Genomic DNA, 288,358 nt, shown 5'->3' with positions numbered 1-288,358 from the left:
TGCTGTGGTATCGAAGTACTTAAAGTGTTCTTTAAATAATAAAGAATGCAAAGTTACATTTGTCTCAAAACCCCTATTTTTATTTTATTTGCTGATCGGAAACTGTGATATGATTCGAACCGTGAGTTTTGTGATTCATTGCACCATTACTAGTCCATTCATAAAAATAGGTGTTGGCTGACTGACCAATTAACTAATATCTTTGAAATGCGTTGACGAATCGAAAATTCTTTTGACAACTTGATGGTGCTTGGACCCCTGAAAATAACAAGTGATGTGTTCATACCAAACACAGACTGGAGGTGCCTTTGCCATGGAGTGCATTTTCTGCAGCAATGCTCAATGATCCTGTGATAATGTACTGAGAGAAGAGAGAAAGGAAGCTTCAGTTAGAATATTTAGCTTATAAAAGACAGAACTGTACTTAATTGTATAAAGTTTGCTCACTATGAGAGATCCCCAGTAAGGAATACCCCAAATAACAAAGATGGTTTCTGCATAGATTGTACACACAATGCCGAACAGGAGAATCAGCAGGCCGATCATTATCTGGACAGTCTGAATAAGACGAGAAAATATATAATATATAATATATATATATATATATATATATATATATAAATATATTACAGGGATCATAATTAATCACAGTTTTAAGCTGAGCAGGGTCACCAGATCTGCATAACAAAACCTGCCCATCTCAACAGTTAATGTTTGTACTACTGCTTTTTTTGGATTTGTTCCTGTACACTTCCTCCTTCACACTGACAGACACATATGATAATCAATTATTGAATGATTTCTCACCCCAAGTGCTTTTGGTTGTCCTTTCAGAAAGGCCTGAAGTCCTTGAGGAAGTGAAGCTGCCTGTGGGACATGAACAGTCACTGGAGCATTTGTCCCTCTTTCAGCTGGTGCCGTTTGTTCTGGTTGCTGAAACTGGATGATCAGCGTCCCAGAGTTTGTGGGTATGACGGTACTGGACATTCTTGTTTCTGAATCTGAGGTTGACCTGCACAAAATCACAGTTAATGAAGACATGTAAAAACATTTGAAGAATAAGTATATAAAATAGATTTTCATAAATATTCTTACCAGTGTATTTATTAAAATACTTTATGTTAACATACATTATTGTAATAAACAATCTGTGGTCTTCATATTCTGGAAAAACGTATGCAGTTAATGCAGTCATGTCACAGAATTATTGGTAACTAGAATAACTTTTTTACAGATATATTACAAACAATTCTTGTTTAAACTGATCTACAGCATTTAACAACTGCATTTACAAAAGTGCCCAACTGCCATTATAAATCCATGCATTACTAAATAAAGAAATAAACTACTCATTAATAAAATTTGCAGACATAATGTAAAGATAGTAATTTGTGTGAAGGTAATCAAATGAGATCTTTTCTGTTTTTCACATTTTGCTGTGTGTTTTTATAGTTCACTCCTCTGAGGCAACACATCCTGTGTTATGAAACGGTTTCCCAGAATTAAAGATATGTGGGTGGAGCTCAGATGGTTAGGAGGGGCGGCAAAGCTGTCCACTGTTTCCAGGAAATCAAGTCTGAAACGCTACTGTAATATATGTTCCCATTCATAATAATAAGAGTAAATTAATCTTGCTTAATTTGGCTTAGTTGTATTTTATATAACCTGCATGCTGGTTTGGAAACAGGCTTGTAAATATTGTACAAAAAATATGACAATGGTCAGCACAGCCGTACCATTTGTTGTTTCTACATTCTTCAATTCACTCAAACCACCTTATTCAAAGTTGATGAAGATAGAAAAGAGTTTTTGAAGCTTTTCTATTATGGTTAGTTTGATGATAGAAATTCTTGTAAGACTACTGAGAAAAGTCTTTTTGGTAAGACGACTTACATTTATGTATAATTTGAAGGGGAAAAAAGAGCAGCTAACATCAGTGTCCTTCTTAAAATTTACTAAGAAAATGTTTAACAGCGTAGGATTTCTGCATTTTGCTTAAAGAAATTAATCTTTCCTTATTTGTAATGAAAAACTCATAATGAAAGTAACACTTTCCCAATCAGAGTCATTAACAAATTTGGCTCAGCAATCAGTAGTGCAAGACTTACCTCTAGTATGCTGTTAATGAAGTGAGGAAGCTGGATCTATATGCTGATTTAAAGCTGTTCAATAATCCATGAGAGGAAACAGCAGGAAGTCCAAGTATACAAGCAACAGCAGATGCGAGACCATGGCCAACACAGGACTAAAAATACATGAGTACTGGAGGGAAAACAGGGAGAACTTGTGCCAAATTAGGGTGGGGAAACAGTAGAAGAACTACAAAGACCAAGTGCAAGACTACAAAAGGACAGGAAATCATGAACAAAACAAAATACTAAATAAAAGACTTTAGTGCATTACATTAGTGCAACACATACTCCTCAAACTCATCATAATATATCTCTGAGTGTTTTCATTGTTATGTTTTGTTTGTTTTGCCATGTATTTTGTGTCATGAGATTCCATTGCCCTCATGTGTTCATGTCATGCGCTTCCCCTATCTCATGTGTCATGTTCTGATTGGTTTGTCATGTGATTTCAGTTCTGTCTTTCCATTGGTCCATCATCTTCATTGTTCACAGGTGTTCCTTGTTTGTCATTAGTCCCTTTTATAAATAGCCCTCATGTTTCATTGTACTCTTGTCTAGCTTTGTTTATTGTAACCGGCCATGGTGAGTGTTATTGTCAAGTCAAGTCTTTGTTTTGTTTTGTTCAAGTTTGTTTTTTGGATTTGTGTTTATATTAAACTGCACATGGATTCAACACTACACACGCCTCCAGTGGACTTCATCCTCCATTACAGAAAGCACATACTTTCGCTGGCAATTTGTCTGGTTCCACAAAGTAGGTATTTTTGAACTGTTATTGGATGTCAAATTGAATAGGGAAAATGCTCTGCCCCCTGTGGTGTCGTGAGGGGTACCTGAGAGAGGGTGCAGAAAGAGGGCCTCTGGTTCAAGTGCGGTTCTCTAATAGGCCACACCAACTTATCACTTATAAGTCGGTTTGTGTACGGCAAGGGCTGTGGCTGACAACAGCCTTCAATAAACAACCTTTGTTGTCAAACTCCTCATCCTTGTCTGAGAACGCTACAGTATTATTTAAAGTAGAAACATCTAGAAAATTAAGACCATCTCTTTTAAGTGAATTAATATAAACAGATTTACAAATGTAGAGCACACTATTTTTCCTTTAAAAAAATGGGTAAAATCTGATCAATACTAAATGTACAGCATATATAAGAACTCCTGCTTTTGACAGAAGATCTCTACCTATAAGGGTCAGGTCCAAATATTGAATTTGTTTTTTTCAGGTATTTACCAAAAGATATTCAATACAATTATACTTGTATATCTATAGTGGGCTGACAGTGCACTCTCTCAGGTTTAATTTGAGAGTATTTACATTCAAATTGGAAGAAGGGTTTAGGAATTACAACTCTTGAGAGTAGCCACCCCCCTTTTTCAAGGGACCAAAAGTAATTGGACAATTGAATCAAAAGCTGTTTCATGGACAGGTGTAGGCCATTCCTTCATTATTTATTGATTGATTAAGCAATAGAATCAACTCCAGACCTTTTAAGTTTGATATTTGCATTTGGAATCTGTTGCTGTGAACCTACATCATGCGTTCAAAGGAGCTCTCCATGCAAGTCAAACAGGCCATCATTGGGCTTCAAAAACAACAGTAGTAGATGATCGCAGGATCCTCTCCATGGTAAAGAAAAACCCATTCACAACATCCAGCCAAGTGAAGGACACTCTCCAGGAGGTAGGTGTGTCATTGTCAAAGTCTACAATCAAGAGAAGACTTCACGAGAGCAAATACAGAGGGTTCACCACAAGGTGCAAAATATTCATAAGCCTCAAGAATAGAAAGACCAGATGGATGGAACTAAGATTAACCTCAACCAGAATGACGGGAAGAGAAAAGTATGGAGAAGTCTGCCCAGATTAAGCCAAATGCAGCAAAGTTGATTGGATGGCATTTCACGGTACAGATGGAGAATGATCCCAAACACACTGCAAAAGCAACCCAGGAGTTTTTTAAGGAAAAGAAATGGAATATTCTGCAATGGCTGAGTCAATCACCTGATCTCAACTCGATTGAACATGCATTTGACTTGCTGAAGGGAAAACTAAAGGTAGAAAGACCCTCAAACAAACAACTGAAGACCGCTGCAGTTAAGGCCTGGCAAAGCATCAGAAAGGAGGAAACACAGTCTCTGGTGAAGTCCATGGGCTCCAGACTTCAGGCAGTCATTGCCTGCAAAGGATTTAAAAGATTAAAAATGAAAAAAAAAATTATGATTATATTCATTTGTCCGATAACATTTCGCCTCTGAAAATGGGGGGACTGTCTATATAAATGGCTGCAATTCCTGAACCTTTTACTTGATATTTTTGTTCAACCCCTTGAATTAAAGCTGAAAGTCTGCTCTTCAAATGCATCTTTTCATTTTATTCTGGTGGCATACAGAGCCAAAAGTATGAAAATCGTGCCTGTGTCCAAATATATATGGACCTAAGTACATGCATCTAAAATAAAATAGTTCATCAGAAAAAGATACTATCTTCTGTGTGAACATTTATAATTAATAAATACACAATTTACATGTGTCCACTTTACATTAAGGTTCACTTTCACAGGTTATTAATGTTTATAATTCATGAATAAATGGTTCACGTGTGTTCACTTTTTTATATTAATGTTTATAACTCATGAATATATGGTTCATGTGTCCACCCTACATCACGTTTCATGAAAATTACAGCTAAGAGATGTAACCTTGAAGGCTAGGGAGCGATATAAAGGTGGAAGAATCCCTCCCTTCTTGGTCTTACACTCTGCAGTGATTTGTGTTTCTGTATGACTGACCTTTCTTGCAAGAAATAAAACCTTTGAAAGACAATTTGAACGAGTTTGTCTCTTATGCAGTGAGTCGATTTTATTTGTTTATTTGCACAACAGTATCTTATCTTGAATAGTAGAAATCTTTATATACTATTTGATCCAGTGATTGCTGTCACTAAAGTGCTTTTCTTACACTAAAAAGGGGACATGAATGTAAAACACTGGAAGAACCCATGTGTCCTGCGAAAGCATAAAACCCAACAGCAGGACCACAGCTCTGTCCACAAAGATTAATATTTAGGAGCTGTTTCACTGTATTGTGGGGGATTTTCTGCAGGATGGTGAGGCATGGAAGAGACGCTGACCAGAGGAACCTGCAAGAAAAACAGGTGTGCCATTAGCTTCAATGGTTATTTATTGATAATACTTATATATATATAAAATCAGTCCAATTAGTCTGGGGCTACAAGCTTATCTTACCTCTGACTGGTTAAGATTATGTGTCTGATAGGACTGGGGAATTACAACATGGTGAACATTCAGCACCTTTGGAGAAATGCACATATAGTGTTTTATACCTTCTTACTGCAATATAAATTCAATAACATTGGCAGTTCCAGTATTACAGAACTGTATTTCAAATGGAAATGGAAAAAGGAAAAGACAAAAATCCTGCTGAAATGTTTTGATGTGAAAACTTTGTGCAGATATATAAAAAAAAAAAATAGAAACTGAAAAACTACCCATCTTTCTGACCATCTTTATTGTCCTAGAAACCACCCACGACACCCTAGCAACTGCCTATCAACCGTGTAGAGGCCACTCATCTTCTTGACCTGAACACATGACTCACCTGAGGAGAACAGCAGGCGTTGGCTTTACAAGCAAATGCTGACAGACAGATGGAGATGATGAACTCAAGGAGAGTGAATACCAAGAACACACCAGTGATCCCTTCGCAGAGGGTCTGAGAAAACACTCATCATTATCACAAATATTAATCAAATAAACAATAGTTACTCACACTGGTACGCCAGCTGAAAGTGCAGAATGTACAATCCTTGAGGTTCATATGGTACTATAACGAACTAGAATAAGTTTACAATTAATGTGTAATATCAATGACTTCTTACGTTGTAAATGATCAGAAATAGTAGGAAGTATATCAGATTCTTCTATTAAATGTCAGTAAAAAAAGAATGGATGGGTTATTGCAGATTACAGCTAACAACTTTACTGACAACACAGTGATCTTATAATTACTAAATAAAAGTGAATAGAAAAGTTGTTAACATACCCTATACTTGACATCCGAATGAGAAGAGTTCAATGATCCTATAGACAATTCCATTGAAAGTATAGAAATGGAAATGCCTGCATTTATAGCACTCATGATGCTCATTCCAAGTGAACCTTTCACCTATGGGCAGAAAACAATAACAAAAAACAAGTTAATAAGTTTGCAAGCACTTTACCCAGTTAAAGCAGATCATATATATGGAGCACTATAAAAATAAAATATACTCGCAAGTGGCAATAATTAGGGTCCAAATATAAATAATATCTCTCTTCAAATATAATAAAAATAAAATAAAAATAAATTTTCAAATATAATACGGGTGTCTCTGTATGGAACTACTCTTCTATGTACTATTTTATGACAGACAAATAATATTGTCTCCTCATTTTAGTTGGATAGAAATACATTAATTCATGTCAATTTGACATGTTTTCTGTATCGTGTAAAAATAAAGGTAATTTGGAGATCACCGATTTATTTGCAACCTAATTAGACTACATTAAGCTTTATAAAAATATAATGAATGTTATGCATAGGAAAATCGAATTTACAGATTTTATCTCATGCCTCCCTCTTGTGGACAACATTAGTATTACAGCCTGTGATTCCCATTGATATAAATATTAAAAATTGCTGTAAGCACCCTTGAGCATCAGAAATTAATTAAACTTTGCATGTTTACTCAGAATGTCTTGTTGCCCACATGTACCAAGTTTTGTGATGTTTGGGCTTTATGTTCACAAGATATAGGCCAATACATGTAATTAAGTAGAGTAAAGGTTAAGTGTATTTGGCGTGGTGTCCGAGCTTGAACCCAGAGTACTCCCCCTGATGTATATAGACTGTTGTATATATACACCTTTTGTTGTTAATGAGTTGATTAACTGAATGCTCTTCACTCATGTTAATTAGGTTAATTATCTGAACCTACTCCTCCCGAACTTTGTTAATAAAACGTAATTTAGTAATTTAGTCATTACATAATTAGGAATTATTAAAATTCCTTTGAATTTTTAACATTAGAGTCTGGGGATGATGCATGTCAAGTTTAGTGTGAATTGAATATACAACAATTTGAATGGTCTTTAAAAATTAGACACTTTACACATAATCAAGCTCTCTCGAAATAACCTTCTTGATATACATAAATAGTAAATAATACCTGAATACTACAGTTAGATCATTTAACTTTATCTGTAACTGTTGTAAAGTATTTACAGTATCTCACAAAAGTGTAGATGTAGAGTAGTCAATGTGCAGCTTGTATAGCAGTACAGATTTACTGACCTCTGAAAATAACTCAACATACAGCTATTATTGTCTAAATAGCTGGCAACAAAAGTGAGTACACCCTAAATGATAACAGCTCTACATCTTTCAACCATGCAAAGCCACCTGTCCTATTCATTATATTCATGTATTTGTCTGCTTGACAGGACCATACAAATTTGCCTATCTTGTATTAGAGCTTGTACGTTGATCACAATCCTCTCATACTGACCACTGGATGTTCAACATGTCCCTTCATGGCAAAGAACTCTCTGAGGATTTGAGAATTAGAATGGTTGCTCTCCACAAAGATGGCCTAGCCTATAAGAAGATCGGTAACACTCTGAAACTGAGTTACAGCACAGTGGCCAGGGTCATAGAGAGAGGTTTTCCTCAAAGAAGTTAAGTCCTCGTGTTGTGCGTCAGGTGCAGAAGCTGGCTTCAAAAAACAAATGCATTAGTGCTGCCAGCATTTGTTTAGAGGTATGCCGCACACTGCAACAAGTCGGTTTGCATGGCCATCATCCCAGAAGGAAGCATCTTCTGAAGCTGGCTCACAAGAAAGCCCACAAACAGTTTGCTGAAGACAACCTGTCCAAGAACATGAATTACTGGAACCATGTCCAATGCTAAAGTGTAACCGAAAACTTTTGTAACAATATTACCATTCAAAAGTTTGGGGTCAGTAATATTTTTTTTTTTCTTTTGGAAAGAAACGAATTAATACTTTTACCCGTTTCGGACACATTGTTCAATCTTACATTAAATAAATTCAGTGCTTGTGTAACCCCTCCTGTTCGAACCGGGACTGCCGGCATAAGAGTCGGGCACTCTAACAAGGACCACGGTCGCTAGAGCACCTCTTGAGATCAGAGGAGTGAGGTAGAGACCTGCGTGGGATGGATTTTCTCGCTCCAGCAAGATTGTGTCCCGCTCCCGCCCGCAAAATCCCACGGGTAAACGTATAAGTATTGTTTTTTTTTTGTTGTTTTTTTAAATACATTGCATATGTAAACCCTGAAACCCTCTCCAGAGACGGTGTCATAAGGTCTTATGTTGGCACAAACAAAGTCAACACATTTTTCTGTTGTTATATCTTTTATTGCACTTGACACTTTCGACTGACTTGCCGCAAATGTCAGGGATGTTTGGCCTTTCAAAACGGTGCACACATGAAGCTTCAGACCTGAAGTTCCAGACTTGTGACTTGTATGCGAGTATTTTGCTGCATTTGTCACAGCTCGCAAAAGGAAGGTGCTTTCCATCGCTGTCGCATACTACTGAAAAACATTTCCAAATATCAGATTTTCCTTTGCTTGGTTTTGCAGTTTTGCATGTTCCTTTCTTTAATAACTTACTAATATCTGTAGGACTAAGCGATTCACCTGAGTCACGCGGTGCAGACATTTTGCCTCTGTGTGGTAGGCTTGGCTGTTTTGCGCCTATGAACCACACGAGAGTTCGCTTCCGACCCTGCACCTGTAAATCGTTTTTATTTTATTTTATTGTAAATAAAGGTTTATTTGTTTCTAATTATTCTATTTTGTTAGATCTTTCCACTTTGCGGGAGTCCCGCAAATAATTTTATTTTCCCGCAACCCGCACACAATATCGTGCCGCCCGCATCCGCATTCACCCATCAAATACTGTCCCGCGCCACAATCGGTTGTGCTGGGTCCCGCTGTACTCCCGCGGGAGTGCAGGTCTCTAGAGTGAGGTTTACACGCACAGCTCTTACCGACCTACATCCATTACACTTAAAATACCTGAAAATAACAAGCGACGTGTTCATACCAAACACAGACTGGAGGTTCCTTTGACATGGAGTGCATTTTCTGCAGCAATGCTCAGTGATCCTGCGGTAATGTACTGAGAGGAGAGAGAGAAAGGAAGCTTCAGTTAGAATATTTAGCTTATAAAAGACAAGAACTGTACTTAATTGTATAAAGTTTGCTCACGAAGAGAGATCCCCAGTAAGGAATACCCCAAATAACAAAGATGGATTGGACTGTAGACACAATGCCAAGCAGGAGAATCAGCAGGCCGATCATTATCTGGACAGTCTGAGTAAGACCAGAAAACAGATACTTATTGCAGGGGTCATAATTAATCACAGTTGTCAGCTGAGCAGGGTCACCAGATCTGCACAACAAAACCTGCCCATCTCAACAGTTAATGTTTGTACTCCTGCTTTTTTGGATTTGTTCCTGTACATTTCCTCCTTCACACTGACAGACACATATGATAATCAATTATTGAAAGATTTCTCACCCCAAGTGCTTTTGGTTCTCCTTTCAGAAATGCCTGAAGTCCTGGAGGAAGTGAAGCTGCCTGTGGGACATGAACAGTCACTGAAGCATTTGTCCCTCTTTCAGCTGGTGCCGTTTGTTCTGGTTGCTGAAACTGGATGATCAGCGTCCCAGAGTTTGTGGGTATGACGGTACTGGACATTCTTGTTTCTGAATATGAGACTGACCTGTACAAAATCACAGTTAATCAAGACAAGTAAAAACAGTAACACTTTACAATAAGGTTCATTAATTAAACATTAGTTAATGTATTAATTATGAGCAATACATTTGTTACTTTACTAATCTTTGTTAACGTTAATAAAAATACAGTTGTTCATTGCTTGTTTGTGTTAGTTCACAGAGCATTCACTAATGTTAACATGGATTTTAATAATGCATTAGTAAATGTTGAAATTAACATTGACAATGATTAATAAATGCTGTAGAAGTGTAGTTCATTATTAGTTCATGTTAACTAATGTAGTTAACTAATGTAGTTAACTAATGAACCTTATTGTAAAGTGTTACCGTAAAAACGTGAAGAATAAGAATATAATATAAGAATATACCAGTGTATGTGGTCTTCATATTCTGGAAAAACTTATGAGAGTAGTTTCCTTCAGTTGTTTTTCACACTCCTCTGAGAAAACACATCCTGTGTAATGAAACTGTTTCTCAGAATGAAAGATAAAGTGGGTGGAGCTCAGATGGTTAGGAGGGGTGGCAAAGTTGCCCACTGTTTCCAGGAAATCAAGCCTGAAAGTCAAGATTATCGTCCGCGTGAACCGGACGATGCAAATGACTTTTCTCCAGTGTTGTGACGTACTTCCAAGTGAAACAGGATATTGAATAGAGGGCAGGGTTTTACTTTAGCGCTCCTCCTCTCCATATCTCGCTCATAGCAGACGAACGGTTGCAGGGGAGTGGTTTACGTGTTTTCAACCCAAGCCGTCAAACTGACGTCATCGGAGAATGAACGCCATTCCAAACCGGAAATAACTTTTCAGATTTTGATTAAAGATTACAGCGACAAACAATTTTTTTCTGTGTTTTAACTTGCACGGATTGTTTACCACAAGACTAGCAATATGCACTAACAAATTAAATAGGGTCGATTTTGATTTCATGCAGACTTTAAAATCTATCTTACTTAATTTGTCTTTGTTGTAATGTAAACAAAAACTCTTGATTTTAATAATGTATTAGCAAATTTTGAAATTAACATTAACAAAGATTAATAAATGCTGTGTAAGTGCAGTTCATTATTAATTCATGTTATCTAATGTAGTGTTTTGTGATAACTATGTGTCCCTCATGCCCAACATCAAAGTGTGAATATATCACAGTATAAGAGATAAATAAACCACCAGAAGATGGCAGCATAAAATGTTATTTGATCTAATCAAAAAATATACATGACAAACTAAAATATTCTGTCAATAAAAGAAAATTATATATATATTTTTAATTTAAAATAATAGCCTTTATTTTTATTTTTTTTTTAGAAATTCAAAACTAAGTAATTTTGAAGTAACACATTGCAAAACACAACTATACAGCATTGGTCAAAACAATACAGACAATGGTTTATCTTTATCGAGGCTCAGTTTGTAGTTATAAGTAAAGTCTCATAACAATAAAATATCTATTATATCTATTATTGATTACAATACAATGCAGTTAAAGCAAAATAAATCAAAATAAAACTTAAATCAGCTTAAGCTAAAAAGCTTTATAACCTAGCTTTATCCAGCAATATTGGAGATGCTCGTTAGGGAATCAGTTGTCCTTTTCTGGCTGATCTATGATTCAATGTTGTAGGCATATCAGTCTCTGTATCTCTTGCTTACTAAGACGGATATCCTTCCTTTTGTCACCTACGCCTACTCTTCCTATATTTGAACAGGTAAATAGCAATATCAACATCAAAATCCAAAAAAACAACTATGTCACATAAACATCGAAAATACTACCCATACAAGTGAATTTAGTACAAAAAGACCCGCTAACATCAGTGTCCTTCTTAAATTGACTAAAAAAATGTTTAACATGTTTTGCTGTAATGTTTAACATATTTTGCTGTTTTGTTTTGCTGTAAGAAATGTATCTTACCTTATTTGTAACAAAAAACAAAACAAACAAAAAACCTCATGAGGTAATAAACACATCACCAATCAGGCTCATTAACAAATTTGGCCCAGTAATCATTAGTGCAAGACTTTGGAATACAGGGGAAAAAATAGACAACTAATTGGCTTTTTGTTGTTTTTGGATTGTAAAAAAACAAATGGGTTAATTATGGGCATATCAGCCAGATTCATTACTTCTCTACATAAAGAAATTATCTCTAATATGCTGTTAAAAAGAGGTGAGGAAGCTTTATCTATATGCAGATTAAAAGTTGGGTATATCCTGTCGACAAAGTTTAAATCCCGTCTGACCAGAAACTGTCCTGTCTGTCTCCAATTTGCTTTAGGCTACATATACACTGTCAGTCCAAATCCGATTATTTGTGTATATGATTGAAATCTGATCTAAAATTATTTACATTTAATTATTGCAATTATTCAGATTCCGTTTGTGTCCTGTTGCGCCGTTTCATTTTCCGGAAATTTTGCATTGGTTTCTATGGCAATGACGTTGCATTGGTAGGCGTACACTAAAAACAACAGCACTGCCATGAAGGGGTTTGCATTATATATTTTTCTTTTTTCAGATTTATTTTTGGAAATTTTGCATTTATTACAATTGGATAGGATTATGAAATGGGGTATGGTATCGGAAAAGGTTGTTCTTCATATGATGTTAAACCGAGGTCCTGACTCTCTGTGGTCATTACAAATCCCAGGATCTCCATCAAAAAATACTTCTTCTTTTTTTTTTTAAAGAATAAAGCTGTGTCATCCACTAGTTGACTAAGCAGAATACTTATACCAGCAAATACCTCTAACTTCTAACCTTACAAAAGGTCTGAGCTACAGTAAGAGATATATAGAGATGGGGCAGCCTAGTTGAATTCCTCTTTCTAGAACAAATATCTGTGTTGTACCATGTCATATTTTCACTGAGCTATATCCCAAAAGCACAAGTGAAGTTTTCATAGCATTACAAAATAGGGCTAAACCAAATTTCATATTTTCATTCATAAAAAGACCTGACTAATTACCTTGTAAGAAAATGTTAGAAACATGAACCTCATCTGAAAGGCAAAGGTGTTGTTGTTGCTTTAATATCTTCAGAGTCTTTCAGATATAATTCTTTTGAAGTGATGGTGCTTTGTGTAATATTAAGTAGTGTATGTGATAAATCCCGTTTGACATTTGTGCTGGCTACTGTATACAGGACACCATACAGACTCTATCAAAGAATTTGCTGATTTTCTATCAGAGATAGTACTGGTTGCAGATAAAGTCCTAATTGTTGGTGATTTTAATATCCATATAGATAATTAAAAGACACACTGGGAATGGCATTTCGAGAAAATCTAAACTCTGATGGAGTTAAGGGGTGGTCACCAGTGTTAATTTTGTTAATGAAAACTATGACGAAAAATGTTTGTTTATAGGTACCGTAATAATAATAGGTGCCTTCAGATCTGCATCTCTCATAACATACAATGTCAGATCCATTGTTCTCCCTTGAAGTTCACAGTCCCACTCTAGCTTTCTGATAGCAATCTGTTTGTGACCATTAGGTGCACTGCTTTTTTGTATTTTCCAACTGTTCTCACAGGAACACTGACATCCACAATGTCAAATTACCAAGCACTACCTTCAAAAGTGAGAGGAAGTACTGAAATGTTCAGCATAACCACCAAGTGAGATCCCAAATTGTCCCCAACTATGCACAAGACACTTGTGCGCATAGTATGACCTGAAGAAGTGACTAGACCATTGCCTTCTACATCTTTCATGTCAGACAGCATTCTTGACAGCAATTTCTCTTGCCCAAAGTATTTCATATCTTGCTCTGTGCACAAAAGCAAAAGCTGCAGGTGTTCAACACTTGACCAGTAGAATGGCTCAAAGTTGGCAAGCGTAAAGTACACTCCCACAATCTTGTGCGTTTTCTTTGCTGAGCCAAGAGGGTTGAGTACCTAAAAAGCATAAGGAGAATAAGCTTTAAACTCACACCTGGCTGCATACACTGAGCATTGGTTTTAAACACTTATCCATCACACACATCAGTTAACACAGCAGTTGGAGGGACTTTTTGAGTCTTCACACATTGCTGCCACACCACAGGATCTTTTAATAGAGTTTCTTTAAGAGAGATGTACCTGTCTTTTCTACTGTTGTCTGTTCCTAGATTAATGGTTTGTGGGTGCACATATGAGAAGTATTTGTGGAAAAACTGCTTCCTACTGTAATCTGTTGAAAGGCATGGAATGAAGAATGCAAATCTGTCAAACCACTTAAAGCTGCTTTTGCATCAGAGTCTGAAATGTTTGTAGTTTAAGTATTTCTTTAAATTGTTTTTTGCCAATGTCATGTCAGCCATTTATTTCTTCAACAATCATTTGCATGGTGGATGAAGAATAAGGGTGTTTTGCCTGCAGTTTCATGTAAAACATACACAGATTTTATTTTGTGTACATGGCTCTCATGTCAGTGTCTTCAGGTGCAGACGTCAGAAGCTGGCTCAGTACACACCAACTCTGCAGAACATGTAGTGGATACTTGTCCTGGATATATGAAATATAAATGATGACCGTACCTTAAATGTTTTGCCACAAGTTATGATTAATTATTCATATTCCCTTTTTCAGCTACTTTGCTACAACGATCTGGACATGTCTATCTTCTTACACTTTTGTGTACGATTACTCACTATCCGGATGCAGTACCATTGCGCTTATTAAAAGAGAAGGCTGTGGTGAAAGCCCTAATCACGCTCTTTTCTACCTTTGGTTTTCCACAGGTGATCTAAACGGATCAGGGAACCAATCTCAGGTACTGTCCCAACTGAAAATTAAGCATGTTACATTTAGTGCTTATCATCCTGAGTCCCAAGGTGCTCTAGAAAGATAACATGGACTTCAAGGTTTGGTGATAAGTAAATATTGTGCCGAGTCAGGGAAAGACTGGGATGAAGGGTTGCCTTTACTTGTGTTTGCTGTCTGTGAGAGTGTTAAGGAGTCGCTGGGGTTTAGCCCAGTGCAATTAGTTTTTGTACACAATGAAAGGGGCCCACTCAAAATGCTGAAAGAAGACTGGCTATCTGAACAAAGATCAGAGTGTAATCTGGTGGTTTATGTCAGTTCCTTTTGAGAGCAACTGCATACTCCTTGCATATTAGCTCAGATTGCTCTGGGGATTATGCAAGCAAAAATGAGAAAGCTTTTTGACAAGAATGCAGTCTTTCATTTGTTCTCCGAGGGGGCAAATGAAATTGATTTTATACTCTAAAAGTCTGAGAATTCTGAAAAATTGATATTAGCCAAGAATGATTACAGTATATTGATAATTGCTGACCAATATTTTTTGCATATTTTCTTACAGAAAATGCTATATTTGAGTGAAATAAGCTAAATGTAATTTAATTGTATTGTCATAGTTTATGCATGAATAGTAGACAAATGCAGCCAAAGTGAATACATAACTTTTCAGTCAAGAAATTAATACATGAATTAATGAAAAATTATATTTTACTGACAAGAGTATGAACAAAAATGAGTAAAGAAATAAATAAAACAAACCATCACAAGTAAATGTCAACAACACATGAAACAAAGCTGTATTCAAATTTATCATTCTAACAAGCCACGTGGATTACTTTTACCATCGGTGCACTTTTTTAGCAATTGGGAGCCCATTCAATGCCATTATAAACCTTGGAAGAGCCATGATATTTTTTATTATTCTTCACACCTTTAGAGTGAGAAAAAGGGTTAAGAAAATCGGCCAGGCACAATAAGTTTTTTCCCCACATGTTATATTTAGCCTGAACAATAAAAATTGATACTAAAACTAAAAAACTGAACGTTTGTAAATTACATAAACTGTACGCTTGTAAATCACATACCTGTTCATTCATTAAAACATTTTTTCCTCTATATTTCTACTACTGTATTATATCGCGTCATTTAGAAATTTGTTTTCTTATGTTGTTATATTTAATTTGTACTGTGTAATTCCATTTTTACTTTCTTCTACACTAGAAGCTCCTGTCACCAAGACAAATTCCTCGTATGTGCAAACATGCATGGTAATAAAGCTCTTTCTGATTCTAAAGTGTGACAGCAAAAGAAAATTAATTACATTTATAAAATTGCACTTCAAATTAAACTGATTGGTCAGGAAGTTACAAGTACAAATGAATTGCTTCTTTTTCTAAACCTCTTCCCACATCGAGGAGCACTGCACTGTATTTTCAGAATGAGTGCGCAAATGCCGGTTCAGGTCTCTTTGATAAGTGAAACTCTTCTCACACTCGAGACATGTGTAAGGCTTCTCTCCAGTGTGAACTCTTATGTGCGTCTGAAGGTTTCCTTTAAATCTGAAGCTCTTTCCACACTGAGGGCAGGTGAACGGCTTCTCTCCTGTGTGAACTCTCATGTGAACCTCACGGTTTGTTTTGTTTGAGAAAGTCTTTCCACAGTGATGGCACATGCAAGGCTTCTCTCTGGTGTGAATTTTTACATGGTTCTTGAGGTAACTTCTGACTGTGAAACTCATTCCACACTGATGACATATGCAACAGTCCTCATTTGAGTGAGTCCCCATGTGCTTATTAAGGGATATTTTGTGTCTGAAACTCTTTCCACACTGATCACAAGTGAAAGGCTTCTCTCCAGTGTGACTATTTATATGATACCTTAGGTTTAGGTCTGTCGTGAAGCTCTTATGACACAGTTGGCAGATGTAAGGCTTCTCTCCAGTGTGAATTCTCAAGTGCCTGTTAAAGCTTCCTTTTTGAGTGAATCTGGTTCCACACTGCTGGCAGGTGAATGGCTTCTCTCCGGTGTGAACTGTCATGTGGCCTTTAAGGATTCCTTTTGTAGTGAATCTCTTTCCACACTGTTGGCAGGTGAAGGGCTTCTCTCCGGTGTGAATGTTCATGTGGACTTTAAGGTGTCCTTTTTTAGTAAAACTCTTTCCACACTGCTGGCAGGTGAAAAGACTAATAGTTTCTGTTTGAGCTCTTTTTTGTGAGGAAGATTCTTCAGTCTGTGAGCAAATAAATGTTTTTTCTCCAGCTGTGAAATCATGTTGATCTTTCTCTTCCAGTACTTCACTATCTTCTTTCAGTGGCATCAGGTCTAAGGAGAAGAGAGACATACACAAATTAACAACCACTTTCTTTTTGATAGCTTGATAATTATGTTGGCATTTGTGGACAAGCATTAGCATGGTTTATGTCCTATCTATCCGACCACTACTACTTTCCTTGTGTAAATGCAGAGGTGTCTCAAGCACAAGTACGGTGTGCCACAGGGCTCAGTATTAGGTCCTCTGTTGTTCTCCTTGAACATGCTTCCCCTGGCAGTAGGGCTGCACGATTAAAAAATTAACGTTGAAATTGCGCTTACATCATTTGGCTTAGTGCGATTATGAAATGAAAAAGCTGCGATTATTTTTTATGCACAGCTTGTCAGTGAAGCGCGGCTCTGTGACCAGTAGTCTATCACTGGGTTAAAGCGGCAAAATATGAACGGGTAGGGAAAAAATAAATAAATAAATAAAAAAAATTACACACCAAACAGACGCCAAAGAACTAGCGCTGTTGAAAGCCGACTGTGTTGTTGCCTTGCGTTGGTGCAATTAAGCAGCATTTGAACACCGAAAAAACTACAACTGAATGTCAACTAGCTCACGCATTCTGCTCCTGCGTGAAGAAGACAACTGCCTGTTTCTTCATATAAATTAGTCTATTTTCTTCATTCAGAAGGAGAAACCGGCTCTACAGACTGCAGATACGCGTAATGCAGCGCATGCTTACTGTTTGAATATCAATCATGCTGATCACTTTCATTATTCCACTCGGCTCATGATCATTAGATAAATTTAAGATCATAAAAAGTCCTCAGTACCTTAAAAGATTAGTTCACTTTCAAATTAAAATTTCCTGATAATTTACTCTCCTCCATGTCATCCAAGATGTTCATGTCTTTCTCCAGTCGAAAAGAAATGAAGGTTTTTGATGAAAACATTCCAGGATTTTTCTCCATATAGTGGAATTCAATGGAGCCCAAACAGGAATAAGAGTCTTATGTAGTGAAACGATCATTCAGTTTCTAAAAAAAAAATATGTAAGTTTTAACCATAAATGCTCATCTTGAACTAGCTCTCTTCCTCTTCTTCTTCTCTATTAGAATTCCAGCAGTGTATTACTGCCCTCCACAGGTCAAAGTTTGAACTAATTGTCAATATGCTAGTGCAAGTATATAACAATTAGTTCAAACTTTGGCCTGTGGAGGGCAGTAATACACTTAGCAGCGTCTACACTGCCGGAATTCTAATAGATAAGAAAAAGAGAGCTAGTTCAAGATGAGCATTTATTGTTAAAACTTATATAATTTTTAATATTTTTTTTTTTGAAAATGAGTGATGGTTTCTCTAGATAAGACTCTTATTCATCGTCTGGTATTGTTTAAAGCTCTTTGAAGCTGCACTGAAACTGTAATTTTGACCTTCAACCGTCTGGAGTCTATTGAAGTCCACTATATGGAGAAAAATCCTGGAATGTTTTCATCAAAAACCTTCATTTCTTTTCAACTGAAGAAAGAAGGACATGGACATCTTGGATGACATGGAGGAGAGTAAATTATCAGGAAATTTTAATTCTGGAGTGAACTAATCCTTTAAATGGTATAACAAAAGTATTATTGATCACAATAATGAAATTAATAATAATGTGATTATTAACTTTAAAGCAGAACTCAGTAAGATTTGCGAAGCTCCCCCTACAGGTTCCTTCAGTGAATCACACTGTCGTAAATACAACGACTACAACGCTCACCATACAGTACAAGAAATCTCGATGGAGGTGGGTAATTTTCGAAATTGTCTTATAAAGTCATAATATATAATTTTTTTTAATTACCCTAAAGCCTTTTGTCACTCTCGCGTGAACGTGAACATGAGGTGAGATTGTGTCGGGTCGATGCAGCTCAACTTGCAAGTGCTGTTTTCTGGCGTAGACGTGCCAGAGGGGGTTAGTGCTCGCCTCAAACACACACAAGTCAATTAACCATCGTAAGGACTTAGAAAACTATTTATGAAGGTAAAAAAGTTACTTAGTTCTGCTTTAATGTCATTAAATAAATGTGAGCGCTGCATGTTTTACAGCCAACAGATGGCGCTGTTGCACATTCTTCAGAGCAGCTCACATTCAATGATTAGCGCACATTTGTCAACCGATTGCTCATGAACTAATGCTGATCAGTTATCACAGTTTATATTATTTATTTTATATTGTGTTGTAAACGGTTGTAACATCATACTTTTTTATCTTCCTCATCTGAACTTGAATAGGCAGCAATAGTAAAGCACAGACATTTTAAAATAAGAGTCCCGCTGTATATCATGTATATAGTATCCACCGTTTGTTATTTGGTTACACAATCCAAATTTTATATATATATATATATATATAATACTTATTTAATACGTATTTATTTCCATTTTTTTATTTGATTTAAAGTAAACTGTTGTAGCTTCAGGAAGGAAACACTAAATGGGGCGTTCACACCAGACGTGACTTGCATGAATAAGTTTGACGCTTGAACATTTTGAGTTTATTCCCTTTATTCGCACATGAAATTCACTTCACAACAGACGCAAATTCGCGTCATGAGAGGGGCTTCTGCCAGGCGTCTCCAGTCTCATTTCTGCACACTTCCTCTGAATAAACACATCAACTCATCAGCAGGAAAGTAGTTGTAAATATATACGTGTATAGCTCAAATTGTGTAAAGTTTTTACAACTTACCACTTACTGCCTCCATTACCACTAGAGCAAGCTCCTGATTGGTCAACGTTCAGATTTTTCAACTTGCGCAAATCACACGTTCATTTGCACCGCAGGATGTCTATTCGCGTCTTTGCATTGACTTAATATGTAAATCACTCGCGCTTAACGCTTCATTCACGTCTGGTGTGAACGCACCATTAGAACATTATTTGATACATATTATTCAATATAAAGATTTTACTACCATAAGGGTTATTTTAGTTAAGTAAAACCATAAAAAAACATAAAATGTATACAAACTAAAGAGACATGAAAGACATTAAAAATGAAAGCAGAAAATATAAAAATCTATTCGGATTAAAAATATTAGCAAAAACTGTAATAGTATTAAGTGAAAATAGTTACAGTTTTAATTTCCCAGAAAAATCACAAGATGAAAATGCTGAAACTGTAAAGGGGACATATATAAACAACAGGATGACTAAAAAGAGTGATTTAAAAATGTAAGTTCATTGTTGTGTGGCTCTTAAAAAAATTTTTTTTCCCCCTATAGGAGCCAATGGCTCTGTGATGAATTTTTTTGTCTGGAGACCGGTGTAGACTCTTTAATTTGTTAAAAATGTTAAAAACAGAACAAAAGCAGCCTGTCTAGGGTAAAAGGTCCAGGGCAGACATGACAGGAGCCACATGCTCACATAAACACACAAGACAGAGGAGAACATGACAAACACTTAAAAGCCATGTGCTCCAACAGAAAACAGCACACACCTTTCCTTATAGACAACCAATTTAAAATGTATCACTCAGATTTCACATTTTATGCAAAATGAATGTATTTGTTAGATGTGGTTGCGTCATTAAGTGATAGAAATTAAAGGTGTTCATTTTTAATAGATATTGAGTGCAATGTTAATTGTTTTGTTTAGGTTCCTTCTAAATTATTTTTCCTAATTTAATATGTGACACATTGTAATGACGAATTTCCAACATGGAAGTATGATCTTCTCACGTTGAAGCAGCATTAGTATTCGTCTGGTCATGTGATCTCAACACGTCTGTCCACATAAGCGACCCACTCTATGTCAAATAAAAGCACTTTAATTAGGAAACTCTTCAAAAATACCACTCATTTCTGTAGATCTGGACATTTTAATAAGGATCAAATGACTCAGTTCAGCTTTGAGAATGAAACCAACCTGTTTGTTCCTCAGTTTCTTCCTGTTTGACTCTGGATGTTTCTTCAATCTCCATGTCTTCACTCTCCTCTTTAATAAACGCCATCTTTAAGATGAGAATAATTAACAGAAATAAAATCCACATCCAAACTTAATCTCTGGGTGCGTCTCAATCAGGTTTAGCTCTAGTAGTCTGTGCAAACACTCAAAACTAGCACTACAAATTAATTAAACAAATGCAATTTATACAAACATTTAGTTCTGATTTATATTCGGTATTTATTTACATTTAATAGTTTACACATGCTAGTGTTTACACTGTTTGACCAGCAGGTGTCGTCAGTGTTCAATCACTAAATCATTTTGCAAAGCATTTGGTTTCATTGGCTCGGAGAGTTTAGAAAATGTGCGGTTTCTCTTGTCACTACAAATCAGTGACTGAATTCCCGTTTGTAATAAACGATATATGGAGCGAAATAAGACGCATCTTTTCTGTTACTCACGTGTGGACGCGCTTTACTCACATGAAATAACGTCCATTAATGTTATATAAAGCGTTACGTTGCATTCAGTGGTATATAATTCATTTTACAAAGCTTGTAAAAACTATAAAAGTGATTGAACGATTTAAAACCATTTAAATTCTTAAAACACAAACCTTTCTTCAGCCGAATCACAACAACGCAGGAGCGCGGTGCAGCCTAATGACGTCACATTACCAATACAAAATAAAAGTCACGTTCAAATCACAAGAGTCGAGTCAAAGTCGAGTGTTGAAATACATAGTTAAATGTATTCCGCAATGAAAGAGTTTGAACCACAATTAATGTGAGATTCTGAGTTTGTTTCATTTTTGTTAGATGCATTTTCTAAAAAACTTTTTTTAATTTAGCTTATCAAAACTATTATTTTACTACTATACAATAAACAAAGTTTGTCAATAAAATTAAACCTTCATAAGGGCAACTGACTCAAAAACAAAGAAAAAAATGCAACACTCAATAGGTTACGTTGTGTTATATATATGTAACGGAGTTTAAATAATGTAATGCTGTGCCCAGACAGATGGGAATATGGATTTTTCCTACCTCCTTCTAGAAAATAACGTCTGGAATGCCACTCAAAGTGGGACATTCGACCTCTGAAGTCGGGGTACATCGATCAACCCCAACCTCAGCGAGATGCGTCATTTGGCGTCACTTCCAAGATGTCGGCAAGTCCCGTTTCTAATGAAACAAACTTTAACATTAGACATTAAGTTTATATAATGATACATTTGTTTTTGCTTTTCGTCAGCTGTTTTCTAAGCGATTATGTTGTTTTTATTCTGTTTTTGTTAACTGACACAAAAATGCGAAATGCTCTCCTTGTGGCGGCATCACATGTTCAACGTGAACAGTTGCAAGAAAAAGTAAGTGAACCCCATGCAGAATCTGTGAAAATGTGAATAAAGGAGATGATACAAAATGCATGTTATTTTTATTTAGTACTGTCCTGAGTAAGATATTTTACATAAAAGATGTTTACATATAATCCACAAGAAAAAAATAAAAATAACATGCATTTTGTATTATCTTCTTTATTTTGTTAAAAGTATTCACATTTTCACAGATTCTGCAAGGGGTTCACATACATTCTTGCCACTGTATATATATCGTCACAAAAAAACTACATTTGTTTGTAATTTCAGTTGCTCTCTTTTAACATTTGCATGATCAATACCTGTAGATGTAAAACATCTGACCTCCTTGTATGGGTTTTAATGTAGTAAATTCTCATTTATCCTTTCCAAAGGTTAAGATATGTGTCAACAATATGCACCGACACATTTCCTGTTTTGCACTATTAATTTAATCAATTTTGTCCAAAAAGTCCTCATTTTGATAACATGTTGTAACAGTCATGTTAACGTTAGTGCCTCCTGCTGTTGTTTGGAAATAGAAACAGGAAATGTTCATGGGTTAGTGACATCAGGGCCTCAAAATGGTCTATAAGAGTATTGTAATATTATAAGCAAGTCATTACTCCAATAAACCCAAGTATTTGGCAAATCTCGTCCTGGAATGTGCTTATACTGGCTTTCTTGGCACCTTGTTGCAGGTGGAGCCATCTTCAGAAAGCCCAAATGCGTGTTACAACGTCCACTACACATTGGCTTTAATCCAGTACGTCATCGCGCTACAGGCTGCAGCGAGGACAGTCTCCCAAATCCAACAAAATGTAATGGGACTAAGACCAATTGCCTTTGTGAATCACTTGTCAGTATTACACAAAATAGCCAGCTAAATCAAGTTTAAAAATATATTTAATCTTATTTTACTCAGGCGGCAGGAGTAGATGAAAACATACAGACTCCAAAACAGACCGGTAATCTTACTGGCTAGGCAAATGTACAGTTAAATGTACATTTTTCAATATTTAGACCACTTCTGCTATTGATTTCTATCAGGATGTGAAGAGAGTTTCAACCAGTATAACAAAATAGACAGGTTCTGTGGGATTTCTTCAGATTTCTCCACATTCTCCCATACAAAATAGGATGTAGTCCTGACATTCTCATAATACATTACTGGTTAGACACCTGTTAGATACTTTCTTTGGTATAGTTTAGTTTCTTTAATGAATACTGCTTGCATATAGATCCAGTCTTTATTTTTATTTTCTGCATCAACCATTGCAGAAAGCACTTTATTTTCTAGCCCTATTCGGTTTTACATGGGGTGGTGGAGTAAAGTAATTTTAGGACGTCTGTAATATTAATTGGCTAATTCGCATGGGACAAGACATCTCAGTAAAACTAGCAGAAGTGGGAGGGGTAACTCGATTTACGCACCGCCGTCACCTCCCTGTCGTCATGTGGGTATACATTGCTTCCTGATACCATGTGCGCAAACACATATAATCTAAATATATAAACTATATATAACAGTTAGGTCCGGTAAACGATTTATTAATTAAATTCTGATTGTATTATGATGGTAATAGGCACTTAGCTAAAGATAACATTTGTTGTGTGCCTCTGACAAGTGCTTTGATCTTCTTTTTGCTCTGAATGGTATTTAGAAAATACTTGAGGTTTGGCACAGACTTGTCCCACCACCTACAACACAAATGAATGTTTCTTCAAGTGCTTCCATGCTTGAAAAACGCGCGGAAAACTACTTTTAAACAGGAAATGACGGAATTTTACTGTACATATTTAAAGCGGGTCTATTCGAACGGGATTAGTATTACCTGTGGTAATGTTTTTACAGAAGGTAAAAGTCGCCGTAATCTTTACTGACATTGTCCGTAATGATTACCGAGATGGCACATTCGCACGGGACTAAAATCACTGAGAAGCTCTGGTAATAATTACTTTACCCCCACCAACCCATGTAAAACTAATCCCAACCGAATAGGGCTTTAGACTATCTTTTATATCTGCCTTATGATGGGATGGGCTTAGTCCTAATTTCCAGTGGTATTATTGGGGAGCTCAATTAAGATGTCTTGTCTGTTTTCTCAAAACACACCTATGTGATTAAACTGGGGGAAAAAAAAAATCCATTAAATCAGACTTATCTCTGGAAACATTTATATGACTCCGATTGTAAAGTATTAATGAAAATGAAAGAAAATGCTAAGAATCCAATGATTTTATGGTAAGGATGTGGAATGAAAAGCAGAGATATCTGAGTATCTCGTATACAAGTTCATAATCTCATTACTGTCCTACAGTGCTCAGTGTAAATGAGTACATACCGCTTTGAAAAGTAACATTTTAAACAATATCTCAATGAACACAAAAACAATTTCCAAAATGTTGACAAGACAGTTTAATATAACATGAAAGTAAGGTGAATAATATAACTTAGATTACACATTTTTCAGTTTTACTCAAATTAGGGTGATGCAAAAATGAGTACACCCCACAACAAAAACTACTACATCTAGTACTTTGTACGGCCTCCATGATTTTTAATGACTGCACCAAGTCTTCTAGGCATGGGATGAACAAGTTGGCGACATTTTGCAACATCGATATTTTTCCGTTCTTCAAGAATGAGCTCTTTTAGAAGCTGGATGCTGGATGGAGAGTGATGCTCAACTCGTCTCTTCAGAATTCCCCACAGGTGTTCGATTGGGTTCAGATCAGGAGCCACTGAATCACTTTCACCTGTTCTTCTTCAGAAATCCAACAGTGGCCTTAGATGTGTGTTTAGGATCATTGTCATGTTGGAAAAGTGCATGGAGTGATGGTAGCAACTTCTCTTTCAGTATAGAGCAGTACATCTGTGAATTCATGATGCCATCACTGAAATGCAGCTCCCGACACCAGCAGCACTCATGCAGCCCCACATAAGGAGACTGCCGCCACCATGTTTCACTGTAGGCTCCATGCATTTTTCTTTGTATTCCTCACCTTTGCGATGCCAGACAGGTTTGAAGGCACCAGTTCCAACAACATTTATCTTGGTCTCATCACTCCAGAGTATAGAGTCCCAGTAGTCTTCATTTTTGAAGGGGGTTTTAACACCTTTTTAGTCATGTCTGCTGGACACCTGTGTAATGAATAATTAGACTCACCTGTGGTTGAATTCTTGTTAAATTAGACATTTGTAGTCTAAATTATACCTTTGCTCCAGAGACTTTCAGCGGGGTGTACTCATTTTTGCATCTCCCTAATTTGAGTAAAACTGAAAATTTTGTTATCTATGTTATATTATTAACCTTACCTTCATGTTATAAGTTAAACAGATGATATATACAGTTGCAAGAAAAAGTAAGTGAACCACTTGCAGAATCTCTGAAAATGTGAATAATTTTAACAAAATAAGAGAGATCATACAAAATGCATGATATTTTTTGTTTAGTACTGTCCTGAGTAAGATATTTTACATAAAAGATGTTTACATATAATCCACAAGACAAAAACAAATATTATTTAATTTAAATTAAATTAATTTAAATTTAAATTAATTTAAATTAAATTTAAATTTATTAAAATAACCCCATTCATAAGTATGTGAACCATTGATTCTCAATACTGTGTGTGGTCACCTGATGATCCATCACTGTTTTTATGTTTTGTGATGGTTGTTCATGAGTCTCTTGTTTGTCCTGAAAGGTTAAACTGAGCTCTGTTCTTCAGAAAAATCCTCCAGGTCCTGCAGATTCATCAGTTTTCCAGCATCTTTTGCATATTTGAACCCTTTCCAGCAGTGACTGAATGATTTTGAGATCCATCTTTTCACACTGAGGAGAACTGAGGGACTCAAACTCAACTATTAAAAAAGGTTCAAACATTCACTGATGCTCCAGAAGGAAACACGACACATTAAGAGCTGGGGGATGAGTTTGAAGATCAAAGTAAAGTGTATTTGTCTTCTGGGAAACATGCAAGTATCTTCTGTTGCTTCTAAAGGGAAGTACTAAATGAAAAAAAATGATATTCAAGCGAAATAAGAAAAATTTGGACATCTTCATTCTGTTCCAAAGTTTTCACCCCCCGACTCTTAATGCATCTTGTTTCCTTCTGGAGCATCAGTGAATGTTTGAACTTTTTTTAATAGTTGTGTTTGAGTCCCTCAATTGTCTTCAGTGTGAAAAGACGGATCTCAAAATCATACAGTCACTGCTGGAAAGGGTTCAAATATGCAAAAAATACTCGAAAACTGAAGAATCTGCAGGATCTGGAGGATTTTTCTGAAGAACAGAGCTCAGTTTAACTGCTCAGGACAAACAAGAGTCTCATGAACAACCATCACAAAACACAAAAAGTCATAGATCATCAGGTAACCACACACAGTATTGAGAATCAAGGGTTCACAAACTTTTGAACAGAGATATTTTAATAAATTCAGCTATTGTTTTGTCTTGTGGATAATATGCAAACATCTTTTGTGTAAAATATCTTACTCAGGACAGTACTAAATAAAAAATAACATGCATTTTGTATTATCTCCCTTATTATTATTTTGTATGATCTGTTATTTTGTTAAAATTTTGCACATTTTCACAGATTCTGCAAGTGGTTCACATACTTTTTCTTGTAATTGTATATACACTGATCAGGCATAACATTATGACTTAATAGTGTGTTGGTCCCTCGTTTGCTGCCAAAAAAGCCCTGACCCATTGAAGCATGGACTAAACCCCTGAAGGTGTGCTGTGGTATCTGGACCAAGATGTTACCAGCAGATCCTTTAAGTCCTGTAAGTTGCGAGGTGGAGCCTCTATGGATCGGACTTGTTTGTTCAGCACATCCCACAGATGCTTGATTGGATTGAGATCTGGGGAATTCGGAGGCCAAGTCATCACCTCAAACTTGTTGTTGTGCTCCTCAAACCATTCCTGAACCATTTCTGCTTTGTGGCAGGAGCATTATCCTGCTGAAAGAGGCCACAGCCAGCAGGGAATACTGTTTCCATGAAAGGCTGTACATGGTCTGAACAATACTTAGGTAGGTGGTACGTGTCAAAGTAACATCACATGGATGGCAGGACCCAAGGTTTCCCAGCAGAACATTGCCCAAAGCATCACACTGCCTCCACTGGCTTGCCTTCTTCCCATAGTGCATCCTGGTGCCATGTGCTCCCCGGGTAAGAGACGCACATGCACCTGGCCATCCATGTGATGTAAAAGAAAATGTGATTCATCAGATCAGGCCACCTTCTTCCACTGCTCCGTGGTCCAGTTCTGATGTTGGCTCTTTCGGCAGTGGACAGGGGTCAGCATGGGCACCCTGACTGGTCTGCAGCTATGCAGCTCCATACGCAACAAACTGATGCTCTGTGTATTCTGACACCTTTCTATCAGAACCAGCATTAACTTCTTAAGCAATCTGAGCTACAGGAGCTCATCTGTTGGATCGGACCACACGGGCCAGCCTTTTCTCGTCAATAAAGCATATTCTAAGGCATAGTCTAGAGTCTATCTGGTTATTGCTGCGCAGCAAGTTAGGGGTCAAGATGTTGAACAAAATATTATTGAGAGTCGATTTGAAGACGCTCCGGAAGATCAGGTATATTATTGAGTGTCGATTAGAAGACGCTCCGGAAGATCAGGTATATTATTGAGTGTCGATTAGGAGACGACCCAGGTAAACAGGTAAACCTAAGTCAGGTGCGTAGGGGAAAATCTACCACATTTGGCCACCCATGACCCTGTCGCCGGTTCACCACTGTTCCTTCCTTGGAGCACTTTTGATAGATACTGACCACTGCAGACTGGAAACACCCCACAAGAGCTGCAGTTTTGGAGATGCTCTGACCCAGTCGTCTAGCCATCACAATTTGGCCCTTGTCAAACTCGCTCAAATCCTTACGCTTGCCCATTTTTCCTGCTTCTAACACATCAACTTTGAGGACAAAATGTTCACTTGCTGCCTAATATATCCCATCCTCTAATAGGTGCCGTGATGAAGAGATAATCAGATAATAACTTCACCTGTCAGTGCTCATAATGTCATAAATGTGTGTTTATGTATGTGTATGTATTACACGTGTGTGTGTGTGTGTGTGTGTGTGTGTGTGTGCATGTCTTGCACATACACAAACACACACACACACATATACAGTATTATATATATATATATATATATATATATATATTATATATATATATAATATATATTCATATTCATATTCACAATTGCTTTATTGGCATGACTGTAAATAATACAATATTGCCAAGGCTTGGAATACATACATATATACATAAAATAATAATAAAAAAACATCAAAATAATCAAAGAAAGTATTATAAAATAACTTAAATAAACAGTGTAACAAATTAGAACATGTCTGAACATTTGATAACACAGTGTTTTAACACACACATACTTGTGGACAGTAGGGAAACACACTGAAGTCAGACACAATACACACATTCATCTGCTGTCTCCACCTGGTATTAAGATGCATTTTGGTTGATCGGATCACAAGTGGACGAGGGAGACACATCCCCGTTTCCACCTGGTATTTTAATCCATCTCTTTTGTCCACTTTCAACCACTTCTGTCTTGATTTCTTCAAGGGGAAGGTCTATGGGTGGGCAAATATAAGTTTTTTTTTTAGATTTTTCTATCTAATTAACAAAATAAGCTTGCACAATTTACATATGAACGCGTCCAGAGATTTGAAAAACATACGGAGAGCATCCACTTTCGTTTCTGCCCTGACAGCCGCAAGGCCGGCCAAACGCTGAGAGTACATGTTAGAAATCAGGAATGAAAAATAACATTGTCATTTAATTGTTCTGTTTCAGTCATCCCTGTAAAGTTCTTTATTGAGTTTTTGAATTTGTATAAGTAGAGGTCTCTGATTGATATGTTTTTTTGACAGTGAAGGAGGAAGTGCATCTCTGTCTCGATCTCTCCTGTCCTGCAGTGAACACACACCCTTTGCTCTCTGGGTAAGCAGCTCTTTCTGTGTCTGCCGGTCTTGATGGCTAGACTGTGCTCACTGAGCCTCTACTTGGTCAGGATCTGTCTCTGCTTTGTGTCTCTGACACTCTAGATATATTCTTCTAATTCATAATTTGATTTACTTTGTGTTATAGATTCCTCATCCCAATGTTCTAGATATGTATTTTTAGATTGTTTGCTAATTTGGTTTATTTTGATGTTTGGGTGAGAAGCTATTCTGAGCGATGGTTGAAACTTTGTATTAATAGCACTTCTTGTGTTTATTGCCTCTTTAGATGAATCACTTGGTGTATTCCTCAATTATAAGTCACTTTGGATAAAGGCGTCTGCTAAATGAAAAATGTAAATGTAAAAAAAAGAAGAGAATTAAAGAAACGAACATTACAATACTTAAGTCTTTATTTTCTGAGTTGACAGAGTAAAACTTTCTTTTGTTGTCTCTTTCTCAGCATAAAATAAATCCAAAATCCCTTCCAATATTTCTCTCTCATTAAACAGGGAAAATACAATCAAATGCAACAGGATCTGTAGTAGATCCGTAACAATTCCAAGACTATATTTTATTACATGATTACTGATATTGATTGCTACAGATGACAAGCCAAAAACTCTTTCTATAAAATTCATCCTTGTTACATAACATTTGCCAAGTTAACATGTACAGTATGTCTTTACACAGATAGCCTCAAATGATAAGGTTGAGTCTGATTGCATGAAGTTTCTTCAGACAGATTGCCATCACATCAAGAGTCAAATCAAGTTTCTGGTCATGATCCATCATTCCCCACCACCTGCCTCATTCTTTCCAAAAGGATTCCAGTTCATATTCAGCTGCAGAAAGCGTACGTTGAATGATGCTGCCTATGGCTTTGGCAGCAAGGGGCGCACATGGCTGACCACGTCATTGAAGCCGAGCGGCACATAGTTGGGAACTTCATCCCCAGGGAAAGAAACAAGCTGGGAACCCTGACGATTGACGTGCTGGTATAGAACCCAGACACCACCTTTCACTTTGTGGGAAGAAGCTATGTCACTGAAATCAATGTCGTGAAGATTGGCTTCTCTGCGCAGGGTCACTTTTCTTCCTTGATAGTTGATGTGCTCGAACAGCTGGATTTCAGGGTTGTCCAGGTCATCTGTGACCATCTTGAGGGAAGAAAACTTGCCTTTGTCATCAAGGGTAGAGTACTCTCCTTCCTCAAACACCAGGTGCTTTCCAGCAAAATTCTTGTCATAATACGCCACCCATGGTGCACCGATGACTTTTATGGAGCAGATGACGTCGTTGAAGCCCTTTTCTTCTAAGTTGCGGACATTGTTCTTGAATTCAGCTGTTCTGCCCTCAAAGGCCTCTTTGCTAAAAACAATGATCTTGCTCATTTTGATTGAAGATTCGAGGAGAAAGATGCTGGAGAAGACAAGTGTTTCTGAAGCAGCTTCCTGTGGCTCTGCTGGAAACAGTGACTTACTAGGTGTGCAGAGCTGCCTTTTAAAGCACAGAATCGCCAAAGTGGGCGTAGACTGGATTATGAAAGTACATGTAGGTGTGGAAGCTGAGAAACATATCAAGTCTCAAACTACTGTTCAGTATTTACAAATATGTAGCCTAATACAAGGTTCAAAACTCTGAGCCATATGTTACAAGCTCCTGGCTGCAGAACACAAAAAAAACAAAACAAAACAAAAAAAAACACAGTATTGTTTTCACTTTGACTGCCACTTAACTCTCAGATACAAGTTGCTACTGTTAGTGGCTAAATCCCAAATACTGTCAATTGACAAACTTCACTACATTCTTTAAATTCTAACATGCATCTTAACTGTGATGCAGAAATATCACAAAATCAATGTTCTGCACCTGCTCAAATGTGTCGTGACCCCTATGCATTCCTCAACATATCACCAGATTTAACTCCTGATACTTTATCACGTTACCCATCATAGAGCAGAGTAGTATTCATACAGAGATTTTCACATGACAGGCCACTTTACCTACTTTACAACGCTTTTAAAAATGATGAATAAAAAAACAACTGTTACGGAATACGGACTCAGATGTTAGATGAATATGAGTTTATTAACAATGGTTGAGATGACAGAGATGGTGGTGAATGAGAATCAGCGTTGTGAAGAAGTATGGAACGAGAATACTGACAGTCACTTTATGTTTGTAGATGGAGAATGGCAATCGTGGAGCAGGGCACACACTTCGGTGAGTGTAGCAGGTGAGGTATCTGGAGGACGCTGGAGACACTGGAGAACAGGAGACATTGGAGACACAAAGGAATAGGAGAGAGACAAAGGAGCACTGGAGCATACAGGTAAGAGGAGCAGGTAAGTGAGTCCTTCTCATGATTGAGAACAGACAAAGTGCAGTGTTGAAGTGTGTGCCTTTATACTGCTGTGGTGATGAGTAGATCGCTTACATGTGTGGGTAATTACTGAGTGTGAACAGGTGAGTGACAGGAGGGATGATGGGAAATGGAGTCCAGGGAAGGTGAGACAGATGGTGACTGTGACAGTACTCCCCCCTCCTGGTAGGCACGTCCTCGTGCTGTAGATGGACCAACCAGGGAAGGAGGGCGGGCGTCCTGGAGTCTAGACAGGAGAGTGATGGTGCAGGTAGATATGAGGACTCCAGGATGGAGCAATGGCGGGTCGGGGGCTTCAGGGCACCATGACGGGTCAGGAGCCTCAGCAAGCCATGGCAGTGAGGCTTCCATGGCCTTGGCCACTACGGCCACAGGTATATGGCCCCCAAATTTCTTTGGGAGGATCTGCGTGCTCGTGGGCTGGTGACTATCCATCTACATAACAGAACATTACTGTGACAGAAGCTCCCTCTCCCAGAAGGCACGTCCCCGTGGCATAAAGAGTACATCGGAGTGAGGGAAGGGACTCTGGAGGAGGACAAGGAACTAGAGAGGGGCAAAACAAAACAGAGTCCAAAACAAAAGTCCAAGAGGGAGTGGAGGGTGGGAGGAGCCAAGGGGGAGTCCGGAACAGGAGGAGCCAGATGTTGGAGCTCCCAAGGTGGAGTCGAAGGCGGGAGGAGCCATGGTGGAGACTTGAGAGGCAACACTCTGGGGATGGCTGATGGAAACGCCACTGGAGATGGAGACCCAGGTGGAGCCAACACACTGAAGAGCCTACAAGACACTGCTGGCATTTGAGACCAAGGTGGATCCGCAGCAATGAGCATCTGAGGTGGAACACAGAAACCTGAAGACTGAGGCGGAGCTGGTGAAACTGAGGATGAAGGCAGAGCCAGGGGGATGGTGGAGCCAGATGGAACCGAAGGTGCAGGCAGGATGACATCTGACCACGGTGGAGCCTGTGGGATGAGGGAGCCCGGTGGAGTCGTAAGGCTGAAGGTTCCTGGTGGAGCCAAGGTGGAAACAATGCATCGACAGGCCACGGTGAAGAGTTGGGTTCAGAGGCTGGAGGTGGAGCCAGGGAATCCTCTGGACTAGACAGATCTGTTAGCCTGAAGCACTTAAGCAGATCCACACGATTAGGTGCAGGAGCTGAAGATGGGCTGAAGGGTACCAGAGGAACAGGGTTGAGGAACTGGCTGTTATAGGAGGTGAGAGAGGGAGGCTGGGAGGAATCGCAGCTGATACAGGGCTGGAAGGAACCAGTGGGGAAACAGGAAGTTCAGGGCTGGGCATAACCAGTGAGAATTGGAAAAACCGGGGTCATTATGTCACCAAATACACCCGATAATCCCAAAAATATTCCAGCGAGGATAGCGAACACATCCACCATGGCGAGGTTGTGGGCGGAGCTTTCTTCCCAGCCCTCATACTCCACAAACCCTCCCTAGTAATTGATTATAACTATTGGTTATGTATTAATTCAGATACTTTATTTTTGTGGGTATCCCATACTTTCAATTATTCATTCATTAGGGACCTGATGCCACACAGAGTCACACACCTTGGGATACGTGAATCTCACGAACACAAACTCGCCTGTTGATTCTTACACAGATATCCTTAAATGATAAGGTCGAGTCTGATTGCATGAAGTTTCTTCAGATTTACTGGTAACACTTTACAATAGTTAATATGAAATAATAATGAACTGCACTTATACAGCATTTATTAATCTTTGGTAATGTTAATTTCAACATTTTCTAATACAATATTAAAATCTTGTTAACATTAGTTAATGCACTGTGAGCTAACATGAACAATGAACAACTGTATTTTCATTAACTAACCTTAACGAAGATTAGTAAATACAATAACAAACGTATTGCTCATGGTTAGTTCATGTCAGTTAATACATTATTGTAATGAACCTTATTATAGCTGCACGGGTCAGACGAAGAAATGGCCACGCTTCATACAGATGTCTTTTGTTATTTTATTTGCTCTCTCTCTCTGCAGACACCGTGAAAACTACAAGACATAAAATTATAATTTTCAAATATGCATTTCTCAAGTTTCTCTTGATAATGTCCACTGGGATGCAATTGAATGACGCAACAGAAATACAACAATCCAACTACCAGTAATAACCCGTTACATTTTTGTGCAAAGTGACTCAAAACAACATAATACACAATATGCAATAAACACAAAGTGAATTACCGTGTGCGCCTCCAAGACCACATGCAGATTAAACAATTTTGTTGAGGCTCTATGTCCCGCAGTCTCTCTGGATCCGCTCCCAACTCAACAATGGTCATGTGACGCATTACGTTTCTTAAAGAACCCTTTACATTAAACATTTAAAGGGAGTATATATAATACCCATACATGTGTCACATTTGTTTTTAAACAATGAATGAAATAACACTGGTAATGAATTTAACCAAAGTTTCGAAAATATACATTTTAATAAAAACCATATCTGCTGACAGTTACACTCCCACCAAATTACTAATTTATGATTAACTTTTTGTAGACGTTTAAATAAATTTAGTAATTTCAAAAACTGTTTCTGACTCTTGACGTAATACTAATTGTCAAACTCTTGATACAACTCTCAATGTTAGCTCTATTGCATGAGATTTAAATGTTCTCTACAAGCACCACTAACTTATGAATAGGACGTTCAAAAAGGGATGGATTAGTGAGTCGCTGACCCTCTTTCCCTAACTTTCTATTTCCTATTTGTATGGTGGCTTTTCGCACAAGGCCATCTTCATCTTCACAAACATCAAGCACTCGCCCGAGTCTCCATTCACTGCAGGGAATCCCATCTTCCTTGATAATGACGATATCTCCAACCTTCACATTGTGTCTTGGAGTGTGCCACCGTTGTCTGAAAGTGATGTTTGCCAGTTATTCCTTTCTCCATCTACTCCAAAATTGCTCTGTCAGATATTGAACTCTGCGCCACCTTTTTCTTGCATACAGGTCTTCTTGCACAAATTTCCCTGGTGGAGGCAGTGGAACAGAGGATTTCATGGTGAGTAAATGGTTTGGGGTAAGAGGCTCTAGCTCTTTGGCATCATTGATGGTATCTGTGGTGAGTGGGCGGCTATTTATGATTGACATGGCTTCATATAAGAAAGTTCTCAAGGAAGCATCATCCAGTCATCCTGAGCTCTAAGAAAGGACCCAGCTTAGAACACTCCTAACTGTTCTGATCTGCCTTTCCCAAACCCCTCCCATGTGACTGGCATCAGGTACATTCATAATGAAGTCATATTGCTTCTGAGATAAGTAAGCAGTCAATCTATCTTTGTCCAATTCTTTCAAAGCCTTCATCAGCTCATTTTTCGCCCCAACAAAATTTGTCCCTTGATCCGATCTGATCTCTCTTACAGCTCCATGGAGAGCTATAAAACACCGCAAGACATTTATGAAGGCATCAGTTGTGAGATCTTCCAGCATCTCTATGTGGATTGCTCTTGAGGAGAAACAGGTGAATATGAGACCATATCTCTTATGCTCTTTAAGACCTTGCTTAGTTAGAAATGGTCCGAAGCAATCCATCCCACAATAAGAGAATGGTGGAGAGGGATCAACACGGCTAGCAGGTAGGTCTGCCATCTTTTGCATCTCTGTTGGCCTGCAAGCTCTCCTGCATGTAACACATTGCTTAATGTGGTTTGCCACAACTTTGCTGCCACCAACAATCCAGAAACCACTTGTTCTCAATTCATTGAGGGTCTGTCCTCTGCCTTGGTGCTGAGTTTTTTCATGGCAGTCATCCAAGATAAGACGTGTGACCACACCATCTCTCGGGAGGATTGCTGGGTGCTTCGAGTCAAGAGGTAAGGAAACTTTCTTTAATCGCCCTCCCACCCTAAGAACATCATCATGCAGTACTGGGTCAAGTTGGAACAATGGATGACTTTGTGGCAATTTGCCATGACTCAGTATTTGTATCTCATTTTTGAAGGCATCCTTTTGTGCCAATTTTACAAGCATGAGACTGGCCTTTCTCATGTCTTCAATATTTATAGGTTTAACTGTTTTGTCTCTTGCCAATTGCTGGATACGTGTGACAATTTTTAATGCTGTGTGCCATTTTGAAAACCGCTTAAACCTCTCCAAAAAATTCTCATCTTGTACTACCTTTGTTTGTCTGATTTCAGGATCACCAACAAGCAGCTCTGGAGTTGTCTTTGGTGTGATAATATCTTTTTCCCAAAGAAACTTAGGTCCAGTTAGCCAATATGAATTAATCAACTCTGACACCTTGAGGCCCCTGGAAGCATGATGTGCTGGATTTTGATCAGAATCTATATAATGCCACTGTGCAGGGTCAGTTGTTTCACAGATTCTTTGAACTCGATTTGCCACAAAAACATGAAACCTATGGGCTTCATTGTTAATGTAGCCTAAGACCACTTTTGAATCTTTCCAAAAGTATTCTTGGTCAATTTTGAGCTCCAGCTCATCCTTTAACATGTTACTGACCGCTGAAGAGATCACCGCAGGTGTTAACTCAAGCCTGGGTATTGTCACTGGGTATTGGTTGTGGGTGCAACCCTTGCCTTGCCAAAAACAAAGGAGCAGTGCACTTTATCTTCACTCAACACTCGGATATATGAGCACTGACCATAGCCATGACTACTCACATCTGAAAAGTGATGGAGTTCAATCCTGTGAACTTTCCCTAGATTTTCAGGAGCAAAGCACCTCAGAATCTGGAGATTTTGCAGGTTCTTCAGTTCATTCAGCCAGCTTGTCCATTGTGGCATTAACTCCTCAGGCAGAGGTTCATCCCATCCAATGCCTTTTTGGCACATCTCCTGCAGTACCTTTTTTCCTAATAGGAGGAAGGGAGCCAGGAAGCCTAGCGGATCAAACACAGAAGCCACAGTTGAGAGGATTCCTCTCAGTGTTGCTTGTTTCTCATCCAGTGCAACTTTAAAGGAAAAGGTGTCACTATTTACACTCCACTTTACTCCCAGCACGGTCTGGACTGGGAGTTCATTAGATCCAAGTTCCACATCCTGAACTCTGCTGGCTCGTTCGCTGACAGGAATTGACTCTAAACCTTTCTGTTGTTGGACATGAACTTGCGTAGATGTAATTTCCCTTTAGCACACACGTGTGGCTTCTTGGACTAGTTTGACAGCCGCATTCACATTTTCTACACTAATGAGCCCATCATCAACATAGAAATTCTTTTTGATGAAGCTGGCTGCTTCCATAATTCGCACAGCCAGGGACAATGCTGCCCCGAAAAGATGGACTTTCATGCGATACTCCTTTGGCTCTGAATTTGTATCGCCATTCTCCCACCACAGGAACCGCAAGTAATCTCTGTCTTCCTGGCTTACATGGAACCTGTGGAACATCTTTTCGACATCACAAATAACTGTGACTGGATGTTTGCGAAACCTGCAGAGCACCCCTGTTAGCCCATTAATGAGATCAGGGCCATTTAGCAAGTGATCATTCAGAGCGGTGCCATCATACTTGGCAGAGCAGTCAAACACAACTCTAATCTTCTCTGGCTTTCTAGGGTGATATACCCCTTGGTGAGGAATATACCAGACGTTTCCTGCCTTGGGTTGGTGTTCAGCTCTCTCTGCATCGCCATCATTGAAGACACCTTCCATAAACTTTACATAGTCATCCTTGAATTTGGGGTTTTTCTCAAATTTTCCTTTCAGACGTTTCAGCCGCACAAGAGCCAGCTTCTTATTTTCTGGTTGTTGTGGGCATGTCTTAAAGGGAAGGGGCATCTCCAAGTGTCCCTCTGAATTCTGGTGAACTTTTTCATTGAGTAATTGCATGAACTGTATATCGTCTTGCAATATGCTCTTTTCTTTTGGGTTCGTATCTCTGAAGTCTGATTCTAGGGCTCTGATGACGGCAGCGGGAGTCAGTACTGGAAGTTCCTTAACAGATATACAATGACACAGACAGTTAGGAACCTGGGTGTGCTCTTTGATACCAATCTTTCATTTGAAAGTCATGTTTCTAGTATCTGTAAAATCGCCTTCTTCCATCTAAAAAATATATCTAAATTACGACATATGCTCTCAATGACAAATGCGGAACAGTTGGTTCATGCATTCATGACCTCAAGACTAGATTATTGTAACGCTCTACTGGGTGGTTGTTCTGCTCGGCTTTTAAACAAACTACAGTTGGTTCAAAATGCGGCAGCTAGAGTTCTTACTAGAACCAGAAAGTATGACCATATTAGCCCAGTTCTGTCAACATTACATTGGCTCCCTATTAAACATCGTATAGATTTTAAAATCTTGCTACTTACTTATAAAGCTCTAAATGGTTTAGCTCCCCAGTACCTAAGTGAGCTCTTAATGCATTATAGTCCTTCACGTTTATTGCGATCTCGGAATTTAGGCCAGTTGATAATACCCAGAATATCAAAATCAACTGAAGGCGGCAGATCCTTTTCCTATTTAGCACCTAAACTCTGGAACAATCTTCCTAGCATTGTTCGGGAAGCAGACACACTCTGTCAGTTTAAATCTAGACTAAAAACACATCTCTTTGCTCTTGCATACACATAACACATTATCAATACATTAACATTTTTCAAATCCGTTAAAGGATTGTTACGCTGCAATAATTAGGTCGGCCGGAACTGAGAACATTTCCTATAACACTAGATATACCTGTACATCAGAACAAGAATGACATCTACGCTAATATCTGTCTCTCTGCTTATCCTGAGGTTTGCCAGGTGCTGGATCCAGGCCGTATCCAGGTCAGATGGAGAACCTGCGTCTGGACCAGACTACAACGTAGCCCAGGATCCCCGTATCCGCTTACATATATTTATATATAATCGATTTTTAATCTCTATAATAAAAATGTACAATTCAGATTTTGATCTCCATATACATTTACATATATATATCTTCCAAGGGGTTTTTTCCCTCCTAGGACTTTTTTCCCAGTGCTAGCACGCTGGGTTTTTCTCCTAGGGGGTTTTTTCCACCCCTGGAAGTCAGCCGACATTGGCTTAATGTAGCACCATCTTGTATATGTTACATATTACCACGCTTGTTTGTACAGTTTTAACCACTTCCCTTTTTTTCTGTGCTTCTAATATGTAAAGCTGCTTTGAAACAATTACCAATTGTAAAAGCGCTATATAAATAAATTTGACTTGACTTGACTTGACAGACCTGTAAGTTCTTTCGGCTTTGCAACCTGTGGTGAACTACCAACAACACTCCAACCCAGATCTGTCCTGATGCCATATGGCTCATTATCACCTCCTGTGATGACTTGTCGTGGTACTAAAGCTCTTGAGCAGTCGTAACCAATCAGAAGTCCAACCTTACAGTCTAACAGCTCTGGTATTTCTTGTGCTATTTTATTCAGATGTATCCACCTTCTAGCGGTTTCAGAGGTAGGAATGTGGGAACGTTCAAGTGGGATGAAATCTCTGGTATAGACAGATGGCAAATTAATTAGGCCATGAGAGGCAAACCCTCTAACTCTGAGCCCACAAACTCTTTCACTTTGAATGACAGAATCCTTTCCCATCATTGTAGTAAGCCTTAACTTGACAGGCTCTGAAACTACCCCCATCCTCTCACATACCTCTTGGTCTACAAAGGTGTTGCTACTCTGGGTATCCTGTAGGGCATAAACTAAGGTCTCTCTTTCAGGATTGGTGATTGAAGAAATCCATACAGGTACTATCATTGATGTACTCCCACCATCGCCACTGTCTACACAACAGGAAAGGGAAGATGTGTTTTCTTCTGCTTGCATAGCATGAGAAAATGTGACTGCTGCAGAAGAAGGGCGCTCTTCATGAAGTGGTGTTGGATGATGTTTCTTGCATATGCTACAAGTGGCTTTACTCTTGCAATCCTTTGAAATGTGTCCTTTCCTAAGACAGCCAAAGCACAGGTTATTGTCAAATATGAGCTTTCTTTTGTCCTCCACAGATTTACTGGCAAAGGTTTGACATTTGTGGATGGAATGGCTTTCCCCACAACACCAGCAAGTGACTGGGTTTGAACATGAAGGCGCTACGCTTACTTTATTGGGTCTGTTTGAATCAACTGAGTTGCTACCCCCAACACTGTATGTTTTTGGCACTGTGCTTGATTTGTCTGATGGTTTCACATTTGTGATGAATGTGTTGGCCTTTGAGCGCTTAACTTCTCTAGATGGCTTTTTTTCAGTAAGCTTCAAGGCATGAAAGGATGTTACAGGGTTGCATGCTATTTCTGCTTCTTGTGCCAGAAATTCAGCAAACTCCTTGAAATTTGGGTACTCTTCTGATTGTCTCAACTGCATTGTAACATGACAATTCCAACGAGATGTTACCCAATCAGGGAGTTTTTGTAGCATTTTGCGATTCTCTTCACAGTCATTTAACACTTGAAGCCCTTTGATGTGTGGCATAGCATTGCTGCAAGCTGTCAGAAAGTCACTGAACTGTCTCAATTTAACTGACTCTCTCAAACCAATCTTTGGCCAGGTATGCAGTTTTTCTCTAAAGGCACGCTGGATTACAAATGGATGGCCGTAACGAGAATTCAGTGCTTCCCATGCTTGATCATAGGCTTCATCATCCTTTCTGTAAAAGCTTCCTTCCAATACAGATCGTGCCTCACCACTGACATATTTTTGTAGGTAGAACAACTTATCAGCTGGATTTGTGCATCGCTGTTCTATCAATGCCTTGAAACTTGTTCTCCACTCTAAGAACTTAAGTGGGTCCCCTGAGAAAACTGAAGGCTCAGGTGCGGGAAGTCTGCTGAAAGCCATTGTGTCATGTAGAGCTTGTACTACTAAGGCTTCCCTATCAGTATGAGCTGTTTGTTCCTCTTTAGTATTCTTAGAATTCTGTTCCTTTTTAATTTCCTTAGGAAATACTGAAGGACGATTGGCAACCTCACTACGTGCTGTTCTACTTTCATTACTGGACTCACCTGAGTCAGCTTCAGAGTATGCTTTGAGCTTTGCATTACTTGAAGATCTCTCTCATTTTCCAATCTTTTAAGTTCTTGTCTTTGAGCAGCAATAGCCTCCTCCATCTTTATCTCTGCTTGCTTTGCAGCCAACTCTGCAGTACACTCTGCTCTTTTTGCAGAGATGCTTTGCTGTTCTGATGAGCAGCTTGAACGGTGACTACGAATAGCAGACTTGGAGCTTGTACTTGAAAATATTGACTTAGCATACTCTTTGTCAAGCACCATACGAATTCTTGCATCTTCTGCATTAGATTCAAATTCCTCCAGCCCCACTTCACTCATACGTACTTTCATTAGCCCCATCAAATCAGTTGTTACAGCTGTACAGGAATCCATTTTTCTTCTAATCTCATTTGAAGGTACTGACTGAGATCGTATAAGTTCGTACACATTTTTCACTTCAGTTTCCAGCCCTTCAACATTATCCATCAAGCCACCTAAGTCTTGGTCAGAGCACTCATCCTTAAGTTTGGTACGTGTAGTTCTAAATTTTTCTTTCCATCGTTCATACAACTTGATGAATTTACTCTCCTTCTGAAAGACTTCTTGCTGCTTAAGCTCCTGCATTTTTGGAGTTAACTTTCTCTCTCATGAAGATTTCCTGGGTTCATCTCTTCTTGAAGTGGAAGCGGTAGGTTCTATCATTGCTAACTTAAGTGACTGTATTTTAGCATGAATATCACCTATGAGTGACTCTAATCTTTCCCTTTCAGTATCATCAGGTTGAGATCTTAACTGTTCAGTTAAGCTAGTCAATTCTACCTGAAGTGACTCAATTTGCTCACTTGATTCACCATATTGTGATTTTTCTCCATGAACTGACATTGTAAATGTTTTAGCAAAAAACTTTAGTGCATGGTTACTTAAAATACTCTCATATCAAAACCCTTGTAACGATTCAACACTGTCAATTGTAAGCATTCACAACAATTAGACTGTAAATTAAAATAATATATTCACAAACACTATTTTTTTTTTTTTACAGATGTCCATAAAGATGTAAAAGCACAGTCTAACCTGCTATTAATTGCAGAGCAGCAATCTTCTGCTTGAAACAGCGATGGAATAAACAAACACTGTTCTCTACGCCAGTAGAAAGGATACTTGCAAAGCTGTGGTCTACGCGGCTAAATGTCGCCCTCTATTGGACGTTTCGCGGTACTTGCTTGATGGTGACAGCTGCATAATGGCAATCCTACGCAATCCTGGCAATCCTGGCAATCCTACGCTTCATACAGATGTCTTTTGTTATTTTATTTGCTCTCTCTCTCTGCAGACACCGTGAAAAATACAAGAAATAAAAATATAATTTTCAAATATGAATTTCTCAAGTTTCTCTTGATAATGTCCACTGGTATGCAATTGAATGACGCAACAGAAATACAAACATCCGTAATAACACGTTACATTTTTGTGCAAAGTGACACAAAACAACATAATACACAATATGCAATAAACACAAAGTGAATTACCGTGTGCGCCTCCAAGACCACATGCAGATTAAACCATTTTCTTGAGGCTCCATGTCCCGCAGTCTCTCTGGATCCGCTCCCAACTCAACAATGGTCATGTGACGCATTACGTTTCTTAAAGAACCCTTTACATTAAACATTTAAAGGGAGTAATAATACCCATACATGTGTCACATTTGTTTTTAAACAATGAATGAAATAACACTGGTAATGAATTTAACCAAAAGTTTGAAAATATACATTTTAATAAAAACCATATCTGTTGACAGTTACACTTATTGTAGAGTGTTACTGATTTATTTCAGTCAGAGTCATCGTTTATGGTCATGATCTGTCATTCCCCGCCACCTGCCTCGTTCTTTTCAAAAGGATTCCAGTTCATATTCAGCTGCAGAAAGCGTACGTTGAATGATGCTGTCTATGGCTTCGGCAGCAAGGGGCGCACATGGCTGGCCACATTGTTGAAGGAGAACGGAGAATAGCTGGGAACTTCATCACCAGGTAAAGAAATAATCTGGGAACCCTGACGACTCTTGTGCTCGTATAGCACCCAGACACCACCTTTCACTTTGTGAGAAGAAGCTATGTCACTGAAAGCACATGTTGTGAAGATTGGTTTCCTTGCGTAGGGTCACGCTTCTTCCTTGATAATTCACATTCAGCTGGATTTCAGGGTTGTCCAGGTCATCTGTGACCATCTTGAGAGAAGAAAACTTGCCTTTGTCATCAAGGGTAGAGTACTCTCCTTCCTCAAACACCAGGTGCTTTCCAGCAAAATTCTTGTCATAATACGCTACCCATGGTACGCCAATGACTTTTATGGAGCAGATGACGTCGTTGAAGCCCTTTTCTTCTAAGTTACGGACATCGTTCTTGAATTCAGCTGTTCTGCCCTTGAAGGCCTCTTTGCTAAAAACAATGATCTTGCTCATTTTGAATGAAGACTTGAGGAGAAAGATGCTGGAGAAATCAAGTGTTTCTGAAGCAGCTTTCTGTGGCTCTGCTGGAAACAGTGACTTACTTGGTGTGCAGAGCTGCCTTTTAAAGCACAAATATGCCAAGTGAAAAACAAAAACCAAAAAAACACTGTATTATGTTCACTTTGACTACTGTTTAACTCTCAGATACAAGTTGCTACTGTTAATGGCCAAATCCCAAATACTGTAAATTGACCCACTACATTCTTTAAACTCTAAGATGCATCTTAACTTATCTGTACAGGGTGTACAGGGTAGGAGAAACCGATCCTACACCAGCAGTAACAGGTAGCCTTAACACAGACCAGTTATGGACTGAGTGAGCATTACACCTTGTATTTTAAAGAATATATACATCAAGGCATGAGCAGGAGAAGGCCATGGTTTGCACAGTGTGGATTGTTGTCTTCACATCCTGCCACTATTCACCATTATTATTTGTTCTGTCACTGCATTGGATCAGAATGGTTGCTATTCACCTCGTCTGCCAATTAAACTGCATTTGAGTTCATCTTCTGCCTCAGAGTGCTCAAACTTGTTTGTGTGAGCCGTATGCATTCCTCAACATATAGACAGATTTCAACTCTTGATACTTTATCACGTTACCCAACATAGAGCATTATCCGTACAGAGATCTTCATGTGACAGGCCACTTTATGTACTCCTTTCACACCAAATGCACATTTCTTAGAGTCGTTTTACTTTTTATTTGGAGCTTATAATGAATGTTCGGTTGTTGGTTTTTTTCAACAGCAAGGCTTTATGGATAGACCCAGACTGTCGAGTCTAGTGTATTATTTTTTTGTTTGTTGCAGTCATATCATGTCCGTGTTGTCTCTTTCTTCACCTACGAAATATATAAAATACAAAACAAGGCAACTTGGCGGAGAATTGGAAGGTATGGCTTCAGAAATTCAAAATGTACCTCATTGCTAGTGGCGTGGCAGAGAAATCAGAGACTACATTCATCAGTGTGCTACATGTCTTCATACTATGGGTGAAGAAGCATTAAAGTTTTCAATACATTCCAGTTTACAGAGCGAAAAGTGAATAAAAGTGAGAACTAAAAAAGAAATTCAAATCTGCCTGATTCACTTGTCAGGGATAGAATCACATAAGAGACATCAATATTCGTGCAAGATTGTTGCGTGAGGCAGACTTCACGTTGGAAAAAGCAATCGACATCTGCCTGACCAACAAGATAACGTCAAATCAGATGAAAATGCTAGTTGATGAAAAAGAAATGAACAAGATAAGCAGTGTCAAAAGGACAAAGAAAAGAAGAGGCAAAACAGTGTAAGGTGAACAGAAAAGTAACCAACATATAATGAATAGTTGCCACAAAGTAAACATGAAATATTCAAAACACGAATACATAAAAGTGCCCAGCATGCAACAAAAGAAACCACTTTGCAAAAATCTGCATAAGACAAATGAAAAGAACCAAACTACGCTGTCCAGGGGATATTACCACACAGGAAAAAGAAGTAATAATACCAAATAAGGGTGCACAAAATGGTCACAATAATTCGATTTTGGATTGAAAAACAGAGATGTGACTTCCAAAAACAATATAAATATCTCTGTCACAAAATTAATCTGTATTCCAGTAGAAACATTCTAAAATACATCACTTAAAACAGTTTGCCAATGAAATACCCACATAGTTAGTAGACACCATAATAATCCAGCATTAACAATAAATCACCCTTGAAAACATTTGTGCATACAAACTCGTAAAGCATGTGAGTCAAGTCTGAGTTTCTTTGTTAAATAACATCTGATTCAGACCATCATGTCGTGAGGAGAGAGCTCTATTGACAATTGAAATGAGTGTGTCAGAAAAGAGAGACAAAGAAAACCACTGATCTAAAGAAACGCATTTCGCAAATGCATAAGATGAAACGCTGTTCTAGTACACTTATCCTCAATGATTCTTAATCAACTTTTAGTTGTCTGCATCAACTAAAGAAATTTAATCGGATGAAGAAAAAATACATGTCCTGCATCTGATACTGAAACAAACAGTGAACAGGAAGATCCAGTTATTAGTCCAATTGATGTGAAAAACACCAGACAATTACAAGCTGGCTATCGATGATACTGTTTCTATGGACTGCAGAGAAATACGTAATACAACACGAAACACAACAAACTAAATATCCTTGAGAACTTTTCAAAACCAAAAAGTCAACCATTCTGGCTAAAGCAGGACAGAATTATAGCTTTGTTTGTGTGGAGGTTCAGTTCAAGATAGTGCAACACTTTAAAATCTATGCTGAAGAAGATATGAAAATAGCAAGGCAATATTTGAGCGAGAGGAGCTGTTGAGAAACATGAGAAGTCTGAACCAGCAAAGACAGATGAAGGCACTAGAAACAGACAAGAGTTTCACTAGTGCAGCAGTGGCTACGTCTGTTTCTGTGGGAGAGTTGATGATGAAAAGACACATGAATGTGTGTGGAGAAATAATTTTTCAGTTTTCATATAATCAGCATGGGTTTAACAAGTCATAAATACATATTTGTGAGCTTGGAAGATTCATTCAATTGTTGCGCAAAAATTTTTTCCTTCTGGAGCAACAGTGAATGTTTGAACCTTTTTAGGGGCCAAGCACCGAAGGTGCGAAGGCACCTATTGTTATCGTTAGTTTTCTTCTTATTATTATTCTTCCGCTCTGGAAATCTATGGCAGCCCATAGAACTGTAGGGTAAAAAGTTGTGAAATTTGGCACACAGTTAGAGGACAGTCTGACCTTCGTCCATAGCAAATTTGGAGTCTCTAACTCAATGCCTCTAGCGCCACCAGCTGTCCAAATTTGCACTTCTGTTTATGCTAATAACTTTTGAACCGTAGAAACAAAATTCTTTTTTCCTCTGATTCGTTGACTCTAGTCAATTCAAATGCACAATGCGTCATGCAAATTTTCCCGCCATTTTGAATTTTCCGAAAAACCTACTTTTGTCATGAAAATCAAATCAGATCATCTTCAGTCCATTGTGGCAAAAAGTTATCAAAAGCTTTTCAGTAAATCAAACCATTCTCAAATAACACGCAAATCAATATAACGTAGAGCACACAATTTGGACTCATGGCTGTATCTCTGCAATGCTTTATCATATTCAGACCAAACTTCATACATATCATCCCAAGCATGGCCAGAGCCTACATGCTGGGTTTCGGCGCAGCGCCACCTACTGGTTTGGATTTACAAAAAATGGCTATTTTTGCTTCAAATAGGTTTGTCCAAAAATCATGACTTTTGTCTTGTTAGATCCGGGGCATCATGCCGAGTCGAATGATATCCAGTTTTCCAATATCAGCCATTTTGGCTGTCGGCGATTTTGAATTTTGTGCAAAAATGCTGTATTTTATGAACACTTTAGCGTATCGTTACCAAACTCAATATGGGTCATCAGCATAAGGCCCTGAAGGAGCCTGAGAAATTTCAAACCAGCGCCACCTTGTGTTTTTTTTTTTCATATGCTTATAACTTTAGATCTGGTTGACTTATTTTCATGGGAGTCAAATCCTTAGCAAGTGTCATTGTCACCTCACTCTGACCAGACCACATTAATTTGGTCACAGTGCCACCTATTGGTTGAAAGTGATAAACCAGTAAATCTTTATGATTGACTGTATATATCATTATTCAGCTGTTTTGATTCAAATTATCTGAATAGGTCTTTAATTGCTCAGTGTTGCAGTTGGTCTGATGCTCCCAACCATGTTGGCTGGCTTGTTGTGCCTTTTTTGCTTGGCCCCGTAATCGCTGCTTGCAGCTATATTCTAATAGTTGTGTTTGAACTAAAGTAAAAAGGTTAATATTGACGCTTGGAAAATACTGAGAGAAAACGGACACATTTACAGTTGATGTTTACTTTGGATGACTTAAAGTCTCTAACGATTCATACTGCAGATTTGTAATATTTTTTGATATCTTGTTGTATGGACAAGATCCTGGTGGGTCGGTTTGTTTTCATTGTAACGAGTCACCTGAATAATTTGGGAGGTTTAAGTTCTTTGTTTCTTATTGTTCTTTTCTTAATTTTGGTAAATTAGATTTCAATCCTTTTAAATGTCAGAGATTAAGGGGTATCAATAAAAGAAATTCACTTTTTAAACAGAAGGAGGCTCAAATATAATATATATATATATATATATATATATATATATATATATATATATATATATATATATATATATATATATATATATATATATATATATTTCTTTTTCAAGAAACACTTTCTTGTGGTACTGACTCAAAGTTCTGGAAATCTCAATGGGACAATTCTGCATTTTTCTGTCATGGCACAAACCATTCAGCAGGGGGCGCAGTTCTCCTAAATACATTGAAAGGAGACTCCAGTTTATTCTGGTGAAAGTAGATGGATTATAGTAATTTTAAATGTAGACATTACGAAATTTATGGACATAACATAGTCTTTAAATTTATGCATGTTTAAGAAACCATACCAAATTCAGTTCATGGGCAAAACAATGTCCGTAAACTGCTTCGGGGTGCTTCTCACGGAAACTCCTCAAACTGCACCTTTCATTTCTGAAGCCCCTTCATAGGTTTGAGCAACACAGAGGAGATCATTCAAGCCTTTCAAATGCAAGCATGTTCGATTCCCTCAGTGATCGTTGAGTCGGCATTGAAACAATGAAGTGCTCTTCACACATACAGCGAGCTGCTCGACATGGCCGTCCCTTGTTTCATTAGCCATAACATTTTGGATTTTTTTCAGCTTGTCAACTATACAATCAGAATGATGCACAACATTCAATCATCTTATTTTGTGAGGCAGGACAGAGGGAGGTAGCATTTGAGGGGTCAAATTTCTCCAGGAGTTTCACCAACTCCAAAAAGTTCCCCTGAAATTAATTGGAAAAAAGCATGGTTCTTACTATATAAATGTTGTATCACCAACAAAGTTAGAGAAATAAACTTAAATTTACATAAAATATACTCCACTAACGAGATCACATCTAAATTTGGTAATGTTCATTTGAATCGTAATTTCTTGAATTAAAATTATCTTTTTTTTTTTTAAATGTCCTCTTATAAAGGAATTTAGGTCTGATCTATAAAATTCTGTTGCTTTAAAAACCAGATATTGTCTTAAAACTGTGAGGTATAATATCATTTTTCTCACTAATAATAATTCTTTATTAATAATAATATAGGAAATGTTATTATTTAATATAGGAAATGTTATTTTATTGGAAAAATATTTTATTCATAAATGTATATTTTGCTTAATACCCACATTTAACAATTTTCTTCATGACTTTACCTAGTTATGACACTACAAACAATTACTCAAAATTGTGAAATTATATGGCGAACTTTTGAATGTAGTGTAATTTGATTTTTTTATATTTAATTTTGTATAATTGTATTTACATATTTATTTATTTATATTTGACAGCATATTTTAAAATAATGTACTTAACTGCTTTTTTTTTTATAGATTATACTTGTGTTATCTGGTTTGTTCACATAACATTCACTAAAAATGAGCAGTTTCTGTGTGAGTTTAACAACACTGTCAACGCGGATCACAGTTCATATCCAGACTGGAGCAAGCGTGTTTCAAGTTATGGACACATTTCATATTTCATGTCTTCTTCAAATGAAATACATGTGCAAATAAGGACACTGATACACTGATCATGAATGTGATGACATGAGGAATTATTCTGATACACAGAAGACACTGATGTAGACCGAAAATTCAAAGAAGGATGGACAAAAAAAAGAAACTATGCCATAAATCTTTCTGTGTGAAACTGATGTGTGCCGTTTGTTCAGAGACTGCAGTGCTTCCAGACATAATGAAAACATCATTAGACCTTTAAAATGTTCTTCCTCATTTTTCATATCGATCAATTGCACATGCTGATATTTTTAAGAATAATTTAACAAAACATATTTGATTTGTTCATGATAGTTGTTATTAGTCTCTAATGATAACATTTTTGTGAGATTGATGTAATACATGAACAATCTCTGTAAAATCGGTGTTGTTATGTTGCTAAACCCCAATGAAAACCATGATGTCTCTTAATGTCAGGTGCAGGTGTATCTAATGGCCCAGCAGACAGAGAGTAAAGGATGAAGTTTAATGTTTTAATAGAGCATGTCAAACTCTCATTAGCTTCATCTTCATCTACGAGCATGTTCAGAGATAAGCAATGTGATCTATACAATTATCTTTACGACTTTCCTGCAAGATGAGCCAATCCCACCCGATTATGACCTCTGTCGTAGATGCTGTAAAACTGAGAGAGGAAAACATCCCCCAAAATCCAGACTGGTCCAGCTGGAGAAGGGATGTCTATGGACTGAAAGCCACTGAAGCAGATCTCCTTATTGTTCAGCATCTCCTGTAGATAAAGTGTTGATTGGAATTCATTCATTACTCAGCTCTATATTTCCTCGCGCCCTGACGAAACCTACAAATTCACAAAACTAACAGAATGCATAGCTGACATTAAAAACTGGATGACAAGAAATTTCTTATTATTAAATTCAGAAAAAACTGATATCCTAATCTTTGGACCAAAAACTTCCTCACGAAAAAACCTTGAATACTCTCTAACACTTGACGGGTGCTCCATTAAACCTTCGTCCTCAGTTAGGAACCTGGGTGTGCTCTTTGATACCAATCTTTCATTTGAAAGTCATGTTTCTAGTATCTGTAAAACCGCCTTCTTCCATCTAAAAAATATATCTAAATTACAGCATATGCTCTCAATGACAAATGCGGAACAGTTGGTTCATGCATTCATGACCTCAAGACTAGATTATTGTAACGCTCTACTGGGTGGTTGTTCTGCTCGGCTTTTAAACAGACTACAGTTGGTTCAAAATGCGGCAGCTAGAGTTCTTACTAGAACCAGAAAGTATGACCATATTAGCCCAGTTCTGTCAACATTACATTGGCTCCCTATTAAACATCGTATAGATTTTAAAATCTTGCTACTTACTTATAAAGCTCTAAATGGTTTAGCTCCCCAGTACCTAAGTGAGCTCTTAATGCATTATAGTCCTTCACGTTTATTGCGATCTCAGAATTTAGGCCAGTTGATAATACCCAGAATATCAAAATCAACCGCAGGCGGTAGATCCTTCTCCTATTTAGAACCTAAACTCTGGAACAATCTTCCTAGCATTGTTCGGGAAGCAGACACACTCTGTCAGTTTAAATCTAGACTAAAAACACATCTCTTTGCTCTTGCATACACATAACACATTATCAATACATTAACATTTTTCAAATCCGTTAAAGGATTGTTACGCTGCAATAATTAGGTCGGCCAGAACCGAGAACATTTCCTATAACACTAGATATACCTGTACATCAGAATAAGAATGGCATCTACGCTAATATCTGTCTCTCTGCTTATCCTGAGGTTTGCCGGGTGCTGGATCCAGGCCGTATCCAGATCAGATGGAGAACCTGTGTCTGGACCTGACTACAACGTAGCCCAGGAGACAATGGGCCTACAGATCCAGTTCTGGCTGCATCTATAATTCTGATTTTTAATCCCCGTATCCGCTTACATATATTTATATATAATCTATTTTTAATCTCAATAATAAAAATGTATAATTCAGATTTTGATCTCCATATCCATTTACATATATTATATATATATCTTCCAAGGGGTTTTTTCCCTCCTAGGACTTTTTTCCCCAGTGTTAGCACGCTGGGTTTTTCTCCTAGGGTTTTTTTTCCACCCCTGGGAGTCAGCCAACATTGGCTTAATGTAGCACCATCTTGTATATGTTACACATTACCACGCTTGCTTGTACAGCTTATTTTTAACCACTTCTCTTTTTTTGTGCTTCTAATATGTAAAGCTGCTTTGAAACAATTACCAATTGTAAAAGCGCTATATAAATAAATTTGACTTGACTTTTGAATTTTCCCTTAAAAAACGTAAAGAAATGGCTTACTCAATTGTTCTGTAATTTATTTACAGATAATCAATTAATTACTAAAAAAAGGTTGGTTTAAAGCACTTAATTAATGACATTTTCCCATTTTCTGTGACCTAATCTAAAGTGAGAACTATTTACAGTTAATAAGTTCTTAAAGCATTTAAAAATGTTTATTTTTGTTTTGACATTTGCATTGGTAACAAGCCTCCACTAGCATTCATGTTTGAGGTTGCCAGATGTCATTGTTTTTTCAACTTTTTTCATGTATTGCAAAACATTTGGGTAACACTTTAATAAAAACTCAAGCTAATAATCATTAGTAAAGCATTAGTAAATAATTAATTCATTTATAAAACATTGTCCCTACATTAATAGACATAAGTAAGAAGTTTATAAACATCTGTAATACAGCTTTAATTAGTTTTATTAGTCCATTAGTCAAAGTCCAAAGTAAATCTCATGCAGCAGAATAACTGAGTTTGTGTTGGCGCTGTACTCACCCTCCTGACATACTGCTCTCCAGTGAGGGAAAACTCCACATTGTTGATCAGGAAGGACACTACGGGAAGACTGCTGATCCTGACACAGTCCAATAGATACTAAACCCCACAAACAAACAGATGTTCATCAACATCAGTGAAGTCACCTGATCACTGGATAATCAATTAACTCAAAACTCGTGGGCTTGACTCTTTAACGGAGCTGAATCAGTGCGAACTACTATACCCAGCCATCTATAGGTCGTTACATCAGACCGGGGGGTATACTCGCCTCTCCAACCACGGTGGGTGTTGCTCCGATAAACTGCTGGAGGAGCAGGACGTCTCTGGCTGGGCCACCGATCAGAGAGGTTCCCGTGTCCACTATAGCTTGACAGCCTTGAGGACTATGATAGCAGAAACTCAGAGCTCCCTGAACCTTCACACTAGACACAAACACACACTGGTCTCTGATGTCTGAGAAATTAGTGTTTTTAATGGAAGTGAACTCACTCACGCATCTAATCTGATCTGCCAATAGCCCTTCTGAGTGACTGGAACCCAGATGATGGGAGAAACGAACCGTGTTTCATCCACGCCTCCAAACAACAGCTCCCCTCCGAACTCTGAGCCATTGTTCCTGTAATAGTGATGAACACATACTGTGAACTAGTAAAAGAACTACAATTTTGCAATTTTCCCATGTAATAATTGTTTTAGTACAATTGATATCAGCTCAAAAAATTGAGTGAAAAGTTGAACTGATAATTGAACATGAATGTGAGAATGTCTCAGGCCACCTGGTATTAAGAGGTTTTTGTCGATTGGATCACATGTGGATGATGCTAAATACAGGTGTGAATGGGGTGTAAAACATTTTGAGCTTGTTCACTTTTGATCACTTCCAGAGGTAGTTGAAAACACATTTGACCGGATTGCATCATTAGCCACATTTACATGGACACTTTTTGTATAATTTTGATTGATGAATCTGAACATACTGTTTACATGAACGCAAAAAAAAGCGATCAGGTTGATGAGCACCCTTATATGCCGTCATTTTACACCGGACTGCTTCACAAACGAGGGTCAATTCAACACAAAAGATTAACATGACGGCACATGCTAGTGGATGAGTTGAATCAACTCCACAGCAACTACATAAATTTATCCACTAACCATTCAGAAACGTCTAAAAGTTGTAACTTCTTCCTGAGTCTCTCCATCAGTGTCGACTCCGGTTTGAACAATGTGAGGCTGAACACCGTTACTGACAATCCTCATTTTGGCTGCGTGAGATTCTCCAGTTGTTGTTGTTGTTGAGCTGTTACAGCTCCGCCCTCTTCTGGAAAACGGGGCTCATTTGCATTTAAAGGGACACACACAAAAATGGCGTGTTTTTGCTCACACCCAAATAGAGGCAAATTTGACAAGCTATAATAAATGATCTGTGGGGTATTTTAAGCTGAAACTTCACAGACATATTCTGGAGACACCAGAGACTTCATCTTGTAAAAGGGGCATTACAGGTCTCCTTTAACACACTACTTTTTTGGGTGTTAAATTATGGAGCAAATACCAGTAATTTTACTAAAGCAATGTAAATCTAAAGTAAATCACTGCAATAAATTTTGTGTCTGAAAGTGAGACTCGCAAGATCAGTCACGAAAATAACTGGGTCCATGCCTTCTCAACGCAAATCACACTTAAGTCGACTTGCGACTTGACTTGGACTCGTGAACTACTAACCCGAGACTTGACTCGAGACTTGAAGACAAGACAAGTCTTTTGGTGTGACATTCCAGATTACGTTCTCCATTTACTACCCGACACGATGGCACAAGACACCACATTTTACTGTTCATTCATTCCCGAATATGTGCTGCAGCAGCGAATATCACAAATCATCTCTAAACACACCAAGCCATCGAGCGCGTGACGCATCTGAAGGCACGCAAATTCATCACCCATTAGAAAACTTGTTAAACTAGCAACAAACAATAACAATATAGCCAAGACTTACCTTGTGATAAACTTTGTCATTTCATTTGAAAAGCAATCAATTAATCTGAATGGAAGCTGCGGTGTTGCACAGCTGGAGAGGCTTGCTTGTGGTCCTTTTTCAAGAAGTACATGTCCCTTTTCATATTTTTTATACATTTTTGCCCAAGTATTTGATAATGCATATAATATCCCGATTTACCATGTTAAATTTTATTTGTATTTGAACGAACACTTCCATTACGCATTTTATGACCCTGTCTGTCCAACAGTTAAGCTGTTAAGTCGCAGTGCATTATAATATTGCCTTATCACAAACAAGACACACAGATGCAAATGTTGTTTGTTGTCTTGTTTACTGTAAGTTGACTTGGACTTGACTTGGTCCTCAAAGACTTGAGACTTGACTTGGACTTGACCGCAGGGACTTGTGAACATGTCTGGCGCGAGCTGTTAGTTAGCCCATAACCTATACAGGCCTATACATTCCCATCGCGTCAGCTACTGACGCAGTGTCTAAGTTCCTGATTTGACTGGGAATCATTGTTAAACTCTTGTCCAGTTCTCCATCTTTATAGAGATTTCATCTTTCCAATGTCGCAGCATCAGTTGAAGTGGTAACTTGCAATAATTGTTGCCAACTACAAAGTGTAGATCTGTAAGTGATGCTGTGGTGATTTCTTACTTGAGATAGAAGGAGAAGACGGGCTCATCCAGCATGCCTTGTGCTACCATACTGTCAAACACAGGAGAGCCCTGCTCCTCTGCCAGCTGAGGGAAACCCAGACCCAGAACCCCGTCAAACTGAGCCAGGACGAAAGAAAAACCAGGCTCATATACAGCCTCGCCAAACACCTGATTCTGAACCCGCACAGAGCCCACCTGAAGCCAAACCAAAAAAACTATATTTTAATGAAAAGAAAGGTTAGATTTGCTCCGCATGTGGCCCAACATCATGAAGGCCAACAGACCATCTCAAAAAAGGCAAACAGATACCTTTAGCTCTTCTCTGGCCATCACCCCCAGCAGGTGTCCAGAGCCGTAATGGATGCCAAAGACTCGCCCGTCATGTGTGTACGTGCTCGATTCAAAGGCCTTGAACTTGTGGTGCATCGCTGTGCCAAGAGAAGAACACAACGACCCAACAGCACAAACAACATCCAGGTCACTTCATCAGCATTCGTACTGTATGCCAGCTTTCACATGAACACTGCATGAATGTTTGTTAGTTACCACACGCTTGGCTCACGCAGTAGGACGACGGGACCCAGAGGTCAGAGGACCCCGTGTCGAACACCACCGTGAAGTTCTGCTCCGGTTTACCCAGACTGATCTGACCGAAGAACTGCGCCTTCACAACACACAACCACACCTCATTTAATGTCTCTTTCAGTCTTAATTATTTTGTATATATTTTGATATTTAGTAGAAATATCAGCACTAAATTGACTTTCAGAACAGCAATTATTAAACTAAAACTGTCAACCCCATTACCATCAAGGCCTGTTACCTTTCCAAAGACATAATTACATCCTTAAACATGATGTATCTGTCTAAAACCTGCCCAAACAAGGCAGCTGTTTCAGACTATTTCTCAGCTTAGTTTAGAGCACATATAAGAGAGTGTGTAACAGCAGATGAACACAGAGCACGGCTCACGTCCATGAAGTTGTAGAGTCTCTCTGTCGCTTTGCCGCCCGTACTGAGGTATTGTTGTGCGGGAGGGTAACACTGGGCGTAACGCCGAGAGAAGACATCCGGTTGGTGCTCACGCAAGAACTCATCCAGCTGCTCGGCGGCTCGAAGTCGACTGCGCACTGAGGGCAAGCGACTTAACGGGACCCTGAAATGGAAAAATACGTCATCATGCTAAAATCCTCCCTGTATTTTCTCTCAATTTTTGTATATTGTAGTCCGATCGATCATTTTGTGGCCCAATATTTGTCTCTAATGACCCTAAACTGTATAACTGATGGTTGTCTTACTCATTTTCTTTCTTTTATTTCATAAGAAGAGTGACAATAAAAGCCTTTTTAATTTGGGAAACAAAAAGTTCTCTTTATTAAATCATGCATAATATTTCATTATAGTAAAACCATATTTAGGGGTTCAAGCGCATACTTTGGATTTTTTGCAAACTAGTCCAAGGTTTTTGGCCCGATCAGAACCAAACCAGCACAGTGAGATTCTCTAGCGTCTGATTGTCAATATTATCAAAAAAAGAGATGAAATTCAGATTCACACTTTCTAAGGGGCGCCAAAACGTTCAAAGTGGGTGGAGCCACTTTTACTAAAATGGCTATAACTCAGCACACCCATGTAAGAGCTCATTCTGTTGTCAAGTGAAAAATGACACAATCTGGCCACTTGGTGGCGCTATAACAGCAAAACAGCATTTTTCGTACCAGCATATTCTCCATCATGAATATTTTATGGTGTCATTTCGGGTTGGCCTAGACCTTAACACCATAGTTGGCATTAAGTTCTTAAAATGCTTGAACCCCATTAATTGTTGCTTGCAGCTATATTTAGTTTTGTTTCTTGAGTTTTACAACAAAACCACAGTTAAGCTATAAGTGCTGTAGTGAAACCATGGTTAATTGCGTAGTTACTATGATTTTACTACAAAATTCAGTTAAACCACAGTTAATTGTGTAGTTACTATGGTTTTCTTACAGAATTCAGTTAAACAATGGTTATTTTGTAGTTACTATGATTTGACTGCAAATGATGTACAAAAAAACATGATTGTTTTTGCAGTTACTATGGGTTTACTGCTAAAACCATGACTAAAACACTGAAATAGATAATTCATGGGCATTTATTTAAGATTTAGTAATCGGCAGGTCAGACAATTTTTAATCAACAAAAGAAACAAACCAATGTAGCGTGTTCTTACCTTACCAGACTCTGAACAAAGCCCAGAAATCCCAGCAGGATCAGACTCGTCCTCATGCTGACAGGATAAAGCACTCATTCAGAGCCTCAGTAACTCCAGCCGATGTTTGAATGTAGATTTCAGTCAGATTTTAGGTCGCTGCGACCCTTTCATGTGTTGATTTAACACTCAGCAAACAGAGCAGAGGTGAAGAAATGAGATCTCAGGACGTGTGCACAAGTAAAACAGCTAATATTACAGTGGTTTTCTAAAACAAAGACTCATTTCTTTAAACTATTAATATTATTCCTGTTCCGGTTTAATATTTCCCCAAAACTCTAAACAGGAATTCAGCATTTTGTTTGCGCTTAGGACACGTTCAAAGACAGACCATCTTTACAATAATAAAAAAATATATACTTAGCAAAAAATGTGATTTCTGATTTCCCCCCAAACAAACTAGTAAATATTTGTATGGACATGAAAATATTCAACTGAAACTGAAAAAAAGTTTCAGATTTTTGACAAGCAGAAATGGAATGAGTCTGAACGCAATGCAATCAGGATCCTGTGAACTGAATTGACACTCTTGTCTACAGTTCTCACCAGAATATGAATTAGTCTCATATTTGATGAAGTGTGCATCACTGATTTGTTTTTTTTCCTGTTTATCAATGTAAAGCTGCTTTGAAACAATCTGTACTGTACAAAGCGCTGTAGAAATAAAGCTGACCAGGAAAGAGAATCAAACACAACAGGTTTCATTTGTTCATGACAGTTTTATTAAGTAAACAAAAGGTCAGTGCTGACATTCACACATGCTTGACAAGTGCAACTGCACAAGAAACTACAAAAGAAAGAATCAGCTTCCTGTCAATAAATACACGGGCCGCTAGCAGTGAGTGCTTAGCAGGGGTGATGATCCGGGACACGCTTCCTGAAACACAGCACACACACACACGTTAAAAACATGCAAAAAACCCTCAACAACCTCTCGGCTGATTCTCATAGACAGCACTGAGATGAAACCGAGACGTTTGCTGAAGCCAAACCACATCTGTCCACAGCGTTCCCGAACTGACTCCAGCTCAATAACGACCCTATTCAGGCCTCCAGAATAACATTGGAGAGCTTGAATTGTGATGCAGATCAATTAAACAGTAACGTGCAAAAACATTTTTTGTAGGGAAGAATGTAAATATTCTGCTCTTATTATTAAATGTACCACACTCAACTGACCGACAGCTTCAGTGATTATAAATCAATCTTTACTTGTAATTCAGTCACAATTTGAAGAAGTTTGTTTTTCCATGAGACTTTTCCACATATTAGAGTCAGTAAGTGCTTCTTTGCTGCCATCTAGTGGTAATTTTATGTCTTAAAAAAGTTTCAGTTTAAGTTGGCCTAGAAGTGTTAGTTTTCCTTCATCCTTAAACTTTGTTATTTTTAATGTGGTGATTTGTAAAGCACTCAAATTGGATATTTAGAGCTTTGAAGTGTTGGAAAAAGATTGAAACACTTTAAAAGTCCTTGAATTTCACTCCCAAAAGTTTGCATGAACCCTGAAATGAATATGTAAAAGCATTGGAGTATTTCTGCCACAATACCATAGTTTCAGTAAGTGTTACTACATTAAACCCATGGTGATAAATAAAGCTGACATGAAATGTCAATGTCTCGAGCTGTGCTGGGATCTGGCACATGAAGCTCAGGCGAGACATCTGTGAGAAGTGTCTGAGCCATTACCTGGGAGCAGCTTTGATGATGTTGTCCACGCGCAGGATCATCTCGGCCGCCTCAGCAGCGCTCAGCAGCACCTGTCTCTTCACCTGGAAGCTCTCGGTGATGCCCAGTGCCGCCATGTCTCCCACACAGCCCTGGGTCATGTCTGTCAAATGGCACGGGTCAAAGGTCAAAGCAGGGACTCGGGGCTACTCTGACATTAGGTATGTATGTGTGTGTTTGTGTGAGACAGACTTACCCAGGCCAAAAGTGATCTTGTTGTCCTGGTGGGCGGCTCTCAGCTGGGACACCAGCTCTGCGCTGTCATATCCTGCGTTATCGGCGATGATGGTGGGCAGCTGCAACAACAAACAGCCTTAAATTTTTAAGAGGCACTGATCCAGGTTCAGAAATTAACAGATGCTGAATTGACACAAAAATAAACTAAAATGCCCTCAATACTCCAGAAGCAAGGGCAAAAAACCCAAAATAAACATTTATATTTTAATTCAATAAACAAGACGTTAATTTTAAGTGACTGACAGTTTAGACAATAGTCTGTTTTTGCTCTTTTTGCCAAGAAAAAAAATAATAGAACTGTTGCACATTTCCAAGCAACACACTGATGTTTACTTTCTTTCACATTTTTGAGCAAATCTGTTGAGTTAATGATTTAATAAATCACTCATTAAAACAGTGAGTAGCTTCTTTCCTGAATGAATCTGTGTTTGTGAACAAGTTGGTTAAGTGAATCATTCAATGACTCCCTAGTTAAGACTTGACACCTTCTGGGGGTTTTACTTTCACATCTAATTTTTTTACCAATGATTTATGCATTATGTGATTGTAATTGCACTGTAAATGCCTAAAAATATGATCCATACATTTAAAAAGATAAAAGAAAAATATAAAAGGTAAAACTACACCTGGAAACCAATTTAAGGGGGGAAATATAGCCTCCTAATAGAGAAGTTAACGGGTTATTTCACCCCAAAATGAAAATTATCACCTAGTTTACCAGCCTCAATGTGTATATGACTTTCTTCTTTCAGAGTTAAATATCCTGGTTCTTCCAAGCTTTATAATGGGAGCAAATAGTAACTTATTTTGAGCATCCATCCATCATAAAAAGTAATCCATATGACTCCAGGGGGTTAATAAAAGCCTTCTGAAGGAAAGCAAAGCAGTTTTATAAGAAAAATGTCCATGTTAATAACTTTAAGACTAGTTTCTGGTAACATCTGTGCATTCATGAGAGTCGAGTTCAGGCGTTTTTTAAATATAACTCAGAATGTGTTTGACTGAAAGAAAAAAAGTCATACATCTAGGATGGCTTGAGGGCGAGTAAATCATGGGATAATTTTCACTATCCCTTTAATTTGCACCACTGCACTGATCCTCTCTAAACAGCCAGATATGAGCTGATATGACGTGACGCACCATCCTCAGGGCTTTAGCGAAAGACTCCATAGCCACGGCCTCTTTGCCTGGCGTCCGGTTGGCCAGATCTGTCACCACTTTAGCCATCAGCATCTCAGAGCACCCTGAAACACAAACACACAGGCGTGAGTGTGAGTCTCAGCAAACATTGGTCAGAGAGCCGCTGACGTACTGACCTCCGCCGTACACGGTGCGTGTCTCTTTAACGGTCTGCGCCAGCACACACAGGGCGTCGTGCAGCGAGCGCTCTGCCTCGTCCAGGATCTGCTGCGTCGCCCCGCGCAGGACAATGGTGCACGCTTCACCTGCGCGCAGGAACACATCAAAGGTGTTTTTGGCATCTCGGAGCTGCTTATCGTCAACTAACGAGAAGACTTAAGGGCTTCCACCAAAATGAAAGCTTGGATGAGTTTTTATTAGGTTAGTAGATTTGTTTGCCCAGTACGTACCCATGTCCACTCCTGAGAAGTGAATGAGCATGTCTTCTCCAATCATCACTTCCTCTATCAGCTTGCAGTGGCCGAGCTTCACCAGCTCAGGATGGTCAAAGGTAGACGCGATCTCACCACCTGCACATTCAACAAACAAACAGCTCAAACCAGCCCAATGAGTCACAGTGGGATACAGTTATCACAGCAGTGCGTTTGTGTACCTGTGACGAGGGCCAAACGCTCCACTCCTGCGAAATCAGCGTGTTCGATGGCCATCACTCCAGCGCCGGCAAACAGCTGCTCAGGGTAGTTATAGATCAGCTGCCTGAGGATCGACAACAACACAATGCTCTCATGTCAGACAAACTCAAAAACACTCGGGTTCGTTCCTGAATTAATCAGCTGTTCTGAATGAAACAGTCGAGTAAATGATTCAATGACCCATTCACAGTGGCTGCTTCCGAAATCACATACTTCCGCTTCTACACCGCGTTCCAAATTATTATGCAATTGACATATCAGTAAGATTTCAGTAGGATAAACATTTAGATTTTAGTTTTTCTAAGAAAATGTTTGTTTGTTTATTTATCCATGTCTTTTTAGATAACTGGTATCAATCTCAGACAAAATAATTTGCCAGGTCTATGGAAACCCTACTTAGAGGTTGTTCCACATTATTAAGCAAGTCACAGTTCTCATGCAATATGGGGAGGAAGAAAGATCTTTCTGAAGATGAAAAGCATGAAATTGTGCAATGTTGTGCAAAAGGCATGAAAACAACTAATATTGTGTGAAACTGAATGGAGATTATCGAATTATCATAAGATTTGTGAGTGATTTAGAGCACAGCAGAACTCGGTCAGATAAAGGCTTATTAATGAAAGTTCCTGTCAAAAAAATTAATTGTATTAAAAGGGCAGCTATAAAAAAGCCAGTGTTGAGCAGCAAACAGGTATTTGAAGCTTCTGGTGTCTCTGGAGTCTCAAGAAGCTCTCGATGCAGGCTGGCAGTTGTGCGTAAAGATGCATTTCAGCCACTCCAAACCAAACCTCACGAAGAGAAACATCTAAAATCTGAATGTTTATTGTACTGAAATCTTACTGATATGTCATTTGGAACGCAGTGTATATATTAGGTGATTCTCATGAAATCTTAAAGATTTCAAACATTTAAAATTTAAAAATGTTTGCATCGACAAATCTTTTTTTAAACATTAAGAGCAAGGTCTGAAGTGTTTGTGATCATTCATTTTATAAGCTTTACTGGCAATTTCACACCTTTTTGAACATATTTTCCTAAACAAAGTCCTTAATCTCATTACCGCAACAGCCTATAAATGTCAATACCATTAAGAAAGCAAAAAAAAAAATAATAATAATTAAAAAAAGATTAACAGCTATGCACTTAATTGAAACTGAAATATGTTTTTTTTTATTTATATTTTTATTTGATTTGAACAGATTTTTGTCATTACCACAACACCTGCCGCCATTTACCACCAAATGTTTTTATTATTTTATTGAAACCTGACATATTTTCAAAATGATGAGGCAAATGAAATTAGGAGCAACATACATTCGGATATACCTGGACACATTGCGGTAATGAGAATTTCAGCTGAAAACAGTGTCGCATGACCAAGATCGGCTCGTGAGTAGTTGTCGCCAAGAGCCTAGAACATCATTTTACGTTACTGTTTTTATTATGCTTACAAGCCACAGTCGATGGCTGCCGCTCCTATCGTTTTGTTGTTAATACATATTTTACGATTAAAGTTACGTTGAACATTTGCCGCCTCCTGTGAACTTGAACACTGTTACAATTACGTTTGATCACTTAAATTCACAATTTTATGTCATTCGAATGAAATAGCCACAAGTGGCGAATTATTAATCATACGTGTCACTTTATGAACAGGCTAAATTGCATCACTGCAGACACGAATCAATGACACTCTTAATGTGGCATCAAGGCACCTGTTGATGAAGCAGTTGATGCCGTGTTTGAGGATGCGCTCCACCTTCTCCTTCATCTTCTCCTTCTCGGCCATCTCGATCTCGGCCACCTTCGCCGTGGAGTCCACGCGCACCCTGGAGCCGAAGATCTGCGGGACACACGCTCATGTTACTCGTGCTACTGGTGCCACATCAGCGCTCGTGAGTGAACGAGGCCGTACCTTGATCTTGTCCGTGTCCATGCCGGTGTTGGCGATGAGGATGTTGGCGTTCTCGATCCTCTTGGGCTGGTTCACTCCGATCCTCTTGTCCAGCAGGAAGCCTGCGAGGAACAAGAGCAGCGGTCACTTGACGCAGATTGGTGCGCATGAATGCTATTATTAACAAACGGCATCCGAACGGATACGCTAGTGAAAAACGAGTAGCTGAATATGCAATAGCGGAAGTGTGATATCTGTGTTGAATCCTCACACACCTTCGTCCAGGTAGGAGTCAGTCATGCTGCCGCCCAGCTTCTTGATGACGTGAATGGCCTCCAGGTTTCCGGATCCCTTGAGCCTCATCACGGCCTCCACCGCCAGCCGGGCGAAGTGATCCTTGTGGTGCGTCAGCAGCTTGGAGGACAGCGTGGTGCGCGCGATGTTCATCAGATCCACCTGGAACTTCTGCTCGTCGTTCCTGCGGAGAAACACACACGCTCACGTCCACCGCCTCTGCTGTTCACACACACAAGCACACGGCAGGCCGTCCTTACCCATGATCCACCGCCGCCTCCCGGAGCGCGTCGCGGGCCGCCTGAGTGGCCTTCCTCCAGCCGGAGATGATGATCTGAGGATGGATCTTCTTGGCGATCAGCAGCTCTGCTTCCTGCGGCACAAATCACCACATATCATCAAGACGCCGCCGGCGGTAAATAAAGCGGGTTAATAAAGTCGCAGTCGTACCCGCAGCAGCTCAGCGGCCAGCACCGTCACGGAGGTCGTCCCGTCGCCCACCTCGTCATCCTGCACCTTCGACATGTCTGACAGAGCACAGTCATTAGCATATGTTAATGAGCGTATAATTATATAGGCACACACATACACACACTCACCCACGAGCACTTTGGCGGCGGGGTTGTCGACTCCGATGGCCTTCAGGATGGTGGCGCCGTCATTGGTCACGGTCACCTGACTGTCCCTGCCGCCGCCCAGCAGGATCTTGTCCTGTGAAGTCAGAGGTTATTATCGAGTCATAATCCCCAGTAATGATCGTAACGGAGCGGCTAGCACACGTACCATTCCTTTGGGTCCCAGAGTGCTTTTCACCAGATCTCCGATGGCAATGGCGCCGATGAAGGAGGACTGAAAGCGCAGAGAGAGCTCGTTACCCACCGGGCGTACTGTGACTGATAATCATTTTCAGTGACGGAGGCGCACACTCACCAGTCGAGCCGTCTCGGCCTTCTCCTCGTCGGCTCCTTGCCTGAAGATGTTCATGGGGGCCATCGATAGAGACGCCTGCACACACACAGATCACACGCACGTCATCAGATGTGCTGATCGCAATGAACATTCAACACTTCCGCCTACGTCACGCGTGACCTTTCCAACATGTCATGCGTGGAACATTGCAGTGCAAGACGAGCATTTGTGGTTAAAAAAAAGTATGTTTTTTTAAATGTCCGATGGTTTCTCTAGATCAGACTCTTATTCCTCGTCTGGGATCATGTAGAGCTCTTTGAAGCTGCACTGAAACATTTACAGCTTCAACCCGTTGAACCCCAATGAAGTCCACTATATGGAGAAAAATCCTGGAATGTTTTCATCAAAAACCTTCATTTCTTTTCAACTGAAGGATGACATGTCTGTTCATAACATGAGTGTGATCATTCTGTTTTATATTGATATTATGATATTAACATATTAGAAAGCTTTCCAGCATCGATTCGTCTTTTGTAACACAGATTTGCTATTATTGTAATTATTAACATTCTAGTAATTGTGATTTCAATAGTTTCATTGTTATAGTAATATTACATACTTCCATATTCAAGCTATCACGACACCATAATTTAAATAATTATCTGTTTAATTATTGCACTATCATGCCGCAGCCGTGACGTCAGTAACCCCGCCCTCCTCAGAAAACACTAGAAACTCCCTCATGTTGATCCGCTATATAACATCATCACAACACAAACTATCGAAACACACACGAATAAGATCATCACACAATAAATAAAACAAATATGATGCAGACAAACGCGTCTATTATAATATCATAACGCGCTCGGCTGAAGTCTTTGTTCGTGTTCACGCGCATGCCGCGCACAAACCCGTGAAAAAAGCGCGAGCGCCGCTCCAGAATCACTCTACACACACTAGCCGTCGCACGCGCTGCACTACATAAGCTCTCGCTCATTATATCTCCGAAGAATTATGATTTAATCACATAACCGCTCACCATGATGGTTTAAGGATGTGCTGAAGAGACGCGCACGAGACAGGAAGAACGGAACAGGGAAGCGCGCGACAGATCAACCGCTTCCTGCGCGAGCTCTTTTCAACTTAAAAGTCTCGGTAACGCGCTTTCGCGTGAGGGAATGCATCGACGTCACTTTCCCGCCGGAACGCGCTCCCTCAGCTGGACTGAGTGGCAAAAGGACCTGCTGCATGACTGGATTCAGAGGAAACTGCGAAAACGCGACTAAAACCAACGATTACACTAAAGGTTGGGCTCGAAAGTGTTCCTTATGTTCAAATAAACCTAATCCATGGATATTGACATGCAGCCAGGAATCGTGTTTCCTGACATTTATATGTGCCTGATTTCAACGCCGGGGAAATAAAGCAAATCTCCCTTTGAACGCTTTATATAACAACAATATAGGTAAAATTTAACGAAATTTTAGCTTTTCTTAAGCTTAGAATTGATCATTGATAAAATTAAACAAATCATCAAATACAAATCACACGGGCTGCTTTCTGTATTTTTATAGCACTAAAATGATACAGATATTTACAGAAATATACTCCAAAAACATACAACAACAAAGATAACTGATGGATCCTTTATGGTAATACATATCCTCCTGGGACCCAGGAATAGACTTCTGTCCTCTGTAGTGGACATTATATTTTAGTGATTTTCTCTGACATCATACATGTCACAGTTTTAAGTCTGGATGTCCTGTAAAGAGCACATTCAGGGCTTTGCAGAGATACCAGATTTTTAGAGGTTTCGCCATTACAACAACAACTTCTTGGTCTTTAATTATGACTGAAAATGAAAATAAGAGTGCTAATGGAAATATAATATTTTGTGATTAAATTTAAAATTTATTTAAAACGGATTAATTTTCAAATTGTTTATTATAAATCAACATCTCAGGAAAATGTTATGGGGTTTCAAATCAAAATATGACTTTCTGTTAAGAAACAGAACATTGATTTCATACATGTCCACTGTAGAGGACACCAGGACTTAAATCATGTTTATCAGGCATTTTAGGAGACACAACAAGTGAATAGGGAAAGAAATTATATATCAATATTCCTATTAATTATTAGATATTATTATGAAAATGTTGCAAATTATTGCTCCCATTATTACACTTCTTTTTTCATTGCATGTTGCTCCAAGAACAGATTAATATGCAAATTAGATACAGTGTATAAATACATTGTATTGAATGGGAAAACCGATGTATTGCCATTTTACCCTCATATTGCATAAAGTAAAATGGTATATCAATTAATTCCATTATATGTTTCATAACATAGTTGAGAATCATCTTTATACATAGTTTGGTTAAAAACAATATTGAAGCCTAAAAATTGATTGGTGATAAAAAAAAAAAATCCCATTGTTTTTGCCTATAAATGTCATTTCATGTCATTTTATTTTTTAAACAACTTAGTCCTGGTGTCCACTACAGAGGACATATCATAACATATGAATAAAATATAATTTTTAAAAAATGTTAATTTTTCATTTGTTTCTTATGCTCTAAACAATATAATGACGTGAAAAAAATGCTAAATAAAAAAAAAAAAAATGTTGGGTCTCAGGAGGATATGATATGGTACAACTACAGTGCAATGCAAATAAAGAAATTGAGAATAGTAAATAGTTTGTTATACACTATAAGAAAAAGTTTATGTAGTATAATAATATAGTCAATAATAAAGTATAGAATATTGTCAATAAACAAACAGTATACAGCAAATAAAATAGTAATGAATAGAACATTTATAGTATAAGTACAATAATATAATAATATATTGATTGAGCATATAGTATAATAATACTATAATAATAGCAATAGAATCAATATAGACAATAATAACATCATAACTATAATAGATTGATAATAATAGTGGTATAATAATAATAATAATCGCAAATACAATGTAATATCAATTGCAGAATAATATAGACAATAATAAAAATAGTAAATTAAACAGTGACTAGTACAATAATAATATAGTATTGATATAATAATAACAACAACAAAAGGCTATATATTTTCCATCAGTCTCTTGGAAATGGTGAGAACAGCGCACTGACAGGCTCTCCTCAGCTTTCCTTGAGGCTTGTGTAGACCTGGTTGCAATGGGCTGAAAAATAAATAAGAAAAAAAACAAATCACCATTTAATGGCAAACTTTTAAATAATGTAGATGAGTCGGGAAACTTCCCTTCTAGCTACTTCCCACTTCCTCCTCAACTCGTTGTCTTTGTGAAACCTTAAAAGTGTGAAAAGCTAACTAACCTTACAGTAAGGGTTAGATCAAGATTAACAAAATATCAGTCACCTAGCCGTAACGAGTACTTGTCATAAAAGTCGGTTTTAATAAAATAGAGATGCATATTTAGCTTTCACAGTTAACTAGTGACATCGCTAGCTATTTTAGTCTGACTGACTCCGGTGGCCAGCTACTATCAATTATATAATGACCAAATACAACCAGAAACAAATGTTCAGTGTTACCTGTGAAAGGTTATTCCCCGAGACTGGTTTTCAATTGTGCAGCGATTTGTACAGCCCCAAGCAGCACAAGAAGCAGGCATTTTCCCAATTTCAGTTATGACCGTTATGGGAACATTGCCCCGCACCTTTTTTTTTTTTTTTTTTTAAGAACTTGTAAACAGTACAAAAAACAGGCATTAACAACACAGCTCCAAAGATAAATGGAAGAAGGAAAAAATTCACGAGACGCCAAATACAGACTCAAAATATGTAACAGCAGAATTACCTTTTACATTTTTCACAAGTTTAAGAGACTTCATTTAAAGAATTAGTTCGTTACAGAAAACCTTATATAAAAGGAGGAGATTTGGACAATCGAGATTTGTGAGTAAAGAATTTACCATTCAGGATAATGAAGTTTACAAAATTGTCAATATTTTTGTCTTCATGTTCATAATAACAAATAATATCTCTCAGGTTTAAAGTTATCGTTGATCTAACTTTGGCAGAGAAAGTGAGAAAACAGTCTTTCCAAAATCACTGTATACTGTGACAATCAAAAAACAAATGGCGTAGAGACTCCTCAGTACAATTACAGAAAGAGCATTCTTTCCCAACATCAATAAACTTAGAGAGTAAGATATTAGTTGGATATATTTTATGTAGTATCTTAAGGTGAATTTCTCTTACTTTATTTGAAATACAAAATTTGTAAGGTAACAGCCATGCTTTTCTCCAATTAACATCTCTAAGAAGGGAATTCCAGTAAAATTTTCCTCTTGGAGTAATTTTCTTTTTTTCATGAAAGACTTGTCTAATATCTTTGTTAGTGCACTTTTTATCAAATACATTTTTGCCATTTATAAAAAAATTACAGTCTTTATTATCTACAGTATAATGGTCATCAAATTAATAAGTCCAGAATGGATATCTCTAACTCCTGTGACAAATTCTTTATATTTTATAGGAAAATTGTACTTAGACAAAAAAGAATAAATGTTTTGTGTTGAATTAAATAATCACAAATTTAAATCATGATCCAACCATTTTTCCAAATATATACTCTTGCCTTTAATTGTAATCAACTCGCTATTCCAAATTTTCATTTTGTGAGGAGAAAAATTATGTACAAAACACAGTTTCCATGCTAAGAGGGCTTGCTCATGAAATTTAGACAATTTTATGGGTAATTTGGTAGGCGAAAAATTACAGGATAAAAGAAAATTAAGACCACCCACTTTCTTAAAAACATTATGAGGAATGAAAAACCAAATAGAATCAGGATCACCAATACACTTTTTGATCCAATTGATCTTAAAAGTATTATTTATATCCACAAAGTCCAACATTTCAAAACCTCCTTCAGATTTTTTCCCTGCTAATATAGATTTTTTAAGATGGTGGTGTTTGTTTTTCCAACAAAAATTAACCAGCAACCTATTAATTTCTTTACAGGTAGAATCCTGAGTGAATAAAGAAAGGCCAGGGAAAATAAACCTAGACAAACCTTCTGCCTTCGATAACAGAACTCTTCCTAAAGTTGACAAATCTCTCCGTAACCAATTATCAAAAATCGATTTTGTTTTCTTAATTTTGTTGTTAAAATTAAATTGCTGCCTAACTGACAAGTCTTTAGATATATAAATACCTAAATACTTGACACAATCCTTAACTGGAATGTTAAACGTTGATTGTTCAGATGAATCATGTACAGGAAGAATTTCACATTTAGAGAGGTTTAAACAGAGACCTGAGGCATCAGAAAAAGTCTGAACTAATTGAATTGCCTTACTGATTTGACTCTTATCTTTTAAAAATAAAGTTGTATCATCAGCTAATTGTGAAATTCTTATTTCTTTATTAAATAATGTTATACCACAAAAACCTGGGTTTTTAACTACACTAATTGATAATAGCTCCACTACAATCAAAAACAAAAAAGGGGAAATTGGGCAACCCTGTCTTACCCCTCTCTTAATAAAAAATCTTTTAAGAAGTATTAGTTTGTAAAATAATTGAACTATTAATGCCTCCATAAAACATTTTAACCGTTTGAATGAATTTGCTACCAAAGCCGAAAGCATTTAAACCCTGCAATAAAAATGTGTGCTCTATTGTGTCAAACTCCTTATAAAAGTCGAGAAACAAAATGAGTGCATCTGGATTAACAAAGTGATAATAATCTAACAAGTCTAATACAAGCCTAATGTTGGAACTAATGTGACGTTTAGCCATAAATCCTGTTTGAAATTCACTAATTATGTTTTGTAAGCCACTTTTCAGTCTGGCTGCATATACTAAAGCTAAAATTTTATAGTCAACATTTCATAAAGTAATTGTTCTCCAATTGGTGGAAAGCGGTCAACTGAATCATCCGGAGCATCATTAAAGTCACCACCTATAATTATATATCCTTCCTTGTACTTCTTTTTTAGGTTTGTTAATTTTTGGCAAATTGTCTTAAACATTTCTAGAATATGTGCTCGAACGTTGAAACTATAAACATTGCAAATAATTAGAATAGAATTATCCAATCTGAGAGACATTATAATCCATCTTGCATTTTCCGAATGAATAGTTTCCAAAACATCACCTTTAAATTTGTTAAAGAAAATAGCAACACCAGCATAGTGTCACAGACACGTCAGGCTCCACCTCCCGTCAATATCCATGAACCCAATCACCGGAGTTCTGATCGTCAACACCTGCACATCATCAGTCACTCAATCACCAGCACTATTTGACCCTCACTCACACACACACCAGTTGTCCGGTCTCGTTTGTTGTACAGACTCATGTATGCGAACCTCAAGGACTCTACCAGCAACTTACCTGCTACTTACCTGCTACCAGCGATCCCTATCGCTCCGTTGTCTCCAGTCCTCCTCCTGTGTTCCTCCTTCCGTGTGTGTGAGTGTTCCTCGACTACCAACTCCATCTGCAATTACAAGGACAGTATCAAACCTCTACCTTCTCATTGAAACCCTCCATCTTCCATTTAGGGTAGAGTGGGGGCGGTTGCAACACTTTTTACAATTCCTTCAGTTTCTCAGCGACTGTTTGTATTAGAAAGACAAAAAATATTTATATTAAACCCATATATGTCACCTACCTGCCCATACTGTTGCAACATGTGTACATGTGATAATATGAAAGTAATTTGTACTTAAATGGACCCTGAAAAATGTTGCAACTGTCCCCATATATGGGGACAGTTGCAACAGTACCGAGGGGCAGTTGCAACAGTCATTTAGATGTAATAAAACTCATACTTCTGCATCATTTTTCAAATCTTTTTTTTAGTTTATTTGAGACCAGAGTTCATTGAGTTAACTTTTTAAAGTAAAAAACAACCAAGTACACAACCATGTAACACCTTTGTCAAAATCCCACAAACTGATTTATGTAGGCCCAACTCAAATGTGATTTTCTGCCTAATAACATCAACTCATGCAGTTCTGACGGAAGAAGAAAACTAGAGCAAGCTGTTTGCATGTGCACAACTCACCAGCACATGATGTGGGTGTTTGCCAGTGTGTTGCTATGCATTTGCAAAGTATTTTTTGTTGTTGTTACTTACTAGTCCCTCCTTCAAAGCCAATTTGAAAATCATAAATCTGAATATCATATATCTGATCATTTGCAATGAAACAGCATAAATTCCTCAACAAGATGCATAATTTGAGGCAGTTAGAGTGAGTTAGGGGTTTGCTCTAAACACAGACACTATGCATGAGCCATATTAATAGCGATGCATGGTTTAGCAAAGAGACTAAATGAATAAATGCTAAGAAATACTAAGAAAATATGCACAACATATCCAAGCACAGACCTCTAGCTTGGCTACAATATGTGCTATTTCTCCAATATGCAGTATATATGCGCATTTTCTGATGATGAACTGTATGCCTTTAATATCTTAAAAGTTGTTCAAAGCATTTCTAAGGATATTGATTTTCTGAGATGGTGAATGGGAACATGTTTTGTGTAACATTAGCAACACAGTATTTGCTGTTTGATATCGTAGTCAAACAAATGCTAAGCATATCAATTATCGTTATGTGACCTCACTGTCCTGCCATCATTGCTCACTACAGCAGCAGCTAAGGACAGAATAGGTAGAGGGACACCCCTTTCTGTTGTCCTTTTCCTGTAAAAAAAAAGTTGTCCATACTGAAAAAAACAGAACAGAAAATGTAGGATACACTGCAGAGTTTGACTTTTAAAAAAGCAATTTGCTGAAATACAAAGAGGAGATACCTGATTATTGAAATATGTTCTTTATCAAACCACTGAATTGCCTTTTATATCAATTTTTATCTAATTGTCATTATTATTGTCATGAGGAACAATTGCAACACCATGTGGGGACAGTTGCAACAATGCGTTGCAACTGTCCCACCCCCTGACAGCCATCTTAACCCCTTAACGCCTACTGTCATAAATATGCGACAAACCGTTTGACTCAATCAACCAGCCGAGATAGCGTCTGCATTCCTCCAATGCCGGTTAGTGCATATTCACTACGGACCTAGGAACCTTCGACAAGCACTTGTTTCTAGTGGGATCGCAAAGTGACGGACTTATTTCCTGTTTACGCATGAGGATTTCTCCGGTTGCGAAGTTATGGATATGAGTCGGGAAAGTTTGATCCTGAGGTGTATATAAGGTAAGTTGTGCTAAGATAAAAATACTTACCTGCTTATTGTGTGCTTATACACTCGATGTAATGAGGTGAAATATGTGTGACAAGTATTTTAGAAGTTATTGTAATATTTAGCTTTGTAGCATATTAGCGACAGTAGGCCATAAGCCTAATGTTAACCGATAACCAGCGCTATATAGAAAAATGCTTTTCGTGATGTCTTATGTAGGTAATCCTTTGTATTTTGCTTAGTTATTTTCAATAGTCTGTATACAGACACAATGCTGGGTTACACCATGCTGGGATATGAATATAAAAGCTATTTATTTTTATGCAGATCTGAATGAAACCTTCCGTGTTTTACGGCAAGCGCGTAAATGCGCAACCTCGCGTCAGAGTTCCCCCAGAGGAAAGTGAGGATAGTTGTCTCAGCGATAGTGCAGGCAGCGATGAGGAATATGTTCCCAAGACAGGTGATGAAGAGAGCTGCAGTGAGAGCGACAGGGGCAGCAGTGATGAGGAAAATGTTGTCAAGCCAGGTGAATCAGGATTTAAAATTAGCACCAGCACCAGCCAAATGCTGGTTAATTTTTATGTTGGCAGGTACTAGATTTTAGACTGAAAATGCTGGTTTCCTATTGAATGGCTAGTGATTTTCACCAGATTATCCATAGATTTTCACATTTCTAAAAGTTAATTTTGACCCCTGCAGGTGATGGTGAGAGCAGTAGCGAGAGCGACATGAGCAGCAGTGAGGAGGAGGTCCAAGATGCGGGCGATGCGGGCAGCGATGGCAAATATGTTCCTGAGCCAGGGGATGAAGAGAGCAACAGGAGCAGCAGTGATGAGGAGGTTGATAGCACCAGTGCCCAAGCTGCAAGAAAGACACAAAAGAGACAAAACAAAGACAAAGTGGCATGGAAGACGGTGAAACAGACTCAGAGCTCTGCAAAAAAAGTGCCAGAGTGGCAAGGTGCTCTGCCAGACAGTGACACAATCAAACAGCCTGTTGATTATTTCAGACAGTTTTTTGACACTGAACTTTTGGCTCTTATTGTCAATCAGAGCAATCTGTACAGCACACAAGAAAATCCAAACCATGCCTTGAAATTAGATCAGAAAGAATTGGAGCAGTTCATTGGAACTGTTCTGTACATGAGTGTTATCCGCTTACCTCGCTCTAGGAGCTACTGGTCTAAGGCATGTCGTGTAGAGCAGGTGGCTGATGTGATGCCCCGCGACAGGTGGGAAGAAATTAAACATTTCATTCATTTGAATGACAACACGGCACCCAACAACATTGACAGGCTGTTCAAAATTAGGCCACTAATTGATTCCCTGCTCCCAAAATTCCAAGCTCTGCCTCAAGATCAGATGCTGTCTATTGACGAACAAATGGTGCCATTCAAAGGCAGATCTGTTCTAAAACAGTACATCCCCAAAAAGCCGTACAAATGGGGATACAAAATCTTTGTTTTGTGTGACACAAAAGGCCTGGTGCACTCATTTGATGTTTATGCAGGGAAATCTGATCCTCCACCAGGTTCACAAGACATAGGGGCAAGCGGAAACGTCGTGCTAAAACTTGCACAAGTTATTGAAGGCTCTGTCAACCACCTGCTGTACTTTGATAATTGGTTTTCCTCGCTCGATTTGTTTGTAGCTCTTGCAAACAGGGGGATACCAGCCCTTGCCACTGTGCGGCAAAATCGCCTGCGAGGCTGCAGTTTCAGCGAAGACAAAAAGCTCAAAAAAGAAGGGAAGAGGGACATTTGAGGAGCAACAGGCTGTTGTTGACCGTGTGGAGGTTAGGGCTGTCAAATGGTTTGACAACAGAGGGGTGATTGTTGCCAGCACTTTTGCAAGTGCCCAGCCTGTTTCCTTCATAGAGAGGTGGGACAGAAAGCAAAGGAGGAAAGTGTCTGTGCCATGTCCTAGCATCATCACCCTCTATAACAAGTTCATGGGCGGTGTTGATGCACTTGATGCCCTAATCGCCTACTACCGCATCCGCATCAGGTCTAAGAAGTACTACCACCGATTCTTCTTTCACTTCGTGGACATGGTGGTTGTCAACAGCTGGTTGCTCTATCGGCGTGATTGTGACAATATGAATGTTCCACGGAAGAAGCAGAAGGACTTGCTGGCTTTCAAGCTTTCCATTGCACAGGCCCTCTGCATGCAAGGCAAAGATCTGTCAGCCAAAAAGAGGGGGCGGCCTTTGTCTGACGTGGAGCGAGAGTTCAAGAAGAAGCAGCGCAGGGGACCAACTAAGGCTATTCCCACACAAGATGTCCGTGCTGATGCTGTGGGTCACTGGCCGCAAATCGTCAGTGTGCGGCAACGCTGCAAATTCCCTAAGTGCACGGGCCACACTAGCTTCAAGTGTACAAAATGTGATGTTCACTTGTGCCTAAACAAGAAGAAAAACTGCTTCCGTGCATTCCACGTGTGAGAAAAAACATGTGCGTGCATGCCTGAGTGTGTGTATGTATGCATGCATGTGTGTCCACGTGTGTGTGAATGCGTGCATGTGTGTGTTTGTATGTATGCATGTGTGTGTGTGTGTGTGCATGTGTGAGTGTGTGTGTGTGTGTGTGTGGGCTACCCAAGAGGTGTTTCACGGCCCCTGCTCCTTAAATAATTAAAGAGTGGAGTAACATTGTTATGTAACATTGTTATGTTACATTGTTACATTGTTATAGTACAAAGAACTGCTTCTGTGCATTCCCTCTCATTCTTTCAGGTTCAACAACATACATTTGAAAACTTAATTTACAATTCAAATCAATCTACAATTCAAATTTATGCAATGTTACCTATAGCCTTAACAGTAACGTTTGTGTATATTGTGTTGGTGACATGAAAGTGGTCATAATTCTTATTATTGAATACCTGCAGTTGCAGATTTTTTTAAAATAAATAATTAAAAAAAGGGTGAATAAATAAAACATTGTTTTTTCACTGTTATTTTACTGTGTTATTGTTATCTTATTATTGACCATTATGCCTGCTGTTGCAAATTTGCAACATACCAAATTGACCCCAAATTGACCATTATGCCTGTTGTCGCAAATTTGCAACATACCAAAATTTCTATTTATTTGTTGTGCAAAAGTGAAATTGATAATCTCAACATTATTTACCACCTACTTAAAGGCAAAAACACACATAAAACATTTTTTTATATACAGCTATATAAATTCAGGCGTTAAGGGGTTAAAACTAGTGATGCTAGCTTAACACATTAGCTTGAACACATTGTACCCAAGTCTGTTAAGAGCTAAGAAAATGCACATTCAAACTATAAAACTATAAAAAACAATACTTAAACAGTTTAGACAGTATGACAAAAAATCTAGTAGTAAAAAAAGTTACTTTTTTGCCTTGAATTTCAGTTCTCCTATAAGGAGGTTTAGCATGTAGCTGTTAACGCCCAGAAAGAAGGAGGGGCATACTGAGCATGTGCAGTAGGAATGTCATGACTCTAGCTCATTCCTAATTGGATAAATCAGCAATGTTGCAATTGCCACACGTTGCAACTGTCCCCACTCTCCCCCTACTTACCTGCTCATTGCTGATTCTCTAATAAACCACAATACCTGCTTTTACTTCTGTCTCCGTGCCGTCTGTATCATAACAGAAGACCGGACCAGTTAACACGGCTAGAGATCAGCATGAGCCAGCCAGATCCATTCCAGGAGCTCGTGAGCGCGCTGCGCCGAGCACTCACTCCTCCACAACCACCGTCACCAGCACCTGTCTCCGCTTCCCCACTCACTTCTTCATTGCACTTTCCTCCTCAGTACGCCAGTCCCATGGCCCGGTCGGCGCCCTACTCAGGATCGGTGGAGGATTGCAGCGGATTCCTCCTGCAATGTGAGCTGGTCCTGGAGATGCAATCGCAACTTTACCCCACTGACACCTCGAAAGCTCTTTTATCATCTCACAGCTACAAGGTAAAGCTCTCCGTTGGGCAGACGCACTCTGGATTCAAAAGAACCCCGTGGTGAAATCCTATTCAGCCTTCGTCTCTCATTTCAGCGAAGTCTTTGGAAAACCCCTTTCGGATTCCTCTATCGGTGAGAAACTCTATAACTTAAAACAAGGATCTAATACTTTGAGTGAATATGCTTTGCAGTTCCATACCCTGGCTTCCACTAGCGGATGGAATGAACAAGCCCTCATCACTTCCTTCCGCCAGGGGTTAGAACCCAAGTTGCGATTGCATCTCGCTCCATACGAGGACAACATCGGCCTCGAACGCTTCATCCAACTCGCCATCCGCGTAGGCACACGTATGCAGTCGTGTCTTGAAGAACACCAGGGCCAGCCGCCTCTTCAACCTCTCCTCCGTCGGTCAGAACCCGTCAGCTCCCCAGAACCAGCCAACGAACCGATGCAAGTTGACAACTCCAGACTCACCCCTGCAGAACGACACAGCCGGCTGACCCTGAACCTCTGCCTCTACTGCGCCTCTCCCGGGCATGTCCTCTCTGCATGCCCAACACGCCCTCCAAGGCCTCTGGTGAGTTCCATTCTTCCCTCTCCTATCCAAATGAAACCACTCACCACCGTTGTAACCCTTACTGCTGCCAATATCTCTGTTCCAGTTGTTGCGCTCATCGACTCAGGGTCAGCCGGGAACTTCATCTCCGGGTCCCTCTGCCGTCAATTCAAGTTCAAAACCTCGCCTTCGCCTAGTACCTATCAAGCCCACTCCATTACCGGAAAACCCCTAAGCCGCAAGAGAATCACCCGATGTGCTGGTCCACTACAACTCCGTATAGGCCTCCTTCACGTCGAGGATATCCATCTGCTGGTTCTGGAGGAATCCACCACTGACGTGGTTCTAGGGCGCCCGTGGCTCGAACAGCATAGCCCAACCATCTCCTGGCGCACGGGCGAAATCCTGAAGTGGGGCGAACACGGTTTCTCAGCCTGTCTCTCCGGGTTTCCTGTTCCTCCATCTCCACGTTCCAAAGAAGTCTCCATCTGTGCCACTTCCATTGAAAGCCCCATCGAGAAACGATCCATCGACATTCCAGCCTGTTACGCCCCCTTCAGCGTTGTCTTTTGCCCACAACGAGCCTCCAAATTACCTCCACACCGGCCATGGGACTGTGCCATAGATCTGCTACCGGGTGAACCAGTGCCACGGGGAAGGATCTATCCCGTATCTGTGCCGGAGGAGAAGGCCATGGAGGACTACATCGACGAGGCCCTCAAGCAAGGATACATCCGTCTGTCTACTTCCCCTGCTGCTTCCAGCTGCTTCTTCGTGGCCAAAAAGGACGGAGGCTTGCGGCCCTGTATTGATTACCGCTCACTCAATAAGATCACCATTAAGTTCCGCTACCCACTTCCCCTCGTCCCAGCGGCCCTGGAACATCTCCGTGGTGCCACTGTGTTCACTAAGCTGGACCTCCGCAGCGTGTACAACCTCATCCGGATACGCGAGGGGGACGAGTGGAAGACCGCCTTCGTCACGCCCACTGGCCATTATGAATATTTGGTCATGCCCTACGGACTAGTCAACGCCCCCTCCGTATTCCAGGATTTCATTCATGAGGTGCTCCGGGAGTTTCTCCATAAGTTTGTGCTGGTATACATCGATGATATCCTCATCTACTCCCGGAGCCTGGCCGAACATCGCCACCACGTTGCGGAGGTCCTCAAACGCTTACGGCAGTTCCAGCTGTTCCTCAAGGCGGAAAAATGCTCCTTCCACCAGTCTTCCGTCCACTTCCTCGGCTACTACATTGATCACAGTGGCATCCGGATGGACGAGGGGAAGGTGGACGCCATCCAGTCCTGGCCCACTCCAACAACCAATAAAGAACTCCAACGCTTCTTAGGCTTCTCCAACTTCTACCGCCGTTTCATCAAGGGCTACAGTTCCATCGTCCACCCACTCACCAACCTTCTACGCCATCAGCCCAAGTCTCTGTCCTGGTCCGAAGAAGCCACACAAGCGTTCGAAGCCCTTAAGAAAGCCTTCACCACCGCTCCCCTCCTCGTCCACCCTGATCCCAACCGGCCATTCATCGTCGAGGTAGACGCTTCGACCACAGGAGTGGGAGCGGTACTATCACAGCAGCAGGGGCAACCCAGTAGACTCCATCCATGCGCCGCCTTCTCCCGCAAGCTCAACCCGGCGGAGGTCAACTATGATATCGGTGACCGCGAACTCCTGGCTGTCAAGCTCGCGTTGGAGGAATGGAGGCATTGGCTGGAGGGAGCCAAGCACCCCTTCCAAGTTTTAACCGACCATAAAAACCTGGAGTATCTTAAAGCTGCTAAAAGACTAAACCCCCGACAAGCCCGCTGGGCCATGTTCTTTTCAAGATTCAATTTCACCATGTCCTATCGTCCCGGCTCCAAAAACCTCAAGGCTGACGCCTTATCCCGTCTCCACGCTCCTGATGAGAAATCTGAAGATCCTGAAACCGTTCTTCCAGAAACCATCTTTGTGAACCCCATCCAATGGTCTGAAGAGACTCTGCCCTCCTCCAATGCCTCCTCCAACACTCCGCCGGGTTGTCCTCCCGGTCTCCAGTATATCACCAGAGCACGACGCACTCAACTCATCCACGCAGCCCACTCTTCACTTGGCACTGGTCACCCGGGGGTCAATGGAACCCTCTCGCTGCTCAAAGCATGCTTCTGGTGGCCCAACTTAGCCAGGGATGTCAGAAGGTACGTACAGGGCTGCAGGGAGTGCGCCATCTCAAAGAGCTCTCGTCAACTGCCGGCCGGCAATCTCCTTCCTCTGCCCGTTCCTGAGCGACCATGGTCACACCTGGGAGTTGACTTCGTGACAGATCTCCCACCGTCTGATGGTCATACCTGCATACTCGTGGTAGTGGACAGATTCTCCAAGGCCTGCCGATTGATTCCTCTCCAAGGTCTACTTACGCTCTCACCACTGCTGAGTTAATGTTTAACCACGTCTTCCGCCACTATGGAATCCCTGAAGACATAGTATCGGATAGGGGCCCCCAGTTCATCTCCCGGGTCTGGAAGGCCTTTCTTTCGACAAGGGACATCAGACTGCTTCTGCCATGCAAGAAGCTGAGTCCCCGCTTCATTGGCCCATTCACCATCCTCCAGCAGATCAATCCCGTCACGTATCGTCTTCAGCTCCCTCCTGAGTATAAGATTCAACCCACTTTCCACGTGTCTTTACTCAAACCTCACCACCCTTCTCTCTCTCCTTCCACAGAGCCTGACGTGACAGCCGCCGAGCCCCCCCTTCCACTTCTTCTGGAGGATGGGACTGCTTACGAGGTTCGGTAGATTCTGGACTCCTGGCGCCGTGGTGGTCTCCTGGAATACCTCGTCGACTGGGAGGGCTACGGGCCAGAGGAGCGGTCGTGGGTCCCGCGGAACGACATCCTTGATCCCAACCTGCTACAAGCCTACCACTCCAGCCACCCAGACAGACCTGCCCCACGCCCTCGAGGTCGGCCACCACAACGTCGGGGTCCTCGGCCCTCAGGAGCGGGCCGGGGGAGTGGGGGTACTGTCACAGACACGTCAGGCTCCACCTCCCGTCAATATGCACGAACCCAATCACCGGAGTTCTGATCGTCAACACCTGCACATCATCAGTCACTCAATCACCAGCACTATTTGACCCACACACACACCAGTTGTCCGGTCTCGTTTGTTGTACAGACTCATGTATGCGAACCTCATGGACTCTACCAGCAACTTACCTGCTACTTACCTGCTACCAGCGATCCCTATCGCTCCGTTGTCTCCAGTCCTCCTCCTGTGTTCCTCCTTCCGTGTTCCTCGACTACCAACTCCCATCTGCAATTACAAGGACAGTATCAAACCTCTACCTTCTCATTGAAACCCTCCATCTTCCATTTACTTACCTGCTCATTGCTGATTCTCTAATAAACCACAATACCTGCTTTTACTTCTGTCTCCATGCCGTCTGTATCATAACACAGAGTGACTGGATCCATGACTAAAAACAGTTAAATCTCCCCATTGGGTTTTCCAGAAGTTGGTATCAGAGTCACAGGAATAAGTCTCTTGGAAAAAAAGAATTTGAGCCTCTGTATGTCTTGCAAAAAGAAATATAGCTTTCCTTTTAATGGCGTCGCGAATGCCTCGAACATTGAAACATCGAACATGCCATCGAAACAAATTTGAACTTACCAAACTTGTGATCAGCCATTACAAAAGGGATTGACTAAACAATGAATTATAAGAATAAACTTTGGAGAAAGTGAAAACTGAGAAACCATGAAACATTAAAACATTCAAAACACTTGCTCTGATCCCGATTTATATCAAAACGTTCCTCACAAGACAGCTGTCATCCATCCGCTCAGGTAACATCTGGAACACTGATGCGTACCCCTTCAATGAAGACAAATCCTCCTCGAAAGCCGGCCTTCTTGCCCTCTTCTCTCGCACGCATCCTCTTTGAGGCACAGCCCATTCTCTTTCAGATACTGGTTATATTTAGCATCTCTCCACACTGTGTCCCGGTAAAGGCGCATGGCGAATTGCATAATTATCACTCTGGGGCGACCATCACCTCTTTTCTGCCCCAGTCTATGAACTGGATCCACCACATCTGGAAATTTATGCGCAATCTTTGGAGATACTTTGGAGAGGATCTTGCTAACCACATCACGTACGTTGTTCTCCCTGTCTGAACCACTTTCTTTAACACCGTAAATCCTTAGATCCCATCTTCTTTTGTAATTCTGCACTCCCATACACATCTCCTTTAGCTGCTTATTTTCTTGCTGCAATGCGGCAACATTTTTTTCCAGATTCAAAATCTTCTCCTTGTGGGACGTGCTCTCAATTAATAACTTGCTAACAGTGGTAGAAAGAGTGGTGATGGAAGAGGCCGTTTTTCCCATTATCTTTTCCATGGATTCAACTCTTTGAAACGTGCTATTGCATTTTGATGTAAGTTCCGCAACAGCCTCAAGAAGTGAATCAATTTTTTCGTCAATGAAAACTAAACTAAAATATACACAGATTACACAGAACTAAAATACTTTATGTCATAAGCTGTCATTAGATTACTGTGTGAATTTTTTATTTTTTGGATGACCCAATCAGGGTTCAGGATGTGACATTTTGAAATAAATGTTTGTTATATATTTTGGTTGCAGTTGTGAGTTAATAAAAAAATTAACTGGTTGTGTAAAATAGGCTCAAAATATCAAAATATTAATTGAATCGTATCGCAGAACTTTTTGAGGTATCGGAAAATATCAAATCGCTGGTTATGAGTGTCACGATCACAGTCTGTTCCTGTTCACCCCGGACTCCATTTCCCATAATCCTCTCTGCCAATCACCTGCACTCACTCCATCAATCACTATCACTAATCACCACACCCAGCTGCAGTACATTAACAGGACTATAAAGGACTCACACTCACACCACCAGTTTGCGAAGTCTTGATTCCTTGTGACAATTCTGAGCGTTTCCTTGTATCCTGTCTGCTTGTGTTTGATCTTGCCTGTTCCTGTTTCTTGACCCGTTGCTGCCTGTCCTGACCCTTGCCTGTTATACTGTTCTGTGAATGATATCCGCCTGTCCTGACCATTGCCTGCACCCTGATTACGATCCTGCCTGTCCCTTGCTGTTCTCGTCTGCTCCTGATTGACCCTGCCTGTACGACATTCTTAATAAAGCTTGCATTTGGATCTTACCATGACTCCCGCTTCGTTACAATGAGAATCGATATAGTATCGAATTTATCTGATTTACACCCCTATTTTTAACCATGTAAGGTGCCAAGCTGATGTGTAAAGACTATAAATGTACATTACAGGCATGAAAGTATGTGTTTTACTAGCATATAACTGTAAAAAACATCCTAGTCTTAACATCCTAGTCTTAATTTGATCCGTACAATCATGTTAACTGTTAGCTTTATTGCTGTCATGAATCCTGTCAAGTTCCGGACTACATCTCCCATCATCCTCTCTGCCACTCACCTGCACACACTTAACACTAATCACTAATCATCACACCCAGCTGCAGCTCATTACCAGGACTATTAAAGACTCTTACACACATCACCTCACTGCTAGGTCTTGTTTTCCCAAGTGTTGCATTTCCAAGCGTTACTTCCTGTCTGCCTGTCCTGTGTTACCGTTCCTGCCTGTTTCCTGTTTGTTGACCCGTTGCTGCCTGTCCTGACCATCGCCTGCACCTTGACTACGATTCTGCCTGTTCCTTGTTGTTCCCGTTTCTTCCCGTTTGACCCTGCCTGTATGACAACGCTCACTGTAAATAAAGCTTTGCATTTGGATCCCTACCTGAGTCCCGCCTTCGTTACAGAAGACCTAGCCATCCTCAGATCCAGCAGCTTGGTGAGTGTTCCAGTCTCAGCTATCATGAATCCGTCTACTCAATTAATGTGTCTCCGTCAGGGAGAGAGAACCATTGAGGAGTATGTCATGGACTTTATAGAACTGGCACCGTTAACTTGTTTTAATGAGGTGTGCCTCATGATATTCTTCCGCGGTGGACTATCTGACCTGCTCAGTTCCGTCATGCCATTGCATCAGCCTGAGGGGTCGTTGGAGCAATATATTGTCCTCGCATTGCAGCTGAGTGGCTCTAGTTTTACCGTGGGTGTCGCGGAGGAACACGACACCACGTTGCATCACATAATGGCTGCCGCTAAAGAGGACATTCACAAGATGGCGTCTACAACAACAACAACGCCAGTTCATACCCCCGCTGATCGCCCAGAGTCAAGTCACGTCTTCGCTGATCACCTAGAGCAACGTCACGCCTTCGTTGATCGCCCAGAGCAATGTCACGTCGCCGCTGATCGCCCAGAGCACCGTCATGCCTTCGCAGATCGCCCAGAGCACCGTCATGCCTTCGCAGATCGCCCAGAGCAACGTCACGCCTTCGTTGATCGCCCAGAGCAATGTCACGTCGCCGCTGATCGCCCAGAGCACCGTCATGCCTTCGCAGATCGCCCAGAGCAACGTCACGCCTTCGCTGATCGCCCAGAGCAATGTCACGTCGCCACTGATCGCCCAGAGCCACGTCACGTCTCTAGATCAGTCAGAGAACGGCAAGGATTACGTTCCAGTGTGGTTGACCCACCGCTGATTTCAGCACGGGCGGCTGGTATTCCCAAGCATACACCAGCCGTCTCATTCTCAATCCCGCCGGCCGCTTCGCTCTCAAGCCAGCCGGCCGCTTCGCTCTCAAGCCAGCCGGCCGCTTCGCTCTCAAGCCAGCCGGCCGCTTCGCTCTCAAGCCAGCCGGCCGCTTCGCTCTCAAGCCAGCCGGCCGCTTCGCTCTCAAGCCAGCCGGCCGCTTCGCTCTCAAGCCAGCCGGCCGCTTCGCTCTCAAGCCAGCCGGCCGCTTCGCTCTCAAGCCAGCCGGCCGCTTCGCTCTCAAGCCAGCCGGCCGCTTCGCTCTCAAGCCAGCCGGCCGCTTCGCTCTCAAGCCAGCCGGCCGCTTCGCTCTCAAGCCAGCCGGCCGCTTCGCTCTCAAGCCAGCCGGCCGCTTCGCTCTCAAGCCAGCCGGCCGCTTCGCTCTCAAGCCAGCCGGCCGCTTCGCTCTCAAGCCAGCCGGCCGCTTCGCTCTCAAGCCAGCCGGCCGCTTCGCTCTCAAGCCAGCCGGCCGCTTCGCTCTCAAGCCAGCCGGCCGCTTCGCTCTCAAGCCAGCCGGCCGCTTCGCTCTCAAGCCAGCCGGCCGCTTCGCTCTCAAGCCAGCCGGCCGCTTCGCTCTCAAGCCAGCCGGCCGCTTCGCTCTCAAGCCAGCCGGCCGCTTCGCTCTCAAGCCAGCCGGCCGCTTCGCTCTCAAGCCAGCCGGCCGCTTCGCTCTCAAGCCAGCCGGCCGCTTCGCTCTCAAGCCAGCCGGCCGCTTCGCTCTCAAGCCAGCCGGCCGCTTCGCTCTCAAGCCAGCCGGCCGCTTCGCTCTCAAGCCAGTCGGTTGCTACGCTCTCAAGCTCGCCGGTTGCTACGCTCTCAAGCTCGCCGGTTGCTACGCTCTCAAGCTCGCCGGTTGCAACGCTCTCAAGCTCGCCTGTTGCAACGCACTCAAGCGCCCTGGACGCGATGGACAAAATGGCTGCTTTGCCAGTGCCCACGGGCAAGATGGCCGCCCCTTCGGTGTCTGTGGACGTAGGGGTCGTTCCAGCCGTTGAGTTGGCTGCAGCCAGTGAGTCCGCTCCAGAGCCCACTCTCCTTGTTAGTCCTGCCATGGCCAAGAGGGCTGTTTTCACTTTTTATGTTCTGGCTGTCCTACGTGCGTGGAGGATGCACTCGAGCGCAATTGACTTTGAAACTGTATGCCAGCCCGAGCTCGCTGCCGTCCCAGAGCAGTACGAGCCCGCTGCCGTCCCAGAGCTGCCCGCTCTCCCTGATACAGACACGGAGGTCGTCACCGAGCTGCCCGCTCTCCCTAATACGTCTGCCCTGCTGCCGGCGCCACCCGAACTCCTTGCCCACGAGCCCGTTACGGACCCCGCTGAAATCCCCAAGAACTTTTTTGGGGGGGGCAGTATACCTGAGGGTGGGGAGCTTGTGGGTGGGGACCTTGCCTGGACACTGCCGTTTTCAGACTTTGAACTACTAGGGCCATTTATGGACTCATTGTTGCGGCTGCCCAAGCCGCCTAACCTGCCGTGGCTGCCCAAGCCACCCGACCTGCCGTGGCTGCCCAAGCCACCCGACCTGCCGTGGCTGCCCAAGCCACCCGACCTGCCGTGGCTGCCCAAGCCACCCGACCTGCCGTGGCTGCCCAAGCCACCCGACCTGCCGTGGCTGCCCAAGCCGCCTAACCTGCCGTGGCTGCCCAAGCCACCCGACCTGCCATGGCCGCCCGTGGCACCTGACCCGCCGTGGCCGCCCGTGGCACCTGACCCGCCGTGGCCGCCCGTGGCACCTGACCCGCCGTGGCCGCCCGTGGCACCTGACCCGCCGTGGCCGCCCGTGGCACCTGACCCGCCGTGGCCGCCCGTGGCACCTGACCCGCCGTGGCCGCCCGTGGCACCTGACCCGCCGTGGCCGCCCGTGGCACCTGACCCGCCGTGGCCGCCCGTGGCACCCGACCCGCCGTGGCCGCCGGCCCACTATGGCTGCCTGAGTTCCTGGACCTGCCCTGGAGACCTCCGTACCCGCCTGCACATCCAGTATCTCCTGCCTGTAGGTCTCCAGGGCACCCACCCCCCCTCCCCAGTTGTGCCATCTACGGCGCGAGGACGCGCCTTCCGGGAGGGGGACATTCTGTCATGAATCCTGTCAAGTTCCGGACTACATCTCCCATCATCCTCTCTGCCACTCACCTGCACACACTTAACACTAATCACTAATCATCACACCCAGCTGCAGCTCATTACCAGGACTATTAAAGACTCTTACACACATCACCTCACTGCTAGGTCTTGTTTTCCCAAGTGTTGCATTTCCAAGCGTTACTTCCTGTCTGCCTGTCCTGTGTTACCGTTCCTGCCTGTTTCCTGTTTGTTGACCCGTTGCTGCCTGTCCTGACCATCGCCTGCACCTTGACTACGATTCTGCCTGTTCCTTGTTGTTCCCGTTTCTTCCCGTTTGACCCTGCCTGTATGACAACGCTCACTGTAAATAAAGCTTTGCATTTGGATCCCTACCTGAGTCCCGCCTTCGTTACAATTGCCTACTGTACAATATAGCCTATACCAGTCCATCAGACCTCTTTATCCTACTTCCCAGGAAATCTACAGAATACCAATCAGGTGATGTGCTCCAGGAGAGCCTTTAGTGTGGGCTGTTAAACTAAACTGTGCTGGTCGTGTCTCTGCAGGAACTAAATTGTATAGCCTTGCTTTATACACCTTTTTCCACCAGTTACTTTAAAAAAATAATAATTAGTTATAGTAGTTACTTCTCACAAATAGTAGCTGAGTTAGTTACTAAGTTACTTCATTCTCAATTACCAGGGAAAGTAACTATTGGGTTACTTTTTACTTTTCTTTTTTCAAATATTTCAAATAACTTGGATGCCCTAATATTAAATATGTTAAATGAATGAAATGGACACTAAGTAGAATAAAATATTTTTATAAAACATTGTACCTAATCTACACTATTTTAATGTTGCTGTGGGGAAACGTGAGAGACAACTATCAAATTCAATATATTATTGTAAATATTATCATTACTGTCACGGTCTGGTGTTGCAGAGACAAGGCGTTCACGGATTTCCACAGCAAATAGGGAACTCATCCTGAACCTTGTTAACAAGGAATTTGGAGCCATTTAAACAAGATTAAATTGATAGTTTCATCTAAACGGAGAGTGTCATAATCCAATCCATCCAGAAACAGGGAGATCAAACATGCTTCAGGCCAGTCAGACAAAAAAATCAAGCTCAATGAACTCCTCCACATACCTCTCCAGCGAACGACCCACCTGTAGGGGCCCGATGAGCCGATCACCAGCTGATGTCGTTTTGAGAGGCTGAGAAGGAGCAGGAGCCTCGGGGATGAGAAAAATTCCCTTTTTTTTTTGGTGGAAATCCAGACTGTATTGGTCTGTCCTTCTGTCACGGTCTGGTGTTGCAGAGACGAGGCGTTCATGGATTTCCACAGCAAATAGGGATTTATTAATATAAAGCAGAGAGGAACAACATCCAAACACATCTAACATAACATTTAGGACAGACAAGGAGTGAAGGGAGTGAGTCCATATAAATAGGGTGTGCTGATGAGAAGGTCCAAGTGATGATGATCGCTGATGATGGGGAGAAGATGAGGGAAGTGAGTGCAGGTGTGGAGAACAGGAGGATCATGGGAAATGGAGTCCAGGGGAACAAGGGATCTGTAACAATTACTATGGAACAATAAAACACAATATGGTTTAGAACTTTTAATATTTATTGCACAGGCTACAACTGGCCAACAAATAAGTCTAAAAATAAATTTTGCTTGATCTTTCTTGACTTATGATCCGCTCTTATTCACGACATGAAATTTATCTGTACTGTAGGCTACTGTTGGTAGCCATTAAAGAAAACGTATTTCACATTTATGTTTAAATAGGACTATTATAATGTTATTTTTTAATTTAATCTATTTGATAATGAAAAGTGAACAGCATGAGTAAGATGCATCATATGATGCCAATATATAGGGAGTCATGAAGTGGGTCAGACATGATTTTGACCACTTCATTAAGTTTTGTTTTGTAGAAAGCCTTTCTTAAATTGAATTTCGTTTTGTAAATAATATCTTAATTTAAATCAATGTTTCATCAACCAATTGCCTAGATTTAATAAATAAGAAGCAAATAAAGTAGACAATATAATCATGGCAGGCGCGGGTGCGATCACTGGCGCGTGAACTGGAGCGCGACTTATAGGCTAAATGAACCGAGACTCAGTATAGTCTGCTTGACTCACAGACATGAGAAATATATCTATAGAAAGCTTGACATGTCTATTTTTATGTAGTCAAATTGGTGGGGTTCTAAAAACAAAGTATGGTCACATCAAATAGGCCTACTGATTAAAAAAAAAAACAAAGAAGAAATTGTTGTTGTTGCAGGGGCAGTATTTTATAATTAATTTATAATTGTTTTATAGGCCTAATTATAAATAAATAGGGTTAGGGTCTCAATAATTTGATAATAAGCATAAAGGAATCTTGCAGCTACTCTGTTTCTATAAGTTAAATAATATGATCAAGTCACTGCTCTGTTACAAATTAGAATGAAAAAAAATAAATTGTAAAAGTTTTTGGCCAATCAAATCAAACTTGGAACGTGTTACGTGAAATAAATATATGATATTTCGCTAGGTGGCGACAAGTGTCTGATAAAATGTATTTTATGTATCATTGTATCATTTATTCAAGAGATCCGTTCAAAAACTCAAGGCTATGGAAATAAGTCTGTTGTTTATCCTTTTGACATTTCATTTTAAAAAGTGACTGTCTATCGTGTTCTGATCTACCCCTTTACATTTCCCTTCATTTGTAAAATTCAAAATTCACCTATGCAATTCTTCAATTCATGACACATTAAAAAAAAGTCTAATAGAATTGTATAGAAAATATGCTTGACACTTGACAGTTTATGGCAACTAGTTCAACCATTTTGCATTAAATGACTCATGCAAGGAACTAATGTTTTGAGGGGTAAAACTATTCATCAGGAAACAAATATCATATTTAATCTAAATGACAATTGATGAATTAGGAAACAGCAGACACACAATCAATTGCATGACTGTACCAAAGAATTTTCTTTTTTTTTTTTTTTTTTCAAGAGAATGAGAAATTGCTTTTATGATAGCCTAGTATGTATTTTTTATGTCTGATAATTAAATAAAAACACAGCAACACACTTCTACAGAAGTGTAAAGTATAAGTTAGACAATATATTTTCTAAAATGCATGCCTCAATATTGACTTTTGAGCTTGGGTAGGCTACATAGCCTACCTTTAATCAACCAAATCAATCCTAGTTTTTATTTGTGTGTGTAGACAGGTAATTTTACAGATAATTAAATATAATTTTGTCACCAAATTTCATTCAACTGAGATGAAGGAAAGAGGGTAATAGCAACTGTCCACTAAATGAACTGTAATGTTAAACCTTCATTCAAAAACATTTTAAAGGCTCTCCTGAGGCTTCACATGAATATTCTGTTGATTTCATGGGAAAAAGGATAAAGATATACTATATAGGCAATTACAATAATTAACAATTTATTAATTTAGAGTGTCTTGCATGGACTGTGAACATTGCAGCAGGGAATAAAATTAACAATAACAACAAGTTAGAATGACAATATAGGTCAAATTAAGAATATAGAATGTCTGTATGGACAGTCTGCTTTTTGAAAGTAAAACAATGGAGGAGCACATGGATTCAGGAAAGAAATATGTTTGTGTTAGTGTTGTTTTAGATGTGTATTGCTGTTACATGTCATGTCTCTGTCTGCCCTTGTGACCTAGTTTCCCTGTTCTGTTAATTAGTTCATTTGATTCACCTGTGCCTTGTTTATTATCCTGTCACCTAGTTTAGTTCCTTTGTTAGTCCCTTGTATATATACCCTGTGTTTCTAGTCTTGTGTTGTCCGGTATCGTTTGTATTATGTTGGTGTATGTTCCATTGGATTCCTGTTTCTCCTCAAGTAAAGACTTATATTCATTCTATCTCCTCTTTGTATGCGTTGTATACCAGCAACCGTAACAGAATACCGGACCAAAACAGTTTTTGCGGCGATTTTCTTTTTGTTTGTTTTTTCCCCTTGTTTTTCCCATCACCATGGACCCTGCTGTTGCCCTTTTGTGCCTGAAGCAGAGGGACCGCTCCCTGGAATCCCACACCTTGGATTTTTTGGAGTTGGCGTGCCTCACTCACTATCCTGACCGCTCACTCTGCGTGTTCTACATCTCCAGCCTTAGTGAGCGGTCCCGGGCACGCCTCCCAGGGAGCGGTCCTCAGAAGGACTTCGCCGCACTCGTGGAGTGGGTGCTGGTAAACAACAACTCTCCGTTTACCATCTGCCCCGCGGAGGATGACTTCGCCGCCAGCCCCACTCCACTGCCAGAAGCCAGTCAGTCAACATCGACGAACGTCACAACGGAGATGTTTCACGAGCCCACCGCAGACCGAGGAGGCCAGCCCACCGCGATGGATGAGCCAGGACCGAGGAAAGGATCGGACCGTACCATCGCCCCGGAGCCAACCTCACAGCAAGGTTCTGACCAGGTGCGTGAGCCGGTAACATCATCTGACGTCGTGGGAGTGCTTGTGGAGCTCGAGGGCTGGGAGGAAAGCTCCGCCCACAACACCACCACAATGGAAACTATGACTGACACTGGCAAATATGCTGAGGAACTGAAAGATATTTTTACAGTTGATTTAATTGATTTTTTCGGAGAGGTGACTTCCCATTCCCCTGATTCTCCTGTTTTTAATGATTCTCCTGAGCCTCCAGAGGACCAATCTCCAGTGTTCTCCAGATCTCCGTCTCCTGAGTTCCCTGTCTGCCCACCCAGCCTCCCTCTCCCGTCACCCAGTCTCACAGCCAGTTCCTCAGCCCCACCATCACCTCTGCCCTTCAGCTGCTCGACATCTCCCACATGCCAGGTGGGGATGTCGAGCATCTTCAGGTCCTCCACTACATCCACTCAAGAGGATCCCCTGCCTCCACTTCCAGCCTCCACGCCCCCTGCTCCACCTCGGCCCGTCGACACTTCGGCGTCACCCTGGCTCCTCCCTCCCTCGGCTCCACCGGACACCATCGGCCATACGGCTTCTCCGGGCTCCCTCGTCTTTCCGGCTCCGCCTTGGTCAGTCGTCCACCTGCCTGCACCTACGGCTCCGTCTGGCTCCTCCTTCCCTCCAGCTCCGCCTACATCCTCGGTCCCACCGGCTCAGCCTCTGCCCTTTGGATGTCCGCCTCCTCCTCGGACGCTCGTCGCCATGGCTCCTCCTCGGTCTCCAGGACCATCGGCTGCGCGTGGGCTCGTCGGCTCTTCAGTTACACCTGGGTCTCCAGCTGCATCTCCGTTGGTCGTCCCCAGGGTGTCGTCTGCCCCCAAGCCGACTCCACCATGGCTCCTCCCACCTGCGTCTCTACCCTGGGGCCTCGTCCTGGCTGGCTTCTGGGGTAACATCTGGCTCCTCCTGCTCCTGGCTCCTCCCACCCTCCACTCCCCCTTGGACTGTCATTGCTGTTTTTCATGGACTCTTTTCTGTTGGTTGTTTGTGTTTTCTCCGCCCTCCTCCAGAACCCCCTCCCTCCCTCCTCTGGACTCTTACGCCGCGAGGACGCGCCTATCCGGGAGGGGGCGAAATGTTACATGTCATGTCTCTGTCTGCCCTTGTGACCTAGTTTCCCTGTTCTGTTAATTAGTTCATTTGATTCACCTGTGCCTTGTTTATTATCCTGTCACCTAGTTTAGTTCCTTTGTTAGTCCCTTGTATATATACCCTGTGTTTCTAGTCTTGTGTTGTCCGGTATCGTTTGTATTATGTTGGTGTATGTTCCATTGGATTCCTGTTTCTCCTCAAGTAAAGACTTATATTCATTCTATCTCCTCTTTGTATGCGTTGTATACCAGCAACCGTAACAATTGCCTTAATGTCCAGGATTTAGTATTTAGGTATAAAATATCTTTATTTAGTGCCTATAATGTCCATTTATAGTCTTTATTATCAAATAGATGAAAATAAAAAATAACATTATAATAGGCCTATTTAAACATAAATGTGAAATACGTTTTCTTTAATGTCTAACAACAGTAGCCTACAGTACAGATAAATTTCATGTCGTGAATAAGAGCGGATCATAAGTCAAGAAGGATCAAGCATAATTTATTTTTAGACTTATTTGTTGGCCAGTTGTAGCCTGTGCAATAAATATTAAAACTTCTAAACCATATTGTGTTTTATTTTTCCGTAGTAATGATAATATTTACAATAATATATTGAATTTGATAGTTGTCTCTCACGTTGCCCCACAGCAACATTAAAATAGTGTAGATTAGGTACAATGTTTTATAAAAAATATTTTATTCTATTTAGTGTCCATTTCATTCATTTAACATATTTAATATTAGGGCATCCAAGTTATTTGACATATTTGAAAAAAGAAAAGTAAAAAGTAACCCAATAGTTACTTTCTCTGGTAATTGAGAATTAAGTAACTTAGTTACTAACTCAGCTACTATTTGTGAGAAGTAACTACTATAACTAATTATTATTTTTTTAAAGTAACTGGTGGAAAAAGGTGTATAAAGCAAGGCTATACAATTTAGTTCCTGCAGGGACACGACCAGCAGAGTTTAGTTTAACAGCTCACACTAAAGGCTCTCCTGGAGCACATCACCTGATTGGTATTCTGTAGATTTCCTGGGAAGTAGGATAAAGAGGTCTGATGGACTGGTATAGGCTATATTGTACAGGCAATAAATTGTAGGCAATAAAGATAACAGTGTAACAATGTTAGTAGATGTGGGAAGAAGGAGGCGGGAACCGGTGAACGTTGAACCAAACTTTAATATAAAATAAACAAATAACAAAACGAAAGTAATGCCGGCAGACCCTCGCGGACGTCTGCCGGCCACACAAACATAATAAACCATAAAATAAAGTCCAGGCCTGGTCCTCTCTCGTCCTCCACGGTAGTCGCTCCTCCTTTTATGCTCCCGGAGCTCCTCCGTGAGGGACTCAAGGCCGGTGCGCCTCCCAGGTGACGCTCATTATCACTCGCGCCACCGGCCTCGCGCCGTTCCCTCACGGCTCTCGCCCGCCCTGGTCGCCACAAACAGTAACATGATTGTACGGATCAATATGATGTGTGAATCATATATTATGTTTATAAATGATTATATATTGGTAACTATTATGATTAAAGATGAGATTAACATTGATTGTAGATTATATGTAATCATCTCCATTAATTATCAACACACTCTTAATGGCTGAAGATCCATTGAAATCTTGTGTAGTCAGATGTAGAGCAGTGATAATAGTGATTTGTCATGATTAAATCTCCAGCAGAAGAAAGCAAAGCAGCAAGATGATCAGAGAGGAGGCAGTCCTGGAGCTGGAACTGCAGACTATGTCCACACACTCACTACAAGAGGAGAAGATGAACATCATTAATGCAACAGATAAATACTAACATAACTGCATTTAAAATCACGTCACAAACAAATGAGTCGCTGTTTGAATGACTCAAATCCTGTTTACCAGCCCTATTTACGGTTATTTCTGGTCATAAAGCAATGCTGTGTCATGTTGGGACGGCACTTGATGAATCAATTTAATCTAATGTTGTATTCTCACCGTTCAGTGGGTCCTGCTGGTGTAACTGTAGTAGTTGAGATCGGCTGAGCTGTGGAAGATGCTCTGAGAAACAAACAAAAATACTCTTAGGTTTTTATGATCACATGCAAACGCTTCCAGTTTCATTCTAATGTCTGTATATCATTATATATCTTTACTTTCATTAAAGGCTTTGAGAATCTTTCCTGTTGTCACTGATAATGTTGAAATCTAAAGTGATTGTAACTTTATGTGAAACTCTTCATGTAAACGTTCAGGTTAAATCCTACATTTTCCTTTCAGTTCTAAGAAAGACTTTTGCCTTTAAAGAATGAGAGCTTAGAAGATAAGAAGTGTTCTGGGTGGTTGCTATGATGTTGCTAGGCGATTGCTAGGGTGTTCTGGGTGGTTGCTAAGGTGTTCTGGTTGGTTGCTATGGTGTTGCCTGGCAGTTGGTAATTGTCAGAGATAGTTACTATGGAGTTTAATAGAGTTCTTAGCATGTTTTAGCCTGATTCAGCATTTAGTTAATCACTATTAGCATGTAGCTATTCACTGCTAGCATGTCTCTACGATGTTCTGATGCAGAGATAGGTGTGGCAAGGGGGGTGTGGTTCAGCGAAGTCTGCAGCGGGAGAGAGTGACAGGAGACGCACAGTGAGTGAGTGGATTGAGCGCAAATAACAAACACCTGTCTCTTGTTTCAGTAATTGCCGTGGAGAGAGTATTTAACGCCAGGAGAAACAGGAGCGAGCGAGAGAGAGAAGGACTACTGACTGCTGGACTCCTGAGTGACTGAAGCTGCCTGTTGGAGTGATTTTTATGTTTTCACATTTGACCGTTGTTACGGGTGCTGGTTGCAATAGACGAGTCGTATACGGACATCCACAATTAATGGGTATTTAATGAAAGCAGGAGCATAACACACAACCAAACACTACAATATAACATTTATAACATTTAGAACAGACAAGGAGTGAAGGGAGTGAGTCCATATATATAGGGAGTGCAAACGAGGAAGTCCAGGTGATGGTGATGGGTGATGATGAGGAGCTGACGAGGGAAGTGAGTGCAGGTGTAGAAACAGGATGATCATGGGAAATGGAGTCTTGGAGACGAGGGAACTGTAACAGTACCTCCCCCTCCCGGTAGGCGCGACCTCGCGCCGTAGATGTAACACCGGGGAGGGGGGGTGGGTGCCCTGGAGACCTCATGCCGGTGCAGGGAGAGGCATGGGTAGGAGTGGAGGTCTCCAGGGCGGGTCAATGAGCCATGGTGGGTCAGGTGCAGCGGGCAGCCATGGTGGGTCAGGTGCAGCGGGCAGCCATGGCGGGTCAGGTGCAGTGGGCAGCCATGGCAGGTCAGGTGCAGCGGGCAGCCACGGTGGGTCAGGTGCAGCGGGCAGCCACGGCGGGTCAGGAGCAGTGGGCAGCCACGGCGGGTCAGGTGCAGCGGGCAGCCACGGCGGGATAGCAGACTTGGGCAGCCACGGCGGGTCAGGTGCAGTGGGCAGCCACGACGGGACAGCAGACGTGGGCAGCCACGGCAGTGTTCGGAGCCCACCCCCATGTGTATTCCCCACATGTCCCCCACCCACGGGTACTTGGCCCCCCCCCCAAAAAATACTTGGGGAGGTTTAGGATAGCAACAAGGAGTCCCAGAGACATCATGGAAATGTGGGTGGAGGAGCATGGAGCGGGCTCGGCGGCTGAGACTGGAGCGGAGGGCTCGGCGGCTGAGACTGGAGCGGAGGGCTCGGCGGCTGAGACTGGAACGGCTGGCTCGGCGGCTGAGACGGGAGCGGCTGGCTCGGCGGCTGAGACTAGAGTGGCTGGCTCGAAGGGGGCTGGAAAAGGGGTCCAGTCCATCCCCTCAAATTCGATCAGAATCCCCACAGGCACTGGGGTCGGCTCTGTGGAGACTGGCGAAGTTTGCTCGGCGGCGGCGGCTGGAGCTGAGGGCTCGGCTGGAGCGGATTGCTCGGCGGCGGCGGCTGGAGCTGAGGCCTCGGCGGCGGCTGGAGCGGATTGCTCGGCGGCGGCGGCTGGAGCTGAGGGCTCGGCGGCGGCTGGAGCGGGTTGCTCAGCGGCGGCGGCGGCTGACGGCCAGGAGTGGGCAGGACCGTTGAAGCGGTATGTGCAGGGTTTTGGGGTGAGGTGAGCTGGTGATGCCCGATAAGCTGCTGATGGGGCTGGACAAGGACTCTGGTTCTCAGGAGCTTTATCTACTTCAAACTTAGAACCATTTAATAGGAGAATCACATTCAGGGAATCGACTAAGGAGAAATGACAGGCTGGTGATGACAGGAGGATCATGGGAAATGGAGTCTTGGAGACGAGGGAACTGTAACAACCGTATTGTGCCTGTTTGCACACCTTTTGTTTATGTTTTGCTGAATAAAAAGCAGTCAGTAGTCAAGTCGACCCTGTCCTCTTCCTTCCTTATTATGAACATTGTTACAATAGGTCTTACTGAACGGTTGCTAGGGTACTCTGTTTGGTTGCTAGGGAGTCAGATTAATTATATCCGAGTCAGATTAATAAGTGAATTATGAACGTGGTGCTTCATCTGCTCTCTGTTACGATTATCAGTTTCAAACAGCAGCGTTACAGATGTGACTATATTCACTCAGTACAGCATGTTCTCCTACATTATTTCTCAATAAAGTGTTTATTTTTAATGTTTCTGATGTGTTTGTGTTCATCAGAGGTTTAGAGGATGTTCACCTCGCAGCACATGGTTCCTGAAGGACACTTGAGTCAGTAGAAGTGTTGAAGTTCTTCACAGTCACTTTAGGGCAGGATAGAGAGTCCTTCTGAAGCAGACCTGAGATATCTGGATCGGCACACAACATTTAGAGAAGAGAGACACAATGGAAATCTCATTCCTGCCCATAATCATTCTCATAACGCCCAGTTTGATCTTGATACAGCAACTAAACTCGTTCTCTGAGGTTCCTTCACAAATCATACCTTGAAAGTCGAGGAGAAGTATGATGTCACCACCCTTGATGAACTCTCGTCGAGTGAGATCATCTGTTGTCAGGAGCATAAGAGCGGAAAATCTAAATCCATCCACAAATACAGACTCATCACCGATGTTGGTTTGAGATCCAGTGATTCGAGGATTGTCCCAGAAATATCTGCCATCTGTGAGAACAAAACATGACTGTTAAAAGAACCTTAAAAGCTCCAGATAATAACTTTGATTCTCATCAAGTAAAATGTTGCATATAAACACATGAAATATGACAGAAAATAATCAGATTTCATTAAAGATCTAACCAAAGAAAGTCACATTAGGGTCAGTGGTGATGCTTTGCTCGAAGGACATGCGCTTCTGTATTTGTGGATTCTGGTCGAGGATCTGGACGGTTATTTGTCTCCATGGACAAGGCCACTGCAGCTGATGATCATATGCACCAGATACCAAATGAACAAACATTGCAAGTTGATTTCCTGATAAAATTAACCCAGCCACAAAGCGATAACCATCACTGGAGTAATACAGTGGACTGAACCAAGAGCCTGACCCACTGTTCAGTTTCTTCTCAAAGCCTCTTATCTGCCATGTGTGAGAAGGACACTGGGTCTCTGAAACATTGATATCATCCAGTGAGAATCCTCCACGGGAGTTTCCAGCTCCTTTACGGCCTTCAAACACAACTTGGAAAGATGTATTTGCGTTCAGTGGCACATGATGCAGCTTCCAGTAGTTCCCAGGGGTTTCTGCAAGAGACGAAGCGGTCAGTAAGACTGAAATACAGGCCTGTGTGACGATATGAAGAGACAGACCTGTGATCTGATCCATCAGTCTGAGAGATCCTCTGCTGTCGGGCTCGTTCTGGTACTCTCGGATCCAGATGTTGAGCTGGTCAGACTCGTTTCCGCTGTGATAGTAGTAGAACTGCAGGCACTGGACTCTGCAGTCTCTTGTCGGGGTCAGCGTCTTGCTCTCCAGTTGGGCTGCGTCCCCCTGGTTTCTGCCCTCAGTGCTGAAGTGCATGAAAGAAGACGACCCTGCAGGCATGAAAACAGCTGTGAGGTTTGAGGAACTGGGTGGGACAGAGACTGGGACTGTGGACGGAAGAGAAGATCTCACCGTTCTGCTTTCTGCTCAAGTAGGTGTGGTCAGTCACATCGACGCCACTCACTGACTTCAGTCTCTTCCAGCCTTCATCAGCAGCAGAACAGACTCTCATCTGACACAGAGATTCATCATCAAAACTACAGTGGTCGAGGAAAGAGACGGAGGAATCTGAAATGAAGACAAACAAACTACAGTTTCCATTCATCACGATGATCCTTGATCTCCCTGCCATCAGAGATCGGTTCAGGTGAGATGTTCAACAAGCGCAGGTTCATTTCAGTCTCACACTGAATCCTCAAATGAAAGAGAAACAAAACATTAAAGGCCACAAATGAAAGCTGTCAAATACTCACTGCACTTATAGAGTTTGTTGAGCTCAGTCACATCAGATTCACTCATTTCCATCAGTTGTCCGATCACTTCCTGAAACTCTGGACTCTTGGTGGTGATCGTGGATCCACTACCGTTGCTGAAGGCGTTTTTATCAAAATGCATGACAGAGTAATAATCATACGGGGTGACGGACACGATCTCACTGGATTTACTGAAATAACCCTCAAACCCTGAAAAGAAACACTCTTGCAGTTATTAATGTGATTGTTCACATTTCCTGTAAGCGCTCTTTAGTGACATTGACACTCAGTTTGTACAGCAGATTAATACAATATAAATGAATAATGAAATGATGTGTCAACCTTTGATGATGTTCTGATAGTTGATTGTCACATAATCATCTCTGTCATATCTCGTGTGCTCATGGGAGAATCCCAGTGCATGGAGAAACTGGTGCTCAACAATGCCTTTTCTTCCACATTCTTCTCCGATGGAAAGAGTCTGTGCTCCAGGAGACGATGAGCGTCCGATAAACGACCAACACCTGTGAGATCAGTCAGAGATACCATAGTCATTCTACGAAATGGTGCCATTTCCACTTTGCACTTTTCAAAATTTTCATTAAGAGCAAACTTTTTTTTAAACAAACATACAACTTGAAAGATATGTTAATCCTCCAAAAAACACATTTTTCCACCTCAGGCACAAAATCTTTTTTAATATTATCCTTTTTATTCAGGCAAGACAGCCATTCTTGTACCACCCCATCACGGACAATATGTATGTCATTGGAGTAGTAAAACAAGAGATAGATTTTTAAAATCGAATGTTTTCCTAATAGTAAAATGTCCCTTTTTTGGAAACCATCAATAGAAAGTCTGTAATTTTTTTTTTTCTTTTTTTTTTCTTAGATTTTTAAACTTGAAATATGAATCTGACCTTTCAGTGGCCTCATTGTTTGTACTGAAATAATTAATTCACTGAAAAAATACAAATAAAGTTAAATTTATCTGATCAGTCCACACAACAAGAACATCATTCAACATTAATTTATGTACTATTTCATTTTCTTTCCATAAACTTTTAACAAAATGACCCTGTGACAGGGTGGTAAATGTGACGGGGTGGTATGGACAAAGTGTTTCTCTATATGATCTGCTGGTTTTAAACTTTAAAAACTGGGGGAGGGGAGACCTTCAAATTGAGTAAAAAGTGAGTGAGTGATATAGTGAGTGAATGAATGAGTGAATTACTGAACGAAACAGTGTTGCCAAGTCTGCATTTTTCCTGCAAAATTGGGCTAGGCTACTTTTACACTGTTGCCGCGGGTTGTTTTTCCTGTCCACGGGTTGAAGCGAGCCCAAAAAACATGCTATTTAGCCCTTGGAATGCACATTTTACCAAGGGAACCTTGCCAAAAAGAAAAAGTTCTACCCCCAAGAATGTGATTTTTATCGAGGGACATTTTGGGATGAAATTTAAATTTCATCACAAAATGTCTGCAAATCTCCCATGTGATCAAGTTTCTCACCTAGCATACATGCATTCAATTTGAAATTTTATTTTCTTTGTATTAATTATATGAAAAAATGAATAAAAAACAGTTTTCCCTATCTATTTTGCGTGACGGGGTGGTAAGGTTAAGCTTGATGGGCCCTGCCTAACATGAAAAAGCAACAAATAAACAATGTAAAATAAATGTACATAGTTGCTTTCTTTTGTTCTTGGTGGCTATAAGGCTCAAATGATGTCACTTAGGCTTTGTGATGTCATTTAAAGGAACAGTGCATTATTTATAGATAAAACAAGTTAGTGCGACGGGGTGGTAAATCAAACTGAGGGACACGCACAAATCATAAAATATTTACAAAAAAAAAAAAGGTTTATTGTGAATAAGTATATCTTGTGTAAACAGGGACACACATATAATCCTGAAAATAGTATATGTTTGAAAAAAATATATGACTTATTTGGTGATATTTTAGATGCAAATGTCATGTTGGTTAACACGGACATGTGAAATTGGCTATATAATAATGAAAATTAAAAATAGTATGCTAATCTTCAGAAAAAAGCATGTTATCATATATCATGTTAAAAAGAACACTTGAATTAATGACCTTAAGCTTTGGAAACAGACTTTGGGACATTTTTTGTGCCTTATGCATCTGATCAAACGTTGCGGACCCAAATGGCACCCGTTTGACCAGCAGGCACATGCACACAGACATAAAAGGGGGCTTGAGCCCATGCTCTTTTGATTCCTCGAGAAAGTGCCCTTTTTTCGGGGTGTTTTTTTTTTTTTTTTTTTTTTTTTTATAATTGCATATATATTCCTGTTTATGCACAGCTTCCCTTTCAAAAAATATATTTATTGAATACTAATTAAAAAATAAATAAATAAATAAATACTATATATGAGGTAGGCTTTGTTGAGTTCTGTCAAGTTTTTGCTGCTGGCTGAAAACTTGTGACAACTATGCCCGGGAAAATACAACTGCTGTCTGGCGATGAGAAACGAAAAAGAAAAAAGCCTTAGATGGATCCATCCTGTGCATTTCTTTCAGGTAGTCAATGCATGTTCACAAACATGTGAAATTTGTGAATCTATTGTGAAACTATTTAAGGGTGAGATTATTTATAAGTTTAACGCTGCGTTAATAGTTTGACCACCAGCAACGCATCTGCCTAATTTGATAGGATACTAATGTAATTTCAATTATTTTAATGTGCTGCTTTTTGAACCATATTCTTGTTGAAGAAATCACAGTGACTGTTGCATTTCTATCAAAAAAAAAAAAAAAAGTGACTGAATATTATTATTTAACTAATAATATATTTTTAATTATGATGGTCGTGCTGTGCTGTGTAACAACAAAAATCAGCAGGCTTTTGGCGCCCTCTGCAGACATTTGTTATAATATATAATGTATTTATAACATTTCAGGGAAAAAACTCTGTTGATGTGTTTAAATATGCAGATTAGCTTGTTTTGGTTAATTTAGAAGAAATCTACAGATGCAAACAGACGGATGGTAGAAGGCTTAAAACAATCATTATCTAAATGTGAAGGGTTAGGGTTAATTTTTCTTTCCATTAGAGTAAAATAAAACATTAAAGCAAAAATAGACCAAACTCTTAAAACCTAGTGAATACTAAAGAAGACCATTGTGACAAGGGGGGCGTGGTTCAGCGAGGTCTGCAACCGGAGAGAATAGCGGGAGACGCTTGGTAAGTGAGTGGGTTGGATACAAATCAAGAACACCTGTTTCTCATTCCAGTGATTGACGCGGAGACAGGATAAAACGGCGTGAGAAGCAGGAGCGTGTGAGAGAGAAGGGAACTGTTGACTGAGTCGAGTCGAGGTTCGTGGAGTGAAGCCCTTGTGAATGGTGTAAACCGAACTTGGAGAGAAGCCCTTGTGGATTGTTTATTTTCGTTGTTGTGCGTTGCACAGTCCTTCTGTTGACATTCAATAAAGACTCAGTCAGCAGTTGACCTCTTCGTCGTCCCTGACCTCTTCCTTCCCCCACTACGAACTTAAGTCTACTACAACCATGTTCTCAGTGTGAACTGATTATTCTGTAGAAATCTGTGGAGTATAAAACAATTGCGTGAGTTTGAGTGATTTAAAATAAATTGGTAAGGAAGTCAGAGTTGTCTTAATATATTTAACATTTTATTATTTTTTTAAATGAATAATTATGAGAAGTGCCCTTTTTTTCCACTTGAGCCCCTGCCCCCCAAAATGTCTGTGCACGTCCCTGGAGAGCAGCATGCATGATAGAAATAATAAAAACTGTGCATTTTATTTGATCAACATTTCATTTCCAGATATAATCTGTGTTTAAGGAAAAGTGTCCAAACTTTTGACTGGTGAATAATAACTCAAATATGTTACTCTACAGATTCAGTATGGCATGTAGACCACATCAGAAGAATATATCACTAACCCTTCACGACTCTCCACAGAGATGTAAATCTCTTCTGCTTCGCTGAGCTTAAAGTCAATACATGATTTCAGTCTGAACTGCTCGAAGGCTCTCAAAATGACTCCTCTACGGTTCAGACCTGTAAACACAAACAAAACTCAGTGGAAAACAATAGAAAAGATACACTCAATATTTAAACTGAAGAGAAAGAGAGAGATCTGAAATCTTACTGATATTTTGACTCAGCTCGTAGGGGACGGGAATATCCCAGTACTGAATCTCTTTCACTTCCCTAGACTTTAAAGCAGATCATGAAAGTCTCCTGATCTTATATATACAGTATATATAGACTTACCTGCATTCATATATTCAGACTTACCTTCACGATGTCTCCTTCTGTGAGATTTAAACCTGATAAACCTAATAGTGAGTTCAGTTCACAGTAAATATGCTTGAAGAATAATGTATAAACAAAAAACAAATAAAGTTATCTTAATGCTTACGTAAATGTATTTGAGTGATTGGGATAATATAATAGTTTTACCTTTGTTTATAGCTGGAATGCTCTTCCATTTCTCCCCAATGGCTTTGAGAAAATGATGAAGTCAACAAAAGACACAGAGAGGGAATGAGCTCGAGTTCAACATGTAACTTTAGTGAAACCGTATGAAAGTACGATGATAAATGAGTGATCTCATCATCAGGCAGTAATGAGCAGATGAAAACACTGGAAACATATTACAATAAATTTACAACAGATTAAAGTGACTGTGCTGTACTTACCCGTTGGCTCCTGAGAACATGAGAAATGAACAAAGACATGAAGAAAAACAGATTTAGCCTAAAAAATCATCATCTGTGCATCACTTTAACAACAGCTCTATTGAGACAGTAACTGTTTCTCATGTGGACGACTGTAAAAATAAACTTTCATGACACCTCAGTGATTAAACTCAGGAACAAATGAATGTTTGTTGGGGAGGCCTGATCAGCTCTTAAACTGGCCTCTGTCTTTTTCTTTTTTTGAAAAAAAAAAAAAAACATTGTTTAAAAATGACTGTATTGCTTGCTTAAAATGAACCCAAAGTATGCAGAAATGAACATTTATTAATGTGTTTAATAAAAGAACATTTATTAACAAGTTTAATTCATAATAATGAAACAATAAACATTTAAGTTGCTTATTAATACATTTTCACCTTTTGATTATTATTGTTGCCTCTAATAATTAGTCTGATTTTTTATTTCAGGCCTATTTTTGGTTCATTTTAAGACAGCCATATAGTCAGTTGGGTTAAAACAACAACTGCCAGCACGTTGGGCAAACAATTAACCCCATCTGCTGGGTTTGTCCAGTTTCAACCCAGCATTTTTAGAGTGTGGAACCAATTATTATTATTTTTTTATTATTAGGGTGAAGAACATTCTAAAACAATGTAACTGAACTTTTTATTTTCCCACAGTAAAGAACCTTTTGTGTTATGGAAAGGTTCCGTGGATTTTAAATGTTTAACCACAGAAGAGTGTAGGCTACACAAATCAACTACTATATATGCTGATTTTTCAATAAATATAACAATATTTATGTTTTGAAAACTGAAAGTAAGTATTGCGGTAGAACAATAATGTAAACAGCAGAACTCAAAAGATACAGACGTTGAGATACTGTTTTTGAAACATTAACAAAAGTACTGTAGTGCTGTTACAGCATACTCTAGCTCTTTGACTTTGAATACGAACTTTGCTTTTACTTCAGTATTGGTAGTCTGCTCCCGACGCAATGTCATTCAAATGTGACAATAGTTGGTTTCATTACAGGTGGGAGTCACTGTGAATTCATTTATATCCAATGGAAAAAGAGCCTAGTATTTTTCTTGGGGGATGTTACGGTAGTGGAGGCAGGAGGCCCCTCCTCCATGCCCGAGGCCCTAGGCAACTGCCTGCTCTGCCTATAGGTAGCGCCGACCCTGTGTCTGTCCTTGATACCCATTTACGTGAGGAGTTGCTTCATTTGTGATGTTCATACTGCCATTTCTGCCCAGTTCATTTTTATAGTTATTTGCTTTCTTTTTGATTTTTGCAGGAGCTGGGGTCCCACGGGTGGCTTGATCTCCTTCATCATGTGCGGTGTTCACTTTGAGTCTTTGATAGTGTGTTTAGAAGTGTGCTCTTGTGCACCAAACTCTACCTTGATTCCTGCCATTGGGAGCCTCAGCCCTGCTGGTATTATTCAGTTTTTGTTTTACATATACATACATAATTACTACCTCAAGTTGGTTTGTTTTATCTGTTTCTTTTTGTAATTTGTGTTCTTTTGTTTGAAGTGGGGTTTCAAGTGTCTTTTTTGTGATTCAGTGTTCAGTATTTTTAAACTATTCTTGTATTAAACATTTGTATTTTTACACTTTCCTCATGTCTCTTGCCTAACTTTATGAGGGAACCGAACCTCTGTGCTTTATTACTCAATTTTTGAGTGGTTTGAGTATTTTCCCTGGGGTTAATCCTCAGGGTGGCGTAGTCTGATTTTCTTACTAGTGAACAAAAACTTGGGCTTGTGTCTTAAAATTGCACCGCCCCGCCACACTTGGAATAATACGACTAATTTCATATTTAATTTAATAATGGGAAAATAATATCCTATTATATAATTATTTAAATTCCCCGTTTAATAGGAAGCAAGACACGCTATAGTTGAAATTATGTTTCTTGGATTTTTACCTCAAAATGTTTTAATTTAAAAACTGGAGATTATCGGAAATAAGTCAATGCAGACTCTTATTTACATGAGGTAAACTTAAAGCTGTTTGGTTTATTGTTACGTCCTCGGACGTATGTAATTGTGACGAGCAGGGCGGGCGAGAGCCGTGAGGGAACGGCGCGAGGCCGGTGACGCGAGTGATAATGAGCGTCACCTGCGAGGCGTGCCGGCCTCGAGTCTCTCACGGAGGAGCTCCGGAGGCATAAAAGGAGGAGCGACATCAGTGAAGGACGAGAGAGGGCCAGGCCTGGACTTTATTTTATGTTTTGTTATGTTTGTGTGGCCGGCAGACGTCCGCGAGGGTCTGCCGGCATTACTTTCGTTTTGTTTGTTTATTTTATATTAAAGTTTTGTTGAATGTTCGCCGGTTCCCGCCTCCTTCTTCCCATATCTACTAACCTCGTTACATTGGTGCCGAAACCCGGGAGGAAGGAGGGACATGCTGTCGGAGAGCCCTCGCTGCTGAGGGGGATCGCGGTGCTGCGGAGTTCGGGCAGCGCGGAAGTGAAGACCGCGAAAGGCTGCCCGAGGCGGTGGTGCTGGAGCCTTGTGAAAGGTGGGACGGAGACCCGGATGCCGTGCTCCTGGGACGAGGTGGGGTGGCTGCCGTCCTGGACCTGGAGGGAGCGGAGGAGTCGCCGCCGTCTGCCGTGGGCCGGAGCCTGCTGCCGTCCGCCATGAAGGGGAGGAGCAGGGGACGGGGGACTCGCTGCCGGCTGCCCTCAGTCGGAGGAGCCATCGCCGGCCGCCAGGAGGCGGTCGAGGATCGGGCCGTCCACCGAGCGTCCAGTGCCACCGCATGGCACCGCGAAGAAGAGCCTCTTGGCAGGCTGAGGACCGAGCGGCAGTGTGTCTGGGAGCCGGACCCAGCATTTTTTTTTTTTTTCTTTTTCCTCTCTCCCCTCTCTCGTCCTGTCGCTCCCCTTGCTTCCGTCTCCTTTCTCTCGTCTCGTCTGTCCTTACCCCCAGGTGCTGCGGCCGCCGAGACAGGCCTCGGGGGGGAGTAAAGCGCAGTCTCGGAGGTACCCCCCGGCCTGCGAGGGGCGTTGGGGGTATGTGACGAGCAGGGCGGGCGAGAGCCGTGAGGGAACGGCGCGAGGCCGGTGACGCGAGTGATAATGAGCGTCACCTGCGAGGCGTGCCGGCCTCGAGTCTCTCACGGAGGAGCTCCGGAGGCATAAAAGGAGGAGCGACATCAGTGAAGGACGAGAGAGGGCCAGGCCTGGACTTTATTTTATGTTTTGTTATGTTTGTGTGGCCGGCAGACGTCCGCGAGGGTCTGCCGGCATTACTTTCGTTTTGTTTGTTTATTTTATATTAAAGTTTTGTTGAATGTTCGCCGGTTCCCGCCTCCTTCTTCCCATATCTACTAACCTCGTTACAGTAATATTCTACTGTGATTAGTGGGTTTTTTTTGTTTTGTTTTTTGTTTTTTTTCCAGTTTCTTTCTCATCTCTGCTCCAGGTTCCGGCTTCTAATTGTCTGGGAAAGTGGATTGGCTCCTCGCTGGTTATCGCATCGTTTAAAAGTGCGCTTCTGCGCAATGAAAAGGAGTTGCGGCTCTGTATGTGTGTTCTGCCGGGAGACCGCGTTGTTGTCAGCATTCCTCCGGCCTGTTGTGGAGTGATCTTTTGTGCTCCAGCTTGTTGTATGCCTTGTGAGGTTGACCCACTGTTTTTCCCACCATATCTTTCTTGGTTATTTTCTTATGTCGGTATTAAGGTAATCTGTAAATGTCACCACTCAGTAGGAGTTTATCTTTATTTGGTTAAAATGTGTCGGGATTAAAAGGTAATCTGTAAATAGAGTTAGGCCACATTTGTTGGGAGTGGGCATCTATTTTTGTTTAGAATTTTCTCCTGGTTTTGAGCAGATAGGGAGACAGGGAAGTGTGATGTATTTTTTTTTTTTTCTTTGTTAGGTAAGGTAGATTATTAAAAATAGTTAGTTTCTGTTTTGTTTGTTGTTTTGGTTTATGCCCATTCCTGAACCCAATAGTGGATGGAAAACAAAAAAACTGCTAAGCTCCTACAATAAACACAAATCTTTCCATACGTGACGTTCTTTTATGTTACTGCTCCACTCCTAGACTGGGACGTAACATTATATTTTAATGTAAATTTTAAAAAAATACATTGGACATATTTCTGCCACAATAACGGCCCATCTCAAGTGTTTACATGCTTTCTTCTCTTTCTTCTGTTTGTTCTCAACAGCTCCTCTCGCTGAGGTGGAGGATTTCGTTTCTTGTAAATACTTTCCAGCATTTCCATCATACAGTGAATTTTGTATTGACTTCTTCTTGTAAACTCAGATGGATTCAGACGGCAGTTAAATTACCACATGATCTTGTGTTTGTCAGAAAACAGCAGGTAATTCGGTCAGGGATTTTAACACAGGTGTGTGAGGAAAAACACTGATATTCTGGATTCAGACGGCAATAAAATCACAGACCCCATGAGAAACAATTAGTGTCTGATCAGGGATAAAGACAACATGTACAGAGACTGTCCACCATCTAACTTACCAAAGGTAATGCGTGACCAAGAGCCAAAGCCAAGCTCAGCAGAAGAAAAGCACATAAATGCATTATCACTGGAAATCATAATCAACACATTTGATTCATAAAGTTTCATCTTATCACTTATTAACCTGCAAGCAATTTCCATTAAATGTAACAATATAGAAGACCATTAACTCAGGAACTGAAAGAGGGATACGTACCAGTTTCCAGTCACTAATGAGGCTTAATGTGTTTGAATGTGAAGTGATCGTGCTTTAATCTTCATTAGTCCTTCAGCACCGCCTAAAATCCACCCTGAAACTGACTGGAAAAACCAGCTAGATTGCCAAATCAACATAACAGAAATGTCTGTTTGTTTGCTCATTTCAGATTTCAGACTCCTGCATCCATATTTAATATTTATATATTTTATCTGTTGTAAAATCGCTGTAAAACACAGCTTCACAGGGCTTGTTTGTTGGTTTGTTTACTTTTATCCTTCCATTACTTCCATTACTTTATGCTTATAATATAATATAATGTAATGTAATATAATATAATATAATATAATATAATATAATATATGTCTGCCTCATACTGTGATCAGATTACTCTCGCTGGTGTCTGAAAGTGAGTTTTGAGCTGAGAAAATGGTTTAAAATGCTTTAAAAGCTCTGAAATTCAACATGTAAGATGAGTGAACGCTATTTTACTCCTTTATTGTGCCTTATTGAGCGGTCTGACTTTTACTTCTTAAATGAGCAACAACACACAAGTTTTCAGGCAGGAGCAGCAACGCGATTAATGATTGTGTTTCTGCAGCAGCAGCAAGAGCTTTATGTAGTTGATGTGAGAATATCTTGATATAGGCATTCACACGTTTAGACATTCAATATTGTCCTCAAATCCTCCAGCACTTCCTTTCCCCGCGAGCATCTACTCCAAGAGGCACCCGAACATAAATGTCCCAATAATTTATTAAATGCGGGCCAATACGTCCCCAAAATTATCGGGTGCCGGAGGTGCGGATTAACTGCCACCTCCAACCTATGCTTTTGTCCCCTCCCGAGTGGGGATTCCGAAAGAAATCTTCACTGACCAAGGTACACCGTTTATGTCACGTACGCTACGCGAACTGTACAAATTGTTGGGCATTAAATCGCTTCAAACCAGCGTCTTTCACCCACAAACGGACAGGTTGGTCGAACGTTTTAATCACACGCTTAAATCCATGATAAATTAGACGCCAAAAATTGGGATAAATGGTTGGAACCCCTGTTGTTTGCTGTGCGAGAGGTCCCGCAAGCCTCCACAGGGTTTTCCCCCTTTGAGCTTCTCTTTGGGCGCCACCCCCGCGGGGTGTTGGATGTCCTAAGAGAGTCTTGGGAGGACGGACCTTCTCAATCGAAAAATTCAATTCAGTATGTGCTGGACTTGAGAACAAAACTCCACACTTTGGGGCGGCTATCTATGGAGAATTTGTTACAAGCCCAGGACAGACAGTGCCGGTTGTATGACAGGGGAACGAATCTGCGTAAATTTGCACCGGGAGAGAAAGTGCTCGTATTACTCCCCACGTCAAGCTCAAAATTACTGTCGAAGTGGCAAGGACCATTTGAGGTCACAAGGCGAGTTGGTGATCTCGATTATAAAGTAATATGGTCCGATAGGAGAGGGGCACGTGAAATTTATCACCTCAACCTCCTGAAAAAGTGGAGTGAGGCGGAGTCAGTGATGCTGGCGACGGTGATTAGCGGAGAGGATGATCTCAGGCCAGAGGCGAATGTAAAAAAACAATCCCTCGCTCTGGCCCCGGGGGGAGATCACCTTTCGCCCTCACAGCTCACTGATGTTTCCAAATTACAGGCTGAGTTTGCCGACGTGTTCTCTCCCCTTCCGGGCCGTACTGACCTCATTCAGCACCACATCGAGACAGAGCCGGGCGTGGTGATTCGCAGCCGGCCGTATAGGTTACCTGAACACAAAAAAAAAAGTGGTTCAGGCAGAATTAGAGGCAATGCTTGAAATGGGGGTAATAGAGGAATCCAGCAGTAACTGGGCGAGCCCGATAGTTTTGGTTCCCAAAACGGACGGCTCAGTGCGGTTCTGTGTGGATTATCGCAAGGTGAATGCAGTGTCGAAATTCGACGCGTATCCAATGCCGCGGGTGGACGAATTGCTTGACCGGCTTGGTACAGCTCACTTTTATTCGACACTGGACTTAACGAAAGGGTATTGGCAGATCCCCTTGTCTCCATTATCCAAAGAAAAGACCGCTTTCACGACGCCGTTTGGATTACACCAATTCGTGACCCTTCCATTCGGGGCACCGGCTATCTTTCGGCGACTCATGGACAAGATCTTACGGCCCCATGCTGCGTATGCGGCTGCCTATCTGGATGACATTATTATTTTTAGTAATGATTAAAAAATTAGTAAAAAATGCACAGCCAAAGTAAACTGTGTGTTGTTCTTGAACCATCTGGAGTTTATGTCTGTGTGGTTTTGGTGTCATTTGAAAGGTATGTTACCGCAGGTTAAACAGATCAACTTCCTGAAACTGGCTAATGTGTGAGCATCTCTAACAGTAAGAGGAAGATCATTCGTGCAGAGACATTTCAAAATCTCAGTGGGAAAAAAACCTGTACAGTGGGTGTTTCGAAGATTTTGTCATTCTCTTGCTGTATACTGATGAAATAAAAGACAATAGAAAGAATTCAGACCTGCTGAGCAGCATGACATGTGGTTATGCCAAAGGGTGTTAACAGTACAAAATATCTCATGAAAAATCACACCTGTTAGCTATAAAGAAGATTGAAGATTGTGTTCAGATTTATAGAGTTTATTGACCTCCAGTACCGAAAGCAGATTAAAAGCTTCAGGCAAATCATGATCAACATTTACAATATGTCGTGTAGAAAGAAGTTTCCATTTTTATCTTTGAGTCTCTATTCTACATGATGAAACGGTCAGAACTGACAGATGAAGAGAAAACTAATGATAAAAAGTCGGGGGCTCAACCTTACGGTGTAAATCTGTAAATCTCACGTACAATATCAGTTTCACTCTTTAAGCTTTTCTAACTGCCTTTCCAGGAGCTTTTTAAAGTTTTCACTTCTCTTGATATCAATGCATTTATATTTAAAGGTCCCGTTTTTCGTGTTTTTTTTTGAAGCTTTGATTGTGTTTATAGTGTGCAATATAACATGTGTTCATGTTTCGCGTGTAAAAAAACACAGTATTTTTCACATAATTTACTTATCTGTATACCGCTGTTTCCACTGCCATAAAAACGTGCTGATGACTTCCTTGTTCTATGAAGTCCCTCCTTCAGAAATACGTAACGAGTTCTGATTGTGCCAGCGGTTCCTGTGTTGTGATTCGACAGCAGCTTAGCGCTCCTTGCCCGTAAAGGTCCACGCCTCTTACCATAACGTGGAGATGCACACGCTCAGTGTTATTGTAAACATGTCTAATTTTACCCTATCAATTTGAGACGGAATCAGACCTGGTGATTGAACTTCGGGATGAAAATAACAGCGTTTCGACGACATGGCGACAAACACACTCTACAAACGCAACTCTTGTGTATTCCTGTGGGCGGAGGTTAGTCAAAAAACTGTTTTAGTGACGTCATTAAAGAAGGAAGTAGAAGGATGTAGTCCAAACTGGCCGTTCGATGTAGGCGACTTCTGTTAAATAAAATATCTCGCTTGGCATTGAACTTTGAGCTTTAAAATTTTACAGATTTTATTTATACTCTAACAACAACATTACACACTAACTAAAACTTGAAACATGGGATCACGAAGAACGGGACCTTTAAACCACTGAAATGCTCCCAATATGATGCATCCCAGCAAGCAATTTTGCATTTAAAAGTCATCTAGTAGATGTCAAAACACAGTCCTGATGTCTAGGCTAAAACAAGGCAAAATTTTGTCTGTCAGTGAAAATTTAATAGACATTTAAACCATAGCCCAAGAATAGACTAGTCATCAATTAGATAACATGTCAAAGAAATGAAATTGTTGTAAGGAAAAACTTTTGTTTTAACTGAAAACGAGATAATATTTTTTTACTTGTCTAGAAAATGCTTCTTGAGTTAAGAATTTTTAGATATTTAGACTAGAAACAAGACAGAAACTCTAAGTAAGAAAATAATTTTTTGAGGTGTATATCTGTCTATAGTTAACCGAGATGGTGAATGATGGCTGTTGCTTGCTGGGATAGAGTATTGATACGAGAGCAAATGTGTCCTTATGGCAGGTGCTGAAGAACACAGACAGATTCTTCTAAACTTTGAACACAAGTTGGAGTGTCTGCTTAACCACTGACACTTCTAAAAGTACCATCATGTTTTCCTTCATCAAACATTTTATCTACATTCAGGTGATTACTCAGAGTTGGACATGGTGTTACAGCTCTCAGTAAAGCCCATAACACACTCTGTTACAGTATGTTGTGGATCTGCAGTCAGGACATGAAACATTAAATAAAAACATGTTTTAACACGTAAGAAACATTTTCTGGTTTAGATCAGCGGTGTTGAAACGAATGAGTAACATTTAAAGCATGCTGCAGTTATTACACAACAGGTGACACACCGCATGTTCCTGCTTTCCCTCAGGTGTTACTTGTGTACTGCGACAGTAGTCCGACTCCAGGCGAATTAAGAATTTGTGTTTATTTTAAGTATAACACCCAATTTTAGCCATTCTCACTGTTTTTTCTCATGGTGCATCACAGAAATGTAGTGTTAGGATGACTCCAGGTTTGATGCTAAGGATCCACATTCCCTAAAACTGCTCTTTAGATCAGATCGTACAGTACAGTACAGATACAGATACAGTATCTCCCTCCTGAAGATGAAACCTAATTACTCAAGAGTGATTTGAACAATATTTGGTTCAAGAGTATTGTATATTTTTATTCAATTTGAATAAAAAATGATAGACACCAAGGTTACCTTTCTATAATATGAGCATTCTGTCAGCTTCTGTGGCTTAACTTTATTTATATCTAGGATATCATTGTGTTTCTCATTTATGTCTCACTTTAGATTACAAAACAATGTCAGCTGTTGGTACAACAGAACATAGACATATAATAAACACTAGACGCCCTATTGGCCGCTTTGGACTGTTGCTGCGATACGTCAATGAGTCCGCCATATTGTGCTGGACAAGACTGCGCTGTTAACAAACACAAGTAAATGGACGAGCTGCGGTTTTTCTGGACAAAAACAAAAATAATGTTTACATTTATCAACCAATTTCAGTGGTTTATAAAGTACGTGGTGTACAAAAAGTTCTAGTTTCTTAAGATCTCTATAGTTAGACATATAAAATATTTATTTCAATTACGAAATAGTCAAAGCTCAGGCTTGTCATGTATTTGACTGCTTTATTCTTGCATAAGAATTGTGAAAACGCCCATACCGAGATATCATTTAATTTTCACATTAAATAAAGTTATCTTATTGTAATAAAGGGATTTTCTGTCTTTAACGCAATTTTAGCTTTTCTTGAGCTTAGAATTGACCACCATTGATAAAATTAAACGAATCACAAATCACACAGGCTGCTTTCTGTATTTTTATAGCACTAAAATGATACAGAAAGATACTCCAAAAACATACAACAACAAATAACTGATAGATCCTTTATGGTAATACATATGATATGGTACAACTACAGTGCAATGCAAATAAAAAAATTGAGAATAGTAAATAGTTTGTTATACACTATAAGAAAAAGTTTATGTAGTATATAATAATATAGTCAATAATAAAGTATATAATATTGTTAATAAACAAACAGTACAAACAAACAATATCATAATAATATTTTGATAATAGCATATAGTATAATAATACTATAATAATAGCAATAGAATATATATCATTTACAGAATATAGACAATAATAACATCATAACTATAATAGATTGATATTAATAGTGGTATAATAATAATAATCGCAAATACAATGTAATATCAATTGCAGAATAATATAGACAATAATAAAAATAGTAAATTAAACAGTGACTAGTACAATAATAATATAGTATTGATATAATAATAACAACAACAAAAGGCTATATATTTTCCATCAGTCTCTTGGAAATGGTGAGAACAGCGCACTGACAGGCTCTCCTCAGCTTTCCTTGAGGCTTGTGTAGACCTGGTTGCAATGGGCTGAAAAATAAATAAATATATAAACAAATCACCATTTAATGACAAACTTTTAAATAATGTAGATGAGTCGGGAAACTTCCCTTCTAGCTACTTCCCACTGTCTCCTCAACTCGTTGTCTTTGTGAAACCTTAAATGTGTGAAAAGCTAGCTAACTAAAGTTACAGTAAGGGTTAGATCAAGATTAACAAAATATCAGTCACCTAGCCGTAACGAGTACTTGTCATAAAAGTCGGTTTTAATAAAATAGAGATGCATATTAAAACTTTAGTTTATAAAATAGCATAAGCTAAAACTATATTAGAAATCATGTAAACTCACGTCTCAACTTTCACAGTTAACTAGTGACATCGCTAGCTATTTTGACTCCGGTGGCCAGCTACTATCAATTATATAATGACCAAATACAACCAGAAACAAATGTTCAGCCTTACCTGTGAAAGGTTATTCCCCGAGACCGATTTTCAATTGTGCAGCCTACCTGTGATCATCAAGCCGTCTTCAGTCTTCCATCATCAGTCTTCCATCATCAGTCATCTGTCTGGTTCCTCCGAATATCCGCTCCCATCTCAGTTTCCTGCAAGTATCCAAAATGAATTGTGACCATCTTGCAATCCTCTCTGCGACTACTCATTGGTTTACCTGTTCTCCTAACCTGCCACTTAAGTAAACCTGCTAAATAAATACTACCTGTAATTATCACTATCTTACACTGTTGTCTCCTTCTGTGTTTTGACACAGACCCATGCTGGACGCTGGAGAAATACATAAAATTCATGCTATGGATAGATGGGTCCTTGTTCACCATTGGCAGAGTGGAGGAAGATACCATCACCATCGTCCAGCCCCACCTTACACTGGTCATGCAACCAGCCCCTGACCATCATTCAGAGTCTCGTCCTTGGCCACGATGCCTGAGTCTTCACCCAAGATGGCCGCCTCGCCAGAGACTGAAATCTCCAGGTCCTTTCCAGTATGTGAAATCTCAGAGTCCGTTCCAGTGTGTAAAATTTTAGAGTCCATTCCAGTATGTGAAATATCCCATTCTGTTCCAGTGAGTCACCTTCATCAGTCTGTTCCCGTGAGAGAAGTTCATCTTCATCCGTTTGTTCCTGTGAGAGAAATTCCTGAACCCATTCCTGCCTTTGAGTCAGCTCCAGTAAATGAAGAGCTGACCATTATGGCCACAGCCATGTTGTGTATCCACTGGACTCTGGACAGGGGCTCGGAGCCTTTGCTGGATGATAGTTAGAGGCTTGAACCTTCACTGGATGATAGTCAGAGGCTTGAACCTTCACTGGATGATAGTCAGGGGCTTGAACCTTCACTGGATCATGGTCAGAAGCTTGAACCTTCACTGGATGATAGTCAGGGGCTGGAACCTTCACTGGATGATAGTCAGGGGCTTGAACCTTCACTGGATGATAGTCAGGGGCTTGAACCTTCACTGGATCATGGTCAGAGGCTGGAGCCTTCACTGGATGACAGTCAAAGGCTGAAACCTTCACTGGATGATAGTCAGAGGCTTGAACCTTCACTGGATGATATTCAGGGGCTGGAACCTTCACTGGATGATAGTCAGGGGCTGGAACCTTCACTGGATGATAGTCAGGGGCTGGAACCTACACTGGATGATAGTCAGGGGCTTGAACCTTCACTGGATGATAGTCAGAGGCTGGAGCCTTCACTGGATGACAGTCACGGACTGGAACCTTCACTGGATGATAGTCAGAGGCTGGAGCCTTCACTGGATGACAGTCACGGGCTGAAACCTTCACTGGATGATAGTCAGAGGCTGGAGCCTTCACTGGATGACAGTCACGGGCTGAAACCTTCACTGGATGATAGTCAGAGGCTTGAACCTTCACTGGATGATAGTCAGGGGCTGGAACCTTCACTGGATGATAGTCAGAGGCTGGAGCCTTCACTGGATGACAGTCACGGGCTGGAACCTTCACTGGATGATAGTCAGAGGCTTGAACCTTCACTGGATGATAGTCAGAGGCTTGAACCTTCACTGGATGATAGTCAGGGGCTGGAAACTTCACTGGATGATAGTCAGAGGCTTGAACCTTCACTGGATGATAGTCAGAGGCTTGAACCTTCACTGGATGATAGTCAGAGGCTTGAACCTTCACTGGATGATAGTCAGAGGCTTGAACCTTCACTGGATGATAGTCAGGTGCTGGAGCCTTCAATGTCCAGTGTCCAGTGAAGTATTCAGCCCCCTGTTAAAGCCATTTTTTATGACAGCTGCACCTCTCTGACACGATGAAAGAAACCAAAGAAAATAAACACAACCCTAGGTATTTATTTGATACTGTGGATAAATTAACGATAAATAAAGCTTCTTCTGAGAGAAAATATGATCCCAAGAGGACTCCGGATCAAGAAATTCTCTTCGTTTGGCTCTGGAGAAATTGATTTTAGACAAAAATGGAAAGCAATGTTGAACAAATGCTCTCAGGACCTTATGTTATTGTTAATAGAAGAAGCAAAAAAACAAAACAAGGCAGAAACGCAAAAACAGATTGCCAAAATTAAAGAAGAGATTACATCAGCTGGGCATGAATCATGAAGATTCCATGTTACCCCTAATTACCCACATTTCTTTTGTGTATATCCTATTTATTTTGGTTTATATTTGTTTGGATTATTTGCATAAATGTTTGTTGTTAAAAATTTGGGTTATTTTTCCTAGTCTAAGGTGCACATTAGATGACAGAAAAAGGACACCAGGAGTTTTCTTTCTTTCTTTTATTTATAGTTTACCAACTTCTATTTTCTTACCTTTTTGTTTCTGGGATCATGGCTGCAGCATGGTTCCAGGGGTGGGGGTTTAAGAAATCCAGAATGGCTCAGAGACCCAGAAGACGGGAGGACGCAAGACGAAATGAGGAAGAGGTAAATCGACCAAGACTCCCAATTCAAGGCAGATATACCCGGAATCGAACAAGGGAGATGAAGTGATAAACATTTCAAATATCACTCTACCGACAAGTTGTGCCTCTGTTTTATCAAAAGGCCTGACCTATGTACCAACAAATACAGCGAAGGAATTCCAGACCAAAGTGGACTTATTTAAGTTTTATCAGAGTCTTCAATTAAAAGCTTGGTACTATACATCTGAAATGGCTACCCGTACTTACGATAAGAAAGCTTAATCTTTTAAGCCTAAGTCAACATTTATGCCATGTGTATCTAATCCAACTTTGAATTCTTTCTACAAAAAAGTAACATATGAAATTGACAAGATTTTCATCTCAAAAAGAAGAAAACGAAATAATCTTTCAAAAGAAGAACGAGATGCTTTGAACTGGCTTTCTAATAATGATGATCTTGTAATAAAAAGAGCGGACAAAGGAGGCGCAGTGGTTGTATGGGGCAGAGATCAGTACATCAAAGAAGCCTTGCGACAACTACAGAACTGTGAGTACTATCAGCGCTTGATATCCAATCCAATAGAAAGTGTGAAAAATGAACTGATAGATATTTTAATACATGCTAAAAATAAGGGATGGATTTCCAAAAATTAATGTGATTTTCTCTTTTGTAAAGATCCTAGGATTCCTACCTTTTATATGCTTCCAAAAGTACTTCAACATCTTGAAAATCCACCAGGGAGACCTATAATTAGTGGTAATGGGTCTGTTACAGAGCCGGCTTCAAAATTCATGGATTATTTAATTAAACCATTGGTTAATGAACTTCCCTCATTTATTCATGATACAACCCATGTATTGAATATTATTAAAGAACTTAAAACTACAGAATCATCTGTATTGGTAAACATAGATGTTGAATCATTGTATACGAATATAGACCATAAAGAAGGGTTGGAAGCATTAGCATTTTATTTGGATATGAGATCATCTACTGAAAGACCAGCATGCTTCATAGTGCAACTAGCTGAATGGACACTAAATAATAACTTCTTTTTGTTTCAAGATGAATTCTATAAGCAAATTAAAGGCACAGCTATGGGTGCTTGTTTTGCCCCAAATTATGCAAATTTGTTTTTAGGATTTTGGGAAAAGCAATGTGTATTTTCTGATTAAAATCCTTATTTAAATTATGTGATGTTGTGGGGGAGGTATATAGATGATATTTTTCTTATATGGACTGGTCCAGAGGCAGATTTATTAGCGTTTCACTCATATTTAAATAATACTAATGTGAATTTGAAATTGAGTCTTGATTTTTCATACACTGAGATAAATTTCTTGGATTCAAAATTTTTTAAAGAAAGTAATGGTGCACTACATACTACTATTTTTAGGAAAGAAACTGATAGAAATACTATTCTAAGAGCAGATAGCTTTCACCCCTCTTGGTTGACCGATAATATACCCTTTGGACAGTTTCAGAGATTCAGAGAAAAAGAATTTGTGACAGGGAAGATGATTTCACTTTTAGGGCTCAAGAAATGACTCAAAGGTTTCAGGAACGAGGGTATAAAAACCGTGTGATTTTGTTAAAGCAAAAAATATAGATAAGTTACTAGAACAAAACACAGACCACAAGATCCTGATAATTCTGTTTATTTCGTTACACAGTATAGTACAGAAGCGAATAGAAATTGGGATATTGTTATGAGTGATCCTCATCTCAGGGAAGTTATGCCTAAATCTCCTTCCATTGTCCTTCCAAGTGCAGGAAATCACAGATGCAGTAATTGTAATGACTGTGATAATATGGTTAAGACGAACATGCTTAAAGATGTAACTTCAGGTCTTGAATTTAAAGTAAAATCATTTATTTGTTGTAATACCTCATTTGTGGTGTATCGATTGGAGTGGCCATGTGGTTGCTTCTATATAGGGATGACTACCAGGAAATTAAAGATTAGATTAGCAGAACAAATGCTATTCGAGTCTGTAATCCTTTATATCTGATGGCTCTTCATTATAAGGAGAAAAATCATGGCAGCCCAAGTACTTTGAAGATTATCGGCATAGAACATGTTCCTAGGTCAATAAGAGGAGGTGATAGAGTTAATACGCTTCTACAAAGAGAGTCTTTCTGAGAGTCTTTTGTTAAAAAGCAACTAAATTTCCAGGTTTAAATGGGGAATTAGACTTTGTACCTTTTTTGTAACAAAATGTTTGAATGATCTTTGTATTTTAGAAATAAAAATTATAATGTTACTTGATTTGTGACACCATTAGTATTGTGATACTTATGATTTATTTCATTTCATTTATGGTGTATACAGTGTTTGATATAAAATGATATGTAATCTTTAAAATTCTTTCACTCCTGTTTCCCTGAAGTAGCATAACCAGGTGATTGTTATTAGACTAATTAACTGCTGCTCAAGATGAACTTTCAATGTGTTTGCTGTTCACACCCTGACGAAGGCAATAGCCGCAACGCGTAGGTGTGCAGCTTGTGTGTATCACCTGTTTTTAAGTAACAGCCAAGATGAAATAAAGGCTTTTTAACATTATCTTTTGCTTGATTCGAGTGCCTTTGATTACCTACTATTAAAAGCTTCTTCTGATGTTTCCAAACAGCACAGCAGTAATGACTTTATGAACTTTACTTGCAAGATTGATAATATTAGAGAGAAAATTATAACCATGCAACCGTCTACTACAGTATCGCGTCAGACAGGGCATTGTAGTGTCCCTGAGGAAAAATTCAATTCATTTACTGCTTTAGGAGAGGAACAATTGTCTAAACTTGTTAAATCATCAAAATCAACGACATGTATGTTAGATCCTGTACCGACTAAGCTGAAAGAGATGCTTCCAGGAGTCATAGATCCTCTTCTTAATATCATTCATTTGCTTTATCACTAGGATACATACTGAAAACTTTTAAGCTGGCTATTATTAAACCACTTATTAAAAAAAAATCACAACTTCATCCTAGAGAATTAGTCAATTACAGGCTGATCTCAAATCTCACTTTTCTGTCAAAGATACCAGAGAAAACAGTATATGTTCCTTTTTAGAAAGAAATAGTATCTGTGAGGATTTCCAGTCAGGATTTAGACTGTACCAGACAGTACTGAGACTGCTCTCATCAGAGTTACTAATGATTTGCTCTTATCATCAGATCATAGTTGTATCTCTCTATTAGTGTTACTGGATCTTAGTGCTGCATTTGACACTATCGATCACAATATTCTCTTAAATAGACTTGAAAACTATGTTGGCATTAGTGGAATTGCATTGGCATGGTTCAAATCATACTTATCTGACCGTTATCAGTTTGTAGTAGTAAACGAGGAGATATCATATAGATCACAAGTTAAATATGGAGTACCGCAAGGCTCAGTACTAGGACCGTTGCTTTTCACTCTGTACATGCTACCATTGGGAGATATCATTAGGAAGCATGGAGTTAGTTTTCACTGTTACGCTGATGATACTCAGCTCTATATTTCTTCGCACCCTGATGAAACTTACCAATTCGCTAAATTAACAGAATGTATAGCTGATATAAAAAACTTGATGACCAGTAATTTCCTACTACTAAATTCAGAAAAAACAGAGATTCTAATTTTTGTACCAAAAACTTCTTCACGCAGTAACCTAGAATACTGTATAACACTTGATGGCTGCTCTGTTAAGTCTTCGTCGTCAGTTAGGAACCTGGGTGTGCTCTTTGATACTAATCTTTCATTTGAAGGCCATGTTACTAGCATCTGTAAAACTGCGTTCTTCCATCTTAAAAATATATCTAAACTATGACATATGCTCTCAATGAAGAATGCAGAACAGTTAGTTCATGACCTCAAGGCTAGATTACTGTAATGCTCTACTGGGTGGTTGTTCCTCCTGCTTGATAAATAAACTACAGCTCGTACAAAATGCAGCAGCTAGAGTTCTTACTAGAACTAGGAAGTATGACCATATTAGCCCAGTTCTGTCATCACTGCATTGGCTTCCTGTTAAACATCGTATAGATTTTAAAATCTTGCTAATTACTTACAAAGCACTAAATGGTTTAGCTCCCCAGTACCTGAATGAGCTCTTAAGACATTATAGTCCTTCACGTTTATTGCGATCTCAGAATTCAGGCCAGCTGATAATACCTAGAATATCAAAATCAACCGCAGACGGTAGATCCTTCTCCTATTTGGCACCCAAACTCTGGAACAATCTTCCTAGCATATTTCAGGAAGCAGACACACTCTGTCAGTTTAAATCTAGACTAAAACACATCTCTTTAACCTGGCATACACATAACACATTATCAATTTATATTTTCAAATCCGTTAAAGGATTATTAGGCTGCATAAATTAGGTCAGCCGGAACCGGGAACACTTCCTATAACACCAGACGTACTCGTTACATCAGAAGAAGAATGGCATCTACGCTAATATTAGTCTTTCTGTTTATCCCGAGGTTTACCATAGTCAACCGGCTCCGGGCCGTATCCAGGTGAGATCGAGGACCTGCGCATTGACACGACCACAACGCAGCCCTGTATCAGCAGAGATAGAGTCAACTAGATCATCCACTGTGAAGGCCTCATCAACACGACAGCCAGTGCCACAGTTCCTCAACAAACCGTCCATACCGGCCTGATGAATACGATCTTCAAAAAGATGGAACTGGATTAAATATTTTGACTGTTGCAATCCCAATCTGACTTATGACCTGTAAAACTGCCTGAATCAAAATCATGCACTGTTCGCTTTTTGTCTAGAGGAGAACTGGCCCCCCCGACTGAGCCTGGTTTCTCCCAAGGTTTTTTTCTCCATTTCGTCACCTGTTGGAGTTTGGGTTCCTTGCCGCTGTAATCTTAGTTGGGGACACTTGATATTAAACAACGTTTTTGATCTGCCAGCATTGACACCATTGTATGCAAACTGAACTGAGCTGGACGATGACATCACTGTTTTCTCCAGAGCTGATGTATATAGGTGTGTTCGACATCGGCTGCGGCTGGATGTAACCGATCGGCTAGATTATCCACGTCTTTTCCCCAATTTTTTTAGCTCCTCCACAATTGTTCCCAAGCTGGTCACCATCTTTTTTTCGAAGGACCTTCTCCGCCTCTCCTTAAGTCGCCGCCATCTCTCCAGATCTGGCCTTACCAGGGACTCAAGCACAACAGTCCTTCTCTCTGCATGCTCTTCATAAGCGTCCAGGAATTGTAAGGGTTGTGGTCGTCTTTGCCTTCTTGTGATGTTTGCATTTTGTATGGTAGCAGTTCCTGGCTGTTCATCCATACTAGCACCTACCGGCTGGTCTTGAAGAGAAGACGTTGTGGGCCTGCTTGTGGAAGAGGTCTCTTCCAAACCCAGAGGTGTGGAGTGAATGGTGCCAGGTTGTGCAGTACCGATCCCCGATGACCCAAATAACTCATCCATTAGCTGGTGGGGGTGGATGTAAAATGAAAATGACCAATGTTTCAGTCTTGTAACACATGAAAATGTTATTTCAGAAACAAAGTAAAGCAGTCTTCAACTTACTGTATAGTGCTCCCAGGTGATCTTCCCTTCCCCAGGGGCACAGCGCCTGTCTTTCACTCTCTTATAAGTAGTTAACATGTTTGCTAGTTTTTTTTTTTTTTTCGAATTTTCTGACTTGAAAGTTGTAGCCCTTTAGTGAGAATAAGTTTTGTATTTTTTTATAGAATGCCATTTTGTTCAGAAAATAAAGGTGCTGATGAGTTTTTGTAAGGTCCAGTAGAAATAGTGTCATTGTATGTGTTATTTCTGTAAAATGGAGGGGATAAGGAGAGAAAATTATGTAATTTAACAACAATATTGCAATTTATCTTCCTTACAGTATTTGATGCAATACCTTGAGATTCATGCCTGTCTGACTGGAAGGAAGGGGATGGAGGTTGAATGGATGCTGAAGGGTTTCCACACACTGGATGGTGGAGGTGGTACAGGGGGCCTAGTGGTAGTAATGGGACACTGGCTGGTGGATGGTGGAGGTGGTACAGGGGCCTAGTGGTAGTAATGGGACACTGGCTGGTGGATGGTGGAGGTGGTACAGGGGCCTAGTGGTAGTAATGGGACACTGGCTGGTGGATGGTGGAGGTGGTACAGGGGGCCTAGTGGTAGTAATGGGACACTGGCTGGTGGATGGTGGAGGTGGTACATGGGGCCTAGTGGTAGTAATGGGACACTGGCTGGTGGATGGTGGAGGTGGTACAGGGGGCCTAGTGGTAGTAATGGGGTACTGGCTGGTGGATGGTGGAGGTGGTACAGGGGGCCTAGTGGTAGTAATGGGGTACTGGCTGGTGGATGGTGGAGGTGGTACAGGGGGCCTAGTGGTAGTAATGGGACACTGGCTGGTGGATGGTGGAGGTGGTACAGGGGCCTAGTGGTAGTAATGGGACACTGGCTGGTGGATGGTGGAGGTGGTACAGGGGCCTAGTGGTAGTAATGGGACACTGGCTGGTGGTTGGTGGAGGTGGTACATGGGGCCTAGTGGTAGTAATGGGACACTGGCTGGTGGATGGTGGAGGTGGTACAGGGGCCTAGTGGTAGTAATGGGACACTGGCTGGTGGATGGTGGAGGTGGTACAGGGGCCTAGTGGTAGTAATGGGACACTGGCTGGTGGATGGTGGAGGTGGTACAGGGGGCCTAGTGGTAGTAATGGGGTACTGGCTGGTGGATGGTGGAGGTGGTACAGGGGGCCTAGTGGTAGTAATAGGACACTGGCTGGTGGATGGTGGAGGTGGTACAGGGGGCCTAGTGGTAGTAATGGGACACTGGCTGGTGGATGGTGGAGGTGGTACAGGGGCCTAGTGGTAGTAATGGGACACTGGCTGGTGGATGGTGGAGGTGGTACAGGGGGCCTAGTGGTAGTAATGGGGCACTAGCTGGTGGATGGTGGAGGTGGTACAGGGGGCCTAGTGGTAGTAATGGGACACTGGCTGGTGGATGGTGGAGGTGGTACAGGGGCCTAGTGGTTGTAATGAGGCACTGGCTGGTGGATGGTGGAGGTGGTACAGGGGGCCTAGTGGTAGTAATGGGACACTGGCTGGTGGATGGTGGAGGTGGTACAGGGGCCTAGTGGTAGTAATGGGGCACTGGCTGGTGGATGGTGGAGGTGGTACAGGGGGCCTAGTGGTAGTAATGGGGCACTGGATGGTGGAGGTGGTACAGGGGGCCTAGTGGTAGTAATGGGACACTGGCTGGTGGATGGTGGAGGTGGTACAGGGGGCCTAGTGGTAGTAATGGGACACTGGCTGGTGGATGGTGGAGGTGGTACAGGGGGCCTAGTGGTAGTAATGGGACACTGGCTGGTGGATGGTGGAGGTGGTACAGGGGGCCTAGTGGTTGTAATGAGGCACTGGCTGGTGGATGGTGGAGGTGGTACAGGGGGCCTAGTGGTAGTAATGGGACACTGGCTGGTGGATGGTGGAGGTGGTACAGGGGCCTAGTGGTAGTAATGGGGCACTGGCTGGTGGATGGTGGAGGTGGTACAGGGGGCCTAGTGGTAGTAATGGGGCACTGGCTGGTGGATGGTGGAGGTGGTACAGGGGGCCTAGTGGTAGTAATGGGGCACTGGATGGTGGAGGTGGTACAGGGGGCCTAGTGGTAGTAATGGGACACTGGCTGGTGGATGGTGGAGGTGGTACAGGGGGCCTAGTGGTAGTAATGGGACACTGGCTGGTGGATGGTGGAGGTGGTACAGGGGGCCTAGTGGTAGTAATGGGGCACTGGATGGTGGAGGTGGTACAGGGGGCCTAGTGGTAGTAATGGGACACTGGCTGGTGGATGGTGGAGGTGGTACAGGGGGCCTAGTGGTAGTAATGGGGCACTGGCTGGTGAATGGTGGTTTCACAAAACTGAGGTTTAGGGGTGCCGGCGACCTAGTGGAGGTAGTGGGACATGGAATAGGAGGTTGGAGAAGCTTTGCAGCACAAGCTGGGCCACTGAGGAGAGCTGTTTGGAGAGAAGATTGTAGATGTGGTCAGTGTCACTCAAGAATTATTTCCTGTATATTCTTGTTCATTAAGTAAATGTGTACCTTTTGTTTCAACAGCTGATACTTTCTCCATGACAGAGGAAAGGAACATTTGATCTGGGGGAATAAATGATAAATAAAACACTTGCACAAATCATTGGTGACTTGTAATTATTTCACAGTCATGTGGCTTACTTACCATTTTGCATCCTTTCAGCGATGTCCTTGGAAACCGTTAGCATGACAACATTGCCTTTGCTGTCTAACACATTAATGGTTACGTTGTCCATTTTGTTGTGTGTTACACAGGGTAATGCAGGTTCTTTATATATCCTAAGGAACCATGGGACCATAGCCAACACCTGTTCCATTCATTATTACTTATAGTTAGCAACAATTGCAATTACCATTTTAAGTCCACTTTCAGTTTTGGCTCAACATTTGTATCAGTGACTTCCATTGTTTTCATGATTTAGTGATTAAGTAACTCTATGTATTAATGATATTAACACGCGTTTAAGATGTGTGTATAAGTGGTGTTTTGGAAGGGTGTCTTCCAAAACAAGATAACATATTGGATATATACTTTAGCAGTATGACATAGGTGTTTCTGCTAATACAAAATTATAAAAGTAACCTATAAAAAATTCCCTGGTGGGTATGTGTTTTTTAAGAAGGTTTCAGCAACAAGATTTACAGTACCCTCCAGCTGAGCTCTTTTTAACATTTTAAACATAACACCATTGATTTTCATATACAGAAAAGCACAATTCTGTCAATTTATATTGTGATTTAGACCAACTATTTGAAAGTGAACAGAATGTTGTCAAGTTGTTAAGTTGAAGTTACAGCAAGTTGTTAGCAGTTTGCTAACCACATGCAGGTGAAGTATAAACACAGCAAAATAAACTAGAGAATATGAAGAAACCAAACAAATGGAGGAACATAATGTATTATGTATCATTTGTATAGGAGCATACATTTATGACCACATTAGATTGTATGTTTTTAAGATTAACATTTTAGTTGTTTAGTTGCTCATTTGAATAGGTTATGCTGCTGAATACTGTAAAAGGTCTGTATAAAAAAGAAAGTCATGCAAAATAAACATACACAAACTCTATATTAACAATAAAGTAAATACAGTAAAACAATATTTAATAAATATGATTTATAAGATGAAGACGACATAAAAACGCATTGAACTGTTTTAAAAGTCCATATGAGAATTTCTGAAACTGAAGTCGTCGCAATAAACTTGAAACGCACGTCATCGGTGTCATCAGTGAATCCAGCCAATCGTGGATCAGTTGTGTCATCATCAGAACCTGTGCAGCCGCTCTTCAGAAGCTGTGCTGGCTGAGTTCTCCGGCTACTCTCGAATCGCTCTCGCGGTACTTTGATGGCACACGTCACAGTCACGTGGCGTCAGCGCTGTATTGGGGCTGCGTTCCAGTTCGGTTTTTAAATGCCCTTCCCTCGCTAACTTCACTCGGTCTCGTTGACTCGGATGTACGTCATTGCTTACGTTGCACGAGTGCCCACTTCTGGCGGAACCTTTGTATGGGCTGAACTGGAACGTCCTAAGCCCTTGATCACTTGGAATCCGCAATGGAGCTGATTTATTTATTTTTTTTTCCCTTACAAAATTGTTTAATACAGCATTCTATATGTATATATGTGTGTTTTAAATGTTTAGAAAATAATTAATATATCATAGAGTTGTTTGTGGTGGGGTAAATTAAACGCGAAATGTGGTGACGTCACAATCGTGTTGCATTGTGGGTTATGGAGCTGCCTGAAGTGTACATATGAGGTGCGTTCCATTCGACCGTAAGTGGAGTGTTTATGCGGCTGCGCGTGGAAAAGAAAGCGCACGAGACCATGGATTAAGAGTACATTTATACAGTTAACCAAATGAGAATGTATTTTCATATGGCATGACAGTTACAGCTTCAAATCTGTTAAGAGTCGATTTTAAATTCGAAAGTAAATTAAAATATCTATTTATTTATTGATGTCATCAAGCTCCGCGACACTGTTGACTTTCTTTGATGACGTTTGCAGGGCGTTCCAAATGAACGATTATTGTCAGAGTAGTCTACTTCAACTGATATACCGTGCTCAGGGAGTAGGGAGCAGTGAACACTGCGTAGGGACCCTGTCGAATGGAACGCAGCTATGAAGTAGACTCGCTCCCTCGATTTTGACCGTCCATATAAACTTCAAAATGGCGGCAGGGATTCCCCCGAGGAGAAGTGTTTAGGGAAGTTTGCGAGTGAGTGTCTAAAACCGAACTGGAATGCAGCCCAAGTCGGACAAAATTTCTAACTGGCATGCACTGCTTCAAGTCAGCCGACGATCGGTGTTTGCGGCGCTGCATTAAGTCGAACAAGCCTTATGTGACTGTGTGAATGAGGTAAGTGGAGATGATTGACACTCATAATCACCAATCAGCGACGAGTGCTTACTATTTCAGAGCTAGTTGGTTGCAGCCTGTGATGCGTTACGTCCAGATCCTCTCCTTTTCTGTTTGTTGATGCTGATTTCAGGTATGTGTTGTTAGCTCATAGCAGTTCATACCCTTTTGATTACTGTTCGTGTGGCACTAAATTGGTTTTGTGTTTAAAGCCTTTCCTTGTGGTTGTTTTTCTTTTTGTTTATTATTTGAATCAGTTGCCAGTCACTGCATCTTTAACAGTGAGGATAGGATCTTTTCGTTGTAAAATTTGTGTTTGTAATTTGATATAATTTTGAGTTTGAGATTTTTGTGTGAATTTCTTTTTATGTAATTTGTGTTTTTGTTTATTGTTGAAGTGTTGGAGAGAGCTGCCACATATAGATGAACTAAATTAATAACTATTGATTTTACAAAGGAATGAATCAATACTGAATTTACTTAAGCTGGACAATGACACCATTATCTTCTAGAGCTGCTGTTTTATTTTCAAAGTATTTAAATTATTTTAAGTTATCACTGTAAAGCTGCTTTGACACAATCTGCATTGTAAAAAGCACTACATAAATAAAGGTGACTTGACTTGACAACCCAGGTGAAAAAAAAGTACACTTCTATAATTTACTTAAAGTGCTCTATTTTCACGCACTAATTTTGTACTCAATGTACTAAAAATTCTTCTTTAGTACTTCTTAAGATCATCTTAACATTGTACTCAACTGTGCTATTTTGAGACGCCATGAAATATGAACTAAAATGTGCTTTTAATATACTATCTCTGTATTTAAAAAATATATTTAGCTACAACTTGTAGTGCACTATGTGTTCAAATGTACTATAAGTGGTATCTAAATACATTTTTAAATACAGAGATAGTATATTAAAAGCACATTTTAGTTCACATTTCATGGTGTCTCAAAATAGCACAGTTGAGTACAATGTTAAGATTATCTTAAGAAGTACTAAAGAAGAATTTTTAGTACATTAAGTACAAAATTAGTGCGTGAAAATAGAGCACTTTAAGTATATTATAGAAATGTACTTTTTTTTTCACCTGGGAATGTATAGGCTATTAGTCAGCATCCAAATTTGCTGACTTCATTCACTCATTGTTGATATGGTGCACTCAACTCTCATGCACTGGGCCTATATAGAGAGATTCATGAGTTACAAATAACTAGATGGAGTAAAAGAGTCTGTGTATTTGGCGTGCTGTCGGGAGGAGGGTCCGAGCTCAGAATGTGGCCTGAACCCAGAGTATGTCCCCGTATCCCTGGCTGGGACAGGAACTAACCGAGAGTGAGGAGTCGAGGCGGTGGAGGGATGCAGAAAAGCCTGTCGAGGTGATTAGTTATCTATATATAGGCCTCTAATTATACTGATTACATCATTTGAACGTGCTCCTCCCAAGCTTTGTTAATAAAACATCATTTAGTGAATGAGTGAGCGATTCTGAACATAAATCATTCTTGACAAAAGCTTCTAAACTCATGTAACTGTCATGTATTTAAACCCTCATGTTTGTCTTGTTTATGTTACTGGTCTCTTTTTCCTCCTTGCGTTGTGTTGTTCAATAAAGCTTGTACTTCAAGAAATTGTGTCCCAATCAATTTATTTACTGGGGAAACACTGAGAAAACCGACGTAACAGTGAGTTCATATTGGCCCATTCCAGGATATATGATGACTCGTGCTGGCGCACTGGCCTTACACACACAAACTGATAAGTGCAATCGAGTTGAACAAATTCAAAATATATAACCCATGGTTAAAAATAATGTATTTTTACAAAATCAAAACATGTACCTGAGAAAACAGAAGTAACAGTGAGTTCATATTGGCCCATCCCAGCATATATGATGACTCGTGCTGGCGCTACAATAAAACACATTTTTCACTCTCCAACATGCAATACTTTTCTCAATATTAAATATATATATTTATATAGTTGCCGCTAATCTATCACACATTTCATTACAGAGCTTTCAATGACCAGACTTACCACTGGCCTTACACACACAAACTGATAAGTGCAATAGAGTACAAAGAACCAGCCAGCCAATAGGAAGCCCTGTTATCCCTTATTCTGTCCAATGATCTTCCAGTGTGATTATTAAACTTCTTATTATTTATATTCAGCAAGTGGAGACACACAATGTATATGTACAACTCTGTTACATTTAGTTGTGTATTGTCAACTTTTTGTTCATTACATTACAAAATGTTGGCTATTATAATTTGTGTCAGGGTAATGTTAGTTGGTGCTTTCATTTAATGCTTTAAGAGTGTTGTCACAGAATCAGAGTTCTGCTGCCATCTGCTGAGTTTTTGTTTGTAATGTATGTATCTCATGCCTTCATTGATTATGTTAAACTGACTGTTATGACTGTGAAAGTCGAGATTACTGCAGTGATAAAAGTTTATCAAGATGTCTGCAAAGCAGAGAAAATTTGTCAGTCAATTAAAAACAATTCAAAGTGAATTGTGTCACAGTTGTGATTTGTGCTGTTAAACTCCACACAACTTGACAGAAAACTTAAACCACAGTTGATTTTCTCAAATGGTCATTATGTTTTTATCAGCATTCCTAACTTATTTCATACATAATACATGCCAATTTGTTCACATGCAGACAAATGGCAGCTCCACCATATGCCACTAGATGCCACCACAATCTTGTAGGTCATTTGCAGAAAACTGCAGCCAAACCAGGATACATCGGCTCCTTTTCATGATAAACTCGGACAGTTGGCTGTTTCAGAGCTGGCAGATGCTTTCATTGGTATATCAGTCTTTCAAAACCCAAAAACAAACATACAGCAACATCAAGTGTGTTGGCTTTATTCACGTCCAACTGAACAGGTGATAGACCTTTTTCACAATGACACAGTGTGTCTGTAGTTCCGTCTTACCTTCGAATTCAGACATAAAAACTAAACTTGGTTATGGTATTTATTGGACAAAATTATTTACAGGTTTATTTGCTATGCAAAAAACAATGCATCGATAAAAAGCTCACATGAAAAAGCACACATTGACTACAGCATATTCAGTTACAGTCATGGTCTGAATTATTATTGTCACCCTTGGCAAATATGAACAGAGAATGCTGTGAAAATAAATCTGCATTGTTTGACTTTGACGTTTGTTTTGGATCACTGTCCTGATGGATGATCCAAACAGCTACCATGATCCATTATTGGATTTCTAGCAGAAGTGGTCAGGTTTAGATTTTTTTTTTTATTATCTGTTGGTATTTGATATAATCCATGATGCCATGTATCTGAACAAGAAGGACCTCCAGCAGAAAAACAGGCCCACAACATTAAAGATCCAGCAGTATATTTATCTGTACACATGGGGCACTTTTTATCCCTGTTTGCACCAAACCCATCTGGTGGGTTTGCTGCCAAAAAAGCTCTTTTTTAGTTTCATCTGACCATAGAAGCCAGCTGTAAATTACTCTACTAACATACACCTAAAATAAATATTTTATGGACTAACCATTTTATAAAAGTAGTGTTAATTTCGTTCGTAAAATGTATGATGTAAAATGTTCGTCAACAACCTTTTTTTCCATGACTAAGACAAGACGAAACCAAGGTCATTAAACAATAACTGTGACAAAATCAACAGGCAGTATCACTGACAAAAAAAGACAAGACTAAAATGAATGTAACACTTTATTTTAAGCTGACATTAAGTTACATGTAAGTTACACATTACTACTACAGTATTAACAGTAAATAATTCATAATTACGAGTAACACTAAACTAAACCTTAAGCGTAACCCTATACTATGTACATGTAGTAATAATATAATTCAGTACTTATTGGAGTAAGTACAATGTCACCATAGAAGAAAATCATAACAAGGTTGACTAAATATGGTAAAAACTAAAAAGTACATTTGACACAGGATTAAGTCTAAATAAAAAAAAAAATTGAAAAAATGAACTCTTTATAAAAGCAATAATCCCCTTGAAGCCGTGGTTTACAGTGAATTTAGAACAGTTAGGATTATTGCTTTATTAAACCCTTTCTGATAAAGATCTGTAATGCTGATTCGGATTTTACAAAACTCTTTAAAATACAGTACCCTGAAAAAGGAACATTTATTTATTTATTAGGGGTTCAAGCTCGTAGTGCTGAAACCCTATTGTAATTGTTAGGATTTTTATTATTATTATTCCACTGTAAATCTGATCGTGCAGCCCAAACCAGAAGTGCTAGAGACTTGAAACTTGGCCAGATGGTAGGTCTCAGAGTATTACCCCAATTGGCCTATAGGTGGCGCTACAATAATGAAAATATGAAACTGCTCATTACTCCTAGACCGTCTGTTGCAGACTCAAGTGCCTTATACCATTGGAATTCTTGGCTCAAGAAGGACAAAACGTATATCTCTGATTTTGTTAACTATATGATAATGCCCAAATGTCAACATTTTGATCGGAAAAGTGGCAAAAATATCCAATCAAAGTTGCTCATGGGTCATTTTTTATGCTGTAAGTGTATATAACTTCAAAACGAAATTAGATATTTTCTCCAAATTTGACACGCATATGTATGGACACACTCTGAGGACACCCCCAAAAAAACTGGTGCTGATTGGGCAATAGGTGGCGCTGTAAAAAAAAAAAAAAACATTTTTCTTTGGTAAATTGCCTCTATTGGTCTTTCCCATCTATGATCTAAGTGTTTACATGCCTGCTGAATAAAATATACCTTTTTATGTGCTTACAGGCCTTAATGTGCTTGAACCCCAATGATTGCTGGTCGCAGCTATATTTATTATTATTAATTATTTTTTGTTGAGTATATTTGTATTTTATACTTATATTTTATATATGTATTCATGATATTGAAATTATGTTTACATGTATAAGTTAATATTATGATTTTGTTCATGTAGTAAACAAATGTATTTTGTAAATGTTTACTATACTACATAAAAGTATACAAAGTGTAATTTACCTTCATCAGATTCAGTGCAGTACCTGGGAAAGTTTGTAGGGGTAAATACATATTTTTGACCCTTGTGTGGTGTTTATTTCATGCTATTGTAAGGGGTTGTGGAACAGAGGAAGCTCCAGTCTCTCGCTGATGGGTTCCAGATAATTCTACATGCAAACACGAAGATATGAAGCTTTACTGACTTTTATTTGTTAAAACTCATGCGTTACATAATGAATGTAGTCCTGACAATTTTCTGGGTGACACTTTTATAAAAAGAAAGTTTATTCCGGGCATGCAGCTCCCAATCCCACCAGTAGGGAAAGGTTGTGAACATTGCACACTGTTCTCTATGAATGACACTAGATTCATGTCCCTAAAGAAAGCTAATACAAAAAGAAGGTCTCCATGATCTATTTCTTACCGCTTTGCTAAGAGGACGCAATTGATAATTCACATTTTGACAGCTTTTTTTGTTGTTTAATGCTCATTATATCCAATGAAAATAATGAAAAAAAAATTAAAAAAAATAAAATAATATTAGCTTTCCAATCATTAAAGTGATGCCGTTTTGGGAGCTAATGCGAGTTTATCATTGACTGTATGTGGAATATTGAAAACAAAACTAAACTATTATTTAACATAAAAACTAACCAGAAAAAGGATCTAGTTTAGTATGTTAACTAAGCTGTCTTAACTAGTTCTCAAATGTTTCCAACAATTAAAACCAAACAATAGCATCATCATTTTGACACTGAGATTTTAAAATTAATCAATAATAAATAGATAAATAAATATTTTGCTACAGTAAAAACATTCCATTTTCTCACAGCTTAGTTCAACAATTGGTCCCAAACTAGTTTAAGATTCTTTTTTTCTTCTGATTTATTGTGATGTTTATTCAGTGTTTCCTGCTAAATAGATAGAATCACACAACTCAGGGAATGTCAATGTTTCATAGCAGGGTTAAACAAGTTTCAAACCTCACTAGAAAATAAAATAGCTCAAATAATATTTAGTTTTTATATTTTCTGATTTGCCAAATGACTCTATTTTGTAGCATATTCGTGGAAACTGCCAAATATATCATAGTAGAAGATGATTGAGCAGTTCAGTCAGCGGTTGGCTGTTGTCTGCTGCACTACATTACCCACAATGCAGCTGAGCAGGTAGCGGTCGTACCTGTTGAACCTGGTTGGGAAGGAAAGTGAGAGCTGGAGCGCAGCGAGACTGAAGGCACACAAGACGGCAGCTGGACTGAGAGCTCAACCTCTCTCTCTCTCTGAACTATGGGAACCTGCGCTGCGCTCAACTGACTCATGGATCCTCAGGAGGACTCCTTCGACTTCCTCTTCAAGATCATCCTCATTGGAGACTCCAACGTGGGCAAGACCTGCCTGGTGCAGAGCTTCAAGACGGGCCAGTTCTCCGAGAGGCAGCAGAACACCATCGGGGTCGACTTCACCGTCCGCACGCTCAACATCGAGGGCAGGAGAGTAAAGGTCAGAGGTCACCGCAGCTCAATCAGGCGCATGTATACAATGTTTGTCAGATGAAGTGTGCGTACGGAGGTTAGTGTGATTCTCCTGCTGCATGTGTCGCTGTTACACTGAACCGGTTCAACCAGCAGAACCGGTCGAGCAGGTTTATCTTCTCATTCCACTGGTGTCGCACATCAACAGGAAGTGATTATGCAGATAAACACGCTGCTTCCTGCATCATTGACAAACATGCTATGCTTTGTGTTTGTCTCTCCGAAAACAGAAGTATAATGACATTAATTCAAGAGCAAAGATTAACAAACCATTTGAAATCAAACCTATAAGCAATTTAAAATGTGTTTGTCAGGAAACAGAGTTATTTTCTAAGACATGAAAATAAATACATATAAAACATATTAATAATTTTATAAATAAAAACCATAAAATGCTGGCAGAAAGAAGTGTGCTAAAGCCTGTTTGTAACAGCACACTACTGTGAATTTCCTGTGTGACAGTTGTCAAAATGTGCAGTATGCAACAGAGCCCACTGCACAAGACACTGTATCCCACAATGCAACGCTCTTGACCTTCCAATTCCTGTGTAATGAATGAACAGGAAGTGATATCAACCGTGATGTTTAACATCTCTTGAATCATTTGATAAGACTCACGTCTTAACACAGAATTGGATTAGAAATGTGAGAAATATGATAATTGGATGCCACTGGCAGTATGAGGTCATGTGATGACAGTGTAGCTTACTGCTGTTTGACATTTGATTGTGGTTTAATGCATGTTTCACTTATGCATGGAGTATGGAGAATGTAGTGTACACTCAGCAGTGTCTAGTGTGTACTAATGTTGTACTAATGTTATGTATGCTCAGCAGCATGTAGTATACATTATGCAGTAGACAATATATAGTGTACACTGCAGATCGCAGTATACAGTGTACAGTTTTCAGTAAGCAATATGTTGTGTACACTGCAGTGTGTAGTATACACTGTTCAGTTGGCAGCATACATGTGTTGTACAGTGTTCAGCAGACACTATGCAGTGTACAATAGGTAGTGTACAGTGTTTAGGTGGCAGAATGTAGTGTACAGTGTTCTGTAATGCAGTTTATAGCATACACTGAGCATTAGGCAGTATGTGTATTAGATACAGATGTGGACAAAATTATTAGTGGCACCCTTGGGAAATATGATCAAAGATGACTGTAAAAATAAATCTGCATTGTTTATCTTTTTGATCTTTCATTCATAAAATTAGCAAAAATCTAACCTTTCATTGAAGGAAAAGAATTGAAAGTGGAGGAAAATGACATTATGAAATAAATGTTTTTCTCCAAAACACGTTGGCCTCAATTATTGGCACCCCTAGAATTTTTTATGAGTAAAATATCTCTGAAGTATATTCCCAGTCATATTTACAATTTTTAGCACACCAGGGTGATCATGAACATGAAGTTGTCCAGCCGTGACTTCCTGTTCCACAGGAATATAAACATGAGGAAACACAAAGGCCAAATTAAAGTACCCATGGATAAAAAGTACCCCATGCCCACGGTTAAATATACTGCTGGATCTTTAATGTTGTGGGCCTATTTTTCTGCTGGAGGTCCTGGACATCTTGTTCAGATTCATGGTATCATGGATTCTACCAAATACCAACAGATAAAAAATCAAAACCTGACCACTTCTGCTAGAAATCCAATAATGGGCCATGGTTGGATCTTCCATCAGGACAATGATCCAAAACAAACATCAAAACCAACACACAAATGTGTTCTCCAAACTCATCAGGCATTATAGGTGAAGACTCAGAGAGCTGTAATCTTGGCAAAAGGAGGTAATAAAAAGTTTGGAATAAAAGGGTGCCAATAGTTGTGGCCAACATGTATTGAAGAAAAACATTTATTTCATAATGTTATTTCCCCCCCATTTTCAATTCTTTTTCTTCAATGAAAGGTTAGATTTTTGATAATTTTATGAATTAAAGATCAAAAGGATAAACAATGCATATTTATTTTTACAGCTATCTTTGATCATACTTATCGAGTGTACCAAATATTTTGTCCACGTCTGTATGCAATGCAGTTTTTAGTGTACACTGCAGTATGTGTAGTAGACAGTATTAAGTGTACACTGTGCAGAGGCAATACAGGGTTCATAGTTTTCAGTATTAAGAATGCAGTGTATAATAGTGTACAGTGTAAAGTTTTCAGCAAGCAGTACTGTAGTGTAGTGTTCAGTATGTCACAGTGTTCAGTAAGCAGTTGTGTAATGTAGTGTTCAGTATATCATGTACAGTGTTCAGTAGGCAGCACTGTAGTGGTGTTCAGTATGTAATTTAGTGTTCAGTATGTCAGTGTTCAGTAGGTGCAGTACTGTAGTGTTCAGTATGTCATGTGTTTAGCAGGCTGTAGTGTAGTGTTCAGTATGTCATGTGTTTAGCAGGCTGTAGTGTAGTGTTCAGTATGCAGTCAGTCAGTCAGTGTTGAGCTCTCGTGAGGTCACAGTGCAGCAGTGGTGAGCAGGTGTGTTTGGTTTCTATGACTCTGTCAGGGGAGCAGTAGCGATCAGTGAACGTCCCTCGTGTCCTGAATCTGTGTGTGTGTGTGCAGATGCAGGTGTGGGACACAGCCGGGCAGGAGCGCTTCCGCACCATCACGCAGAGCTACTACCGCAGCGCACACGGGGCCATGATCGCCTATGACATCAGCCGCAGGGCCACCTTCGACTCGGTGCAGCGCTGGACCCACGAGCTGCAGCAGTACGGAGCCGCCAACGTGCTCACGGCGCTGATAGGTACCGCCGTTCTCCTGTGTGAAACCCCTGGAGGTCACCGAACGGGTCACGTCTAAACGCTTCCTCTGTTTCCTCAGGTAACAAGCGTGACCTGGAGGCCGAGCGCGAGGTCCGCTTCGAGGAGGCCTGTAAGCTAGCGGAGGCTAAGGGCATGCTAGCAGCGGTGGAGACCTCGGCCAGAGACGCGTGGAGCGTGGAGGAGGCCTTCGTCATGATGGCGCGTCAGCTGCTGCTCCAGAACGGCATGAGCGTGAAGCAGGACGACAGCGAGGCGGCCGCACACGTCCTGCTGCGGACCAACTCGCACACCGTCAGTCTGTCGTCGCCATCATCCGCGCACGACTCGAAGAAGCCCTGCGAGTGCTGATCCACACACACACACGAGCGAATCAACAAGCGTCAGGTCACCGCACTGAAGATCACATGACATCTGAACTGTTTGTGGAGCTGCTGGAGTTTCACAACTTCAAACCTGTTTAACAGACTTTATAAAAGCAACTTGAGCCAAATCTGACAGGTTTTTCTAGAAGCAGGTCTAGGTTTTCAGGTTTGAGCATGTGACGCATCAGCTTATGTGAATATATTGTGATACTGTGCATTTTCGGGTGTTAAATTATGCTCTTCCTCAGTGTTTCTGTCCTGTTTTCATGTATGAATATCTAAACGCTCTGCACTCTAATCAAAATTACGTGAACTTGTGCTTAATTCAAAAGAAAAAATAGTTGATTTTTCGTTATCTCCAGTCTTGATTTGAGAATGTTTAGATATTTGTGCTGGAAAACAGGAACAGAATGTTTTTTTTTTTTGTAGGAATGTCTTTAGTTACAGTGGACGTTCATGTTGAACACAGATGTTCATTAACTGACAGCAGAATGACACATGAAGGCCACATGTGACTGAAATAAAAACTCACTGAACATGTCTCTTTATGGTGTTGAATGAGGACAGGAGCACTGCTCGAACATAACGAACATTTAATAAGAAACGAAAACCTCTCACACACACGGTGTTTTAAAACAGTTTCTGAACATCGGTATAAAATCTCTTTTGAATATGATTGAGGTCAAAAGGCACACGTGTGACTCTCACACCATCTTGAGCTTGACCATGGTCCTCCAGCGGTCCTTGAGGTTGCAGGCTGTGCGTTCCGTGAAGGGGAAGGCCGCGCGGATCTGCTCCCAACGTCCCACTCCAAAGCGCCGCACACCCTCCTTCAGCCAGTCTGACTCCTGCAGCGTCCACAGCTGAAACACACACACAAGCACACGTGTCAGTGCACACTTCACACTCGCGTACAAAAACATGGAGACACTGTCAGAGACATACGCACCTTCCTGCTGTACTTCTTCTTGCGGGACGGACCTGCAGAGATGAACATAAAGCAGAAACATGAGAGTGTAGATGGTTACCTATTGTGTATATCTGTGCAATCTGTCGTCACACAAACTTCATATTTGTTGTTTCAGTGAAACGGAGTGTGTCACACACTTTTTTGCAAAAAACAAACTTAGCCAGGCCTTGTGAGCGTATGCTTTCACTGAGTCAAATGAGCCTGATTTTCAATATATGAAGGAAAAAATGCCCTGTATGATGACTTATATTTCTATTTGATATAGCTGAGCAAAATCACATGTGTAAGTGTGCTGTCAGCACCACTGCAAATGTGATATTGATCTTGTACGACAGTTAATATTGGGAGTTATATTTCGGAAGTAATATTGTCTAATGAAAATAGTTCCAAACAAAACCGTCTGAGCAGAGTTTCACTCCTGAAGGAATCGATGATTCAGTGATCTATTTATAAAGACGTGAATCAGAATCATTGAGCAAATTGGTTGAGTGAATAATTCAATGACTTACTCATTTAGATTTGCCGCCACCTACTGTTTCAGTGTTATATTTAATAGTATCATTACAAAATGTGTAATATTAAAAATATTTTTGAAAACAATCTGAAAGCATGATTTATGCAGTTGTAATTGCAGTACAAATACATCCAAATGTGCTTCTGCAGTGTAAAAGATTTTCATACTGATTTCATTTGATTGGATTTTTTTGAAAAACCTACTTTTCTGAACAAGTCTTAGGTTTCTGGCCCGATCAGAACCAAATCAGTGCAGCGAGATTCTCCAAAGTCTGATTGTCAATATCAAAAAAAGTGGAAATTCTGATTCACGGTCCCTAATGTCCACCAAAACATTTGAAGTGGGCGGAGCCACCTTTACATTTGTGTGCTGAGTTTGGCGAAAATATCTCAGTTATAGCCATTTTAGTAAGAGCTCATTCTGTGGTTGTGTAAAAAAGGGCGTGGCCACTGGCCACTTGGTGGTGCTATGACGGCATAAAAACTGCTATAACTACTTCACCATTATTTCGATTGACTTGCAAATTTGCAAGCAGTGTCTTTGTCCAAGGTGCCATGATGGTCTATGAAGACATTGGTGTATCTCAAAAAACATTTCCACCATCGGAACAGCTGTCAGACAAGGCTAATGGAGGCCGATCGGCACAAAACTCGCTAGGCCTGTGAGAAATTAGAAAGAAATCAGCCACCAGGGCGCCCCCTTCCTTCCTACTCCTTCATATAAAACAATAGAGAGATTTAAATTTTCTAAGACACTTTTGGTCAAGAAACACAGTATGCATGGAGGGGTGAATCCTCATGTATAATGGGTGATTCTCACCTGAGAAGACAAAAGAATTGAATAATAATGACCTGAAATGACTTGCATATTAATGAGGCCTTTCAGCCAGGTAGGCTGTGAAAAAAACCCTCTGTGATCATGCTGATAACAGGATTAAAGTCCACTCAGGACAAAAAACATGATTTTTGTGATCTCATGCATGCACGTATTGGTATGAAGAAAATGTTGTATAGGCCTATGTTAAATTACAGTACCAGTCAAAAGATTGAACACAATGCCATTATAATGTTTTTAAAAGAAGTCTCAAGTCTCTAACCAAATAATGGTTTTCTATTTTAATATACTTTAAAATATAATGTATTTCTGTGATGCAAAGCGTCTGAACATTCCTTCCTCTAGGGCATTTCACATAGGCTACTATATTTGTTATATTATAGAGCCTAAATGTTAATGTACAGTTGACAAACTATACATCATTAAAAAGATCTAAGACTCAAGCTTCACATTTTGACTCTTAAAATCTTATATTGACCATAATTTCTTAATATGCTTAAAAACATACACATTTGGAGAAATATTGATGGATTCTCATGTTTATATCAATTTTCTATACAGAGGTGTAATATTTATTATTCTATATTTATTGTCATCATCATGAGCGCTGGATGCTGTGTTTTTAATTCATACTTCAGCCGGAGGGCGCTCTGCCCCTTTTGTCCACAAATGCCTCATTAAAAGAAGAGGCATATCATGTGACAATCAAGGAACTAACAGAGGCAAGAGATCACTAAATATGGCTATTCAAAACACTTTTCAAGACAATAAATACACGATTGAGACGATGTATGCATGTATTGACTGAATTAGCGTCTGAATAGCGCTCCCTCCGTGGGTGTGGCCGCATTAGTGGATAATGAGCTGAATCACGGATTTCTGACATGGCTCTCTTTTCATACAGATTACATAAACACAGAAGGTTTGTTTTCGATTTGACTTACATGATTTAAAACCTGACATCTTAACGTTTCTTTAGACATAAGTGTAATTTTTTTGTCATTAGTATTCACTAAGTTACAGTTAATTTTCTGAGAACTATCAGATTGGACTTCGTTCAGAGGGAGACGAGAGATCACGCATCATGTTAGTTTTCTTTATTTTAATAAAAGCCCAACATTTTGTTGTTACTCTGAGTGTACACAAATAAAAGAAGATATTCAACAGATTAAAATGGTGTATAACTCTTAATTGTATGTGCAACATTGACGGAGTATTTTGAGTCTCTTTCACACTGATAAGAAAAAACCACGGTGGTATCGCCGGCGATACCGTCAGACCTCAGAGTGTTAAATATTACCCTGTAGGACTGCTGCTGTCCATAATTGTTACCCTAAATTGTTTGTTTAATATTGGAGATTATATAAAATAAATAAAAAAAAAACAACTTTGGCAAACCAATCCCAGGTTTTTGGCTTGCTAATTAGGGTTGGGCAGTTGACGATGTTTACAGTAAAACATCGTGATGGATGATGATATCGTCGGGTACTTTAATTTTCCGTTATTATATCATTATTATTCATTATTTTACTTTATTACTTTATCCCTTTGACGCGTACGATCACACCGGTGTGATTAGAACGTTCAGTGCAGTGCATCACGTGATCAATTGCCAAATTCAAATGTGCGTGTGCTTGTGCGCTTTGGCTGGCGATAAACCAGAGACGGACGCGAGCAGCACTTTTCATATATCACAAATATGCAGTGTTTTCAACCACATAATGTTTATTTTAGATTTCGGATGTGAATCCAACAGAACCTGCGGCACAAACTAACATGGTGACGCCCATAACGTGTATAGCTCAACTAACGCAATCATTATAAAGTTGTTTAAACAGCCAAACACATCCACTTTCACATATTTGAGAATTGGAATATTCACTAATTTGTTAACTATAACATATCTGATATTTTGAATAAAAAAGGAAAACTGAAATAAAAGCAGATCATCAGTCATACAGTGCTACGGTGTGTGACATGACAAGCAATGACGCGTCACCATGGAAACCATAAAGCGATACGTTCTAAATAACGGTCGCCTTGAAAAACTCACGCTGAGGGGTCAGCCAAAATATTTTAAACTTACGTGCGAAAGGGTTATTTTATTTCCCAACTAATGACTCATCCAGGCTTTCCAATAGGTTGCACGTGAGGGGAATAAAAGGGGCGTGGCGGGGGCGTGGCATCACGATGGTGTCTCTACATCGTGATGTCGGTCAGCCATCACGATGGACGATGATATCGTCCATCGGCACAACCCTATTGCTAATTAAAACATAACACCTATTTACACATGTGCTTAAAGGCCTTAAAGCGCTTAAACCCCGATAAATGCTGCTCGCAGCTATATTCATAATTGAGTTTATTGATTAAATGATGCATACATCTAATAAGGTTATAACAGAGCCCCTATAATGGTAAAAATACACCTGGAAATCAATATAAGGTGGCAAATAATGGATAAGTTCATTTTTGTCACTGCTGTGAACTGACCACCACACAGAATGTGACGAATATGAAAAACTTCAGTAGTCAGCTGACGAGGACAGGCTGAATCCAACACATTTAATCCACACGTGTTGTAAATATGGCCTAATTAATGTCATTGACAGAATCCCAGACAATGCGAAGATATGATTTTTGGCCCTATGTGCGTGAAATGGCGTGTGTACCTGAAGCGGCGCTGAACAGAGACTCCTCGTCGCTCCAGTCCTCATGCGTCCCTGACGTGTCTCGCCATCGGGCCCTGAGAGACACAGACAGTGCGTCAGTCAGTGTCTCTCTCTCACTCACACACACACACACACACACACACACACACACACACACACACACACACACACACACACACACACACACACACACACACAATCACCTCTTGGCGCTGTGCTTCCCTCCGGTGGACGAGCGGCTGTCGGCTGGAGAGCTGCGCACCTGCGGGCGAGTGCTGTGAACCTCCGACTCCGACTCGCTGGACACACGGGACCTTCGGAGGAAGACAGCGGTCAGTCATATGCCTCGTGTCATGTCTGTAATGATGCCAACACACGTACGCACCTGTGATCGCTCTGAGCGTCTCTGTTGCGGCGTGCAGGAGTCGAGCTCTGAACCGCTGGACGCACCTCCAGCACACACTCTGGGTCACTGACAGCGAGAAACACACACAATCTGACGCTACAGGCAAAACCTTTGCTTTGGTAAAGTATCACACAAATGAAATGAAACTGAATTTGAAAATGAAATGATTACAGCATCAGTGTGTGTGTGTACTGAAGGCACCTGTCGTCATGCTGCTCCTGTCCGGCTGTGCGTCTGTCAGACGGATGATCCTCAGGCTCCTCATCGCTGGACACAATCGTCCTGCCGAGGACAGCAGCACTCAGTCATACAATCATACACGGCGTGACACTTCAGCTGTTTATAGTCAACTATTTTCACACACACTTTGGGATATCACATAAAACTGGTCATTTTTGTCCAATGAGAGGATAGCAGCGGGTTCTGTGATGATTTCAACATGTTCTCACCTGCGATTGTTGTGCGTTTTTTTGTCTGAGCGTCTGACAGATGGAGTGCTGCTCAGGTGACGCGCAGGAGTTGAGCTCGATTCACCACCACTTCTGAACACACACACACACTACAGTCAGCTACTGGACATCCATAAATCAAGTCCTGAAGGTTACCGGTCTGATATGACGGTAGAGAAGTGAACAGATGCACCTGTGAGCGTCTCTGACGGACGGAGGGCTGCTGCGAGTCGAGCGCTGAGCCGCTGAGCGCACCTTTGACACACACGCCGATTCACTGACACTGAGACAAACACACACACACTACAGTCAAATACTATTACAGGACAACATGATTTTAAACTTAAATAAAGTGATCTGAAGTGATCTATGCTAAAGCCTCGTCATTTAACCTGTTCTCACGCTGCTTGTCTGTGGGTGTTCGTCTGACAGTCTGAACCTCAGGATCATCCGACTCTGGATCACTGAGAATAACCGCCCTGGAAAACACAGGAGTGTTCAGAACAGAGGGATTAACAAGGACATTGAAGATACGGGGCAAAAAAATGCCCCTCTATCAGTTTTTGTCTCATATTTACGTCATATGAGTTAAGCAATATCACACGAATAATGAGTAAATATTACACAAGAGCTGTTTTTGTCCCAAACATGACGAGTGCAAATGTGATAGCCTACTGATTTTATACAACAGTTCAGTAAATCAGTTAATATTGGGTTATTTTAGACACAATATTGTCTGTTTTGTTCAATTTTGCCAATGAAACTATAAAGACAAGTCAGACCAGTTTCATCTCTGCTCAGTAAACAGCATCGTTTCATTTCTGAATCCAAGTTGTGAACGAAGCGAGTGAAACCAATGATTCAGAGGAGCATTCAGAAAAGACTTGTTAGTGACACTACACATCAAGGTACAGCGAGAGCGATTGAACGCATACGGAGCCGTCCGATCTCTACTGAGATGTCATGCACCGATCATTCTGCGCCGCTTCGAGTCCAACAAGCCTGAAGAGAACCATTTACTTCTCTTCTGAACGAATCAGCTGTTTGAATGAATGAACAACTTATTTATAAGACATTCACCGCCACCTACTGGCAGTTTTAGTTTCTAATTTAGTCTAATTTTATTTAAAATTAATTTCATATTTCCATATGAATAAAAAAAATAAAAGGTATATTTCACCCAAAAAAAGAAATTTCAGTCATTTACTCACCCCAAAAGAGTTTGTGTAATAAATTCTCTTCTTTCTGAAGCTACTTTTGTAAAGTCTGCTTTACACAATAATCACTAAAAAAAAAAAAATCATCTTTTGGGTGTCATTTCTCAGCCAAAACTGATGTGCAATTAAATTGCATAATGTAATTAATTAGATAAAAACTGTGTAATCGCTTCACAGCCCTAATTATAACACTATGATAAGTATAGTGAGAACTATAATGACAGCTATAACATTATGATGACTATATCGTTACAGTCACTGTCATGATGTTATTGTTGTCATCATATCTATTATTAAATTTAACATCATAGTTTTGTAGTTATTGTTTTAGCTATCACTATAGTTATTGTTACAGTTATTGCAGTGTTATAGTCGTCATTATAGCTATCATAGCTGCTTATAAGCGAAACAAAAACATAATGAAAAAAACATATGATCGCTATAAGAACGACTACAGTAAAGGTCTCGTCATTTAACCTGTTCTCACGCTGCTTGTCTGTGGGCGTTCGTCTGACAGTCTGAACCTCAGGATCATCCGACTCTGGATCACTGAGAATAACCGCCCTGGAAAACACAGGAGTGTTATAAGAAAAACATTAATGATAGCTATAACATCAACTATAAAAATCAACTATAACACTAGGACAATAACTATAACGACAACTATAACATTATGACGAATATAACAATAACTATAGAATTTTTTGGACTCCATTTTAATGGTTAAATTAAATTTTATTAATCAAAAAGCAAGTCTAATTAATTTAAATAATGAAAATTTGCCAACAATTTGCCAAAAAGATTAACCAAAAAAAATTTTTTTTAGGGCCCTATGATAAATGTTTTATTTTTACCAAATTCTGTTTTCTGTTTAAGTTTTCTGGATTCCATTTTAATGGATTAATTAAATTTTCAAATCATGTCTAATTAACTGAAGTCTTAAAAACAACAAAACTTATTAATAATAATAAAAAAAAGTTTTTTTATTGAAATGTTTTGTTTTTGCCCCAGAAATTCTGTTGCATATTTAAATTTTTCTGGCAATCAATTGAACACATAACATTAATTTAATTAATATTTTAATCATGAAATTAAACTTTTTTGTCAAACAACATGATGCACAACAGAGCATGGAAGAAAAACTCAGATTATTCCTTAAAAATAAAGATTTAATCATTTATTATTATTATTATTATCATTACAATGAAACGTATCTAAATTCGACCACACAGTGATATGTCAAACTCAAATCAAACTTTTATTTTGATGGAGCTTTAAGTTTCTGTGCGTTTATAATATGACGATAGTTTTTCTCAAACGAAGCAGTAAAATGCTGAAGAAGTGAGTCTCAGAGCGGCTCTGGAGATGAATTTTGTGTGTTCATATACACTGTGTTCCAAATTATTATGCAAGAGACATATCAGTAAGATTTCAGTACAATAAATATTCAGATTTTAGTTTTTCTAAGAAAATGTTTGTTTGTTTATTTCTTTTTTATAGCTGCCCTTTTAATGCAATTAATTTTTTTGACAGGAACTTTCATTAATAAGCCTTTATCTAACCGAGTTCTGCTGTGCTCTGAATCACTCACAAATCTTATGATAATTCGATAATCTCCATTCAGTTTCACACAATATTAGTTGTTTTCATGCCTTTTGCACAACATTGCACCATATTATATGCTTTTCATCTTCAGAAAGATCTTTCTTCCTCCCCATATTGCATGAGAACTGTGACTTGCTTAATAATGTGGAACAACCTCTAAGTAGGTTTTCCATAGATCTGGCAAATGATTTTGTCTGAGGTTGATACCCGTTATCTAAAAGGACATGGATAAAAAAAAAAAAAAAAACATTTTTTTAGAAAAACTAAAATCTAAATGTTTGTTCTACTGAAATCTTACTGATATGTCACTTGCATAATAATTTGGAACGCAGTGTAGTGAGGCGGCAGAGGAGCGTCACACGTGCTTCAGTGTGCGAGCGAGGGAAATTAAACCGCGCTTCTGCGTCATTGATTCACACAGACACGCAGGATTTGTATTTATATGGTCTTTTTGAGGTTTAATATTCAGACACTAGTCTTTAATTGCAATTTAATTTAAGCGTAATGACCTGCTTTTTATTCATTTATCAAAACTGACAAATTCCGTGACATTCCGCGTAATTATAGAAAATTCAGTTTTTATGAGTGAATTCTGTGATTTTTGCATTGCAGAAAACATACGGCCCTGCTGCAGCAAGAACTATAACAACAGTTATAACGATTATGACGATCGCTATAAGAACGACTACAGTAAAAGCCTCGTCATTTAACCTGTTCTCACGCTGCTTGTCTGTGGGCGTTCGTCTGACAGTCTGAACCTCAGGATCATCCGACTCTGGATCACTGAGAATAACCGCCCTGGAAAACACAGAGTAACACGGTTAACAACAATACCTTTCACACTATAGAGAGAAACCTGTAATGACAGCTGTGACAACACTACGAGGGTGACTTTAACACTAGCACGAGCACTATCTCTGTAGTGAAGTCATCATGTCAGTGACCTCTGAGGGGACGGCCGGTCAGGTGGGACGCCGTTGATCTGCGTCTCCTCCTCTGCGGCGGTGACGTCGTTCTGCGAGTCGTCTTCGCTGAGCTGGCTGTCGTCCTCCATGACCAAGCGCGATATGGTCATGCCGGCGTAAGGCTTGTGTGTGGCGGGCGGCTCGTCCTCGGCCGCTCTCTCCATCTGCTCCATTGGCGTCTGGGACAGAGCCAGGTGGAGCTCGACACCGGGCGGCTCTCGGCTCTGCTGCTGCGCCTCCATCTCCACCTCCTCCAGCAGCTGAGAGAACGGCACGCTCACGCCGCACTCCCTGCTCAGCTCGCCGTACACCTGACGCAGGCTCTGCAAGCTCAGCTGCACCCGCGCCGCAGACGACACGCCGCTAGAGCGGGAGCGAACAGGGCTACTGTCAGACAGGAGACATTATTTAAAGCAGTCATTAATACTCCTAATTTTCGTTCAAAAGCAGTGCATTTGTACCCATGATCCTCTGCTGCGCTGGGCTTCTGCGTGGAGCGCCGCCCCTCCCATGATGATGTCATCGGCTCAGCAGACGCGCGGAGATGTCCGGCACGCTTCAGCATCTGCAGAGCGGACACGCAGTGGTGAGCGACATGAGCGCGGCGCATTCGGCTGTTCAAACTACAGCTTCTGTTAATCTACAATCGACCTTCATCTTCTTCAGAACACAAATTAAGATAGTTTTGATGAAATCTGATAGGGCTGGGTAAACAATATCAATTTCTCGATTTTAATTGATTCTCATTTTTATGAACCGATAGTGATTCTTAAATCCCAAGAATCGATTAGTTTAGTCTGTTTTTTCAGTTGATGAATGAGCAGAATATGTAGCTCCTCCCATCCAATAAATCGCAATAATCTGTTACTTTTGACATGAAGCAAAAGCTGTGTCTGAAACCGCTCCCTATCCACTATATAGTCCACTATATCGGGTGTCGGCCATTTTGTAGTGGTGTCCGAATTCTGAGTGAACGACTTCATTCCCTACATTCGTTCACTACTTTATACCCACAATTCTCTCTGATTTCGAGTGTACATTCCATGTACACTTGCTGAAGCACTATTTCCCAAAATCCAATTTTTTTAACCTTTTTTTTTTTTTTTTTTTTTTTTTTAATCACTACTTGAATAAAACCTACTAAAATGTAGGAGGACATTATTATAGATGAATTTAAAAAATGAAATTATATTAATAAAAATATTATTTTTATTATCAAAATATTATGTAGGCATTAAATCATTTTAATGTTTTACTAACAGCAATGTGTTTTAATAATTTGTGGCACTGTTAACTCATTAAACTTTAAAAGGTGATAATTTAGTGGATGATTTAAAAAAAAATGTGTTAATCATGTAGCGTATTCAAATCATAACAGTCGCCTGAGGGCGCTCAAAGACCACGTAATCTGTGAGCGTGAGAGTTTCTAACTTTATTAAAAAGGATAAATACATGAAATGATGTACACTTGTTAATGTGTTTATTTTTGTTTGCAGTATTTCATAGTATTAAATGATTATGAACACATTAAGCATGACAAAAAAAATATACATCGATTAAACTACAAAGCTGCCACAGAGGCATGTATGATTACAAAATGAAGTCATTATGATTGTTATCGTTATTAACATTGTTTTATAATGTAAATAATATGTAGGATAAAATGATCGCGTGTCGAGCCGTTTCTGAGATCTCCGACGCACAGTGTATACGTCAGCGTCCGAATTCACTTACTTCATTTCGTTCACTCCATACAGATATAGTGCACTCAAATGCCATACACTATATAGGGATTAGTGAATGAGTGAACGAGTGAGCGGTTTCGGACACAGCTAAAGTCTCAGATTTCAAATGACGTCCATCTTATTATGAGATTCAGAAAATAAACACCGTTTTGGCGCTGTTTAATGTGGCGTGACGGATCGCTTTAGCGCCTCAGTTAAAGAGAAGCATGTGATCATCCTCTCCTCCGCTTTAATACCAGTTACAGCGAAATAAACATGAACATCTGAAGGTATGTTACAATATACAGTACAACTTACTGAAATCCGTATCATGTCTCGCGTAATCGCTCAATCAGTGCTTCAACCTCAATAAAACAGCTTCAATGTCACGTGACGTCACATTTACCTCAGAAAAACATATTCAGTGACCATAAACTCATTAGTCAGATAGAAAAGTGACTCTAGAAAGATAAATATAGCTATGCACCGTTACATATTCATTATAATCTTTAATGTTCTTCAATATTTAATGCATGTTTGTTTGAATAAATCAGTTATGACAGCCGCCATTTAAATGTTTATATTTATAAAAAAAAAGAACTGGAGTAGAAATATGATTATATAAGTCTAAACTTTATTTATTATTAAAAACAAACATCAATGATTTAAGTGTTTGTATATAAATAAGTAAATTTAACCTTCAATATTATTATATTAGTACCAGCTGACTCACAATGTGGCATTTAGTGTAACTGATCCAAAATAATCGATATCGAGTCAAAAGCATGTGAATAGAAATCGAATCGTGAAAACGGTGTCGATACCCAGCCCTATGAATGAGTGAGGATGAGGAGACGGACCTGCATGAGGAAGGGCTCGGGGACGCAGTAGAGCCGCTCGATGAACTCCAGCATGTCCTGCTTGAAGTCGCTGTAGGAGCTGAGCTGCAGCACCGAGTGAGACGAGCGTCTCCTCCGGATCAGGTTCACCAGCAGCTTCTTCTGCCACACACACACACAGGCGTCACACGAGAGACGCGGGACACGAGCGTGCCGTAGCGCCAGGAGCGCTCCTCACCTTCCCAGACGAATCTGCGGCTGCGCTGAAGTGTCTCTTCAGGATCTCCTCGGCCTTCTCGAACTCTCCACTCTTGATGCACACGATTATGAGCTGCAGAAATCACACACACACACACATATATATATCACAGTGCGAGTCAGATAATCATTCCAGAGACAGGAATGGCGGCGCAGATGTGCTGTGTCTCACCATCTCAGTGATGGCGTTGTGCACACGCTGCTGCTCTCGCTGCGGGACGTCCAGCTCTCTGCAGAGGGACTCCAGGACGCCCAGAGCCGACTCCAGCGGCGTCTTGGGCTCCTCGAACGTCAGATCTGCGGCACACACACGTCAGACACACACGTCAGAAACACACACACTCGCTCGTGTAGGTCCCTCGCTCACCCAGCTTGTCTCCGTTGTTGATCCTGGACAGGAACTGCATGACCCGCAGCTTGAGGACAGTGTCTCCGTGTCCATCCATGGGCAGCACCACCATACCTGTGATGATCACGTGATATTAATGAGAGTCATGTGTATTCTAGGGGTCATCATTCACATCTTACACACTCAAAAGAGAAAACAGACGATTTACCTCAGAAACATGGTTTCATTTGATAAAATTAAAGTATTTTCTAATCTTGACACAACACATATCGTTGTAAAGACTCGAGAATCCACATCTGTGATAGTAATATTGTCCAAATCACTTCGTACAACTCTTTTAAACTTCCATGAGAGGCTTTTTAACAAGAGACCAGCCTTAGGTTTGCACTCCAAACTACATCGATCGAATTCAATAATTTCTCATTGTAAAAAAGCAGACTTTCACAGACTTCCGACGGAGTTTGGGAGTTTAGCCCCGCGCTAAAGCTAACATGCGCGCGCCGATGTAAACAAACTCGGCGCTCGCGCCACTTACTCTCGATGACGTTGATGATGTTGGCGAAAATCGTGTAGTCTCCATTTCTGAAACTCTCGAGCGCCTTGAACACGCAGACGTCGAAATACCATCTGTTGATGATGCGCTCGTCTTCGCTCATTCTGGACAGGTATAATGTGAACGCGCGCATCACTCACTCACTCCTGCGAGCGCGTGCAGAAGGGGGCGTGGCATAGCGTCGCGGCGGCGGCTCTGATTGGTCAGGAGAGACGATGACGCCAGTGGAAAACAATATTTAAATAATAAATAACATAATGCTGGATGTTAGTAGTAAGACTTGTGCAAATTAATATATTATATATTTCACCCCCAGTGGTTGGTTGATTTTATGTAGTTTGAATAATAAGAAGAAATAATATTATTTTATGATTGACTGATTCAACTTTATTTCCAAACTCAAGGTCCATTAGAAAAGAAACATTCAACAAACAAAAATACCAAAAATACACAACATTTAAAAAAGACAGTTATACCAATATTTTCTGATAGGTGACTGGTATTGGACCACACTTTGACAACAGCATAATAATAGCAATGTGTGAATTATATATGCTAAAGAGTTAAATAATGTAAAAACATGTGCAAAAATGTTCACCTATTTCAATATCCTGCCTTATATTTTTAATAAACTGGCTGTAAAATTAATTTCAACTTATTGTAGACCAACTTAAATAATTTTAATGAGTTGATGTAAAAAAAAAAAAAAATCTTCACACAAAAAAACAAACAAACAACAACAACAACAAAGCATAATAAATGTACACTGGAAAATAAACAACAAATAATATTACCCAGAATGCATTGTAATATACTAAATCAATAAACTGCAAAAACAATGCATTTTAGGTAATATTTTTTGTTGTTTTCGAGAAAGTAGCTTATAGGTTACTTTTCTCGAAAACAACAAAAAATATTATCTAAAATGCATTGTTTTTGCGGTGCATTAATTCGGTATATACTCCTGAGACCCAAAAAATAATAATTTTTTTGAATTAAGTTTTTTTTTTTTTTTTTTTTTTCACATTATTATATTGTTTGGAGTATAAGAAACAAATTAAAAAATAACATTTTTGAAAAATTATATTTTATTCATATATTATGATATGTCTTTTGTAGTGGACTAAATTGTTAAAAAAAAATAACATGCATGGATTTTCCCAGTACAATGTATCTGTACGCTATCTAATTTAAGTCATATTTTGATTTGAAACCCCATAATATTTTCCTGAGATGCTGATTTATAACAAAGAATTTGAAAATTAATCCGATTTAAACAATAATTACAAAGTATTATCATATTTCCATAAGAATGCTAATTTGCAGTCATATTTAAAGACCAAGAAGTTGTTGTTTTCATGGCGAAACCAATAAAAATCTCTGAAAAGCCCTGAACGTGCTCTTTACAGGATACCAGACTTAAAACTGTGACATGAATGATGTCAGAGAAAAACATTAAAATATAATGTCCGATTCAGAGGACAGAAGTCTATTCCTGGGTCCCAGGAGGATATTACAGTGCATTCCGGGTAATATTATTAGTAGTTTTAAACAAAGAAGCTTATAGGCCTATTTTCTTAAAACGACTAATATTACTAATATTAAGCATTGTTTTTTATGGTATAATAGTTATTTTTCAAGGGAAAACAGTATTTTACTGTGTAAATTTGTTTCTTTTTTTACAGTTTTTTTTAAGAGTGACTTATTTATTTGTGCTTGTATTTCTCAATGTTTAAAAGCTTAACTTTTCTCAATGTTTTAATCTTAATTCTGTTTTGGAGAAATGTTGGAGCATGTTTCTTGCATCACAAATATCCAAGAATCTGTGTTTTTCATTAAAAGGAAAATATGCTACAAAGATTTCAATGTCAAATAAGCTTATGTAAAGAATCCTAAGAAATAAAATGCATAGCGTCCATATACTGTGGCTGGCTGTATAAACACACGGGAGGATGCAGATGTTTGAGGAAAATCAGTGCCACGTCTGAAGAAGGGTGGAGCAAACGAGAACACGACACGACAGCCTTCATCTTCATCATCCTCCTTCACGAGTCAACTCCGCGCTCATGCACTAGAAGCGTTCGCGTCGTTCAAACAAGTTGAAAAAGTGTGAACGCAGAAAGCAAACTAAACTAGTGAGTAAAGGAATGAGAGCAGATACAGAGCGAACTGAACGCGACGCTCGGTGACGTCACTTCACGACAGAACACTGCTGGACGCGGAACGGCATCTGGACACACGGAACGATGACCGTGAAAAACAGAAACAAGAACAACTCCAACTCCAACGACAAAACTGCCCCGAGTCAACAGCACGATGAGGCGCCGAAGAGAAGTCCTAAAGTCGCTAAAGCTGAGAACGCGCCGGTCTCGAGCCGCGGATCCGGATCAGACGCGCTGATAAAGTTCTTATCCGCGTTATTTTATCTGGCGCTGGTGGCCGGAGCCGTGTTCGCGTCCCTGTACCTCCATCAAGAGCTGTCAGACATCAAACATGCGAACTCCAGACATGAAGAATCAATGAAGAAGTGCACGGCAGCGGCGCGTGAGGTGGAACATGCGCTCCAACAGGTTAGTTGACTTCATTCGTGCCTCCACATAGACACACAGCTCACAAAAATATGTTCCAAGAGCGTTTGGATCGTTATAAAAATATTTTTTCTTAAAGTTCTCAAAACGCTCCATGAATGGACTTTATTAATGGCCAGATAACGTTGAACGTTCTATCAATGATTCTAAGTTCTGGTAATGGTTCTAAGAATGTTTGCTCATAACTTTGAGAGAACCTTGCTGAGCTGATAAAACTGAACAACACTGTACTGAATAATGGCAGCACACTTCATGAAATCAATCACAAATAGACAAACTATCAGCTGTTAATGTGTATGGTCCATGTTTAGTCCATCCACACACAGACTCTGTTTTCTGAGTGATCACACAAGATAATGACATTAAATTCATTCAGCTGAAATGAGGAGAAATAGTCCTGCGGGCTGTCAGGATGATGTGTTCGTCTGTGATTGGCTGACAAGGTTGTGCCGAGCTGCTTAAATGACTGTTTTAAGGCACAGTATTGGTGTCCAACACGACAGGAAGTTTGTTTATGCCTGGAGGAGTTTCATGCGCTGCAGCATCAAACATACAGGAAAAACATACAAAAATACAAAGATATTAACTGGAATGACAGACATTTGCTTGAATCGCCTGAGCTGGGAGTCGCTGACAGATCAGGCACAGGCTGAGAGACCTGTTTGACCCTGCCTCGAGGGTGAATCACTGGATCCACCAGCTTCTTTTACACTTCGTTTGTCCTGCTGAAGCTGCACTGAAGTTAGTTGGACAAATATGTGCAATGTGTAGAGAGTCCCAGCACAGTTTAAAGTGTGGGCCATTTGGCCAAAAATATTATCACAATATTTTTCTGGTGTCCCCAGAATGTGTCTGTGAAGTTTAAGCTCAAAATCCCCCACAGATCATTTATTATAGCTTGTCAAATTTGACCCTATTTGGGTGTGAGCAAAAACATGCCGTTTTTGTGTGTGTCCCTTTAAATGCAAATGAGCTCCACTTTCCAGAAGAGGGCGGAGCTTTAACAGCTCAACAACAACAAAGCTGGAGAATCTCACGCAGCCAAAATGAGGAAAGTGTTCAGCCTTACATTGTTCAAACCGGAGTCGACACTGATGGAGAGACTCAGGAAGAAGTTACAACTTTTAGACGTTTCTGAATGGTTAGTGGATAAATTGATGTAGTTGCTGTGGAGTTGATTCAACTCATCCACTAGCATGTGTCGTCATGTTCATCTTTTGTGTTGAATTGACCCTCGTTTGTGAAGCAGTCCGGCGTAAAATGACGGCATGACAACAACACTCGACTACAACAACTCTTCCTCTTCTCTAAAGCAGCCCAACATGGCCCCGCCCCCTTTGTTGTGTGTTCTCAGGGGCGGGGTTTATGTAAATTTTAGGATTAGTGATGTCACTAACCCGGAAAGAAGCTTGTTGTAGTCCCTACCAGCCGTTTGTTGTAGTCCTTAAAAAGCAATTTCTGTAAAAGAAAATATCTCCCTTTGCATTAAACTTTGAGCGTCGTAACTTTGCTCATGCTCAAACAGCAAAATTACACACTAAAAATGTAAGTAAGTTAAAGTAAAATCATAATCAACCACCCTTTTAAACAGCTTGTGAATGTACTTCACAACTACAAACAATTTTTGCAATAAAGGTTTCTTTAATGTTGAGTCAAGAACATATAGAACTCAACATTTTTTCTTAGAGCGCAGATATTCTAGATCTAGTTACCATGAACTAAGCGTTTCTGCCCTTCTCTGTCTCCAGATCAGGTCCATGAAGGCATCTCTGGAGGGTTTGGAGAGCACGGTGGTCAGTGCCAGGACCGATCTGGAAAGCACCAGCCGCGCGGTGCAGAAAGGAGAGGCTGACTCCCGGCGGATAGAGGACGCACTCCAGAAACTCCAGAATAAGCTCTTCCAGGACCTGGCAGAGGGCATTCGGGAGGTGAAGGACACTCGGGAGAAGGACATGTCTTCGCTGGAGGAGCGGCTGACCCAGCTGAGCCGTTCCCTGTCGGAGAGCGTGGCAGAGTTCGCAGATGAGCAGAGCCAGTATAAGAGCGATCTCCATGAGCTCAAAGCTCGTCTGGAGGAGCAGGATGGGCCAGCGGTCCACGTGCAGGAGCTGGCATCCATCAGCAGTGCCGTGGCCAATCTCAACACCGCCAACGAGGTGGCCGAGGGAAACATGGCGGTGCTACGGGAGCAGATTGCATCGGTGGGTTCCGAGCTGCAGACCAGGAACAGGGAGGTGGCGTCAGTGTCCGAGGAGGTGGGCGCCGTGAGGACGCTGGTGCAGAGCGCTGTGGGAGCCTTACGGGAGGAGGTGTCCGCAGCACGAGCCAGCTTCCAGACCGCGTCAGACCAGCTTCAGATTCTGAACGACCGGCAGGACCAGTCCAGCACAGCTCTCCAGAGCCTGGAGGCGCAGCTGAGAGAGGAACTGCTCAAGCTGGAGAAACGGAGGGATGACCTGGAGGTCCGACTGAAGGCCGCGGAGGAGAGCCAGGAGGTCTCGGCGTCCTCGCTGTCAGAGCAGACAAACAGACTAAACGCTCTCGAGTCCAAATATGAATCCCATGAGAACTCGCTGTCCGGCCACAGGACGGCAGCGGAGGCACTGAGAGATGATCTGGAGGCGATGAGGAGCCGTCTGGGAGAGCTGCAGACGAGAGTAGCCGCTCTAGACGAGACCCAGGAACCAGAGCAGGAACTGAAACAGGAACTGGAACAGGAACCAGAGCAGGAGCCTGAACAGGAACAAGAGCAGGAACAAGAGCAGGAACTGGAGCAGGAACCGGAGCAGGAGCCAGAGCAGGAGCTGGATGCTGTTCAAGATGAAGAACCAGAAAGTCCTCCTGAACAGCTGGATGAGTGAGACAAAGGCAAGCTACTGGAAGCAAAGCTGTATTTCGGGATGATCGGGTGTTGTGGGTGGTAAAAATGTGAACAAGAATCTTTTTATAGGAATGATGAAGGGATAAACTGCTGTTTCTTCAATCTATGAATACCTGCACTGTATTTTTACCAGCTCAGCTGTTTTCCAGGGTTACTGGAAGTCTCAGTAACAGTTCAGTCTCTGAATGTATCAGGATGGTAGTTTTTTCCAATAAAATTTTTATAACCCTTTCAAACTAATGTGTCAATATCTTTACCTATCTATATTATACCTAAAAATAAATAAAATGGCACTGTTAATATGACAACATGACATGGGAACATTTTACACTTTTACGTCTATTAATTTACAAATACATTTTCCATATCATTTTGTTTATTTGGCATTAGGCAGCCTCAGGCATTAAAAAAGCATTAAAATCAGCTAAAACAATTGAAATCAAGATGTTTCATATAATAATTCATCCATTGTTTTGTCTTTGAGGAATCAGTGTTCCCATGGGCTTGAAAAACTGAAGACTAATTAATCATACCTAAAAGTGTGATTTCTTGACCTGGAAAAGTCAAATTAATCCTAATATATCTGCTTGGTTACAAACATTTTTGCAAATATCTTCCTTTGTGTTCAGCAGAACAAAAGAAATGTAGACAGGATTGGAACAACTTGAGGGGGAGTAAATGACGACAGAATTTATTTTTGGGTGAACCATCCCTTTAAGAATGTTTCATGAATCTGGCCCCAGGTGGTCTTGGGGTTGTTCAGCTAACTTTGGACACTTCTCCACAGACTCCATTTGCTCTTCTGAAATGACTCATTTTCATAAGTTCACCTGTCAATATATAATGACAGTTCTGTATTATCAGTCTTTGGAAGCCATGGAATAAAAAATAAGTAATTCCGAATTTATATCTCACAGTTCTGAGAGGACAAATCATATCAAATCAGATTCATTCTGTATTTGTATTATTAATTTTTCAGGAATTATTTAATTGTTTGAGATTCTCCTAACCAACCCCTAAACTTAACCATTAGTAACCCTTTTGAAATATTCAACCTAATTTGTTTCAATATATGAAGACTTGTATTCTGGTTTTAAATTCAGTTTCCTTGGGTTTTTTTCAAAGCAGAAGTAAGCTATTTGTATGTATGCATGTGCAAAACTTCGTTTTAATTGAGCTGTGCCTCACATTTGGTGGTGTGTGACAGACTGTGTAGTAAACAGTAGTACATTAATAAATTAAATGAATATAAAAACAAACACTAATTTACAACATAAATCAGCATAATGAAGTGTTTTGAAAAAATAGGGTTCTAGAAATCCGGTCCGAGAATGATTGGCCATTTGGCGGTTCATTCAATAAATCCCGCCTCTTATTTTCATGAAACTTGGCAAATTGGCCTGAATGGACTAATTAAAAGTAAACAACTCACCCACTTGATCTCATCACTTTGCCATGTCATATTACTGCTTAAAATCATGATCTGCGAGTGTTTTTATTGAGCGATCGGTTAAATTAAGGTGAAATTAAAGGCCATCTCCGTGTCTGTGACCTTGATGACAACAAATGAACATCAGTTCACAAATAGCATATACATGAAACATGACATTGGTTACCATGTTCTTATAGTTATGTAAAACATATAAAAATGATACGACGACTTGAGAAATATTCTATGTTTTAATAAATAAGAGTAATTATTTCAATGTTACTGTTAAAATAGAATTGTTTTGGTTGTTTTCTTGATAGTCTAGGTACATATTTAACCTGAAAAACTCAACATCAGTGTAACTGGAACATGACTTCACAGTTAAATAAAACAGTGAGGACTTTGCCGCCTCATTCCAGAAGTTTACTGCACACAACTGGTCGATACCAGCGTACACGGACATGACAATCATCATGGCAGATTTCACGGTTCAGTGTTTCTGCAAGGGCATATCAATGCTTTACATGTAAATGTTGCTTTAATTAGCAGATCTCATGTAGCAGCTCTTGAAAAGCACACTAATGCCGTGTGTTTTCCGGTTGGAAGCACACACTGTCCGATCATGTTGATTTTGAGGTGAGTCCACTCCTCATTCAGGCGTCAGCTGGTCCAGTGTGTCTTGTGTCGTCTCATCTCTCGCGGTCTGACTCAAGTCGTGGTTGGAGAAGTGCTCCCTCAACTCCGCCACTTCTCCCTCTCTGCTCATCATGTCTTCAGCCAGCTGGCCGATTCTCAGCGTCAGGTCGGCTAGTTTGGGCTCTACGATGGCGAAGTCTTGTCTGATGGTGAAGACTTTGGGCTTCAGGTCGTCTGCGAACGTCACCATCTTGCGCAGCTTGGCTTGGCCGCTCTCCAGCGCCAGGATTTGCTCGGCGAGCTTGCGGTTGTCCGCGGAGAGCTGGTGAACGAGTGCACTGATCTGATCCAGTCTCTGGCCGTTCCTCTCGGCAGAGCTCTTCAGACCGGAGACGCGGTCGATACTACCCGCTAGAAGATCACCAATGCGCTTGACCATGAGCTTCTCGGTCTGGACCACCTTCTCCTCCAGGGCGTTTGTCTGATTGAGCAGTGCCTCCACTTCGGTCTCCAGGCCAGCCATACGCCGCACATCTGTACGGATGGAGGCCACCTTGGAGGTCACGTCATTGGAGACCTGCAGGGTTCGGCTCTCCACGTCCTCCATGGCTTGATCAAGGGTGCTCAGGTCCTGCTGGAGCTGCTGCCGTTGACCGGTAAGGCTGGAGAAACGCTCCTTCAGTTCATCAACTTCCGCATACAAAGCCTCCATCTGGGAGACGACCGGCGTTCCCTCAGGACTGGACATCAGTGCATGGACACTCGCACACTAGAGAGGACACAAGTACACTTGAGTACATACTTCAGGCAGAAAGAAGTCTGTGGAAGCCCATTTCCAGCACAAATGAAAAAATTATGCTTTGGTAAATCATAATATTAACATTAAAACCAATAGAGCCAAAATTATGATATTAAAAAGACAAAATTTTAAAAAAGTTGAAATTGACAAGTCAATTATGACATACTTAGTTGAAATAAAAAAAGTTGAAATTATGACTTAAAAGTCATAACTATTACATAAGGTTGTCTTGTTTCATCTTTTTAATAAAAAAATAAGTCGTTATCTTAGAATTTATTTACATCATAAACATTCAAAGGCATGACATGTCTACTATAATTTGTCATAACTATGACTTAGTATAATCTGACTTGTCGTTTTTGACTTATAATTTTAACTTAGTATGTCATAACAGTAATTATAACAGTATGTCTTAGCATGTCATAATTAAGATTTACCAAAGCATGTTTTTTTTTTCTTAAGTGGTGGAAAAGGGCTTTTTTTAAATAGAAGTTGTCAGAATATTTTCATTCAATATACAGTAAACAATTGTAGAAGTAGTATTATGAACCTGTGGAAGTAATTATTTTAAAAACCAGACGAGTTTGAGAGCCCACTGAGAGGATCTTGAGGCCCACTTGACAGAATTAGGTGATTTCCAACAAACAAGTGGCTGTGGAGAACAAAGGGTTATTAAATGACTGTCCAGATGTGAATGTCACATGGGGATACCTTATCTCTAAGGATGAGCAAGTGTCCTTGGGAAATGATGAGTAAGGCCCAAAGACAAGGGGAGTAGGCTTCAATGTTGGGAAGCAGGTGTGGAGATTGAGCTGTGTTATCATTGGTTAATGGTTGATAAGAAAACGGTATAAAGATGGGGACTCAAACAAAGACAGATGTCCTGCAGGCATCTCAGCTTTGTCCAATAGTCTAATTTTGACTTCTAGAACTCTTTGAGCTTCATTTGCAAGAAAGAGATTACTTTTTTCCCACAACAAAGTCTGATTAAGTCCAGAAGGGATGTAAAATGAAATGTTCAACATGTAGAACATATTACACATATTTACTGATAAAATAATTTATTCAAGTTTTAATACTAACTTGGACAGAACAAAACAATATGAGATGACATACTGTATTATCAGGGCCAGGAGAAGAGTTTGTAGGGGTCAGTAAAAGAACAAACAATGTCCATGAGTGAATCCATAAGGACATACGAGCCAACAAGAACGCTGTAGAGACGTGAAGCTAGATCATCTCTGACTATAGATCTCAATGAGGCCTGAAACTGATCTGTTAAAATCGGAATCCATTCGCTTTTTTCCTGCTTACACGGTCGTGACTCATATCCGATCTGTGCCACATGGGAGGAAAAAAATCGGAATTGGGTCACTTGAACCGTGCAGTGTAAATGGGGCCAATGATAGACAGGTCTGATGACTGGAGGTGGAAAGAGTCGCAGGACTGGATTTGACACATTGAGATATTTGGTCAACATTTTTAAGTGACATCAGCCAAGAAAAAATTAAGTCATTTTAGATTAAATATTATGAAGACAAACATTTTGTCCCTTTGGAATAATTTGCACTAATAAATCAGCTGCAACAACACAAGGCACGTGTATTAAAACCATATATAAAGTTCATCACTTTGATTTTATGTTGAATTTAGTGTTTACTTGCACATCCAGAACAGACACATCAAATGTACACACAAAACTAACACAAAATTGCCCCGTTTTGTCTTGTCCGTGTGAAATCTTAGAAATAAGTTTAAAATGAAAGCATTTTATATACTAAATGAGTTTAAAAACATGAGGTTTATGCAAAAAATCTCAACATCTCTGGGTTTAATACAATTATGTCACAACCACAAAAATAACTCATTTTTGAGCTCACGGTGAGGCGTTTATAATTAACGCAAAGCAACGTTGGATGGATTGAAAGAAATCTGAAGGGATTTTATATCAAAGCACTTAAATTAGTTAGTTCCTAACTTATGCTTTAAATATGTTGTTCTTATTTTACAGCAATGAAGTTGTTAAACTGGATATAATTTAGTGTCTAAACTAGTGTTTTGCACACTAAAATAGTGTGCATATAAATCATTAACTATACTGTTAAAACGAGTGCATTGAGATGTAAAGCTGGTCTCATCATTTTTACAATCGTTTTATGGCATTATGTTGTCATTGCAACAAAGATGTAAATTTGGATATAGCGTTAGTAATATAATGGTAAGTAAGTGTTTTTCCCATGCTAATCTCAATATTATAGCCTACTGTCATTTGATGATAATAATGAATCAGTTGACTTCCACTGTAAGTGTCTCATAGTTACCCAGAGTTGTGCTTTCACTATTAAAGGAAATGAGTGATGTTTTGTGGTGATCAGCATTACGGCTGAAATACGGTTGATTAAGCTTATAACACTGCGCTGACCACTGCTTTAAGACGCCACTGTACGTGCCCCATATGTCAGATGTACAGTAGATGCGGCACGTCGGTCTGGTTCCTTGGCTCAGATCTCCTGCGAGGCCGGTCTGAGGTCACGTATCTGCGAGCGGCTCTCTCTCATCCGGTCTTCCGCGCTCCGCACCTGCTGCTCCAGCTCCTGGACTCTCCTGAGGGTGGCGCTCATGTGCGCTCGGACCCGGAGCATGGAGCGCACGGCCTCCTCCGCGGCCGCCAGCTGCGTGTCCTGAGCGAGAGGAGCGCGTGACTCCAGCTTCTCCTGCAGCCCCCGGCCCTGTGCCGTCAGCTGCTCGAGCTGCTCCTGGAGCCTGGAGATGCGGCGGCCGTTCCAGTCCGTCTGCTCGCGCACCCGCTGCGCGTCCTCCTCCTCGGTGCGGTCCAGTACGCGCGTGTTCCTCCTCGTGCCGTCCTGCACCTCCTGCAGCCGCTCGCTCAGCTCACGCAGACGCCCGTCGATGTCGTTGATGTGCTCTGTCACATGTCCGTGTGCAGCGCGTGATTGCGTCTTGAGCGTGTGGAGCTCGTCGCTCACGGACAGCTGGTCGCTCGCGCTTTGGAAGCGGAGGTGTAGCGCCTGCAGCCGGTCTGAAGACTCGTCCTGCTCCGCCTGCAGCGCCGCTGAGGTGTTGAGGACGGAGCCGAGGGTGTGTTTCAGCTTCGACAGCAGCGTGGCGCCGTCTGCGGAGGCCTGAAGCTGCATTCACAACACACGCGTCAGACGTCTGTCTAGTGCACTACTTATGCAGCGCTGCATGCTACTGCATTAAAGTGGAAATGAAGCAGTCAGTCAAGTTTACGTTATTTAGTAAACTTATTTGTGCTTTAATAAAAATTTATATATAACAAACACGATTAATGTAACCATCTAAAAAAAAAAAGGATTTTGGCGCAAGGGCACCGCCATCTTGCAATACCACAGCTTGTGACGCCATTGGGTTGGTTTTCATAATCGTTTCCTCAAACTACACAAACATGAATCATATATGAGTTCATGACATGGACACGCTCGTGTTTGTTTGAAGCTATTAAACTGAACTCGAAACTGCAGTATTGTGATGTATTTCTGAGTGAAACGGCTTTTGAACAGGAAAAAACACTGAGGGCGCGACTTGTATTTATCCGCTGATTGACAAAATAAAAGCATGAATGAATAATTCACATTGAAACTAGTAACATACATTAGGAAATGGCATAAATGTTGATTTCACATGACTTTTAAGTTATTAAATACACATTTAAGATGCATTTAATTATAAAAAAACAAATATCTTGCTTATCATGATGACCATGTTTAGTTTACAAATAAAAAGTTATTTTGATATTTTTGTGTATAGCTGAAGACTGTAATAAGGCAATTAGTCTTATTACAACTCATTATATAAGCAACCTACATTATAATTTTTTTATCTGCTTACGCATTGTGACTACTATTACAAGATACAACTTTTTGATTTTAATGTTTACTGTAAGTTCAAATTAACTAGAGTATGTTAACAAATGAAACCTTACTGTAAAGTGAACTCAAACTAGTTTGTTTTGTAGAAACGGTGTGTAAAGGTTTTGGAAAAGCATAAGAAACAAGCACAGACTGTGGTAACACTGGAGTTATGTGTGTTTTCAGTGGTTTTCCACAAACCTTGTGAGAGACTTGAGTCAGTTTGTCGTCGAGCTCCTGAACTCTGCGGCTCTTCTCCTGCAGAAACTCGCACTTTCCCGTCATTTCTGCTAGTTTGGCGCTCTGCTGAAGATGCAGCCTGTGAGGACAGATGAAGCACACACTTATAGAGAGGAAAAAGCTTTATAATAACTGAGAAGAAGTGAACGGACCATGTGATGAGGAGAGAGAGCGCGAGACAGATCAAACTGACGCAGAGCTTCGCGTCAGGACTGAAACTCTCTCTTTTATCGGCCTCTTTCTTCTTCTTCTCCTCCTCAGCAGCGCTCCGCTTCTCTCCGTTCTGCTGCTTGTTTGAATTCTTCTGTCGCAGTTTTAAGTCGCTGTTCTGCATGTTTGAAGAGCAGTGCTAAAAACACCTGAAAGTGTGAGTCTAGAGAGCAGATGTCATTCTCAGTTATATTATTTAGGTGTCTGGATTCCGATGGAGATTTCCTCGCGTCCCGTTTTTCCCATCAGATGCTGGAAGTTGTGGAAATCGCCACGCAGTTCCGCTGAAACAGAATGAGGGCAGAAGCGCCAACTGACTTACTTACGTGTATGGAGTGGGCGGGGCTTAGACGAATATAAATAATAGTTATGCTGTTTTTACTATTTATACTGTTTATATTTCGTTTAATGTCTATTCACATTAATTAACGCAATTATTGAGCTCTATAAATTATTTTCGATGTGCGTTGTTGTCACGCGGTACCTGTTACTTTTCTCGGCGCTGGTTAGAACGGACCACTCAGAGCTGCTTGTTATTGCTCGATGAAGGTTTGGGAATAACCATTTTGTAGAGATTATTTGCTAGTTTATTTATATATGCATATAAGAAATTAATCATTGGACGTTAAACGATTGTATGTTCTTTAAAACAAAAGTCGGTAATAAGTCAAACAACGCTCTAAGATTTGAATGGGTTTCAATGGAGGAATCGCGTCTGTGGGCCACCGCGCGCCCCTGTGTGCGAGACTCCGCCCACTGAAGAATTCATTATATGAGATTATTGAATATTAAATAAATTAATGTTTTTTAAGAAACATAGTTTCGCCAGCTTTAAATTGTTTATATATATAATATTTAAATAATTTAAAACGAATAAACAAGTTAATAAATAATTTGGGTCCAAGCACCAATGGCCCATGTGGATGATTAGCGATCCAATTGAAATCTTATGATGTGGTTTTTATAGCAATGTCCATCTTGAATCTTCACCGAAAGTTAGGGGTTGATCATAATATATGTGTGGACTTATATTCAACATTTAAATTTAGGCTAGATGAATCTCATGTCATAGACAGTGGCGGCTCGTCAGGGGAGGAAAATGGAGGAACGGCCTTCTCGAAATTTTGATATGGAAAATGGAAGAAATTTCCAACAATTTAATGTTAATATAATTCCAAGTTATTAATGATTTCATGTCTTTGGCATGTGTATTTCTTAAATGTAATTTCTACCATAAAATATTCCTGAAGTTAGAATCCTCCGTGTTTAAGCGCTGCTCTTCCCCATGAAAGCCTGAGCTAAAGCTCTATAGAGGTACAATCCATAGCCTGAACTTTTGCTTCCTTAATAAAAAATAGCCAATCACCATCGAGTATTTCACTGTATCAGCAGAGCAGTGTCCGAAATCGCCAACTATACCTTTAAATAGGGCACTATTTGAGGAGACAGTCATTTGTAGTGGTGTCTGAAACCATAGTAGTGAGTGCACTCATTCAATCCCACAATGCACCGCAATAACTAGTGTACAACTGATGTACACGCAACAGCTACAGCATACCCATATTCACTATTCCCTACATTAGTCCACTTCAAGGAGTGAATGAAAACGAGTGCACTAAAATGAATTTCGTTTGTTTATGCTTCTCTTGTTGGTAAAAATCAAATAATAAAAATTCGGACAATGTGGTTGAGATTGCTTTGTGTCACGCGGAGTGCTTACCTACACAAGCATTTCCCAACAGATTTTTTTCTGAAATTAGAGTTGCTGCTTCGCAATGTTGTGCTTTCTTCCATTGTTCTTCAAATTATACAACTGGGAGACCAACAAAATGAAAAAGGTTACACAGAACAACTGAGACGAGTGATTTTCTTACTCAATGGCTGACAACTTGTAAGTCAGCAAGCTTAAAGTTAAAGGATTAGTTCACTTTCAAATTAAAATTTCCTGATAATTAACTCACCATCATGTCATCCAAGATGTTCATGTCTTTCTTTCTTCAGTCAAAAAGAAATGAAGGTTTTTGATGAAAACATTCCAGGATTATTCTCCTTATAGTGGACTTCAATGGAGCCCAAACGGTTGAAGATTACAGTTTCAGTGCAGCTTCAAAGAGCTTTCAATGATCCCAGACGAGGAATAAGAGTCTTATCTAGCGAAACGTTCAGTCATTTTTGAAAAAAAATACAACTGTACATGCTTTATATACACAAATGATCACATTGCATGTGCTTCCGCTTTCCATATTCTTCAAAACGCTTACGCTGTATGGCCTACGCCTTCCCTATTCTACTTACGGAAAAAAAAAGAAACTTGCGCTGCGTTCGTTCCATAAGTAGAATAGGGAAGGCGTAGGACATAGACATTAAATTCTTTTCGACTGACATGGGGGCGAGTAAATTATCAGGAAAACTTCATTTGAAAGTGGACTAACTGTTTTAAGAGCAGTTACATTACTTTGGAGAAATGTGTCAAATCGATTGAGAAAAATTGTATATATATATATATATATATATCATTGGACAATTGTGAGTAATTATTCTGAACATCGCCACAAGAGGGCACTAGCAGTATGTACTAAATCCCATTCAACTGGGCATGCCATATGCATGTGGTAAGCCACTAATCACCATGCAATAATAATCTTCTCAAAAATCTTCCAATAATGCATCCAATAATAACACAGTGCGCAATACATAAACATCTAACATCAACTAGCATATAGAAAAACTCTAAAAAATACACTGAACAGAAAGAGTAACACAGGTAGAATGATGCTTATCATCTACTGTTTAGACGGGAAATTAAACTGCATTTCTCAGTAAAAACAGGAAATATATAGACAATATTCACTTACTTGATCTGTACGCATACAGCAATTCAATATAGTCTTAATCTGAATTGCAATAGACCATCGATGGATGAATTATAATGAAGATGACAAACTTTACATTCTCTAACATGCGCTGCATCTTCTCTCTATTTCCAACATGGTTCCACTTCAGCACAGGTAACGCTATGATAACATTGTGCACTCTGATTGGTCAGGATTATCCGGGACATTTAAAGCATCTGGCATTCTGTACAATGACTGTGCTGAATTCTGTTGATATGATTATCTGCATCCAACAACCATGTACACTGTATCCTCCCAAATTACAGCAAGCTTCCATTTCCCATGTGCTCCCTTGTTGGCAAGCAAAACTCTCAACATCAATTGGTTCTCCCTTGACTCTCCTATTGTACAAGTCAGTATGTCTCTTAAGCTGTTTCGTAGCTAATGCCTGTGCGATGGGCATTGCCTCCATCTTATCTCTCTGAAGAGCCTGGATGTAATTGTCATAGGAAACAACATCAGGATTGTCTAGAACAGTTCCAAATACTAGGTCAATGGGCAGCCGTAGAATCCTCCTAAACATCAACAGGAAAAGAGCATACCCTGTGGATTCATGGATGATGCAATTATAAGCAAAAGTTAGGTATTGAGTACTTGCAGCCATTTGTGCTTGGTCTTTGAACATGTATCATATTGCCAAGTGTCCTGTTCATCCTCTCACAAGCACCATTCCCCATTGGATGATCCTTGATTTTTGGACTCCAGTGATATTCAACAGCTCAGCGATCAGGGCACTATCAAATTTGTCTCCTCCCATAAACACAGACATAGTTATGCTAAAGTTGATGCTCCATGGCTTTGGCAGACTGATTTGGACACAGTAAGGCATTAGCCATTTTTGTGAAGTGTTTTTTTGAACAAACTGCTTATTGATTATGCTTTTATTAGACATTTTTCTTGGTTTTCATTTCTTTGAATGTTTTTATTTTACAATGTACATAAGCTCTTTGAACCAATTCATGTACAGAACAGGAGACAATTCCTTTGATGCTTTAAAACGTTTTACCAGTTTACCAGTGACAAGGATTAATAATGTAATCATAACTAAAACAATTAAAATGTTTAAGTTCTTCTTTTAGCAGATGGAGCAAAAGAAATTACAAAGTTATAATCGTATAATTCAACAAATCATATTTAACCTTATATTGTTTTTTTGTTTGTGTTATCATTAACGTGTTAAATGTAGAAATATGCAAGCAAAAACAATGCTCGTCCACATAACACTGCAGGAATCCATGCTAGTTTATGCTGGATTTTGCAACAGGGATATCTTCACATCATGACTACAGCAATGCCTTCTTTATTGGTTTACCTGTCAACTTAATTTTGTTTCTCCTCTATGGGCAGCAGGTCATTCAGCGTAGATCTGGAACTCACTCCTCCAGTCTCTTTGTTTCATTGTGCCAATCTTGGAATTCAAACCTCTAATCAAAACTTTGTTGTCTCTATGTTATTTATCTTAGAGAGATGCATGTAATTGTTCTCAAAGTTGTTTATGTAATCGGTCAGAACAAGGATGTCTCACTCAGATTATAATCCAAATCTTGGTTTATTACATGTGCATAGATGTGTGGTTCTGTGAATACAAAATACAAATATAAATATGGATATAAACATATATAAAACAAACACAATATTAATAAAGCTTACTTAATAAAATACTGATCAATAATGGAAAACATATAACACTATTACAATATCTATTATGAAATACTTGAATAAATGGAGTTTGTGTTCAATACAATGCAAACTATGTGTGTGCGCTAACACTGGGCATGAGCTGTGCACGTGAACATGGCTGCTGCTGCCCGTGCAAACTAAGATGTAAACAAATTAGGAGCGCATGCGCGCTACCTGAAATGCGACCGTGCATATGCGTTTATAAGTTACAAATATAACTAATACTGACAGCGAATGGCATACATAAATATGGAATGTCAGTAATGTCATAGCAGCAGAACATAATCAAGTAATCAGACAATTTAAACTATACAGGCTAAACAGCGTTCATCTTAACATGCGCTGAGAATGCTCCGTAATGATTACTTACAGTGTGATGCACGCACACGCACAATCAATAAAAACCTCCTCCGATTTGGATTATAACTATTTACTTTAAACTACAACTATATACAATATTCAGCCGATCTCCCTTTCCCATTATCAACCACCTGATCTCTTCTCTGTCACTTCGCGAACTCTGGTGGAAAGTTTTGGAATAGTCCATTTTGCGCTGAATGACAGGGTGACTGGGAGAGTCCATTTATCAAAGGGGGACACTTTTCTACAGCCGCCCCCAAATTCACAGTGTGAATTTGCCAACCTAAAGTGTCTTTGTTAGTCAGGGAGAGGGGGCAGACAAATAATCTTGGTTACAGGCCGGGTGTAAGTTCTGTCTTTAACTTCTACTTCCACAGATCTGACTCTCTTGTCTAACCCAGGAAAAACCTGAACAATTCTCCCTACAGGCCAAAGAGCACGGGGCAGTTGCTGGTCCACGATCATGACTGTGTCACCGACCTGCAGGTCAGCTTCTTCCGTCTTCCATTTCTGTCTTATCTGTAGGTTGGGTAGGTAGTGCCGAATAAAGTGCCTCCAAAAATGGTCAGCCAAGACTTGGCTATGTCTCCATCTCTTACGGCTCAGGAGTTCAGAGTCTTGGTATATCACCTGTGGTAATAAGGCATCTCGCCGCCCCATCAACAAGATGTTAGGAGTCACTGGATCTGGATCTGCAATGTCCGAAGAGGTGTAGCCGATGGGTTTGGAGTTGAGGATTCCTTCTATCTCTATGAAGACCGTTCTCAGCACTTCTTCTGTAACCGTCTGGGCACCAATGGTGACATGCAGTGCAGCCTTTAAAGAACGAATTTCTCTTTCCCAACATCCACCGAAATGAGGGGAACTGGGTGGATTGAAGATGAATCTGATCTGTTGGCTGGCGAGTTGGGATTGGAGCTCAGGGTGAAGGGCGCTAAATGACTCTTTTAGTTCCCTCTCTCCTCCTTTAAAGTTTGTACCTTGGTCTGCAAGCAGCTCAAAGGGTTTACCACGTCTGGAGATGAATCGTCGTAAAGCCATCAAGAAGGAATCTGTGTCCATACTAGTGAGTATATCAATGTGGATGGCACGGGAAGTCATGCGTTTGAAGATGATCCCCCATCTTTTTTCATTCCTGCGTCCCACCTTTATGGTGTAGGGTCCAAAACAGTCTACACCTGTTGAGTAGAAAACAGGTTTATGGATCCTCAGTCTGGCAGGTGGAAGGTCTGCCATTCTGGGGGGATGTGGTTGTCCCCGCCATCTCTGACACTCTGGACACTGTCGTTGGTGGTTTCGTACTGCGGCACGTCCCCGTATCATCCAGTATTTCCTCCGAAGTTCAGCAAACACCCTATCTGGTCCTGGGTGATGCAACTGATTGTCATAGTCCCTGATTATCAATTTGGTGATCGGATGATGGGAGTCAAGGACAATAGGATGTATAGTATCTTCCTCTAGCTGGCTGGTCTGATGGAGGCGACCGCCAACTCGTATGAGTTCGAGGTCCTCATCAAATTCAGGGGCTAAGCACAGCAAACGACTATTTTTTGGCAAAGGTTTACCTGCTCTGAGGTAGGATAGTTCCTCTGGAAATGACTCAGTCTGGCTTTGACGAAGGACTGCGAGTTCTGCCTTTCTGTAGTCATCTGCTGTTGGGATATGAGTGGCCGTCCCGTTGACATGGTGGATGTAAGCCTTAAGTAACTCTGGAAGTGTCTGGTACTTCTGTGGATCGGGAGTAGGTGGGGAGGAGATTGATAGACCACAGAAGGTTAGTTTTCTCAGTTCACCATCTTGGTCAAGGGTCTTTAACGGCGGCGTCTCTGGCCAGTGGTCAGTTGTTTGTCTAAGAAATGTTGGCCCTTTGTTCCATCTGCTTTTCTGGCCTATGTCACAGAGAGATTTTCCCTTGGTGATGTCATCTGCGGGATTCTCCTTTGATGGCACATACCTCCAGTTATCAGACTCTGTGAGTTCCTGGATTTCTGCCACTCTGGTGCCTACGAACACTTTAAAACGACAGGATTGTGATAGTAGCCAGGTAAGAACAGTTGTGGAGTCAGACCACAGAGTGACACTGTGGATGGGCAAAGTCAGCTCGGTCTTTAGGACTTTTGCGAGTTGTGCACCTGTGAGTGCTGCACATAGCTCCAACCGTGGAATGGTTTGCTGTTTTTTCGGGGCTACCCGAGATCTAGCAGCAACAAAGGCTACTTCCACTTTACCTTCAGAGTTTTCAGTTCGTAAATAAGCCACAGAACCATAGGCTCGTTCTGAAGCATCGCAGAAAATGTGTATCTGCCTTATGCTGGTAGGGTAATCCAGTTCTTTACTGCAGTAACACCTTGGCCAAGCAATGTGCTGTAGATCATCCAGCTCACTCTCCCAAGCTTTCCACAAGTTCAACAGTTCCTCAGGCAGTCTGGGATCATCCCACTCTCTTTTCTTGTCCCATAACCTCTGTACAATTACTTTGGCTCGTGTTGTGAATGGCACAATATAGCCAATGGGGTCATATTGACTAGCGAGGATATGGTATATGCTCCGCATAGTTGGAAGTGGGTGGTCTGTCTGACGTTGCTTATAGGAGAGGGTGTCTGATGAGCAATGCCAATGTAACCCAAGAGTTGACTCCTGTGCATCTTGATGACCTTCGCTTAGCCACTGGACACTACTTTGAGATCGAGCATCAGCTGGCAGGTGGCTGATGACTGATGGATCATTACTCGCCCACTGTCTTAAGTCAAAGCCTCCTGAACTTAAGAGGCTGCGGAGTCTGTCAACAAGATCTTTTGCTATTTCATTTGAGGTGAAGCTCTGAAGGCAGTTGTCAACATAAAAAGATCTCTCTACTGAAAACCGTGTGTCTTCAGACTCGCTGTGATCCAAGACGTGCTTCTGTAAAGCGAATGTTGCACAGCAAGGACTACACGTTGTTCCGAAGGGTAGAACTTGCCATTCATAGACATCTGGTGCCTGGTCTCTCTGAAGATCTCTCCAAATGAATCTCAGTAGCGATTTGTCTTCAGGCAAAAGGTGTACCTGGTGAAACATTCCACGAATGTCACTACTAATGGCAATGGAATGTTCTCGGAAACGCAGAAGTACTGCCAGTAGAGAAGGACTGAGTGGTGGACCTGGGAGTAAGTACTCATTCAGGTTGTGGCCTTGGTAAGTGAATGAGCAGTTGAAGACGACCCTTTTCATTCCATTGTGCTCTACCAGATGATGTGGAATGTACCAGCTTTCTCTGGAATGGTCCACTTGTTCAGGAGAGAGTTTTTTGATGTAGCCAGCTTGCTGTAACCTGACTATCTCCTCTTGGTAGGCTGCCGCTTGATCAGGATTCTTGTTCAGCCGATTCTCTATTCCCCTTAATTGTGGCAGGACAGCTTCTTTTGGTGCATGTAGACATGGCATACCTTTGGCACGTAGAAGAGGGGTAGCATAGCGCTGGATTCCTTTAACATCCACTCTCACGGTTTTGTTCTGGAGAATTTGGATGGACTCTTGGTCTTGCCTTGACCTTGTCAGTACTTTCTCGTTCCGATATGGAAGAATGTCCATTTTCCACAGTTTCTCCACATCTGCATAGAGGTCGTTACTGGACCGTAAGCTGGTGAAGAGACATTGCCGTGGGGAAAGCCTGCTGGTTAGCTCTTGTGCTGGGCCCTGTAGTGTCTATCCTAGGCGTGTTCTCACAGCAGCAGGGCCACCAGGTGGACCCAGTCTGACTGGTTCTATGGGTGTGATGAGGTGAGGGCAGTCAGAGCCAATGAGGACTACTGGTTTCACTTTGTGAAGATGCTGCAGTGGCAGGCCTGCAAGGTGCTTGTACTTCTTCTGGAGTACCCGGACAGGATGCGTGTGCTCTGCTAAACTCAGGCTGTTGGCTGTGAAGGCACTCCGTATCCTAAAAGCCTTACAAGGGTTAGTCACTGAAGACACAGTGAAGGTCACAGCCGCCCCGTGAATGGTCTGTGTGTCTTGCCTGACTGTACGAAGAACCAAGTCCTCTGGCTGTCCCTTTAGATTCAACTTCTGCACTGCCTCGTGTAGGATAATGGTCCGCTCTGACCCATCATCTAGAATTGCATATGCTTCCATGGATTTGTTACCATTTTGGAGCAGAACTTTAGTCACCTTCAGTAGGATTTTGTTGTCACTAGTTGGATGATCCACATACAAGACTGCACTGGCTGGAACTGCTTCTTCTGTGGATCTACTTTGGTCGTTTACCTCATGTAGTGCCTGGAGATGCTTCCTGTTACAGGATGGACAAAGGGCTTTCAGTGTGCAGTTGGCTGCATGATGACCACGCCCACAGCGCCAGCATCTGTTTTGGCCTTTAATCCAAGTCACCTTCTGCTCCTTGCTGAGTAACTTGAAATTTTCACAGCCATTCAGGAAATGTCTGTTGTTGTCGCAGTATGGACAGTAAGCGTTCACCCCTTCTCTCTTAGCAGCAGCTGGTTTGGGTGGATGAACTGGTGATGCTGGGCTGGCCTTTGGTTTCTCTGTACCAAGGAGGATGGTAGTGGGTTTGCGGGGTTGCCTGGAGTCTCTCCTCATCTCCCTTCTCTGTAGTAATGACACCTTTGACTGACTGGTATAATCTGTATGGTCCTCCTGAACTTGAAGCTCGTACTCAAGCCAGTCTGCAAAGTCTAGCAATGTGGGGATGGTGACATGAAGTGGATGAGTGTACCTCTTGAAACTGGACCTGAGGTCATGTGGCAGTTTGCTCATCAGTCTGGATACATGTGACCCGCATTCCAGCTCGACATTGCCTTTCTGGCCCAGTTGTTCCAACATACTAACCAGGGAACGCACTTGGAGTCCAAACATGCGAAAGGCTTTCACATCTCCACTGCGGATGTTTGGTCCATCCATCAGTTCTGCAATGCGTTGTAAGGCTAACTGATGGGGCTGGCCATACATCTTATTGAGGGCTCTCATGGTGTTTGTGAAAGGGAAACTTGAGTTGCTGTACGAGTCTGCCACAAGTAATGCTTCCTCCAACTTAAGATGGTCAGTGAGGATCTGGTACTTGAATCGCTCGGTTGCATCCTCAGGCAGAATGTTCTCCAATGCTATTCTCAGTCTAGAGAACTCTCTAGGATCAGAGGATGTTAGGAAGGGAATGGTTGGAGCAGGGCCTCTGTACATTTTCTCTTGAGTTGATGGAGGTTGGTAATAAGCTCGTCTGTAGTCTAGATGAGGAGGTGCCATCCACTCATATGCTGGGGTCTCGGACTGAGGATATGGAATGTACTGGGAGGAACGAGAGTACCTGGGCTGAGGTGGGTCGCTGTAATGCACTTGTGGTGACACTCTCTCACGCATTGAACCAGAAATGTCCATATTTCTGAAATCCTCAGTTAATCCGTGGGCCTCATCAATCGTAGCTGGGTGCAGTTCTCTCATTGAAGTAGGTGGCGATGGTGGCTTTGTCCGGGGGGCTGGAATTGGACGGAACCGTTGTGGAGTCTCAGGGCTCACCAATGGAGTAAAGTGACTTGGAGATGGCACTTGTGAAGTCACTGGCCTGTAGTGGGCTTCTCTTTCTGACTTAAGACTTTGAAGCTCCTGATGTAGCATAGCATTCTGTTGTCGCATCTCCTGCAACGCCGAAATAACCTCTGGAAGCTGACTGGTTTGTCGCCGCAAGTCTGCATTCTCTTGTTTCATCAACTGCAGCATGGCTGTAAGCTCTACTTCCTCTTCTCCTCGCCCATCAGATGCACTTTGCCAATCATCTCTCAATGTCCACTTATCATAATCAAACTCTTGACTGACAGGAGAAGTCGATCTGGTGCGTGCTACCATACTTGGTGACTGGACTCTGCTTTGGCTGCAGTCTGGGAGTGGCTGTCGATGTGGCAATGGCTCACCAAGCTCGTAATCCACTAAATGAGTTGGTGGGTTGATCCGTCTTCGTGGACGCACAACAGGGGCTTCTCTCTCGGGTTGAGACATCTCTGTAGCAATTCACTGCATCCGGCTCGAAGGACCATGAAAAATCTTGTGATTCTTTATCTAATTGCTAGTCCAGGTTTGGTTGAAGGCTACAGTTTGTCCGGTCAGAACAAGGATGTCTCACTCAGATTATAATCCAAATCTTGGTTTATTACATGTGCATAGATGTGTGGTTCTGTGAATACAAAATACAAATATAAATATGGATATAAACATATATAAAACAAACACAATATTAATAAAGCTTACTTAATAAAATACTGATCAATAATGGAAAACATATAACACTATTACAATATCTATTATGAAATACTTGAATAAATGGAGTTTGTGTTCAATACAATGCAAACTATGTGTGTGCGCTAACACTGGGCATGAGCTGTGCACGTGAACATGGCTGCTGCTGCCCGTGCAAACTAAGATGTAAACAAATTAGGAGCGCATGCGCACTACCTGAAATGCGACCGTGCATATGCGTTCATAAGTTACAAATATAACTAATACTGACAGCGAATGGCATACATAAATATGGAATGTCAGTAATGTCATAGCAGCAGAACATAATCAAGTAATCAGACAATTTAAACTATACAGGCTAAACAGCGTTCATCTTAACATGCGCTGAGAATGCTCCGTAATGATTACTTACAGTGTGATGCACGCACACGCACAATCAATAAAAACCTCCTCCGATTTGGATTATAACTATTTACTTTAAACTACAACTATATACAATATTCACCCGATCTCCCTTTCCCATTATCAACCACCTGATCTCTTCTCTGTCACTTCGCGAACTCTGGTGGAAAGTTTTGGAATAGTCCATTTTGCGCTGAATGACAGGGTGACTGGGAGAGTCCATTTATCAAAGGGGGACACTTTTCTACAGTTATCTTATCATGTTCATACTATGAAATGTGCTGCGTAATGTTATATTTTGTGTTTGCCTTGGACTACCCATTGTCTTTGTATTTATTTTATTTTTTTTGTAATACTATTTAAAGCAATCTTGAGTGTAGTTAGTAAAGGTAAAGGTCCTGATTCTCAATAAATTGTGTTCTTTGAGTGACTGTCTGAGAATGACATCTAGTGGACGATATGGCAAATAAGGCAAATAAGGTATGGCAAATAAGGAGGAAAGTCATTTAACACATTTAAACACAGTGTAATGATGGCTGGTAGGGGAAAGGGGTGCATTACTAGTCACACCTGACAGAGATTTTCAGTTTATGGGTCCTGAGATCGCAAGCACTGGCAGGGGTGGGGCACTTCAATCACCAGTTGATACCAGGCCAGACATGTGCTGTAGTCCAATCACATAATCTGGTAATCCAGAGTATACTAAAGATGAATGAGTACTCTCAAGTGAAATGAGTGAGTTTGTTAGACAAATTGGATCTGAAATTGACGAAGCTATCAGGGATAGTCTGTTGCAGGATGGACATTCGGCACAAGTTTGGTGTCAAGTGGTCTTTTTTTTTTGAGAAACCACTAACATTTCTAATATCAAGGTATCAGTTGCAACCATCATCATCAGGATCACCTGATTCTGGAAAAACATCTGATTCTGATCTTCAGGAAATCATCCAGTGAATTTGTGTTAGTGTTAGTTTGGAAGAAGAATGGAGATTTATGGCTATGCACTGAACGCTCGTACGGTGAAGAATGTACATCCTCTCCCTCATCAGGTAGATGTATTAGCAACTTTTGGGGGATGTACTGCAATGTTCATGAGAATGATGCTAAATTTTTTGGTGATCAAAATTTCATGAGTTTGCTCTGTTACCTGAATGATCTTTTGGGTTTTGGTAAGACTGAAGATGAAAGCATGCAGAGACTTGAAATGGTGTTTCAACATCTCAAGGATCATAATTTGAAACTGTCCCCTTCCTAGTGTAGGTTTTTGCATAGGTCAGTGAAATTTTTTTCACAGGGGGGAGTGGCTAGTGATCCACTGAATGTACAGGCTATTGTGAATGTATCAGAGAAAGACTTTATAGAAACTGATGGTGTTACTCCATCCGTGGGTAAAATCAGATCATTTTTGTGCATGGTTGTATACTATCAACATTTCATTGAGAATTACTCCATGATTGTGAGGACTCTTTTTCAGCTGATGTCTGGCCAGAAGAAACCTAGGAAAGTAAGGGGTGTAGGAAAAAGATCAGGGGCTGTCCGGAAGGTCACTCCTGATGATTGGGTAGATGAATGTAAAGGGGCATTTGAGAATCTGAAGACTGCGCTGGTAAAACAAATTCTGCTTGCCCACACTGACTTCTCAAAAAAGTTTATACTGTCTGTTGATGCTTCAACAAGTGGACTTGGGGCCATGCTCTGACAAGTTCAGGAGGGTAATGCGGTTGCAAAGCCAATCGTTTTTGCTTCAAAGTCACTTCATCATGCTTAGTCTAAGTATCCAGCTCACAGGCTCGAATTGTTGGCAATGAAATGGACCATATGGTTAGTTCAGCCACTGGTTGAATATAGTATAGTATATTTTGACCAAACCAAAACTTGATGCCTTAGATGGGTCAGAGATGGGTCACAAAGTTGGCTCCATAACTTTAAGTATACTGCTCCGACCCTTCTTGGCTCGCAGTGTACAGGTTCATGACAGATTGTCACATCTGTCCTGTTTAACTCCTGGATGATGACCTCCTGATCTTTAATAGGGAGTGTTGTACAACTCTGCTCTACAGAATCCCCCACATGTGCTCAAGAGTATTAAAATTGGGTGAAATACATGATCACAGAAGGTTTTTCACCTTGGGAGGATGTATACGTCCTTGTCATTTTGATAAAATGCTCAATGAATGAGGAGAGGGAAGCATCTTCTGTTTTAATTTTTTTTGTATTACATCACAGAGTGGTGTGTGAATTCATGACAGCACTGATAAATCACAACTCCCTCACACCTTCAGCACCCTTACATCCCTATATAAGAGCTTTTCTATCACTGAACTTCACTGTGGGAACCAGGCACTTCTCAGAGGCATGGACCAGAGATTGTTAGTAGTGTCTGACAGTTTCTGTTATATTTTGATACAGAAACTGAGAGAAGCCGAGAGTAAATCACATCACAACTATATCATTGTGTGGGATCTCTTTTATTAATAAGAAAACCCAAAGCAGACAGAAACCCACCGTTTTTCACACGTCACTCAAACACAGAACCAGGAAGCAGGAAACTCTTAAGTTCAGAGAAACTGAAACTGAAGTGCAGTTGAGCTGTTGTGTGCTCATGTCTCTGTATTCAAGCAGTGAAATGGCAAAAGCCAGAATTTCTCAAGATGAGTTCAAGTGTCCAGTGTGTCTGGATCTCCTGAAGGATCCAGTGACCATTCCCTGTGGACACAGTTACTGTAAGATCTGTATTACAGACTGCTGGGATCAGGAGGATCAGATGAGTGTCTACAAATGCCCTCAGTGCAAACAGACCGTCAGTCCAAGACCTGCTTTGGCTGAAAACACCATGCTGGCTGGAGTGGTGGAGAAACTGAAGAAGAGAAAACTTGCTGACTGTTACGCTGGAGCTGGAGATGTGCAGTGTGACGTCTGTACTGGAATAAAATACAAAGCCATCAAGTCTTGTCTGGGGTGTCTGGAGTCTTACTGTCAGAATCACCTTGAAGAACATGAGAGTTTCTTTAAAAGAAAGAGACACAATCTGACTGAAGCCACTGGACGACTGCAGGAGATGATCTGCCAAACACATGACAAGATCCTTGAGGTTTTCTGTCACACTGACCAGAAGTTTATATGTGTGCTGTGTACGATGGATGAACATAAAAACCATGACACTGTATCAGCTGCAGCACAGAGGACAGAGAAACAGGTATGAACTATAAACTAGACACTGATGAAATAATGTTGACAGTATTTATACTGGCACCCATATGATCATTCACACTGCAGACGTCAGCAGAAGTGAACAGTAGCTGTAAGTGGACTTTCACTGCTGAGTGTATTTGTGCTCCATATTGAACTTAACAGAAAATATATTGAAAGGCACCATAAACATATTGATCAACACAAACTTTTGTAAAACAAGCTTTGATGAAGCAACATAAAATTATAGAAAATATTCACCAGTTGTTTGACAAAATATATCTCTGTCAAGAATAACAAGTTAAATGAAGCGACAGACAAAAAAAGTGAGTGGAACATTTGAAACCACATGCTAACACAACAAGACAGAGTGCAAACTCATCCTGTGTACTCACAACAGAAGACATGTAAAAAATGGACTGTAAAAAAAATGTTTAAAGTGAAATTTGATTGTTTAGTTTGTCTCACGTCCTATTACATTTGATGGAGAGGGTGGGCTTCTAGCCATGTGGGGGCGATCAAGATGCCTAGACATCACTTTTCCGGACTCGTGTGGCACACTTGAGACAAACACATGGATCATGAATGTCCAAATCCTAACACAGAACTGAAACCAAACTAGACATGAGTGCCGGAATCTGAACACCACGCTTCAAACATGAATCAAGGCACACAGACAAGAGATTGCACACACACACAAAGACAAGATAATACAGAAGCATCAGGGCTCTGTCACAAAACCAAGAATAAACTAGACTGAAGTGACAGAACCCTGACAGATATAGTGACAGTAGTTTGATCTGACATCTCTGTTATTGGTTTATGCTCCAGAACCAGCTGAAGGAGACCCAGAGGTCGTTCCAGCAGAGGATCCAGCAGAGAGAGAAAGATCTTCAGCAGCTGAGAGAGGCTGTAGAGTCTCACAAGGTGAGTCTGGAGAAGAAGAAGTTTGAGAAGTCTCAGTCAGGACTCACTGAAGCCACTGTGTGATTGTGATGTGTGTCCTAACAGCGCTCTGCACAGACAGCAGTGGAGGACAGTGAGAGGATCTTCACTGAGCTCATCCTCTCCATTGAGAGAAGCCGCTCTGAGGCCACACAGCGGATCAGAGATCAGGAAAAGACTGCAGTGAGTCGAGCTGAAGGACGACTGGAGCGTCTGGAGCAGGAGATCAATGATCTGAGGAAGAGAGACGCTGAGCTGGAGCAGCTTTCACACACACAGGATCACATCCATTTCCTGCAGGTAACAGAGATCTAGAAGAACAGGATCATAGTGGACTTGAGCAAGAGACTCACAGAGTCAAGTCACCTTCATTTATGTAGTGCTTTTTACAATACAGATTGTTTCAAAGCAGCTTTACAGTGTACATTTCATCAGATAGAGTTATTATGATCAGCTGGGAAGTTTCTCTGAATAATGCAGATATACGCATATATACAGCTGGCTCATGAGAGGTCTGTAATCTGGGTCTGTAAGAAAGGTGTTTATTGTGAGAATTGGTGAGAATGGCACACTTGGCATTGCTCAAGGATCAGGCTGAGCGTCTTTAAACAGTGGCATGTCTGACGATAGTGACATAAGCCTGTTAGGAAAGCCTGCATGGAAAACCCTTATATGGACATAGTTTGGGTGTGTTTTATGCAAATGACTAACCTCATCCACGCGGACGCTTATTAGAATACTCCAAATTCACTAAAATAAGAAAGAGGTTAAGAACAAATTCATGTGTAAATGAATTAGGCGGAGATTTTTTGTGTGAAGGTTTCCTGTGTGTACAAATACGAAATAATCCACACAATTATAAGTGAATGAGACCCAGTGACTTTCCTCTAGAGCTGCTGTACAGCCAAAACAATCTTTGTTGGATTAATTTCCTATTAGATTTTAGACACTAATATGTTTTTGAAAAAACTGAAAAAAGCACAAATGTCAGGGCATGTCAAAACTTCTTCAGGACCCCAAAATATGACCCCTGCATCTGCCTTCGCTCCCTCTCAGTTTCAGCAGCTGCCTCCACACTGGCCACATCGTGGAGCCAGTTGCAGGAAGGTGGCGCAGCCCGTCCAGGCCCCTGCCAAAACAGGCGGTAAGCGCAAGTTCAAGCAGCCCTGAGATGGGTGACCCAGAAGCAGCTCTTCGGGAGATGGTGACCACGTCACTCCCTCCCGCGGAGGAGGGCAGGGTGGAGAATCTTTTGTTGAATTTTATTTCTGTTCTGCCCAAATTTTCAATAAAAGAGTAGTTTTCCTTCATCTCCCAAGAGGGTGCGGATGGCGATGTGAAACGCTATGCCTTGCTATCCTCATCCACCTCTCTTATCGCCAGCGGGCAGCAGTGTGAGGTTCAAGGACGCTATGGCTTCTTACGCAACCCTGGCCAAACCGTGGATCCAGTTAAGTGTTGCAGCACACACTCAGACCCCACTTCGGGACACTATACTTTCCGAGTTGGGTCCCTGTGGCCCACTTCGCTGCCCCACTTGCGGGAATGTCTGTGGTGCCTGTGGTCTAGCTTGTACGGTCTCTGGGAGCCTGGCTAGTGCTCCCCAGCCCATCTCACTCAGACCATCAGTCTCAGCTATGTGATTCAGTTTGCCCGGCGTCCTCCCAAGTTCAGGGGCATTCAGTTCATTTCCATGCTGGCCAAGGATGCTCCTGCCTTACGGGCAGAAATTGCAGTCCTACTGGTGAATAATGCAATAGAGCCAGTCCCTCCAACTGATACGAAGACAGGGTTTTACAGCCCCTACTTTATTGTGCCCAAGAAAGGCGGTGGCCGATCTGTGCTTTCCTTTCTGCAGAATGGGTTGGAGCAAAGGCTGTCTCCCTCCACCCTGAAAGTGTATGTTGTTGCTATTGCCGCACATCATGATCTAGTAGATGGTTAATCTGCGGGGAAGCACAACCTGGTCATCAGGTTCCTGAGGAGCACGAGACATCCAACACAAGGCCTAACACTCATAAGTACAGCCCAATGGTCGACCCCTGTGCTAGGCTAGGTGCCCATATGTTGTGATCCCTATGGTTATCCCAACAGCAATCGACCTTCTTGGTGTAACAACAGTAATCAACCTTCTCTGCATAAGCCCTGTCCTATCTTCCACCCCAGCAGGTGTGGGGGGATTAGGAGGCCTACGTGGGGTGCTGGAAGGGGCAGCAATAGTGGTGGTTTGGTAGGGAACCCAATTCGTAAGTTAAGTTCTGACGTAACATAGATTGTGACTGACTGAAAGGGAGTGACTCAGTTACGTATGTAACCCTCATTCCCAGAAGGAGGAAATGAGACATTACGTCCCATCACCATAATTGCTGTGAATGTGCATTGCATCTGCTTCTGTATTTATACCCGTACTGCGGGGCGGAGTGCGAGATGCAAATCTTGCACACCTATGTGGATTGGCTCGTTTAGTTGCACTCGAAGTTGATTGGCCTCTCAAGCGAGATTCCAATTCGTAACATCTCCATTTTCAGGAATTCTGTCAAGAGCAGTGAGTGATTTTTTTCTTTGTCCTTTTTTGTTTGATTAACATTAAAAACACAGACAGCATCAGAAATATTTGGCTGATGTCAGTTTAAGACCTAATGCAGTTTAACACCTAAAACAACAAATGTGTTGTCTTTCTCAACTTGTTACGTTCACTCAAGCCACATCCAACTGTGTTTACTAGGATACTTGCTAGAGTCTGGCATTTTTGGAATATGAATATTTTGAATATGTTAATTCAAGCGCAAACACATGTGAAACAAAGCTCATTTCAGTATTCGTCTGAGATGTGGCTTTCAGGGCAAACACTTCAGACACTGCGCACACTAAACTTTCCACACAGCACGTGAGTAATTAATTGAGCTCCCTTTTGTGTCTTCTTGTGCATGTATTCTTAAATTGGCAAGGCTTAAACTTTCGTGATGACGCAGCACTGGCCCGCCAACTGTTCGAGTGTCATTCACGTTTGTTCAGGTACATGTTCTCACAATATTGCATTGTTAGAATTTATAAAAGAATTACAGCGCCACTAATATTCATCTGCTTAAATGTACTTAGCCCAAGGTGAATTTTTGCTCAAATGCAGTGTCATTATTACTGTGGTAACAGAAGCGTTGAGCCGCTCATTGACTCCCCCTCCAGATAGAAAGTTCACATATAGTGTAAATGGCAAATGCAAGAATGTGTAGCTCTACCGTGATATAATGAATATGAGAAGAAGTGTTGGATTGAGGAGAGTTACTAAAGATCAACAAGAGCTGCTCAAATCTGACAGTAGTGCAGGTTATTGGCTGAAGTGTGGAGGTGATGAGCTTTGATTTCTGTTTTCTGTAGAGTTTCCAGTCTCTCTCAGCTCCTCCTGAATCTACAAACGTAAATGACGATCCCTTCAGTTCTCTCTCCTCTTTTGATGTTGTGAGAGAATCTGTCCTTCAGCTGAGAGACAAACTGGAGGATTTCTGCAAAGAGGAGCTCAAGAAGATCTCTGACAGAGGTAAAGTCCTGAGAACTCATGTATAAAACTTGTTTAGATTTCATAACCAAACCGAAATAACCATATATGGAGCTTACAATGCCTAGTTTTACTATACATAACATAATCTGCATGTAATTTCCATATGCATACTCCCATCCATGTGATACTTCTGTTTAATGGTATATGAAACTAGTATGAAAACGATACAGACTGTAAATGCCATTTGTGCTATCACATAACATTGCTAAAAAATCTAGTGTTGTTTTAGAATAAAAATACCAGCCCAGGCTTATTAGAAAAACGTACCTGTGGGAACATTTTTGCAAAATGAAAGCTATGTTCAAAAGTGTTTTGACATCATAACATAATATTGTGCAAGGAGACATGAAAACAACTCTTTATTAATCCATAATCTGACCCTGTAATCATAACTGTGTATAAAAGTACTTGCTGTAGTGTTAATTTCTGTTGAAAACTGCAGTGATATGTACGTATTGGTACGTATTTTGCAAAAATGTTCCCACAGGTATGTTTTTCCATGAGATCAGGTTGAAAAAATACCCATAGCCATAAAACAAAACAAGTTGATAAGTTAAGACAAAATTGTATAAAATTTCATTTCAGAGAAGTATTGCATTCCCATGATTGGTAAAATATTTATAATAAATATTTATATTTATTTATAATTGTTTTAAGCAATCCAGGTTTATGCAGTTTTGCCTATAAAGTAAACATATATTTTAGGATCTTTAGATATTTTTACGGTGTAGTGTAAGTACAACTGTCTGACACTGACCGAACATTTTAAAACATAAAGTGTGCAAATCTTACAGTTTCCTTCAAATTCTATCCTTCAAATACAATGGTATTTTTCCTTCCATCTCTATCATTATACTGTCTATGTTGCTAAGCCATCTGCTTAGACAGAGTCAAGAGCTCATCACTGATCATTATTCGAGCGAAAATATACAGTACAGTCCAAAAGTTTGGAACCACTAAGATTTTTAATGTTTTTAAAAGAAGTTTCGTCTGCTCACCAAGGCTACATTTATTTAATTAAAAATGCAGTAAAAACAGTAATATTGTGAAATATTATTACAATTACAATTATTTTCTATTTGAATATATTTCACAAAGTAATTTATTCCTGTGATGCAAAGCTGAATTTTCAGCATCAGTACTCCAGTCTTCAGTGTCACATGATCCTTCAGAAATTATTCTAATATGCTGATCTGCTGCTCAAGAAACATTTAATGTGTACAATCGTACAAAAAATTTGTGTGCAATCTTTTTTTTCAGGATTATTTGATGAATAGAAAGTTCAAAAGAACAGTGTTTATCTAAAATCTAATCTTTTGTAACATTATAAATGTCTTTACTGCCACTTTTGATTGATTTAATGCATCCTTGCTGAATAAAAGTATTAATTTCTTTAATTTCTTTTCAAAAAAATAAAAATAAAAATTCTTACTGACCCCAAACTTTTGAACGGGAGTGTATAATGCTACAGAAGCTTTGTATTTCAGATAAATGCTGTTCTTTTGAACTTTCTATTCATCAAGGAATCCTGAAAAAAAAGTACACAACTGTTTTCAACATTGATAATAATCATAAATGTTTATTGAGCAGCAAATCAGCATATTAGAATGATTTCTGAAGGATCATGTGACACTGAAGACTGGAGTAGTGATGCTGAAAATTCAGCTTTGCATCACAGGAATAAATTACTTTGTCAAATATATTTAAATAGTACACAGTTATTTTAACTTGTAATAATATTTCACAATATTACTGTTTTTTACTTTATTTTTAATTAAATAAATGTAGACGAAACTTCTTTTAAAAACATTCAAAATCTTAGTGGTTCCAAACTTTTGGACTGTACTGTATATAACATGAGTTCTGCTATTTAGAACACAAATTAAAGTAGAATTATCATGCGCAAAGCAATCCTTGCTGTAGTTTTTTAGATCGGATGGATTCCCAGTATTAGAAGTATCAAATCCAGCCCCAGATGCTGGATCTTGTCAAAAGATATCCATTTTGTCTGGTGTGCAAACCAGCAAAACCTGTTAAATAGAAAGTCTTTTCTGGTACCTCAAGACTCTATGAACAGACTTCTATCAGTCTGAGAGTTTGACATATTTTCTCTTGACATGATAATCACACTCTTCTTGTCTGTTGACTTTCACAGGCACTTTCACCAACATTGTTCCCAGGACCAGGAACGACTTCCTACAATGTAAGTCACTAAGAAAACAAGCAGAAAAACTCTCTGAGTGTGTTCATGTTCTTCCTGTATAAGGAGACAGAAAACATGACCAGAAGAGTTTTGTAGTTGATCATGTAAATGATGATTTGCACAGGATATCTGGTAAACTGTACTGAGACCCTGCTGATATATTGAACATGAAGAGTTCAGATACACTGAAAAAAATATAACACTGAGTAACCCTTTATTTTAAGGGTCCATAATTAGGCGGTAATTAAGCATTAACACAACGGTGATGATTAACTTTATATATTTTAAAGGTATATTAACCAATATTCATACAGTAGTTAAACTTTAAAGGGTTAGTTCACCCAAAAAATAAATTTCTGTCATTCAGTACTTACCCTCATGTCATTCCAAACCCGTAAGACCTTTGTTTGTCCTCTGAACACAAAGATATATTTTTTAAAAAATCCGAGGGAATCTGATCCACACATAGGCAGCAATGCTATTGCATATTTTTAGGTCCAGAAGGGTATTAAATACATCGATAAAATAGTCAATGTGACTGTAGTGGTTCAACCTTAATGTTATGAAGCGACAAGAATACTTTTTGTGCACAAAAACAAAACAAAAAAAATGATTTTATTCAACAATTCGTCCCCTGTTATTCTGCTACGTTATTTCCGTTGCAGAACTTCTGTGTTTACGTCTGAACGCTGACTCAATATTCGCCGACTGAAGGTCCAAATGTCAGTTTCAGTGCAGCTTCAAGGAATAAGATTTTTATCTAGAAAAACGATGAGTAATTTTCTAAAAATAAAAAAATGCATATACTTTTAAACCACAAATGCTCATCTTGCACTGCTCTGTGATGCGCCATGCATTACGTAATCACGTTGGAAAGGTCACGCGTGACCAAAGTACCCAGGAGCAGGGAAGGGTAGGGTGAAGAACTCCATCTCATTTTCTCCTCCAACTTCAAAATTGTCTGACCTCGTTGATTTACCTTTTATTGTACAGGGTGTTTGAGTTAGTATTTGCAAGTTCACTTTGTAGACACTGGATCGGTACTTCCGCCTACGTTACACTTGATCTTTCCAACGTGATTACGTAATGCGTGAAACCGTGGACACGCATCACAAAGCAGTGCAAGACAAGCATTTTTAATTATTTTAATTTTAATATACATTTTTTCTGTGTACATTACAAGATCAGACAGATTTATAATTCCTGATTGTGATGTGTTTATCTCTATCAGATTCCCATCGGCTCACACTGGATCTGAACACAGTGAATAAATACATCCATCTATCTGAGCGGAACACAGTGATTAAATTCACTGACACACCACAGCCGTATCCTGATCATCCAGACAGATTTGATCACTGGATTCAGGTGTTGTGTAGAGAGAGTGTGTGTGATCGACGCTGTTACTGGGAGATTGAGTGGAGTGGGAGTGTGTTTATATCAGTGTCATATAAGAGCATCCACAGGAAGGGTGAGGGTAATGAGTGTGTGTTTGGATATAATGATCAGTCCTGGAGTTTGTTCTGCTCTCCTGACATTTACTCATTCAGACACAATAAGATAAAGAGTGAAGTCCCCGTAGAGCCCATCAGCAGTGGAATAGAAGTGGATGAAGATGATTTAGAAACTGATCTCGCTGTAGAGTCCATCAGCAGTAGAATAGGAGTGTATGTGGATCACAGTGCAGGAACTCTGTCCTTCTACAGCATCTCTGACACAATGAGCCTCATCCACACAGTCCAGACCACATTCACTCAACCACTCTATCCTGGGTTTGGGGTTTATTATGGATCATCAGTGAAACTGTGTTGATGAATCAGAACAGACTGTAAAAAGATTCTACCCGTAATGCTTTGAGCTCATGAAAATCAGTGACTGTCACACTCTGGGTTGACTAGATGATCCAAGATAAGAGGCTTGATGCAGAAAAACGATGAACACTTATATTTAATAATCACCAGCACAAAATGTTAACACAAGACAAACACAAGACACTGCAAACATGTCTGGATGGTACGAGTAAATTGAAGACTTTCAACGCAAAACTGAAGACATTCAAAGATGATCTCAAACGACAAATGGAGAGTGAAGACACAGATTCAAGAGAATGAATCAATCCCACAGTTTATTGATAAATTCCTGTTAAATGAAGGATCTAATAAAACTTGTGTGTGAAACTTCAACCATACATCTGTGTTGTGCTTTATTTTCTTTGTTTTTATATTCAGTAGAATCATTTATCATCATCAGTCTTGTATGTTTTTGTCATTTGATTTACACTTTATCATGTCATCATTTTATTATCATTCATTTATATAATTTACTTTTGTATATTTTATGTTACTTATTTCCTTGTAGTTGAATCTTCTGATTGTGGGTGGCATGTTTGTCTTCATGAATAGGAGATCAGAGGAATGTCACAGTTTCAGGGTTTTCCCTTGCCGCGTATGAAGGACTGCGTTGACAATCTTGGTTCTCCTCGATACATACTTTCTGCCACTTTTCGCGCAAGTTTAATAAGCATCAAATTAACTATTCGACAATCGAGAAGGAGGCATTAGCGCTGCTTATGGCTCTTCAATATTTTGATGTGTATGTTCGGTCTAGTAATCGTCCAGTTACTTTGTTTACAAATCATAATCCTCTAGTATTTCTGTCAAGTATGTATAATCAGAATCAACACGCTGGTCTCTGATTGTACAGGGTTATAATTTAGTAATCAAGCACAAGCAAGGTCTGGAGAACGTGATTGCTAATGCCCTGTCTAGAGTGTAGTTGTGCAATATTTTAATTGCTGAAACAAATATATGTAATCTCATAGAGTTTGTTCTTGTGGGCAGGAGTGTTATGTGCTGTGTGTGTTTTGGAATTTTTCCCTCTTCTTTCTTTACCATTTTTGCCCTTTAGTTCTGCTGTCTTGCTCTCAGGTCTCTGCTGAATGGAGGAGGCGGCTGTCAATCATCATTAAGGGTGTTGTCTCTGCTGCCAATCCGGTGCCTTGTCTGTTAAACTGGGGGATTTTGTTTTTAATTATTTCTTTAATTTGGCGGCAGCCTTGTTCCTTTTCCCCTTTAGTTTATTGTATTTTCTTTATTTTTGTTTTCTAAATAATGCATTGTTAATAGCTCATACAAACTGTATAGTGGCTTCGGCTTGAAGGAAATAAATCATTCAATAGGTTTAAATGCTCTTTGTGCCTAGTCTTCTCTACTGCCTCCACCATCACAGCAATATTAACAACTAAATATTACGTTCTAACCTCTAGAACTTTAAAGTTCGTAAAAGTACAAAAGCAGTGCTCTACAGCTGTGTTTCCCAACTAGTGTGCTGTGGATAAATACCAAATGTCAAAAAATAGGGTCTGAATGCTATATATCACTACTTTATGTTACGTCAAAATCAAACTTGAAATGGACTGAAAGCATGATTACTGCGGGGTTTTTTAGTGCAATCAGCTTGGTGAAATTAAAAATGCAATTCGGTGTTAATGGAGCATGACTGATGATCCAAAATATTCTAGGTTGACAATTAAAAAGAAAAACTGCAATAAACAAATAAAATATATTGTTTAAATTATTATTTCCTTTAGTTATTATTTTGGAATGAATGTAGAAATGCTTAAAACACTTGATGCTTGATGAGATTGACTTGGTTTTGATAAATAGAACATTACATTGTTAATGTAAAATTACAAAATAGAGTTGTATTTGGTTTCTTTTCTTTCTTTCTTTCTTTCTTTTTTTTTTTGATGTACTGTAAAGTAATGTTCATTTAACAAGGAAGATTTGTCAACTTTAAGAGTAATGCACATGAATTTACAATGATTCATAAAAAAAAAGAAAAAAAAGTGCCTCCTCATTTCAGAGCACCACTGCACGCCACTGCCGTTAATATACCTAAAATGAATGATGTCTCATGTTTAACCACTAGACACAGCGCAAATCCCCAGACCACTAGCCAAGATGAAGCTGTTCTCGGCAGATACACGACCCCTGAATGGCTGCTGGCGGCCTGGAGCTCGCATCTCCAAAATCTCTCTAAACAAATTGTAAAATAGGTGCTATGATTAAATACGCATTACATATTTCAGGTCTAAACAACTACATTCTTGTGTAAAAACTATACATATAAAATATCTATCTATCTATAAATATCTATACTATATATAAAATATTGCACAGCAATCAGCCAATCAGATTCGAGAACCAGAAAGAATGGTTGATTGCCGTGCAATAATTCATATATATATATATATATATATATATATATATATATATATATATATATATATATATATATATATATATACAGTACAGTCCAAAAGTTTGGAACCACTAAGATTTTTAATGTTTTTAAAAGAAGTTTCGTCTGCTCACCAAGGCTACATTTATTTAATTAAAAATACAGTAAAAACAGTAATATTGTGAAATATTATTACAATTTAAAATAACTGTGTACTATTATATATATTTGACAAAGTAATTTATTCCTGTGATGCAAAGCTGAATTTTCAGCATCATTACTCCAGTCTTCAGTGTCACATGATCCTTCAGAAATCATTCTAATATGCTGATTTGCTGCTCAATAAACATTTATGATTATTTTCAATGTTGAAAACAGTTGTGTACTTTTTTTCCAGGATTCCTTGATTAATAGAAAGTTCAAAAGAACAGCATTTATCTGAAATACAAAGCTTCTGTAGCATTATACACTACCGTTCAAAAGTTTGGGGTCAGTAAGAATTTTTATTTTTATTTTTTTGAAAAGAAATTAAAGAAATTAATACTTTTATTCAGCAAGGATGCATTAAATCAATCAAAAGTGGCAGTAAAGACATTTATAATGTTACAAAAGATTAGATTTCAGATAAACACTGTTCTTTTAAACTTTCTATTCATCAAATAATCCTGAAAAAAAATATTGTACACAAATATTTTGTACAATTGTACACATTAAATGTTTCTTGAGCAGCAGATCAGCATATTAGAATGATTTCTGAAGGATCATGTGACACTGAAGACTGGAGTAATGATGCTGAAAATTCAGCTTTGCATCACAGGAATAAATTACTTTGTGAAATATATTCAAATAGAAAACAGTTATTTTAAATTGTAATAATATTTCACAATATTACTGTTTTTACTGTATTTTTAATTAAATAAATGTAGCCTTGGTGAGCAGACGAAACTTCTTTTAAAAACATTAAAAATCTTAGTGGTTCCAAACTTTTGGACTGTACTGTATATATATATATATATATATATATATATATATCTATATATATATATATATATATATATATATATATATATATATATATATGTGTGTGTGTGTGTGTGTGTCTTCAGATAAGATGAGTTTCTTCACATCATGCCTGCCCAGCCAGAGGCTGTTCACATCATGCTGGCCAAGTCTGAGCCCGTTCACATTATGCCTGCCACGCCTGTATTTTAGGTACTTTACACTCATATAGCATTCAAACATTTAAGTATTTTAGGTACTTTTTACTCATATAGCATTCACGCATTTAAGTATTAGGTATTTTCCAATCATGAAGCATTTAAGCATTTCTATGTTTAAACATATATGGCATTATCTTAAAAGCAATATCAATATCCAAAACAAAGGGAAAATGATTCCTACATTTATGGTGGTGGTGAGTGGAAGAGCAAAACATTTTGCCCCTCTCAGCTTGATGACACCACATGATCGTTTGCTACAGAAAAAGAGCTTTTCATTTTCTAAATGCTCAAAATACTCAAGTCCACCTCCCAGAGAGATTTTGGCCTACTAGATGGGGTTTGTTTGTTATTTATTGTACTGTAAATATTTGAAATAGCACCCCTTATACATCTATGCTGGTCCAAATTACACTCCAAGACACCACTAGGAGGGGTGGAGGGGAAATCCGGAAAATGTTTACGGGCAAAGCTCTGAGCTTTAAAATACCGGAACAAGTGTGAATTAGGCAAGAAATTTTTTTTTTTTTTTTTTTTTTTTTTTTTTAGTTGGTCAAATGAAGCAAAATTATTATCTATAAATAGTGTGACCCCAGGTGAAAAAAATACACTTCATTAATATACCTAAAGTGCTCTATTTTCACACACTAATTTTGTAATTGTTAGATAAAATAATTTGGAGATCAAGTATTTTGAGAAAATCTTTTCAGGTTGAGCGATCTAGCACAGGAAAGCAGGTATACCTGGGTACCAATGACTAGACAGACACATAAAGTGCAGTTCAATCATGGCACACAGTTTATTGTTCGGGGTACATTATATAATTAGAAAATAAGAAGTGAAACTAACAGTTCAGTAACTGAAGTACATAAAAGGAATATAAGTTTACTTATAACTGTGATGTGAGGCCTGAATCCTTTTAGGGTGTACAGAGAAAGATCACATGATGAAGAGAGACAGGGCACAAGATGTTTATAGAATCTCACAATGGCCACTTTAAGACAGAATGTCTTACCTATGGAACATCATTGTGCACATAAGATCTGATTATTGTAGACACATACACACATGCACATATATCCTTTTTAAACACTTTGAAGGTTCCATACTTTGTTGTGAACAGGGAAAAAAAAATGATTCTGTTTGAATATGGTCTCTCAAAAATTATTTCTTCCAATCTTGGTTCTTTTTCTAGGGAGCGCTTAGCTAATTGAACAATATTTTCGCTGAATGCTGCAACAGCTTCTGCAACTGAACACTGTAAAACTCTAGATGGTATATCCATTCATAAAATTTGGCCCTTAGTGCATACAGGGGTGTGTAAGGAGTTTACACTATTTGGCTCAATGGGCCATCTATCTTCCAGCTTTGGATAACCCCCACCTCACTATTAGAGGTAGTTCCTTCCTCAGCTTAATCAGTGTTTTGCTCCTCCCTGTTAGACAGTAAGGTGAATCCCCATTTGAGATTCTATTCTGAATTGGAGCTTGCCTGCTCTCCTGTAGGACAGTGCTTTATTCTCGAAGCGTGTATAAGGATTACTAATCCTAACTTCAAAAGCTCTATTCTTCCCTTTTCATCTCTCAAGATCCCATCTTTATCTGAGGCACATCCATGTTTTCCCCATTGCTCCAAGTCAGCCTATGTTGGTTGACTCTGCAGGATCTTAATGTCAATGTCAGGTATATTAGTTATATGCGTAGTCATAGTTACCTGACTCTGGTTACCCACAACAAATGTCGATTTGATTTGAGCCTTTGCTGCTTTTTTGGCAGCTTCATCTGCATTTCTGTTCCTACATCTTGTTCATTATCCCCTACTACGTGACCTTTTACCTTTACTATGGCCACTTCAGAGGGTAACTGTACTGTATTAGTCAATTGTCCTATTAGGTTAGAGTGTGCTATGGGTTTGCCATCTGCTGTTTTAAAGTCTCTAGCTTCCCATGTTTTAGCAAAATGATGCACTACCCCCCATACATACTACAGTGTAAATAGTTACACGTTTTCCTGGCATCAGTTCACATGCTCAAATTAATGCTACTAATTCAGCACCTTGGGCCGAATTATAATCCAAGGCGAAAGCCTCTATTACCTCTCCAGTGTCTGACACCACAGCATAGCCACAAAGGTAGACGCCATCAGAGGGTTTTGAACATGACCCATCAATATAAATATTCTCCCCCCCATCCAGGGGCGTATTCCAAAAGATCGGCCCTGGAAGAACATGAGGAAGTCAATTCAATGATACAGTCATGATCTGTTGCATTATCTACCATGTCAGCCATACCTAGAATGCCTAATAGCACAGGGTTGATGGATGCTGTTGGCTTAACAACAGTTGGAACATCAGGGAGGATCGGTGCCAACGGTGTTATCAACTGATTTATAGCCCTTAAGTCCTGGGTCAAGGGCCATGTTTTTTCATCAGCCTTGACCACTGGATTCACAGGCGTGTTGTACGGCGAATGTATTGGTACGAGGACACCCTGCTGGACAAAATGATCAATTAATGGTTTGATACCAAGTTCCTTATCTTTAGACAAAGGATATTGTTTAATATAGACCGATTTGTTATTCTTCAATTTATCTTCATAAGGTTCCATGTTTATGAAACCTGTGTTGTCCTTGTATTGTGACCACAATGATGGGTTAATCATGTGATGTACCATCTGAGGTGTGTCAGGCTGTGGTGAGACAGGCTGTGGTTCACTGGGCTCCTCCCATGTAGGCAAAGGATTCACTGAGACCTGCAAACTGGACTGGAAGGAAAACACAACTTGTTTATCAGTAAATTTAATATCCATGTTCAATTTATGCATATCATGCCCCACTAAATTAATTACAGTTCCTGGTATAATTGTAAATTTATGAAAAAATGGTTTAAATCCAGGAGCTCTTACTTCTAAAAGAGGTGTTACGGGACATGCAATGTCAGTTCCTGATATACCCACAGAGTTAACTACTTGATTAGAGATTGGACCCTCATAATGTGCGGAGGTCATTGATGTCACATCTGCTCCAGAATCCAAAAGGAACGTTTGTGGCTGACCATGCCCCATCAATGTAACATAAGGTAAATCTTCACTATGATTTTAAAAAGTTAGGGTCATCATTGATTAAGTCGGAACTGACTCAGACTGGGGAACTCTGGCTCCCCTGTTGTTGGTTATCATGCTCTGTAGTGGGATACGTGGCTAATGGTGGTTTATTTCTCTGTTGTTGTGGCTTCACCCATTGCTTCCTCCTTTGGTGACCTTTTAATTTCCTACAATCACGGCGTATATGACCTTCTCGCCTACAGTAATAGCAGACTACTGCTGAGTTTCTTTGCTGGGTCAAGGGTGGTTTTACTTCTGCTTTTTGGTCATGCACTTTCCCTTGAGGTGTCTATTTTGCACCGATGCGTTTGATTAAGAAAGCTCTCAGTTCCTTAAAAAAGGTATTGCGGTTTTCAGGCTCTTCCCAGTAATAAACATGGGGCAAGGCAGCTGTGCCTGACCCTGTTGGTTTATCATTTTCACATTTCAACGTTGGACATTCATTGATTAACAATGTCTCAGTGACATCTCCTTCCAATGTTCTCAACAGAACCGCTCTGTAATCTGCCCCTGTAAGGTGAGGATATTTTGTATGCATTTGCAGAAAAGTCACGGATTTACCAGGGTTCTGAGGAGAAGGCAGGCTTTTACATATTGACTCCATGTCAGACATTTTTAGTGGTTTCACAGATATCGCATTTCCAGCTCTTAGCCACATCATTGCATTCAGGCTTGATGCCTCATTTTTTTATATATTTTTTTTTATTTTTTTTTTTACAACTTTCGAAATATTTTGCAATATTTTAGATTTCGCCACAGACGACACAGAGGGTTTTATGATTATTTATAAACACAAATTCAGCCTGCATTTCATTAGGTAGTGAATCCTCCATCTTCTACTTCAGTGTGCTAGTAATTGATTTCAGTGTTAGTAAGCGTACACAAATTTTCCTGTACTCAATTGCCCAACCTCAATTGCCGTACATGCATCGTATTGTGACGTGGGTGATGGTCCTATGTTAGGCTCACACAAGACTTTTCGTCCTGATCGCCTCTATATCACCTTCTCGCCAAATTAGTCCAGCTCTCGCCAAAGTGAATTTGTGTCGCCCCTAGAACACCTTCTTTTATGCCACAATATATCAACATGCAATAACAATTGAAATTATTTTCATCAATATCAAATATTAAAAGATTTTTTTTTTTTCGCAAATTAGTATACGCTGCCGTGATCCGAAGTACAGTGTGATCAGTACTGCACTTCCAACCACCCTAGATAATAGCCAATCAAAGCTACTGTTGCCAGCCATAGTGTCACAACAATGGAAAAATAAATTCCACTAACAATTGGTGATTCAACCCAATCACTCTTACGCTAATAGTTAATTAAAACTACTGTTGCCAGCCGTAGTGTAACAACAATGGATATATTCCACTAGCTACTAGTGATTACAAAAAACCTCTCGTATTTCCATGAGATGTTATAATAGGATCCTAAAGGGGTAAGTGCATACTTCCTTCAAGAAATATCCAAAAACACTTACCCCCTTTTCCGTAGGTCCTCCGATCCCCGGCGCGCTTTTCTCTTTTCCCAGTTCACAGGGAGAATCCCCCCCGTTTTGCGGACAAGTTGAGCAATCTAGAATAGAAAAGCAGGTATACCTGGGTACCAATGACTAGACAGACACATAAAATTCAATCATGGCACAAAGTTTATTGTTCGGGGTACATTATATAATTAGAAAATAAGAAGTGAAACTTACAGTTCAGTAACTGAAGTACATAAAAGGACTATAAGTTCACTTATAACTGTGACGTAAGGCCTGAATCCTTTTAGGGTGTACAGAGAAAGATCACATGATGAAGAGAGACAGGGCACAAGATGTTTCTAGAATCTCACAGTAATTAATGTACTAAATTCTTCTTTAGTACTTAAGATAATCTTAAGAACATCTAAGTGTACTCACGCTATTTTGAGAAACCATGAAATATGAATTAAAATGTGCTTTTAATATACTATCTCTGTATTTAAAAATTATATTTAGTTAGCACTTGTAGCACACTATGATTTCAATTGTACTATAAGTAGTATCTAAATACACTTTTTAAATACAGAGATAGTATATTAAAAGCACATTTATGTTCATATTTCATGGTTTCTCAAAATAGCACAGCTGAGTACACTTAGATGTTCTTAATATTATCTTGAGAAGTACTAAAGAAGAATTTTTAGTATATGAAGTACAAAATTAGTGCACGAAAATAGAACAATAGAACTGTCTCGAACAAAACCAGTTTGATAAGGTGAAATTACTTAATGCATAGTTTTTTCAAGCCAAATAGATAATATTTTTACTAGTATCTTGTAATCACAGTTTAAAAGTATGGGACGATAAGAACTACAGTCTAGGGGGGATTTATCTTTCTTAAGAATTAATGAGATCGTAGCTTGATAGAAGGTTGGGGGTAACTTAGAATTTTGAAGACTCTCTGAGAAAACTGAAAGCAACAGTGGGCATAGTAATTTGAAAAATGCTTTATAAAAGTCAGATTGGAAACCATCAGGACCTGGGGCCTTGCCTGTTTTCAGGGAAGCAATCGCATTAGCTATTTCGTTAATTTGTATATCCTCCTCCAAAATTTCACACAGAGTCTTCTCTACAGTGGGGAAATCTCATTTAGATTTAGATCAAATATGTATCTTGAGGAGATTCAGAGGTATATAAATTTACATAGTATTGTTTAATTTGAGAGTTTATTTCTTTATAGTCAGTAGTAGTAATGCCTGAAGATAAATTAAGTTAGGGTATCAAGCGTGATGCCTGTAATTTACCAATATGATAAGCTAACAATTTACTTATCTCATCACCAAACTCCTAAACCCTATGCTGAGCACTTAAAAACACATTTTCTGCCTCTTCAGTTGATAACAGATCATATTTTGTCTGCAAAATCTGATGTTCTTTATAAAGGTTGGGAGAGGGTTTCAGTGAGTACTGGGCATCATTTGCTGTTGTAGAACTAGATAATTCCACAAGCTGCTTCTTTTGCTCTCTATTTTTATAGGATGTGTATGAAATTATTAAGCCACGCAAATAAGATTTTAGAGTCTCCCAAATAGTAGAATAAGCCATACCCTGAGCACTATCAAGAACAAGAAAAGATATATTTGAGCATATAAATTTTACAAATTCCTTATCACTTAGTAGACTGATGATTCTTTGGGGGAGCTTTTGGAAAGCCAAGTAACCAAATATTTCAGCTAAAGCATCCACCACAAACTTAGTTGGTTGTGGGCCTTCCAATCCTTCCGGAATTCCCACCAGGCGAAGATTGGATCTAGGGGAACGACACTATAAATCGAAATGCTTAGCTTGCAGCAAAGTGATCTCTTTCTGAAGAGAAACAACTGTAGGCTCAAGCAAGTGAAAACTGGTCATCCATTCTGAGGTAGCGTTCTCAAGATTTGTTAAGCACTCGTTCTGGAATTTGAGGTCTTCTTTCAAAGATGAAAGTGTGTTGTACATTTCTTCTCAAACCAGGGAAATTTCACCTTAAATTTCTTCAGATTTTTTCCGTTAGTAGATTAGGGAAGGCGTAGGACATACAGCGTAAGCTTTTTGAAAAATACGAAAATGCAGTTTTGGCCAAAGCACTTGGAAGGCGATCATTTGTTTATATAAAGCATATACATTTAAAAATTTTTCGAAAATGACAGATCGTTTCACTAGATAAGACCCGTATTCCTGACGTCCAAAGCTTCGTTTTCGCACACAACCACGTGACTGCTTCTGATTCTAATTCAAATAACGTGAAACTTTGCGCAGGTGTCAAATGACATTCACTTTTTTGATAAGAATAAATTATAATATGAATACATATTTAAATGTGTAGTTTTATGCATGTTCAGTTTGTATTTATTCCCAGTTCATAAGTACTTCAACTGACTATTCTATGATAATCTTCATTTATTTTGATAATATATGCCTAAGCTTGCATATTTTTTCCTTAGAAATGTATTCACACACTCATTTATTCAAGTTTTGTAAGTAAAATGACACGTGAAAGACAATTGTTTTATATAGACAAATTATTTTAATTGTTTTGTACTGGGTCTTCTGGGACACAAAGGCAGCCTTTTCCAGCTTTTGACCAAAAGATGTCGTTAATGTGCACTGTTTTGAAAAGTTTCGAGTAATGAGCCTCTTTTAACAGTTGATGGGAAAGCCTTGGTGCTTTGCAAAGCTTCATTTTGCCATCACTACTGTATTCTATCTCCGTTCAATCTGCGTTGCTCCGGCGCCGCTGCATTGTTTCTCTAATTGGATAACTAACATCTGCAGTGCTGTTACCAATTCTTATTGGATGCATTTTGCTGTAATCACTTACATAATGCTTATATGTATAATAAAATAAAGAATGTAGCACACATTATAATAAACTTCTACATTGTCACAAGATTTGTTTTGTTTGCTGTTCATATTTAGTTAAATATGTAATCATGCTGATTTATATTTTTTTTAAACTTTTTTTCTTGAACCTTGACTTAGACTGCAAATAGACTACTTTGAGTCTGGGTTACACTTCACAGCAGGGTTTCTCTCTCTATTCCTAGAGAGACACAGCAGAGTTTTATTCCAGCTGTTACTGAACACACCTGAATCAACTAAGAAAAGTTTTTGCATTTAAAATAACAGGCAGGTGTGTTGAAACACATTCAAAACTGAACTCAGTAGGAATGAGGCTGTCCAGGACCAGGAATAAGGAACCTGGGTCCCACTTTATATTAGGTGGCCTTAACTACTATGTACTAACATTTAAATTAATTATTTGATACAATGCACTTATTGTGTACATACATATTTATACATTGTAATTACCAGATTTACCTAGCCCTTTCACCTAACGACTACAGCCCCATTGACTCCCTGTGCCAGTGCATTGATGAAATTAAAAACTGGATGTGCCTAAACTTCCTTCAGTTAAACAAAGACAAAACTGACGTCATTGCGTTTGAAAAAAAGATGAAGTTCTCAAAGTGAACACGTACCTTCACTCTAGGGGTCAAACAACTTAAAAGTCAGGAATCTTGGCGTGATTTTGGAGTCAGACCTGAGTTTCAGTAGCCATGTAAAGACAATAACTAAGTCAGCATATTATCATCTCAAAAATATTGCAAGAATTAGATACTTTGTCTCCAGTCAAGACTTAGAGAAACTTGTTCATGCTTTCATCACCAGCCGGGTGGATTATTGTAATAGGCTCCTCACTGGCCTTCCCAAAAAGACCATAAGACAGCTGCAGCTCGTACAAAACGCTGCTGCCAGGATTCTGAGCAGAACCAGAAAATATGAACACATCACACCTGTCCTCAGGTCCTTGCACTGGCTTCCAGTTGCATTTAGAATTGATTTTAAAGTACTGTTACTTGTTTATAAATCACTCAATGGCCTAGGACCTCAATACATTGCAGATATGCTCATAGAATATAAACCTAACAGATCACTCAGATCATCAGGATCAAGTAATTTAGAAATACCAAGGGTTCACTGAAAGCAAGGAGAGTCTGCTTTTAGCTATTACGCCAGCCGCAACTGGAACCAGCTTCCAGAAGAGATCAGATGTGCTTCTACAGTAGCCACATTCAAATCCAGGTTCAAGGTGCCCTAACAGGTAGAGCTAGTCAGCGGTCCTGTCGTGTGAAGAAGATTCATTTAGATCTGCTCTGATGGCTAGATCCATTTAGGTCCACTCTGACGGACAACAACAACTCCCTGAAACTTCCTAGCTCTTCCATCCAGATAACAAAATTCTCTGTTTTACTGTTATTTCTATTTCTTATGTTCTATTTTTATTCTTCCTCTTTATGTAAAGCACTTTGAATTGCCATTGTGTATGAAATGTGCGAGACAAATAAATTGCCTTGCCTTGCCCTTACCTGCATGTAATTACATCTGTAATTAATTTCTGTAATTTTATAATTACGCTGTTGACGCTTTTCTTAAACCACCCTTAAACCTACCCATACCACCCAACCTGTCCTTAACCTTACCCATATCCCAACTAAATAGCAGTGTGTTTTGCAATACAATATAAACACAATAAGTGCATTGTACTTATTTTTTGATGTAAGTACATAGTAGTTAAGGCCACCTAATATAAAGTGGGAGCGGAATCTGCTTTAAAGATTTGCCAACACGTTTTTCACACATCACTCAAACACAGAACCAGGAAACAGGAAACTCTTCAGTTCAGAGAAAGTGAAACTGAAGTGCAGTTGAGCTATTGTGTGTTTGTGTCTCTGTGTTCATGCAGTAAAATGGCAGAAGTTGGAATTTCTCAGGATGAGTTCAAGTGTCCAGTGTGTCTGGTTCTCCTGAAGGATCCAGTGACCATTCCCTGTGGACACAGTTACTGTAGGAGCTGTATTACAGCCTGCTGGGATCAGGAGGATCAGATGAGAGTCTACAAATGCCCTCAGTGCAAACAGACCTTCAGTCCAAGACCTGCTTTAGCTAAAAACACCATGCTGGCTGAAGTGGTGGAGAAACTGAAGAAGAGAAAACTTGCTGACTGTTATGCTGGAGCTGGAGATGTGCAGTGTGACGTCTGTACTGGAATAAAACATAAAGCTGTCAAGTCCTGTCTGGCGTGTCTGAACTCTTACTGTCAGAATCATCTTGAAGAACATGAGAGTTTCTTTAAAAGAAAGAGACACAATCTGACTGAAGCCACTGGACGACTGCAGGAGATGATCTGCCAAACACATGATAAACTCCTTGAGATTTTCTGCCGCACTGACCAGAAGTTTATATGTCTGCTGTGTACGATGGATGAACATAAAAACCATGACACTGTATCAGCTGCAGCACAGAGGACAGAGAAACAGGTAAGAACTATAATCTAGATACTGATGTTATGATCATATGATCAGGTAACTGATCAGAAAATATATTGAAAGGCACCGTAAACATATTGATTAACACAAACTTTTGTAAAACAGGCTTTGATGGAGCAATATAAGTAATAGAAAATATTCACTGGTTGTTTTACAAAATATATTTCTGTCAAGAATAACACAAGTTAAAAGCAGTGACTGCACTTTTCAATCTGTCTCAATCCATATGAACTCATTTTTAGCTTCACTTCAGGCTTTTGTGTGCTCTGGCGCATGCTCTGCTGCGACAACACGTCTGTCATGTCAGCTCACGTTACTGTCCTGGCTTTGTCTAGTTTTTCGTCATTTATGTGAGTTATTTGTTATTAAGTTTTTGTCAAGCGTGTGCGGTTAAGTTAAGCAATGACAAAATGCTGAAATTGCTGTGGATTACCCTCGCGATTTTGTGGATTATCAAGAATGGCACAGCGCTCACGCCACTACAGTCTGCAATGAGCTACTTAACGCTCTCCCTTCAGATCCACCAACAACTCCTCCCTTTTACAGAGGTGGATGTTTGACAGGAGCTGAGTAGGTGTAAAACTGGCAAGGCCATGGGGCCGGACGGCATCCCTGCCAGGGTGCTCAAGCTTTGTGCAATGGAACTCTCCCCGGTTTTCTATTCCATGATGCATGAGTCATACAGTACAGCACGGTGGCCCACCCTATGGAAAAATTCCACCATCATTCCTCTACCAAAGAAACCCCGCCCATTAGAGCTCAACCATTACAGACCTGTTGCTCTCACACCCATAGCAAGCAAATGTTATGAAAAACTGATTCTGCGCACCATCCTGTCAACTGTCAACCCACAGCTGGACAAACATCAGTTTGCCTATAAAGCCAGGTGAGGGACAGAGGATGCTGTTGTATGTCTCCTTCATTCCCTCCTTCAACATCTGGAAATATCTGGTAACTTTGCTGCAGTTCTTTTTGTGGACCTAAGCTCAGCTTTTAATACAATCCAACGTCATTAGATGATTAAAAAACTACACCAACTCAATGTTGCACCTCAATACATCCATCTGATCACAGTTTTTTGAGCAACAGGCCACAGGCTGTGAGGATAGGGTCTGTCACATCGGACACCAACATAACTAACACTGGAGCTCCTCAAGGCTGTATCCTTTCTCCCTTACTCTACACACTCTACACTAATGACTGTATTAGTCCTTCACCCATTACAACATACTACAAATATTCTGACGATACTGCAGTTCTGGCTCTCCTCAATGATCACACTACCATTGCTGCTACCACGACACATTATCACATTTCACACACTGGTGCACAGACAATTTTCTCCATCTCAATGTTGAGAAAACAAAAGAACTGGTATTTAATGCACCCAGTCTCAGTCAGATCTTCATTCATGGCAACATGATAGAACAGGTTGAGAAATTCAAATATCTTGAACTCACCCTGGATAACAAGCTCGCTTTTGACCATCACATAACAGACATCTATAAACTCTCACAACAACGTCTGCATGTTCTACGAAAACTCAGTTCCCTTTACATTGCCCCTCATCTTCTTTTACGACTGTACACGAGCATTATCCAGCCCATTTTGTTATACTGCTCCACTAGTTTTTACACCATGCTGTCAAAAGCAAAAACAAACTGAATAAAATAACATGCATAGCTTCAAAAATAATACACTCCCCTACACCCAACATTTCAGAACTCAATGACACAGCAATAGCCCGCCTTGCCCAAACCATAATAACAAACCCAGAGCACCCCCTCCACTTCCACTTCACTCTCCTGCCCTCCGGGCGCAGGTACAGGACTCCGATATGGAGAAGGGCTCGCTTCAAAAAGAGCTTTGTACCATCTGCGATTTCAATCCTTAACAGGCTACAAAGCTGAACATTCACTTTTTTTGTGTTTTTGTGTTGTTGTTTTTGTATACATATGTTTTGCCAGTTGCGTGTACTGTATAACAGTCTATGAAAACAAATGGTAACACTTTACTCGAAGGGGTGTGCATAAGACTGACATGACACCTTCATAATCTTGACATGACACGTGTCATGAATATAAAGGAGGTTTTATGCATGTTTATGACAACTGTCATTAAGTGTCATTCGCTCAATTATGTCATTTTTTAATGCAAAGATGACATTATTTGAGATGTCTTTGTTACGATAACTTGACATAAACCAACACATCATAACCTGTCAGTGTCTTTGTCATGACAATGTGACATTAGCAAAACATCATAACCTGTCATAAACATGACATAGCAGATTAATGATCAAACTTAAAAAACTACTTGGCTTTATGGGTTAACATTACATTACATTATTTTGGTAACACTTCAGTATAGGGAACATATATATAAATGATTAACTATGACTTTTCTCTCAATAAACTCTTAATTTACTGCTTATTATAGGTAATTGTTAGGTTTAGGTATTGGGTAGGATTAAGAATGTAGAATAAGATCATGCAGAATAAGGCATTAATATGTGGGTAACACTTTACAATAACAGTACATTAATAACCATGAACTAATGCCTAAATTAATAGTTACTTCCACATGAACTCATGATTAGATAAGATATGAACTAATCATGAACTAATGAAAAATGATCCTTAACTACGACAGGAGTCATAAGGATTCATGCATGAAAACAGCAGCCTTAACTACGCGTTAATACATGTTTGATAATTAATGCATTAATTAACATTTAGGGGTAAACTAAATAAATCAGCCTCCATAAGAGTAAACAAGAAGTACTCTGAATTTGAATTAAACGTGATTTAATACTGTCATAATTTACACTGTAATATCATAATCTGCCATTTGCAGCTTTGTGACAAATAATTGCAATGGCACATGATTATTTAGCCATTAATTACATAGATCTGTCTAATCAAATGTGGAAAATAGACTAACTACCACTAATAAATTTAATTTGATCTAAACTGTTTTCTGATTTTTACAGTTCATTTATATTTAGTCATAGATATATAGTCATAGTTTATTCCCGGAACTAAAGTATGTAGGGTTTGTTTCTGGCGGGACACTCATTAGTGGCGCACGCTAGGTGTTCTCTTGACGCGTTTGTTGTGTTGCTGGCATTTTAAACTAATAAATGTTGACTGCTTTGGTAAGCCGAATTAATAATTAAAGACATATTTACATGTATGTTTTATTGGGGTTTTCAGGAGGTTATGTGCAGTTATTAACTGTATTTTTTGTCATTTAAATGTATATGCTTTGATTAGCATTAGCTTGTGGTCGCGTGCTATTTTACATGTAAATGTGCCTTATTTGTGTCTTTACAGGTATGTTTATGGCTTGCTTTCAAGTCCATATATGTTTAATTATATAAATAAAAATAAAATACAAATACTTTTTATTTTAGTTTTTTTGTACCGGGGTGTAAAGGAATAAGGATGGCACTCTATAGTATTTATTCATATATTAGTTAATGATGTGTGATATGTGCATCATGTCATGACTTTACTTGAGGGGGCACAATCATAATTAACTAATTATTAACTAAGCATATACTAACATCAACTAATGGTTGGTTAATGTATACTTATGTCATGACTTTACTTGAGGGGGCCCAATCATAATTAACTCATTATTAACTAACCATATACTAACATCAACTAATGGCTTGTTAATGCATAATTATGTCATGACTTTACTTGAGGGGGCACAATCATAATTAACTCATTATTAACTAAGCATATACTAACATCAACTAATGGTTTGTTAATGTATACTTATGTCATGACTTTACTTGAGGGGGCCCAATCATAATTAATTCACTGTTAACTACTTACCAAATTCAGCTCATGATTATCATTAACTTACTATCAAACACACATGTACTAACAGTATTCAGCCCAGTTAAGTGATGTTGTGTGACTTTTCAAAAAGTCAGAGAATGGAGGTACATTATGATCACGGCCTGCCTCTGGATGGAGAGTGAACTTCTGATTCTGATCCCAGCAAACACTCCCTGACCTTAGTTCATGTTTCCTGTTTGGTTATTTTTTTGGGAACCGATTCCTCAGGAACTGATGTAAGTCACAGTAGTTTTGTTTGATAGGAAAGAATATCACAAAACAGATTAAGACCTTTTAAGATAAATAGTGTATTTAGTATTTTATATGTTTGATAAGGAGGATAAGTGAAAATAATGGCAAACTAATCCTGTGCCTTTCAGTGATGTTTATAATGAAGCTGCTGATGTCAGTAGTTTAAATTCTGACAATAATAAATTGTTTAAATTTATTTCAAAGTCCAAATATGTATTATTCCTTCTTATAGAGACTGTTTGATTTAGTTTACCCTAAATGTTAATTAATGCATTAATTATCAAACATGTATTAACGCATAGTTAAGGCTGCTGTTTTCATGCATGAATCCCTATGACTCCTATCGTAGTTAAGGATCACTCTTCATTAGTTCATATCTTAACTAATCATGAGTTCATGTTGAAGTAACTATTAATTCAGGTATTAGTTCATGGTTATTCATGTACTGTTATTGTAAAGTGTTACCAATATGTGTTTTATAAGTACTAATAAACAGCCAATTTTTTAGCCATATGAATGCTAATAATAATAAGAAACTAGTTAAAAGACCCTAAAATAAAGTGTTACCATTATTTTATAACAGTGTCATCTTTTTTACGAAATTTGAAATTGTCTATTATCTGACCTTCTGTTGGAGGAAACTTAAAAAAAACAAAAAACAAAAACAAAACAAAAAAACCATGAAATGAAAAATAGTCATGACGCTGTTTTAAAATGATTTGTCAGAGTATTGTCACTTAATGACATTTTAATGACAAGTTCAATTTGTACCACTGTACTTGAGCTCAAGATACATATTTATGACACTATTATAATGGCCTCATTTCAAAACCAACTACATGACAGTTTAATGCAATGTAAACCCATAAAGCTAAATGATGTTAAGTTCTCATGACAAAGACACTGACAGGTTACGATGTATTGGTTTATGTCAAGTTGTCATAACTTGGACATCTCAAACAATGTCATCTTTGCATTAAAAATTACATAATTGAGCGAATGACACTTAATGACAGTTGTCATAAACATTCATAAAACCTCCTACATATTTATGACACATGTCATGTCATGATTATGAAGGTGTCATGTCAGTCTTATGCACACCCTTTCAAGTAAAGTGTTACCCTATCTTTTGTTTCTGTACTTTTTTCAAAATAAATTTTTGATGAAAATGTTTTATGCAGCAGAAACAATGTCAGTGTGAAGCTTCAGTGTGAAACAGGCTTCACGTAAATTGATGAGATTCAGGAGTTTGAACTAGCGATTGACTGATAATGATTTTTTAGAACCGATACCAATAACGATAATTTGTGTGTTTATGTGCCCATTAATTGATGCAGAATCGATATTTATTTATTGTTATACTTCTGTTTTTGAGCAGATTACAACACCACTGAACTGAACATACCATTTTATTTATAACAATCATGCATTGAAAACAAAACAATTCTTATTTATACACCAAAAAATAGACAGGTCTGAAATTGCAAAAAAATAAAAAGTGCATAAAATCTTCAATGAGGTAAAAAACAAAACAAAAAAAAAACCAGGTAAAATAAATAAAGCACATAAATGTAATTCTAAAACAATAAAACAATCCAAACCACCTGAAAAATAGCACTGTTATTTTAATCTATCTTAATACTCCCAGTTGAGCAGAGCTAGGTTTTAGTATAGAAAACAGTCTTTCGGAATTCTGGCCCATAAGCCTGCTTCATTTATTTGTTGAAAATTAGTAATCTTTCAATTTAATTTTAATCTTCATATTACAAAAACAATTTAATTTATAAAAAGCATCATATGCTACAACAATATGCTAACAATAAGCAAAATAAATGTAGAATTTCTAATGTTCCCTTTCATGGGAACTGTAAAGTGCTCAGTGTTATCTTGTGTGTCTTATTTGGTGTTGTTTGTCTGTATACAAAAAGTCATGATCTCTTCGTCTGAGGACAAGAACATCTCACAACACATATTTTATATATATATATATATATATATATATATATATATATATATATATATATATATATATGAGGACTCGCCATCCTCATCTCCAGCATATGAGGAGCTCTTAGAGGAAGTGACCAGGGCTGTAGAAAAAATAAAAATTCAATGGCCCGCGGAGAGGAGCAAAGTAAGAACAAAAAGCAAGCTTGATGAGCGCTTCCTCCCCGGTCGGTCGCTACCTCAGCGTCGGGGACTGCCCTTCTTTCCCGACCTCCACAACGAGGTGTCGAGGTCATGGCAGAGACCAGTCCAATATTGTGTTTTCAGCCCCCAAACATCTACATATAGTAACATCATGGGGCTGAAACACTATGGGTATGGGGCGATGCCTCGCCTGAGTCTGCATCGTCCCTGAAAACCCAGACGCTGCCCACCAAACCATTAAAGACAACATCTAATTTGGTGGGCAAAGCTTATTCTGCGGCAGGTCAGGAGGCAGCGTGTCTCCACACAATGTTGATCCTTCAAGCTTACCAAGCTGACCTGCTGGGGGAAATAGACAATAGCGGGGAAGCAACTTTTGAATTGATACAAGAGCTAAGAAAAGCTACAGATCTAGCTCTCTGGGCCACCAAGGAGATGGCCAAGTCAATAGGCTGCTCTATGGCACACAGAGAGGCACCTATGGCTCAATTTGTCAGACATCAAAGACAGAGACAAAAGTATTATTATGGACGTGCCGCTGTCTCCTGTGGGCCTCTTCGGCGACTGTAACATTGGTCGTCGAGAGGTTCCAGGAGACAAGAAAGAAATCAGCGGCATTCTAAAGATTTCTTCCCCGCTTAGTCCATCCCCCCGAGACTGCTGAGCGGGAGCAGTCTCGGCCGTCAACGAGCTCCTCTGCGCAAAGAGCACAACAAAAAGTTAGTGTGGCCACCCGTACTCCCCCTCAGAGAGCTTGGGGACCGGGGCGGTCAACAAAAAAGCCTTGAGGGGTAAGGCGGATCTTCGGTGCCCTCAGGTGCCGTTCTGTCAACCCTGCCACCTATTGTGCATCAGGGCGCAGCGGTCTCCACCGACCCTCTGAGGAGGGCCGGTCATCACTTGATTAAGCTGTTCTCTGCCGGTTCCCGCTTCAGAGTGCCGAGTCAAGTGCTCAAAAAACACCACAGGCCAGTCTCGAGAGACTGGTTCCCTTAGTAAATTTTCTGGCAGAATGGAAACTTCTCCCGAATATTTCAAAATGGGTGCTGTTCACTATAGAAAGGGGTTACAGAATTCAGTTCGGGTCTCGCCCACCCAGGTTCAACGGGGACCTTCCCACAGTGGTGACCCCGGAGCAGTCTCTGGTCATGGAACAGGAAGTTATGATGCTCCTACAAAAAGGAGCTATAGAAAGGGTTTCTCCTCCCAGCAAGCTGTCAGGGTTCTACAGCCGTTACTTCCTTGTTCTGAAGAAGGATTGAGGGTTGCATCCGATCATAGATTTACGTGTGCTAAATCAATCTTAGCATCTTGAACTTGAGCTTTTACAAACACTCAAACAGATTATCCCACAGATCAGGTCCAAGGACTGGTTTGGGGTGATAGACCTGAAAGACGCTTACTTTCATGTATCCATCTATCCTCAGCACAGGAAGTTCCTCAGGTTTGCTTTCGGGGGTGATGCTTACCAGTACAGGGTTCTTCCCTTCGTTCTAGCCTTATCACCCCGCACATTTACAAAGTGCGTGGATGCAGCTCTGGCTCCACTGAGACTCCAGGGCATCCGCGTACTGAACTATATCGACGATTGGTTGATACTAGCTCAAACAGAACATCTGGCAGCTCAACATCGAGATATTGTTCTGTCACACATAAAGAGGCTTGGGTTGAGGCTCAATGCCAAGAAAAGTGTGCTAGTTCAGGCTCAAATTACAATTACCAACTACTTAGGGGTAGTTTGGGACTTCACCACAATGCAGGCACATCTGTCTTCTGCTCGTGTGAGTTCCATTCTCAATGCCATGAATGGGGTGAAACTAGGCCAGTCACTCACTTTCAAGCAGTTTCAAAGACTGTTGGGTCTCATGGCAGCTGCGTCCAACGAGATACATTTTGGCCTGCTGCACATAAGACCCTTGCAGTAGTGGCTCAGGACCAAGGGGTTTTCTCCAAGGAGAAATCCTTTTCACACTGGGCCTTTGTGCTCTGGTCGTGTGTAAAAAGCCTTGGTTCCTGTCCCAAGGACCTGTGTTGGGGGCTCCATGTCGTTGCATAATGCTCACGACGGACGCTTCCCTCACAGGTTGGGGGGCGATCATGAGTGGTTGCTCAGCACAGGGTTGCTGGGAGGACCATCAGCATTCCTGGCACAAAAATCGGCAGGAAATGATGGCGGTATTTCTTGCAGTAAAATACTTCCTCTCAGACCTGGGCCATCACGTGTTGGTCTGCACGGACAACATGTCGATGGTCTCATATATCAACCATCAGAGGGGTCTGTGGTCTTGCCAACTATGCAAATTGGCCCATCGGATCCTCCTGTGGTTCCATGGGAAGCTCTTCACTCATAGCAGCTTACATCCCAAGGCATCAAAATGTGGGAGCAGACGCCCTGTTGAGGCAGGGGCCGAGACCCAGGGAATGGAGACTCCACCACGAGGTGATGGAGCTCATTTGGAAAAACTTTGGTGGAGCGGAAGTCGAAACTGTTTGCTTCAGGGGAATCAACCCAGTGTCCACTGTGGTTCTCACTATCACATCCAGCACCATTGGGTCTGGATGCTATGGTACAGACGTGGCCGAGGCTGCGTCTGTATGCATTTCCCCCGTTTGCTCTGCTCCCGGGAGTTCTGGAGAAAGTACGCCAGGAAGGGGTCAGTCTAATATTGGTAGCCCCGTACTGGCCATCCAGAATACGGTTCTCAGACCTAGTGTCTCTTCTGGACGGCTCTCCAATGGAGCTTCCCCTCAGGCAGGACCTTCTGTCTCAAGCGGGCGGCATGATAATTCATCCATGTCCAGAAATATGGAAACTGTGGGCCTGGCCTCTGAGGGGGCCAGGCTCATAGATTCTGGTCTCCCAACTGAGGTTTTGGAGACCATACTCCACTCCAGAGCTCCCTCCACGAGGAAGCTGTATGCATACAAATGGAAACTTTTCTACTTGGTGTAGGCAACGTAACGTGGACCCTGTTCCTCTTCTATTAGCCTAGTGCTTCAATTTCTCCAAGACAAGTTCTCGGATGGTTTATCCCCTTCAACCTTGAAGGTTTATGTTGCGGCCATTTCTGCCTATCATGCTCCTCTGTAGGATTCCTCGGTAGGTCAAGACCCCCTTGTTATACGCTTCCTCCATGGTACTCTGAGGCTGAGGCCTTCTGTTCATACAAGAGCTCCCGCTTGGGACTTGTGGTGTTAGAAGAGCTAGCTGAGGCTCCCTTTGAACCACTAGAGGAGGTTTCTGAAAAATTCCTCACTTTAAATACCGTATTTCTACTGGCTATTTCATCTCTTAAAAGAATAGGAGATCTTTTCTTCACACTAGACCTGGCTACGTGCCAAAGGTCCCCACCAATGTCCCAGGGCCCATTGTACTTCAGGCCTTCTGTCCTCCTCCTTTTGCAAACTCGGATCAGGAGAAACTTAATCTGCTTTGCCCAGTGAGGGCTTTAGACGCTTATGTCCACAGAGCTGCCCTGTGGCGTAAAACAGAACAGCTGTTTGTATGTTACAGGTCTCCTAAGAAAGGAGGCCCGGCGTCTAAGCAAAGGATGAGCAAGTGGGTGGTTGAGGCCATCTAACTTGCTTATGAAGCGGCCGGACAGCCATCTCCCTTAGCTGTCTGCACCCATTCTACTAGGGGTATGGTGGCCTCAAAGACTCTAATGTCAGGAGCTTCCATCCATGAAATATGTGATGTGGCTGGGTGGTCTTCCCAGCATACGTTTATTAGGTTTTATAACCTTGATGTCAGCTCCACTCTGGGGTCAGCTGTGCTGTCTCAAAGACAGCAAACAGGTACTTGGCACTACGGCGTAGTTGGGACAGCGTTCCTAATGTGTGATGATGCAGCGTTGACAGTTCCAATGAAAGGGAACGTCTCAGGTTATGTATTTAACCCTGGTTCCCTGAATAGGGAACGAGACGCTGCGTCGCTTTGCCGTACCCCCGGCGTACCTGTGAGCGTCTTGCTTCAGCCATAATCCAGAAGCTAGCGTTCTTTGTTCTGGGTATGTTTTATAGTTTCCTGGTCCGTGACGTCACCCGCTTCTGATGTCTTGTCACGTTATTGGTTAGATTCACGAGTGCTTCACGACGCAGTCATGCAGAGGCATTCCCAATGCGTAATGACACAGCGTCTTGTTCCCTATTCAGGGAACCAGGGTTACATACGTAACCTGAGACATTTTCAAATGGAGAAAAATAAATTAAAGACAGCAGTCATATCAACTTTTCAGAAATGTAATATTTCATTTTAAACTACAGTTTTAGTAGATTGATAAGCTATTTAATAGGCTAAAGAGTGAAGAATAATTCACTGGATAATGTTAAATAACTGAATAATATTCCCTGGAATATTGGAATATAGCAAACAAAACATCTTATTTTATTGCATTTCTCAACTGATAGGCTATGTTATATTAGAATTATTATTAATGTTTTTGTCATTCTAGATAATGAAATCTGCTGAGAAAGCACTGTTTATCTAAGCATTTACATAGAACTATACTCAAACTGCGATCGCTCACACAGATAATAAAATAATTTCCACAGAGTTGTGTTTACTTCAAGGTTTATTAGCGAATTCATGGTTATATAGTAAATGTTTCTATAATTACGTTTTTTTAAACAAGTAAATCTTGTGGTGGCTGTACTGGACAATTTTCTCAGCATCAACCCGCTGAATGAAGAGCAAAAAAAACTAAACTAAACTAGCAAACCCAATTTAAAAACTAATTAAAACTAAACTGAATTTGAAAACAAAAAGTCAAAACGAAATAAAAATAAAAACTAATGAAAAATGCAAAACTATAATAACCTAGTGACAGTATTATGATGTGACATCTGTTTATTGGTTTGTACTGCAGAACCAGCTGAAGGAGACACAGAGGTCGTTCCAGCAGAGGATCCAGCAGAGAGAGAAAGATCTTCAGCAACTGAGAGAGGCTGTGGAGTCTCATAAGGTGAGTCTGGAGAAGAAGAGAAGTTTGAGAAGTCTCAGTCAGACTCACTGAAGCCACTGTGTGATTGCGATGTGTGTCCTTACAGAGCTCTGCACAGACAACAGTGGAGGACAGTGAGAGGATCTTCACTGAGCTCATCTGCTCCATTGAGAGAAGCTGCTCTGAGGCCACACAGCGGATCAGAGATCAGGAAAAGACTGCAGTGAGTCGAGCTGAAGGACGACTGGAGCGACTGGAGCAAGAGATCAATGATCTGAGGAGAAGAGACGCTGAGCTGGAGCAGCTTTCACAAACACAGGATCACATCCATTTCCTGCAGGTAACAGAGATCTAGAAGAACAGGATCATAGTGGACTTGAGCAAGAGACTCACAGAGAAACATTTCATGAGAGCAGAATGAGCCTTTGACTGAAGTGTTGTCAGGAATTCTGTTTTGTGTTATATAATCATAAGGTAGATCCTCATCTAATCATATTGGTTTAAAATAGACGACACTTATAAATGCATTTCAGCTCTGGAAATCTCTTAGGAAAAATATTCGGAGCTCTTCTGGGATATATATTTAGCTGCCAAACTTCAGTAGTGCCACGAACAGTTCAAAACTTCCAGAACATTGAAACGTTTTTTAAATAAATTTTCCCTTCTGGTTTCTTACATCATAGTGAAATCTTGATGATACCAATTTTAAGTAATGTTTACCAAAGTTGCTTCAAGTGATCTTCAAACCTGATGAAATGGAATTTTCATAATTGTTTGCTTAAGGACCACACCCATGAGTGTTTCCATCTAGATCGCATGGTGCACTACCCAGATGACTCCCTGTGCACCTTATATTACGCCGGCCTCTTAGAGCAGACAGAGGTGTGCCTGCCTGTGGATGGCCCTCAAGGGACATTCTGTGAGTATTTGGAGTCTGTGCTCTCCAGCTGTATTTCCCCCTTCACAGTGGTTGAAAAGGAGGAGGATCCCAAATACGGTGGTCCCGGACCTATCACTCTTTGTCCTACACATTCTGGAATGGACTCCTGCCTATTCTCCCAACCTTGAGCTCTCTTCAGCTCCACCAGTCCCACAAGGCCTACTAAACTTTCTGGTTCCAAATAGTTCCCTGGCCCTCCTTCCTCTGCTGGTCCTGTCCAGCCTCCAAGCTCCTGCATTCCAACCATGGAGGTCATCCAAAGCCCCATCGTCCTCGCAAGGTCCATCTGGCTCCTCGGCTCCTCCCTTTTCACTGGCTTCATTCAGCTTCCATCCATGTTTCACCAAGGACTTCCTGACCTCTAGCTGTGCCCTCCACCCCTTTGGCTCCACAGGGCTCCTGCTTCCCTCCAGTTCCTCCTTCATCTTTGCTCCCACCGGATCTGCCTCTGTCGTCCGAGCCCACAGTTCCAGAGGTGGAGCCGGGGAATCCATAAACAAAAAAATAGTTTTGTTCCTTTTTCATGTGTTTAGTACCTGTGTCCTGTGCTGCAATTAGATCCTCATCTCCTCTCCTTTTTTGAACACACTGTTACAGCTTACTCTAAAATTCTATAAATTCAATTTACGCAATACAGCTGAGATTATGGCTGATGCTTTTGATTAGGAAAATGGGTAACACTTTATAATAAGTTCCCTTTCGAGGCGAACTCACGCTGCGTCCGATAGGTTGCTTTGGGAACACCTCCAACGTGATTGTGTCTGATGCACGTCTGTCAACTAGTCCAATGGCGAGAGTGAATGTCACAGGCGGGTGACGTCATGACCAGGAAAGGATAAATACACATCCGGCAAGACTGGCTTCAGCTTTTCTGCCTCTGCAAGGTCAAACTGTCTTGTCTATTTATTGTTGTCTGTCCCGATATTGTGCAGCTCAATATTGTTATTATGGTGAACCAAGCATTTAAATTGTGTGCTTCTCCTTGCCCTCGTTTTCTAACAGGTGGGGATACACATGATTTATGTGTTACGTTTTTGAGAGCTGAGCATGCTCTTTCAGCATTCGAGGAGGCTGAAGGTGAGCACTGTGAGAAGCTTCCTTTGAGAATGCTCTACTCCTGCCTCTCATTTTTTGAGGAAAGTGGGCAGGCAAGCATTCCTCATGGCTCTGGACCCATGGCTGCTGAGGCAGTGCGGAGAAAGATGTCATGGGGTTCCCAAATGGATTTGTCAGTGGGGCTTTAGACGGGCATGAGGCATTGAGCAGATCCAGCGGCTTCTTCCACCCAGGGAGAGGGCTCGTCGCTTCAGAACTCCAGGTCTGAGGAGGTGGATATAATGAGCATCGATTTGGGGGAAGATGAATCGCCATCACCTTCCCCAGAGTATAAGGAGCTGGTGGAGGTGATAACTCTTGCTGTTGCTAAGTTGAATATTGAATGGCCACCCGAAAAACAGCACCCTGTTTCGTCCCAAAAGCAAGTTAGACAAGCGTTTCCTTCCTTCAAATAAATCACCTCCACCAAGGGGCCTTCCTTTCTTTCATGATCTTTATGATGAGTTAGCGAGATCATGGAGGAAGCCATACTCATCCCGTCTTTTCAGCCCTCATGTCAAATACTATTCAGGTATAAGAGGGATGAAAGAGTATTGCAATGGGACGATACCTTGGGTTGAACAGACACTCACAAGCTATCTGTTCCCGGGTTCATCATCATCCCTGAAGGCCCCCACGCTTCCCACTAAGCCATTAAAAGCTACATCAGGGATAGTGGGTAAAGCATATACGGCGGCAGGACAAGCTGGTGCATGCTTGCATTCGATGGCAACCCCAGCAGTACAGCTCCTCATACCGAGCGCAGCAGAAAGAGAGTGTCACCTATGCAACACTGATGATAAAATGTGTGACCCATTTGGATTTTATTGAGGATAGTAAAACACTACGGAGAAAGTCTAACATGATTTTACTTAAAACACTTATTTATATTTCAAACTTGCACACATCATAACTATACATACAAATTGTCTATATTATATATTGTTTTTTGCTTTTTTTTTTGCACTTTGTCTATCTTGTATATTATTCTTTTTATTATCTGTGTCTTGTCTCTGGCACTCTGTTGCACTGTGAAGCTTCTGTCACTAAACAAATTCCTAGTATTTGTAAACATACCTGGCAATAAAGCTCTTTCTGATTCCGATCTAAAACAGTCACTAAAATGACTGATGAAAAGAGGGGAAAATATCATCCTGCAAGCTTTTTAAACTCATGAAGAGCTTATTTACTAGAATTTGTCACATTCTATTGTATTTATTGTGGCAAATTTTGGAATGGGTGTGGTGGGGGCCCCAACCCTTATTCTTTCATAGGGCTCCATCCTAAAAGTTTTCAACCCCCGTCTCTTAATGCATTGTGTTTCCTTCTGGAGCATCAGTGTATTGGCAGATGCTTTATCATCCAAATGATTTCCAAGAAAGTTCACATACAATGTAATTGGCAAATGGTAGAATTTGTAGCATTAATGTCATACAATGAATATGAGAAGTGCTGAATTGAGGAGAGTTACTAAAGATCAACAAGAGCCACACAAATACCAACACAAATCTGACAGTACTGCAGGTTATTGTCTGAAGTGTGGAGGTGATGAGCTTTGATTTCTGTTTTCTGTAGAGTTTCATGTCTCTCTCAGCACCTCCTGAATCTACAGATGTAAATGATGATCCCTTTAGTTCTCTGTCCTTATTTGATGGCATGAAAGAATCTGTCCGTCAGCTGAGAGACAAACTGGAGGATTTCTGCAAAGAGGAGCTCAAGAAGATCTCTGACAGAGGTAAAGTGCTGGAGATTCATCTGCTCTCAGAAATGATCCTCAGTCATCTCATATCATGTAAAAGATCATATTAGAAATGTCTTAGGAATGTATGCAGGGATCATTTTCTCTTGACATGATAATCACACTCTTCTTGTCTGCTGATTTCCACAGGCACTTTCACCAACATTGTTCACAGCACCAGGAACAACTTCCTACAATGTAAGTCACTAAAAAAACAAGCAGAAAAACTTACTGAGTGGTTCATGTTCTTCCTGTAGAAGGAGAAAGAAAACATGACAGAAGAGTTTTATAGTTGATCATGTAAATGATGATTAGCACAGGATATCTGGTAAACTCCACTGAGACCATCCGATTATTTATCACATATTCGACCCATGAACATAAATGAACAATTTGCGGATTGTTTTTCATATTTTTATTTTTGTTTAAATCACACTTTATTGTAATCCACCACATGTAAAAACAATAAAACCAAAATGGATATACAGCTTGAGTGTTCAATCTCTGCATGTGTGGGAATAAAATGGCCCTTTCCACTGATTGGTCAACAAAAGATCAAGCCATGCTGTCATTAGTTCTTACTCTGCTCCACGCAACAGAATAGTCTCTGATACATTTGTTCGGATTATTACAACTACATTTAAACTCTTTCTCATCAAACAGCCAGGCTAATAAATGGCTCGACACAAGCCGTACCACAGAACCTGATTTTGCTGAGTTCTTGGTTCAACATTTTTGTTGATCCTGGAACAATATTCAAATCAACCTGACGGAATCATTCCCTCAGATTTGAGGGACAAGTTTACAGATTATGTCTAGTTTAGGCTTAAAATCATGAATTGGTGCTTCTACATCAGTGTTATTCATCTATCATTTCCCTCTGATTTTTGGGATAACTTATGGGTAAGGTTAGGTTTAGGGGTAGGAATAGGGTTAAGACAAAATTTTCAGAAAATGTTGACCCAGGAATGCATCTAACTCAGCAAAATCACAATAGTGGGTGGGAACAGAACTTATATACTCAGGTGACATGTAATGATTGGTTAGATAATGAGCAATGACATGCATTAGAGTCTTCCAGTTAGAATTTCAGCTAAAGCTCCCATTTATCGTATTAAATATTAATTTACGTGGCATATGCTCTCACAACTACCCATACCTACCTATTTGGCACACCACTGTTTTATTTAGGTAAGGCAAGGTAAGTTTATTTATATTGCAAATTTCATACACAAAGGTAATTCAAAGTGCTTTACATAGAAAGGAAACAAATACATAAGAATTTAAATAATGATATAAAATGCCTAGTTCTCTGTCTAAGCTTGCCTTCACTGTTACAGCAGTGTTATCTACTCTGCTCCAACAGGAGCTTAATTCCACTGGGTAACCTCGCTTTCACTGCCACAGCATTCTCTATCTCCCCTGCTCAATGTGCCCATGTGCAACAGTTAACCACCGGCAAAGCTTACCCGTCTGGCGCTGTGAGTATTGAACACCCGTTGAATACTGCAAGAATTCTCCCACCCAGGTGCTTTTAATGTTTTTCATTACCAGGGATTGAACAACATCACTGTCAAGTTCAGATATCCCCTTCCTCTCGTCCCAGCAGCGCTTGAACATCTCTGTGGTGCCACTGTCTTCACCAAGTTGGACCTCCACAGCACCTATAACCTCATCCGGATACGTGAGGGGGACGAGTGGAAGACCGCCTTCGTGACCCCCACTGGACACTATGAATATCTTGTCATGTCGTATGACCTGGTCAACGCCCCCTCCATATTCCAGGACTTCATAAATGAGGTGCTCCGGGAGTTTCTCCACAAGTTCGTCTTGGTGTATATTGATGACATCCTGATATACTCCCGGAGTATGGCCGAACATCGCCACCATGTTGCGGAGGTCCTGAAACGCCTGAGGGAATTCCATCTCTTCCTGAAAGCAGAGAAATGCTCTTTCCAACAACCCTCAGTGCAGTTCCTTGGATACAACATCGACAGCAGTGGCATCCGGATGGACGAGAGGAAGGTGAAAGTCATGTTCCAGAAACATCAAGGCAGACGCCTTATCCTGACTGTACACTCCTGAGGAAAATCCAGAGGAACCTGAAGCTATCCTTCCAGAGAAGCTCATCGTCAGCCCCATCACCTGGTCTGAGGAGACCATGTCCTCCTCCAATGCCTCCGCCAACACTCCGCCGGGTTGCCCAGCAGGCTTGCAGTACATCACCAGGACTCCACTCATCCACACTGCTCACGGGTCACTTGGCTCTGGCCACCCGGGGTTCAATGAAACCCTCTCGCTGCTGAAAGGACACTTCTGGTGGCCGAACATGGCATCAGACGTCAGAAGGTATGTGCAGGGATGTAAGGAATGCAGGAATCTTGAAGAGTCACCGCCATCTTCCCTCCGGTAAACTCCATCCTCTGCCCATTCCCAACAGCCAGCAGCCATATCACCCTGTAGCCCAAGACTGGTTGCCCACTGAAGCTAAGTAGGGCTGAGCCTGGTTAGTACCTGGATGGGAGACCTCCTGGGAAAACCAGGTAGCTGCTGGAAGAGTTGTTAGTGAGGCCAGCAGGGGGTGCTCATCCTGTGGTCTGTGTGGGTCCTAATGCCCCAGTATAGTGACGGGGACACTGCACTGTAACAAGCACCGTCCTTTGGATGAGACGTTAAACCGAGGTCCTGACTCTCTGTGGTCATTAAAAATCCCATGGCACTTCTCGTAAAGAGTAGGGGTGTAACCCCGGTGTCCTTGCCAAATTCCCTCCATAGGCCCTTACCAATCACGACCTCCTAATAATCCCCATCCATTGAATTGGCTCTTTCACTCTCTCTCCTCTCCGCCTACAGCTGGTGTGTGGTGAGCACACTGGTGCCGTTGTACTGTGGCTGCCGTCGCATCATCCAAGTGGATGCTGCACACTGGTGGTGGATGGGTGTACAGTAGTACATAGGAAAGCGCTATACACTGCGTTCCAAATTATTATGCAAGAGACAAATCAGTAAGATTTCTGTACAATAAACATTCAGATTTTAGTTTTTCTAAGAAAATGTTTGTTCGTTTATTTATCCATGTCTTTTTAGATAACTGGTATCAACCTCAGACAAAATAATTTGCCAGATCTATGGAAACCCTACTTAGAGGTTGTTCCACATTATTAAGCAAGTCACAGTTCTCATGCAATATGGGGAGGAAGAAAGATCTTTCTGAAGATGAAAAGCATGAAATGGTGCAATGTTGTGCAAAAGGCATGAAAACAACTAATATTGTGTGAAACTGAATGGAGATTATCGAATTATCATAAGATTTGTGAGTGATTTAGAGCACAGCAGAACTCGGTCAGATAAAGGCTTATTAATGAAAGTTCCTATCAAAAAAATGTATTGTATTAAAATGGCAGCTATAAAAAAAAGCCAGTGTTGAGCAGCAAACAGGTATTTGAAGCTGCTGGTGTCTCTGGAGTCTTGAGAACCTCACCATGCAGGCTGGCAGTTGTGCGTAAAAATGCATTTTAGACACCACTAACCAAACCTAACAAAGAGAAACATTTACACTGGGTGTAGAAATAAAAACAGTTTTATTGCTGTGGTGTTTTTTTGCAGCATGGGATAGTGCATTGTACAATAGTGCATTGTACTATGCGCTATCCTACTTTTTATGCCATAGCTGAAAATGGACAGTTATGAACTCCACATATCTTGCAAAAGTCATTTTAATACCCTCCATCTCACTTCCCAATATTCCAGCCCAAATCATCACCCGCCAGCTCCTTGCTGACATCGCAGTCTTATTGGAACGTGGTGGCCATTCACCAACCATCCAGGATTCCATCCATTTACACCATCCAGTAGTAGTACGGCATTATTTAGTGATTAAAACTATTTAAAAATGAGTCTTCATGTATTTCTAAACCCACTGTAAATGTTGCTCTTTGTGAGGTTTGGTTTGGAGTGGCTGAAATGCATCTTTACGCACAACTGCCAGCCTGCATGGAGAGCTTCTTGAGACTCCAGAGACACCAGAAGCTTCAAATACCTGTTTGTTGCTCAACACTGGCTTTTTTTATAGCTGCCCTTTTAATACAATACATTTTTTGACAGGAACTTTCATTAATAAGCCTTTATCTGACCGAGTTCTGCTGTGCTCTAAATCACTCACAAATCTTATGATAATTCGATAATCTCCATTCAGTTTCACATAATATTAGTTGTTTTCATGCCTTTTGCACAACATTGCACCATTTCATGCTTTTCATCTTCAGAAAGATCTTTCTTCCTCCTCATATTGCATGAGAACTGTGACTTGCTTAATAATGTGGAACAACCTCTAAGTAGGGTTTCCATAGATCTGGCAAATTATTTTGTCTGAGATTGATACCAGTTATCTAAAAAGACATGGATAAATAAACGAACAAACATTTTCTTAGAAAAACTAAAATCTGAATGTTTATTGTACAGAAATCTTACTGATTTGTCTCTTGCATAATAATTTGGAACGCAGTGTATAAATGCCTCATTCATTCATTCATTCAACAGACCCTGGTCACACCTAGGAGTAGACTTTATAACTGATCTACCTGCCTCTATTGACTGTACCTATATTCTGGTGATTGTTGACAGATTCTTTAAATCTTGTCATTTGATTCCATTAAAGGCACTGCCTACAGCCATGGAGACTGCTGAACTCATGTTCAACCACATCTTCAGATACTATGGAATACTAGAGGACATTGTGTCGGATCGAGGACCTCAGTTCATCTCCTTGGTATGGAAAGCTCTTCCTGAAAGCAGAGAAATGCTCTTTCCATCAACCCTCAGTGCAGTTCCTTGGATACAACATCGACAGCAGTGGCATCCGGATGGATGAGAGGAAGGTGGAAGCCATCCGGAACTGGCCAACTCCCTCCACAGTCAAAGAACTCCAACGTTTCCAGGGTTTTGACAACTTCTATCGACGCTTCATACAGGATTACAGCACCATCTCCAGCCCACTTACAAGCCTTCTTCGCAACAAGCCCAAGTCTCTCTGCTGGACACCTGCTGCCACCAACGCATTCAACATCTTGAAAGAAGGTCGGAGGTCAACTACGATATCAGCAACAGGGAACTTCTCGCCATCAAGTTGCCATGGAGACTGCTGAACTCATGTTCAACCACATCTTAAGATATTACGGAATCCCAGAGGACCTCAGTTCATCTCCCGGGTATGGAAAACATTCTTCTCTTTCCTAGGTGTGACCGTCAGCCTATCATCTGGATACCACCTGCAGTCGAACGGGCAGACGGAGAGGAAGATCCAGGAGATTGGTCGCTTCCTCCGTACCTTCTGTCACAGCCACCAGGACTCTTGGAACCAGTTCCTGGGTTGGGCCAAGTACACGCAGAACTCCCTATGACAACCTTCCACCAGACTCACTCCATTCCAGTGCATACTCGGTTACCAACCCCCTTTGTTCCCCTGGTCAGGGGAATTGTTTGACGTACCATTAGTCGACTACTGGTTCCGAGAGAGCGAGAGGGTCTGGGACTCTGCACACCACCAACTGCAACAGGGTATTGTGCAGACGCAGGATGACAGCCGACCTTCACCGTTCCAATGCTCCAGCATACCAACCAGGACAGAAGGTCTGGCTGTTGACCAGAGACATCAGACTGTGTCTGCTTTGCCAGAAGCTGAGTCCCAGGTTCACTGGCCCACTGTCACAGACACGCCAGGCTCCACCACTGTCCAATCACAGCGCATTTCCTCACCCAAATACTGATCACATGCACCTGCACCCAATCAGCATGCCAATCAGCCACCACACACACTCAGTCACCGTCCGGTCTCATTCGCATTAAGGACTAACCTCCATGCTTATCTCAAGGACTCCTGTCGAACTACTTACCTGTCTCCAGCATCTCCAAGTCTTCTCCTGTGTTCCCAGTGTGTGTGTGAGTCATCTAATGTCTTCTCTTTTTCATCTCTCACAACCATCGCCCGGATCATCATCACTACGAACACAAAAGGACAGTATCATTCATATATCACTCACTATTCACTTAAAGATCTTCATTCAACTTACCTGCACTTCTGTATACTCTGCTGTGTGTTCAAAAAACAATCATTAACTGTATTCTCCAGTCTCCAACCTGTCTGTATTGTAACAGAGTCGAGTCGAGTATGGAAATAAATTAGTGCTGCTGTCAGCTTTGATACATACTTGTTGTGTCTTGTTGGGAATAATCTGAAGCTGTAGAAATAGACTGTCCCTTTCCACACACGCTTAGAAAATCTGGTACAAGTAACGCTAATGCAGATAAAGATATATTAACTGAGAAAATATGAACACAAAAAGCACATGATTACTAGGCTAATATAAATGGTCTATTTGTGCTCCTCCAGACATAACAGATATTTTTTACAAGAATAAAACATGTTTATAATGCCATATGAAAGTGACATAGCCCTTTATCACCACACAGAACACTACACATAATATTGTTTCCACCTCATAATGACACAAAGCCATGTCAGATAGCAGAAGTAAGTTAATTCAACATTAGATGCTAGTTTGACAAAAGCTTGTCATTAAATATCTCTTCTCGTTATGTGGATCATTAGCAGGTTACAATGCAAACATGCACGACAAGTGTTCATGTTGCATGAGTGTTCGGTCTCAAACAAATTTGCGACTGCACTTTTTTCAAATTTGACATTGATGTATGTAAAAAGAGTTAAAGAGCAAAAGAGTACAACTCTACACCCAAGCGAGATCAAAGTGCATAAAATGATGAAAATACATATCGCTGAGATGAAATGGCTAATGTCATGATGACGCCAGAATGGTGATGAAGATTGCAGCCGTGTCTTAAATGATAGGCCTGGAATTCTTCAATGAAAATGATTTCTGAAACGAAATTCAAAAACGATTTAAGGAATCCGTAAAGAGAGGATCTGCATGCTTCTGAAATTTGAAACGTGAGTTTTTAGTATTATTGCTGTGACAGCTCAGTGACATTCAGAATGATAGGCTGACATGAATTTAAATGACACTGAAGCATTTAAAAAAAATCCGTTGTTAAAATTATTAGTGTTTTGACTTTGTAGTAGGACCATCAAATGACCGGCAACATTTTTTGTGTGATTACTATTAGTCTATATAGTCGCAATAATACAATAATTACATTTGTATTAAAATATGTCAGTAATTTAATTGACTATGATAAAGTCTGGCCAAATTTTAAATGAGCTATATCCCATGCTGGGAAGGGAACGTCAGCATCATCAACTGTGAACGTGAAAGAGAATTCAGGGCTCTTATACTCCAGGTGTCAAGCAGTGATTGGCCAGACCTGTTATTATGAATAAATGCCGTGGCATTTTAGTCTTCCTAGTAGAACTTACGCTGGTGCTATCATTTCCTGTTCTACATAATAACTAGTGAATGCTAAAGACACTTATGGTAATTTTTATTGTATGTAACATACAGAATAAGGAAGTAAAAAGACACTATAATCTCAGTACTGGTATGAGCACAGTTATTGCTCATTGAGAGAAGCAACACACATGATGTTTGTCATGTCGTCTCACACAGCCAGAACACAAACACTCTTCTGCAGAAAAACTAATATAACAGAAACCCTTTACATATCAAACATACAGTCACACTAACAGGTCTTTCCCTCAAAAACACATGAAATAACGCTTAATTTCAGCATTTACTCTCCTGATCCAGACCTGTGCAAAGCATGCAGGGAACTAACAATCATCTGCCCAGTTTCAGTCAATTCAACACTAATTATTCAGGTAGTTCCAACACAAATGGATTAAGTAAACTTCAGTTTTTACACAATAAAATTAAGTAAAGGCAAAATGTTCAGTAAATTGTATTCATTTTAATTAAATTTAACAAGTAGAAAAACATTTTTTTATGGTGTACATTAATAGATCAGATTCATGATTCCTGATTGTGATGTGTTTTATCTCCATCAGATTCTCATCAGCTCTCCCTGGATCTGAACACAGCACAAAAATGGCTCCGTCTGTCTGAGGGGAACACAGTGATTAAATTAGCTAGCAGAGATCAGTCGTATCCTGATCATCCAGAAAGATTTGATTATTATCGTCAGGTGTTGTGTCGAGAGAGTATGAGTGGACGCTGTTACTGGGAGATTGAGTGGAAGGGGAAATATGTGTCTATATCAGTGTCATATAAGAGCATCAGCAGGAAGGGACGGGGTAAAGAGTGTTTGTTTGGATCTAATGATCAGTCCTGGAGTTTGATCTACTCTATTGACAAATACTCATTCATACACTATAACACAGAGACTGAACTCCCTGTAAAGCCCATCATCAGTAGAACAGTGAATAAGGAGGATCACTATAGAGTAGGAGTGTATGTGGATCACAGTGCAGGAACTCTGTCCTTCTACAGCGTCTCTGGAGACACAATGATCCTCATCCACACAGTCCAGACCACATTCACTCGACCGCTCTATCCTGGATTTTGGGTTTATAAAGGATCATCAGTGAAACTGTGTTGAATCAGAACAGACTGTAGAGAGATTCTACCCATAATGCTTTGAGCTCATGATAAATCAGTGAATTCAGACTGTCATAAGCTGGGTTGACTAGATGATCCAAGATAAGAGGCTTGATGGAGAAAGATTATATTACACTTATATTTAATAAAAATCAGGGATAAACACCAGCAGGAAACGTTAACAGAAGACAATGAACATAAGATGACTGAAGGTTTAAAGGGTTAGTGGAAATGGAAATCCTGTCATTAATTACTCACCCCTATGTTGTTCCAAACTCTTAAAGGATTAGTTCACTTTCAAATGAAAATTACCCCAAGCTTTACTCACCCTCAACTCATCCTAGGTGTATATGACTTTCTTCTTTCTGATGAATATAATTGCAGAAATATTCATAAATATCCTGATGCATCCTAGCTTTATGGATGGAAGCGCTTTCTTCAGCTCATACTCATTGATCCCTATCACTGCCATTATAAAGCTTGGATCCGTCAGGATAATTATTAATATTTCTGTGATTATTATGATGAACACATTTAATTTAGGCTTTTATTCGCATGTAAACATTGATCACTGAACATAAGCAGAAGCTCAACCTAACCTGAATAACACACCAGAACAAACCTCTTCCGGAAGCTCAAACGTGCTGTGTAACACACGAGAATGAACCTTATTGGTTAAGAGTCCATTAAGAGAGAGACATACAGGTGATCATGACAGTTATAGATGTTATAGAGTCTCTTCATTACATTAATACTACACCTGAACTTCTGTCACTGAAATATCATGTTTAGGTTCTTCTATCCCACTTTACATCCCACTAAACTCCATAATAAAAGTCAGAGAAGGTTTAAGGATGAGTGAGAGAAACAAGATATAGACAGCAAGAAAAACCCAGAAAAAACAGGCAAGGAATCTAATAGAGAAAAGAGGAAATATGAGACAGAAGAAGATGGAGACACACTGAGACTCACTGCAAACATGTCTGGATGATACCAGCAAATCCAAGACTTTCAAAACTGAATTTAACACATTCAAAGATGATCTCAAAAGACAAATGGAGACTGAATTTGCAGATTTCTTTAAAGAAAGAAATACAGGAACAGAATGTCAAAGTCATGGGAATTAAGACAGATTGAAGAGAATGAATCAATCGCACAGTTTATTGATCAATTCCTGTAAAAGTAGGATCTGAGGATCAAAAACCTGTGTGTGTAACTTCAACCATACATCTGTGTTGTGCTTTATTTTCTTTGTTTTTATATTAAGTATAATAATTTATCATCATCAATCATGTATGTTTTTAATTTACACTTTTTATCATTTATTCATTTTATTATTATTATTCATGTCATTTTGTGTTTTTATATTTTATGTTACTTATTTCCTTGTTACTGTAGTTTAATCTTCTGATTGTGGGTTTCACAGAATGTGGCATGTTCCTCTTCATGAATAAGATATCAGAGGAATATCACAGTTTCAGTGTTTTATGGGATGTTGATGTGAAGCAGTCTGGAATAAACACACTTGTTGTATTGTCAGAGAGCTGGAGCTGAAACAACTTTGTCACATACATTTATCCTGCCAGATTTGTGTAGGAAGAGTAGTGGACTCATGGAATGCCCACAGACTTCCTGGAATTATTAGCAATCAGATTTTGCAATCCTAAATGACCATGACATCAACATTTAGCATCTACCCATTCTTAACAGAAGAGGACTGAATATGCAGAGCAATCCTTTATTGAGCAGTTTCCTGACCTGTCCATCCTATACAACACTGCAGAGTCCAGAGTGTGTTCCTTCAGAATCCATTATTTCATTCCAGTTCCCAAGCCATTGGAGAGAATGAGTCTGTGGACTCGCAAATTAATATTAACTAAAAATTCCCTTGTTTGATGTGTACTATATTATCATGATAAAATGTTGGTAATACATATGTAACTGTACGTCATTTATTTATTTACCAAACAACGGTAATTTTCTTTAAATCTGCCAGTTACGGAGGGTTTCGGGTAAGCGGATCCACAGCAGCTTTGGTGCTTACGCTCTGTTGTTTTGTACCGTCATCATTATCCTGCGTTCTCTTTGGTTTGCTGGCATATGGGGGATTTCATGCGCAGGGAAAGCTGTCCGCGAATTACTCCGTCCAAGCTGAAAAATGTGCTGGTGCTGCAAGATCTCGATCACAGAAAATCACATTGTATTTTATACAAAACTAACTACACTAAATTAAATGGGGAAGAAGTCATAACTGAAATCTTAATAGTATTTAAATTTCTCCATAGAGAAATGTTTTTTTTTTTTTTACGAAAACTTATAAACGGTTAAAGACAGACATACTGTAACTATCTGAGGTTGTTAATGATAGTATATGCATTTGTTATCAATTTGCATTACATTTCATCTTACTTTTTAAAGAATAGTTATATTTTATTATAGTATAGTATTATTATAGTATTATAGTAGCCTATATTTAATATACAAGTATTTATCACACTATACGTATAATATATTTATTATCTTATACAATAAGTTCGACCTGCATGATTAATCTTTAAAAGATCATGATCTCAAACACTGATTTGATTTTATTCCTAAATGTCAACGATTTGTCTCTGTCTATCGCCGCTGCCATTGAGCCAGAGAGAGCAGTTGTCATGTACAGGTATGAAACACAAACAGTCTTTTTACCATCACAGTATCATTATTTCTGTCTTACAATGATTAAAAATCTCACAGAAGTATATAAAAGTTTATAGTTCAGATATAAACACTACAGTAGTGAGTAAAGCAGCTTTTGAAAGTAACTTGATGCTTCAAATAAAGTGAATGATGAAATTGTTTGTCATTCAATCATTTATTCAAGAGATTTGTTCAAAAACACTGCCCGTCTCATTTCTAAAGAAGTAACTGCTCGCTACTGAAATATGAATATACATTTCTATAGCTCTGACTGATTTTAAAGTGTCATCTGCTTGTAGAACAACACTGAAATAAGAATGCGCTGTTTATCTTTCAATCAGTTATTACATGTTAAAGTTGTGCTGGTTACTATAGCAACAGTAGGCTTCCGGCAGGTTTTCTTCATGAATTGTCACTGGACAGTAGAAAAGTGAAAATGGAAGCATTTTATTAAAGTTAAAATAAGATAAACCCCTCATATCATGGAGAGGTGTGTTATGAAATGTTTGGTATAAACTTTGGTATCTATCCCCCACCCAATGAACAGGTGGATCCACTGTGTCTGCACTCAAAAAAAGCTCAATTCTATCACCTTGGCTGCTAAACTTCTCCCCTTCATCAGCCTTAAGGATGCCAAAACACTGATACATGCATTCACATCTTCACGTCTCGACTTTTGGAATGCCTTAATTCTTTATTGGTTTACCTGTCAGCTCCATCGCCAGGCTTCATTATATACAAAACTCAGCTGCTAGAGTTCTGCTCAGCTCCCATTACTGCCATTCTGTTTGAACTTCACTGGTTATCAAAAAAAGAGCTTTTTTAGCCCTGTCAAAGGCCTGTGTGCCGAAACGCGTTGGCAAAATAAAGTCTTGATCTTTTGGCTCCAGTTTTTTGTTTATTTCTGATCCCTCCACGCCACAAGTGTTGCGGGTTTTGTTCAATAATAACTCAATCCTGGGGTTTATGTACCATGAAAGTAGCTTGGCTGATCGGCTAACCTGCTCTGGGGCACTGACACATCCAATGCAATATAGTCACTGCAAATTAAAGGTCACTATATAGTAAAAAGTTTGAGTTTCTATCACAATATGTCTTTCATGGACAAGTATTTTCTTCAGTGTTAATGCGCTTAAATTCTTCATATTTTCTCAGTCTCTTAACCTTCAGCAAGATTTTCATTTCCTGTTCTGTACATCTGTGACAAAACAGTCAATTATTTACACATATTCTGTGTTGTATAATTTTAGTTCCGGTGCTACACTGGGAGGCCATGCAGCTACGAGTGCTGTGAGGTGTGAATGGCCTCACACTGCATTAAGATAGATGCTGCTATCATAATTTATCTTTAATGGTCTTAGCCAGACAGTTGTTGCAGATGGCTTTAACCTGTTAAGATTTTATGCCATTAGGAGTACATTTTTTTTTAGTTTACAGAGACATGGACAGTCTGTAGTTGTCTGAGCATTATGTTACCTGGGGAAATCTCCAAGCACTGGGGCCATTTTGGGGATTTCCACCTGGATTTTGTAACGTTTCAGTTTGTGCTTGGACTTTCAGTTTGTATTTTGATGTGTTCCTGTTTCCCACCACTACTTTGTTTCCATGGTTACCATCATAATTAGGTCAGTTGTTTCAGCTGTTCGTCATTTATCATCTCGTTTCTGTCTATGATTTAACCTGCACTCTTCCCTTTACACTTTGTTCAGTCTCTGTTATGTTAAGATGTGTTTACCTGCTTTTTTGAGTTAGCATTAAACCTTTTGAGTTTTTGGAAACTTGATTCATCTGTCTACCTTGGATTATCTGCATACATTGTTACAGAAGACTGGACCTTGATGATATTATCTTAATTTTTCTTTAATGGTCTCAGCCAGATAGTTGTTGCAGATGACTTTAACCTGTTAAGATTTTATGCCATTAGGAGAAAAATTGGCCAGATACACTGAATGTTAGTGGTCAGATCTGACTGCTGGTGTTTAAGCATCATCAGAAAATATTGCACTATAATCTGCTGTTGCAGTTGAATTTACACATTCTGCTGTGTTGTGAGCATTATGACACTCAGGTCTGCTGGGAAAATGTCTTTAAATGATGCTGTTTACACTAGCCAGATCTGTGATCAGAGTATTTGTTTAACAATTGGTTTTTATGGTATTAATTTACATTAATTAGATTTTTCTGGATATCCCATACTTTCAATTATTCGTTCATAATGTAGACAGAAACACACTACACTTTTTTTCAAACATCACTCAGAAACAGGAAACAGGATGCACTGCAGTTCAGAGAAACTGAAACTGAAGTGCAGTTGAGCTGTTGTGTGTTAGTGTCTCTGTATTCATGTTGTAAAATGGCAGAAGTCGGAATTTCTCAGGATGAGTTCAAGTGTTCAGTGTGTCTGGATCTCCTGAAGGATCCAGTGACCATTCCCTGTGGACACAGTTACTGTAAGATATGTATTACAGACTGCTGGGATCAGGAGGATCAGATGAGAGTCTACAGCTGCCCTCAGTGCAAACAGACCGTCAGTCCAAGACCTGCTTTAGCTGAAAACACCATGCTGGCTGAAGTGGTGGAGAAACTGAAGAAGAGAAAACTTCCTGCTGACTGTTACGCTGGAGCTGGAGATGTGCAGTGTGACGTCTGTACTGGAAGAAAACACAAAGCTGTCAAGTCCTGTTTGGAGTGTCTGAACTCTTACTGTCTGAATCACCTTGAAGAACATGAGAGTTTCTTTAAAAGAAAGAGACACAATCTGACTGAAGCCACTGGACGACTGCAGGAGATGATCTGCCAGAAACACAACAAGATCCTTGAGGTTTTCTGCCGCACTGATCAGAAGTGTATATGCCTGCTTTGTCCGATGGATGAACATAAAAACCATGACACTGTATCAACTACAGCACAGAGGACAGAGAATCAGGTATGAAATATAATCTAGACACCGATGAAATAATGTTGACACTATTTATATTGGCACCCATGTGATCAGGTAACATCATTCACACTGCACATGTCAGCAGAAGTGAACAGGAGCTGCTGGACTTTCACTGCTGAGTGTATTTATGCTCCATATTGAACTTAACAGAAAATATATTGAAAGGCACCATAAACATATTGATCAACACAAACTTTTGTAAAACAAGCTTTGAATAAGCAACATAAAATGGAAAATATTCACCGGTTGTTTGACAAAATATATCTCTGTCAAGAATAACAAGTTAGATGCAGCGACAGACAAAAACACTTTTGAGTAAATCTGTCTCAGTCTATATGAACTCCATTGTTTATAGCTTCACTTCAGGCTTTGGCTTCTGTTCTGTGTTTTCAAAATCAATTTTTGATAGAAATGTGATGCCTGTCTTCATGTAAATTATAATGAGTATTTCTGTTAATAACTAATAACTGCCATCAGTTATAAAATGTTGATCAAGAATCAGTCAATGTAGTGATCGAGTAATCCAATTTTTTTTAATTTTTTTTTGGTCATATAGAGCCTTAGCTGTTACACAACGGAAACACTGTCAGTGTGAAGCTCTACATCTGTGTCAGTTTCACTTTTATGATACTAGTGCTTGCACTGTAAAACAGGCCTTATGCTTCATGTAAATTCATGTTCGATGATGGAAACTAATCAATCATTCCTTCTGGAGTTTGAACCTACAGCCATTGGTTATTAATTCTACTGTTACTGGATTTGGGTGAGGTGAAAGGATGAAGCGAAGACTCGGTAATGCAGAAGTTAAGGGCTTTTATTAGTTATGATCGTTCTGTGTGCTCACAACAGAAGACAAACACGTGGAGCATGAATGTCTGAATCCTGGCATAGAACCAAAACCAAACTAGACATGAGTGCCGGAATCCGAACACCACACTTTGAATATGAAACAAGTGTTACGGCTGGCTCATATACCGCAACATAAAAGAGGCAAACAACAAATGGTTCAAACAATAAACCAATTTATTATTAATCAAAAGAAAACCAACGTCTAGGGGGAAAAAAAACATGCGTGTGTGGTAACTAAATATTCTCTGACACAAACAATCAATAAAGGAAAGTAATATTTAGAAAAAAAAAAAATAATAAAATATATATTTTATATATATATATATATATATATATATATATATATATATATATATATATACATGAGAGAGAAATTGAGAGAGAGACTTACTCTAGAGCGCACAGATCTTATATACCAAATGCCATATTAGAGGGTTAATTACTAATAGAATGCACCTGTCGCCCAACTAACATCTGCACTGTCTAGCAGAGCCAGCAGGGGGAAACAGGCAGGCGAAACACCTCCCCCACAAAAGTATTCCTCTAGGAATGCAAAAAAAAAGAAAAAAAAGAAATTTCTACCAGTTGTTCCCCACTCCACTTGGTTCCAGCTTCCTGGGCCCTAGGAAACAGGATAGAAAGAGAAGAGAAGGAAAAATGGGAACAAACAACAGAATATACAATCTCACGCTTGCATCAGCAATAACATTTTCGCTGCCGCGAATGTGTTTAATGTCAAGGGAAAATGGTTGTAAAATGAGACTCCACCTCATTATCCTCTGATTATGATTTTTCATTCGATGTAAAAACACCAAAGGATTATGGTCTGTATAGACCACAATTGGACTGGCAGAAGATCCCAAATAAACTTGAATAATGTTGAATAGCCAGAACAAGGGCAAGTGCTTCCTTTTCCACAACAGAGTAAACTTGCTGATGGACATTGAATTTTTTTGAAAAATAATAGATTGGATGTTCTTCTCCATCCTGACTTTTCTGTAAAAAACAGCTCCAGCTCCAGTATCACTTGCATCTACAGCTAAGCAAAAAGGCAGAGAGAAATCTGGTGCAACAAGCACAGGACCACTAGCCAACAGGGCTTTGGCTCCATCAAATGCCTGCTGAGAAACAGTAGTCCACTCAAAAGGTACTTTAGTACTTATAAGGTCATTCAAGGGTGCCACAATGGATGCAACATTTGGGCAAAACCCACAATGATACCCAGCCATTCCTAGAAACCTATGCAATTCTCTGCGATTTGTAGGTACTGGAAAAGCACAGATAGACTCAGTCCAAATAAGCCTCACAACCAGATAATCCAGACAACACCTTGTTAACACTGCACTGGAAGGGGGCTGGAGCATTTCGAACCCTGAATGGCATAACACGGTATTGGAGGAAGTCATTAGGTGTCACAAATGCAGAAAGTTCCCTTTCCCTAGCAGTCAGTGGGACCTGCCAGTACCACTTTAAAAGGTCAAATTTGCTCACAAACTTCGCAGACCCCACTCGGTCCACACAATCATCTATGCGGGGTAAAGGATAACAATCGGGCTTAGTGATGGAATTTAGCTTACAATAGTCTGTACAAAATCTGTAGGATCCATCTTGTCACGGTTCACAGATGCATTGTTTCCTTCCTGTCGCGTGTTCTGTGTTGTGACAGCAGTGGGCGTGTATGTGGATGTGTGTGTGTGTGTGTGTGTGTCCAGGCCACGTGGCTCATCAGTGGAACCAGCTGCTAGTCATCACCTCACCCTTTATAAGCTCACCTCATCCTCTTCTTCCCTGTCAGATCGTTGCTTGGTGTACTGTGCTGTGTTGTTCCGTCCTGTTCCTGCCCGGAGTTCTAGTCGTGTCTTCACCTGTTCCAGTTCGGTGTTCTTCGTGTGCTCGTTTTATGTCTGGACCTTGGATCACTTCACACCAGCACTTCTCATCACAGCCACACCAGCCGACCATCTCAATCCCTGCGTCACCAGAGGCCCGTCTGTTCAGTGACTGTGTGCAATTCTGTCATCTTTATAAATAAACCTGTTAACTCGCATTTGCTTCCTGTGATCAATCATGACAGAACGATCTGACCAAGGGATGGAAGCAGCGAGTAACCCGCAGACAACGTTGGAGGAGTTTATCAACCGTAGTATTCGCAGAATGGATTCCCAAGAGCAGAATTTGAACGAGACCGGGCGGGCGGTTCAAGCTTTGGTGACGCAGGTGTCCGAGCTCACCCAGCAGTTCCAGCTTCTTCGGAGTCCCGCTGCGCCGCCCACACCGGCCGTCCTCCCCACGACATCTGAGAACGCCGCCAGTCCCGAACCTCGTCTTCCGGTGCCAGAATCCTACTCAGGTGAACCGAACTTTTGCAGAGCTTTTCTAACTAGATGTGCTATGCATTTTGCATTACAGCCTCGAACTTTCAATTCGGAGCAAAGCAAGGTGGCGTTCGTGCTCACCCTACTCACCGGGAAGGCTTCTCTTTGGGGGACGGCGGTGTGGGAGAACCAAGATCCATGCTGCGCCTCGTTCCAGGCACTCTCCGCAGAGATGAAGCGTGTTTTCGACCGGTCGGTCGCTGGGAGAGAAGCCGCCAGGTTATTGGCGGAACTACGTCAAGGAGAGAAGTCGGTGTCTGATTTTTCCATCGAATTTCGCACGTTAGCGGCTGAGTGTCACTGGAACGAGGAGGCGCAGTGGGACATGTTCCTGCATGGGCTGGCTGACCGTGTCCAGAAGGAGATCTACGCGCTGGATCTTCCGACTACACTCAATGGACTCATTGATCTAGCGCTAAGAGTTGATGCTCGACTGACCAGGGTCGAGCGGAGGATTCCGATCCACAGATCGCTTGGCGGAATGGAAGGTCCGCGATCCAGCGGCGGGGACGCGGTCAGCCCGATTCAAGATCACGAGCCCATGCAGGTGGGTCGAGCTCGGCTTTCCCGGGAGGAGAGGGAGAGGCGGAGGTCCCAGGGACTTTGTTTATATTGTGGCGGAGCTGGCCATTTCGCGTACAACTGCCAGTTAAAAGGGGCAAGCCCGACAGTAAATATGGGGCTACTGTCGGGTGGGATCTCCACCGAGAAGACCTCATCTACATCTACGCTCCTCCCGGTGAGATTGAGATGGTCAAATCACACACACGACTGCAAAGCACTGTTGGATTCCGGGGCCGAAGGTAACTTTCTGGACAGATCTTTTGCCATTAAACTCCATATTCCATTCAACCCTCTTACCAACAGAATTGCGGTGCACGCCCTCAACGGACAGAGTCTTCCCACCATCTCATACAGCACCGAGAACATCACACTCATCACCTCCGGAAACCACACCGAACTCACATCTTTCCTGATTTTTGATTCCCCCCTCACACCCATCGTCCTAGGTCACCCCTGTCTCACCAAACACAACCCCCGAGTAGACTGGACCCAGAATTCCATTGTGGCCTGGAGCAAGGAGTGTCATGAGTCTTGTCTTGTCTCTGCATGTTCGTCTGTCTCTGGTTCTGTCTTGCAGGAGGAAGCAGTGGATCTGTCTACCATGCCCGCTGAGTACCATGACCTGAAGGAGGTGTTCAGTAAGTCTAGGGCTCCTTCTCTCCCTCCGCATCGTCCCTACGACTGTGCCATAGATTTATTGCCAGGTAAATCTCCGCCTAAAGGCAAGTTATATTCACTTTCTGTTCCAGAAAGGGAGGCTATGGAGAAGTATATTTCTGATTCACTGGCAACGGGGTTCATCCGCCCTTCCTCTTCTCCAGCGGGGGCGGGATTCTTTTTTGTGGGAAAGAAGGATGGATCTCTGCGACCTTGTATTGATTACCGGGGGCTGAACAACATAACGGTAAAGAATACCTATCCTTTGCCGTTAATGTCTTCAGCCTTCGAGAGGTTGCAGGGAGCATCTATTTTCACAAAATTGGATTTAAGGAATGCTTATCATTTGGTCCGCATCAGGGAGGGGGATGAATGGAAGACCGCTTTTAACACCCCTAGGGGGCACTTTGAATATTTGGTTATGCCGTTCGGGCTTTCCAACTCCCCCGCGGTCTTCCAGGCACTCGTTAATGACGTGCTGCGAGATATGGTCGATCAATTCATATATGTCTACCTGGACGACATATTGATCTTTTCCTCATCTCTCCAGGAGCACGTGCAGCATGTCCGACGAGTGCTTCACAGGTTGCTAGTGAATGGGCTTTTTGTCAAGGCGGAGAAATGCGTTTTTCATGCACAGTCTGTTCCTTTCCTAGGGTACATCGTGTCGACTGAGGGAGTGCGCATGGATCCTGAGAAGGTTAAGGCTGTGGTGGATTGGCCAAGTCCAGATTCCCGTAAGGCCCTGCAGAGGTTTCTGGGATTCGCCAATTTCTACCGGCGTTTTATTCGCAATTTCAGCCAACTAGCCTCACCTCTGATTGCCTTGACCTCCCCCAGAACTACGTTCAGGTGGTCAGACACAGCTGAGGCTGTGTTTGCCAAACTGAAGGGTTGCTTCGTTTCAGCCCCCATTCTCGTTGCCCCTGATCCATCACGGCAGTTTGTGGTGGAGGTCGACGCGTCGGAGGTGGGGGTAGGTGCAGTGTTATCCCAGCGTTCTCCCGCAGACGATAAGATGCACCCGTGCGCGTTTTTCCCATCGTTTATCTCCTGCCGAACGTAACTACGACATTGGTAACCGGGAGTTGCTGGCAGTCAAGTTGGCTTTGGAAGAATGGCGCCACTGGTTAGAGGGTTCAGGGGTGCCTTTTATTGTATGGACCGATCATAAGAATTTGGAATATATTAGGACTGCTAAAAGATTGAACTCCAGGCAGGCTCGGTGGGCACTTTTCGGACGTTTCGACTTTACTCTCTCGTATCGCCCGGGTTCTAAAAACATTAAACCTGATTCTTTATCACGCATTTTTGATCGTTCCGAACGCCCGTCTACTCCCGAGTGCATTTTACCGGAGACAGTAGTGGTCTCCACACTCACATGGGAGGTCGAATCGAGGGTCAAGACGGCCTTAGAAGGGGTAACGCCTCCGCCCGGGTGTCCACCGAACCGCTTGTTTGTGCCGGAGGGATTACGGTCCATGGTCATCCAGTGGGGTCATTGTTCCAATGTAGCGTGTCATCCAGGGGTTAAACGCACTAAATTTCTAGTCCAGCAACGATTCTGGTGGCCTCGTATGGCTCGGGACGTCCGCGATTTTGTGTTGGCTTGCTCAGTTTGTGCCGTTGGTAAGACTTCCAATCGTTCCCCGGATGGGTTGCTCCAACCGCTGCCAGTCCCTTCGAGACCCTGGTCCCACATCTCGCTAGATTTTATCACCGCCCCTCCCACCCTCCCAGGGGTACACGGTTGTTTTGACCGTAGTGGACCCGGTTCTCGAAGCGGCTCACTTTATCCCCTTGCCCAAATTACCTTCAGCCAAGGAGACAGCGGTTATTGTCGTGGACCACGTCTTTCGGCTTCATGGCCTCCCGGTGGACGTGGTTTCCGACAGGGAGTCCCCAATTTGTGTCAAAATTTTGGCAAGAGTTTTGTAGATTGCTGGGGGCGACTGTCAGTTTATCCTCAGGGTTTCATCCCCAGAGCAATGGTCAAACTGAGAGAGCCAATCAAGATTTGGAGCGAACGTTGCGATGTTTAGTCTCCAAGAATCCTTCCTCCTGGAGCCAGCAACTTTCAATGGTGGAGTACGCCCACAATACGTTACCAGTATCGTCCACGGGCCTGTCACCGTTTGAGTGTAGTGTAGGATACCAGCCATCTATTTTTCCTAGTCTGGAATCCGAGGTCGCGGTCCCCTCTGCCCACGCCTTTATCCAGAGGTGTCACCGCACTTGGACGAGAGCCCGTGAGACTCTTCTCCAGGTGAGGGAGCACACCAAGGCCAAGGCCGATCGCCACCGGTCAAAGCCTCCCGTATACGTCGTGGGTCAAAAGGTGTGGCTTTCTACCAAGAATATTCCTCTCCGATCCGTCTCTAACAAACTTGCTCCCAAATTTATTGGTCCATTTACTGTCACCAAAATCATTAGTCCGGTGGCAGTCCGCCTTAAACTTCCTCCGGCGTACAGGAGGATTCATCCCGCCTTCCATGTCTCTAAAATTAAGCCTGTGTTTCATTCTAACATTAATCCGCCAGCCCCGGTTCCCCCACCGCCGCGACTCGTAGACGGGGAACCATCCTATTCGGTCAACCGTATTCTGGACTCTAGGCGGAGGGGACGCGGATTTCAGTACTTGGTGGACTGGGAAGGTTACGGTCCGGAGGAGAGGAGTTGGGTACCTGCCAGAGACATTCTGGATCACACCCTTATCGATGATTACAATCGACAGGTAAGGGAGTCGGGGAACGCCAGGAGGCGTTCCTAGGAGGAGGGGTACTGTCACGGTTCACAGATGCATTGTTTCCTTCCTGTCGCGTGTTCTGTGTTGTGACAGCAGTGGGCGTGTATGTGGATGTGTGTGTGTGTGTGTGTCCAGGCCACGTGGCTCATCAGTGGAACCAGCTGCTAGTCATCACCTCACCCTTTATAAGCTCACCTCATCCTCTTCTTCCCTGTCAGATCGTTGCTTGGTGTACTGTGCTGTGTTGTTCCGTCCTGTTCCTGCCCGGAGTTCTAGTCGTGTCTTCACCTGTTCCAGTTCGGTGTTCTTCGTGTGCTCGTTTTATGTCTGGACCTTGGATCACTTCACACCAGCACTTCTCATCACAGCCACACCAGCCGACCATCTCAATCCCTGCGTCACCAGAGGCCCGTCTGTTCAGTGACTGTGTGCAATTCTGTCATCTTTATAAATAAACCTGTTAACTCGCATTTGCTTCCTGTGATCAATCATGACACATCTGGCTTGATTCCTCGTCTAAAGTGGCATAACTAGCACATAATACCAACACGCAAAAATTTAAGTGATAAACAGGGAGAAAATAGTGTACTCACCAGGATTTCCATTGGCTTTACATCTCCGATATGCCTTTCTGTTGAAACTAACCTATCTAGTCTTCAAAGGACTGCCAGGCTTGAGGCGACTTGAAACGCTAAACCTCGTAACAACCGTTCTCAACAAAACAACAAACAGTGTTCCGATGGAAGGACCACTCACACGCAGCCCAGCTGAAACACTCTAACTAACCGGAGTGCAAGCCAATCCTCAGGAAATCCTGAAGAGACAATAAAAATACTCCCTCAAACAAACGCTCAAAATCCAGAACAAGCCCCCATTTTTATGTTACGGCTGGCTCATATACCGCAACATAAAAGAGGCAAACAACAAATGGTTCAAACAATAAACCAATTTATTAACAAAACAAGAAAACAATTATTAAACAATCAAAAGAAAACCAATGTCTAGGGGGGAAAAAACATGTCAAATTGAGAGAGAGACTTAAGGCTGGTTCACACTGTGTGATTTGTAACAGTCCTTTACGATGGTTTCTTGTCAGACTGTACGAACATGATCCTCATGTCACACTGTGGGATCTCCGCTGTCTTTTGTGTCAGATTGTACGACAGTCAAGACGTGTTAAAAACAGACGCATGCATGAAAACGTTGACTGTGAGCTGCATTACACGCGGTACTCAAATGGTGGCTAAAAAAGACATCTCTATCGTTAATTTTGAACACAGCTTGTCTTGAAAAACTAAGACAATTTGACATTCATCGTAGGAGAAGTCACACTGAAGGATTGTGCACCAAATCTTCTGACACTGCCAGAATTTCGTCGGAGGTAAAATTTGATTGCAACGGTCATTAACCGGCTGTCGGTGAACATGTCAAACTAGAGATCAAAGACTACAGATTTTAGGCTAGGATGATAGGAATCTTTTAGTATTTGCAAAATTTGTCTCAGACGACCAAATCGTAGCAAAAATCGCACAGTGTGAACCAGCCTTTACTCTAGAGTGCACAGATCTTATACCAAACACCATATTAGAGGGTTAATTACTAATAGAATGCACCTGTCGCCCAACTAACATCTGCACTGTCTAGCGGAGCCAGCAGGGGGCAACAGGCAGGCGTAACACAAGGCACACAGACAAAAGATTGCACAAAGACATTTCAATACAGAAGCATCAGGGCTTTGTCACAAAACCAAGAATAAACTAGACTGAAGTGACAGAACCCTGACAGTTATAGTAAAAGTAGTACAAACTGATATCTCTGTTCTTGGTTTGTGCTGCAGAACCAGCTGAAGGAGACACAGAAGTCGTTCCAGCAGAGGATCCAGCAGAGAGAGAAAGATCTTCAACAGCTGAGAGAGGCTGTGGAGTCTTATAAGGTGAGTCTGGAGAAGAAGAGAAATTTGAGAAGTCTCAGTCACGACTCACTGAAGCCACTGTGTGATTGTGATGTGTGTCCTAACAGAGCTCTGCACAGACAGCAGTGGAGGACACTGAGAGGATCTTCACTGAGCTCATCCGCTCCATTCAGAGAAGCTGCTCTGAGGCCACACAGCGGATCAGAGATCAGGAAAAGACTGCAGTGAGTCGAGCTGAAGGACGACTGGAGCGACTGGAGCAGGAGATCAATGATCTGAGGAGGAGAGATGCTGAGCTGGAGCAGCTTTCACACACACAGGATCACATCCATTTCCTGCAGGTAACAGAGATCTAGAAGAACAGAATCATAGCGGACTTGAGCAAGAGACTCACAGAGAAACATTTCATGAGAGCAGAATGAGCCGTTGACTGAAGTGTTGTCAGGAATTCTGTGTTGTGTTATATAATCATAAGGTAGATCCTCATCTAATCATCTTGGATTAAAATAGACGACACTTATAAATGCATTTCAGCTCTGGAAGTCTCTTAGGAAAAATGTTCTGAGCTCTTCTGAGATATATATTTAGCTGCCAAACTCCACTAGTGCCACAAACAGTTCAAAACTTCCAGAACATTTAAACTTTTTTAAACCAAATTTTCCCTTCTGGTTTCTTACATCATGGTGAAATCTTGATAGTACCAATTTTGAGTAATGTTCACCAAATTTACTTCAGGTGATTTTCAAACCTTATGAAATGGATTTTCATTTTCTTAATTGCTTGACCATTTTCTTTAAGGATCACACTCATGAGTATCTCCATCTAGATCACATGGCACACTACCCAGATGACTCCTGTGCAGCTTATATCATGCCGGCCTCAAAAAGCAGACAGAGGCGTGCCTGCCTTTGTATGGCCCTCAAAGGACATTCTGTGAGTATGTGGAGTCTGCTCTCCAGCTGTGTTTCCCCCTTCACAGTGAGTGAAGAGGAGAAGGATCCCAAATATGGTGGTCCCCGAGCTAGCACTCATTGACCTACATATTCTGGAATGGACTCCTGCCTATTCTCCCAACCTTGAGTTCTCTTCTTCTCCACCGGTCCCACCAGGCCTACTGCATTTTCTGGTTCCGAATAGTTCCCTGGTCCTCCTTCCTCTGCTGGTCCCGCCCAGCCTCCTGACTCCTTTGTCTCTAACCTTCGTCCAACCTCCAAGCTCCTGCATTCCAACCGTGGAGGTCATCCAAATCCCGATCGTCCAGCTCCTCGGCTCCTCCCTTTCCACTAGCTTCATTCAGCTTCCATCCATGTTTCACCACAGACCTCCAGACCACCGGTTGTGACTCAGCCCTCCACCCCTCCGCTCCACAGAGCACCTGCTTCCCTCCGGTTTCTCCTTTGTCCTTGCTCCCACTGGATCTGCCTTTGTCTTCCGAGCCCCCAGTTCCAGAGGTGGAGTTATGGTTATGGTGGAATCCATAAACAAAAGCTAGTTTTGTTCATTTTCCTGTGTTTAGTACCTGTGTCCTGTTCTGCAATTAGATCCTCATCTGCTATCCTTTTTTGACCACACTGTTACAGCTTGCTCATTTTTAAATTGATGATGAAATTTTAAATAAGATGATGACTGATGCATTTAATTAGGATAATGAGTAACACTTAATAATAATGTTCAATTACAAGTCATTTTTAAGTTATTAGTTAATAATGATCTAATCATATACAAAACATGACTATATGTTCATAATGATTAATAAAAGATAAATGTTCTAAGTTATCTTAAAAAATAGTAAATCATGAAATAATCAAACAGATTGTTAGTAGATGATTGTTTATTATTAGTTGATATATTAATCACTTACAAATCATTGAAAAAAAAAATCAAGTCCTTTTTACCTGCATCAACAAATTATTCACAGAAATGTTAAGAAAACAAGTTCCAGTTTGCTTGTTACTTATTTACTCATTTATTTAATTACTTTTATTATTACGAGAAATGACACCCACGAAATGTGAACTGTCCATCATTTTACAAGCAACTGGCGATGAAGAAAAATGCCACATTGCAATATTTTAAACCATGAAGGCAAGCCAGTGGATATCATAAGCAATGTGCAAACTTTGTGTGAGAGTAAATGTCGGTGCATAAGTCTCAAACACCAGTCAATTATTCACTACAGAAACTAAAAGAGCGTCCGTCATCTGCCGCTGCATTAATGGTGCATATTCATAGAGATGATGAGAGATCTAATCTAATTTTTCTCTTGTGGCCCATAGTGAAAAAAATAGTATTTCGTCTAAAACAATATGTTTTATGAGATGAGGAATCTAATCTAATTAATCTTTTATTATCCTCAGCATGTCGATTATGCAGTGATATGAAATTATTGCGAGGCAAAGGGCTAAATGGCATCCACCGGGCACGGCATATCCAAATCCACAAGCATGGACCATTCAATGTTAAGTAGCCTATAATAATAATAATAATAGCCCATGCCTATAATAATAATTATATTTAATTTAAGAATGACAAAATAAGGGTGGAATTAAAGGATTAGTCCACTTTTAAATAAACTTTTCCTGATAATTTACTCACCCCCATGTCATCCAAGATGTTCATGTCTTTCTTTCGTCAGTCGAAAAGAAATTAAGGTTTTTGATGAAAACATTCCAGGATTATTCTCCTTTATAGTGGACTTCAATCACCTCCAAACGGCTAAAGGTCAAAATTACAGTTTCAGTGCAGCTTCAAATGGCTTTACAGCATAAGTGTTGTGAAGAATGCAGAAAGTGGAAGTATGTTCAAGGCGATATTTTGTGTTTTATTAAACATATACAGTTAACATAAAAAAAAATTAAACATAAAATAGTCCAGGCCTGGTCATCTCTCGTCCTTCACTGTTGTCGCTCCTTCCTTTATGTTTCTGGAGCTTCTTGCGCCAGCTCTCGCCCAGCCCTGCTTGTCACATATCTACATTGCTCCTTCCCAGGTTCCTGACTGACAACGAAGACTTAACAGAGCAGCCATCAAGTATTCTAGGTTATTACGTGCAGAAGTTTTTTTGTTTTTTTAATAATAGCCAGCTTAAAATTTTTCGGTATGTATCCTAGTGATAAAGATGAATTAACAATATTAAGACGAGGATCTATGACCTCTGGAAGCATCTCTTTCAATAGCTTAGTTGGTATAGGGTCTAACATACATGTTGTTGATTTTGATGATTTAACAAGTTTAGACAATTCTTCTTCTCCTAAAGCAGTGAATGAATTGAATTTTTCATCAGGGACACTACAATGCACTGTCTGACACGATACTGTAGTAGACGGTTGAATGGTTATAATTTTCTCTCTAATATTGTCAATCTTACAAGTAAAGAAGTTCATAAAGTCGTTACTGCTGTGCTGTTTGGAAACATCAGAAGTTGATCTTTATTTCTGGTTAATTTGGCCATTATATCAAATAAATACCTTGGGTGTTTGTTTTCTTAGACGATTAGATATAAATAGATAGATATAAATAAATAGAAATAATTAGATTAGCAGTTTTTAAGGCCTTTCTGTACGTAAAAATGTGTTCTTCCACGGAATGCGAAAAACTTCTATTTTTTTCTTCCAGCTGCACTCCATTTTTCTGGTTGCTCTCTTAAGAGCCCGAGTGTACTTGTTGTATTACGGCGTTGGTTAATTTCCTTAATCTTCTTTAAGCGCAAGGGAGCAACTGAGTTTAATGTGCTGGAAAAGACAGAGTCAATAGTTTATGTTGCAACATCGAGTTCTTCTAAGCTATCTGGTATGCTAAGGCGATGAAACTGATCAGGAAGATTATTTATAAAGCAATCTTTAGTGGTAGAAGTGAAGAGTTCTGCCATATTTGTGAAAGGGTGGTTTAGCAGCCTTGACTAAATGTAGTATACACAAGACTAGATAATGATCTGAGATGTCATCGCTCTGCTGCAGAATTTCATCTGCATCGATATCGATTCCATGTGACAATATTAGATATAAAGTATGATTATGACAATGATTGGGTCCTGACACGTGTTGTCTAACTCCAATAGAGTTTAGAATGTCAATAAAAGCCAATCCCAATGCATCTTTTTCATTATCTACAAGGATATTAAAATCACCAACAATTAGGACTTTATCCACAGCTAGTTCTAACTCCGACAGAAAATCAGCATATTCTTTGATAAAGTCTGTATGGTGCCCTGGTTAAAGTAAAGTAATCGTCTGGTTTTAGCCAAGTTTCTGTCAAACACAGCACATCTAGATTATTGTCTGTGATAATATCATTTACAATAAGTGCTTTTGAAGAAAAGGATCTAATATTTAGCAACCCAAGCTTTATCATTTGTTCATCAGTATTATTTTTGGTTTTATATTTGTTGCAAATCAATACATTTTTTACCCTTAAATGGTTTTGGAGTTTTTTGTATTTACTAATTCGGGGTACCGATAGAGTCTCTATGTGATAATATCTAGGTGAAAGAGTTTCTATGTGTTGGGAATTATATGACTTCTGTGACGTGAGACATCTAGCAGACGGTCGGTTTAGCCAGTCTGTCTGCTTCCTGACCTGGGCCCCAGTTAGTCTTAGAGCTGAAACATGACAATGTGACATATTACTAGAGAGAAGAGCAGCACCATCCCAGGAGGGATGGATACCATCTCTTTTCAACAGAGAAATACATGATTGTGTCCATGACTTATACTCACATTCCCACAAGTTAATATGACATTCTCATGAATTAATGACTCGAGGCCATGACAGAAATGAGTGAACCGAACATGTCCCCTCCCAGTCACCGTAGTTTATAATTTAATGATGTATCATGAAGTTGTAAGACAAACATGTGGGTCTGCAAAAGCACCATTTTTAAGAAGCATAATTTATTTGATTTCAAGTGAATAAACATTTATAAATGACTTACAGATCAGGGGCCGTATTCACAAAACATTTTATCTTACCACTAAGAGTTCTCCTAAATAGCAGTAAAAGTTCTTAGCTAAGAGTTTTCTCTTAAAACCTATTCACAAAGCTGCTGAGACAAACTTTTACTAAGGAATAGACTGAAGTCTTAAGCTAAGAGTAAGGGCGGGGTTGACCTCGTTGCTATGGAGTATGCACACAGTGATTGGCTGATGGGGGAGGAGTCAGCGATTTAATCATAGAAATATTGTAGAATGAGGTGTCACTTTCCATATTCAAATAAAGGTTTTAAAATACAAATGTTGCCATATTCAATTAAATATTTTTTAATAAAAATGTTGCCAGATTGTTGCCATAAAGGTTTTAAAATGTAGGCTAAGTGTCACTAATTAAACTAGTACAAACAGTTAATTGTCTGCCTCTTGGATGTCTGCATCTCAAGAGAATGCAGAATTTAAGCAACAAATTATGTTTTATAAACAAAGTTTAGGAGAAATACATTCGAACAATCTTTCTAATCAGCTCGAGAGGAGGAATATATACACAGACGAGAGCCGACACGCCTATAGTTACTTCGACAGTTTTCTGCATCCCTCTGCCAACCTGCTCCTCACTCTCGGCTGGGGATATGAGGAGAACTTTGGGTTTGGGCTAAATTCCTTGGACAGCACGCCAAATACGCTTATTATATATATATTTATTTATTTTACTCTATTCAACCATTTGTAAGTGTGAACTCATGAAAACCATTGCCACAGGTTATCAGACAATATTTATTTATTTGTTAAAGTTTTTTTTTTTTGGCGTCTCATCGTAGATTCAAATCTATAAATCAAATTTACTCTATGAGCTTTGATTTCTGTTTTCTGTAGAGTTTCCAGTCTCTCTCAGCTCCTCCTGAATCTACAGACGTAAATCACAATCCCTTCAGTTCTCTCTCCTCTTTTAATGTCTTGAGAGAATCTGTCCTTCAGCTGAGAGACAAACTGGAGGATTTCTGCAAAGAGGAGCTCAAGAAGATCTCTGACAGAGGTAAAGTTCTGGAGATTCATCTGCTCTCAGAAATGATCCTCCATAATCTCATATCTTGTAGAAGATCATATTAAAAATGTCTTAGGAACGGATGCAGGGATCATTTTCTCTTGACATGATAATCACACTCTTCTTGTCTGTTGATTTCCACAGTCACTTTCACCAACATTGTTCCCAGGACCAGGAACGACTTCCTACAATGTAAGTCACTAAGAAAACAAGCAGATAAACTCACTGAGTGTGTTCATGTTCTTCCTGTAGAAGGAAAAAGAAAACATGACAGAAGAATTTCAGAGTTGATCATGTAAATGATGATTAGCACATGATATCTGGTAAACTGCACTGAGGTCTTATAAGAATTATTTTCAACTTATCAAACATTTGAAGGATAAATAAGCCGAAATAAGCCAATAATTAAAGGTTAACTGAATGTACAGTAAATGCCTTCAAGGTCCGTCCGTAATCATCTAATTTGTTTTCTCATTTTTTTCTTTGAAATGGAAAAACGAAGAAAAAAAAAAACTATCATTTATCACATATTCATAAATAAATAAACAAATCTTGCGTAATTTTTATTTTTGTTATAATCTGCCAAATGGAAAAACAATAAAACCAAAATGGATAAACAGCTTGAATATTCAATCTCTACATGGGCGGTAATTGGTCAACTGCTGATTGGTGAGCTGTGCTTCAGTTCTTATTTAGCTGTGCGCAACAGAATGGTCTCTGATACATTTGTTTGGATTAGTACAGAGTTTATTGCAACTATATTTAATATCTTTCTCATCAAACAGCCAGACTAATAAAGTAGTCACACTGCTGGCAAGCATTTTGGGAGACATGGACTCTTGAGCATTTAGCTTAGCCTTGAGATCTGCAATGGTCTTCTTGTGTTTTTTACACTTTTCAGTCAGAGCTAACTGTTAAGTTAGTAAATTATCTAGCTGTGTTTGAAGATCCTGAATCTTTGCCTCAGACTTTTGTGGCTCTGCATTTTTAGAATGCACTTCTTTACATTTAACATCTATACTTGAAAATAGATGTGTGGTCACATCACATAGCCTCGTACAACTTATGAAGTTTCAAGCCTCAATTATTTCACCTCAATTATTTTTTTTTTTTTGGTGCCAAATATGTCCCACCATTTGAGCATTTCATCATCTGAACATTTAATCCCAATATATTGTTTCTTGAGTTCGCACAAGGTAGGCTCAACTTTTTTGCTCCATAAAGTAAACAATACGTCACTCTTTTCAGAAATTTTCCCTTCCATCCCTGAGGAGATCTGAATGTTCTCAGACTGTACAGTAATGGGACTATTGAAGCTCTTTAAAACCTTCCAAATTGTGTTTCATGCAATTCATGCAAATGGAGACTTTTCCTATTATACCATTAAACAATGAAAACAGACTTACCCATTCTGTGGTCAGAAGGTCAGCTTTAAATCATTCACAAGATCAACTGTGAAAAATGTCCTCATTCTGCTCAAAGTAAATTTCAGAAAACTCACTTCAAGGGATCCCGGGTTTCAGCACCATCTGTAAGGGTGGTCTGCCTACAGGGGTCTACAATCTTCTTTTATCCCTTCCTTAACCATGTGACTGAAACCCAAATGTGAGACATTCAAACTGACCAATCAGAAGATTAAAACTTCCCCAACTGTACTAAAGGTGTGACAATTCATAGACCCCGATGTACACACATCTTGGCCTACAGGACTTCATCACTATCAACACCTTTGTGCCTTCCAAATAGCCCTTGTAGCAAGAGAGAGGGGGTTGAAACAACAAAGCAAACGTCTTTGTTCATTTTAAAATATCTTTGGATATTTTCAACCTTACAGAGGGGAAGAATTTTCTGGAATGTCGCCGCTTGTGTATGAGGTGGTGAATCCTGCATATCCCCTGCATTGATTCCCACAACATCCAACTCATCAGAGCGTGTGCTTCCTCCTGGGAACTGGACCTGGCAGGTGAGGGCAGAGAAAGGGCAGGGCCCATCTCAAACCCCTTTACCAGGTCCATTTGCAACCCCCGTGATCTGAGCCGCCGTTCTGCCTTGGCAGAAGCTGGACCCAAACCACGCGGAACGCGAGCCGAGGCACCCTCCTCGAAGCAGTGTTCATTTTGTAGTAATTCTTTAGTATAGAAAACACATATAAACTATTAACTATGACTTGTCCCTCAATAAACTCTTAATTTACTGCTTATTAATAGTTAGTAAGGTAGTTGTTAAGTTTAGGTATTAGGCAGGATTGTGAATGTAGAATAAGGTCATGCAGAATAAGGCATTAATATGTGCTTAATAAGTACTAATAAATAGCCAATATTCTAGTAATATGCATGCTAATAAGTAGTGTTGTAGTCAAGACCACCTAAACCGAGACCAAGACTAGTGTGTGTCCAGACCAAGACAAGACCAAGGCAAGTCAAGACCGAGTCGAGACCAAGACCAGACTACCACTCCTCAAATTCATCTGAAAGATCCACATTTACTGCCTGAGAAATGTCTTATTTTGAATCAATAATAATAAGACACTATATAGAGCTGTTACAAATCAATTGTTATATAATTTGTATTATACATATTTGACACAATCCTTTGTTGATTTCTGACCCAACACAACAGTTACAAAATAAATGAAATTAGAAATAAGTTATTGATTGCATTTAAAGCAGGAAGTTTTACATCAAATCAAATTAATGATGTTAACAAAGAAATCAGACAATGCAATGGCATTTTAGCAATAGTTGTGGTCTTGACATAAAATCCAGAGTCTTTTTAGTCTGAGACCAAATGCGGCTGAGGCCAAGACAAGACCAAGACCTTCAAAAAAGGTTCTTAAGACTGGTCTTGGGTACTACAACACTACTAATAAGCAACTAGTTAAAAGACCCTAAAATAAAGTGTTACCAATTTCATGAATGAAAACTATGAGGAAAAATTTTCATTGATGACCTTTTTTTCCATGACTTAAGACAAGGTGATAAGAGATGACACCAACGTCATTAAACGATAACTGTTACTATATCAACACATGCAATAACTTTGATGAAAAAAGACGAAAAACTTAAGGAAAAAACTTAAAAGGAGGAGGCAAAACGTCACCAAACGTCAAAACTTTGGTTGACCAATCAGCGGAAAGGGGCGTTTTATTCCCGCACATATAGAGATTGAATATTCAAGCTGTTGGTCTGTGCACTTTTGCGTCCATTCCTTTTTCCTTTTTTAACCATGGAAACAAAAACAAAAAAGGAATGGTTGTTGTATTTTTAAATGCTATGTTGAATATCAAAATTTAAATTTCATGTGCACAAAATAAAATATTGACTTATTTTTAGATTTTCTAATCACGTTTTGCATCTTTATAAACTAAAATTTTCTTTTGTTAAATTATTGTTTCTCCTACACTTTCGAGAGCCATTACAATAATGACTTGATTTTTAAAACTGAAACGGTATTGCAGAACACCTGCACCAACATGATGATTAGTGAGATTGCTCCCCTCTTGTTCCTGTTAAAAAGTCAACTCACTCACTAGGGGTCTGATACCCTAGAGAAATGCTATCACTATACTGACGACAACATGCCCGCAGCGACGCGGGACATTCTTAAAAGCACTTAACGTGAAAAACCCTTAATGTACTAATACAGGGATACTGAAGGTTTCAAATTCAGTACACACCTTATTACTGTAATAAAACATACCTAGCTACATAAGCAGATGAGCCCACAATATGAACACAATTAATTAGCCTGCAAGTTAAGCGTTTTCCTAAAATACCATTATAAAGAAAATACTTCATGCATCAAGACAGTGATATTAAAAGACCGAGCTGTATACTCATTATTAATAAAGCAGCCTTATGTAGACAAGCAGATCAGGCCGAATATAAATGCATCACACTTAAAGCAGAACTAAGTAACTTTTTTTACCTTCATAAATAGTTTTCTAAGTCCTTACGATGGTTAATTGACTTGTAGTGGTGTGTTTGAGGCGAGCACTAACCCCATCTGGCACGTCTACGCCAGAAAACAGCACTTGCAAGTTGACTGCGCCGACCCGACACAATCTCGCCTCATGTTCACGTTCACGCGAAAGTGACAAAATGCTTTACGGTAATTCAAAAACAATGTATATATTATGACTTTATAAGACAATTTCGAAAATTACCCACCTCCATCGAGTGTACTGTATTTGCAAATTACCCACCTCCTCTTTCTTGTACTGTATTTGCAAAACTACTGCGCTGGTGAGCATTGTAGTCGTTGTAGTCCAGAGCTGCGCTTGGAGTATTTATGACAGTGTGATTCACTGAAGGAAACTGTGGGGGAGCTTCACAAATCTTACTGAGTTCCGCTTTAAACCGGCTTAATGCATTAAAGGATTCAATATAGCCTACACCTAGTTAATAAAGCATACTATGTACAGACAAAGCGTTTCCAGAACCGTTGTGTGTTTTTTTTTATTTATGGCTCTGGACGTTTTAATGCAAGTCTTTCTATTCATTACAGAAAAAAAGCCACTAGAAGGCACTTTTAGAGTCTATATTGACACAAAAAACACCTAGAAATTAAATTTTGCATATTTACATATTAAACAAGAAGCTGTATATCATTTATACTATTTTTAATAAAATAATAATATTGTATGAGGAAAATTAGCTTGTATCTGCAAATTCTATTAATCAGTGTTAAAATAAAGGTTGAATATGTGATAAATGAAATGTTTTTCAGTTTCAAAAACAAGAACAAGAAAACAAATGATCCGAAGGTACATGGACCTTTCTAGGGTTACGCTTTATTTTGATGGTGCACTTTAGACATTCTGATTGGTTCCTGCTGTATCGGTAGCCAATGAGCTTGCATGCTCAACCTTCAAATACATGTGTAGCAACACTGCAGCATGCTTTCAGAAATCCTCTGAAATTAAATATCTAAGATAAGTACTTGGGTTTCTATGCTATAGCACTATGCGTTTTTGCATAGACTGCTCTATCAATTCTTTATGAAGTAATGTTAACCACACACAAGGTTTAATTCAGGTGTCATGTCAACAGTCCTGCATATTAACAGCTAGCGAATCGTTAAATATTTCTTCTGCTGGACAACAGGCCCATAAACACTTCAAAGCTTGAAAAGTTGTTTCTTTCAATTGCACATTATAAGTGACAAACTCACAGCCCTTGCAAAGATGAATCGAGCAGCATTTAATGCGAATTAACAGATTGATGCACTGATGTCAGTGATATTTTTCAAAAACATACTGAGATTTACTTAGCATATTTAATTCGAACATAGCGATTTCACTGAGCCAATTCGCTATTCCAGTTTAACCTCTGTTGATCATGCAGCCTCTGATTACAATGTAGTGGTCTGGGTTTAGGTTGCTTTAAAAACCATGTCTTGGGTTTCCCCAAACCTTGCAAACGATGGAGGCGAATATGCTCCACCATTCTCTGCTTTGCTTTTCTAAAAATAAATATAATCGTAAATGGTAACCTGTGTGATGTGGATCATTAACGACACACTATACACTTTAGTGCTAAGTAGAGCTGTACAGCGTGTACTGATGATATAAATTTGACATCAAAATATATGAAAAAGAGTACAATTCTGAACATTAAACACTGTCAGGTCTTTCCCTCAAAAACACATAAAATAACATTTAATTTCATAATTTACTCTCCTGATCCACTAAAAATCATCTGCCCAGTTTCAGTCAATTCAACACTAATTATTCAGGTAGTTCCAACACAAATGGGTTAAGTGAACTTCAGTTTTACATATTTAAGTGAATTTTAGACAATAAAATTAGGACAGAATGTTCAGTAATTGTGTGGTTTTAACTCTTTTGAATGAAGTAAATTTAAAAAGCAGCAAAATATTTTTTACAGTGTACATTAAAAGATCAGATTGATGATTCCTGATTGTGATGTGTTTTATCTCCTTTAGACTCTCATCAGCTCTCTCTGGATCTGAACACAGCACATAAATACCTGTCTGAGAAGAACAGCATTATTAGATTAGCTGGTGCAGTCCAGCCATATCCTGATAATCCAGACAGATTTGATTATTATCATCAGGTGTTGTGTAGAGAGAGTGTGTGTGGACGCTGTTACTGGGAGATTGAGTGGAGTGGATGTGAAGTGTCTATATCAGTGTCATATAAGAGCATCAGCAGGAAGGGACGGGGTGATGAGTGTGTGTTTGGACGTAATGATCAGTCCTGGAGTTTGTACTGCACTTCATCCAGATACTCATTCATACACAATGGCATAGAGACTAAACTCCCTGTAGAGCCCATCAGGAGTAGAATAGGAGTGTATGTGGATCACAGTGCAGGAACTCTGTCCTTCTACAGCATCTCTGGAGACACAATGAGCCTCATCCACACAGTCCAGACCACATTCACTCAACCACTCTATCCTGGAGTTAGGGTTTATAGAGGATCATCAGTGAAAATCAGTGTTGTTGAATCAGAATAGATTGTAAGCTGCATGATAATTCATTGACTGTCACACTTGACTAGATGATCCAAGATAAGAGGCTTGACAGAGAAAGATGTTAAAAATTTTTATCCAATAAACATCAGGGATAAACACCAACAGGAAACATTAACACAAGACAATGAACATAAGATGACTGAGGGTTTAAAGGGTTAGTTCACCCCAAAATTAAACTTCTGTCATTAATTACTCACCCTCACGTCGTTCCAAACCCGTAAGACTTTCATTCATCTTCAGAAGACAAATGAAGATATTTTTGATGAAAGAATGCTGTCAGATTTCCTAACATAGACTGCATTTGTAACTATCATTTTGATGCTTCAAACACTTCATAAAGAGATCGGAAAACTAATCCATATGAATCGAGTGGTTTATTTCAAATTTTCTGAAGAGAATTGATCACTTCTTATGATGAACACATTTAATTTAGACTTTTACTCACATGTAAACATTGATAAGCAGAAACTCAACCTAACACACCAGAACAAACCTCTTCCGGAAGCTCAAAGTGCTGCGTAACATATGAGAATATGAGGGAATATAGACAGATTGAAGAGAATGAATCAATCACACAGTTTATTGATCAATTCCTGTAAATGAAGGATCTGAGGATCAAAAACCTGTGTGTGTAACTTCAACCATACATCTGTGTTGTGCTTTATTTTCTTTGTTTTTATATTAAGTATAATCATTTATCATCATCAATCATGTATGTTTTTAATTTACACATTTTATCATTTCATCATTTATTCATTTTATTATTATTATTATTATTCATTTATTTTTATGTTACTTATTTCCTTGTTACTGTAGTTTAATCTTCTGATTGTGGGTTTCACAAAATGTGGCATGTTTGTCTTCATGAAGGGATATCACAGAGGAATATCACAGTTTCAGGGTTTTATGGGATGTTGATGTAAAGCAGTCTGGAATAAACACACTTGTTGTATTTGTGCTAGTCATATAGTGATGAGGGGGCCTCATTTATAAAATGTTGCACAGAAACCATCCTAAATTTAATCTTACAAAATTTCTCAGATGTGCGTACGTGTGATTCATAGAATGACCGTACACACAGAAAACAAGTATACGCCTCTCTTTCAGATGTGAAATCTATAAATCGCAAATGATCTTGAACTTGCGCGCAGCTAAATGGTTTCAGTTCTCTGCGTTGTAAAACAACACCTAACTAATGTCATTTACATATAAAAGATCACCAGTCATTGTCCAAATGCTTTAATTTAGAATGGCAAGCTGCAAGAATAGCTTAGATTTCCAAAAGCCTGCAGTAATCTGACACGTAAAAGATTGTTTTCATAAATATGAGCGTTGGTGTGGATTTAAGTGTAAGATTAATTTGTGCACACACACTTTATAAATGAGGTCCGGGGAGTCTACACTCTTAGAAGAAAAGGTTCTATATAGAACCTTAAAAGGTTCTATCAGGCGCTACGTATTTGGAACCCCTAAAAGGTTCTATACAGAACCCTTTTTAAGGGTTCAATCAAAAGAACCCTTTAGGGTTCTTTATTGCCAGGAAAAAAGGTTCTATATAGAACCTTTTATGGGTTCATTTTATTGATTTAGTTTTTAATTTATTTTAAATAAAATTTATGAATTATATAATTTATTATATATTACTTTATCACTAGAAAAACTTAAATACCTATAGGCATAACACAACAAAATAATATGTAATCATTTAAGACATTTTTATTAGCATTTACAATGACACAAGAAATATAAAACACTGCAATTCGTAGAGCAATAGTTAGAAGAGTTAACATAAATAAATGTTTCTTAAAAAAATGAACTAAAAGACTAGCTAGTAGAATTTTTATTTTTTTTTAATTCATGAGCGTTAAATGATAATTTAACATTCAGATAAGCATTTAAACAATAAAAACAAATGACCCATGGCAGCAAATTCAGTACTGAGAAGGGCTAAATAGTGCTGAATGAAAGAAACTGGCATTTGGATGCTCCATATTGAGCAAAAAGTAGACAGCCAACAGATACTTTTGACATCTCTGTGTTTTCAATTAGGGGCACGTCCATTTTGATGCAGACTCTCTTTGCGTTCAGGGGGCTTGACATCCTAAGATGGAGATGCAAGTCAGAAAAACATTTATTAGACTTATGGAGAGTACAGTACAACAGGAGGAATCTCTCACAATCTTTTCTTCATTTTCCTAATGCATCTTCAAGAACCAAATACAGTGTTTAGCATAAATTAGGCCTTCAATTAATTCAGAAAAAAAGTGTGCTATAACTGCAAACTCCAAATACTCACAGCTATATCCACAGAAGAAACATCTTCATCAGCTCCTCTCTTTGTTCTTCGGGGTTTCTCTTGAATTCATGTTTATAACAGTCTGGGTGTACAGTGATCACGTGATTTGACTGCTCCTGAAACATCGTTTTCTTATGTGTTTTCTAATACAATCTACAGTACAAAGAAAAGTGTATTAGGATATAACATGAACTCTCGCCACCTTTATTGAACAGTCCACAACCGTTTTTTACCAGAGATTTTAGGAATTCATGTAAGAAATGACAAACCTCCTGGCGGAGAATAGCGCAGGCCCGGACAGCACCGTAAACCACATTTCTTCTTTTTGATTCTTGAAAAAAACAAAACATGTAAGGTGTGTAAAAATATCAGGGATTTAGGCAAATGTCATTAAAATAACGTAAGAGATATTATTTTCTCACTTACCAATTTAATCGTCGTCCTCTCAAGCGCTGAGCTCAAACGGACATCCGTAACGGTTAAAGTTTAAAATGCTGCATTCACGCGCATTCTAATTACTCGCGCACGACTCGCGCGGCTGAAATCCGACACTGCGCGTGCAGACAGTACAGAACTGATCAGCGTATACACATGCAAGTTATTTGCTGTTTATGTGGAAGATCATTTAATGCATCTGTTTGGAGGGTTGAGTTATAAGAATTGACTTTCAGAATCTAAGTCATTCCTACAGGATTTTCTTTAACCAGCAGATGGCAGAATTCAGCCCCTAGCGCCTAGATCCAGAAACAATTAGATTTTTTTTCATTACAGGATAATACGGCAATTATTATTTTCTAATAAACCTATTAAACTTGAAAATGTATATAAGTTTGTTTTCTTCAGAATGAAAGGTGTGCCTAAGTAAAATTGAAGTAAAAACACAAATATAATGTTCAATAGTGTAATAATTTAAATAAAGCACTAATAATGTATATAAAGCACATTTAGCCCAAAGAACCCTTTGGTTCTTTCTCCTTATATAGAACCTTTTTGGCAGAAAGGGTTCTATAAAGTTGGTTAAAGAACCCTAGGGTTCTATATAGAACCCCAAAGAACCTTTTGTTCTAAGAGTGTAAAAAAGAGTAGATTCTTGGACTCTGAATAGCCGTAGAGTTGGGCTCGACGGAAATCCACTCTCATTGTCGACTGTTTCTGTGTCTGAAATCTCTCGCTCACTGATTCTCTGATCCCTAATGTAGTGCATGGCAGTCGAGTGCACTATATCAGCAAGGAGTGAAGGAAATGAAGCGAGGAATTTAGACAGTGACGTATTACACCATGTGTCAGAAAGCTGGAGCTGAAACAACGTTGTCACATACATTTATCCTGTATGCAGCTTACTTTAAAAAAAAAACACTAAATTTAAGTTTCTAGATAAAAGTTTCACTAAATAAAAGTTTCAAATTATTATGCAGCTGACATATCAGTCGAATTTCAGTACAATAAACATTCAGATTGTAGTTTTCCTAAGAAAGTGTTTGTTTATTTATCAATGTCTTTTTAGATAACTGGTTTCAATCTCAGACAAAATAATTTGCCAGGTACTTAGATAAATGGAAACCCTACTTAAAGAGGTTGTTCCACATTATTAGATCTTTCTGAAGATGAAAAGCATGAAAACAACTACAAACCCCATTCCAAAAAAGTTGGGACACTGTACAAATTGTGAATAAAAACAGAATGCAATGATGTGGAAGTTTCAAATGTCAATATTTTATTCAGAATACAACATAGATGACATATCAAATGTTTAAACTGAGAAAATGTATAATTTTAAGGGAAAAATAAGTTGATTTTAAATTTCATGGCATCAACACATCTCAAAAAAGTTGGGACAAGGCCATGTTTACCACTGTGTGGCATCCCCTCTTCTTTTTATAACAGTCTGCAAACGTCTGGGGACTGAGGAGACAAGTTGCTCAAGTTTAGGAATAGGAATGTTGTCCCATTCTTGTCTAATACAGGCTTCTAGTTGCTTAACTGTCTTAGGTCTTCTTTGTCGCATCTTCCTATTTATGATGCACCAAATGTTTTCTATGGGTGAAACTGCAGGCTGGCCATTTCAGTACCCGGATCCTTCTTCTACGCAGCCATGATGTTGTAATTGATGCAGTTTGTGGTCTAGCATTGTCATGTTGGAAAATGCAAGGTCTTCCCTGAAAGAGACGACGTCTGGATGGGAGCATATGTTGTTCTAGAACTTGGATATACCTTTCAGCATTGATGGTGCCTTTCCAGATGTGTAAGCTGCCCATGCCACACGCACTCATGCAACCCCATACCATCAGAGATGCAGCTTCTGAACTGAGCGCTGATAACAACTTGGGTTGTCCTTGTCCTCTTTAGTCCGGATGACATGGCGTCCCAGTTTTCCAAAAAGAACTTCAAATTTTGATTCGTCTGACCACAGAACAGTTTTCCACTTTGCCACAGTTCATTTTAAATGAGGCTTGGCCCAGAGAAAATGCCTGCGCTTCTGGATCATGTTTAGATATGGCTTCTTTTTTGACCTATAGAGTTTTAGCCGGCAACGGCAAATGGCACGGTGGATTGTGTTCACCGACAATGTTTTCTGGAAGTATTCCTGAGCCCATGTTGTGATTTCTATTACAGTAGCATTCCTGTATGTGATGCAGTGCCGTCTAAGGGCCCGAAGATCACGGGCATCCAGTATGATATGATATGATCTAGTAGATTGTTCCAGATTCTCTGAATCTTTGGATGATATTATGCACTGTAGATGATGATAACTTCAAACTCTTTGCAATTTATCTCTGAGAAACTCCTTTCTAATATTGCTCCACTATTTTTTGCCGCAGCATTGGGGGAATTGGTGATGCTCTGCCCATCTTGACTTCTGAGAGACACTGCCACTCTGAGAGGCTCTTTTTATACCCAATCATGTTGCCAATTGACCTAATAAGTTGCAAATTGGTCCTCCAGCTGTTCCTTATATGTACATTTAACTTTTCCGGCCTCTTATTGCTACCTGTCCCAACTTTTTTGGAATGTGTAGCTCTTATGAAATCCAAAATGAGCCAATATTTGGCATGACATTTCAAAATGTCTCACTTTCAACATTTGATATGTTATCTATATTCTATTGTGAATAAAATATAAGTTTATGAGATTTGTAAATTATTGCATTCCTTTTTTATTCACAATTTGTACAGTGTCCCAACTTTTTTGGAATCGCGCTTGTAATATTGTGTGTAAACTGAATGGAGATTATTGAATTATCATAAGATTTGTGAGTGATTTAGAGTGTAGGAAACCCCCCATCGGCCCAAAAAACGGAATCCGACGGCCTGGGCGAAGGTTAACGCGTGTATGCCTTTTCAGTGCCTCTGTGAAGTTCACTTAATTTCACTCGTTTAATCTGACTCCAATTTCAAATGATTATTACTCTTAGGTTGTGTTTCCAATTAGAAATTAATAATTTGTTATGTATTAATTTAGATATTTGATTATTCTGTGTATCCCATACTTTCAATTATTCGTTCATTACGGACCCATATTGCTTAGAGTCACACGCCACGGGTTTCCCACGACACAAATTCGCCAGTTCTGATTCTTAGTCAGAGGGTGCAGAGTTTACTAATGCATTTGAGTCAAACCGCCACATGCTTGTTCCTACAAAAACACAGTTTTCTTAGTCACGATACTGTCACAGACACGTCAGGTTCCACCTCACTCCCTTACCCACGCACCCAATCACCTGAATACTGATCACCGCCACCTGAAACTCATCATCACAGTAATCAACCTCACTACAAAAGCCCCACACTCACACACACACATTGTCCGGTCTCATTCGTTGTACAACTTGTTGTATGCTTACCTCAAGGACTCCCAAAGTGATACTTACCTGCCTCCATCGTCTCCTTCGCCTCCATCGTCTCCTTCGTCTCCATCGTCTCCAGTTCTCCTCGTGTTCCTACCTGCCTGTGTGTGTGAGTGTTCCTGTCTGCCATCTCCAGCGTCTCCATCCACCATCACCTGCAGCACAAGAAAAAGGACAGTATTAACTTGCATTCTTCTCCAATTCCATCACCATCACCATCTACTTACCTGTTGCTCTGCTGATCACTTCAATAAACACCGAAACTGCTTATATCTCTGCTTCCTGTGTCTCTGTCGTAACAGAAGACCGGACCTTAACAGCTATCCATCAGCATGAGCAACCGTGACCCGTTTCAAGAGCTCCTGGACGCATTGCGCCGAGCACTCACTCCTCAACACCCAGCACCGTCACCAGCACCCACCGCCGCTGCCTCTTCCGCACCCGCAGTCACCGCTGCTTCACCTGTTTACACCGCCAGTCCCATGGCCAAACCGGCGCCCTACTCAGGATCGGCAGAGGACTGCAGCGGATTCCTCCTTCAGTGTGAGTTGGTCCTGGAGATGCAGCCGCACCTCACCAGCCCCACCGATACGGCGAAAATAGCGTTCATAATTTCCCAGTTGCAAGGTAAGGCCCTTCAATGGGCGGATTCCCACTGGACTCAAAAAAGCTCTGTCATACAATCCTATTCTGCATTCGTGTCCCACTTCAGAAAGTCTTCGGAAAACCCCTAGCTGACTCTTCAACTGGTGAGAAATTGTACAATTTAAAACAAGGAAACAGCACTGTTAACGATTATGCTTTGCAGTTCAGAACGCTCGCCACGACCAGCGGATGGAATGAACAAGCCCTCATCACCACCTTTCGACAAGGTTTGGAGCCTAATGTGCGGCTGCATCTCGCTGCATACGAGGACTCCATTGGACTCGAACAATTCATCCAACTCGCCATCCGCGTGGGTTCTCGTATGCAGTCGTGTCTCCTAGAGCACCAGGGCCAGCCAATGACCACCACCCTCCGTCGGTCCGAGCCCGTCAGCCCTCCAGAACCAGCCACCGAGTCAATGCAAGTGGATAACTCCCGTTTGTCCCCAGCAGAAAGACAGAGAAGGCTGACCCTGAATCTTTGCTTATATTGTGGATCTCCTGGGCATGTCATCTCCACATGCCCAACCCGTCCTCCTCGGCCCGTGGTGAGTGCTATCATTCCCTCTATACAACAGATGAAACCACTCACTATTATAGTAAACCTTACTGCTGATAATGCTTCCGTTCCAGTGGTGGCGCTCCTCGATTCAGGGTCAGCAGGAAACTTCATCTCCGGCGCCCTCTGTCGACACCTCGGGCTCAAGACCTCGCCTTCTCCGACTAACTACCAGGTCCACTCTATCACGGGTAAACCCCTGAGCCACAAGATGATTCGTTGTGTCACGGGACCCCTTCAACTGCAAGTGGGCATGTTCCACACCGAGTACATCCATCTGCTGGTTCTGGAGGAATCCACCGCTGACGTGGTTCTAGGGCGCCCATGGTTGGAACTCTCTATCCCACCATCTCCTGGCGCACGGGCGAAGTCCTGAAGTGGGGTAATAACTGTTTCTCCAGCTGCTTCCCAGAACTTCCAGTTTCAAGATCTCCTTCCTCCAAGAATATCTCCATCAATGCTACTTCCATCGAAAGTCCTGTGGAAAAGCGCTCCGTCGATGTTCCACCCGACTACACCCCCTAGTGATGTCTTCTGCCCGCAACGCGCCTCCAAGCTTCTTCCACACCGGCCATGGGACTGTGCCATCGATCTGTTACCGGGTGAGCCAGTGCCTAGGGGACGTATATACCCCTTTTCAGTACCGGAAAAGAAGGCCATGGAGGAATATATCAAAGAGGCCCTTAACCAAGGATACATCCGCCCGTCTACTTCCCTTGCTGCTTCAAGCTTCTTCTTCGTGGCCAAGAAGGACGGAGGCTTGCGGCCTTGCATCGATTATCGCTCCTTGAACAAGATCACAGTAAAATTCAGATATCCACTTCCCCCCGTCCCAGCGGCCCTGGAACATCTCCGCGGTGCCACTGTGTTCACCAAGCTGGACCTCCGTAGCGCGTATAACCTCATCCGGATACACGAGGGGGACGAGTGGAAGACCGCCTTCGTCACGCCCACCGGCCACTATGAATATCTTGTGATGCCGTATGGCCTGGTCAACGCCCCCTCCTGATCCAGGATTTCATCCACGAGGTGCTCCGGGAGTTTCTCCACAAGTTCGTGCTGGTGTATATTGATGACATCCTCATCTACTCCCGGAGCTTGGCCGAACACCGCCACCACGTTGTGGAGGTCCTCAAGCGCTTACGGCAGTTCCATCTCTTCCTGAAAGCAGAGAAGTGCTCTTTCCACCAGCCCTCTGTCCATTTCCTCGGATATGTGATTGACCACAGTGGCATCTGGATGGACGAGGGGAAGGTCTCTGCAATCCAGAACTGGCCCACTCCAAGTACAATAAAAGAACTCCAACGTTTCCTCGGCTTCTCCAATTTCTACCGTCGTTTCATCAAAAATTACAGCACCATAGTCAGTCCACTCACCAACCTACTCCGTAAGCAGCCCCAGTCTCTGTCCTGGTCCCAGCCTGCCACCGAAGCTTTTGAGACCCTCAAGAAGGCCTTCACCACCGCTCCCCTCCTCGTCCACCCTAACCCGGACCTGCCATTCGTCGTAGAGGTGGACGCCTCCACCACCGGAGTGGGAGCGGTCCTCTCACAGCAGCAGGGGAATCCAAGTAGGCTCCATCCATGCGCCTTCTTCTCCCGCAACCTCAACCCGGCGGAGGTTAATTTCGACATTGGGGACCGTGAACTCCTGGCTGTAAAGCTCGCCCTAGAAGAATGGAGGCATTGGTTGGAGGAAGCAATCCATCCTTTCCAAGTACTAAAAGACCATAAAAATCTTGAATATCTGAAAGCTGCCAAACGGCTCAACCCACGCCAAGCCAGATGGGCAATGGTCTTTTCAAGATTTAACTTCTCCATTTCATACCGCCCTGGTTCCAAGAACCTCAAAGCCGATGCTCTTTCACGTCTCCACGCTCCCGAGGAAAAGAATGACGACCCCGAAACCATTCTACCTGAATCTATCTTCATGATTCCCATTGAATGGTCAGAAGAGACTTTACCCTCCTCCAATGCCTCCTCACGCACTCCGCCGGGTTGCCCCCAGGGCTTGCGTTACATCACCAGGACACGACGCACTCCACTCCTGCACTCGGTTCACTCATCACTTGGCAATGGTCACCCGGCGGTCAATGAGACCCTCTCGCTGCTAAAACAGCGCTTCTGGTGGCAAAACATGGCCAGCGACGTCAGAAGGTACGTGCAGGGCTGCAGGAAGTGCGCCATCTCCAAGAGCCCACGCCATCTTCCAACCGGCAAGCTCAATCCTCTACCCGTTCCTGATAGACCCTGGTCACACCTGGGAGAGGACTTCGTCACGGATCTCCCCGAATCTGATGGTCACACCTGTATTCTGGTTGTCGTAGACCGTTTCTCCAAAGCCTGCCGTCTGATCCCCCGGAAGGTCTACCCACTGCCATGGCCACAGCGGAATTAATGTTCAACCATGTCTTCCGTCATTATGGAATCCCCGAAGACATAGTCTCTGACAGAGGACCTCAGTTTGTCTCTCGAGTCTGGAAGGCGTTCTTCTCCCTCCTGGGTGTGACCGTCAGCCTATCGTCTGGATACCATCCTCAGTTGAACGGGCAGACGGAACGGAAGATCCAGGAGATCGGCCGCTTCCTGCGTACCTTCTGTCACGGCCACCAGGACTCCTAGAACCAGTACCTGAGTTGGGCCGAGTACGCCCAGAACTCCCTCCGTCAAGCCACTACTGGATTAACACCTTTCCAATGCGTACTCGGTTTCCAACCCCCACTGTTCCCCTGGGACGGGGAACCCTCCAACGTGCCAGCAGTCGACTACTGGTTCCGGGAGAGCGAGAGGGTATGGGACTCAGTTCACCACCAGCTGCAGAGAGCCCTGCGCAGGCGCAAGATGACAGCCGACCTTCGACGCTCCCACACTCCAACTTACCAACCGGGGCAGAAGGTCTGGCTGTCCACCAGAGACATCAGGATGCGCCTGCCCTGCAAGAAGCTGAGTCCCCGCTTCATTGGCCCATTCACCATCCTCCGACAGATCAACCCCGTCACCTACCGGTAACAACTTCCTGCACAGTACAAAAGAATTCATCCAACCTTCCATGTGTCACTCTTAAAACCTCACCACCCTTCTGTTCTTCCTTCCACAGAACCTGACGTGGCAGACGTCGAGCCCCCCCTTCCACTCATCCTGGACGATGGGACTGCCTACGAGGTTCGAGAAATCCTGGACTCCCGGCGCCGTGGTGGTCTCTTAGAATATCTAGTGGATTGGGAAGGCTACGGCCCCGAGGAACGCTCATGGGTCCCCAAGAATGATATCCTTGATCCTGCTCTGTTACAGACTTTCCACGCCAATCACCCAGACAGACCTGCCCCACGACCTCGAGGACGACCACCACGACGTCGGGGTCCTCGGCCCTCAGGAGCGGGCCGTGGGAGGGGGGGTACTGTCACAGACACGTCAGGTTCCACCTCACTCCCTTACCCACGCACCCAATCACCGGAATACTGATCACCGCCACCTGAAGCTCATCACCACAGTCATCAGTCACACTATATGAACCCCACACTCACACACACACTTTGTCCGGTCTCGTTCGTGATACACCACGTTGTTCACTTACCTCAAGGACTCTCAAAACGATACTTACCTGTCTACATCATCTCCTTCGTCTCCATTGTCTCCAGTACTCCTCGTGTTCCTACCTGCCTGTGTGTGTGAGTGTTCCTGTCTGCCATCTCCAGCGTCTCCTTCCACCATCACCTGCATCACAAAGAAAAGGACAGTATTACCTCTTATTCATCTCCAAGACCTTCCATATCCCTTACCTGTTTGCTCTGCTGATTGTCACAATAAACTGCCCAACTGCTTTTATCTCTGCATCCGGTGTCTCTGTTGTAACAAGCATATACTAACATCAACTAATGGTTTGTTAATGTATACTTATGTCATGACTTTACTTGAGGGGCACAATCATAATTAATTCACTGTTAACTACTTACCAAATTCAGCTCATGATTATCATTAACTTACTATCAAATACACTTGTACTAACACAACTATATAAGTATTCAGCCCAGTTAAGTGACGTTGTGTGACTTTTCAAAAAGTCAGAGAATGGAGGTACATTATGATCACGGCCTGCGTCTGGATGGAGAGTGAACTTCTGAATCTGATCCCAGCAAATGCTCCCTGACCTTAGCTCATGTTTCCTGTTTGGTTATTTTTTTGGGAACCGATTCCTCAGGAACTGATGTAAGTCACAGTAATTTAGTTTGATAGGAAAGAATGTCACAAAACAGATTAAGACCTTTTAAGATAGTGTATTTAAATAGTGTATTTAGTATTTTATATGTTTGATAAGGAGCGTCAGTGAAAATAATTACAAACTAATCCTGTGCCTTTCAGTAATGTTTATAATGAAGCTGCTGATGTCAGTAGTTTAAATTCTGACAATAATAAATTGTTTAAATTTATTTCAAAGTCCAAATATGTATTATTCCTTCTTATAGAGACTGTTTGATTTAGTTTACCATAAATGTTAATTAATGCATTAATTATCAAACATGTATTAACGTGTAGTTAAGGCTTCTGTTTTCATGCATGAATCCCTATGACTCCTGTCGTAGTTAAGGATCACTCTTCATTAGTTCATATCTTAACTAATCTTGAGTTCATGTTGAAGTAACTATTAACTCAGGTATTAGTTCATGGTTATTCATGTACTGTTATTGTAAAGTGTTACCAAAATAATTGTTGCAAACTGTGTCATTCTTGTGTTGATAATCAGAGGCAAGCTCACCCGAATCTCACTAAATACTTCAGATTGGTCAGATGACAAACTTCCTCCAATTTCTAAAATTTTAATTCAGTCAACAATCTTCCATGATTGTTCTTTATTGTCAAGGTGTGAGTCCTTTGCTGGTGCCCCGAGATATTGGAAGGAATCATCTGACTTAATATTAATATTAATACAAAATATTAATATTTAAGACCATAAATCACTACATTTGTGGTTCCCTCGTGTGAGGATAATTCCAATCGTTGCAATTCCAATCGGACTTATGACCTGTAATGCTGCCTGAATTATTCTCACGCACTGTTAGCTGTTGGCCAGAGGAGAACTGCCCACCCGACTGAGCCTGCTTTCTCCCAAGGATTTTTTCTCCATTTCTATCACCTGTTTGTCATCTGATGTCACCTGATGGAGTTTGGGTTCCTTGTCACTTTCGCCTTTGGCTTGCTTGGTTGAGGACACTTGATATTCAAAAGTGTTTTGATCTGCTAGCATTGACACCATTGAATGCGAACAGAACTGAGCTGGACGATGAGATTACTGTTTTCTGTTTGTTATATAGATAAATTCAGATAAATACTGATATATAGATAAATTAACTAATTATTGATTTTTACAACGGAATGAATAAATACTGAATTTACTTAAGCTGGACAATGACACCATTTTCTTTAAGAGCTGCTGTGCAGCCAAATTATTTACCAGTTATCACTGTAAAGCTGCTTTGACACAATCTGCATTGTAAAAAGCACTATATAAATAAAGGTGAATTGATTTGATTGCCTCCTTATATATTCTAACATTTTTCATATTTGGAATCTCACCCTGAGATTTTTTCAGGTTTTTTCCATTCATGGAGTAGTTTTTTTTTTTTTTCTAAGCTCTTTCTCTGCACCATATTCATAATCCCCTCTGCCTCTGAGGTTTTGCACTGAATAACCACTTCCTGCCTATAGTGGCTTCCTATTTGTTGAGCCCATTGTATGATTGCTAGGCTGACTTCTGACTCTTGAAAGTTTCCTCTTTGCAGCCCATCTCAGCTTGGTAGCTACAAAAATATCTCCCCTGGCTCTGTTTCTTGGACTGAGGTTTCTGCCCTTAAGGCCTTTTTTCTCCCAAGCTTTTACCCGGTGATCCCCCTGGGTGTAATTGTATTGAGATGCTGCTGGATTTTCTCTGGGCTTTATTGGACATTATTGTAGGTAAATTATTTTAGGTACTTTCCACTCATATTGCATTCAAGCATTTTAGGTACTTTCCACTCATATAGCATTTAAGTATTTTAGGTACTTTCCACTAATATAGATTTAAGCATTTCTATGTTTAAGCATATATGGCATTATCTTAAAAGCAAGCAAAATGATATTTCTTTGAAACAGGTAAATAGCAGTATCACTATCCAAAACAAAGGGAAAATGATTCCTACATTTATTGTGGGGGTGAGTGGAAGAGCAAAAATGTTGCCCCTCTTTGTCTACAGACAAAGAGCTTTTCTTATATATAGCTTAAACCAGGGAAATAACATTTCTTACAACACTGGGTACAAGTTTTAGAAATTAAGGTAATAATGGAACTGGACAAAGTTTTCTGCCCTGCAGTACAAGTGTAGTAATTAGGATGCAGTATTGCTGCAGATAGTAATAGTCCTGATTCTCAATAACTTGTGTTCTTTGAGTGACTGTCTGAGACTGATATCTAGTGGACGTTTTATTATCAGTGACTTTACAGCAGGGTTCCTCTTTCTATTCCTGAGTTTAGTTCCAGCTGTTACTGAACACACCTGGATCAACTAAGAAAAGTTTTTACATTTAAAATAACAGGCAGATGTGTTGAAGCACAGTCAAAACTGAGGCTCTCAAGGACCAGGAATGAGGAACCTGGGTCCTTAACTACTATGTACTTACATTTAATTAAATCATTTGTACTTACATTTAATAAAATCATACAATGCACTTGTTGTAATAATGCATATTTATACATTGTAATTACCTGCATGTAATTACATCTGTAATTATTTCTGTAACATTCACATTTATAATTACACTGTTGACCCTTCTCTAACACCTTAACCCACCCTTAAACCTACCCATACCACCAAACCTGTCCTTAACTTTACCCATATCCCACTTCAATAGCAACAAAGTGTTTTAAAATACAATATGAACACAATAAGTGCATTGTACTTATTTTTTATGTAACATAGTAGTTAAGGCCACCTAATATAAAGTGCTTTTCAGATTTGCAGACACGTTTTTCACATGTCACTCAAACACAGAACCAGGAAACTCTTCAGTTCAGAGAAACTGAAACTGAAGTGCAGTTGAGCTTTTGTGTGTTAGTGTCTCTGTGTTCATGCAGTAAAATGGCAGAAGGCAGAATTTCTCAGGATGAGTTCAAGTGTTCAGTGTGTCTGGACCTCCTGAAGGATCCAGTGACCATTCCCTGTGGACACAGTTACTGTAAGAGCTGTATTACAGGCTGCTGGGATCAGGAGGATCAGATGAGAGTCTACAAATGCCCTCAGTGCAGACAGACCTTCAGTCCAAGACCTGCTTTAGCTAAAAACACCATGCTGGTTGAAGTGGTGGAGAAACTGAAGAAGAGAAAACCTCCTGCTGACTGTTACGCTGGAGCTGGAGATGTGCAGTGTGACGTCTGTACTGGAAGAAAACACAAAGCCATCAAGTCCTGTCTGGTGTGTCTGGAGTCTTACTGTCAGAATCACCATGAAGAACATGAAAGTTACTTTAAAAGAAAGAGGCACAATCTGACTGAAGCCACTGGACGACTGCAGGAGATGATCTGCCAAACACATGATAAACTCCTTGAGATTTTCTGCCGCACTGACCAGAAGTTTATATGTGTGCTGTGTACGATGGATGAACATAAAAACCACGATACTGTATCAGCTGCAGCACAGAGGACAGAGAAACAGGTATGAAATATAATCTAGACACCAATGAAATAATGTTGACACGATTTATATTGGCACCCATGTGATCAGGTAACATCACTTCTGCTGACATGTGCAGTGTGAATGAACAGTAGCTGCTGGACTTTCACTGTTGAATGTATTTGTGCTCCACAATCAACTTAAAAAAAAAATAAATATTTGAAAAACACTGTAAACATATTGATCAACACAAACTTTGTAAAACAGGCTTTGATGAAGCAACATGAATTAATAGAAAATATTCACCGTTTGTTTGACAAAATATATCTGTCAAAATTTTTCAAAATCAGTTTCTGAATAAATTTGTGATGCACGTCTTCATGTAAATTAGAATGACTGATTCCTGATCAACATTTTATAACTGATGGCAGTTATTAGTTATTAAGAAAATACAGAAATACTCAATGTAGTGATCCAGTAATCCATTTTACATCCAGTAATACATCTGTGTCAGTTTTGCTTTTTATGATACTTATGCTTGCAGTGTGAAACAGGTTGTCAGGGTCGGTTGCAAACAAGGAGAGGATGCAGGATCTAATTTGCAGCAGTGAAGGTTTATTTACAATACTATAATACAAAACACAGGAGCAGGAACAGAACAACCAACTACACATAGATGAGGACAGACAAATGAGTGCAGGAGGAGTGAGCCTTTAAAGGGAGTGCTGATGAGGATGTGCAGGTGTAGGGAATCCATGATGACTGAGATGACAAGCTGAATGAGTGCAGGTGTGGATCAGAAGGGATTATGGGAAGTGGAGTCCGGGGAAGATGAGACAGACGGTGACTGTGACATTACTCCCCTCTCCCGGTAGGCGCGACCTCATGCCGTAGATAGAAAACTGGGAGGGAGGGTGGTACTGGCTGACTGGGGTGCCCTGGTGGATCTGGCAGCTTGGGAAGCCATGAAGATGCAGAACTGTCGGGAGGCCATGGAGGTGCTGACCCCTTGCATGAGGGCTCAGTTGTGGCGGTAGCCATCTTGTTTGAGGGCTCAAGTGTGGTTGCGGCCATCTTACTCACTCTGGGTGTTTTGGCTGGCAGGGATTCTTGGAAAGGGCCGTGGGCTGGAACGGAGCCTGGAGCAGGCCCGTGGAGGACTGGAGCAGGCTCATGGAGGACTGGAGCGGGCTCGTGGAGGACCGAGTCTGGAGCTGACTCGTGAGCTGAAGCGGGCTTTGGTGTGGAGTCTGGAGCTGACTCGTGAGCTGGAGTGGGCTCTGTTGTGGAGTCTGGAGCAGGCTCATGGGCTGGAATGGGCTCTCGGGCTGGAGCAGCCTCATGGAGTGGAGTGGGCTCTGGAGCAGGCTCGGCGACTGGAGCGGAGTCTGGAGCAGGCTCGGCGACTGGAGCAGAGTCTGGAGCGGGCTTGGCCACTGGAGCAGAGTCTGGAGTGGGCTTGGCCACTGGAGCGGGCTCGGCGACTGGAGCGGAGTCTGGAGCGGGCTCAGGCTTCCAGCCATCCCCTTGTACTCCACTAGTATTCCAAGGGAAGCCCATTAAAGCGGAGGGTTTCCAGTTGTGGTGGCGTCCATCTTGCATGAGGGCTCAGTTGTGGCGGTAGCCATCTTGTTTGAGGGCTCAAGCGTGGTTGGGGCCATCTTACTCACTGGACTGAGGACCGGGTTGGCATGAGCTGTAGCAGGAATGGAGGCGGACTTCAGCGCTGATCTCACCAACTTGGGCATTGGGTCCGCAACCTTGTTTCCCAGGTCAGCGCTGTTGGAAGCCCATTTTCGCCCACGGGGAAACACAGGCAGCCAGGAATGGACAGGGCTGTTGAAGCGGTATGTGAAGGGAACTGGCGTGAGGTGAGCTGGTGAGGCCTTGTTTGTTTCTGATGGGACTCGAAGAGGAGGATGCTCTTTTACGTCTTCAATTTCAAAATTAGAACCATTTAAACAAAGAAATAAGATTTATCCATTCGACTAGAGAGAATTCACAAGCAGGTTCACAATACCAAATAGTATCCTTATCCAGTCCCATCTGAAAACAGGCATTGAGTGAGGCATCAGACCAGCTCACCTGATGGGAGAGCTCAAGAAACACCTCTACATACCTCTCCAATGGCCAGCCCTTCGGCCGTAGTCCGCACAAGCGGTCCTCAGCCATGAGAGAGTCATTTGCTGCTGAATGATCCATATCCTTAAAGGTCTGTCCTTCTGTCAGGGTCGATTGCAAACAAGGAGAGGATGCAGGATATAATTTGCAGCAGCTAAAGTTTATTCACAATACTATAATACAAAACACAGGAGCAGGAACAGAACAACCAATTACACATAGACGAGGACAGACAAATGAGTGCAGGAGGAGTCTTTAAAGGGAGTGCTGATGAGGATGTGCAGGTGTAGGGAATCCATGATGAATGAAATGACGAGCTGACTGGGTGCAGGTGTGGTTTAGAAAGGATTATGGGAAGTGGAGTCCAAGGATGGTGAGACAGACGGTGACTGTGACACAGGCCTTGTGCTTCAAGTAAATTCAAGTTCGACTGTGTAAACTGATCTATCATCCCTTCAGGAGTTTGAACTTATAGCCATTGGTTATTAATTCTACTGTTACTGGATTCAACTCTTCACATGATGATTCTGTCAAGGGTCAGGTGAAGGGATGAAGCGAGGACTCAGTAATGCATAAGTTAAGGGCTTTTAATAGTAAATGTTGAAAGTAACATTAACAAAGATTAATAAATGCTGTAGAAGTGCAGTTCATTATTAGTTCACGTTAACTACTGTAGTTAACTGATGTTAAAAACCAACAAAAACTACCCCATGGGGTGGAAACAAGACCAGCAACTGGACAAGCCATGACCTGGCTAAGCAAACAGGATCTGGGAGGGCAGGACACCAGGGGAACATTCGACGACGATCTGGCACAGGACTGCAAACAGAGAATGAATACAGAGCAAACAAGGCAGGTTATGAGAGAAAATAGGTGGGGCTAATGAACCAATAAACAGGTAACAAATGGGCAGGGTTAAGACAATAGACAGGAGAGCATGTGGCACAAGAAAACAAATATGACAAGCCATGTGCTCACACCGAACATGACAAAAACAAGAGCTCATGGCCAATACACACAATCACAAGCCATGTGTTTAAAGAATACAACGCGAACACACACCTAATAAGAACACGAATAAGCCGTGTGTTCACAAAAAAGCATGGCAACATGAAAGCACAAAGCCCAAGTAAACAAGAGCCGCATGCTTCACAGAAAACAACAACACACGCAAGCAAAAGAGCGAACGGCCATAGCGAACTCGAAACACTCACACAACAAGACAGAGTACACAAGAATGAGCAAATGCTTATCCTATGCGCTCACAACACAAGACACATGGAGCATGAATGTCTAAATCCTAACACAGAACCAAAACCTAGACATGAGTGCCGGAATCCGAACACCACGCTTTGAACATGAAACAAGGCACACAGACAAGAGATTGCACGCTCACACAAAGACAAGCCAATACAGAAGCAACAGGGCTCTGTCACAAAACCAAGAATAAACTAGACTGAAGTGACAGAAACCTGACAGTTATAGTAAAAGTAGTACAAATTGACATCTCTGTTCTTGGTTTGTGCTGCAGAACCAGCTGAAGGAGACACAGAAGTCGTTTCAGCAGAGGATCCAGCAGAGACAGAAAGATCTTCAGCAGCTGAGAGAGGCTGTAGAGTCTCATAAGGTGAGTCTGGAGAAGAAGAGAAGTTTGAGAAGTCTCAGTCAGGACTCACTGAAGCCACTGTGTGATTGTGATGTGTGTCCTAACAGAGCTCTGCACAGACAGCAGTGGAGGACAGTGAGAGGATCTTCACTGAGCTCATCCGCTCCATTGAGAGAAGCCGCTCTGAGGCCACACAACGGATCAGAGATCAGGAAAAGACTGCAGTGAGTCGAGCTGAAGGACAACTGGAGCAACTGGTGCAGGAGATCAATGATCTGAGGAGGAGAGACGCTGAGCTGGAGCAGCTTTCTCACACACAGGATCACATCCATTTCCTGCAGGTAACAGAGATCTAGAAGAACAGAATCATAGCAGACTTGAGAGAGAGACTTGCAGAGAAACATTTCATGAGAGCAGACTGAGCCTTTGACTGAAGTGTTGTCAGGAATTCTGTGTTGTGTTATATAATCATAAGACAGATCCTCATCTAATCATCTTAGTTTAAAATAGATGACACTTATAAATGCATTTCAGCTCTGGAAATTTCTTAGGAAAAATGTTCTGAGCTCTTCTGGGATATATATTTTGCTGCCAAACTCCACTAGTGCCACTTACAGTTCAAAACTTCCAGAACATTTAAACTTTTTTTAACCAAATTTTCCCTTCTGGTTTCTTTCATCATGGTGAAACCTTGATGGTACCAATTTTGAGTAATGTTCAACAAAGTTGCTTCAAGTGATCTTCAAACCTGATCAAATGGATTTGCATTTTCATAATTGTTTGCTTGAGGATCACACCCATGAGTATCTCCAACTAGATTGCATGGTGCAAAACCCAGATGACTCCTGTGCACCTTATATCACGCTGGCCTCAAAGAGCTGTCAGAGGCGTGCCTGCCTGTGGGTGGCCCTCAAGGGGCATTCTGTGAGTATGTGGAGTCTGTGCTCTCCAGCTGTGTTTCCCCCTTCACAGTGGGTGAAGAGGAGAAGGATCCCAAATACGGTGGTCCCGGAGCTAGCACTCTTTGACCTATATATACTGGAATGGACTCCTGCCTATTCTCCCAACCTTGAGTTCTCTTCTTCTCCACCAGTCCCACCAGGCCTACTGGACTTTCTGGTCCTGAATAGTTCTCTGGTCCTCCTTCCTCTGCTGGTCCCACCCAGCTTCCTGGCTCCTTTGTCTCTGCTGGTCCTGTCCAGCCTCCAAGCTTCTGCATTCCATCCATGGAGGTCATCCAAAGCCCAATCGTCCTTGCAAGTTCCATCCAGCTCCTCGGCTCCTCCCTTTCCATTAGCTTCATTCAGCTTCCATCCATGTTTCACCACAGACTTCCTGACCTCTAGCTGCGCCTCAGCCCTCCACCCCTTTGGCTCCCTCCGGTTCCTGCTTCATCCTTGCTCCCACCGGATCTGCCTCTGTCTTCCGAGCCCCCAGTTCCAATGGTGGAGCCGGGGAATCCATAAACAAAAACTAGTTTGATTTATTTTCCTGTGTTTAGTACCTGTGTCCTGTGCTGCAATTAGATCCTCATCTGCTCTCCTTTTTTGACCACACTGTTACAGCTTGCTCTAAAATTCTATAATTTCAATTTACGCAATACAGCTAAGATAATGACTGATGCATTTGATTGAATAATGAGTAACACTTTATAATAATATTCAAATATAAGTCATTTTTAAGTTATTAGTTAATGATGATCTAATCATTTACAAAACATGACTATAGGTTCATAAATGATTAATAATGGTAAATCATGAAATAATCAAACAGATCGTTAGTAGATGAAAAATATTTTATCAGTTGATATATTAATCACTTACAAATCATTTAAATATTTATGTTAAATTGTAAAGTGTAAAATCTAAGCCTCTAGATGTTGAGGGAATTACATTTTTCTCGTGGGCATGACTTATGTTGAGGAAATGACGTCTATTTCTCATGACCAGGAATTAAATGCACGAACAACCTGCGCAACCAGGAATTATCAGAAATGGATAGGCCTATAATCATGAGTTGGGGGGAGGGGGCTTTTTTCACCTGCATCACTAAATTATTCACAGAAATTTTAAGAAATCAAGTTTGTTTGCTTTTTACTTGTTTATTTATTCATTTATTTAATAATTTACAAATAAAATGATGCGCACAAAATGTGAATCATTGTCTATCATTTTACAACCAACTGGTGATGTAGAAAAATATCTCAATATTCAAAATATTTCCATTTTAAACCATGAAGGTGAGCCAGTGGATATGTGCATACTTTGCATGAGAGTAAATGCTGGTGCAGAAGTCTCAAACACCAGTCAATTATTCACTATAGAAACTGAAAGTAATTTTTATTATTTATTTATTTATTTATTTTATTCATTATAATTACTATTATTATTATGCCTATTAAACTGAAAAAATATGAAATATATAGCCTATGTTAAATTCCCATAAAGTTGAACTTCCCGTAAAATTTCTGAGCATACAGAGCATACAGAAGTAATATCATATAATCAAAGCTTTATTGGCATGACTGTCGGCATTTACAGTATTTACAAAACATAGGCTTTATGGTACTGTAAATAGTCTATTAGATACATAATAGTAATTGGGTAAAGAGATAATGAGATCAAATGGAAAATTATATATTATATATACTGTATACATATATATATATATATATATATATACATACAGTATACGGTACTGCTTGAAAGTTTGAGATCCTCTTGCAGAATTTGTGAAAATGTAAATAATTTTAACATAATAAGAGGGATCATACAAAATACATGTTATCTTTTTTTTATTACTGTCCTGAATAAGATATTTTACATAAAATATGTTTACATATAGTCCACAAGACAAGAAAATAGCTGAATTTATAAAAAATGACCCATTCAAAAGTTTATGTACCCTTGATTCTTAATACTGTGTGTTTGTCCTGAAAAGTTAAACTGCCCAGTGTTCTTCAGAAAAATCTTGCACATTCTTTGTTTTTCCAGCATCGTCTGCATATTTGAACCCTTTTCAGCAGTGACTGTATGATTTTGAAATCCATCTTTTCACACTGAGGACAACTTATGGACTCAAATACAACTATTAAAAAAGGTTCAAACATTCAGTGATGCTCTAGAACAGGGATGGGCAACTTCAGTCCTGGAGGGCCACTGCCCAGCAGAGTTTAGCTCCAACCTTAATCAAACACACCTGAACCAGCTAATCAAGGTCTTTAGGATTAGTAGAAAGCTATAGGCAAGTAAGTTTTTTATCAGGGATAGAGCTAAACTCTGCAGGACACTGGCCCTCCAGGACTGGAGTTGTCCATCCCTGCTCTAGAAGGAAACACGATGCATTATGACCTGTGGGTGAAAACTTTTTGAATTTGAAGATCAAGGTAAATTGTTCTTAATTTGTCTTGGAAACATGGAAGTATCTTTTGTTGCTTCCGAAGGGCAGAACTAAATGAAAAAAAAAGATATTTAAACAAAATAAGAAAAATGTGGACTTCATTCTCTTCAAAAGTTTTAATCCCCCAGTTCTTAATGCATCGTGTTTCCTTCTGCAGCATCAGTGTATTGATTTCCAAGAAAGTTCACATATTATGTAAATGGCAAATGCTAGAGTTTGTAGCTCTAACATGATATAATGAATATGAGAAGAATGAAGCTGATGCTGTGAAAGTGCTGGATTGAGGAGAGTTACTAAAGATCAACAAGAGCCACACAAATCTGACAGTAGTGCAGGTTATTGGCTGAAGTGTGGAGGTGATGAGCTTTGATTTCTGTTTTCTGTAGAGTTTCCAGTCTCTCTCAGCTCCTCCTGAATCTACAGACGTAAATGACGATCCCTTCAGTTCTCTCTCCTTTTTTGTTGGCGTGAGAGAATCTGTCCGTCAGCTGAGAGACAAACTGGAGGATTTCTGCAAAGAGGAGCTCAAGAAAATCTCTGACAGAGGTAAAGTCCTGGAGATTCATCTGCTCTCAGAAATGATCCTCCATCATCTTATAGATCATCATATTAAAAATGTCTTGGGGACGGATGCAGGGATCTTTTTTCTCTTGACATGATAATCACACTCTTCTTGTCTGTTGATTTCCACAGTCACGTTCACCAACATTGTTCCCAGGACCAGGAACGACTTCCTACAATGTAAGTCACTAAGAAAACAAGCAGAAAAACTCACTGAGTGTGTTCATGTTCATGTTCTACTCAACACTGAGTAACAATTAAGGGTCCATAATTATGCAGTAGTTAAGCATTAACACACTTGTAGTTAATAATGAACTGAACATATATTAAGGGCTTACTAGCATTATTTACAACTTATCAAACATTTAAACGGAAAAATAAGCAGAAATAAACCAATAATTAATGGTAAACTGAATGTACAGTAAATGCCTTCTAGGTGCATGTACCTTCAGATAATTTGTTTTCTAGTTTTTTTTTTTTAAATGGAAAAATGAAGAATCCGTTCATTTATCACATATTCAACCTATGAACATAAATAAACAAATCTTGTGTCGTTTTTTTATATTTTCATTTTTTTTTCATCACACTTTGTTCTAATCCATCAAATGGAAAAACAATAAAACCAAAATGGATAAACAGCTTGAATATTCAATCTCTACATGGGTGGGATTAAAACGCCCCTATTCGCTGATTGGTCAACCAAAGAATTTATGTGGCATCTGCTCTCACAACTACCCCTAGCAATCAATTCAGACATAGCACAGTGCACGTAGTACATTTAGCTGACCATCTCTCAAAATCTTTGTGCCGAAGCTGCGTGATGCACTGGACAGTGCAGAGAGAATTTATTTACAGTGAAGCTCAAGCAATGTTGTCATCAGTTCTTTCTCAGTTCCGCGCAACAAAATAATAGTCATCTGCTACAGTTGTACGGATTCTTAACTCGTCCACTGCAAGGACATTTCATCTTTCTCATCAAACAACCAGACTAATGAATGGCTCAACACTTTTTTCTGTATACACATAAATTTGCGGGCCATGAAATATGAAATATTAATTTACATTACACTGAATGTCACAACTACCCCTAGCCTACCTATTTGGCACACTGTCTGTTTTATTTAGCTGACCATCTTTTGAAATCTGTGTGCCAAAACTGCACAATGCTCAGCACAGCACAGGAAGAAGTTATTTACATTGTAGTGAGGTGCAGAGCATCAGTCCTGACTGTTGTTTTGAGCAATACATTGAGTTTATTTCATTAACACTGAGTATTAACCTAATTGATGTCACACAGTTCTGCCAGCTAAACTTCTAAAGCAAAGTCACAGATCATTGTGCAACTCGCAGCATAGGCGCACAGAGTAGTTGTTCATTCTTGAATGAATCAGAGTCTTTAAACAAATCGGTTGAGTGAGTGATTTACCAGCCATACAGTTTTTTTTATTACTGAATGAATCAGTGTTTTGAGTGAATCGATTGAATAAAATGACTCATTCATTAACACAGTGTCTTGCTGCCACCTACTGGTGATATTTCATATTGGTTTTATATTGTAATTTATTTTATATTTCTGTATTTAAAATGTTATGTTTAAAACATAAAATTAATGTAATTGCATTATGCATTTGCAATTGCTGTGTAAATTCATTTACTGACCTCTCTGAGCAGCATTAACTTCAGATGCTGCTTCTATGCCCTCTCTGCAGCACAAGATGCACAAGATTAGAAAATAATTTTGGGTTGAGGTCAGGACTCTGTGCAGTCCAGTCAAGTTGCTCCACACCAAACTCACTCATCCATGTCTTTATTGACCTTGCTTTGTGCATTGATGTGCATTTCATGTTGGAACAGGAAGAGGCCATCCCCAAACTGTTCCCACAAAATTGGGAGTATGAAATTGTCCAAGATATCTTGGTATGCTGAAGCATTAAAAGTTACTTTCACTGGAGCTAAGGGGCCAAGCCCAACCCCTGAAAAACAACCCCACACTATAATCCCCCTCCACCAAACTTTACACTTGGCACAATGCAGTCAAGCAAGTACCGTTCTCCTGGCAACCGCCAAACCCACACTCGTCCATCGGATTGCCAGACAGAGAAGTGTGATTCGTCACTCCAGAGAACACGTCTCCACTGCTCTAGAGTAAAGTGGTGGCATGCTTTACACCACTGCATCCGACGCTTTGCATTGCACTTGGTAATGTAAGGCTTGGATGCAACTGCTCAGCCATGGAAACCCATTCCATGAAGCTCTCTACACACTGTTCTTGAGCTAATTTGAAGGCCACATGAAGTTTGGAGGTCTGTAGCTATTGAATCTGCAGAAAGTTGGTGGCTTCTGCTCACTGTACATGGCCTACCACTTTGTGGCTGAGCTGCTGTTGTTCATATAGTCTTCCTGCCTAGGTGCTTGATTTTATACACCTGTGGCAATGGAAGTGTTTGGAACACCTGAATTCAATGATTTGGAGGGGTGTCCCAATACTTTTGCTCACAGGAGTGTGTCGTATATATAGTGGCAGTAGCAAGACCTGTACTTGCTCTGCAGCAGCAGCAATAAAGTAGCAGCAGCGTAGCAGATCTATTCCATCAAACATATCAGCATTTTGATACAAATTACCATGCCTAACACTCCGAGAGTTGTCATGACAGAACTCTATTTAGAGTATTAGTAGAGTATTGGTAGAATGTTGACATATAGTTGTAAAATTACTTATAGTCAGTAGAATGTCTAAAGTGGACTATTGAAATAAAGTTTCACCGCTTTTAGCCATTATTTACAACTTAAACTTTTTTTTTGTGTGTAGTTAGTGATTTACATAATATTATATTTCTGTGATTTACCACTATCAAGTAAACTGAACAATATGAATCATGTTTAATTAGTGTTGGTTTTAAAGTTTTGAGTAATAAATTGCTAAAATTGTGTCATAAAGACAATTTGACCCCCTGGTCTAAAGTGAAATGTATATCCACATTAATTATTGATTTGTATGGCACTTATTGAGTGATGTTCAAGTTTATTCGCCAGAATAAGCCAGTAATTATGGCTAAATTGCCAGTAATACAGTACTACTAAATACAATTCCTGGTGTGTTCATGCTTAACTACCATAAAATGGCAAATATTAATTTACTTTATGTTCAGATAGTCATTAACTACTTGTGTGTTAATGTTACCAAGTGATTATGGACCCTTAAAATAAAGTATTACCTAACATTGATTCAACCTGATTGAACCTGTAATTGCTTTGCCAAGGAAAATTATTTTCCAAAAACTGGAGCCAGCAAATTTTTTTTCTTTAGATTGAACAGACAGAATATTTTTGAAATGTCATCATTTTAAATTATTCTGTACACTCAAAAATAGTTTGTTTAATGAACTTAATTAAATTAAGAACAACTTTTCCACACAATTAGTTTAGGTCCATACAACAAAACGAAAACAAGTTCATTTAAACAAAAAAAAATGTGTTGAACAAACCTAATAGTTTTAATTTCTACCATAGAGGGCCCTATTTTAACAATCTAAGTGCATGGTCTAAAGCGCACGGTGCAGGTGCACTTAGGGCGAATCAAATTTTGCTAGTTTAATGATGGGAAAAATGGTCGGCGCGTCCGGCGCATGGTCTAAAAGTTTTGTCCCTATTCTCTTAATGAGTAATGGGTGTGTTTTGGGCATAAAGTGCAATAAACCAGATGGAGTCTCATCTCCCATTCCCTTTAAAAGCCAGTTGCGCTCGCACAATGGCGGATTCGCTATTTACATGGTGGAATTTGCAAGTGGAAAAACCGAACGCTTCTCTAGCGAGTAAATGGATCTGCTTGTGCGCAAGGTTAAAGACCATCTACAGGCCAAGCCGGATTCCACCAAAGCATTTTTATCTTTATGCACACAGTAATAATCTTTTACATTGTAATTATTTATTTTTATTATTTGCCATGTTTGTGTGCTGCTGTGCGTCCCTATGTGTGTAATAATCAGAGTGTAGGCTGCGCTGTACAAATGGGGCGCCGATAGGCTGCACTGTACGAAGGCCGGGTTACAAATATAACCAGTTTTACTTGGTGGCCGTGATAGGCCAAGTAATGCGAGGGGCTCCGGTCAACCATGTAATGTGAAAGGCCCAGATAGGCCACAGGGGTGGTTGGATTTATTCACGCACATTAAAAATATTTATTTAAAGATCCTTTTTTTCATATTTTTATTTACAGCATTATAATAATATGCTGTATATTAGCTTTTTAGGAGAATACAGTAGAAATAGACTGTCCCTTTCCACCCACGCTTAGAAAATCTGGTGCACGTAATGCTGTTGCAGAATAAAACGCAGATAGAGACATATTAACTGAAAAAAATATGAGCACAAAAAAGCAGCTTGTCGTTAAATATATCTTCTGATGGACAACAGGCCCGTAAAAACTTCAAAGCTTGAAAAGATGTTAGGGTCATGTTACTTTCAATTGCACGTTATAAGTGACAAACCCATGGTGCTTACAAAGATAAATCGAGCAGCATTTAATGGGAATTAACAGATTGATGCACTGATGTCATGCTAAGTATATCTCAGCATGTTTTTGAAGAATAGCAGTATTTAATTAGAACATAGCGATTTCACTGAGCCAATTCGCAATTCCAGTCAATCACGCAGCCTCGGATTACGTTGTAATGATCTGGGTATATGTTGCTTTAAAAACCGTGTTTGGGGTTTCCCCGAGCCTTGCAAATGATGGAGGTGAATATGCTACACCATTCTCTGCTTCGTGCTTTTCTAAAACAAATTATGATGGTAAATTGTAACCTTTGTCATGTGGATCATTAACGATGCACTATAGGTTACAATACAAACAAGCAGGACAAGTGCTCACGTTGCAAGAGCTTTCTGTCTCAAACATGATGTTTGTCATGTCGCCTCACACAGCCTGAACACAAACACTCTTCTGCAGACAAATTACCATAACAGAAACTCTTTACATGTCAAACATAACTAAACAACTAAACACTAATAGGTCGTTCCCTCAAAAACACAAAAAAATACACTTAATTTCAGCATTTACTCTTCTGATCCAGACCTATAAAAAGAATGCTGGGAACTAAAAATCCCCTGCCCAGTTTCAGTTAATTCAACACAAATTATTTAGGTAGTTCCAACACAAATGGATTAAGTAAACCTTTTTACAATAAACAGTTAATTTAATTTAACATATTTAAGTTAATTTTACACAATAAAATTAAGTAAAGACAAAATGTTCACTTATTTTAATTGTATGGATTTAACTAATTTTTAATTAAGTAAATTTAACAATTTTTATGGTGTACATTAAAAGATCAGATTCATAATTCCTGATTGTGATGTGTTTTATCTCTATCAGATTCTCATCAGCTCACTCTGGATCTGAAAACAGTGAATAAACGCCTCCATCTGTCTGAGAGGAACAGAGTGATTACTGGTACTGACACAGTCCAGTCGTATCCTGATCATCCAGACAGATTTGATTATTATAAACAAGTGTTGTGTAGAGAGAGTGTGAGTGATCGACGCTGTTACTGGGAGATTGAGTGGCGTGGAGAATATGTGTTTATATCAGTGTCATATAAGAGCATCAGCAGGAAGGGACGGGGTAATGAGTGCGAGTTTGGACGTAATGATCAGTCCTGGAGTTTGTACTGCACTCCTGACAGTTACTCATTCATACACAATAACACAGAGACTGATCTCACCGTAGTGTTCATCAGCAGAAGAGTAGGAGTGTATGTGGATCACAGTGCAGGAACTCTGTCCTTCTACAGCGTCTCTGGAGACACAATGAACCTCATCCACACAGTCCAGACCACATTCACTCAACCGCTCTCTCCTGGGTTTAGGCTTTGTAAAGGATCATCAGTTAAACTGTGTTGATGAATCAGAATAAGATTATAGAGAGATTCTACTCATAATACTTTGAGCTTATAATAAATCAGTGACTGTCACATACTGGCTTGACTAGATGATCGAAGATAAGAGGCTTGATGCAGAAAGACGATGAACACTTATATTTAATAAACACCAGCAGGAAACTTTAACACAAGACAAAGAACATAAAATGACTGAGGGTTTAAATACACTAGATAACAAGGGACTAAATGAAGGACAGATGATGGTAATAAGTTGTCATGGTTATAAACAAGGGGTGCTATGGAATTGAACAAGATAGCAATGGAAACAGGAACCAGAAACTAAACCACAGGCACAACATGAAGACAGAGACATACAGGTAATCCTGACAGTAACAGTGAGATGTTATAGAGTCTCTTCATTACATTAATACTACAGCTGAAATTCTGTCACTGAAATAACCTGTTCAGGTTCTTCCAGTCGAGCAATAGAGCCGTATTGGTTGAGTAAACAATGAGCTCCCACTAAACTCCATAATAAAAGTCAGAGAAGGTTTAAGGATGAGTGAGAAAAACAAAGTGAAGAGCAAAAGAAACCTAGAAAAAACAGGCAAGGAATCTACAAGAACAGAATGTCAAAGTCGAGTGAATTAAGACAGATTCAAGAGAATGAATCAATCACACAGTTTGAAGATCAGTTCCTGTAAATGAAGGATCTGAGGATCTCAAACCTGTGTGTTATTTCAACCATACATCTGTGTTGTGCTTTATTTTCTTTGTTTTTATATTAAGTATAATAATTTCATTTATCATCATCAATCATGTATGTTTTTAATTTACACATTTTATCATTTCATCATTTATTCATTTTATTATTATTATTATTATTATTATTCATTTATTTTTATGTTACTTATTTCCTTGTTACTGTAGTTTAATCTTCTGATTGTGGGTTTCACAGAATATGGCATGTTTGTCTTCATGAAGGAATATCACAGAGGAATATCACAGTTTCAGGGTTTTATGGGATGTTGATGTGAAGCAGTCTGCAATAAACACACTTGTTGTATTTGTGCTGGTCATATAGTGATGAGGGGGCCTCATTTATAAAATGTTGCACAGAAACCATCCTAAATTTGATCTTACAAAATTTCTCAGATGTACATACGTGTGATTCATAGAATGACCGTACACACAGAAAACAAGTATACGCCTCTCTTTCAGATGTGAAATCTATAAATCGCAAATGATCTTGAACTTGCGCACAGCTAAATGGTTTCAGTTCTCTGCGTTGTAAAATGACACTTAACTAATGTCATTAACATATAAAAGATCACCAGTCATTGTCCAAATGCTTTAATTTAGAATGGCAAGCTGCAAGAATAGCTTAGATTTCCAAAAGCCTGCAGTAATCTGACAAGGAAATGTGCATATGTACGTATTCACTTTTCCACGTCAAAGAAAATTTGTGCACAAAAAAAAATTGGTAACATCATCTCAGGTAAGTTATGATATATTCACCACTCAAAAAAGTTATGAAATTGGCTTTTGGTAAATCGATAAAATGTCTGCACTAATGGAATGACATTATTGTAATTAGTTTAGTTAGCTATCAAAGGTCAGCTGCAGTCTGTTAAGCTGAAACAATAACAACATTAATGCTAGTAATATAATGTTGATTAGCCGTATGTTAAGGACTGCCATGGCATTTGTCCTATAAAATACAAACGCAATTGAGTTGCTGTGTACGGTGTGGATACCCAGTTTCAAGCGGATCTTGTTGACATGTCGGCCTATTCCAAGGACAATGACAGTAATACATATTTGCTAACGTGCATCGACGTATGTAGCAAGTATGCATGGGCTTGCGTGTTAAAGAATAAGAGCGGGGTCGAAGTGACTAAAGCGTTTTCATTTATACTCGAAGATGGCCGCGTACCTCAGAAATTGCAGAAGGACCAGGGAAAGGAATTTTTCAACAAACATTTTCAAGATGTGATGAAAAAGCATGACATTAATCATTTTGCAACAACTACTGATTTGAAAGCCAGTGTCATGGAACGATTTAATAGTACGTTAATGAGGCTCTGGTGTTTCAAAATCTCTATGGGGATATAAAGAAGAATGAAAAAGTTGTATTTAAATATAAAGTCGGAGACGTCGTTCAAATTTCTAAAGTGAGAGGCCTTTTCACCAAAGGATATGAACAGAACTACACAGAAGAATTTTTCACTATAGCCTCATGTATTCCGCGCCAACCGCCTGTCTACAGACTGTCTAATTATGACGGGGAGGTCATCAACAGAGTTTTTTATGGAAATGGAGTTTTTTATGGAGTTACAACAAATAATTGTGACCAAAAACAAAATGTTTAAGGTGGAAAAGATTTTAGGGCAGAAAAAACCCTAATCCACGCTTGTTTTAGTGAAATGGTTATTTTAAATTTAATATTTATGTAGACAAAAAAGCTCTGGTGGACTTGCAATCACCTTAAAACACTTGAACCCATCCAGGATAAGATCATTTGAGTAAAGATCTACCATGGGCGATGGTAGCTACCGATGGTTTTTACATTACGCTGCCTTGCAATGCTTCTTTGTCAGTTTATCCGGAAAATCATATCTCTAGTTACAAAACAAAGTTAGCGAGTCCTATCAACTTGAAAGGTAAATGGGAGGTCGGTCTCCTTGAAATTGAATATCCTAGATGTTGGTACTCCTTTAATGATGAAGCTGGATTTTTCATCCGGCAAAAAAGGTTTTAAAGAGTTGTCATGGATTTTTGTATCGAGGAAGATGATGTGAACCGCGCAATAATTAATGCTCTCGTACCGTCGGCTGTATTGACTCACAATCATTTAAAAAACAAAGTGTATCTGGTTGCAAAACCTATCATCGTGATATCCTTCAAAGGAAAACTCGCCACCATTTTAGGAATGAAACCGGATGATCCTCACGGACGTTCGGCCTACTATCAAGATGCTGATTTTACAATGAGCCATATTACATACGCTCCTCATCAAGCCAATGCGAATTTCTATACGATGTACGTTTACACCAACATTATCCAATATCAATCGTCAGTGATTTGTATGTCTTTCTTTTGACATGCGTACACATAACGGGTGAAAACAATGATACCGTCAGTGTTAGATACATCAAACTGCATTACACATCGATCAACAAGGAGCTCCAAGGAATACCATTTTCTTATGGGAAAGTCATCATAAAACTTCACTTTAAACTGATGAAACAAACAATTAAAAAAAAAAAAAGACATATTATAACCAATGTGGAATGGACACTACAGAATATGTTAACTTATACCAAAATACAGTGATATTTTCCTTCAAGAAAAAGTAATGCTGAATGGTGTGGATATTAAAATACGGATGATCAGAGCCAAAGACGAATTCTGCCTGATGAAGTGCAATGATGTGGCGTACAAATTAAATATTCTGTCAACATCCCTATTCATCAAGAATGTAACCGCATCACTGCCTGTGAGACTGGGGCATGCCCAGGCGCTGCTCTCAACAACTGCCAAGTATCCAATAGACAGAGATTGTCTAAACAATTTCTCCATACCTGCGGGGGTCCACGTTTCCAATCAGGAAAATTTGTTTTTAGGAACGCTACCTAAATCTATTGTTCTGGTTATGGTCGAAAACGATGCATTTACAGGATTGTGTGATAAAAACCCATTCGCGTTCAAACATTATGATTTAGAGTTCCTAGACATCTATGTTGACAGTCAGCAATTCCCCGCCAAGCCGCTACAGCTGAATTTTCAATCAGAGTCAGCAGACAATTGTATCAGTTGGCGATGGCGTCCAGAAGATATCTTAAAAACCAGACGCTCTCTATTGACAGGAATGATTTTCTAAACGGATACACCCATTATGCCTTAAACCTCAAGCCTAACTGCAGACAGGTCCTGGTCAATTACTATTAAAAATGAACTGTGCAAGTTGCGGCTATCATGGACAAAATTTCGTGCAACGTTCATTTTCTCTGTGTTTTTCTGAGCGATCACCTACCTGAAACAGCCCTAAAGAACTTACCATCCATGGCAATAATTATTACCCTTACAGCAGAGTTACCGGGATAACATTGATTGGCTGTTCATTTAACGTGTGATGCGGTCGCTTGTTTTTTCGACAGTTTTGGCAATCACCCCGACAGTGATCGCTGTTGACACTATATATTGAAGCATATATATATTGAAGCAACCAACCAACATACTTTTTTTCTTTTTGCTTTTTTAGAAGGATGATCATGTTCAGGCATAGTCATACCAGGTTTACTTTTTAAAGAAGTAATCATGTGTCTAACATAATGATTAGGTACTTTAGAATATGGAATGTTTAACTAGCTTTACCCCTGAACACAAAATCCCCCGACTCGTTCCATGCGCTGAGTCCTTTAGCTTTAGACATTTTGTCTAATATGTATCTGCTGTTTTTCATGCTTCTTGAGTACATTCTTTAGAACTTCACTCACAATGTCATCCACACCCCCATCGTCTTCAGGTATAGTTGGTGGTCGTTCAGAATATGGTACACTCAAAAAAATGATTCTAGCTGCTTGCTCAGTTTATTTAAAAAAAATAAGCTGAGCCAACACAAATCTTTAGTTTTTTACTTAATTGGCATTTGCACTCAGTTGTATTATGTTAAATGAAATTAAATTTGCAAAATGTTAGGTTAACCTAAACCATTTGTGTTGGGACTACACAAATCATTTATGTTGCATTGATTGAAACTGGGCAGTGGATTTCTAGTTCCCAGCATGCTTTGCGTAGGGATAGATCGGGACAGTAAATGTTCAAATTAAGTGCTGTTTAATGTGTTTTTTAGGAAAGGGAAATACCTTTTAAAGTTTGATGTTCAGTTATATTTGACATTTAAAAGAGTTTATGTTATGTTGATTTTTATGAGGTTACCATTATGCTGAAGTGTAGACCTTGTGGTTAGGTTATGGGTGGCTACATGAAATAAATCTATGTTGTTCTCAACAAACTTTAACTGTGCTAAAGCCAGTGATGAGAAGTTTTTTACCTGATCATTACTTGCATGCTACAAATGTTTTGCAGAAAACTTGAGCAACTCTGCACAAGAGCACCAGTCTGAATTGCAATAGCACTGGTTAGATCAACAAGAGTGAAACTGGAACTCTTGTTGAGAGTTCATTTCACACCAAATGAAACTGGTGTGATCTCATTCAATTAGGATGAATTTTACTCATCAGTACAATTAAGATAGCTTTAGTTCAAATAAATCAGTTCAAATGTGTGGAAATAGGTGTCATAATTGAATTAAGTTAGACCAACAAGTTATTTTTTTGAGTGTAGCGAGAGTGCTAAAATGTTACTCTCCTGATCGCCTTGTTTAACAATCGTCAAAAACCTGCTCAGGATGTTTGTGTAGAGTTTGGCTTTTTTGTACTGATTCAAATCAAACTTGAGTAAGATATTTCTTATAGATGCATCCAGATCGTTCTCTACGACCTGTTGAATATTCTTGCTAACACTTTCATTTTTCAGCTTTTCCAGCTTATGCAGGGGTAAATACATTTTCTCTGCATACTCCATCCTCAACCCCATCTAGAAGATATTAAGCTGGAAATAAAGGGTACTGCGATGCTAAGGAGCGGTAAAAGAAATTCTCCAGTCTGATTGAAGACTCGCTTCTTGGCGGATATACCAATTTTTTTATTGCCGACAAATGTAATTGCCCTTTTCTCCATGTAAGTTTTTGTTGCTGCTGTCGGTTGATAGAAATCATACCATAGAGCATGTTAAGGGCCACTTTGCACAATGTTAAAATGAGTTTGTCAGACGCTGATTGTAAAATAAGCTGTCGTTGTTTAGGCGTAGCTTTATGTATCAGTTTTAACATGTTACAAAGTTTTTTTTCGAGAGATAAACCACTTGGCAGTCGGAAAGCAAACCGGTTTTGAGGCAGTATTGTTCAGCAATTTTTGCTTAATAGTCTATCATTAAATATCCAAAAGGCCAGATGGTAGTGTCTTGATAACACTCCATAAAGTATTTTACAATTCCAGGATACATTTGACGACCTAGCACAACAACTTGATTGGTGTCCCAAGGTTTTTTAAACAGAATCAAATAATTGGTGTTAAAGCTAATAGTTCAGCTGGATTTTCCTTGAACAAATACATTTTGCATGATATAAATCGCACTGAGATTATGGTGGTGAACATATTGTGTGAAGACCCTTTTGATTTCTTTGTTTCTGCTCGCCTCACGTATCATGTCGTTGATAATTAGTAGGTTAGTTTTGTTCATAGGTAGTAAACCATCAGCATTCAGACTCTCTGGTATTCCTTCCACAAATTTAATGTCATACAATTTAAGTAATTCATCATACAGAGGTTGCCAACAATTGTACAAAAAATAATTTTTTTAGGAATCAAATTTAAACCATTTTCCAGCAGAGTTTTTACAAAATAACTCTTCCCCGAATTTGAAGGGCTGCTTATCACTGCTGAGAAATAAAAATTAGACCCTCTGTCCATCATCGGATCAGTAGCCATAAGGGAGAGTGGTGAAATCGGATGTTTATTAAACAGCACCCTAAACCTTTTAACGACTGATTTGTTGTGCAATGTGAGAGTCTTTTTATTCCTCAAAATGTTTTCAGTGTGGGCCAGGATGCATTGTGCACTGTCACATAGCTGTCAACCAGACCAATAAGAATCTCCAACCTAATAGCTTGGGAATTTTTAATGTTGAGCGTTATACCCTTTGCCTACCCTAGCATATATTATACCCGCGATACCCGTAAGATTTTGAACCGCTAAAGCAAAATTCCGTAATATAATCTCCGTCGTCTGTCTCATTCGTCAGCTCTCCCAAATGATCCCCCAGAGGTGGGTCCCAGTCAGTCTCCCTAGATTGTCTAAGTATAACAAAAGGTTGTCGAGTTTGTCCATTAGTTCATACAACTCCAAGTGTGCGTGAGCCATTGTAAATGCCCCGACAAACACGTTAATGTTAGAGTCTCCCAAACTTCACCTTTTGTGGGACGATGCTGGACAAGAGCAACGTCATCCAAGATGAATATGAAATATGACAGTCTGTTGGTTTCACCAAAATCAATTCTGGTGAAATGTTCAGGGTCTATCACAAGAGTAGTTTCAGGTAGATTCTCTCTCATAGAGAACCGACCCCACAAACTGTTAAACAAAAACTTGTTTATAGACCTCTGAGTGGGGTTGTGGGAGATCTTTTCTGGGTCGAGACGAATACACTCTTTTTCATAATACTCGCAAATGTAAAGCTCTTTACATGTGTCAGCATCCATTTGATGCCTGCTGTTTCAAACGTAAAAAAGTCTTTACATGCAGCCGAAAGACAACAGAAGGTTCTTTTGGAAAGGATTTTCCATATGTGAAGGTGACAGACAAGATGTTATTTAAACAAACTTTTAAAATGAGTATGACGTTCCTGGCGGCATGGACACATATGGAATTGTATAGGTGACACGAATAAACATTTCAAACAATTCTGTTTTCACCGGAGTTGTTGTTTCACACTATAAGAGAGTGAGGGCAACATATTAGGTTGTTGGTTTATTCATCTATTTAGCTTATAGTTTTTTTTAAATAGATTGAATCACCATCTGTATTATCTGCCATGGCCTGCAGAGGTCCTCAGCAATCTTTGATCAGAGCAGCTAAAATGATTCTGTCATATGTGTTTGCTTAGCTCAAACATTCTTTTTACGAACCCCAAAAGGCCTCGGGCACCGTTAGAATAAATATCATATTTAAAACATATGTGGAGGTGTCATTTCTCCATTTGCAAAAAAAATTCCAAATGTGTCTAGTCTACCATGTGAAATCACTCTGTAAACAGTTCACTGACCCCATCACCTGCTTCTGTGTGAAAACTGAGACTGTCTCAGATTTCACACAGTACGGTTGCTTATAAGACACACAAAGAGAGAGGAAGAGAGATTTTTAGATTTCAATTTTATTGCATTCTGCTTTTCATTCATGTTAAGGACATCAAAAAAGTAAGGAGTGCTTTCTCAGCTCTCTGAAAAATGTGAGTTGTTTTATAAATGTTTAATAGTGTTTTAGTAGCACATTTAATTCATGTTATATATGATTTTACATTTTATTTATAAATAATTTTATAAACTTTAAAAAGAAGTGAATGTTTTTCAATGAACTTTTTGAAATATACTAAATATACTAAACACCATTTATACTAAATTATGTTTTTGTACATACAAAAAGAATACTGTGAATGGGTCTGTTTAAGTATAATGATAGAAAAATGTCATGTCTATGGAAGGCCTCAACAAAACGTCTTGGGTTACGAGTGTAACCCTTGTTCCCTGAGTAAGGGAACGAGACGCTACGTCAGTGACGTGATGGGAATCCTCTGCATTTTTGTGTTCGTGAAGCACTATTGTATCTAACCAATGAGAGAACGCGACGTCAGAGGCGGGTGACGTCACGAACCGGAACCTATAAAGCATGCCCGGAAACAAAGAACGCTAGCTTCTGTGACATGTCTGAAGTAAGCGCTCCAGGCATGCTGGAGGTACGGCAACGTGACGTAGCGTCTCGTTCCCTTACTCAGGGAACAAGGGTTACACTCGTAACCCAAGACGTTCCCTTTCGTGGGAACTATCGACGCTACGTCAGTGACGTGATGGGAACGCTGTCCCAACTACGCCGTGCCTCCGAGTGCCTGGCTACTATCTTGTAAAACCAAGCACCCGGAGTTCTACTCACATTAAGATTATAAAATCTGATGGTGTGCTAGGATGACCATCCAGCAGAACCACATATGTCATTAATGGATACTCCTGACATTAAGGCCTTTTAGGCCGCCATACCCCTAGTCGGGTGAACACGGACAGCTAATGGAGATGGCTGTCCGGCCCCCTCATAAGCAAGTGTGATAGCCTCGACCACCCCTTGCTCATTCTCTGCTTAGATGCTGGACCTCCTTTCTAATGAGACCCATAAAACACACAAACAATTTATCTGTTTTTCCCCACAGGGCAGCTCTGTGGACATATGCATCTAAAGCCCTCACTGGACAGAGCAGATTGAGTTTCTCCTGATCCGAAGTTGTAAATGGAGGAAGATGGAAGGCCTAAAGTACGATGGAACCTGGGACTTTGGTGGGGACCTTAGGCATATAGCCTGGTCTAGTGTGCAGGAACGCTTTGACCATTCCAGGTGCAAATTCTAAACACAAAGAAGCAGCTGAAAGTGCTTGAAGATCTCCTATTCTTTTAAGAGATGAAATAGCCAGTAGAAATATGGTCTTTAAAGGTGAGGAATTTCTCTGAAACTTCCTCTAGTGGTTCAAGGGAGCCTCGGCTAACCCTTCTAATACCACGGCCGAGTCCCAGGCCAACGTCCTTGTAGGTACAGAAGGCCCCAGCCTCAGAGTACCACGGAGGAAGCGTATAAAAGGGGGGGCTCGACCTACCGAGGAATCCCCAGAGGACTATGGCCAAAAATGGCCGCATACACTTCCTCGTGGAGGGAGCTCTGGAGTGGAGTATGGTCTCCACAACCTCAGTTGGGAGAGCAGCATGTATGAGCCTGGCCCTCAGAGGCCAGGCCCACAGTCTCCATAGCTCTGGGCATGGATGAATTATCATGCTGCCCGCTTGAGACAGGAGGTCCTGCCTGAGAGGAAGCTCCATCAGGGAGCCATCTAGAAGTGGCACTAGGTCTGAGAACCATATTTTGGTTGGCCAGTACAGGGCTATCAATATTAGACTGACCCCTTCCTGGCGTATTTACTCCAGAACTCCCGGGAGCAGAGCGAACGGGGAAATGCATACAGACGCAGCCTCGGCCACGTCTGTACCATGGCATCCAGACCCAGTGGTGCTGAATGAGATAGGAAGAACCACAGTGGACACTGGGTTGATTCCCCTGAAGCAAATAGGTCGATTTCAGCTCGACCAAAGTTTTCCAAAGTGAGCTCCACACCTCAGTATGGAGACTCCATTCCCCGGGCCTCGGCCCCCTGCCTCGACAGGGCGTCTGCTCCCACATTTTAATGCCCTCAGGTCTGGGAAGAAGTATTTTACTGCAAGAAATACCGCCATCATTTCCAGCCGATTTAAGTGCCAGGAACTGATGGTCCTCCCAGAGACCCTGAGCTGAGCGACCACTCATGATCGCCCCCCAGCCCATGAGAGAAACATCCGTCGTAAGCATTACGCGACGACGAGAAGTCCCAAACATGGGTTCTGGGACAGGAACCAAGGCTTTTTCCACATGACCAGAGCACGAAGGCATCGCCGCGTGACTTTTGATCTTGCGAAAAGGATTTCCCCTCGGAGAAAACCCCTTGGTCCTGAGCCACCACTGTAAGAGTCTCATGTGCAGAAGGCCAAAAGTTATCACGTTGGACGCAGCCGCCATAAGACCTAACAGTCTCTGAAACTTTTACAGTGAATGACTGGTCAAGAGAGACCACCGTCGTGTTGTCCGTACGGACCAACACGTGGTGGCCCCTCAGGTCTGGGAGGAAGTGTTTCAGTTCTAGAGACACCGCCATCATCTCCAGCCGATTTATGTGCCAGGAGAGCTGATGGTCCTCCCTTAGACCCTGAGCCGAGCAACCACTCATGATCGCCCCCCCCCAGACCGTGAGGGAAGCATCTGTCGTAAGCATTACGCGACGACGAGGAGTTCCCAGCACGGGTCCCTGGGACAGGAACCAAGGCTTTTTCCACATGACCAGAGCACGAAGGCATCGCCGCGTGACTTTGATCATGTGAAAAGGATCTCCCCTCAGGGAAAACCCCTTGGTCCTGAGCCACCACTGTAAGGGTATCATGTGCAGAAGGCCAATAGTAATAACGTTGGACGCAGCTGCCATCAGACCCAACAGTCTCTGAAACTGTTTTACAGTGAGTGACTGGCCTAACTTCACCCCATTCACGGCTCCGAAAATGGAATTCACACGAGCAGGAGACAGCTGCGCCTGCATCGTGGTAGAATCCCAGATTACTCCTAGATAGTTTGCAATCTGACTCGGAACCAGCACACTCTTTTTGGCATTGAGCCTCAGCCCAAGCTTTTTCATGCGACAGAACAACATCTCGATGTTGA

At 40.4% G+C, this 288,358-nt stretch overlaps 16 protein-coding genes and 2 pseudogenes across 27 annotated transcripts in view; 8 read left to right on the top strand and 10 right to left on the bottom strand.

The window, feature by feature from the left end:
* LOC137024767 (membrane-spanning 4-domains subfamily A member 4A-like) overlaps positions 1-987 on the bottom strand; it is a 7,808-nt gene extending 6,821 nt beyond the window's left edge. The window contains exons 1-3 of one of the 2 annotated variants that reach the window (XM_067392640.1): positions 808-987; positions 448-558; positions 287-361 (exon numbers count right to left, since the gene is read on the bottom strand). In XM_067392640.1, the coding sequence (XP_067248741.1) occupies positions 287-361; positions 448-558; positions 808-987 (366 nt within the window). The remainder of the gene's footprint in view (positions 1-286; positions 362-447; positions 559-807) is intronic. The other variant, XM_067392641.1, reaches the window with a different exon arrangement.
* A 2,297-nt stretch (positions 988-3,284) lies between these two features.
* On the bottom strand, positions 3,285-10,553 carry LOC137024761 (membrane-spanning 4-domains subfamily A member 15-like). Of its 2 annotated transcripts, none has more exons than XM_067392628.1 (10): positions 10,326-10,553; positions 9,737-9,941; positions 9,424-9,528; positions 9,260-9,334; positions 6,194-6,316; positions 5,750-5,863; positions 5,377-5,442; positions 5,207-5,270; positions 4,887-4,901; positions 3,285-4,308 (listed from the first exon to the last, which is right to left on the bottom strand). In XM_067392628.1, exons 2-10 carry the CDS (start codon positions 9,914-9,916, stop codon positions 4,199-4,201), a joined length of 852 nt encoding a protein of 283 aa, XP_067248729.1. In that variant the 5' UTR covers positions 9,917-9,941; positions 10,326-10,553; the 3' UTR covers positions 3,285-4,198. The 2 variants fall into 2 exon arrangements, with proteins under 2 accessions (XP_067248729.1, XP_067248730.1); XM_067392629.1 differs by having other exon boundaries at positions 3,303-4,308; positions 4,831-4,901.
* A 4,908-nt stretch (positions 10,554-15,461) lies between these two features.
* Positions 15,462-21,559, bottom strand: LOC137024756 (zinc finger protein OZF-like). 2 transcript variants are annotated; one of them, XM_067392622.1, is made up of 3 exons: positions 21,505-21,559; positions 20,868-20,952; positions 15,462-17,017 (listed from the first exon to the last, which is right to left on the bottom strand). In XM_067392622.1, the coding sequence occupies exons 2-3, from the start codon at positions 20,950-20,952 to the stop codon at positions 16,089-16,091; spliced, it is 1,014 nt and encodes a 337-aa protein (XP_067248723.1). In that variant the 5' UTR covers positions 21,505-21,559; the 3' UTR covers positions 15,462-16,088. The 2 variants fall into 2 exon arrangements, 1 of the variants encoding a protein (XP_067248723.1); XR_010895745.1 differs by lacking the exon at positions 15,462-17,017 and adding an exon at positions 19,787-20,748 and having other exon boundaries at positions 21,505-21,555.
* Positions 21,560-30,117: 8,558 nt separating this feature from the next.
* LOC137024013 (epidermal differentiation-specific protein-like) lies at positions 30,118-30,693 on the bottom strand. Its single transcript, XM_067391165.1, has one exon. The coding sequence runs from the start codon at positions 30,634-30,636 to the stop codon at positions 30,118-30,120; it is 519 nt and encodes a 172-aa protein (XP_067247266.1). The 5' UTR covers positions 30,637-30,693.
* An 18,577-nt stretch (positions 30,694-49,270) lies between these two features.
* nots (nothepsin) lies at positions 49,271-56,538 on the bottom strand. The gene is made up of 9 exons (XM_067391163.1): positions 56,428-56,538; positions 55,188-55,371; positions 54,762-54,879; positions 54,525-54,643; positions 54,214-54,410; positions 52,045-52,167; positions 51,820-51,973; positions 51,549-51,647; positions 49,271-49,487 (listed from the first exon to the last, which is right to left on the bottom strand). Exons 1-9 carry the CDS (start codon positions 56,481-56,483, stop codon positions 49,317-49,319), a joined length of 1,221 nt encoding a protein of 406 aa, XP_067247264.1. The 5' UTR covers positions 56,484-56,538; the 3' UTR covers positions 49,271-49,316.
* A 633-nt stretch (positions 56,539-57,171) lies between these two features.
* On the bottom strand, positions 57,172-64,520 carry cct2 (chaperonin containing TCP1, subunit 2 (beta)). Its single transcript, XM_067391162.1, has 16 exons — positions 64,400-64,520; positions 63,379-63,453; positions 63,232-63,297; positions 63,048-63,159; positions 62,899-62,975; positions 62,709-62,821; positions 62,430-62,632; positions 62,176-62,276; positions 61,976-62,103; positions 60,221-60,324; positions 60,018-60,137; positions 59,745-59,873; positions 59,569-59,672; positions 58,388-58,487; positions 58,153-58,294; positions 57,172-57,343 (listed from the first exon to the last, which is right to left on the bottom strand). The coding sequence occupies exons 1-16, from the start codon at positions 64,400-64,402 to the stop codon at positions 57,313-57,315; spliced, it is 1,608 nt and encodes a 535-aa protein (XP_067247263.1). The 5' UTR covers positions 64,403-64,520; the 3' UTR covers positions 57,172-57,312.
* Positions 64,521-71,343: 6,823 nt separating this feature from the next.
* On the top strand, positions 71,344-74,486 carry LOC137024010 (piggyBac transposable element-derived protein 2-like; annotated as a pseudogene).
* A 17,183-nt stretch (positions 74,487-91,669) lies between these two features.
* On the bottom strand, positions 91,670-113,169 carry LOC137025131 (meprin A subunit beta-like). Its single transcript, XM_067393162.1, has 14 exons — positions 113,028-113,169; positions 101,473-101,482; positions 100,920-100,981; positions 100,711-100,828; positions 100,023-100,175; positions 97,120-97,301; positions 96,778-96,987; positions 96,437-96,592; positions 96,130-96,354; positions 95,620-96,063; positions 95,308-95,484; positions 95,062-95,170; positions 92,357-92,419; positions 91,670-92,144 (listed from the first exon to the last, which is right to left on the bottom strand). The coding sequence occupies exons 1-14, from the start codon at positions 113,167-113,169 to the stop codon at positions 92,054-92,056; spliced, it is 2,142 nt and encodes a 713-aa protein (XP_067249263.1). The 3' UTR covers positions 91,670-92,053.
* An 18,112-nt stretch (positions 113,170-131,281) lies between these two features.
* LOC137024711 (ras-related protein Rab-19-like) lies at positions 131,282-135,124 on the top strand. The gene is made up of 3 exons (XM_067392544.1): positions 131,282-131,953; positions 134,559-134,742; positions 134,820-135,124. The coding sequence occupies exons 1-3, from the start codon at positions 131,771-131,773 to the stop codon at positions 135,107-135,109; spliced, it is 657 nt and encodes a 218-aa protein (XP_067248645.1). The 5' UTR covers positions 131,282-131,770; the 3' UTR covers positions 135,110-135,124.
* A 703-nt stretch (positions 135,125-135,827) lies between these two features.
* terfa (telomeric repeat binding factor a) lies at positions 135,828-148,643 on the bottom strand. 6 transcript variants are annotated; one of them, XM_067392537.1, is made up of 18 exons: positions 148,461-148,643; positions 147,944-148,039; positions 147,749-147,873; positions 147,557-147,649; positions 147,340-147,480; positions 145,217-145,320; positions 144,735-145,142; positions 144,502-144,588; positions 142,663-142,749; positions 141,361-141,447; positions 141,162-141,251; positions 140,969-141,061; positions 140,721-140,801; positions 140,499-140,585; positions 140,317-140,427; positions 140,114-140,187; positions 136,073-136,104; positions 135,828-135,986 (listed from the first exon to the last, which is right to left on the bottom strand). In XM_067392537.1, exons 1-18 carry the CDS (start codon positions 148,609-148,611, stop codon positions 135,828-135,830), a joined length of 2,106 nt encoding a protein of 701 aa, XP_067248638.1. In that variant the 5' UTR covers positions 148,612-148,643. The 6 variants fall into 6 exon arrangements, with proteins under 6 accessions (XP_067248638.1, XP_067248640.1, XP_067248641.1 ...); XM_067392539.1 differs by having other exon boundaries at positions 144,735-145,139; XM_067392540.1 differs by having other exon boundaries at positions 144,735-145,118.
* A 1,848-nt stretch (positions 148,644-150,491) lies between these two features.
* On the top strand, positions 150,492-154,170 carry ckap4 (cytoskeleton associated protein 4). Its single transcript, XM_067391161.1, has 2 exons — positions 150,492-151,048; positions 152,815-154,170. The coding sequence occupies exons 1-2, from the start codon at positions 150,725-150,727 to the stop codon at positions 153,925-153,927; spliced, it is 1,437 nt and encodes a 478-aa protein (XP_067247262.1). The 5' UTR covers positions 150,492-150,724; the 3' UTR covers positions 153,928-154,170.
* Positions 154,171-154,726: 556 nt separating this feature from the next.
* ikbip (IKBKB interacting protein) lies at positions 154,727-161,421 on the bottom strand. Of its 2 annotated transcripts, none has more exons than XM_067391159.1 (3): positions 161,094-161,421; positions 160,903-161,020; positions 154,727-156,781 (listed from the first exon to the last, which is right to left on the bottom strand). In XM_067391159.1, the coding sequence occupies exons 1-3, from the start codon at positions 161,273-161,275 to the stop codon at positions 156,026-156,028; spliced, it is 1,056 nt and encodes a 351-aa protein (XP_067247260.1). In that variant the 5' UTR covers positions 161,276-161,421; the 3' UTR covers positions 154,727-156,025. The 2 variants fall into 2 exon arrangements, with proteins under 2 accessions (XP_067247260.1, XP_067247261.1); XM_067391160.1 differs by lacking the exon at positions 154,727-156,781 and adding an exon at positions 157,619-159,960.
* Positions 161,422-175,311: 13,890 nt separating this feature from the next.
* LOC137024006 (tripartite motif-containing protein 16-like) lies at positions 175,312-184,706 on the top strand. Its single transcript, XM_067391158.1, has 6 exons — positions 175,312-175,902; positions 176,727-176,822; positions 176,907-177,140; positions 180,216-180,375; positions 182,552-182,599; positions 183,831-184,706. Exons 1-6 carry the CDS (start codon positions 175,333-175,335, stop codon positions 184,409-184,411), a joined length of 1,689 nt encoding a protein of 562 aa, XP_067247259.1. The 5' UTR covers positions 175,312-175,332; the 3' UTR covers positions 184,412-184,706.
* A 5,380-nt stretch (positions 184,707-190,086) lies between these two features.
* Positions 190,087-197,154, bottom strand: LOC137025130 (uncharacterized). Its single transcript, XM_067393161.1, has 5 exons — positions 197,121-197,154; positions 192,643-192,737; positions 190,727-190,819; positions 190,348-190,546; positions 190,087-190,274 (listed from the first exon to the last, which is right to left on the bottom strand). Exons 1-5 carry the CDS (start codon positions 197,152-197,154, stop codon positions 190,087-190,089), a joined length of 609 nt encoding a protein of 202 aa, XP_067249262.1.
* Positions 197,155-197,370: 216 nt separating this feature from the next.
* LOC137024709 (tripartite motif-containing protein 16-like) lies at positions 197,371-223,333 on the top strand. 2 transcript variants are annotated; one of them, XM_067392535.1, is made up of 6 exons: positions 197,371-197,987; positions 209,122-209,217; positions 209,303-209,536; positions 212,807-212,966; positions 213,120-213,167; positions 220,948-223,333. In XM_067392535.1, exons 1-6 carry the CDS (start codon positions 197,418-197,420, stop codon positions 221,496-221,498), a joined length of 1,659 nt encoding a protein of 552 aa, XP_067248636.1. In that variant the 5' UTR covers positions 197,371-197,417; the 3' UTR covers positions 221,499-223,333. The 2 variants fall into 2 exon arrangements, with proteins under 2 accessions (XP_067248636.1, XP_067248637.1); XM_067392536.1 differs by lacking the exon at positions 220,948-223,333 and adding an exon at positions 217,627-220,816.
* Positions 215,409-215,525, top strand: LOC137025359 (5S ribosomal RNA; annotated as a pseudogene).
* A 3,162-nt stretch (positions 223,334-226,495) lies between the features above and the next one.
* On the top strand, positions 226,496-249,170 carry LOC137024705 (tripartite motif-containing protein 16-like). Of its 2 annotated transcripts, XM_067392529.1 has the most exons (7): positions 226,496-227,105; positions 236,149-236,244; positions 236,331-236,564; positions 237,022-237,156; positions 242,025-242,184; positions 242,338-242,385; positions 248,140-249,170. In XM_067392529.1, the coding sequence occupies exons 1-7, from the start codon at positions 226,533-226,535 to the stop codon at positions 248,670-248,672; spliced, it is 1,779 nt and encodes a 592-aa protein (XP_067248630.1). In that variant the 5' UTR covers positions 226,496-226,532; the 3' UTR covers positions 248,673-249,170. The 2 variants fall into 2 exon arrangements, with proteins under 2 accessions (XP_067248630.1, XP_067248631.1); XM_067392530.1 differs by lacking the exon at positions 237,022-237,156.
* Positions 249,171-263,141: 13,971 nt separating this feature from the next.
* On the top strand, positions 263,142-278,227 carry LOC137024707 (tripartite motif-containing protein 16-like). Its single transcript, XM_067392531.1, has 6 exons — positions 263,142-263,714; positions 267,325-267,420; positions 267,507-267,740; positions 271,185-271,344; positions 271,492-271,539; positions 276,734-278,227. The coding sequence occupies exons 1-6, from the start codon at positions 263,142-263,144 to the stop codon at positions 277,258-277,260; spliced, it is 1,638 nt and encodes a 545-aa protein (XP_067248632.1). The 3' UTR covers positions 277,261-278,227.
* Positions 278,228-288,358: the final 10,131 nt, after the last annotated feature.

This window comes from Chanodichthys erythropterus, chromosome 8, assembly GCF_024489055.1.
Source record: "Chanodichthys erythropterus isolate Z2021 chromosome 8, ASM2448905v1, whole genome shotgun sequence".
Lineage (NCBI taxonomy): Eukaryota > Metazoa > Chordata > Actinopteri > Cypriniformes > Xenocyprididae > Chanodichthys > Chanodichthys erythropterus.
Note: the sequence above shows the minus strand (reverse complement) of the source record. Positions and strands in the feature narration are given on the sequence as shown.

Bases quoted from the DNA above. Each gene is read 5' to 3' on its own strand.
- LOC137024705 (XM_067392529.1), top strand. From the start codon at position 226,533: ATGGCAGAAGTCGGAATTTCTCAGGATGAGTTCAAGTGTTCAGTGTGT. The intron at 227,106-236,148 runs GTATGAAATATA...TTTGTGCTGCAG, and splicing joins CACAGAGGACAGAGAATCAG to AACCAGCTGAAGGAGACACA. The intron at 242,386-248,139 runs GTAAGTCACTAA...TATCTCCTTTAG, and splicing joins CAGGAACGACTTCCTACAAT to ACTCTCATCAGCTCTCTCTG.
- LOC137024761 (XM_067392628.1), bottom strand. From the start codon at position 9,916: ATGTCCAGTACCGTCATACCCACAAACTCTGGGACGCTGATCATCCAG. The intron at 9,529-9,736 runs GTGAGAAATCTT...GGTCTTACTCAG, and splicing joins GAGAACCAAAAGCACTTGGG to ACTGTCCAGATAATGATCGG. The intron at 9,335-9,423 runs GTGAGCAAACTT...CTCTCCTCTCAG, and splicing joins CTTACTGGGGATCTCTCTTC to TACATTACCGCAGGATCACT.
- LOC137024006 (XM_067391158.1), top strand. From the start codon at position 175,333: ATGGCAAAAGCCAGAATTTCTCAAGATGAGTTCAAGTGTCCAGTGTGT. The intron at 177,141-180,215 runs GTAACAGAGATC...TGTTTTCTGTAG, and splicing joins ATCACATCCATTTCCTGCAG to AGTTTCCAGTCTCTCTCAGC. The intron at 182,600-183,830 runs GTAAGTCACTAA...TATCTCTATCAG, and splicing joins CAGGAACGACTTCCTACAAT to ATTCCCATCGGCTCACACTG.
- terfa (XM_067392537.1), bottom strand. From the start codon at position 148,611: ATGCGCGCGTTCACATTATACCTGTCCAGAATGAGCGAAGACGAGCGC. The intron at 147,481-147,556 runs GTGAGGAGCGCT...TGTGTGTGGCAG, and splicing joins CCGCAGATTCGTCTGGGAAG to AAGAAGCTGCTGGTGAACCT. The intron at 141,062-141,161 runs GTGCATCTGTTC...GTGTGTGTTCAG, and splicing joins TCCGTCAGAGACGCTCACAG to AAGTGGTGGTGAATCGAGCT.
- LOC137025131 (XM_067393162.1), bottom strand. From the start codon at position 113,169: ATGGACTCTAAAATTTTACACACTGGAACGGACTCTGAGATTTCACAT. The intron at 96,355-96,436 runs GTGAGATCTTCT...TCATGCCTGCAG, and splicing joins CTTGAGCAGAAAGCAGAACG to GGTCGTCTTCTTTCATGCAC. The intron at 92,145-92,356 runs GTGAGAATACAA...CTCCTCTTGTAG, and splicing joins CCAGCAGGACCCACTGAACG to TGAGTGTGTGGACATAGTCT.
- cct2 (XM_067391162.1), bottom strand. The intron at 62,277-62,429 runs GTGTGTGAGGAT...TGTTCCTCGCAG, and splicing joins TGACTCCTACCTGGACGAAG to GCTTCCTGCTGGACAAGAGG. The intron at 62,104-62,175 runs GTACGGCCTCGT...TGTGTCCCGCAG, and splicing joins TGGACACGGACAAGATCAAG to ATCTTCGGCTCCAGGGTGCG.
- LOC137024756 (XM_067392622.1), bottom strand. From the start codon at position 20,952: ATGGCGTTTATTAAAGAGGAGAGTGAAGACATGGAGATTGAAGAAACA. The intron at 17,018-20,867 runs GTTGGTTTCATT...TCTTCTCCTTAG, and splicing joins AGAAACTGAGGAACAAACAG to ACCTGATGCCACTGAAAGAA.
- nots (XM_067391163.1), bottom strand. From the start codon at position 56,483: ATGAGGACGAGTCTGATCCTGCTGGGATTTCTGGGCTTTGTTCAGAGT. The intron at 54,644-54,761 runs GTAACTAACAAA...CTCTTGGCACAG, and splicing joins CTGCGTGAGCCAAGCGTGTG to CGATGCACCACAAGTTCAAG. The intron at 51,648-51,819 runs GCGAGTATACCC...TGTGGGGTTTAG, and splicing joins CACCCACCGTGGTTGGAGAG to TATCTATTGGACTGTGTCAG.
- ckap4 (XM_067391161.1), top strand. From the start codon at position 150,725: ATGACCGTGAAAAACAGAAACAAGAACAACTCCAACTCCAACGACAAA. The intron at 151,049-152,814 runs GTTAGTTGACTT...CTCTGTCTCCAG, and splicing joins TGGAACATGCGCTCCAACAG to ATCAGGTCCATGAAGGCATC.
- LOC137024707 (XM_067392531.1), top strand. From the start codon at position 263,142: ATGGCAGAAGGCAGAATTTCTCAGGATGAGTTCAAGTGTTCAGTGTGT. The intron at 263,715-267,324 runs GTATGAAATATA...TTTGTGCTGCAG, and splicing joins CACAGAGGACAGAGAAACAG to AACCAGCTGAAGGAGACACA. The intron at 267,741-271,184 runs GTAACAGAGATC...TGTTTTCTGTAG, and splicing joins ATCACATCCATTTCCTGCAG to AGTTTCCAGTCTCTCTCAGC.
- LOC137024709 (XM_067392535.1), top strand. From the start codon at position 197,418: ATGGCAGAAGTTGGAATTTCTCAGGATGAGTTCAAGTGTCCAGTGTGT. The intron at 197,988-209,121 runs GTAAGAACTATA...TTTGTACTGCAG, and splicing joins CACAGAGGACAGAGAAACAG to AACCAGCTGAAGGAGACACA. The intron at 213,168-220,947 runs GTAAGTCACTAA...TATCTCCATCAG, and splicing joins CAGGAACAACTTCCTACAAT to ATTCTCATCAGCTCTCCCTG.
- LOC137024711 (XM_067392544.1), top strand. From the start codon at position 131,771: ATGGATCCTCAGGAGGACTCCTTCGACTTCCTCTTCAAGATCATCCTC. The intron at 131,954-134,558 runs GTCAGAGGTCAC...GTGTGTGTGCAG, and splicing joins TCGAGGGCAGGAGAGTAAAG to ATGCAGGTGTGGGACACAGC. The intron at 134,743-134,819 runs GTACCGCCGTTC...CTGTTTCCTCAG, and splicing joins CGTGCTCACGGCGCTGATAG to GTAACAAGCGTGACCTGGAG.
- LOC137024013 (XM_067391165.1), bottom strand. From the start codon at position 30,636: ATGAGCAAGATCATTGTTTTTAGCAAAGAGGCCTTTGAGGGCAGAACA.
- LOC137025130 (XM_067393161.1), bottom strand. From the start codon at position 197,154: ATGGGTAAGGTTAAGGACAGGTTGGGTGGTATGG. The intron at 190,820-192,642 runs GTAAGTGTTTTT...TTTTCCTTCCAG, and splicing joins GAGGACCTACGGAAAAGGGG to TCCAGTTTGCAGGTCTCAGT. The intron at 190,547-190,726 runs GTACATCACATG...TTTGTCCAGCAG, and splicing joins AGCCTGACACACCTCAGATG to GGTGTCCTCGTACCAATACA.
- ikbip (XM_067391159.1), bottom strand. From the start codon at position 161,275: ATGCAGAACAGCGACTTAAAACTGCGACAGAAGAATTCAAACAAGCAG. The intron at 161,021-161,093 runs GTCCGTTCACTT...CTGTCCTCACAG, and splicing joins CTCTCTCTCCTCATCACATG to GCTGCATCTTCAGCAGAGCG. The intron at 156,782-160,902 runs GTTTGTGGAAAA...TGTCCTCTCTAG, and splicing joins TGACTCAAGTCTCTCACAAG to TGTGCGAGTGTCCATGCACT.